Consider the following 258,708-nt stretch of genomic DNA (forward strand, 5'->3'; position numbering starts at 1 on the left):
CACGATGGGTTCGTTCGCTCGTTCGAACCTACCGAAGATGCCAAGTTGGAAATACCATAATTAGCAAAAGAAAAAGGGGGTTGGAGCTGCCATGTCATGGCACGGTCGCCCAACCCAGCATGGCGGATGAGCTAGGGCATTTTGCTGGTGCGTTGACAACTGTGGAGCACGCACACACATGGAAGGTAAGACAACTAGAGATGACGGCGACAAAGACCTAGTCCGTGCCAAGATTTTTCTTCCATGAACATGAGCAAGTGACCATGATATGTCATGTGGGGAATAGCAACTGGCGTTCTTACTTTAAGAAAAGACAGGCACCACCCTCTCAATCATACCCGAGTTTCTTTAATCGGTTCTTGCGTCCGAAGGATGGCGACTTCTCGAGAAGGTTGCTGTACCAGTTCGGTTGCACCAGCTTCTTTGATACCCTTCTGTTTAAATCTTGCATGCGATTAAAGAATTAGGTCGTCGTCATTCACGAGAGGACATTGGGCAGGGTGATTAATTTATGGACCGCAACTTGTCCTCACGCGAGCATGACCATACGTCACCCTTTTATTTAAATTTTTCCCCTTGTATAATTATTTGCCCTTTTCCCCCTTATCGCCTCGTTCAATCATATGTTATCAAATCGGTTCTTGAGATAGGGACTGATGAGTCAGTTCTCTTTCGGTTCTTATCTATATTTTGATCAAAAGAAAGAAGAGAGGACGGCTAAAAATACCCAAAACTCATCTTTGACAAGTAATAATAATTATAGCTTAAATTCCTTTTTATCTCTCTAAGCTTACTCAGACAATCCCAAGAAAGGAAAAAAAAAACAAAATAAAAAGAGATTAGAAGAAGAATCATCGAATCCTTTGTCAAGACAGAGTATTTTCACCCTAAAGAGTGAATTTGTATGAACGTTGTGTACATATACTTTTTGTTTAGAATTGCTTGCGTGAGAATGATGTCATGGTCGATAGAATTTGCAAGTAAACACATACGATAATTTTTTGGGCAAAACAAAAATTTTTATTCTCAAATTATCTCCGAGGGATTTGCAGTCATTATGGAAATTTCATTTTCTCTAAGATTAGTATCTTCCTTAGAAAGGAAAGAAATAACAAAATCTCATAAATTATGAGCAATTCATTCCATGTTTCCTTTTTTAGAGGACAAATTTTCACATTTATATTTGGGATTCAGACGTCTAGAAAAATTTGAGTTTTTACATTGATCGAAAAATTAATTAGGGTTGATAATGGTAATGAGCAATTTAGCTTGCAATTGCAAGTCACACAGTCTATAAATTCCCGCCAGGTTGGATTGAATCAAACAACCGAACATCATCCATCATTGGGGATCAGTCATGTCCTCTAGGATCTTAGAGCAAGATATCAAGCAGGTTCGGTTATGTGAATTGGCCAATGGAGAGGAAGGTCTAAGGCACCCAAATTTCTGTATTTTAAGCACGCATCATTGGTGTTTAAAAGCGGTATTATTTAGGGCTACAAAAGGATTACTTCTTAATCATTCGAGGAATCGTCGGAACCAAGCCAAGCATGGCTTTGAGGCCAGCAATGGTTATATATATGCGCCATATAGCCCATCTTTCTCTTTCTAGGTTGACCAAGATAGAAAAATAATAATAATAAAATAATGATGTTACTAATGAAATTACAAATATTAAAGGGTGAATGAAATAGAACTTGTGAATGATGAGTTTGGTTTGGAATAAAAATCAATGATTTGGTAAAAAAACAGGTGGCGGTAGGTGGGCGCCTGTGTAAAGAAAGAAATATTGAATTATTTTGAAGTGGTTAGAGGCGTGCGGGAACAAGTCTTGTAATTGTGAGGGGGATGCGAGGGTATTGAAGGGAATTCGGATGTTGTTGAATATTCAGGGGTATTTTTTTGTGTGCGGATTGTTGGAAATCTTCTTCATCCGGGGGGCGGGAAAACGGAGCCCCGAGTCCAACCGCGGCGGCCTTATCGACACGTAGTCATCGCCGTGACCTCATGTTTGATTTTGACGTTCATAGCCCAAAGACCAGCGAAATGCTCTTTTGCTTTTTTTTTGCATTAACAAATAGGAAAGGAGTTCAATTTTTGCTTACCCTTATAAAAATCAAAATAGTATGTATAGTTTTCAAGAAACTTTCACAAATCTCGGATTGAAAGAAGGGTGGGAATTATAAACAACAAAATAAATATGTGTAGTAATTTTGAACAGCTAAGTAGCAGTTGGATGATAATATTAATTTGGTAATTAGATTAAGTTTGATGGTATGATATAATCGTGAGTAGCCCTAAAGGTGGGTAGGGGTGATCGGTTATTGGTCTAGTTTGGTTCCACTTAGGAATCTGGAAAGGATCGGAATGATCGATTCCCATTTTTTGGGACTAGGGACTAGATCCGTTGGTCCTAGAAATCGGCCACTTAGCAAAAAAAATTTAAAAATTTAAAAAATAATGGATTTGTTATAATTTTAAGAGTTATTGTTATTTTTAAGAAATTAAAAAAATATATATATGATTAAAAAAAGTCGGTTCAATTCCCCCTTAGAACTATAGATCGATAGCCCTAGGAAGCAGATTGAACCGGCTAGACCAAGCAGTCAAATATGCTCACCCCTAAAGATAGGTAACTTACTTAGATAAAAGATAGTAAATTTTTAATGTATAAGTGTACTGAAAATTCTAAAATTTATCGGGAAAATACAATTAAATCATCAAATTTATAAAAAGTGTAATTAAATCTTAAAACTTTCAAATTTTTGCAATAGTGTTCTTTTGTTAAATCTATCCAACTTGGCTAACAAAAATGCCTACATGTTTTTTTAAATATTTTTTTCTCTCCTACATGCTAAGTAATACCAACACCAACATGTAACATGTGAAATGATATGACACACCGCATTCAAACATGTTGGGATGCATTCTATATTAAATATATTTTTACATATACATGATAAATTATCATTTTTATAACTATTTTTATCAATTCATTTGATTCAAATTAACAAATAAATACATAATAAAAAAGAGTATAAATGAATTTACACTAAATATATTAATCCACAATTTGTGAATATTATTCATTATTTCAATTCTACAAATTCAACTAATTTTCAATAATCGGGAAAAAAAACAAGCAATCCATGTTCTGAACTTGCGTGTCATACCGTGTTGAAAGAAAAGAGCAAAAAACAAACTTGGGAGGTGAATTGTATGTCATGAGAATTTAGAATCAGAAGATAAGAGAAGAGAATACTAGATTTTTCTTATTTCCTCTTTCATTATTACTATTATTTTTTTATTTTTTACATATTTACATTTTGACTCATCAATTATTGAAATTTTTTAAAATTGACCCCGCGTGTGTCGGAATCACAAGCAAGAAATTTCAAACTCGCATGTCAGAATTTCGAACTCGCGTATAGGAAAGTATCAAGAGAGTTGACCAAGTGTTGGAAAATTCGAGACCTATTAATCAAGTGTCAAACACGTGTCAAAATGTATGTGGCTCCTAGAGAGTGTAAGTGCATCTTGACCCACATGATGATGGCGTGGATAAAACATGAAACATAATGCTAAAACGACATTATTTTGATATAAATCTGAACTTTAATACAACTTTTATTTATATTAATTTAAAAATAAGCTTTAAGAGAAGGGAAGACGTGAGAAACTAGCTATGAGGACTACCTCGCCATTGTTGCCCCCACCATCATCGGAAAAGACCAGCAACCCTCATCTATGCTTTTGGCTGGGGAGCGTTGTTGGCCACTAAATGAGGCTCAGCGACCTCCGTTGGTCGGCCCCTACTTTCACCATCCCTTTCTAGCGATGGGGAGGCAACAAAGATTGTAGTCCTCATTACTTGGTTTCTCACATCTATTTTTTTATTTAGCTTATTTATAAAATTTATATTAAAAATTATATTTAAATCAAAATAATGTTGTTTTATTCACATCATTGCAACATAAGATAGAAAAATAATAAAAAATTCATGTCAACATTTTACATTAATCAAGTTGGACGAAGTAAATGGAATGACTCAATTGCATTGGTTTTAGGAATTAATTGCATTTTTTTTTTTTTTGCATATTTTGTGACTTAATTGAACTTTCATAATAAATTTTAGGGCTTTACGTACACTTATCATAATTTTTAAAAATATAGATAATTTAAGTATAATCAAATAGACATTGACAAGAGTGGATAAATAAGTTGAAGAAAAATTGATAGGTCGCTCAAATTAATGATGTTAATATGATTTAAGAGACGGTACACCTCAAATGCTAGAAAGTCATGTAAATAAAAATCAGTAAATTATAAGGAGCATTAGCCATTCATAAATAAGTATGTAGATATCAGTACATAACTCAAATAAAAGTTGGTAAATTTCAAAATTTGGTTAGTTGCGGAGCAGATATAACAAGTTATATTTTTAGAAAAGACAGTAATTTAAAAACAAGTAAAAAGACGTTGGTCGGTAACTAAATCGGAGAAAAGTAGGTAAGCACTTATATAAGAGTTGTAAACTTATAACACTGGTGAGTTAGACAAATAAAACATCGCAAGTTGTTAGAAAATCTATTAATTTAAAAACAACTATATGAACATTGATAATTAACTCAATTAAGAGTTAATGACGAAATATTATAGGAAATCTAAATCAGAGAAACATTGATAGGTCACCCCCATTAAGATCTATAATACAAGAGCTGAAAACTTAAAATATCAATTAATTACACAAATGACAATTAGTGAGTTTTTAGAAAGTTGAAAAGCAATAGTTAATAAAACAAGTGTCAGTAAGCAATTCAAATAAGTTGGTAAGCTAAAATTAATTAATAACTAAATGGGAGAAAAGTTTGCAAGTTACTCAAATTAAAGTTGGTTATCCTATATAAGAGTTGTAAACTAAAAAAATGTAACAAGATAGGTAAATAAAATTTTGTAAGCTATGTAAAAATTTGGTAGTTTGAAAACAACCCAAAAGACATTAAGGGCCTGTTTAGGAACTTTTTTGTTTCTTTGTTTTTTTGCTCTTTTGTTCCAAAACAAAAGAAGAAAAAAATTCTGTCTGATAACATCAACTTATTTTTCTATTCTCCGGAATAGAAAAGTAGCTAGGGAATAGATTTGAAATAGAAACAAGAAAAAAAAAGTAACTTCTTATTTTCGAGAACAAATTTTTTTTTAAAAAAAAAACCAATTTTCTTTTTTATTTTTCTTTTGTCTTCTCTCTTGTTGCGACCACCATAGGCCATCTCTGGCCACCCAAGGCCATTGCTGTCCGGTGTTGCTATTGCCACTGATTGCCGATTGGCATCGCTACCATCGTCGATCGCCGAAAGCTGCCACCGTTAATCGCCGATCGCCGCTGCTGTTGCTAACGACTACCATCGGCCACCACCGTCCTCCGACCGCTGTCTGCCTCCGTTGCTTGCTAACCGCCGTCAACCACCAACTACCAACCACCAACAATCGCTGCCACTGACTGCCACTGTCGAGTTGACGAATGCCGCCAGCCACCACCATCCTTTGACTACCACCACCTCCGCTACTTGCCGATTGCCAACCGTCGGCCGCTAACTACCAACCATTGGTCGGCAAAGTGGTAGCTAGTGGGTTGTGGGCAATGGTTGAGCGGCAGTGGGTGGCGGCGATAGGCGACAAGCGACAGTCAGGTGACAACGAGTGGCGGTTGGCGTTTGGCCGCGAATAAGAAGAAAAAACGAAAAAATACAAAAATTTGTAGATCGTACCAAACACATTACTATTCTTTTTCTATTGTAAAAAAAAAAAAAAAAATTGTAGTTACCAAACGTCTTATTTTACGAAGAAATTGTTCCCGAGAATTTAAAAAAAAAACTATTTATGAAAAAAAAAAAATATTCTTTGGAACAGAAGCGTTACCAAACGGACCTAAGTAATTCAAATAAAAGTTGATGACCTAAATTTTATTGATACCTAATTTAAAAAAATTATTGGCAAGTCATCAAATTTAAGTGAATAATATTACTAAAGTTGATAATTTAATTCGTTGGTAGTTTACGCAAGTAAAAATTAAATAATAACTTCTTATGAAAGTTGATAACTTTCTATCAAGTAACCAAAGATAATTATCCCCATAAGTTGATAACTTCTTATATAAGTTCCTATTATTATTGAATTTGGTCGAAAAACTAAGATTGATTTAAAAACAAAGTGTATATTTCTATTGGGCTCGCAGTTTTTTCAACTCTTGACTTCTTATAACTCTAACTTGAATTGATCATATATGGCCATTTGCAGGTCCCACCATTGATTTAAAATTATTTCTTATCTTTTGTTTTCTTTTTCTTTGATTTCAATTTTACTATAAGACAAGCCTACTTATGCTCCTCTCGAATAATATTTATTAAGGTCAAATGTAGGGTCCATTATCAATTTAAGATTTTTTTTTCCTCATTTTTTTCTTCTTCCTTTTTCCTCAATTTAAGTAGAAAATATTAGGTACAATTCTAATGTCGACTTAGGAAAAATTAGTTTATTCATCTTATGACACGTGTTGCATGCAAGCCCATCTATTAGTCACAATCTCCCCCTCTCTCCCCCCTAGCATCTTGCCCCTATCTTCTCGTCCTTCTGTCTCCTTTGTGACACTTGTTTTTCTTCCATTATTGATTTAAGATTTTTTTTCCTCCTTTTTTTTCTTCCTTTTCCCTCAATTTAGGGAGAAAATATTAGGTACAATTCTAATGTCGACTTAGGAAAAGTTAGTTTATTAATCTTATGACACGTGTTGCATGCAAGCCCATCTATTAGTCACAATCTCCCCCTCTCTCCCCCTAGCATCTTGCCCCCATCTTCTCGTCCTTCTTTCTCCTTTGTGACACTTGTTTTTCTTCTCTCTCTCCTTGCGCCCAATGACCGCGGAGCTCGAGCCCACGACTCCAGCTGCCATGGCCATAGAGCTTGACCTCAAGTAGTTGAAGTCACGAGCTCAAAATACTATAACCATGATTGCCAAGGCTACTTTGACCTCGACCTCTAGGCTCAAGCCCCAATTTGTGTCTTCAAGTGTCTTAGTCTAGTGGCCATGGACGGGAGTTCAAAGCTCGAACCACCATGGTCGCAAGCTTGCAACTAAAATGGTCATTTCCACAAGCTTGAGGCCAAGCTTAAAACTCAAGCGACCAAGGCTATCCTAAGCTCGGGGTTCGAGGTGGAGCTCCATGGCCAAAGCAGCCATGAGCCTTGAGCTCGGTCTCGAGCCCTAGCCATGACGGATGGTAGAGGAAGGAAGAAAAGCAAGTGCTAAACAAAGAAGACTGAAGGATGGAGAAGATGAGATAAAACAAGTGAGTGAGAGAGAAGGGGGATGAAGGAAAAAGTAACAGAAAACAGAGGAGAAGACAAGATTTATGTAAGGTGGACCCGAAACGTGTCATGTTTTGAATGGACTAATATTTTGCTAAGTTGGCATCACTCATGTATCCAATATTTTCTCCTTGGGGTGAAACCAATGTCCTTCTTTCCAAAATCGTTTATTCAATAGACAACTTACTAGTTATTTGTGTTAATGAGTTACTAATTAATGACCTGTTTCTAGGCAATCATTCTTTTAAAAATAACGGAAGCACAAGTAAAAGTGAAAAGAATAATCTATTAGTTTTAGTATGCATCTTGTTTAATCAGAACTACAATATGTGCCATTATTTTATAGTCCGTGTATTTTAAATATTGAACTTTTATTTTATTCGGTGAATCAAATAATCTGATTTTATGTGTTTTTCATGCCACCATCGCATGATTTTTTTTTTTTTTAAAAGAAGAACATATATGTCCCTCTTTGGTCTTATAATAGAGATAACACAACTTTAAATAAGATGTCTCCACATTATATATTATCCAAAAGATCCCCTCACTTTAGAAAATTAGCTGGTAAAGTTTCATTGAACTTATTGATATGATTGATTGCTCTTTTCCATTCACAATTTCATCATCAATAAATACATTTAAGTAATTTGAATCATTTTGAATATTTCTTTCTATAGGGACTCCAATACCAAAATGAAAATACAATGAAAGATGAAAGATGAGTAATTGGTGTTACATACATCAACCCCAATATTCAATTTTTGAGTAAATTCTCATAAATTTTAAGGGCTAAATCAGGTCGGTTGAGTCTTTTAAGATACTTTTGAAACAAATGGGGTTGTGCTCTACCCGGCTCAACTTGATACTCAAAACACATATATCCTAAGTCATCAAGTCGGTTCGAGTCTCTCTCTGTTTTTTTTTTTTTTTAATATGTCGTGGAATTTATCTGTATTGCTCTATGTTGTTGCTATCATATAAAACAATAATGTCATCCACTTCTCACATATCCTTTATTTATATTAGTTAACTTGATTTTCGAAATCAATAATTTGGCTTAGTTTTTATTTTAACTTTTCGCTTTGTCTTTGAGACAAGACGAGCACTTAGTTAATCGGTGTTGAGTTTTAGATTAAAAATTTAAGAATTTTCATTTTTCTTACTTTTTTTCGGAAAATTTTGAAAAATTAAATATATATTTTATATATTACTAGTTTAGTCCAAGTGGGTAGGTAGGCATTTCCACACCTAGAACTGGAAACCGGATTGGTATCCATCGGTTTCAATAAATTAGAATCGAGAATTGGACCGATTCCTTTGGGAATTGCCGATTCTGGTTCAGTTTGGACAGTTCCTGGTTCTTTTATACACCCCTACTTTGTATTGTTGCTATTAAATAAAACAATCATGTCATTTACTTCTCACATATCCTTTATTTATATCAGTTGACTTGATTTTTGAAACCAATAAGTTGGCTTAGTTTTTTTTTTTTTTTTTTACTTTTTAGCTTTATCTTTTAAAAAAATGACTTTGTGTTTTACATTTGGCGGCCTTTATGGGCCTATTTTTAGCTTCTTTTTTAAATAAAAAAGAATGTCATAAAGAAAAAATATTAAATAAAATAGAATAACAATATCGAGGAAACTTGTGAGATGTGATCATGGTGTGATTATCCAGTATACTTGTGGGTCCTTCCGCTCGGATATATGGTAAATCTGTGCCGTTCATCAATCCATCATCTGAGATGTTCACCTCGATGGAACCGACCCTCCGATCATGAGAGTCATTCTAGGCTAAAGCAAGCGAGGCTGTTGTTCTCTTGTTGATTCATGAAAGTTAATGTTTTAGATTATTTGCCCAACTTTCATTTACGCTAGAAATGATTTGTCTTTGTAGTTGGTCGCATCATTGGCTATAGTGATTTCATGGATGAACTCGATATATCTAAAAGCACTTTTTTCTTTGCTCGCCATTAATGACACACAAATCTCTCGGTCATTCTATATAATGTAATTAGTATATGTTTATTTTTGCACATAACTTGTGAATAAATGAGTTGTGCATAAACAATACTCCATGTGTGGCACATTTGTCACGGCCAAGAGGTTTTAGTAACTAACTAAAGGGGCGTACCTTGCCGCGGAGGACCTCCTGAGATTACTAGGATTCTTAACAAGACTTCTTCCAGAACTTTCCAAGGGCGGGCGATGCCGTCATTACGACAAATTCTAGAAGTCTCCTGTAATAAGTGTCGGTAGTTGGTAAGTTTGGTGGTGCTATCTCGTCCGCCGGATGAAAAATTGATCAATGGATGTAATCAGAGGATCCCTAGTATAAGAATGGGTGCCCTCCCCTCATTTGTAACCATCCAAACATTTCAGTTGATCTAAGACTCATTTCTTTCTAGAGCTCATTTTTCTAGAGACTTTCTCTCTCTACGATCCGATCCGGGTAAACCGGGTAAAGCGAGTGAGTGTGCGATCGATCGATGAGAGACTTTTTTCTTTACGATTTGAGTAAATCGGGTAAAGCGAGTGAGTGTACGATCGATCGAGTAACGCTTGGCTTAGGTGATCCAAAATAAGTGTGCGATCAATCAAGCGCCGCGTGGTCATGATCACAATCAATCGGCCCGTGACACATGCCCAAAATGGCCCGTGACACATGCTGACACATGAGTGAGAGAGAAGAAGCCAAAAAAAAAAAAAAAAAAAGGAAACCCGACCTAACTCGAAGAATTACACAAATTTCTTTACTTATTAGCCGAGCTAAATGAGTTTTGAACCGAAAATACTTGACATATTTGGGTTGGGTGCGATCGGTTCAAGCCGGGTACACCCCTGGCCAGGAATAACATTGCCAGTGAGTCACAAAAGTCCGGTAGAAAAAGTGTTATTAAACTGGATTGGGAAATTTTGACCCAAAAAAATAGATTGGAAAATTAGAAAAAAAGTACTAGATTGGGAAAATTTCTCAAAAACTAAAAACTGGATTGGGAAAAAGAAAAAAAAAAAATTGAAAATAAAGCAATTAAACTGAATTGTGAAATTTTGACCCAAAAAAAGGATTAGATTGTGAAATTAGAAAAAAAGTACTAGATTGGGAAAATTTCTCAAAAAATAAAAACGAAATTGGAAAAAAGAAAAAAATTGAAAATAAAGCAGACTGCTGTGCTGAACCCCTACCCGAAATGCAGAAACCCTTCGTCTCCTCCGCGTCGCTCTAGCCCGGCTCACCGTCCGCTCCTCGCAAACAAGGATGGGCACCGAAACGGAGGACGAAACGGAGGCGAGGCGAGAAGCCGTCCTCCTCCAATCGCTGGCGGAGAACAAGTTCAAGTCCTCCAACCTCAAGTCCGCCATCAAGTACGCCCGCCGGGCCCACCGCCTCTGCCCCTCCGTCGACGGCCTCGACGGCATGGTCGCCGCCCTCGCCGTCCTCGACGCCGCCGCCCGGTCTCCGCCCGAGTACTACAAAATCCTCCAGGTGGAGCCCTTCGCCCACGTCAACGCCATCAAAAAGCAGTACAAGAGGCTCGCCCTCGCCCTCCACCCCGACAAGAATCCCGGATCGTGGTCCGAGGAGGCGTTCAAGGTCGTGGGCGAGGCGTTCCAGTTCCTGTCCGACAGGGTCAGGAGAAAGGAGTACGATGTCGGGTTGCGGGTCAGGATGCAGGAGGCGGCCGTGGAGGGAATGGGTGTGGCGGAGACGTTCTGGACCGCGTGCTCGCGGTGCCGGCTGCTGCATAAGTTCGAGAGGAAGTACTTGGGGCATAGCCTGGTCTGTCCTAGCTGTAGGAAGAGTTTTAAGGCCGTGGAGGTTGAGGGTGGGGAGGGAGGTGGTGAGGGGTCAAAGAGTGGAGTTGGACGTGAGGGATCGAAGGGAAAGGCGGGCGGTGTCCGTGTGGGTGTTAAGAGGAAGGCGAGTAGTGAGGGCAGGACAAGGGATGCCAAATTGAAGGAGAAAGTGGGTGGTGGAGGTGTAATTAAGGGTGGTGACCGTGGTGGCAGAAGTGGCGAGTGGGGTGGGGGAAGAATTGGTGTATATGTAGGTGGTAAGAAGAAGGTGAGTGGTGAGGACAGGATGAGAGATGTCAAGTTGAAGAAGAAAGTTGGTGGTGGTGTTGAAATATCGAATGGCGATGGTGGTGATGGAAGTGGCGGGTGGGGCGCAGGGAGAATTGGTGTCTATGTAGGTGCTAAGAAGAAGGTGAGTAGTCAGGAGAGGATGAGAGCTGATAGGTCGAAGGGGAAAGTGGGTGGTGGTGGTGATATAGAGGGTTCGGATGTTGATCATGTTTGTGGAAGTGGCGGGTGGGGTGCAGGGAGAATTGGTGTCTATGTAGGTGCTAAGAAGAAGGGGAGTAGTGAGGACAGAATGAGGGATGTCAAGTTGAACAAGAAAGGGGGTGGTGGTGGTGCTGAAATAGAGGCTTCAAATGGCGATCGTGATGGCGGAAGTGGCGAGTGGGGTGGAGGTAGATTGAGGAGGAGAGAATCCAGGACAAGAACAAATCTGATTGCAGAAGTAGTGAAACCGCCAAAAAAGAAGGGAGACAGAACTGAGGAGGAAACGATGACATTGGCAGAAATGCAGTTGGCAGTGAATAGAAAGATTGTCAAGGGAAAAATGAAATTAAAAGAGAAGGAGAAAGAAAAAGAGAAAGAGAAGGAGAAACAGAAGGAGCAGGTAGAGAAAGATGATGGAGGAAAGAAGGCAGAGGATGATGATGAGGATAGAAGAAAGGTTTCAAAGAAGGATGATACTTTTGAAGTTGAATCAACTCATGGAATCTTAAAGAGAAGTGGAGTTTCGGCAATTGAGATAAGGTATTCGAGGAGAAGTAGGACTTCGGGTATTAAGAGGCAAAGTCATTCAGAAAGAAGAGATGGTTCAGAAGTTGAGATGCAAATAACCGTTCCGAAAAAAAGAGCAACCTTAGAGCATGAGAAGTCAAGGGGTTCAAAGAGTAAGGATTTGGAGGCAAGAGATGGTTCGGAAGTTGAGATACAAATAACCGTTCCGAAAAGGAGAGCAAACTTAGAGCATGAGAAATCAAGGGGTTCAAAGAGTAGGGATTTGGAGGCAAGAGATGGCTTAGAGGTTGAGATGCAAATAACTCTTCCGAAAAAGAGAGCAAACTTAGAGCATGTGAAATCAAGGAGATCAAAGAGTAGGGATTTTGGGGCTATGACGGTCGTGGATTCAGACTTCTATGATTTCGATAAGGACAGAGTAGAAAGGTGCTTTAAGAAAGGGCAAGTGTGGGCTGTCTACGACGACATCGACGGACAGCCAAGGCATTATGGTTTGGTAAATGAAGTTATATGCATTAATCCGTTTGAGGTTAGACTTAGTTGGCTAGATGTACACTATAGCATGGTCCAGGATCTAGTTGGACAGGAGCAATTGGGTTTTCATCTATCCTGTGGGAGATTTAAGGTTGCTCAAGAAACGATTGTGAAGACTCTGAATATATTCTCACATGTGGTTGATTGCGAAAGGGCTGCCCGGGAAATCTACAGGATTTACCCAAAGAAAGGTTCAGTGTGGGCAGTCTTCAAGGAGGGGGTTTTGGATGCCGAAAGGAGAAATCTTTCAAACCGGGACGAATGCTGCTACGATATTGTAATCTGTTTAACTACCTATAGCGAAGTGCACGGTTTGAGCATGGCATACCTTGAGAAGGTGGATGGATTTAAGACCGTATTCCAGAGACGAGAGATTGGACTGCATGCTATCAGGTGGCTTGAAAAGGATGGAGTCGATCAGTTTTCACATCAGATTCCTGCCCGGAGGCTTTCTGGGAGTGACATGCCAGATGCTTTGAAAGAGTGTTGGGAGCTCGACCCCGCTTCCCTTCCTTCACATTTTCTGACCACGCAGTCACGGAGGCTGCAAATAATGCCATGTGCTTCTTGATATCTATCTCTACTTTCACTGATGTGGATCTTTTAGATATATATTGTGATGACATCTTGTTATAAGGAACATTGTCTGCCTTGTGATGCACAGTCAAATAGTACAATTAGAAAATCTGTAAATCATTCAGAGACTGTTTATTCTGTTTACATGAACATGTTTTAGAGTTCCTTGCGGCCAAATTAATCCTTTACTTGTTAAATGACAGTAGAGGGTAAAAGCCTTTTGTTGTTTTGTGTATATAGCGCTCATGTTTGGAGTTCTTCGGCCATACACAGAGAGGATCGTTTAACTTCCAATGAACCACTTCACAAGCAACAAATTGAGCTTGACAAAATTGCAAGCTTCTTCGGGAACTTAATATTGAGGCACTGTGGATTCCTGAAAGGCAAACATTAAAGTTCCAATCTCGACATCTGTTTCAGTTGCAGGGTGAATTAGGACTCTGTTTCACGGCGCTTTTTTGACTGTAGCTCCTCTGTTTTCGTCTCAGGGGACATGCACACACCCTCTTCTGATGAGAAGAGTAGTCTCTCTTCACGCTGGCCACTATGAGCCACGAACTCACTTCATCGTGCGCGATCTCTCCTGCACTATTCTAAGTACAATCCCTTCTCAAAGAAGTCAATAACTCAAAACTGTATCATATCGCCATCGAAGAATAAGAAAATCGCCTGCAACATTGAGTTGGCATTTTGAGAATTGAAACAAGTTCTCCATCGAAACTGTTTAGCGCGGCTCTGCGTATGCTGCATCATGCATTTTCACTGATGTCTTTTCCAGACGGTAAGATTATCTCGTTACTTAGACTTCATATTTAAAAGGTGAAAAGGCGCAAAGTCAGCTCCTTTGTACGACCTGGAATCGACGCCGTCGACAGCAAGTTCACCATGCTCAAACCCTGGTTCGAGGCTCGTGTCTTGCTAAGGTAGTAGGACGTTTTCGGCCATGGTCATTTTCTGGACTGTGGTTGTCCGGTGCCACGACATCCTCGTCCCCTCCGAACCTCTGAGCCTGCGCTCTCACGACCGCCATCGTCATTGATCCCTACCAGACCATGAAGAGGATAAGCTCGAGCTATCTGCAGGCGGAGCGAACCGTGCTGCGGCTCCTCCACGGCCGCGAGACCCGGACCCGGCTCACCCAGATCCACGCCTACTTCCTCCGCCACGGCCTCGATCAGTCCAACCAAGTCCTCGCGCACTTCGTCTCGGTCTGCGGCTCCCTCAACCGGATGCCCCACGCCGCGCGCGTCTTCGCCCAGGCCCAGTACCCGAACGTCATCCTCTTCAACGCCATGATCAAGGGCCACTCCCTCTGCGGACCCTTCGAGCGTTGTCTGGACCTGTTCTCCGCCATGAAGGGCCGCGGCATTTGGCCCGACGAGTACACATTTGCGCCTCTGCTCAAGAGTTGCTCGAGCCTCGGGGACCTGAGGCTCGGGAGGGGCTTGCACAGGGACGTGCTTGTTGCTGGGTTTGTGCGTTTTGCTTCGATTCAGATCGGGTTGGTCGAGCTTTATGCGGGATGTGCCGAAATGGGCGATGCACAGAAGGTGTTTGATGAGATGCTTCATAGGGAAGTGATTGTTTGGAACTTGATGGTTCGTGGGTTTTGTAGAGCTGGCGATGTCGAGATGGGTTTGGAGATTTTTCGGAGAATGAGTGAGCGGAATGTTGCTTCCTGGAATACGATATTTTCTTGCTTGGGGCAGAGTGGGAGGGATAGGGAAGCTCTGGAACTTTTCGATGAGATGCGGAAGCAGGGTTTCGAGCCAGATGAGGTAACGGTTGTCAGTTTGTTGCCTGTGTGTGCTCGTTTGGGTGCGGTGGATGCCGGGCAACAGATTGAATCCTATGCTGAGTCGAGCAGGCTTTTGAATGATTTCATCTCCGTTGGAAATGCAGTCATCGATTTCTATTGCAAGAGTGGAGATATGGAGGCTTCTATGCGGAAGTTCAGGGAAATGCCAAGGAAGAATGTGGTATCATTTAATACCATGATCACAGGCATGGCATTTAATGGAAAGGATCGACAAGGAGTCAAGTTATTTGAGGAGATGGCGACAGAAGGTGTGATTCCGAATGATGTTACTTTTGTCGGTGTATTGACATGCTGTAGTCACACCGGTATGGTGGACAGAGCGCGAGATCTGTTTGCTTCTATGAGCATGGATCACCAAATTGAGCCGAAGCTTGAGCATTATGGCTGTATGGTCGACCTATTAGGACGCAGCGGATGTGTGAGAGAGGCTTTTGAATTGATCAGGAAAATGCCTATGACACCAAATGCCGCACTCTGGGGCTCAGTGCTCAGCGCTTGCCGTACCCATGGGGATAAGGAGCTCGCAGAACTCACTGTTAAAGAGCTGATTAACCTCGAACCTTGGAATTCGGGTAATTATGTATTGTTATCAAACTTATATGCAGAAGCAGGGAGATGGAATGAGGTGGAGAAAGTAAGAGTCCAGATGAGAGGGCGCTGCGTTCACAAAGTAGCCGGCTACAGTGCTGTTGGATAGTAAGGAGATCTCATTCTTAAGGCTGATCCTCAATCAGTGAGCTGGGGAAGCTGGACGTCACGGCCGTCTAATGTGAAAGGTGCATGATGTGATGGAGACTTAGCCGGCCGAAGGATTGAGAACAGAGAACATCCTCAAAGATAATACACTTGATCCTTTACTGGTTAACTTCAAATTACTGATTTCTGTATGGTTACTATCAATTCACCAATCACAGAATCAGCTCCCTCGAATGGGAAGCGCAATTTTTAATGATTCAGAGAACGCATTGCAACAATTTAGAACATATTGGTGGGACTGAAGTAACAGATTATGATAATCTGTATTTACTTGCTGAGGAACTAGTCGATTAATTAAACAGGGTAAAAAAAAAATCAATCAAAAAGAAAAAAAAAAGAAACAGGGTCAAAATATTTGTTGTACTCGAGCACTTATTCTTGAGAAATTGAAAAGCAAATTCGCCAAGAAATTAAATTCTACCACTGGCCCTGGTGTTCTGCGGAGTTGAAAGACCAAGCCAGGAATTCTACCACTGACCTGGCTCAGTCAATACCAGTTGCAAAGATACCCCATAAACTTCCATCATTTGGCACAGAACATAGGTCGTTTCTGAAAGATATGGGAAATACATCACTGGATCAAAATAGTATGCACATAAAAGAGTGTAGAGCTAAAGCAAATGACTTATGAATGTAATTGTTACTCCGTACATTTCAACACTTGATTCATAGCTGAATCACCCGCTCAGAGCTTCCAAAATATTGTTTCACTAGGTCGAACAAATCAAAAATTCAAATGGGAGCAACGGCAGAACAAAGAATTATTGCATTTTTGCTCCCAAAGTAACTGCACAAAGAAAGAGTTTTCTTTCTCCACACCAGAACCAAACTCGGAGCTCAAGTTACAAAAGCACTAGGCCGAGCTCCATTGGCTTCAATGTATCTCTTAACCAGTAATTGTAGAGATAGTAGAGTTTCCCGTCACCTGGCCCAAATTTCAGTTCCTTTATAAAGGTTTCATTTTGCATGACATCCAAGGCATTGAACACATCATAGTCCTTTCGGTTGGCCACAATAAGAACATCATTCATCAGTTGAAGTAAAGGAGTCTTTGTGGCAACATTATAGAAAGAGTAAGCTGCCTTGAGAATTGAGTACTTCTGATTGCCCAGGATAGACGAAGGAAGACTATAGAAGCTGCAGAAATCAGTAATCTGATGAGATTCAGGGCTTTCCACCACATAACTGTCAACAACATTCTCGGTAGGAAGAAGCCAATGCTTTATGTCATTTTCATCGAAGTCTGGGGCGACTTCAAATTGGTTCAAGTAATTCCTCAGGAGCTGTGTGACTGCAGGAACATCATGAAGCTCCATCTGTCTGAACCCTGGGGTGCATGTTGAATCTGGTAACTTGTACAGCTTGATCATTCGACTCATTGTCATCCTTGCACCAAGTCTACAAAAACCAACATCAATCAGCTTCTTTGGGTTCAAAGACCTATGCCAGTATAGACAGGACGAAATTGGCGTTGGAAGGACCACTCCGGCAGTATAAGCAGCTTGCCAGATGTTTTCGAGGTGAACCCTCCTGGTGACCTCTTTGATCATGACAGGGGCAAGTCTTTTAGATCTGAGCTTCTTATGAACACACAGGAAATTGATCTCGGCCATGGCGACAACATTGTCACGAACACGAATTCTTGCAGGTACACCGGCAATGAAAGCAACCAATTTTTTTGAGCTCTTGACACGGACACCAATGTGCCAGCTCTTGCAGTAACCAGGAGGGCGGAGCGCCCAGCGAAGGAACTCCTTTGAATAATCGAACCGGAACATGTTCTTATCATCCTCTATGTAGTTGTGGGTTAGAAGATTACAAACCTCAGCACGCGTCTCTTCCGAATCAATATCGCAAGTGATCCATTCATAAAGATTAGGAAGGTTGTAGGGTTCTTGCTTCACTTCAGATAACGGGATAGGTGGTTCTATGGGGCCTTCGGGCAGACTAATATCTCCGATGTCCTTGAATTGCTTGACAGGTTGGGTTTCCCAAAACTTGTGCCTCATCCCTTGCAAGAGAGTCTCCTGTAGCCTCTTGGCGAGTGCATCGAGCACGGGGTCATTCTCAGGAGGAGCATTCTCATCAGGGTCAGGGTTTGGTGTCTCTTCAGGCGAATCGGAGGACGGATTGTTATCAACCATCTTGATCAAACTAATGAATGCTGCGCGAGGGGGAAAAAGAGCCTTGTCAATCAGCTAAAGAAACTTGCTGGCTGCTGACTTAACGAACGAAACACGCCTTTTCACACTGTTCAACAAAACGGAAGCAATGTAAAGAACTTATCCCCCTCCCCATTCCATCCATTTCTATAACCAGCGGATGATACATTCTCATGCAATCAAACCTGAAAAACACAGAATATAAAGAAACGCAAATCCCAAACCCACTGACTTCTCCCAAAGAACCCGATCAAAGCATCGAATTTCGATCCCGGACACACACGGTTACAACAGAAAGGGCGAAGAAGAAAGGAGCCCGCGATGATCCCACATCAACAAATCACACGAAGAAGGCAATCAATGCACAAAGATGCAAATGTGATGATGATGCAAACCAGCGAGCAAGAAACCGATTGCTGGCGAAGTGCCGAAACACGGGCAAAGGGTGAGGGCGTTTGAAGAAACTTTCTTGCGGGTGGCGCGACGATGATCGCAAGCAAGAGCAAGGGAGATATTCGAGAAGCGAGAGCAAGAAAGAGAGCACAGATTCGGGGGCTGAACAGAGAGAGTTGCAATGAAATTCAGGCGTTTCTTGATGAACTTTGAATCTTCCACGGAAGGAGGGAGAGAGAGTTCGAAATTTTCCCTCTCCTTTCAGGTAGTTAGTTATTGCGTTTTGGGCCGCCCACGGGCCGCGGCCCACCAGTCATCGGGTCGGCGCGGCCTCAAAACTTGGGCTTCCCCCCATCTTGCCCTTCGCCCCTTTCGCGGGTCGAATTTTCTAAGTTAAAAAAGATTGGAAAATAACACTATAAAATTCAAATTATTTATGAAAATCTTTTGCATTCCTCGGTTTTTACTTTACTTGAACTTCATTCGATTTGTGCATTCACTAGAAATTGTTAACGTGAATGTAGGATTATTATTGAGCTGAATTTTTGGACTATCAAAAATGGGTCTCATCAATATCTGATGATTCGGATTCAGTTTAGTGTGTGTACTGCGATTACCAAATGATTTTCCGAGTTTCACTAGAGCAATTATGATTTTGAAATCCATTCAGAACAGGTGTGTAGATCAAAACCACTGTTATCTGGTCTACACGTTAGTTGAATTTTTCACACTTTTTATTTTAGGGAAGGTAATTTTATCTACCATAACGGTATCTGTATTACTTTGGTTCAATTGAGGCAAATAAAATCCATGATCAGTAGGCTTTGTGTTGGGATGGAGTGACATTTCCCAAGGGACGACAGGGAAGGATATGTTCGGCCTTGCCTCACGAATCCACTGGCCCTTACCCACGATCCTATGTTTGAATTTTGGAGATTTCTAGCAAAAAACTAGTCTCTTTACCTAAGTTGTATTGCCTTGGTAATATAAAGGTTTCCTTTAGTTTTTTTGTATCTTCCTCATAAATTCCAATATTAATGTGAATACTTGCATTAAATTACTCCTTTTTCTCATCAATTTATCACGGTAATTTAACAAACTGAACTTTATGTGTACGCCAATAGATCTAAGAATTACAAATTCAGATTATTTTTTCCCGTAAATGATTCCCCCCCAAACGAAATTTTTTTCCACAGATTATTACATAAATTAAATCATATTTATTGAACAATCTGTTCAAATATATAAACTTGCTAAAGTTGGAAATGAAGTATATGAATATGCCCTACATAGGCTATAAGGCAGGGATGGGATATCACTAATACGACTAATCGGTTCCCCGTCCGGTCTAGTTCCGAGGTGGAACCAGGAACCAGACCGGGAGGACCAATTCTCAGATTCTGAAATCAAGAACCGAACTGACTAGTCTTGGAATCAAGAACCGAACCAACCAACTGGTTCAGTCTAGTCTAGTGGAACCAGTAAATTTGCTATTTTGTGCCAAAAATAAAATGAGAAATGAGAGAAATTGGGAGGAATTAGGTTTGTTTCTTAAAAAATATTATATATATTAATTAATAAAATTGATTAATTGGTCCGGTCCGATTGGTCTAGTTCATACCTTGGAACCGGGAACCAGACTGCTCTCTTTGAGAACCACCCAAAACTGGCCGATCTAGTTCGATCCAAGCGGTTCTGTGCACACCCCTAATCACACTAATAATAATGGGACCAACAAAGGAGGATGCTGCACCCGCCGTGCCCTATTGCCATCCCTAATTTTTGCCATCTTCATGTAACAACCTCCTCTCTTGTCCCACATCACCTAGGGAGGGAGGTCTTGGTTAGCTTATAAGACTTTGGTCCATCTAATTTGTGTAACGCGTTTTAAAGCCGTGAGGGAAAAGACGGTGGCTGGGATGGTGGTGCGTCCGCGTCAGGGCGGGTGACCCAAAGCGGACAATATTACACAGTGGGGCCCGGGATGTTACAAGTGGTATCAGAGCCGACTTCCGACTGCGTGTGGGACCACAACTTGAATGCTGTTCTGATGCCGTTCTGATGCCCATGGGGCCGTATTCTGTTAAGAGATGGAGAGTGTAACAACCTCCTCTCTTGTCCCACATCACCTAGGAGGCCATAGCGAGGAGGACGCTATTCTGTTAAGAGATGGAGAGTGTAACAACCTCCTCTCTTGTCCCACATCACCTAGGGAGGCCATCATCACCTAGGGAGGCCATAGCGAGGAGGCCATAGCTTGTCCCACATCGCCTAGGGAGGGAGGTCTTGGTTAGCTTATAAGGCTTTGGTCTCTCTAATCTGTATAACGCGTTTTAAAGCCGTGAGGGAAAAGACCGTGGCTGGGATGTTGATGCGTCCGCGCAATTGACCCAAAGCGGACAATATTACCCTCACTTCAAGTTAGTCGACAGAGCCACCATACCCTCAATTGCCTAGTTTACATCTTATAAAAAAAAGTCCGTGCTTAACAAAAATTCATTTCCAATATTAAACCAATTTTTGTGGAGTCTTGCTTGTTCTAGGATTGATACATTTGCAACTGCATAGAGAATATGAAATGATTGTGGGCGACGGCTTTTCATCTCAGTATCTAGAGAAGTTCTAGAGCGGTTTCATAGAATTCGACTCCGACTCATCTTTTGTGTGAGGTCAATATAAACCGTAATTCCACATTGCTAAAGTATGTGAAATGGACCTTATATACATGTAATCTCGCAATCTTATTGAAAAAAAAAGCTCTATAAACAAAATGAGGAACCAATTAAATGCATATTTAAATGTTAAAGATTTTCCAATTTTATTTATAAGTAAATTTATAATTTTTGCATGCCTTAGAATCTCAACCTATTATGTTCTGTGCTATTTCATTCTTTTGTTCTTCACTTCTATGATGGTAATGCTTTGAATTGATTTGGGTGTGTCACTGCTATAAAGCCTTGCCTCTTCCCTGCCCTCTTCGTCCTCAAATCTTCTCTGTACCTCTCGTTGGGTCAATATAGTCTCAGTCCAAAACCAAAAATGTCTCCCCGCCTAATGAGCCCACCGCAAAAACGGCTAACCCGATCGAATCGTGGGTTCAATATGCTGATCTAGTACCAGCCGGTGTTAAAGTGTTGGTCGTCGAGAGAGATTCCGTAACCCTAGCCATTGCTTCGAGGATGCTTCTTATGTTCGGATACAAAGGTTCTTGTTGGAAGATGGAAATACGGTTGTCCTTCTCTTGTTTTAGTACTCTATTAACAGCAATATAGCATGTGCTTCTTGAGAATGAAAAATCTAGTCATTTTATTCTTGTGTTATTTTCACTTTCCCTGGCGAAGAGTTTTCTTTCGTCCCCATTTTGATCGTCTCATTCACTTCCAGTCGTGACTGCCAAAAGCACTGGCGACGCGTTATCCATCATCCAAGAAAGGCAGGACAACCTCGACCTCATCCTAACCGAAATTCACTTGCCCGACGCAGACAAGTTCGAGGTCTTAGAGAAATTAGGAAGAGCGTCCAATTTGCTGGTTATTGGTAAGTGTACTTTCGCCCACTAAAATTGCTAGCTTCATTCATGAGTAAAGATTTCTCACTCTTGTGTTTGTTCTTCTGTAGTTATGACAGCTGATAATAACGAGGGCACAGTATTAGGTGCGCTTCTAAACGTGGCTTTGTTTTATCTTCTGAAACTGATCGACAAGTTCGACATCAGAGACCTTTGGCAATTTTCGTTCATGAGGAAAAGAGATCAAATGGCACAAGTCACAGAGGACAATACCGATCAAGAGTCGTCCGAGGAGGAGGGCAATGACGAACCGAAGAGCCAACTACCTGTGATTGCCGCGAAGCAAGGTGAAGCACGGCCGAGAAAACAGGAATGTGAAGAAGTGGATAGAGACAGAGGATGACAGTGCCGACTTGCGACCCCACAGGAAGATAAAGTTAACATGGACTAATGAACTATAAAAGAAATTCTCACAAGCGATTCGACTCTTAGGCATTGACAGTAAGGACTAAAGAGTCCGTTGGATCTACCATCTAATTTAATGCCCCCTATCTATCTAATATAGACGTGATGCTTTCTCTCGATTCAACAGTAACTAAGGGTTGATAAATTTTTTGTTCGCAGGTGCTCAGCTAAAGAAAAGTCTTCAGCTCGTGAATGTCCGTGGTCTCAGGAAAGCAAGTGTCGGAAGCCGCTCATAGGTCAGTTTTAGATATTCAGGCCACATTGACAAGACATATGAGAATTGTAACATTAAAAACCGTATTTAAATTTTCTACTTTATAACGTGCATTACTAGACGACGTGATGTGTGATGATACGGCAGCTTTTTCGGTTGCTGGAGGCTTTTGAAATAGTTTTATGAGCATTAAATGAATCAGAGGTTCGCCTGGAAACTTAATGAATTTGATCAAAATCATTTGAACGCGGCGATTTTTTTGGGTAAAAATACCACCCTTCCTTGAAACAAGACCAAGATACCATCTTGAAGATGGTGCATCCGGAATCGCATCGCTTGTCATCCACAATGGATGATGATAATATGTGTTTACTTGCTAAGGAACTAGTTGTTCGATGGAACATGGTCACGACTTTTGTTGTACTGGAGCACTGGCTCTTGAGTAATTGAAAAGCAAATTTGCCAAGAAATTAAATTTTAAGCCCTGGTGTTCTGCGGAGTTGAAAGATCAAGCCAGGAATTCTACCAATGACCTGGCTCAGTCAATACAAGTTGCAAAGATACCACATAAACTTCCATCATTTGCCACGTAACATAATAGGTTGTTTCTGAAAAATATCGGAAACAAATCACTGGGTCAAAATAGTATGCGCATAAAAGAGTGTAGAGCTAAAGCAAATGACTAATGAATGTAATTGTTACTCCATACATTCCAACACTTGATTCATAGTGAATCCCTCGCTGATGAAGCTCCCAAATTTTGGTTTCACTAGGTCGACCACATCGAAAATTCAAATGGAAGCAACAGTAGAACAAAGAATTATTGCAGTTGTGCTCTCAAAGTTACTGCACAGAAAAAGACTTCTTTCTCCTCATTAGAGCCAATGAAGATCGGTTGGGGCTTTTGGAGCTCAAGTTACACAAGCACTAGGCCGAGCTCCATTGGCTTCAATGCATTTCTTAACCGATAATTGTAGAGGTAGTAGTGGAGGTTCCCGTCAAGGGGCACAAATTTCAATTCCTCGAAGAAGGTGACATTTTGCATGACATCCAACGCATTGAACTCGTCGTAGTCCTTTTGCTTGGCCACAATAAGAACGTCATTCATCAGCTGAAGCAAAGGAGTCTCTGTGGCAACATTATAGAAAGAGTGAGCTGCCTTGAGAATTGAGTACTTCTGATTGCCCAGGATAGACGAAGGAAGACTGTAGAAGCTGCAGAAATCAGTAATCTTATGAGATTCAGGGCTTTCCACCACATAACTGTCAACAACATTCTCCTTAGGAAGAAACGAATGCTCCACGTCATTTTCATCGAAGTCGGGGGCGACTTCAAATTGGTTCAAGTAACTCCTTAGGAGACGTGTGACTGCAGGAACGTCATGAAGCTCCATCTTTCTGAACCCTGGGGTGGATGTTGAATCTGGTAACTTGTACAGCTTGATTGTTCGACTCATTGTCATCCCTGCCCCAAGTCTAGAAAACCCAATATCAATCAGCTTCTTTGGGTTCAAAGATCTATGCCAGTATAGGCAGGACGAAATTGGCGTTGGAAGGACCACTCCAGCAGTATAAGCTGCTTGCCAGATGTTTTCGAGGTGAACCCTCCTGGTGACCTCTTTGATCATGACAGGGGCAAGTCTTTTAGATCTGAGCTTCTTATGAACACACAGGAAATTGATCTCGGCCATGGCGACAACATTGTCACGAACACGAATTCTTGCAGGTACACCGGCAATGAAAGAAACCAATTTTTTTGAGCTCTTGACACGGACGCCAATGTGCCAGCTCTTGCAGTAACCAGGAGGGCGGAGCGCCCAGCGAAGGAACTCCTTCGAATAAGCGAACCGGAACATGTTCTTATCGTCCTCTACGTAGTTATGGTTTAGAAGATTACAAACCTCAGCGCACGTCTCTTCCGAATCAATATCGCAAGTGATCCATTCATAAAGATTAGGAAGGTTGTAGGGTTCTTGCTTCACTTCAGATAACGGGGTAGGTGGTTCTATGGGACCTTCGGGAAGACTAGTATCTCCGGTATCCTCGAATTGCCCGACAGGTTGTGTTTCCCAAAACTTGTGCCTCATCCCGGGCAAGAGAGACTCCTGAAGCTTCTTGGCGTCTGCATCAAGCACGGGGTCATTCTCGGGAGAAGCATTCCCATCAGGGTCAGGGTTCGGTGTCTCGTCAGGCGAATCAGAGGACGGATTGTTATCCACCATCGTGATCAAACTAATGAATGCTGCGCGAGGGGGAAAAAGAGCCTTGTCAATCAGCTAAAGAAACTTGCTCGCTGCTGACATAACGAACGAAACACGCCTTTTCACACTGTTCGGCAAAAGGCAAGCAATGTAAGGAACTTATCCACTCCTTATCCTATCCATATCTATGAGCAGCGGAAGATACATTCCCATGCAATCAAGCCCGAAAAACACAGAATATAAAGAAACGCAAATCCCAAACCCATTGAGTCCTCCCAAAGAACCCGATCAATGCATTGACTTTCGACCCCAACACGCGGTTAGAACAAAAGGGTGAAGATGAAAGGAGCCTGCGATGAACCCACATCACCAAGTCGCACGCAGAAGGCAACCGACGCACAAAGATGCAAATGCGATGATGATGATGCACACCAGCGAGCAAGAAACAGAATGCGGGTGACGTGCTGAAACACGGGCAAAGGGCGAGGGCGTTCGAAGAACCTTTGCTTGTGGGGAAGGCGACGATGATGATCGCGAGCAAGAACAAGAGATATTCAAGAAGAGGGGGAGAGAGCGCAGATTCGCGGGCTGAACAGAGAGTGTTGCAATGAATTCAGGCGTTTCTTGATGAACTTTGTATCTTCTACGGAAGGAGGGAAAGAGAGTCAAAATTTTCCCTCTTCTTTCAGGTAGTTAGTTAATGCGTTTTGGGCCGCCCACGGGCCACGGCCCACCACTTATCGGGTCGGCGCGGCCTCAAAGATTCATTTTTTTTTCCATTTTTTTTTTGTTTTTTGAAATGCTTTTTTATTTTATTCAATTAATATTTTGGTTAGATAAATTAGAATTTAAGTCACGTTATCGCTACATAGGAGAGAGAAAATATTAAAAAAACCCACGTCAGCATTTTCCCTTAGTCTAAATGGATAGAATTAATGGAAAGACTTGATTATATCAATTTGATAAATTTTAGGATTCAATTACACTTTCATGACAAGTTTTAAAACTTTTGTGACAAGTTTTAAAACTTTTAGTGCATATATCCCTTCTTTAAATTTAAAAAAAAAAGAATAAGGAAATGATTTTTTTTTTTTAAATTCAATGTAAAAAGAACGGTTTAAACAATTTTTAGCAGAAGCACACCGGAAGGGTATGGTGCTCACTTTCGAATAGAAAATTTTCGCCATATCACTTAAATTGGAAAAAAAAAAAACCGATTACTTAAATGCTTACAACAATATATTCCAAACAAAATAAATTACTAGCATTTATGATTAAAAGTTTTATTCGAGGTACCTTTTTTTAAAAAGAAAATCAGTCCACGTGGACAATCCAACATGGCTGGTTTTGTAAAACGATATCGTTCGCTCGGACACTCTCTCTCTCTCTCTCTCCGTCACCTTCTCCTTCTCCTCCTATTTCACCATCCTCTCCATCGCCGCCAATGGAACCCACCCATCACGCCAAGCAACACCGTCCTCTTCATTGAAAAAGATCGTCTCGTTTCACCTTAGCCATCAGGAGATCACCGCCTTGCTGTTCTCAGTTGCGTCCATGGTTGTGATTTGTCAAGTTCTATTTTCCTTGTCTTTCGACTGAAAGCTTCAAAAAGCCGGAATCACGGTTGTGGTCTTGCAGATCGTTTATGGATTTCGATTCCAAATGCCGCTAACATTGCTCGACATTGTTGTTTGTTGTTGTTTGTTGCCATTCGTCATAAGCCGTCTCTGCTTCATCTCCGGACAAGCACCAAGAGTGCTTTGTTTCACTCTATTCTATCACTGAAAATTTCAAAGGTTGTTGGATCTCGTTCTAAGTCTTCATAACGATTTCAATTTCAAGTATTGACAAGTTTCAAAGTCAGTTCACACTTATTTAATCATCAATTGTGGCTAGAATCTCTCTTCATCAAGGTATGATTCTATTTGCTCAATTTGGGTTTATCGAGGACAAAAATAGCGGCATCAAAATCTAATTTCTGATTGAATAACAATCCAAGTTAACTTGAAAATCAAAAACATGATTGTCTTGTGATTAACAAAAACTAAAGTTTCTTTTGAGATTTTTTTTTAAGTATATTGGATACGTTTGAATGAAATTTTTATCCCATTGCTTTCATTTTTTCGAACTCAAGCTTTTGATGATGCTAACCAATTTTCAAATTTTGTCGCGTCTAAAATCTCGTTAAATTAGGTGAAAATACAAGCCATATCCTATTTAGGACAGAATGCCGTCTTGTTGTAATATGGGATTTCACCGAGAAAGGCCGAAGAGATCTGCACAATTTTATTAAAAGCACCAAAGGGTGCCTGTATATCGTACACCGAATGGAGTCATTTCATCAAACAGTTGAAGCACTATGGCCGCAACACCCAAAGCCGTTTCGCACCTTCTTAGCGATGCATAAGAATCCATAATGGTCGTTTTTTAACGTACCATCCGAGGGCTGTGGCTGAATAATGCTCTGAATGCGGCATATCTGAGCAAATATCCAGTAAACATTGTAAGCACCACATGTAAGTAAGCCTGCGCCGGAATCAAATTACAATGTTTCTCAAAGTCATGTAAGTATGGTGATGCAGCTGTGTAGAAACAACCTATGCAAAATTGCAAACCACGATGCACGTGCACAGAAACAAAAAAACCATATTCCTCACAAACATATTGGCAACCCCCAGCAGGATTATTAGGTGATAAAGGATAAATAGGGAGAACAACACTAGAAGTGTCAAAACTTTTATACTGCGCTTATTTGAATGCTAAAACATTTTTTTCCTCATTTGAGTGTCGCATTGGAAAAAATTGATCATTTGAGTGTAAATTCTGACAAATCATCCTAGGTGAAATTCTTTTAATTTTTTTTTTTCCTTTTTTCTTTAAGGCCGATAAGGGTCACTGGCAACCCTCGACCTTAGCTACGAGGGCCCTTGCTAGCTTTGGCTGGCCGCAAGCGACGCTGCCTAAAGCCTGTGAGGGGCATCGGGGCCTTGCCCACAATCGGCAAGGTCGCAATGCCCTTGCCAGCTTTGGGCGGCATTGCTTGTGGCCGGCAAGGCCACAATGCCCTTGCCAAGGGCCTTTGCAGCAAGGACGAGGCAGCCCTTACCAAGATCTAGTCATGAAGGCCTTGTACAATGGCATCGAGACCTTGTCGACCCTAGGCAAGACAGTATCGCTTGTGGCTACCCAAAGCCAATGAGGGCCCTCGTAGCCTCACCAGCAATCGGTGAGGCCCCAACGGTCTCACCCAGGGCCTTCGTGGCCAAAGGCAAGGGGCGGCTAGCGAGGGTCGTCGATGACTGTCGCGGGCCCTAAGAAAAACAAAATAAAAAAATATATTAAAAATATTAAAAAATTGTTCACGTCAAGCTAGCGAAGTCACATCGAATGATCGGTGTCCACATTGAATTTTCTCATGAGGCAAATCAGAATTGGCACTCAAATAATTAATTTTTCAAAATTTTGGCACTCAAATGAAGGAAAAAAAGGTTTTGGCACTCCAAGTATTCTTATCCCAGATAAACACTTTTGATTTTTATAACACGGGCACATTTGTTCCTAGGAGCTGAAAAAACACGATGTTGCTAATCAAGAAACGTCGTATTGAAAAAGAGAACAAGCATAATTAACTGGAAACAGGTGAGATGGGGTTGCTATATTGCTTCATCATTGGACTGAACAGCCACCATATCATTGAGTTCAAAAATTGATCTACTGTCCCCCTGCCCCGACCCCCATTCAAATCAAGAGAGTTGCAGAGATGATCATTACCAAACCCAAGTTGATCTTTGTAGGAAGAGAGGGGCTCATCAGTGTCTTTCCTGGGGGTAATGTCCTTCATGAGCCCCTTGTACGCTTTCTTTCCTGCCATAAATCAGCTAAACCTAGTTAAGTGCCAACACCCACATAATAAACCAACAAAAAAAAATGATAAAGTTCTTCACAGATTCTCCCATATCTGGTCTTATCGACTTCAGCAGTCACAGATATCATTAAATAGAATCTAATCAAGTTCACAATTAATATGCCAGAAGACACTATATAGAGCCATCAACCAATTAAAGTTTAATTGCAACTATTGATTTCACCCTCAATTCTTCATCCAATTGATTTTTTAAATTTTTTGCGCTTAAATAAACGAAAAAAAAAAAAAGTTTTAGTACTCAAGTGAGTGCTATACATAAATTTTGGCATTCCAATGTTCTTATCCTAGATAAACACTTTTGATTTTTACAACACAGGCACATTCGTTACTGGGAGCTGAAAAAAACACGACATTGCTAATCAAGAAACGTCATATTGAAAAGAGAACAAGCATAATTAACTGGAAACAGGTGAGATTGGGTTGCTATGGGGCTGCATGGTAACGTTCGTGTTCTTTTTTTGTTCTAGAGAACATAAATAAAAAAAAGTGTTTCTGTTCCCGGGAATGCAGTTTTTGAACAAAAGAACACGTTTGGTAACGTTTGTTCCGGGAATAAAAATGAATAGAAACACGTTTGGTAAAAAAAAAAATTTATTTTAATTTTTTAATATTTTATTTTATTTTTCATTTTTTCCTTTATTTTTTATTTTTTTCTTCTTTCGGCCGGTCACCGGCCTCCGGCAACCGGCCGACGGGGCCAGCAGCCTCGCCCGATCCGGCGAGGCCGAGCCTCGCCGGGGCCGGCGACGCTCCGGCGAGGTCGCCGACCCTCAACGGCGTCGCCAGCCCTCGACGGCCGGTCGCCGGCCATGGCCGAGGCCGGCGACCGGCCAAAGAAAAAGAAGAAGAAAAGAGAAGAGAGAGAAGAAGAAGTGTTTCTTCAAAATTGTTTCGGAACAAGAAATAACTTTTTGTGTTTCTTTTTTTGCTCCAATTTTGTTCCCTGGAACAAAAAAACAAAAAAGAACAAACACAACCAAACGCGTTTTTGTTCTTTTTTGTTCTCAGGAACGAAAAATAAAAAAAATATTCAGAAACAAAAAACGAGAAACATTTCCATGCGGGCCTTATATTGCTTCATCATTGGACTGAACAGCCACCATATCATTGAGTTCAAAAATTGATCTACTGTCCCTCTGCCCCGACCCCCATTCAATCAAATCAAGAGAGTTGCAGAGATGATCATTACCAAACGCAAGTTGATCTTTGTAGGAAGAGAGGGGCTCATTAGTGTCTTTCTTGGGGGTAATGTCTTTCACGAGCCCCTTGCACGCTTTCTTTCCTGCCATCTCGGAAAGCTTCCTCAGTCTCCCCTTCAACTCATCACTCCATAATTCAACCAAAAAACAGATCATCACAAAGCAAGCTATTCCCTATCAAACAAAGCCATAAATCAGCTAAACCTAGTTAAGTGCCAACACCCACATAATAAACCAACAAAAAAATGCTAAAGTTATTCACAGATTCTCCCATATCTGGTCTTATCGGCTTCGGCAATCACAGATATCATTAAATAGCATCCAATCAAGTTCACAATTAATATGCCAAAAGACACTATATAGAGCCATCAACCAATTAAAGTTTAATTGTAGCTACTGATTTCACCCTCAATTCTTCACCCAATTGCTTCTTCTTCTTTTTTTTGCATCTCCTAGCATGCAATCACAAAAAAGATTAGCCTCTTCACACAATCACCCCAATTGAGCGGCAAACTTTGATCAAAATTCTAACATCAACATAATGAATCATGAGCAAAATGCAAGCTTTCTTCACGGTAATTCGCACTCCTGAACATGCGAAAAGCATAAAAACCATCAATTTCCACATCATCTCACACATGTCAACAACGCTCAAATCAAGCTATAGTACCTTCTCTCGGGGCTTGGGGCTGGTGAAGACAAAGTGGGACCTGGAGAGCAGGCGGGCCTAGTCGGCTCGGGTCTCTGGGCAAGATGCGATCCTTGTTCCCCGGAGCGACTTGTAAGGCAAATTGGTCAGTGAGGAGAGATCAGAGGCTAGGTTCCGGAGCTATTCTGAGAGGTTCTGGTCTAGGGATGCTGACGAGAGGAAATGGCGGATGTGCTCAGTGGCTGAGATGTTCAGCCCCGACAGCGGTTTTGGTGGGTCAGTGACGAACAATGTGGTGGTCATGGTTTTGGATTGAGGATGGATTGCCATGAGCCGGACAGAGGTGGAGGTAGAGGTAGAGGTGGAGGTAGATAGAGGCGGAGGTGCAGAATGAGTATTCCACGGTGTGTAATCTCCCTCCACCTAATACCAAAAAAAAAAAAAAAAAACAGTTTATTAAACAAAGGGAAATTTTCAAATAATGACCTACAGTACCATCATTTCCTCAAAAAATGACCTGAAGTGAAGTTTGTCTCAAATAAGGACCAAAAGTGCCTTCATTTTCTCAAAAGAGGACCTAGAGTGGAGTTTGTTTCAAATAAGGACCAAAAGTGATAAATGCATCTCCGATGCATATTCCGGTAGCCTAATCAGGGATATTTTTGTCAATTTTTTTTTTTAATTTTTAGTTGTCTTGTTCTTTATCATCATCATCATCATCATCATCATTATTATTTTGGGTCAATGGTGGCACTGTTCATCATCTTTTTCGTCCTTTGTTTGTCTTCTTCTCAAGAACATCGGACTTGGGAAGAGCCAACGAGCACTGGCCATTGGTGAGGGTTGGCGAGGGTTGGACGCCCATTGTTAGCAGTAGGCGAGGGCCACCAAGCCCTCGCTAACCGTGGGTGAGGGCTTGTAGGTCGACCCTCGCCAAATCTAACGAGGGTGGCCTCGGTTGCAACTGGCGAGGGTCGTCGAGCCCTCGTTGGCTGCAGGTAAGGGCTTGCAAGCCCTTGTCGGCCCTTATTAGTGGCCGATGAGGTGGGCAAGCCCTTGCCCAGGGCCGGCAAGGGGTGACCTCTCTGATGGCCGTGAGGGGTGACCTCCCCCATCTCCGCTTGCTGCTCCATCAACAACCTTGTCTTCTGCTAGGACTACGATTAGGATGCTTGCGTCGCTTTCTTCATCCCTTCCTCCCACCACTGCTCCTAGATCGACGACTTCTTCAGCTACCCTTTTGCCCTCAATGACCTTCTTGTAGGTCCTTGATTTGGACGGCTCCCCTCCCCTATGGCTAGCGAGGGCTTGATGGCCCTTGCTCACTGTCAGCGATGGGTGTGGAGCCCTCGCTCGCTGCCGGCGATGGATGTCAAGCCCTCGCCGGCCCTTACTAGCGGCTGGTGCTCGTTGGCCTTTCCCTAAGTCCGGTGTTCTTGATCTGGGCAAGAAGAAATGAACAGGAGACAAAGAAGACGATGAACAGGGCAACCAAAAATGAAAAAAAAAAGGATGAAAATATTGTAATCAAGCCATCGAAATATACATTGAAGATGCATCTATTCACCAGCCAGCGAGTGAGGTCTTTCTTTGAGATTAAATGACTACTTTGGGTCCTTCTTTGAGACAAATTTTACTTCATGTCCTCTTTTGAGAAAAATGATGGCACTTTAGGTCTTTATTTAAGACAAACTTTACTTCAGGTCCTCTTTTGAGAAAATAATGGCACTTTAGGTCCTTATTTGAAATTTTCCCTTAAACAAAATGAGGAACCTATTAAATGCATAATTAAATGTTAAAGATTTTCCAATCTTCCTTATAAGTAAATCTATAATTTTTCCATGCCTTAGAATAAGTGACATTCCAAAAAATGGGGGTTGCCTTTCTTGCCTTATTGGATGAGATGATGATATAATGTCAACCTACTGTGTCCTTCGCTATTGCCTTCTTCTTTTGTTGACTCTTTGGTGTGTCAAGGCTCAAATCGGTAATGCTTTGAATTGATTGGGCTCTGTCACTGCTACAAAGCCTTGCCTCTTCCCTGCCCTCCTTCGCCCTCCAATCTTCTTTGTACCTCTTATTGTGTCAATTTAATCTCAGTCCAAAACCAGGCATGTCTCCCCTGCCTAACAAGGCGACCGCAGAAGAAGCTAACTCGATCAAATCGAGGGTTCAATATACTGATTTAGTACCAGCCGGTGTTGAAGTGTTGGTCGTCGACGGAGATTCCGCGACTCTAGCCATTACTTCGAGGATGCTTCTCATGTTCGGATACAAAGGTTCTTGTTGGAAGATGGAGATGTGCTTGTCCTTCTTTCTCTTTCTCTTGTTTCAGTACTGCAATATGGCACGTTCTTAATGGCATGTGCTTCATGAGAATGAAAAATCTAGTCGGTTTATTTTTGTGTTCTTTTTCACTTTTCTTGGCGAAGAGTTTTCTTTCTTCCCCATTTTGATCGACTCGTTCGCCTCCAGTTTTGACTGCCAAGAGCACTGGCGACGCATTATCCATCATCCAAGAAAGGCAGGACAGCCTCGACCTCATCCTAACCGAAATTCACCTGCCCGACGCAGACAAGTTTGAGGTCTTGGATAAACTAGGAAGAGCGTCCAATTTGCCGGTTATTAGTAAGTGTACTTTCTGCCCACTAAAATTGCCCGTTCCATCGATGTGTAAAGATCGTTTCATGTCACTCTTGTGTTTGTTCTGGTGTAGTTATGACAGCCGATAATAACGAGGGCACAATGTTAGGCGCGCTTCTAAATGGGGCTTCGCTTTATCTTCTGAAACCGATCAGCAAGATCGAAATCAGAGACCTTTGGCAATTTTCGTTCATGAGGAAAAGAGATCAAATGGCACAAGTCACAGAGGACAGTACCGATCAAGACTCACCTAAAGAGGAGGGCGATGATGAACCAGAGAGCCAGCTGCCTGCAAAGCAAGGTGAAGCACTGCCGAGAAAACAGGAATGCAAAGAAGTGGATGGAGACAAAGAGGATGACGGCGCCAACTTGCAGCCCCACAAGAAGACGAGGTTAACATGGACTAATGAGCTAGAAGAGAAATTCTTAGGAGCAATCCAACTTTTAGGCGTCGACAGTAAGGACTAAAGAGTTCGCTGGATCTACCATCTAATTTAATGTCCCCTATCTTTCAAATCCAGACACAATCCATTCTCTTGATTCAACAGCAACTAAGGATCTTTGATCCAATTTTCATTCGCAGGTGCTCAGCCAAAGAAAATTCTTCAGCTCATGAATGTCCCCAATCTCAAGAAAGCGAGCGTTGCAAGCCACTTACAGGTTACTATGTAGTTCAGATATTCGTGTCACATTGACCGGATATATGAGTACTGTGATATTAGAAAACTGCTTTTAAGTCTCCGACTTTATAGTGCGCTTTTTTTTGTTGCGGGGAGCTTTTGAAAAGTTTATGAGGATTAGTGAATTTGATCAAAATCATCTGAAGGCGCTGGATTATTTTTCCGCAGAAGTACCGCCTTGCCTTGAAACAAGACCAAGATACCATCCTGAAGACGGTGCATCCCGAATCACATTGCTTGTCATCCACAATGCATCTGCAGGGACTCCTTTCATTTTCGGAGTCGCACCTCCAAGCAATGGCGATGGCTAAAGACACCCGTCCCCCGAGCTGTTTTCAGTTGAATCCCAATATTTCCCCGGTGATGGCGTGTGATCGAGATTGGCAACCATGGAACTATAGCAACCAGACACCAAATCCAATCGCCAACCCCTTACTCATGCCCAGCACCGAGCTATCTCGCAGCTTCTTTCACACTGGAAAAGAAGTTGTCGGCACAGCAAACGTCCTGTCCATCGGGAAAGGCTCTTGCTCGGTCATGGAAACTCAATCATCAGGGACAGGAGATCCACCAGCCTGGAAAGAGGCGACGGTGGCAGCACAGGCGCCAGAAAGACGCGATGTTATTGTTAGGCGCGGCGAAAGAAGATGGTCGCCTCTCTAACTGTGAGGAAGAGGGTGGTATATGCAGATGATATCTGGGAGTTGGGGGACCCAATGCTGTGCTCCATAACTGGCTCTGTATGATTCCATCAAGATGGGTTATTTACAACAATAAAATTTTCCAATTTCATGAACAAAGTGAAACAAGAAAGATGGCACTGCAAAGAGCGGTATTCATCATTTATTACAAGACAAAAAAGATACTGGAATTTGTATTGACTACATCTCCTGTTATAAGATATTTTTCATATTTGCAATGGCAAAAGAGTGGTGTTGATCATTTCTTTTTAATGAATACGATCGAAAAAAATTAAAACTCAAATAATTAATTCACACAACTTAAAGCGCCCATAAATCCTATCCGAATCTTGACAATTTAAATTAACTCGAAAGTCAAAATCACGATCATCTTGTGATTGATCAAAACTGAATTTTTCTAACATTTTTTTAAGTTTATTGGACACATTTGAATAAAAGGATTTGGCCTCACTTTTCTTTTTGCACAATCCATTTTTTCGCAATGCCAACCAATTTTCAAATTTTTTTCGCTTAGTCGGGAATACTTTTGAAATCTCATTTAAAGTTTATTAGAATATAAGCGTGATGGCTAATTTCTCACCGTAGCAACGTCCTTTTTGGAACGTCCTCTCGTCGTTGTCTTGGACTCGACCGAAAGAGGCTAAAGAGATTACCGCACGATTTTAACACACGAGCACCGAAGGGCGTCTGTAGTTTTTATATCGTGCACCCACCGGAGTCATTTTATCGAACACCTGAAGCGCAATGGCCGCGACACCCCAAGCCGTTTCGCACGTTCTTCCTCTTCAACCGTTCCCGCCATATCCTCTGCCCACTCCGTCGCCCAGCAGGACCGGAGCCAGGCATCGACGAGGAGAGTCGTTCATAGCTTGCTCCAAGGGACTTCGCGGGAGCCACGACGATTACCACGCGACGCTCAGAGCTCTCAACTCCAAAGGGCGCACCCCGAGGAAATCCCTCGGCCAGGTACGGCGCGTTCGAATCCTCCGGGTCTCTAAAAGTAGCTTTCACCGCCTGGTGGGACTCGCTGTCTATGCCTCCATTTCGGAGCGGGAGTAAAATTTCGTTGAGGAAGATAAGACGGGTGGCGTATCGGAAGCTGAGCGATTGGTTCAAAACGTGAAATTTCAAACCATTCTTCTAGATGGGTTCTGTTTGTGACATCATTCGGCAAATGGGTTTATGATGGTGAAATCTGTAGTTGTCTCGGTAGTGGAGTTGGAGTTATGACCAGTGGCTATTTCTGGTTTCTCTATTGTGTTGGACAGTTCATGATTGTGCGCGAGTGACGTCTAATTGTCGCCTTTGATTTACCCAGAAAAAACAAATATTTGTTGCCTCATGTTGCTTTTTGTTGTTTCAGCATTACATGTTAAACAATGACATCAATGAGCAGCTCGTGAATGCTGCCGGTGTCAAAGAAGGAGATGTGGTGCTGGAAATTGGTCCGGGAACTGGTTCTCTCACTAATGTTCTTATTCATGCCGGTGCCACCGTTCTTGGAATTGAAAAGGTCATTGAACTGTGTAGTTAAAGCTCTTACAGTTGTCATCCTAGTTCTACCTTTAATGAATTTTTCCTTTTGACTTATTGTAATAAAATCGTTGCCCATAGCTAATTTAAGTAGGCAAGTAAGTGCTTAATCTATGTTTCTTCTAGTGATCCAAGCAGACAACAAAATCACGTTTGTTGTGGCTCTGAGACTGGGTACCAGATACTGTGTTTCGGTTTCTTCTGAGCTTTTAACAGTTGTTTCGTGAACTACACACTCATCCATTGCCTTGACTGTACTCAATCCGTTGAATCATTAAATACCTATCAGCAGTCTCTTCCATTTGATTTCAAGACTATCAACTGAGGTGGTTGTTTTGTTGCATTTTGTCAAGTAGATGCGGCTTTATTAACCTTTCTATGTTGCTGCTGCATATACTGAATCACCAATCAAAAAACAAGGTCACACAGGAGGCCTTGCAAGTCTGGTTACAAGCTCGATAAATATTCTTCCTACCCTACTTACAGTTTTTAGTGTACTCATGTTTTTGTCTTTGTTGTGGAATTTTAGGATCCATATATGGCTTCTATTGTGACTGAAAGATTTGCTGAGACAAACCGGCTAAAGGTAAGGTATTCTGATCAGAGAGAAATGACTCTTCTTCACACAGATTGATCCATGGGGCAATTACATAGAAAAACATTTTATGCGCCAGCTCTTCCTATCTTCTGACTACTCCCTTGATTTTTTCCATGTATTATGTATAATCTTGATTGTATGGTTCTTGCTTATTTATTGGTTGCATGATGCCAATAATGTTTCTCAGCATTTTATCTGTTCTAAGTTACCTAAATTATCCTTGTGCAACTATGGTTCTGAGAAATCTCACATACTCACACTTCCCATTCACCTATCTGTATATATATGTATAGATAATGTACAGTAATATAATATTGATGCTACTTATGTGCATTTTCCTATATGAATAAGTGGATCTTCTATGATATAAAGGAAAATGTCACTTGTTATTCTTGGCTGTTTTCTCTGTTTTTTTGTATATACCTGTGCTTAACTAGCCATAGGAGACTTAGAAGTAGATTATGACTTGAAATAACCCAATCGAAAACATGTAGGTCTTGCGAGAAGATTTCGTCAAATGTCACATTCATTCCCACATGTCATCATTTTTGGCTAGCATAGTCTCAGACATGAAACCAAGATATGCAAAAGTAAGTCTTCTGCCCCTTATAGTTTCTGATGGTTGAATGTTGGACTCTCCTCTAAGCCTATATTTTCTGGTTTGGCTGATATGGCCTATGGTCTAAATTGGGTTAAAAAGCTTATTTTGAAATGGTTTATTGTGACAGACTTCCACTGAAGGGTACTTTAGAGCCTTAGTGGAAGCACACGCCACATGTTAAATACCTAAAACACGTTGCAGTTTATATCAGAATTTTCTGAAGTTCTCAGTCTTGTTCCCATCCCATGGTAATACCTTTGTCACATTAATCTTTTTTTCTCAGGTCGTCTCCAATATACCCTTTAACATAAGCACAGATGTTGTCAAGCAGATTCTTCCTATGGGTGACATTTTTTCTGAAGTTGTTCTCCTACTTCAGGTTATTGTGAAAAGAATTTTGCTTGTATAGCTTGTGATGGTTCTGTAGTTGTGGCATTCAATTAAATTGCAGTAGATATCAGCTATAACTAGTATTGTCTGCTGTTATCTCTCTTATATATGTTATTAATTTCATTCACTGATATCTAGCAATTCCTTTGGTCACCTCATGATCAATATATGTCCTTCAACCTTAATCATGAGCATGCACAGTCTAATCACTTTTGTCATATCCTGTGTTAAAAGCAAAATATAAGTGAAAAGGATTATGAGGTTAAGATGCAGGATACCCTTCTATTATTCTAGGAGAAGCATAAAAATTTAAGTTTAAACAATCGGCTGCAACGAACCTTAATGGAGCTCAAATTGCAATAGCAAATATTGAAAAAGCTTTCCAGAAGGTTAAAACTGTAATGCACATTGAAATGGTTCCATTTTATTGATCATTAAATTTACAGGTGATCCAATTTGTCATTGACGTCAAATTTTTATTTGCTATTTAGGAGGAGACAGCTGTCAGGCTGGTGGTTTCAGCTCTACGAACATCTGAATACCGACCCATTAATATCTTTGTCAATTTTTATTCAGGTATACTGTTTATCTGAGTGGGTTTCTTCTCTGTGGCTGCCCTGTCTTTCTTCCATCGTTCACTGATTAGGACTTATTTGGCACAGTATATCATGAGCAAACAAATTTTATAAAGCTTTAATATTGGTGATCCAATAAATATCAAGACCTCTCTTCATTTGGTTAGCATTGATCAAAATCAGTTAACAAGCATTTTGGCAAGCGCCTTTCTTCTCTAGGTTGTCTTGAGTTCTTTCACAGTTCATATAATTTTGTGGACACTTATGTTCTTTCTGTCCATGATGTTACATTTCAGTTCCTGAATACAAATTTAACGTTCCAAGGACAAACTTCTTTCCTCAGCCTAATGTGAGTATCATTCTCCATATAAAGGCAGATGTTACATTTCAATTCTTCATTTGTAACTTTTGCTCAAATGCACACCCCATTTTAGGCTTGTGAATTACTATTACCAATCTCACAGCTAGAAGAGCTGTAGAGCATTTTCATTCGCTCTTATATAAGATCTCGATTGGTTATATAAGAGAATAGATGCAAGAGCTAGTTTTATGAGTTGTTTATTAGGTTTGAAACATAGTCCGTCTTCTATAGTTATGTTCTGAAGTTACCTCACCGTTAGAGCTCATCCATATCTCTTTGTTGATATGCTCAACTTAAAAAACGATTGGCTTGAGACCTGAGTAATGCTTGTGTTAATGTGGTTCTATCCAAAGTGGCGTCCGATTATTTGTTAACAGGTTACTTGAATCAAAGCAGTTTAAATAGGCTCCCAAAAAAGGAACTTCCTTGGTTTGTATTAGTTGAAATTGATGCAGGCGTAGGGCGGCCAACGTCACCCGTCAGCCATCATCCTGATTGATAATAACGCCTCTCTGCGTTATGTCCTATGCATGGTAATTGAACTGGCCACTAATGTTCGGCTTGATTTGCCTACCAGGTCGATGCAGCAGTTGTGAAGTTTAGGTTGAAAAAAACTGCTGACTACCCACCAGTTTCCTCCACTCGGAGTTTCTTCTCAATGGTAATTGCTAGTGAGTAATTTAAGCAATAGCCTATGAACCATAAGCACATAGCATCAGTCTTGTGCATCTTCAGAGGAGCTTTGCGATGGCACATGTTAATGAATACGGTTAACCAACATGTTAACTAATCGATTACGATAAATTGGATTCTTTCAGTAGATTGATCCTTTCCTCCTTTATGGCCTTTCCATTTGTATGATGAGAAAAAATCGTGGTTCCTTTTTTTCTTTGTGATATTATTATCTGCTATTTTGGCTAAACAATTCTAGTGGATAATGCAGGTGAACTCGGCATTCAATGGAAAGCGAAAGATGCTGCGGAAGTCTCTCCAGCATCTGTGCACAGCTGTTGAGATTGAAAAGGCTCTCGAAGAAGTTGGTCTTCCAGCAACAGTAAGTTTTATCGAATAACATGAATGATTGCATATTCTCCCTCTCTTTGCAGATCAATTACTGGGAACTCTCTTTATCTTTTGCGAGTCCAGTCGAATGGTTGATTCTGCTTGCAAATGCTATTTGATATTCCATGCAGTCAAGACCAGGGGAGCTTACGCTGGATGATTTCGTGAAGTTGCATAACTTGATGGTGAAAGACTAGTACATCCAAGTATCTTCTTGGAGGGGCCAGAGGGAAGTCCCTCGTTTTGTGATTGAGCCATGATAATGGATACTTTAGAAAGAGTCGCTCGATACGTGATTGAGCCATGGAGATGGAAACTTTAGAAAGATCTTAATCATATCCACGGGCATCATAGATGTTTTCAATTGGGAATTCATCATTAGGAGTGGCATCAGATGGAAAGACGGAAGTGAATTCCCACAAGTGCACCGGTGCCGTGAAACTGTCCACGCCAGAGGTTGTCTGAATCATGAATTCATGATATAGGCCCATCAACCGTGTACATGCCTCGTGAATGAAATGTGTGTACAGTTGTCTTGTCTGTATAGAAAGGACAGTACTTTGAGATTTTGTGAAAAGAAATGGATCTTAGCAAAGAAGTGAGTTCAGGAAGTTGCTTCTTGTGCTTCTCCTTCTCGTGTTTTCAATTCTCACGGTTCCACATACAACAATAATTATGCTAAACAACATATGGCAGACAAAGGCAGCAAACAGTTCCTAGAGTTTGTTTCGAACTCTTAAAATTTCCGGTGATGCCGATTTTGGTGGCACGCGCTCATAAGAAACAGATGGGGAATCGAAGTGATTAAGAAGATCATGGATTGGATTAGCGTTTGGAAGGACGGTCGCCATGGTTGGACTAGCAGTCTTACTTTTCTTCTTCACATAATCGGACTGTTTTCCAGGAACATTTTACAATCACAAAATGCAAACCCACACAGCTTCACAACATCAGAAGATAATGAAAACCCAGTATCAAAACTGGCAAGAAACTGCAGTAAAATTTCTGTTTCTCCATTTTTCAAATGATACACATCTGTAAGTGATGGATTCACAAAAAACCACATGAACCCACAGCTCTCAAGTCGTGCATTATTGATGTTTAATCTGCTTCCCTATCCAGCATCGTCGTCGTCATCATCCACCCTAGAATCAACAGTAACAAATCACAACCAAAAAAATCCCAAAGTTTCCATTTTTACCACAAAAGCTCACTCCTCCAGCTCGTTTAGCCTCATCAGCTTCGACGAGAGCCAGTCAAGAAGGAAAAGATCTTCTTTTTCCCTCAATCATCGACCCCCTGTTTTGCAGCAACTTCATCAGCTGATTCGCGCTCTCTCTCTCTCTCTCTCTCACCCATGAAACTGGTACACGAGATCCAAAGCCCTCAACCTCGTGCCGTGGGGATCGTAGCCGGGGACCCCATCGCCCCCACCACCCCGCCCTTCCTCGGCGGCCGCGGCGGAGGACGGGGAGAGCGGCCGCTTGGGCCTCTTGTTCTTGATGAAGCAGTTCCTCATCCGCTCCTCCACCCGGTCGACGGTGGCCTTGGAGTTCTCCTCGGCCTCGCCGCCGTCGTCGTCCCCGACTTGCATTGGCTCGGGGGCGCCGGTGGCGGAGGAGAAGGAGTTCTCGGCGGCGGAGGCGGGGGCAGCGGAGGGGGGTTGGGAGGCGGGAGGAGCAGGTGGTGGTGGGCGGAGGAGGAAAGGAAGGAGGAGAGGAGGAGGTGGGACTGGTGGAGGGAGGAGTGGATGTGGAGGAGGTGGGTGGGGTCGGCGGTGGAGGCGAGCTGCTTGGCCATGAAGGTGGCTTGTTCTAGGGATTGTATCAGCTCCGCCACTGACACTGACACCGCCACCGCCGCCGCCGCCGCCGCCGCGTCGTCTGCTTCGACCATGTTCGTGTTGTTGTCCATCCTCTGTCTCTGATGCTCTGCTGCCGTGTTTGGTTTTCGGTTTTTGTTGTGTTGGAAGCTGCGACTTTTGAGAATTCTGAGGTTGACGAGAGCCGCGTGCGTTGGGCTTTTTATTTGGTCCCTTGAATGTCTAAAACATCCCTCACTATTTCAAATAAGAATTTTGTTTTCGACCCAAAAAAAAAAAAAAAACTTTTTTGGTAAAAAGTATTTAAGAAATATATGTTAAATACCCAATTTGAACAATTATAATTTTGAATGCATCATCTCTCTTGTGTTATATGTAAAATTCATATTATAAATCAAAATATTTTCTTGTCAAATGTACTTTAGAATTTTTTTTTGTTAAAAAGTATCCCGAGAATACTCATTAATAAGCTTACTTAATAATGCTCTTGCTCTCGCTCTCGTCAAATGAGGAGGATTGAGGGGTTATGCAATCAATAAAAACATATTGTCCATACTATTTGAGAGCTTGACAAAATGGAAATATTATCTATCTCATCTTACATTAGTGACTTATGCAGGTGTATAATTGGCCCAACATTAAGAACAACAACAACCATTGAGTCTTAATCATCAAGCTCGGTCAATTATATAAATCCCTAGTAGGTCGCTGCGCTTGAACCTTTATGTAATCCTCAACTAGCTCTAAATATTCTGATTCTTTTAGTCTTCTTTCACGTCCTTTTAGGCCTTCTCCTAGCCCTTTTGACTAATCGCGGATGGCGAAGACAAAAACCATTCTTCTAGAAAGTTCTCCGTATACAAAAGATCTTAACAGCGCAAGAGTCACTAGTCAGCAATCAAAAGCATCCTCCCAATTAACTGAAAAATCCAGGGTTCATATGGTAAAAGCGAATCAATTTCGCTAGAATCCTTAAAAAGAACTAAAAACAAGCAAATGAGATGAATGCATGCTGAGTGAAATTTACGCAAAAAAATGTCATAACCAATCACATTGTCCATCAGAAAACACAAAAAAGAGTGGCCACTAGGAGATACCAGCAGCAATGCAGCTCTTCAACAGCAACACATCCATCATTCATCACAGTCATGGATGACAGATTCCATTACAAAGTAGAAACTCAAAACCACAAACTCAAACTTGTCACTCATCAGATGAATCATAGGCCCGCCATATCAGTACCGACAGCACAGCCGGATCACGAGTCGGAAGAACACTCCAGTGCCGTCCGGACAGGAACGTGGATGTCCTTGTACAAACACACATAGGGAGCGTCGCAGCCGACATAAGGCCCCGTCCACCTTGCATTGTCGATGTAGCTCGCGTCCCAAACTGATGCGTACAGGAACATGGGCTTATCTGGGAAATCCTCCCCCTCCTTTCTCTCGACTCTTCTCACCAACTTACCATCGATAACCCACTCGATGTACTCTTTATCCCACTTGATCACGTATTCATGGAACCCATCGGAACAGTCGAATCCCAGATCATGTATCTGCTCCCTGTTGCCGGTACCTATGTCATGGATCTCAAATTGCATCAACAATTCTGACTTGACTGGCTTCAGATAAATGATGAACTTTAGAGGTACATCAGGAAGAGTAAAAACTCTCAGTGCAGATCATCAGTCAGTAGACATAAGCATGACTTCTAAATATGCACAAGCATTTACTAATCTAGCCGTGGTGCACACCCATATTAACCACATGAATAATATACATTCGTTCCCCTTATTACAGCAATGCCAAAATAATCTGCAAATCATGCTTATGTCTCAAGTTTGGCCGTATGAGATGGCCCAAAAATCTAACTCTGTTAAGTGCAGATCCGACTTTGCAAGTCGCATACCTATTCTTCAGTCTAATCAGGATGAAACTTCCCCGAAACATAGCATAGATGGCTCTACAAATCATTTAGCAAAATCTGTTCAGGATCGATTGGATCCCTTTCAACATCTAAATGGATGCTTCTTCCCCATATTTTCCAACGCGAGCTCACTTTCAACTTCTTTAGCCCAAAAAGCATGTTCGATTGCTTTGGCCATCACCATGAATTGAACAAATTAATCTAAGAAAGGACAGTCATGCTCAAATCAAATGTGAACTTTCTCTACATATGTCCCCCTGAATGAGCAAGTAAATGATTCCATTGCTAATCCTATCAACACAACCTCTGGATCCACAACCAGAAAACATGGGAAATCAAGAAATGCAAAACCGACATTGAACCGTCACTAATGACAGTCCCACATTTCAGAAGTCACCCAAGTAAAGCAGCTAAAACTTAAGACAAAACAAAAGCAAAGGAAAGCTAAAAAGTCTCTGCTTTAACCGTCTCGAACCTGTGGTGTAATAGTTGGTCTGGACAATGGTCTTGTCCTTGCCCAGGAACTCGAAGTCGATCTCGTCCTGCGACTTGTCGCCTTCGAGGGACGAGAGGTAGAGGTTGAAGTTGAGGCCGCTGGTGTTGCCCCCGGGGCACTGGATGAGGGCGCTGAACGTGCCGTACCGGAAGCGGGAGGTGGTGCGCCACCTGGCGCCGCCGCGGTGGTCGAAGGTGAGGGCGATGGAGTTGGCGGCGGGGCAGTGGTCGCAGGCCTCCGGGGTGTAGTCGACGGCGATCTGCTTCAGGGGCTGCGTCTCGTGGTGGAGCGACGGATCCGCCATCGGAGGAGGAGGAGGAGGGCCGGCTCTTCCGCCGTCGTTTTGCGGCGGTGGAGGGAAAGGACTGGAAATGGCGGTCGTGATCTGCCGCCGCTGCTCGGAGGTGATGAAGATTGGGGAGTTGAGGTACGTAGGAACGAGATTCGTATGACAAGACAGCCACTAATGCCAGGGTGGTGGTACTTTAAGAAAACATTATAAATGAAGTACATACAAAAAATAAGGAAATGGAAAAGAATATTTTTTTTTAAAAATTACTTTACATTGAATGTAGAAAGAATGGTTTAAACATTTTTTATTACAAGGCAACATATGTAGGGTTTCTGTTAACTACATCTCCAGTATGAATCATCTTCACTTGCAATCGTGAAAGAAAAAATATTCATCATTTTTGTTAAATGAATATGATTGTCAATATTGAAACTTGAATACCTAGTTTATACAACTTAACGTGTTCGCATTTTGACCAAAAAAGTGTTCGAAAATTTTGTTCTAGTTATGGCGGTCTAAGTTAACTCGAAAATCAAGATCATGATTATTTTTGTGACTAAGCGAAACTGAAATTTTATTAAAAAATTTAAGTATATTGAATTTGTCTGATTAAGAAAAAATTTATCTCATTGCATTTTTTTTTTTTGCCTAACCATATTTTTTTCATAATGATAGCCAGCTTTCAAAACTTTCACTTGTTTGGGAATACTTTGATATCTCGTTAGATTAGATTAAAATACATGTTTGATTACTAATTTGACTTTCACTATACCTCTAGTTAGGGGAAATGTTTTTGTGAGTACGCTATAAAAGAACAGAGTTTTACATTTAGGTTAGTCATTCAACGTGTTGAAATTTTTTGCAAGCGTAAAGCATATTTCCTTCTTATTGGTTTCCTTTTGGGAAAAAGAGATATTGTCAACATTCGAGAAATTTTTGTCAAGACTCTTTCCAAATTGCTCAATGTTATATTTTGGTTGCCAATTCCTTTTGAATGGCCATCCGCCATTATTCACAAAAATAATGGTGTCGTCATCATAACAAAATCTCAATAAAATTTATATATACAAATCTTTAATTCAAGTCTTCACGGGTTTTCTCACATTGTATTTGCTCAAATGAACCAAAAAAAAATGGTCTCAAGCCCTTGTAAACCGAAGCGGGCGGCCCTCAGGCCAAGCCTACACATCCCTATCGGCTGTCAGGCCCATGATCGGCTCTCATTGATATCCATGCAGCACCGTGATGAATTGATTAGATGACCACAAAAGAATATATGCATCTTTTGAGTTTATGGGCTTAAGACACAATTATAGGTTCATAACTGTGTAACTCTACCATCATTTAAGTTTTTTTTTTTTTTTTATACCGAGAATCCGGCCTAACTCACCTTACGGCACAAAGACCAACTATATATCAAAGGAAACTAGCCCGAACCCACCGCCGAGGCCCCCGCTTAAGTCACGAAACTACTCGAGAGTTGTGGCGGACTTTGGGAGTTGAACCCCTAACCTAGCGGTTAGGAGGCCAGGCCTCCACCAGCGCAGCCATGTGTGGGTGGGTACCATCGTTTAAGTTAATCTTCGAAAACCTTTAAAAATGACCTTTTTTCTGATTTTCTCACTATTATTTTCCCTTTCTTTTCGAAATAAAAAAAAAAATGCTGGATTAGCTTTGCGCAAATTCGAATGAAAATATACATATAACCCTAAATATAGATTGTCGGATGTTTTTACATTTGAAGCATCGTATATTAGACAAAAGTCAAATGTCGTAGATGAGCTGAAAGCTAAAGAAAACAATTAAAAGACAAAGGTCATCTCAAAAGCTCACTAATAGTCATTTCACTATCCGATACAAACGGACTTAGAAAATAGAATAGAAAATCAATTATAGTTTCTGGATCTAATTACTTTGCTGATATAATGACAACATTGTCAAAAAAAGAAAAAGAAATGAATGGCTGAAATGTATAGACATTTTCATTTATCGACTTATTTTTTAAGTCGGTCATAAATCGAAAAGAAGTTTTAATTCGAGGCTTCAATAATATGATAAGATGTAGGCCAGAATTGCATGTAAATGACTACATTGCCCAAGCCAAGGAAGACTAAGATGGTCCAAGATAATCACTGAGTAGTTGTAGTCTTTTTTTCAGGACAGAAGTTATAGAACAAGTTCTAGTTTCGCGACTAAACTAAACCGGCAAGAAGATGTGATCAAGTGAGAGTAAGACTATATATAGGGAGACAAAGGTGTCTCCGCCGAGTATTTGCAGACTATATCTCGGGAGACAAAATTGTCTCCGCCGAGTACTTGGATCATACGTGACGAATTTTCCTAACTCGAAAATATTGACTTACATGTATAGTCAATAATATTGTTTGACGTGTCTTAAAAGTACATAACAATACCAAAAAAAAAAAAAAAAAAAAAAACCTCCAGTTACGATATTCAAATGGTAAGAAATATATATGATGCACGAATGCATGTGACGTATCAAAATTAACAAACTACGTGTGTTTTACAATCTAAGATTTCACTTACATATATAAGACGTATCGAGAATGCTCTTTCTAATGGGTTTCATTTGTTCACGGGGTGATAAGTGAGCTAAGATAATTCTCTAGTGATCCCATTTTTTTACAAAGCAAACGCCTATCTCTAGCTGTGTTTAGTTAAGCATGTATTACATAAGATCTTTATTTTACGACGAAATCACTCACGTTAGATAGGTAAATTCAAAACACCATGAAATGCTCCCACTAACCTTATAAACCAGATATAAATCAAGCTAAAACTCGGATAGTTTCAAATACGAAATTTAGTGGAGTGGGGGATTGAACTTTTGCCGTGCGTCTTATCCACGCACAAACGGAAGTGTGCTACTTGATGATCTTATTTTGCGAGTAAATTATCAATAAAATCCCAAAAACCAGAAAAGGTCGGGCCACTTCCTATACAAGCCCAAAACCCAACATACAAATTCCCAGGGACCAACAGCAGGTCCTACCCAACCCTACACAAAAAGCTTATCCGGGTTACCTCATATTTTCAAAAACACTCGAAGCCCAATGTCCCATTCCAAGGCGAGTGCTCGGTCCCCATCAGATTCAGAACCACACCAGATCAGATAGAGCAAATACAAGCAAAAGCAAACACCATTTTCTCGATCTAGCTAGCAGTCCTCAGTCATCAGCATCAACCACCACGGAACTCTCCAGTAATTGCAAATAACCTGAGCATTTGCAAGTATCATTTTCTTCCCATCACAGTTCATGGCTGAGCAACTCCAATGCTCCTTTCTTATTTAATTTTCCATGCTGAGTACCAAGGAATCTCACTTGATCCTTCCTAATCAGCTCTAGGAAAGACGACGCCATATGCAACCACCTGAACAGTGAGCACATCATCAGATCTAGAGGAGGGCGAAGGCCAGTCACTGCCATCAACAACTGCAGAGACCTAGGCATTCTTATTGAGCATTGATATTAGAATCCCAACTGATCCTAGAATAATGTCTTTCCAGTTAAAACCTCCCATAGGATGCCAGTTATCTATCCACAACAATTTAGATTCGCCATACCCCACGATGTATTTAAATATAGATTCACCATTCCAACCAATCATAACTACCGCTGCTTTGCTTCCACCTGCCAAATACTGTTTCTTCTCAACAGACAACAATGCATCCAAGCCACCCATAGTGATCTAGATTGAAGCGATACATTCCAAAGTTTCTTTAATATACAAGTAGAGTTGCTAGCCAAAGATTCTCGGTCCTAAGCCTCCTTCATATTTGAGCAAGTAAACATGCTTCCAAACAACCTTAGCTCCATGACTGTTATTTAGTGAACCTTTCTGAAGGAAAGCAGAAAACTTGCCTTCAATGGCTTTTATGATCTTCCTAAGAAGTATAAAGACTGGCACCAAAAAATTACCAAGCTATACACTGCAGAAATATTAATATGTAGTCCAAATCAATGTGGAAGACAAGAGTACAGCAAGATGACGCACAGTAGTAAACATACGCCCATCATGACTGAACTCCTGCCGCTCGCAGCATTGCATCTCTCTCTCTCTCTCTCTCTAAACAGAGAGAGACAGCCATGATCGTTCGCTACTTTTCGCTTTTTATCCATTAAGTCTATGCCGTGGGATTGAAGATTTCTTCCTAAAGACGCCTTACTTCTAATCATCATTCTGAAAGGATGAAATAATGAGGTCTCCTGTGTACCGTTTCCAAGTAATTGGGATTCTCAACGAAACGTGACTCTGCTTGTTTGAGATTCTGAACCTAGACAAAGCTGAGAAGAAATCGAATACAGAACAAGATTGATATATGAGAGAAGTTTAGATCTCGAACAAGCAATGAGAATACCTCAGCTTCTGTTGTATTTCTTCTTCAGTACTTCAAGTTTATTCTTTACACAATCTTTCATCATTTCACAGATACAGAGGAAGAAGAAGAAGAAGCTCTTGATGAATCGAGAGAAGCTTTCAACCTTAGAAACTAACAATAAACTCTCGCACACTTTCTCTTGTTCTATCTTTTCCTTTTATACTAGTCACTGGCTCAACTATTTTCTGTTATAGAAGTTACAACCGAATAATGTGAACAACACACGTGTATTTCTTTTCCGACTGCTTCTTTAATTTGCTTGATCTGCTTCGTGTTTCAGGTTCTGCTTTCACGGATTCGCCAGCTCCCGTAGTCATGGATCGCCAGCTCATTCGTTCACTTGGATCGCCAACCCACGACCTTCCTCCGGTTTAGCTTCCTCTGTTCCGAGTTACTTTTCAGGTTTGGCTTTTCATTGTTACCGACTTCTATACACTTCGATCTTCTTTAACTTGTTTAATTCTTCTAACATCCCCCCTCAAATTGGGAATGGAGAGTGTAGAAATTCCCAATTTGGTTCGCATATAAGAATGTGCTCGCTTGTCAATGGTTTTGTAAAAATATCAGCTAATTGATAAGAACTTGGAATGTAGCCGACCAGTAGTGACCCCGAGGAGACTTTTTCCCGAACAAAGTGAAAATCTATTTCAATATGTTTGGTTCGAGCATGTAAGATAGGATTCGAGTAAGAGATATTGCTGACTTGTTATCACAATACAGATGAATAGGAGGCTTAAGAAAACAGCCTATATCACGTAATACAAAACGACCCATGTAAGATCGGCGGTGGCTGATGCAAGAGCACGGTATTCGCTTCGTGAGATGATCCGCTCACGGTAGGTTGTTTCTTTGCTGCCCCCAGATATAAGATTGGATCCAATATATACACGAAACCAGTTGTTGATCTTCTCGGTTTCGACACAACCAGCCCAATCAATCGGAATAACCATAGAGATGCATTGTACCGTGAGAGTGAAGAAATAAGCCAAGCTTGATGGTACCCTTTACATACCGTAAGACTCTTTTAACCTGTTGAAGTCTGCAATTGTAGGTTGCTGCATTCGTTGACAGTATATTTGTGGCATAAGCAATGTCTGGTCTGGTTAAGGTGAGGTATTGCAAACCGCCAACTAAGCTTCTGTACTCAGTAGGATTATGCAAAGGTAGAGAATCATTGATTAAAATGGATGGTTTGAGTGAGAGAGGAGTTGAAAGAGGTTTGGAATCTTGCATATGAGCTCGGGTGAGAAGATCTAGAGCATATTTGGTTTGGCAAAGGAATAGATAATCTGGATTTCGTGTAGCTTCAATGCCAAGAAAATAGTGTAGAGCACCTAGATCCTTCATATGAAAATGAATGCTTAGTGAAGTAATGAGACTAGAAATCATGTGAGATGAGCTGCCAAAGGAGAATAATATCATCTACATACAGTAAGAGAAGGATAGTGTCCGATTCAAGTATGCGGGATGAACGAGAGAAGGATCGGTGGAGCTACGTAAAAACCATATTCAAGCGGAAGCTGCTGAATTTATCAAACCAAGCTCGAGGAGCTTGTCGAAGTCCATAAAGAGATCTTCGAAGGAGACAAACATGGTGAGGCCTTTGTGTGTCTTTAAAGCCTCGGAGGCTGTTCCATATACACCTGTTTCACTTAAGTGTCCATGTAAGAAAGCATTTTTGACATCTAATTGATGGATTTTCCATTGTTTCATCATAGCTACTGACAGAATTATTCGAATTGTTGCATGTTTCACTACAGGACTGAAGGTTTCTGTGAAATCAAGACCTTCTTCTTGATGAAAGCCTTTGGCTACAAGCCTAGCTTTAAGTCTATCCAAGCTTCCATCAGGTGCAAGTTTTGTCTTGAACACCCATTTGCACCCGATTACATTCATGTGATTATCTCGAGGAACTACTTCCTGTGTTTGATTCGATATAATGCATCCATTTCTTCTTGCATTGCTTGATACCATCCTTGGTGTGCTAATGCAGACTTTATTGATTTTGGTTCAACAGGAATCTTATACTCAACCAGACATGCATATTTGGGGTTTGCTTTAATAATTCCAGACCGTAGTCTAGTTTGCATAGGATGAGTTGAAGATGTACCTGTCATATTTTCAGTGTCAACACTGTTTTGAGTTTGTCCTGTGTCGGCAGTGGGTAGTGAGACATGCTCTTGATTTGTAGATATTTGTTCCTCTATGGTCGAAGATGACTGATGTGATTCACTATTACTAGAGATATTATTAACAAAGATTCTGTATTTCAATACTGTGTATATTTTCGGATGCAATATCCGGTGAAGATGACTCGATGTGGGATCGACCTTCATAATTATTTGAGGTGAGCTCATCATTTTGTATTGCTGGAGCTATTTGATTGATTCTGGTATGCTGCAAGTATCCCTTTGACAGATTGTCTTGTGATGGAGACTTCTTAGTATAGTTGGAACTGGAGGATAGGACTCCTTTTATCCACTGTCTGTATAGATCAGATCCTGCGATATTCGATGACGAGTGTATGAATAAAGGGAAAGACATTCTCATCAAATAGTACATGTCTGCTGATGTAAATTCTTCCATTTGTAGGTAAGAGGCACCTGTATCCTTTATGCTTCTCACTGTAGCCAAGAAAGATACAGGTGAGTGATCTTGGATCAAATTTATGCTTTGTGTAATGCCTGAGACATGGATAACAAGCTGATCCAAAAACTCGAAGATAGTAATAGTCTGGTGTCTGATTGTAGAGTTTGTAATGAGGTGAATGCATGTGTAGTTTTGCTGTGGGCAGAAGATTGATAACATAAACTGCTGTTTTGAATGCATCGACCCAATATTTCAGTGGTACTTTAGCATGATACATCATTGCTAGTCCTAATTCAATCACATGTCTATGTTTTCTCTCGAGACACCATTTTGCTCTGGTGTGTGAGGACATGAGATAAATTGCTTAATTCCAGACTTCTGTAGATGAAGTTGGAATTTATTACTAGTGAACTCACCACCTCCATCACTCTGCAAGATTTTGATCTTGTGATTAAGCTGATTTTCTACAAGTCTTTGAAACATAACGAATATTTCATATACTTCGATTTCCTCATAGGATATATCCAGCTATACCTAGAAAAATCATCCACAAAAATGACATAGTAGGAGAATTTCTGAACAGATTGAATTGGCGAAGGTCCCCATACATCACAATGTATTCTTTCTAATAGAACATTAGAAATATGGTCTGAGGAGTGGAAAGATAAGGCTGAGCTTTTAGCAACTTGACAGCTGCTACATATATTCTGAGTATTGGAACTAATTTGAATGAGATTTTGTTTCTGCAGGATCTTCACTGTTTTAAGATTGGTGTGAGCAAGCCTTTGATGCCAGGTATCTTCTGCTATTTCCTGTTGAGTCTGTGTGAAGAAAACTTCTGCAGCTTTAGGTTCCACCTGGTAGAGCCCCTTGACTTTCCTTCCTAGCTTCACCATTGTATGACTGTGATTGTCCTTCATATATACCCCATGTTTATCAAAAATAAAAGAACAGGGATAGTCATCCGTCGCTTTGACACGTATAGAAGATTCTTGGTGATTGCGGGGACTACTAATACATCATTCAGAGGTAATTTGCTATTTCCTGTATTTAGTATTCCATTACCAATGCATGAGATTGACAAATGAGATCCATCTCCTATCATGACAAAGTGTCATTACCACTATATGTATTATAGGTTTGAATCATACCAGGTTAAAGGTAATGTGTGATGTAGCCCCTGTATCTGGATACCATTCTGAGCCATAGGGTTCTTCAATGTGTACTGCTGCTAATGCAGTTGGTATCTCATCTACCTGGTATGAATTGTCGAACCTATACCAACATCTGAGTGCTGTGTGACCTGATTTCTTACAGATCTGGCATTGTAGAGGGACATTATTAGTAGGCTTTGTGTTCTGTGCTTGTCTATCACCATTTGAGCTTTGTGGTGGATAAGATCTAACATTTTGATACCTTTGTGCAGAATTTGAATAAGGTCGAAATCCTTGTCCATAACCAGACCAGTTATCCTTATTAACCTGACCTTGCTGAGTTGAATACATGTTATTCATTCTATTGAATTGATTCCTTCCAGCTTCTGCAGAATTATTTCCATATTCTCTTCTAATAAAGGGCTGACCTCTGCCATAGTTAACTTCTCCTCGAAAACTTTCTCTTTGATTTAGGGATTGATTCTTTGCCGACTTGTTCCAGCTTTCCTTTGCCCATAATAGGCCAGGTTAGAGTTATACTCATTCATGGAGTATGTTTGTAATCTAGTTTCAAACCTCTCAAGTTGTGAGATTACTTCTTCATACTCCGGGTGAGGCTTAAGACAATACATGGTTGTCCCGAAAGTTTCATATTCGGGACCTAGCCCTTCCAATATGCCAAACATTCTTGTTATATTGTCAACAGGCTTTCAATTGCATTCAATTGATCGCAAATGGTTTTGAATTCTCTCGAGATATTCACTCGATCTGTTTCTTTTCTTGCGAGCTTGAAGTTTTCCTCTCAACTCAAACTCCTTTGCAACAGATTTCTGTGTAAATCTATTTATGAGAGCCTGCCATACTTCAAGTGAGGTTTCTAAGCCGATTATTAGACTTAGAATATTTTCTGATACTGCACCGCTTATCCAGGAAGATATAAGCTGATCGGTTTTTATCCAATCCAGTAATCGGGGTTCATCATTTCTCCGCCTCGCTTGTATCATTCGATTTGGAGGTAAAGTTTCACCATCAATAAAACCGATTAAATCTTGGCTTTTCGAAATCTATTAAACTCGAGCTTGCCACAACAGAAAGTTTTCTTCATTCAACTTGATGGTAACAAAGTTCCCTATATTCACATGAATAGGGAATGGATACTTCGAAGTCTAGTAGCCATTCTTCTATGTTCAAAGACTTTTGAAATCCGCAGATAATCCAAAAGTAGACTTTGAAGTAAACTATCTGTGAGATATCATGATCTTTATAACATCATGCAGTAAGAACACACGGATCTATCATACCCGAAATCATGCTCGATACCATGAGAAGAAATCGAATACGTAACAAGATTGATATATGAGAGAAGTTTAGATCTCGAACAAGCAATGAGAATACCTCAGCTTCATTTGTATTTCTTCTTCAGACTTCAAGTTTATTCTTTACACAATCTTTCATCATTTCACGATACGAGAGGAAGAAGAAGAAGAAGCTCTTGATGAATCGAGAGAAGCTTTCAACCTTAGAAACTAACAATAAACTCTCGCACACTTTCTCTTGTTCTATCTTTTCCTTTTATACTAGTCACCGGCTCAACTATTTTCTGTTATAGAAGTTACAACCGAATAATGTGAACAACACACGTGTATTTCTTCGATCACCGCTTCTTTAATTTGCTTGATCTCGCTTCGTGTTTCAGGTTCTGCTTTCACGGATTCGCCAGCTCCCGTAGTCATGGATCGCCAGCTCATTCGTTCACTTGGATCGCCAACCCACGACCTTCCTCTCGGTTTAGCTTCCTCTGCTCCGAGTTACTTTTTCAGGTTTGGCTTTTCTCAAGTTGCGACTTCTATACACTTCTGATCTTCTTTAACTTGTTTAATTCTTCTAACAAAAGCGAGTAATACCTGGTCAGCGATGCAAGACAATGTCACTTGATTGGTAATTATTTTGACCAGCCGCATATTATATTCATCGGCATATCGAACTTCAACTCACTTGCTCGACATAAAAGTTAAGGCCAAGACTCGGTCACCAACCAAACGATGTAATCATTGGGAGGTGAAAGATTAAGTTCAGCTAAGCAACACTTAGTACCAGACAAGGATCTCTCAAGGAAGCGTTCACCATAGGGGAAACGTGTCCGTGCCCTTCGCTCATACATCATAGCTATATATCCCTCCATTTTCTTTCAATCCCCTTATGCATTCTCGTCAAGATGTCATCAGATGTTCCTCAAAAGCTACTGAGTACTACTGATGAAAAAGCTGCTTCATTGCCCCACTAGGTAAGATGTGCATGTGCGACCTGCCATTCGGCACGTGCTGACGACGGCCAAGACCCTCACTAAGCTAACTGCTGCGTCATTGCCAAACTAGGTAAAATGTGCACGTACGACCTGCCATGCGGCACGTGCTGACGACGGCCAAGACCCCCATTAAGCTAACTGACAAACCCTCCACTTCCCATTTCAGGAGGAAAGGAGATTGCAGGAATCTAATCAATGCTGCGGTTTGTATACATGACTATAGTCATAATCCAAGGGCAATGGCTCGAACGTCAGGACAAAAGCTCTCCTACTGGGGCCAAAAAAAAAAAAAAAAAAAAAAGAGCTCATCAAGACTTATCGTGCTGATACAAATCAATAATCCACGAGTAATGCCATGATTATGTTCAATTAGTTTAATAATGATGAAGGGCAATTTGCTATCCTAGAAATGAAGCCAACACAAGAGACACGATACGGTGCTTTTGGAGCCCACAAATCATTCTATCACCAAGAACTACACTCCAACGGTCACCCCAACGTCACACCCCCCAAATTAAACTTATCTCTGCTTTTCCTAATAAATTAGACTAATCACTCCAGCCGGATTTAAATTTTCATATTCAACGTTCCGGGTCCATTCTTCATTAACAAGCTGCCAAAACTCGACCGCCTTTTCTCCGTTGGTTTCTCCATGTACTTTCCAGGGGCAAAGCAGTTTGGGTCGGCTCGGGCAAGGCTACCGGCCTGAGCCGATGAAAGATCAAATCATTGCAGCATTTTCTCTTTGATTGGTTGGAAAGTGCATGCTTTGGAGCTTTGTGAACTTATATTAAAAATGAGTTGATGATAGACTTGGCAACTAGTGATGTTTGGATGGATGTGAATTAATATTGCATGACGAGGATCGTTATCTGAACAAAGAGTTCTTTGAGAGATGTCTTGCAGATATGGTACCTTTCCACACCAAATTATCCTTTTAACTTTTCTTGAATATGATCACTAATTGGCAAAGGACAACTTGAGAAATTTTTGATTAATTATTGGGGTTTTGCTTTGTAGACTCAGCTGGTTTTTGTGGTCCTAGCCTGATTATTTTGGTATCTAGCAACCTACTAATTTAATACGGTTTGGCTTATATCATCATAAATTTACAGACACAAGGGCAGAGAAACTGATGAATAGAAACACCATTTTGAATTTTGAAAGGGTAGTTTGAATTCTCTCTACTTTACTTCAACACAAGGGGGATAAAGATGCGTTTGTCCTTATGTAATTGTAAGACATCCAATCATTCAACATAGTTCTATTTATCGGAGGGGTAATGAACTTTATAACGAAAGTTTCTCAATAAGTACTTTTTCCGGTGATGAAGTTCAGTTCAGGTAAAAAAGATGCATGTTCTCTCGTAAAAAATCTCATACCATGACAAACAACAGAATCAATAGAATTCAAAGCAATGCTACTAGATGTCTTGTCAATATTCATCAACGACAGAACCCACTCAACTTGATGTCTAAAGCCATACACCAATGACTTTAGAAGTCATCGCATGACAAATCTCAATGAATCATTCCGTTGTTTTCGATGGATTTTGATTGTGTTTAAAAATCTTATATGCGTGTCATTATACACGAGTTGCGAGTGCTCATAAAAGATGCGGTTGGTTGGCTAATTAACCAGCTCTTTGCTCATTTTTATACCTGAAATGTGAAAGCAGACCCGATAACTCGATAACTTGAAGACTCTCGTGACTCTCGTGGGAAGAAGTTATATGCAGCCAATGGTTTCCAAGGCTAATACATGCGCTCAAGTATACGTTTACTGACAGATTCGTCCATCCAAGATCTCAACCGTTCCCAACCGTATATACATATCTCATCAGATGCCATTAACCTTAGGCCATGTTTGCGGCTAGTCAATCAAAAGCCATTGATTCGTTTTCATCACACGGTGAGCTATAAGTCTTACAATGCACGGACTGCATTCTGCTGTATTAAATTGTGAGCACATATTACTATATGTTATAATAGATAGGCTCTTATAGCTTGGCTTTTTCCTCCTCAAGCCGAGAAATGATCGCTTGTGCATCGTAGCTCCGCTCCTAGCCGAGCTGGTTAGGTCACGAACTCTATGTGTCATGCAACCTTATTTTATAGTAAAACGATAAACTAATAATAGAGACGGGTATATGCTTTACAACACTGTTCGATGTACTCATCACTTCTTGGAGCTCGCCCCACTAATATATATACACTCTCATAGACAAACCCACTTAAGCTGATAACTTCTCTTTCTAAAGCTATAGCGGCCATCTCTCTCAGGGCCCACAAGAAAAAATCCTAACCACTCTCACCCATGGCAGGGTCCGAAACCACTGCGAAGAACAACCAGCACCAGCACCACGACAACAACAACAACAACGTCTCCGCCTCCGCTGCTGCTGCAACTGCGGTTGTTGCAGCAGCCCCACCTTCAAAACCATCGTTCAGGCGGTTCGTTGGCGTCAGGCAGAGGCCTTCCGGGAGATGGGTCGCGGAGATCAAGGACTCATCACAGCGTGTCCGCTTGTGGCTCGGGACTTACGACACGCCCGAGGAAGCTGCGCGGGCCTACGATGAGGCTGCGAGGGCGCTGCGTGGTGAGAACGCTCGCACCAACTTCGCAGCAGCCCCATCGACGATGAACCCTAATAATTACCACCAACCGGACTCGTCATCATCACCTTCTTGCGGGTACACTTCACAAAGTGACTATGCTAGGCCTGGCCTGAGCTTCTCGTCGCTCAAGGCCAAGCTGAGCAAGAATCTACAAAGCATCATTGCCAGGAGCTCAGAGAGCAAGTCGTCAAAAAGCCGGGTCAGTGACCACTTCACTTTCGCCAGCATATTCCACTTCAGGGGATACAACCAATACCAAAACCCTGGCGACATCAAGAACATAGAGAAGGTGGTGCAGCCGAGCATCGTCGTGCCATCATCGCACGTGGCAGTCGACCTTGAGAGCCTCTCCTCATGGGACAACTCAAGCGTCTCAGACTGCAGCAGCATCGGGTTCCGGACCCCGGGACTCGATTCGGACGGTTCTGAAGTTGGGGAAGCTATCGGCATGGCGGGTGACCAAGGGTTCTTGGGCTGGATCGATAGCCCGGAATGGAACAATTACGGCGACCCGGGATTGATGAGCGGTGGAGAGCTTTCGAGAAGCAAGAGGTTTAAGGTTTCTTCTTCGGTGGTGGTTCCTCCAACTTTCAGTGAATCTCCATACGACAACAACGGTGAGAAGTGAAGGGTCATAAAGGATAAAAATATAAGAAGAGGGAGTTGGCACAAAATCAAAACAGCCTCTTAGCTCTTTTTGAATGATGAAGTTATCAGTTTTTCAACTCATGTACAGGAAGGGGAGGGAGAGAGAGAGAGAGAGAGAGAGAGAGAGAGAGAGGACTTAGGCGTTTATACGTTAAAGACAAAGCCGTGATATATATGTATACCAAAGTTTCAACACTAGAACAGATCGGAAATGAGAGATCCAAAAAGAGAAATAAATATATGGAACATCAGAAACTGCTGGTGATCGGTCTCTAGTCTTTTGTGGGAGAAAAAGATTTGGCCGTCTGTATCTAATGAGAAAAGATGTTTCCAGCTTTAGTTTACACAGTCAAATATAATCATGCTGTAAGTCTTCTATATTGTCGTATAGTTCAAAAGCGCTCTAATTTAATTTTGAATTATACCTTGCCAGATGGACTATTATTAACTAAATTACTAGCAACTATTTAAAGCATAATATATAGCTAGGCCTAGGATATATAACTTTTCTCAAACTGACAATGTTGGTAAGTTGGGCTCCTGTAGAAAAAAGAAAGTGAGATTTAGCATGACCAAGGTTCTCGCGGTTACTAAAAAGAGCTGCAGTACATCACTAAAAATAAGTCTATCATCACCCCAATAGACGTGCTTTGAGAATTGCAAACGATACTAAATTTTTTTTGTTGACATATATTTGTAAATTGATTTAGTAAGAATATATAGCAAGCCAATAACTCATATGATTTGGCCACTTATTGAAACATTCAATTTAATCTTGCGGAGCAATCGCAGAGACACGAGGTTTAGAAATTTTGAATAGTTTCATGACCAAAAAATCTATTATCCTATAGAGATATATGGTAAAATCCTGAAATGTCTTAATGAGTATGAAAGCACTAAAGAAATGCAGTCATTCTCCTATAAAAATTAACTGTATTTTCATTTTCCATCGTCAGTGGAAAAATGTGATAATATGACGTTAGCAGAATTCTATTGTTTTTCTTTTTCAAAAATATGGGTTCTTCTTCTTTGATAAACGTTAATAAATAGCGAAAAAAGCAATTCATAGAAAAAATAACCGGTAACTATTTTTTTTCAGGTAAATCACTAGTAACTTACCAACGGTTTTATGAAGATATGGACATTTCATAGTTTGCAAATTAGCAATTTTTGCACTAACTAACCAACTTTTATTTACATAACTTATGTTAATATTTCAAATTTTAGCTCTTATATGAAATTACCAAACTAAATTAAAATGAGTCACTAACTTTGTCATACTTATTACCCACTTCCTTGTATTACCGACTCTCATTTGAGTTACTTATCAATTATTAATTTTTTTTATCAAGGATGAGAGAAGTTTGTAGGTATAAGAAAATAAGCTAACTTGAATAAGAGTTGGTATTTGACCCCAAAAAATAATAATAAGAGTTGGTAATGCAAAATTACTTAGTAAGTTAATTGAAAAGGAATTGATAATATTGATTTCTAAAGGTGTTGGTAAATTAAATGTCGGTAAGCAAGACGAGTAAAAGTGATAACTAAATATCAAAGTCGGTAAACTTAAGAAAAATATAAGAATGATGGCAAGCAACTCAAATTGAAGGTGGTAACCCAAAACTCATTTATAACTTAATAAGAGAAAAGTTAATAAGTCACACAAATTAATAAAGGTTTGTAATTTCATATATTAGTTAATAAATTTAAGCCATTGGTTAAATTGATAAATAAAAGTCGTTGAAAATAAGAGAAGTATTTTGGTCAAAGATAAGAGCAATTCATAACCTTAAAAAAGAAACAAATAACCATTAGTAACTAACTCTAGAGCTAGTAGTGCAAAATTGAGTTGGTAAATTAATCGGAGTAAAGTTGATTACGCTCTAATAGAGGTTTGTAATTTCTAAGGTTTAAATTATTAAAAGTTAGCAAGTGGTAAATTTAAGATAAAATTTACATATGGTTAAGCAACTCAAATGAGAGTTGACAACATAAAACTAATTGGTAACTAAATTGGACAATAGTTGGTTAGTCTCATTGGTAATTTTATTTAATTAGTAGTAAATTAAGTTGTTGGTAAGAAAGATAAATAAAAATCGGTAATAACAAGAAAATTTTCTTTTATCAGAGATAGGAGAAGCTGGTAATTGAAAATAATAAACAAACTAGCATTGCTAACTAACTTAAATAAGCGTTGGTAACAAGCTAGTCGGTCATTTAATGAGAAAATAGTTGGTAGCCACTTTAATTGAGCTGGGAAATTTCTACAAAGAATTTTTAAATTTTGAAAAAATTGGTATGAAAGGCAAATGTAAATGTAAAATAGAAAAATTAATAAACTAAAAGAAGAAAAAATAAATATGGTAAGCAATTCAAATGAGAGTTGGTAACTCGAGACTCAAAAGTGACTCAAGTTGAAGAAAAAATCATTCAAACAATTGTTTTTAATTTTATATAATAGTAAATAAACTTAAAGATGTTGGTAAAACAGTAAACAAAAATTTGTAAAGGTTAATAGAGGGCTTTTCTTTACCAGAGATAAGAAAAAGTTCATGACTTAAAAAATTAAATAAACATCAGTAACTAACTCGAAATTGATCACACAAAATTAGTCAATTACTTAATTGAATGAAAGTTGGTAATCATTCTGACTAGTTCAGTAACTAATTTCTAAAAGAGTTGGTAAATTTGACATATTGATAAGTAAAGCAAATGAAAGTAAGTAAATCAATAGAGGATAACTAGTAAACTTAAAAAGAAAATACAAGTTGGTAGGTGCCTAAAATGAGATTTAGTAAAGCAAACTTAATTGGTAACCTAATGGGAGAAGAGCTAGTGAATCATGCAGATAAATGTTGGTAAATTCATAGAGGAGTTGACATATTTATGGCGTTACAAAAAAGACAAATAAAAGTTGATAAACGATAATATAAGTTGATAAATTTAAAAAATCCAAATAACCATCGATGAGTATTTGAATATAAGAGTTAGTAGCCTAAATTAGTTGGTAATATAATTGGAGAAGATTGGCAAATCACTTAAATAAAGATTGTTAAACTTATATAAAAGTCGATAATCTAAGGCATTAGTAAAAAGGATCAATGAAAGTTGGTAAAGGGTTTCTAACGCTATCAATAAAGAATAATGGTAATTTCATGAAAGTGTCAAAAAAATGCCAGGAAAATAAGTGACTTCTTGCTTCTTCTTCTTTTTATCCAAAATAACATCTAACAACTCCCTTAATCAATACAGAAAATAAAAGGAATAAGACAACAGAAAGTAAATTTATCAGGGACTTCCAAATTGCTTCTTCTTGAATCTTTGGTAGATTCATTGCACTTATCAGTCACCATCAACAGTCAATTCGGAGCTAATCAGCTGAAGCGATCCAAAATAGGCTCAACTCCCACAATGATTGTCTATATCATACCATCATTTTCTGCACTAATCATACGGTGATCAGGTACTTAATTAACTCATTTTGTTAAGGGGATTAGAAGAAGAGTTAGGGAAAGAGATAAAACAGCTGATGAGTGAATTTTTATCTTTTTGGGAAAAAAATTTGCTATTATTTCATTTCCTACCATTTTGCAAATGCATTAAACTAGGTCTTCACAAGTTATCAGATGTAGAATATCTATCAAGAACACCTGTTTTATGATAAGAATAGGATTTTTCATTTTCCACAGTTATTTGCCACTTGAAGATGAATTTCACATTAAAGTGTTGAAAAGAAGTAATTTTGGTCACTTCCAAAACAATACTCAAATAATGGGAAAAGTACAAAAAAAAAGTCATAAAATTATTATATTTGTATCAATTCAGTTATAAATCTTTCAATTGGAATCAATTTGGCTATAAATTTTTTTATATTGGTACTAATTTAGTCCATCTAACAATTTTGATCAACCGACGCTAACGTGGACGCCAACCATCCAACTAACATCAACATGCTAATTTTTTAATGATTTTTTTTTTTTTTTACTTTCTAAAGCCTCACTAGCCATTGCGAGGATCTAAGGAGGAAGAAGAGGGAAAAGGGAAGGGAAAAAGAAAATGAAAAAATTAATAAAAATTCAAAATTATTAAACAATTGCAACGTCAGCATTGATCGAACGGCAGTCCACGTAAATGTCAACTCGCCAAAATTGGCTAGATGGAGTCATTGGAGCCTCATCAACCACTGCGGGGATCTAAGGAGGAAGACGAGGGAAAAAGAAAAAGGAAATTTAAAAAAAAAAATGATAAAGTTAAACAATTATTTAACAAATTGCTAGTGAGTTCTAGCCTCACTGGATTGGGCAATCTCATGGCCTTCAACAACAAGGCTTGAGCTTGCCTGAAGTCGATGAGCCTCAAGCTTCGCCAAATCAAGTGAGCTTGTGGCCTCCATTCGATGAGGCTCAAGCCTCACCAGATTGGGCGAGCTCGTCACTTCCGACGATAGCTGGAGCTCACCCTTTGTAACCCAACCGAGAATGAATTGCCAGATGAAGCAGAAGGGATGGCGTGAGGAAACTAAGGAGTGAAGGACAGTAAGAAGGAAAAGAGAAAAAGAAAAAGGAAAAAAGTAAATAAAAAGAAAGAAAATAAAAGCAAATAAAAAACAACTATATTAAAAATTCGAATGTTTTAAAATTAAAAATTCATTTTTTTCCTGCGATGAAGTGCCAAATTATTTTTTTAATGGGATCCAAAAGGTAGAAAACATTTTGAATTATATATCACCAAATAAAGGAAAACAAACCATATTCTTGAAAAATGCTTTATCGGAAATCATTTTCCTTTATCTTTAAGTTTTCCGTGAAACAAACGCACCCTTAGTGTTAATTATCAAAAGCACTCTCTTTGAAAGAAAACATATAAACAGTACGTAAAGTTGTAGTGACGGTTCGGATAGGTAGATTTGGATGTGAATGTCAATTTGGGAATATCTGTTCGGCACTCTATTAGATTTTAAAAATGATGATGTCCCCAGCAATTGTGATTATTGGACAGGCCTCCGTCCAAATGACCCCGAATGTGGGGCCGAATATATTGACCAAGCCCACCCATAACAAAAAGAAAAAGATTGTACGTAAAAATTTGGGCCAGGCCCGGAACGAAGTTTAGCAGGTTGGGCTGGGTCCAAACCAAAGTTGGGGCGGCTCGAGGTTTCTCATGCAGGGACATTTCCCAAGTCTGACCATTTGCCTTTCGAATCTCTCGAGCTTTGAGCGGGGGTGTCGGCCCGTCGACGATCTCCATTCATCGGTCCTATCCCGCGTGCTCGTTTGAAATTCAGGATCGTTTCTCCATGTTATTAGTTATTTTTCGAGACGATCCCTGCGCTTTTTCAAGGCTTATGTCGTTAGTTCTTCCATTAAAATGCCCTAGCAAGGAGCTGAGGTGAATGCTGGGGTGCCAAGTTTGGACGAATTGAGATGTGACTTATGGTGGTGCTCGAGGAGGGTGTTCGCCGCGAGATTGCGACGGCGGGACTTGATGACTTGGTAGTAGCGGCAACATGAGAGAGAGAGAGAGAAAGAGGACAACTTGGCGACCCATCTTTGCTGTTGTTGCTCCTGTTTGTAATTGGGAAGGCTGCGACCACCATGAGCGGTGGTCGCACTATAATTCAAGCCTTCAAATCCGACAAAGCAGTCCCCAAAGACCCATTTGGTAATTGATCAATTCTTGACGACTTTTATTTTGTTCCCCGAAATAAAAAATAAAAATAACAAAAATTTGTTTGATAACGTTAGTTAATTTTTCTAGTCCTAAGAATGGATTTGGAATGGCATCAAGAAGTAAAAAAATTATTTCTCTATTCCGTTGAACAATTCTAAAATTAAACCATTTATTTTTTTTATTTTCTTCTTCTTCCTCCTCTAGCTAGTCACCAGGCTCGGTGATGCCAATGACCAACCAAAGATGACATCCAACAATCTAGCTAGAGCCTCATTGGCTCTCGATGAGGCTCAACCTCGTAGTGGTTAGGCGAGGCTTTGCTAAGGCCGGCGAGATCACAGGCTAGAGAGGGAGAAAGAAGGTAAGGAAAAAAGAAAAAAAATCTCATGAAATTATAAAAAAATTAAAAGAAATTATTAGTTAAAAAAATTAAGAATCGTACCTAACACATTATTGATCATTTTCTATTTTGGAAGTAGAAATTTTGTACAATTACTTAACGTATTCTAATGCCATAAATTCGTCTAGGAAATAGAATAAGAAAAATTATATGTAAGTAAAAATTATTCTTGAAAACGGGATGATTACCCAACATTCTCTAATATGTCAAAAACAGAAGAAAACGCACTCTTAATTATATAATAAAACGAGAGCGGGAGCAGGGATTGCAATAGCCCCGTCGCCAAACGAGCCGAGTCAAGGGCATTTCAAAGCGCAACGTCCATGACGCAATTGACGACCCCCCTACGGCGTCGTTTTCCCGCTATCTTCTTCCCCCAGCTCCGGTTCAACTCCTAAAGCGGTCTCTTCCTTCCGGACTCCTCCGTCCTCGAGCTGCGCAAGGAAAAACACACAGCAGGCGCTCCGCGATCTGGGGCCGTCGTCTCCGGCTGCCTAGGGTTTAGCCCCAACATCCTCCGCAAAGTCTCCCCCTCCCCGCAGGTAAGTCCCCCTCTCGCCCCTCCCCATGCTCGCCGCCCGATGCATTTTCTTGGCGCCGCGTGGTTTGTGTACGGTCGTGTCGAGGTTGAAGCGGATCGGAGATCTGGTTCGGTTTCCGGCCGGAATTCCGGTCGTCGCTCGTCCGGCCTCGGAATACAGTGAATTCGCCCTTCTGTTCGGCCCGGCGTTTTGTGCGTTTTGGGTGCGGTGTCTGATGCTTTCGATTGGGTGCTCTTCTTCGTGGATCGCTGGAAACGAGAGGATTTTCTTCGTTAAGCTCGTCTCGTGCCTCGAGGTTTCGCGCACTAGGAGCTGGAAATTCGCTGACCGGTGTTTAGAAATTTGTTTCTTTTCGAGCGAAATGTTTTGGGTTTTTAAGAGCGCTGGAGCGCTGTGAAAATGCTGCGAGAACGGAGCTCTTTTTGCGTTTGGTGCTGGAAGGACATTGTGGAGAAGGAATTGATTGTAGTTTGATTTATTTTCTTTCGAACCATTTGTTGGGGCTCCAAGAATGGCAAAGTCTGCTGAGAGTGTAATTCTAGTTTCACTTGCAATTTTGTAGGTTTGATTGAAAAATTAAACTAGATCTACGATGTGATTGCATTTTTTCTGTGTTACAATAACCCACGGGACATGCATCACCACCCAAGTCTTAAAATTGGAGTGGATTCGCCTTTTAGATGTTTGGGTGCAAATCCAACTGCATTGTTTGGAGTGTGTCACTTCGTGTAGAATAGCGAATGCACTGTAAAATTGTCATGTTGAGGTAAATTGATTGAGATAGTTGTTGCATATTTCTAAGAGTATGAATGTTAAAAATAGCCAGCTAACTGCACTTTAATATTTATCTTAATAAACTTATTTACTTCATAGTTCTTAAATTCTGCTCTTCATCCACACTCACGTCTCTGATAACGATTGTTATACATTTGTGAGCTTTTTGCAGATAATATTGCTTGAACTTGAAGAAAATGAGGCCCATATTTTGCGGTAACCTAGATTATGATGCACGCCAATCTGATGTTGAGCGACTTTTTAAAAGATATGGCAGAGTCGAAAGAGTTGATATGAAATCTGGTAAATTTTCTGCTATTGCATGTTCAGAGTTAGTGTTGGCATCTGTTGAAATGTTATTTTTTGTATCGACACTTATTCCTTATCTATTAATGATTATTGTATCGCAAGCTTTTTGGCCTATTTAGCAGCTATGCAAGCAACCTCGAGCATGAAACTTAGCGAGAACTTCAAAATATGTCTTATATGGATAAGACCTGTCATGCTCATAGTGTAAGACCAAACCAGAAGTGTATGTGCCTTTAAGCATATGAGGCACATATAGACAATTTATTCAGTTTGTATTTATCCTTTTCTTCCTATGTGAGCCTTTCTACTTGAACGCTTGATCTGGAATTTTGGTTACATTATTTACATTAGGTAAGGACAAGATGGGAGATCTAAGAGCTTAAATCTTGCTTTAGTAAGGAGACTCTTTACACCTCAAAATGATGTTGTGAGGAACTTAATCAAACACTGAGAAGGTATTCTGGAAAGAATAGTTATAACAACTTGGTAACTTACTTTCTTAGATCTGGATGTGTAACTTTGTTCCCCAATTTTTATTTTACTTTTGAAGGATGCTTTTGCGTGGATACTCTTGTATTGACTGTTGAGTTGATGTCCTTTATTGGTCATTTGAGAGAGAAAGAGGGAGATTTTAGGTTCTGGACAGTTTGGTTGTGCTTCAGGTGTAATCACTGACTTAATATTTGAAGTGGTGTAGTTGTTGGGATGTCCACTAGCAAATAGACCTAACTAAAGACACTTCTTATCACCCTCAACTTGTCATTGTTCCTGATCACTTTCCAATAATTAGTGAAAGCCTGGAAGTGGTTCGTAAAGAGTCTTTGATGTTCTCTTTGGATACAATAGTTTTGCATGGGCTTGTTGCTTGTTTTTCTTTTGAAGAAAAGCAGATGTTGAAAATGTAGCTCCATGCTCAACTATATCTTTGGCGCAGGATTACTTGGAATATCCATGTACTTCTTGGATGGATGTGCTGTCCTGCATTTCTTTTCTTCCCTGCGCTACGCTTCATCTTCTTGTGTTTTTAAGGAGACCCAACATAATTTGCAATGGCACCAATCATATGATTCCTTGAGACACTATTGCCCTTTCACTTTTCCCGGAATCCCTTCAGTCCTCAATTTTCAACATCTTTCTCTCTAGAGATCTCAACTATCTCACATCCAAAGACAGGTGTTGTGTTGCCTCTCCATAGATTTCTTTTGTTGCTACTTTCACCCTCTCTTTGGGTTCAAGTGATAAATATTAAGAGTGAAATTATGCTGATTTCAAGCTGTCTTCTGTCCTCTTCTTCTGCTTGCTTTTTACTGCCAAAATATATTTGCTCGGGATCCTCAACATTTTGAATTTATAGGATATGCCTTTGTCTACATGGAGGATGAGAGAGATGCAGATGATGCAGTTCGAAGGCTTGATAGAATAGAATTTGGCAGAAAGGGACGCCGACTTCGTGTTGAATGGAGTAAGGTAGGATTGGTGATGATCATTGGTATTTGGACTCATGCGTTTGAATAGGATTATAGTATTTGTTATAGGGTTGAACCAAAGTAGACATTCTGGATGCACTGCTTGACATGCTTCTCTGAGATGATTGGCCTGAAAAAGGAAAAGATGAAAAGACAAAGCATGAATCTAAAATTTACTTAAGGAAAGAAAACATTTTGAGGTTCGAGAATGAGAATCAAAATATGAGTTCTTTCATGACTTCAACCTTTCCCTTTAGAAAGATTGTATATTTTCTCTGAGGCAGATACAAATTGATTTGGTTCAGGTGGTCTATGAGATCACTTTGCTGACTGTTTTAACAATTCTGTCTCCCAGGATGATAATGGTGGTAGAAGGGGTGGTGGTTCCAGAAGATCCGCAGCTAGCACGAGACCATCGAAGACCCTGTTTGTCATTAATTTTGATCCAATACATACTAGGCCCAGGGATTTGGAGAGGCATTTTGATCCATATGGAAAGATAGCAAATATAAGGATCAGAAGGAATTTCGCATTTGTCCAATATGAGACACAGGAGGATGCTACAAGGGCCTTGGATGCGACAAATATGAGGTTTGATTGTCCTGAGAACTTCAAATTTATTCTTCTAATATGGGGTCCTTGAGACTGTTATGGTTAAAGTTTGTTTAGTAGGAGTTTTTGAGATAATCTACATCCCATATTCTTCTGATAAAATTATTTTGAGGGGAATGGTTATCACTTATCACAAAGTAGTTCCAATGTCTGTTCATGACATTACCTCAGTTTATCTCTGCAGTGTGTGATGCCATAGCACCCCTATTATGCTTACTGCTGTCAGAAGGTGGTGCTTAGTTTTTCTTATTTGTTATTCTAAGTAGTGGGAATCCAAGAAGTGCAACATGACACGCTACTTGGAATATCAAGGGACAGGACTGAGCTTTTAGGCTATTTATCTTATCGAAGTATAATGGGATACGACCCTTGTCATATTAATCAAGTAATCATCATTGTGAATGTAGCAAATTGATGGATCGAGTAATCACAGTGGAATATGCAATTAAGGATGATGATGAGAGAGGGAATGGTTACAGTCCTGATAGAAGGGATCGTGATGCGTCTCCTCGTGGAAGGGGACGTGGGAGATCACCAAGTCCATATCGTCGAGATAGGGGTAGCCCTGATTATGGGCGTGGTGCCGTTTCAAATTCTAGAGATGACCCCCGAGGGAGTCCCACATACGACAGAGCTGAAAGCCCTGTAAATGAGAGATATCACAGGTTAGCTTGAATGCAGAGCCTGATTTAAGCATTTCTTTTCCTCTAACTTAATTTGGTTTGTTTCTTTGACTTTTTGAATGTGCTTTGATGTTGTAGCCGTTCACCTCCACCTCGTGAAAGATCTCGTTCTTGAGAAAGCGCAGCAAAGAAGTTATGGCAGGTGATGGTGAGGCTTAGGATATTTATTGTCTGGCGCAGGGTCACTTCTGGAGCTCTGTTAAGGACCTTTTATGTGTACGTTTTGGGTTCTCTTTTAGCTTTAATAGGCTTTGGATTCATAAGGTAGATGTTCGTTTAATCATGTCTGATGTACGGTGGAACTTTGAATGATTGCCGATGTTAACATGCAATATTTTTTTAACCTGAACACCTTGTAGTACTGTGCTTTGGTATGAATTTGCAAATTTTCCGGTTTCCCGCTGTAGAGATTCTGGATATTTGAAAAGCACCCCAGCTTACATTACCCGGTACTGAATTGGTACTTGAGCTTATTAAGAAACGTTTTTTGTGGCGTTTTGGGTAGATTGGAAGTATGATCTCGAGCCTTGCAGCTTTAACGAACTTATGAAACTCCTTCTCTTACGAGTCTAACTTTCTAGTGAGTGGTTAGGGCTCTATATTGCGGAATCATGAATTCATAGTAGGTCAAACTGAGCCCGAGTGGAGCTTAATGCAACTTGGTGGTGGGTTTTTGAGTCAATACATGCTGTGCAGAATTAGAAACGGAGCCTTGTCTGTCCGGCTTGATATATGGCCCTCAGTCAGGAGCTGGCGAAACCTCTCTTGGAAATTGGGAACGTTTGTGTCCTGATGCTTCTTAAGTTCATTTAATTCACATTCAGTTCACCGGACAGAACTTGAACCCGACTGAGTTTCCGAGATGTTCTCTGAGTTCGAAGTCTCAAGATACGCCCGATTTTGACTTTTAAGCAGTACGATCTGTTTATATAATTGTTATTGTTCGTAGGCAGTAGGCTCGGAATCTTGTTGACCCGGCAATATTTCATCGGCCTATTCACATGCCCTTGATGAGTAGGAAAAGGTAGAATCGAAGTCGAAGGTAAAGAAGAGAGAGAAACATCGGGAGACCGATCCGCGCCCTTCCGGTCACGCATCCACGCCTTGGGATAGCTGACAAAAGTGACAACGGACGTCGTCATCCCCACGAGCCACGCTTCTCGGGGCTCTCGCCTCCGCATACCAAAAGGCTGCTCCCGTTCTCTCACGCTGCTCTCCTCTGCTTCGCTAAACATGCACAACTTTCTCTGTTTTTTATTTATTTATTTGTCCCCTTCTCTTTTCTTTTGAATATCAAATCGTTTCAAAAGCATGTCGAGATTCGAATATTAAAATGCACAAGTTCAAGTGAGTGCATGGGAGCTGCCGAGCGCTTTGGCAAGAGTGCTTCGTGTCGTCCCTGTCCAGAAAGGCGAGCTCTCGAAACTGCGTCCGTACGAGTTCCCGAGCCGGCCTCTCTGTTTTTTCCAACATTCAGCTTCTTGAAAATGAAATGCTCTGAAAAAAGAAATGAAAATCCAAACTATATTCTCGAATTGACCCATTTTTAGTTTCCAACATTTGAACCCAGAATGAGTAATACTGAGGATAATGCTACTGTATGAATAAATTCATCATATATAAAGCCTCTTACGGTCAAACCATTTTCTATGTTTGTTGCTCTGACATGCCAGCTTATTTTTTTCGAATTTGTCAATGTAATAAATGCCCTTACATATTGCCTTTTTTTTTTTTTTCTGTGCATGATTATGCCCTCTCCATCGATGGACCAATTTGAATAATCTCTATTTGAAGATGGATGGAGAGTAACAAGGATAAAAAGTCAACACGAATATCGATGGCTTTTGTACTTAGCATTGGCGTCATCAGTGATTGCATCGTACTCTTATCGTTTGAGTCGAACATGAAACAGTATCAAAAGGACGTACAAGGGAGAGGGATCTTGTGGACTGTACATCACGTTCGCATCACAAAACTAGGTTCATTTGCTAGAAAAGTCAATTGATTCTCAATATGACTTTCTTTTTATGGAAAATTTTTATTTTGCTTTCTTTAGCTTACCATGGGCCTAAGAAATTATTAAATCGAGAATCGGTTTCTTCCTTTCTTTCTATCATCTTCCAATGGTAGCTAGGGAGATTTTTATTACAAAACAAGGAAAGAATAGATTGAGAAATTTAAGATTCAAGTCAGTGTTTAGTGGCATGTGCTCATGTTGACTAGGGGAAGGAGCAACTTAGCCATATGGTCCTCGTAAATGAAGTAGATTAATATAGACTACAATCATTTTGCTAACATGGTCATGGATGCATCCCCCGGACTCACTAATAATGTCAAAGCCTAAAAGAAAAAGTGCATCGCTTCATGCATGCGCCCAATTATTATAACATTTTCATTACTTCCTTTAATTTAGCATAGCTAACTAGGCACCCCACTCGATAAAAAATAAGTGAGATCTTTAGTACCAATAATTAATTTAAGTTCTTACAATCTAATACAAAATCATGTATGGCATTGCTCCCGATAAATGGTTTGAGAATGTCAAGTCATCGGTTTAATGCATATAATGTGATTAGCTCGAGAAGTTACTACGTGCGTCCGCGTAATGCCTGGTTTTCAAACTTTTGAATGTACTTAGAAAATGCAGAAAAATAACCCCGAAGTAAAAAAGAAGAAACAGGCTAACAGTGCACGATGTATTAATCGCGTCATTATTTTTTTAAGAGTACGTTTAGTATCATTTCTGTTCAAAATTGTTTCAGAGAACAAAAAAAAAAAAACAAAAAAAAATTATTTTTGTTCCTGAGAACAATTTTTAACCGGAAGAATGCGTTTGGTAAACTTGTTCTTAGAATAAAAAAGAACAAAAACATGTTTGGTAAATTTGTGTTCTTTTTTTTGTTTCTTTAAAGTTTTTAATATTTTTATTTTATTTTTCATTTTTTCTTTCTTTTCTTTTTTTCTTTATTTCTTCCTTGTGGCCGACGGTCTCGCTGAATCCGGGCGAGCCCGAGCTTGCCTAGCCAAGGCGAGGCCGAGCGTTGCCGACGGGCGCGAGGCTTGGCCTCGCCTTGTTTGGGTGAGCCCGAGCTAGCCTAGGTGGCGCTGGATTTGGGCGATCTCAAGCTCGCCTAGCCAAGGTGAGGGCAAGCCTTGCCAAGGGTCGGCGACGCTCTAGCAAGGTCGCCGGCCCTTGATGGCGTTGCCGCCCAAAGGAAATAGAAGAAAAATAGAAGAGAGAGAAAATTTGTTTCTTGAAAGTGTTTCAAAAATAAGAAACAAATTTCTTTTTGTTTCTTGTTTTCGGAAAAAATAGATTTTGAATAAAAACGCAAAGAACGCTGTTTTTTTTTTTTTTCCTCGAAAAAAAAAAAAAACAGGATTTTTATTCATAAACAAAAAAAAAAAAGTTACAAACAAACACCCCCTAACAGTCTCATGATTTTCATTTTCATAGTCAGGAACAATAATTTCAAGGCGAGAAGTGTCCAGCAACACGTGGCATCACCACTGCGGTGAATGTTCAAAAATTTAAGCCAAGCACAAGCACAACGGCTGCCTGGCCCCAATCTCAGCCGTCGGATCATGCGCATTGACCAAGGAATGATTTCTATGTAAGGCTACACAACCCCCTAAGTCCCAGGTCCTTCCTGTAGGATAAGTTTCTTGCATTCTTAAAATATGAAAAAGAAGAAGATACAAGAAACCATAAAGGAAAACGATCTCGGCAGACGAATCTGGGGGACAGAGACACCTGACACCACTCTTCTTCCTAACGAGAGAGAGAGAGAGAGAGAGGTGAAAATGGGTTTGATTTTTGAATGAGTATCTTCATTGTTAAATCTCTATCTGCGTGTCCTAACCTTGTCTGCGATCCAGAAAGGAGGGGAAAAGAAAAGAGAGATTCAGCCACCATTTCTTCTTCTTCTTCTAGTTCATGGTCTTCTTCTTTTCAAGCTAATTTCAAAAGAAAAGAAAGAAGGGAAATTGACCAGCAAGAGTCTACTCTTTCCACCACCTCCCAAAACGAAACAAGAGTAGGTGTGCCTCGTTCTGGCTCTAAAGCGCTATCCCTGTCGTTTTCTCGAGCAACCACCACACAGTCTCCCTCTCTCTCTCCCCCTCCTTCCAGCTCAAAAAAACACGTCTTCTCTTGCTGATCTTGCAAGAGTTCAGCCTTCAGAAAGAGAGAGAGAGATAGAGGAGGTTTCAAGATGAAGCTACGCTGGGTTTCTTTGCTCGGGAAGAAAGAAGGCATTTTTTTGGTTCCCAAGCCTTAAAGGTTGGAGCTTGACGCAGCTATGCGCTTGCTTACTTGAAAAAGTCATTCCTTTGTGGAAGTTTCGAGAAATGCTTTGCTTTCTTTTTCTTTTCTTCCTTTCTTTCAGATACCTTGTGTTTGTTGATCTTACCGTGTTAGCATTTGCCATGGCAGATTTCGTCCGCTCGATGCAACGTTCGGTGCTTTGGATTTCATATCAGAGAGTCCTCTCCGGGTGCTGAAGAAAGTGGAAGCAGTTTGAACCGAGGTAATATGGTCTTTCACGTCTGTTGCTCTTCATTTTCTAATGATGACTATTGTTAGGATTTATTATTGTTTTTTCTTCTTCTTCTTTTATGTGGGGTTGGTTTTCTTGAGCTAAATTTAAATACACTCCATACAACTGTCGATGGAGACTTCTACCTTCTATTCAAAGCAAAGCCCCCTTCTCTCTCTCTCTCTCTCTCTTTGTCTGTGAGTAGCTAGCTGTATTTTATTGGGTTAGATTGGCAATTAAGCTAAAAATCAAAACTTTCTTGTGTTTGAGAGATATAATGAGTCCGAGATAAGAAAAATCTGTGTCCAAAATCTAGAAAAGAAAAATCAGATGCCCAGCTCCACCGTCTTTATGGTTGAAAAGCGAGGTTCCAATCTTCATTCTCACATTAGCATAATTACCCTTTAAAAGTCGCGGAACCACTTTTTTCCCACAGTGAATTAGGACAGTCTTTTCCACGTATCAGCATGCTGCGATGTGTGAGGAATAGTCATTTTCCGCCTCCTTAATTGGACGGCAGCCCTTGGCTCTTGAAAAGTCGAAGCCTTTCGTTTTCACCAACAGTGATATAGCAAGCTTCATGTTGGTCTTGCTGATTTACTCGTCATTTGCATTGATAGCAGTTGAAAAGTAAGTGAAAGGACTCGTGGGGCATCTTTAGGTACTTGTGTCTTATTGGTCGGGGCTTTTTTTTTTTTTTTTTTTCCCGTTCTTTTTTGCACTAAACATGCATTCTATGATCACGCGAGATTCTCGAAGCAATTGATGTTAACTTATTTGCCGTGGCCTATTATATTTTAAATTCTCATTAATGTTGATGATTGCAACTGCTCCCCCACCATTAAATTTTATATATGCAAATATCTTTTCTTTTAGTATTTCTCTCATCTGGATTGATCTCTTAGAAGCCCGTCTGTTTCTCCCACTTGCAGTTGCTAAAAAAACTTCTGGTGATCGATTTTGGTCAATACCCAATTCACAAATCATGGTGGAGGATTCGACGAATGAAGTACCAGAAGATTTGCGGGCTACAGAAGATTGGCTAATTCATGCGCAGGAGCTTGTTCCGTTGGCACTGAGTAAGGCGAGGGAAGTGAAGGGGTTTCCTAGCAGGTGGAAGATGATAATTTCCAAGTTGGAGCAGATCCCATCATGTTTATCGGACCTCTCGAGCCATCCTTGCTTCACGAAGAATGCACTCTGCAAAGAACAGTTGCAGGCAGTTTCGGAAACACTAAGGGAATCGCTTGAATTGGCAGAATTGTGCTTGAAAGAGAAGTATGAAGGGAAACTGAGGATGCAGAGCGATCTGGACTCGTTAGCTGGGAAATTGGACTTGAATTTGGGGGATTGTGGGCTTTTAATCAAGACTGGCATGCTTGGTGAGGCTACAGTCCCACCATCCATGCCCGGTACTTCAACAGAATCTGAGGCTTTATCTTGTAGCAATATTAGGGAGTTGCTTGCTAGGCTTCAGATTGGACACTTGGAGGCAAAGCATAAAGCCCTGGACAATTTAGTAGAAATGCTGAGAGAGGATGAGAAAAATGTTTTGGCTACACTGGGAAGGAGCAATATAGCTGCCATAGTACAATTACTTACCGCAACATCTCCTCGCATTCGTGAAAAAACCGTCACGGTTATATGCTCACTGGCTGAATCTGGCAATTGTGAGAATTGGCTTGTTGCAGAAGGTGTATTGCCCCCTCTAATAAGGCTTCTTGAGTCAGGCAGTGCAGTCGGGAAAGAGAAGGCGGCCATTTCGTTGCAGAGCCTCTCAATGTCTGCAGAAACAGCCCGGGCCATTGTTGGGCATGGCGGGGTACGCCCCCTGATTGAAATTTGTCGAGGTGGTGATTCTGTCTCCCAGTCTGCGGCTGCCAGTACTTTGAAGAGCATATCAGCTGTCCCTGATGTCCGGCAAACTCTGGCTGAGGAAGGCATTGTGAAGGTCATGATTGATCTTCTTGATCACGGAATTCTACTTGGATCCAAAGAATACGCGGCAGAGTGCTTGCAAAACCTGACTGTAAGCAATGAGAATTTAAGGAGGAACGTTGTATCAGAGGGTGGGGTTCGAAGCTTGTTGGCTTATCTTGATGGTCCATTGCCTCAGGAATCCGCAGTCGGGGCATTGAGGAACTTGGTGGGGTCCATCTCAGTCGAAACCCTAGTATCTCTTGGTTTTCTTCCCCGCATGGCTCATGTGCTTAAGTCAGGGTCACCAGGTGCGCAGCAAGCAGCTGCTTCGGCCATTTACAGGGCGTGCAGCTCTGTTGAGATGAAAAAATTGGTGGGTGAAGCTGGTTGCATTCCCCTGCTTGTGAAATCGCTTGATGCGAAATCAAACAGCAGGAGGGAGGTTGCCGCACAAACGATCTCAAGCTTGATGACAGTTTCACAGAACTGTAGAGAGGTCAAGAGAGATGAGAAAAGCGTGCCTAGTTTGGTCCAACTGCTTGATCCGAGTCCTCAGAACACTGCAAAAAAGTATGCTGTTTCCTGCTTAATGAGTCTTTCCTCCAGTAAGAAATGTAAGAAGTTGATGATCTCCTATGGGGCGATTGGGTATTTGAAGAAGCTTAATGAAATGGATGTTCCGGGAGCCAAGAAACTGCTCGAGCGTTTGGAGAAAGGGAAGCTGAGGAGTCTGTTTAGTCGGAAATAGGAGAGAGACACATTAATCCCTCTGTACATTTTAGGTTCTTATTTACGATAAATGTTTCATTGTCTGTATGAAACGGGGGAGTTGATGGATCTGAACTGCAATGCGTAAGCCTGCTAATACATGGAATACCGTTACATAAAGCTAATAATTCTGCTTTTTTCAACTGTGTACATACGGCGGCTGCCTGTGATATTCTCAAGATATTTTCTTGTTCTACTTCTCCTGTTCTGTAATTATCCTCTTATCTTTCGGAGCGTGAATGTCTGAGACTACTTTGGACATGACAAAAATTTTCCGCCTTGTTTTGCAGCAAAATTCAGGAGCATGTCGTGTAATGAACAGAAATTAAGGAGCTTATCCTTTCTATATTTGCTTTATCCGTTCACCAAGTTTTGCCACTGGCCGACTAACCTGAACTATTTAGTTCAGCATAAGAGAGTTGGTCATTTTCTTTTCTGGGCTGCTAGAACTCAAAATTGGCCAATTCAGATGAGCGTTGAAGGCAACTGAAGTGCTTGTGCCAACGTGAGGAAAAGCTAAATTACACAGCTTTAGAGCAGCTGGTCGAAGTGTAATGGTGACTTGACCCCCCATATTATTCGGCAATGAATGGTGACACTGGACAACTTAGACATGGTTATGATTGATTAATCATCTTACATTAAAAATATATGAAATGTATTCCAATAGCAATCCAGGTAGAATTCTTCCGAATCATTAGAAGTGTGTGGAACAGACAATTGATATCATCCTACAGGTGGTATTTCAAATGTTGGGTGTGGAAGCTGACTGAGAATGCCTTTTTATCACCTCGCTGCAACACAGGAAGGGGGAAATGTCGTGAGCACCGCCCATCTTGCCACTTGCTTCCGAAAAAATGGATTGGGATCCGCATTTTAACATTTTTATGCAAGTGGACCTTGATTTGGACTTCCTTCATGCAGATTTACTTTGTGAGAGCCCAGAGTTTTGGACAGTGAAGTGCTGATTGTGGGCTTTTGTCCAACCTGATGGAAAATGCCAAAATCTCTCAAAATCACCAAAATAAATAAATAAAATAAAATAAAATAAAATAAAATACTCAAGAAACAAAACAGGGTTGAATCAGCAGCTGATAGAAGAACTCAATCCATTTTAGTTTTTTCTGGTTCTTCTGATAAAAGAAAAATAAAAGAGAGGCAGATAATTGCAATAGTAGTAGTAAGCAAAAATTTTGAAAGGAATGAACGGAAGAAGATTGGCTAATTGGTGGGTGTGGTGGCGTTTGTATTCTGATGAACTGGTTTTTGTTTGTTTGTCTTGGTTTCTGAGGACCAAAGAAGCCTTTATCACAGCCTATCGCCAAAACAGAGCATCGATAGCTTCAACTGCTCACACACACACACAAACTCTCTCATTTCATTTCATAATCCTACTGGCTTTGAGAGACAGAAGCAAAGAGAAAAGTGCACCAGAATTTTGGTGCTTTTCAAGCTTAATCATCAATATCAGCTCTTGCTTTGGTACTCCTCTCTCTCTCTATCTCCAACCCGTCCCCCTCCCTCCCTCTCTCTCTCTCTCTGTCTCTCTTTCTCTCTCTCTCTGCATTGTAATGAAGAAGTACAAGCTAATTGCTAAGAAAAGATAGAACAACGAGAGAACCCAATTCATCGGTTAGGATTTTTAGGTATAAAAGACGACTCTTTTGTTATCAAGTTGTGGACTTTTCAGGATCACTTGCTGCATTAATCTCTGGTTTGTTTTAGTCAGCCCAGCTGATACATGTCTTTAGGTTGGTGGTTTGTATTCTAATCATTTTCTTTTCATGGTATTACGTTCATTGTAAAAGCAGGATATAACGTTGATTCTAAATCTTTGAATTCCTCATGTATTGTGATAGTCTTCTTGGTTGCATGAGTCCATTTAATTTCGTTGGTTTTGCCTAATGTTCATACAGTTAAACAGCCCCTGAATCATTACAAAGTCCGCTTGAGGGATAGTCATCTGTTTGTTTAGATTTTGGTTAAGTGGATGAATGATTCTAAGCACAGAAAGATTGATGAAGCTCTGAAGAAACTGTGTCCTTATCTTTAAGAAGCATTTCCTCTCCGTTGTCTGCTAAATGGAAGTTTTGTTTTTGCTTTTTATAGATGCCTTTTGAATTATATCAGTTCTTTTGCTTTTTCTTTTATCCAAGACATATATGGCCTATCCGAACTGAACTTTTTCAAAAGGAAAAAGAAAAGGAATTTTGGTATGTTGACATGATTAACCACAGTACTTTTCTCTTACGGATAGATTGGTCTATAAGATGAGTTCCATTGATGTCGTGCGAGCGGAACTTGCTCTTGCTGTTCTCTATTTGAACAAGGCTGAGGCAAGGGACAAGATATGCAGGGCCATACAATATGGCTCAAGATTTTTGAGTAAAGGAGAGCCTAGTACAGCTCAAAATGTCGAGAAATCAACCAGCTTGGCAAGGAAGGTCTTTCGTCTTTTTAAGGTTGTAAACAGTTTCTCTGACAAACTTTCTAGTTTCTATTCGAATGCTCTAATTTGCCTGTTGCTAACCTTTGCATAATATGCGTTGTTTCCCCTATTTGCAGTTCATCAATGATCTCCATGCCCTTATAAGTCCAGCTCCTCAAGGAACACCCCTTGCTCTTGTTTTGCTAGGAAAGGTAAGACTACTCCATCCTTGTCTCAAACCTGTCCCAAGTGTTTTTTAACTTCACGCTGTCTGATAAAATTGCTGCCTGGTTCCTCAGTCCAAAAATGCACTATTGTCAACTTTCTTGTTCCTTGATCAATTTGTCTGGCTCGGTCGAACTGGCATCTACAAGGTATGCATGTTATCTTCTTGCTATTGTGCATTTCATTGTCTTTCAAAAGTTCTGTGAATTGAAAACAAAGTGGTATATCTTGTTTGACATAGAACAAAGAACGTGCTGAGCTGATGGGCCGCGTATCACTCTTCTGCTGGATGGGTTCCTCAGTATGTGCTACATTGGTCGAGGTTGGTCTTTTCTCCAATCTAGTGATGACACTTCATCTTTTGGCTAATGCCTTAGCCTCTCAAGGACCATTCCAAAACTAAACCAAAGCATTGCTTCATTATTTGTTTTTGTCACATGCATCAGCTTGGGGAGTTGGGAAGGCTCTCCGTATCAATGAAGAAGCTAGAGAATGATCTAAAGAAGGGTGAAAAGTATCATGTAGGTCATAATGCTCTCTCACTTACTAAGCCACTTAACTTCTTGTCGCCGCCTCTGTCATGCTGGCTAAATTACCATCCCTTCTTGACACCTACTTTCTGTGCAGAATGAACAATACCGTGCTAAGGTTCGACAATCAAATGAGAGGTCTCTAGCCCTTATCAAGGCAGCCATGGATATAGTGGTTGCTGTTGGGCTGCTTCAGTTGGCCCCTAAGAAGGTCACTCCTCGTGTAACTGGAGCTTTTGGATTTGTCACCTCCTTAATCTCTTGTTATCAGGTAATTGTGAAGTCCATGCCATCTTCTCGATGATGTCTCAACTTCGTCTCTCTTGCCACATTGTCAAGTCTAATGGGGGAGGCAATTAGTCGCATAGTGCTCGTTGAGTTTTGAGTATCTCATGCCATGTCTTTTGCATCTTTTAACAAACACATGCTGCCAACTTTCTGATGATTAATCTGATTCTTTTGTGCAGTTGCTTCCATCGCCACCCAAGTCGAAGACATCGTGAAGCAAGGAGTCGGTAGATTTAAGAGGCTTTCATGTTGTAATCGCGATAACCACAGACGCATATCCATGTTGGTGTAAGCTCATCGGCAATATGCCAACTTGTGTTGTGATAATTAAATACCTGCAATTATTTATCACCTATATTACCCACCAAATTCTGCCGTTCCTTTTGAAGTTGTGATCCGCTAGTCAATGACCATGGCAATCTTTTGGCTTGCTTAGTTCCAGAGACGCTACATACAATACTAAAACCGCAGACCACCCATTTTTTCCATGCATCAGCACATTATCTGATGTGTTATTAGCCAAAAAAATGGGAAAAGAATGTTTGCGCGAGTAGCAAGGCATAAGGAATGCCAATCTTCGTCACGATGTTATGCTGACTCCAGTGAATTGCACTGATCTCATGAGTCCACTGCAGGTGATGCATGTTCTAGTTCTAATATTGCTGAGAAATGCTTTCCTCTTGCTTAATGGACCGTAAATGTTAGGCATCTTAGCCGCATGGTAATTAAGGTTGACATCAATCAACTTGGCACTGTATTGTTCACCGACTTATGTTATCATTTCTACAAATCTCATATTTGGTCTAAAACCAGAAACGAATGAGGAATCCACCTCAATTTTGAAGAGGATGCCCCAGGATGTCTACCACCTCTTTGCCATAAGATTTTGGAATGCAAATATGAAAACATTAACTCAACAAGTATCAAAATGACCCAAATTAAACAAAAGCCCACTTGGACAAACTACAAAAGAAAAAAGAGCATAAGAGAAGGGGTCAATGTTAAAAGAGAAATGATGAACGAGATGAAATCAAGTTGTACTACACAATTCGACCGAATATACACATGAAGAGAAGGGGTCAATGTTAAATACTCCCTTTCGTCAAGAGAGGTCCATGACCAAAAATAAAGACCTCTACTGGGATCCCCCTTTTTTTGAAGGGGGAAAAGTTACATAAACGAGAAGACATAGAACTGACTCATTGCCGAAGTCATACAAACTCTTCATCTGAATCATCTTGCTCTTCATCCCATATATCCTCAACATCTCTCACGTTACCACGAAGCATATTGAGTATGTATTCCAAGTTTCTCACACGTCTCTGCAGTTCCAAGCTGGAAATTCGACGAGGACTGCTTTCAGGTAAGCTTTCTTTTTTGTAACTAAGAGCCTTCAGAACAAACTTTCCAGATGGTTCGATTATTTCAACGCCAAATGTAGGTGTTAAAGGTCGCCCTGAAACTCGAACATGAGAGACACTGCAAGATGCCATATTAAGAGTATCAAATTGCGCCCCAAAACCAGTCACATCCTACTTCTCTTGGACCATCGGCATTTTAAATCCTAGCTATAGAAACTTTTACCAAACTGGTCATACCACACAAAAGGTTTCCACCATAACCCATAAATACCTCAAATTTGATCAACTCATAAAATAAGTTCATGATACTAGCACAAGGAAAAAGAAGGTGAAAATATGAAGTCAGCAGATACCAAGTATTGAGCAAAGATCTTATTTAAAGCTCCTGAAAATAAAAAAACAGTAACATAAGCACCATTGAATACAATTAGTTCACTCCATTTAAACACTAAGTTACTTATTGCCTTCCTTTATTAGCTTTAAAAATCATGGGGAAATTCGACATGATTGCAAATGACCTTAAAAGTCCAAATGTACAAATTTCTGAAGAATTCAAGATGTTCAATTAGAAAAGTCAAACTGCATTAAAATATGAAAAGACAAAAGTAAAAGTCGCACCAAATTGGCACTTGAAATGCAAGATCTCTGTTGCCATTTCTTCAAGTTTATAAGGAGAGGAGCCAAAAAGAAATGGACCATCCACAAGATTATAGAATGCAAAAATGACCATTGAAGAGCTCTTTTGTAATTTATAGTTCTCATACAAAGCAAACCACCACTTCCATCTTTCCATATGTAGGTAAAAATATTGTCAATGAACTATTCATGCGCATGGATTATATGACAGACTATGCATAATTTTAGAAGTCGAAAGTCTAAGAAGGATATTCTAAAATTGCTTGTGAAAGAACAATGGAAGCTAAGACAGACAGAATAGATACTTGCAGAAAAGAGTTTAAGCACCAAAGTAATCTGTCACAAGGATAAAAGTGTGCAGACCAACCAAATATAAAACAAGCCATCCATTTCCTGCCTCTGCACCCTGCCAAGCAGCTCAACAAGAAGGAATCCGCCTATACAAAGAACAGGCTTGGGCAACTTGAATTCCTGCAAACAGTTCTCCTATGAAAGACAGAAATTACATGGTCAGCCAAAAAAAAAAATCCTCCAAAAGATACAATTTTCCGTGAATCATGTCACATTCAAGCCCTTAATTATTCGAGAGTGACAACCACTCCACACTCTAACTCCAAAGACATTCTGTCTACTAATACTCTGACCATCATGTCATGGCGATCATTAATTTGTGGGCGATGCTAACAACAACTCATAGTAGGTCTCTTAACACTTGCCGGGCTGCTATTTCTCTTCCCTTATAAAGAAAGAACTTATTGTAAGGACAAAAAATTCTGCTACTCAACAAAGCAAGACAGAAAGGTAAAAAAGAGAAATTGGTATCTTTGGAAAATGATGACAATCTTAAGGTGAGGAACACAGTTAAAACACATGACTGAAGTACACAAAAAGGGAATCAACAACTTTATGGTCCTGTATTGTTCTTTCCCCATATAAGGAAGCAAGTGGAAGATTAAGCGTGCTCCTAAAACGTAATGAAAGCAGAAAGAAATGTACTGCATATTATACACAAAAAGAGAATTAACAACTTTATCCAAGTCCGCATTCTTCCAAGGGGCAGTAGAGACTAGTAGATGAAACAACTAACACCATGTAGCAGGAACAAAGAGCCACACTTGCCTGAGCCATGGGAAACTCTGGGGAAGTGTAAGTCCATACAAACTTATCATTTGGAGAAATATGACATGATTGATCGACCGAATCGAGATCCAATGAAGCTTTAGAATAACCCATCTGAAATCGCACAGATTTGGCTGAATATATAGGTGATCCTCGCTGGAAAAAAGCTGCCCACAACAATAATTTAATTTATTTAAGATACAATTAAACACAAAAATCGACAAGAGAAGCACAAAAAGAAATCAGGAAAAACCTTTAAAAGGTTGGATGTCGATCTCAGTAATAACACTCAAATCACCGACCAGTTTGTAGATCAAAGTCTCAGGCACAGCAGGATTCTTTTGCCCTTTACTGGACCAGTATGAGGCAATCCTTCCAACCCTATCTCTAATTTCCAGAGTATTATTTATACCCTCCTCCGGGAAATTGTCAGTGCTGGAAGCGCTTATGGCATCTGAAATACACTCCCTGTCAACAATTGATCTAGCACAATGAGACAGAAAACCATAGACCCTATGCTCCCTTTCCAGAACATCCCATTCTTTAGTGTTGCTAGAACCAGTTTCACCATCACTTTTGAAGGAGCAGCTTTCGGTGACACGATCAACTCCATACAACTGAGGAAACATTTTGAGGCATAGTTGCTTGGAAAGACCATTGGAGATCACTGCACAAAGCCAAAAACCAAAATCATTCAATTGACAATATGATCGAGATCCGTGAACTGATTTAACATCCAAAAATGAAGTCAAAGATCCAGCATAATTGTTACTGCAACACAACAAAATGTGTTGAATTGATTAATGACAAATTAATTGATGAACAGTTGCTTCATAGAAAAAGATGCCGATAATCTACCAGGTCTTTCCAATTATTAATTAGAAAAATGGAATATAATCATGTCACTACATATCTAGAAAGATTAGATAAACAGAGCAATATCTTAAAACTTAGTTCCAAGCTCTCTGTCAAATTAATTGTATTATTTCCTGAATGCCTATGCCAAAATAAAAATCTGCCTCTTCTAAATGAACCGCTTTGCATTACAAACATCACTAGCATATGCTCAAAATTTGCCAGAGCACATCGTATTTCATGCAAATTCACAATGCACTACAGCAGCACAAAGCAATAAAAGCCATCTATGGTAAAGCAACTCTCCTTAAAATGTAATTCAATTGAATGTCCACACTTCATCAACCAAGCACAATGGATAGAAAACCCATTTCCAATGAGTTGGCATAGAACTTTATTATCAGAATGAACTTGCCGATCCACGTAACTTCATCAGCTAGGTACTATTGCTATAGTGGGTACAATCCAATCACACCAAAAAGAACTACTTTAGCATCCTCTTCCATACATAAAAGAGAGACAATAATGTACATATATCCCATCAAGGAGAGCTAAACACACTCTTCCATGCATGAAAGATAACTAAACAGATGGAGAGAATTAGACATAATAACATCAAAAGAAACTAGCTTTATTCTCGATTTTCATCAGCATACCAAATTCGTGCCAACCTCGCGAAACACAGCTAGCTCGAGCGAGATCACAAGGGTCGCCCAAAGTCATGAGTATGTCAAACGACATGTCCAAATCAAGTCTTGGCAAAAAATCCTCAGAAGTATCCATTTCTGCCGGCATAAGCAAGCTCCAGATAGATGCCTTCTCGAACCTCAAAACCTACCTAAGCATCATAATCAACCACAATCAAATCACCCTTAGAATTTTTATTTTTTTTAAAAAAAAAAAAGGACATTTAGATCACCGAACGCATCAAGGCACAACATTTATAGTTACTTTTATAATTCAACATAGTACAGTAAAACTAAAAAATTTAGAGTTCACACCTCTGTACGTAAAAGAAAATCAAGAAAATTGGAGTCGAAACCGAACAAAAAATTCCCCCATAAGTTCGTAATTTTGTTACACCACAAACACTAGGCCGGGCTCCCTTTCTCGTTCCCGAATTTCCGATCATTCACAAAATGCCCTCACGCACAGATGCGCGAGAATCTAATTCACTCCGCGGGGGAGAAATTCAATCGCATTGAAGAAACGACCAAAAATTCATCCTTTTTTTCTCTCCCAATTCCACAACACGCAAAATCCCACAAAATCGAAAAACCGAAAGACGAGGATCGACCCCGACCGACATTCAAGAACCCAATCAAGCAACGAGCAAGCGAGAGACGGAGCTAGACGGAGCGAGAGAGAGAGAGAGAGAGAGAGAGAGAAGGGCAATTCGAAGACGGGGTAAAACCACCACCGATTCGGAGCCCGCGGAGGGACGAATCCCAATCGGAATTCAGCGAGCGATGCACCAACTGAACAAAGCAAAAGAGTACAGAAACCGACGCGGACGGACAGAGAAAAAGAGGGGGGGCCGGAATTCCCACCTTCCGTCGCCGATGCGCCGGACCCTCATCGAGGTCTTCCTCCGAAACCCTAGATTGCGAGCAGAGGAAATGGTTTGATGGAGAGAGCGTGGTCGTGGCGTTTGGTTATGACTATCAGGAAGATGATTATCTGCGAGCGAAAGAGAGAGAGAGTGATGCAAGAAAACAACGTTAAACGCGAGCGAGGCCAAATTTGTAAATACCGATGACTTTTCGAAACCTGCTTTTTATTTCTTTAATAATTGCCTTTTTGGTAAGGAAATTTCGGCTCTCGTCTGTTTGCGTGTAATTTAAGAAAAACATTAAAATTACGATAACATTGCTGATCGTTCATTTCAAAGATAATAAGATTCCATTTGTTTGTTGGGGGGATGGATGGTTTCGAAAATGTTTTTTCTTAAAAACGATGATTTGTATTGTTTAAAGATAATTGAGATTCCATTTATTTTTATTATTAACAATAATTTATATCTAAATATTTTATTAATGAAAATATTTTTATTCATTTATTTTTTTTTAAATGATATGAGTAATGAATTTTAGGAAAATATATTTCACAAAATAAATGCACCTTAAAAAAAGATTATTATGATCCATTCTCGAAGAAAATTGATTGATTGTGTTGCTTATTCCTCTCCAAATAAAATATATTTCCAATTTATGTTAATGACATTTGTAATAGGTGAAAACCTATCCATTAGGTATTGTGGGTTGTCCCTCGCGAAAAACGAATTTATATATTAATCCTTGTTGTAAAATACTATTTGCTGTTATAATGGATGAGATGATATTAGCTCCTAATTTGTTAATAATCCATAATCTTTTTCCTTGCAATATTCTATGATTCGATTCATAAAATTCATTCGATACCTTACCTTTCTTTTTTGGATTCATGAAACGCATTCGATACCTTACCTTTCTTTTTATGTTTTTTGCGTATTTATTTTCGATACTATTTTTTAAATTCCCAATCGGATAAGTTGCCACTTTCATATTCATTCGATACCTCACCTTTCTTCTATGTTTTTACGTATTTACTTTCGACATTATTTTTTAAATTCAATAAGCCGATTCACTAATATAAAGGCTTCCACTTTCATGAAATTTCACATTTTTAGGAGAAAATACTATTGGCGTTCACTAAAAAAAAGGTGCTTTAATGCTTGCTCAATTTTGGCCCAAACAATACGGACACTTCTCTGCTACCTCAAATGTGTCGTTACAAAATGTCATTTAATCGATTTACGACGTCATAACCGAGTGTAAAGCAATCCCGAAATAAGTGAGCGTCTGGCAGACTAATACGTAACCTTAGAAATTGTGAGGATGCACAAATGCTGATGGTCTCAAAAGTGAAAGATCTAACCACGATTCTTCAGAGAAGGAGAATAAACAAGAGGCAACCATGCCAAAACACTCTCCATATAACCAATTTCATAGTAAATGTCGAAAGGAAAAAGAGAGAATTACATGGTACTGCACAGAAACTGGATTATTAGGAAAGAGAGGAGCAAGATCAGAACACTTATGTACATGGACACAGTAAGGCTTCATCATCCAATCAAAACTAAGCTCTACGGTTTCGCCCGAACTATATACTATCGCAGGCTGCACAGAAATTGGATTATTAGGAAAGAGAGGAGCAATATCAAAACACTTATGTACATGGACACAGTAAGCTTCTTCATCCAATCAAAACTAAGCTCTACGGTTTCGCCCGAACTATGTACTATCGCACGATTCCCCATCTCACTACGATACTCGCACTATGACAATGAATTAATCAATTTGCCTACACTACTGGGACATATCAAGACGCAGTCCACGCAGAGACCGCCCTTGGTGTGAGTGCAGTCGATCTGGGTCATTGAAAAGTTGATCTTCGTCGATGTGTCGGACTTCCCGACGACAAAGTCTCCCATGTGGTAATGGATCCAGTTCCCCGGATTGTCCACATGGCAGTGGGACGCGACACGCTGTCCATCAGAAGTTGTGAGCTGGAAGTGGACGGGCTTTATGTCCCAGCCGTGGACGTGCTCGGGATTGCATACACGACGGCCCAGTCTCTTAGTCGACTTACCGAGCTGGACTCTGAAGAAGACGCTGTACGTCCCTGTAGGAAATGGAAATTCCAACTCGCCATCTACTTCAAACCACCAGATTTGCTGAAGATATGCAACCGAATGGAATCTGCATGTAACAAGCCGGGAAAGAAAATCAAGTCTTACCATTTTTATAAGATTGGATCATTCCAAGATGTAAGTAAATGACACAAAGTAAAGGAAACATTTACCAAAGCAAATCTTCGAGCACTAGCTTACTCACTAATCACCGCCAATTATAAATTTTTGGTGAATGCATGGATTGCTTCAAATTTTAAGATAGCCCTTTGCCATTTATCCACCGAAGATACTATTCTAATAATGAGTATTCGATAAGACTCTACGAAAAAGAAATTCTTGGTGCATTAGTTGCATGTGAACAGTTTCATTGCACTCTTCTTGCTTAATACAGGATATCATGCCGGCAAGTAGCTACATGTCAATTGGCGGAGTATTGTAACAAATTCAAGAAACAAGCAAATGCACTCCTCATATGTCACCAAATCTTTTCAGAAACGTCACTCTCCAAGGAATGTCCACTACTAAAGTACTAATTTCCTATATGATCCAAAGTTCATCATCTACGGTCCAATCATCTCACAGAAGTCAATGTACTGAACTAAACTTGGAGAGATTATTCGAAGCTTCGAAACTGAGCATGCCAATATGCAGTACTCCAATCTTCCAGTAATTCCCAAGCACCACAAGAACATATGTTGCCACGAATGTTATCTAACCCATACAACAGCATTTCCGATATCCAATACTGGCATCAAAATGAAACTCGTTTACCCGATGATGAAAAATCCATCGAGATTGGAACAAATTTGGTTCATCCAGGAGCAGAATGAGGGAAGAAGGTTTACCTGGGGGTTGCATGGTAATGTTCTTTTTTTTTTGTTTATAAACAGAAATTTTGATTTTTTGTTCTCGGGAACAAAAAAAGAATAGAAACGCGTTTGTTTGTGTTTCTGTTCAAAAACTGTTTTTTTGTTTCCAGAACAAAATTGGAACAAAAAAAAAAAAAACAAAAAAATGTTACTTTTCTGTTCCAGAAAAACTTCTTGAAGGCCCGGAAAGAACAAAAACAAAACAAAAGAACAAAAACGAAACACTTTTGATTCACCACCATCTCTTTCATTCGTGCCCTACCCGAAACAAGCTCTCCCTTTTCTGGCGTCTCTCACAAGTTCACCACCGGCTGACTCTCCGGCGCCGACAGCTGTTGCTCCTTCACCAGCTGAAGCTTATGAATCGAGGTAAGTTTATGCTGCTCCTCCTTCACCGTTCGACGAGGGCTTCGGCGAGAGCCACCCCTCGCAGATCTGGGTGACGGCTGCTCGGGGCTCGAGCACAACAGCTCGCTCGAGCCAGCGCTTGCCCATATCTGTGAGAGGCTCGCTCGAGCGAGCCCTCGTGCTCGAGCCCCAAGCGAGCGTTGCTCGCCCAAATTTGGACATGTGAGGGATTATGATTGTATTGGTGTCTTCTGTCACTCTAGGCTCACGGATATCATGCAAACTTTGCTACAACGACACTTGTAACCAAGGCATGACTGAAAGCATGTTAACTTTTACATTGAGATTGCGGCTCCAGATTATCTTCTTACTATTTGGGTAATGATTTCTCTCATGCTTTTATGCTAAAAACTAAACAATTGCTCTTGTGATGCTTGTTAAATTATAAACTAAAGTAGGTATGTCCAATATGTTGCATTTTTTTTTTTGTAGAATTGTTGCTGGCTTTGCGCCTCTATGTATCAATATGCATGTGGTAAATTTTTCTGTAATTTTGCGTCAAGTACCATTATATGCCCTTAATTTGAATTGATGTTGGCATTTGTCTTCTAACAGAATCATCAGATGTTCTTGTTGTGGTTGATTCACACGACTACCCTGCACTGCTAGAGTTCCTGAAGAGTAATGGAGATGATCAACGGTTCCGTAGAAAACTTGCTTGAAAGGCCCTTCAAAGTGTTGCTTCCTATGATTCTGCAGTGTCAGAGTGGCTCTGGAGACAAACAACTGGAGGTATTCGTCTGGTTCGTGTTCTCAATTGATGTCATAGCCACTAAGGCAATTAAAAATGCATGTAGGTCTAAACACATGCAAGTAAGGGGCTTTTTAGAGACTTGGTTCTGATGGTATCCTTTCGTTTGTTTCTTTTGGAAATCAGTAATTTCAGTAGGTTCTGTTATCCTATTAGTTTTTTAACCGAAAATGTGGAGGTTGACGACTCTTCCTTTTGATAGAGAAATTCCCTCCTAGCTTAACATTGCCTCTATCTCTTAAAAGTTCTCTTCATTATGGTGAAAATCCCCACCATAAGGCTGCATGTGGACAAGAGTCTTGCTGAGGTTAATGGAGGTCGTATTGCAACTGCAATCCAACATCATGGAAGGTGAGTCCTTGATGTCATATTTTTACATCAAGGTCAATCTTTTGAGGAAGTTGAAATTGCAGCGGATCTAGTAATTATCTAGCTTTGAAAACTTCATTAGATAGAGGAGGCAGTTTCTAAAATGGAATCTTGTTATTAAATCTAAATAATAGATAGTATCTCCATGTTATAGCTAAAGCTTTTTGATAAATTAACAAAGGCTTCAAGAAGTCAATATGTTACTAGAACGGGAGGTACTCAATTCAAATCTCTCTGGCACTTTATTTGCTTCTTCAACATAATGATCTTCCACCCTTCAATTTGTGGTAAAATGCTAGCCTGAGTGATGGCAAATATAGAGCATTTATATACCAAATTACTCCATCTAACAGGTAGCTTAAACTTTTGGTTTTGTTAGCAGTTTGACATAATTCTACAAATCATTCTTAAGGAGCATCTAGTTTCTTTTCTTTTCCAGGTCAACTATCTGTGTATTTGAGCGTGCAAAAGGTTTAGGTATAATGAAACACTAACAATGTTTTGCAAAGGAGATTAGCGATACAGGGGACTAATTGGCTGCCTTTTAGTATCATAACCATGTGTTTTTGAGATGAGACTGGATGCTCTTTAGAAGTCTCTAAGCAACTGCAATAGTAGTTTGTTTTGCAAAGTTCTTTTAAACCATTGACAGATCATGGTAACAATAGCAGATCTATCTCTCATTTGTTGTGAATTATGTATTGGTGCTGCAGGAAATGTCATATAATAACTATCGGGATGTTGATGCTGCCTGGAATCGTGTATCCGAGTTTAGTGACCTACATGCATCGTCATAAAGCATACAAATCCTCATGGGGTGGCTTCCCCCGCCGATATTCTTCAAGAATACAGATTAGCAGTCAAAGCAGATCCAGTCAGTGCATTTGGTGATATCGTGGCCTTCAACATAGAAATTGATGAGGTATATGCTTATTTCATTATGCAAGTTACAAAGGGAAAATTCGAATTTCCTTATATAGTACACCCACCGAGTCCAAATATAATAAACTGAAAAAGGCTCCTCATTTTTTAAATCCATAGAGTTCCATATTGAAGCTCATTCTTGAGTCAACTAGTTTGAGCGAATTAGGCTAAAAGTTATGCCATGGTCACATTCCATAATATATTATAATTCTCTGATAAATAAAAAGGAGCGTGAGCTTTTAAAACTTTAAGCCTCATTCAGCACGGGCTTCCCTCAAAATTGAAACAACACTGGTGTAGGTGCGGGTCTCCTATTGCTGAGTCAATATTGTAATGCTTCACTTGATAAAGTTGATTGAGTTGAACGTGAACACTAACCTTGCAATGTCCTACTGCGCAAATAGAACTTGGCGAGGGAAGTCCGGGAGTTCACAAGCCCAACGGATGGTGAAACTCGGATGTTCTGCGAGATTGTGGTGGCACCCAAGTACTCAAAGAAGGGGCTAGAGGTTGTCCGTGGGAAGTCGAAAACGTTAAGGATTTTGGAAGCGAAGAACGGAAAAGGGGAGCTTTCATTGAGACAGGTTGGTGGGGGATGGCCGGCTCAAGATTCCAATGATTTTAACTCCCGTAGACATCCAATTCAATGCGGTCTCAGGGATAACTCCGCAAGAGAGCGAGCTTGAAGATGCAGAGTCTGCATGGCTCTGCGTTGAGCCCGTTGAGTACACTTGCAGTGCAAATTTTAAGACTCTTAGTGCAGTCACCAAAGAGAAATTATTAATTCAATCTTATATTCATTGTAGGTGTTTCAATATAATCTAGAATATTTTCAACTTTGCGGCTTTGCCGATGTAGTTCTAATGTTGTTGTGTCATTCTAATTATATGTCTATAAGACAAATGTTATTTCGTATCAAGTAATTGGTATGATATAAAATGATCCATACCTAAAAGAAATTCTGTTATAAAATATGATGGTCGAAATTTATAACGAAGACTGATGTAGGCTTCAATCACCCACCTGCAGTTTGAGTGATTCCGAATAAGGGGGCCATATTATCAAGAACAGTGAGTTTAGCCTTCAAAAGAAAGTCTGAATCTAGAACTCATCTAGATTTTGATTATTTTCACGTCAATTGACTTCCTAGGGAACAGATTGGATAATGGAGATTGTTTATGGACATTCAGATAAGATATATGAAGCCTTCATGATCAAGAGACATGTTTTTTTGAATTTATGTGATTTGATGAGAGTAAGAGGTTGGTTAAAAGATAGTCGATATATTCGAATAGATGAACAAATTGGTGAGCATTTCATGAAAATGATAATTCAATATCAAGTTTATATGTTATAAAAATAAAAAATAAAAATAAAGTGCTTGAAAAAAATTTGATACAAACTTTACTTACAAAATTTTCTAGCAAGTATGCCATATGATCATGTTCAGAATGTTTGTCTTCACTCATCATAAACAAAATTAAATTAATGAGCATTTTATGAGAATGAGAATTCAATATTAAGTTTAAACTTTATTATAAAAAAAAAAAAAAAAAAAAAAAGCATTTTTTGAAAAATTTAAAATAGAAATTTTGTACAGTTTCTTTTTCTATTTTAAGAACGAAATTGAGTGTAGCTACCAAATATGTTTCGTTTTTTTTATTTGAATAATGCTTTTTTTTACATTTACCAAACGCGTTTTTGTTCAAAACTATTCCCGTAACATAAATATTTTTTTTTTATTTCTATTTCCGAAACAATTTTTTGAGCAAAAACGTTTTATTTCTATTTTCTGAAACAATTTTTGAACAAAAACGTTACCAAACACGCCCTTAGATTCCTCGGTCGAAATGTGATTCCAGTATCTTCGATCGTCTATTCCGGTGATCATCAAGGCCTTGTATGAAATCGACAGACAAACCCCGCCCGTCCTCTTATCCAGCCAAACTTCCTGCATTTCACACCCCCAAATCCACCAACGGTCAGTGAAACCATAACTAAATCATTAAATAAACTTTCCATTTCTTTCTGATCCAGAAAATCCAAATTCACCCCACTTCTCATCTTATCCAAAGGAGAGAAAAAGGCAAGATTTTTCCTGTGATCCCGCAATCGAAATCGCTGAGTTCCGACCCAAAAAAAAAAAAAAAAAAAAATTCCTAATTCATCATCGATCTTCAAAACGGAAAAGAGATTGAAAAGTTTTCGCACCTTGGTACCGCCATCGAATGAATTAGGCCTGCAGAGACGAGCGTAGATCTCCTTCTTGCCCAAATTCAGCACCTTGGGCTCGTCCAGCACTTTCTCCACGATCGTCCCGTAATTCGGGCAACTTCGCCTCCCAGATGAAATCGGCGGAGGAGGCGCCGCGGAAGTCCCGGTTCAATCGGACCAGGCTACAGATTTGGGGCGGATCCAGGTGTATCAGCACCGTCGCCACGCAGCTCTCCGGGATGTCGCCCAGCCTCGGCTTCGCGAGGGCGCCGTCCCCGTCCGCGTCCGAGTCCGACGAAAACCCCGAGAAGCTCGAACCCATAAAAGAACAAAAGAAAATACCCTAGAAATCGCGAGCTGGAAGGAAGATAAATGGAGTCGAGACGGAGGCAGAGAGGGGACGGGACGGGATTTCAGTGCCTGAACTTGAATCGGAAGGTGTAGATTTTGAGGGAGAGCGAGAGCTCGACGGTCAAGCTCGAGAGATCCATTTCTTGTTTCCGGAGATCGGGCCTTGGTGGGGGATGATGATGAATTGTCGGCTGCATTTGGGACCAGCTTTCCCAAGTATCTTTGGGTGTCGGAAGCCCATTTGCTCAAATATTTGGTGATTGGGAACATTTTTGAATGCTGGCCTTCCAAAGGTTTCAGCATTTTCGAAATGTCCCGGCCACTGTTCATCTTCTTCTTCGTTAGATTCTTAGATGTTGGCCGGTGAGGTTGTGATGGTCGGCGACGAGGTGAAGAAAGGCCAGTGTGGTCGCAGCACCCCAGCAACCGTCGTCAACCAGTCGTGCAACCAACGACCCAGATCTGGGTCGCGGAGATCGCCTAAGTTGTGGCAATCAGGGTTCTGGGTCACAACGGTCACAGAGGTTGCTTGGGTCGCGGCATGCGACCTTCAATGTTGTAATCATGATAACCACAGACGCATATCCATGTTGGTGTAAGCTTATCGGCAATATGCCAACTTGTGTGGTGATGATTAAATACCAGCAATTATTTATCACCTATACTACCCAGCAAATTCTGCCGTTCCTTTTGAAGTTGTGATCCGCTAGTCAATGACCATGGCAATCTTTTGGCTTGCTTAGTTCCAGTGACACTACATACAATACTAAAACCGCAGACCACCCCTTTTTTTCCATGCATCAGCACATTACCTGATGTGTTATTAGCCAAAAAAAATGGGAAAAGAATGTTTGCGCGAGTAGCGAGGCATAAGGAATGCCAATGTTCGTCACGATCTTATGCTGACTCCAGTGAATTGCACTGATCTCATGAGTTCACTGCAGGTGATGCATGTTCTAGTTCTAATGTTGCTGAGAAATGCTTTCCTCTTGCTTAATGGACCGTAAATGTTAGGCATCTTAGCCACATGGTAATTAAAGTTGACATCGATCAACTTGGCACTGTATTGTTCACCAACTTATGCTATCATTACTACAAATCTCATATTTGGTCTAAAACCAGAAACGAATGAGGAATCCACCTCAATTTTGAAGAGGATGCCTCAGGAGGTCTACCACCTCTTTGCCATAAGATTTTGGAATGCAAATATGAAAACATTAACTCAACAAGTATCAAAATGACCCAAATTAAACAAAAGCCCACTTGGACAAACTACAAAAGAAAAAAGAGCATAAGAGAAGGGATCAATGTTAAAAAGAGAAATGATGAACGAGATGAAATCAAGTTGTACTACACAATTCGACCGAATATACACATGAAGAGAAGGGGTCAATGTTAAATACTCCCTTTCGTCAAGAGAGGTCCATGACCAAAAATAAAGACCTCTACTGGGATCTCCCTTTTTTAAAGGGGGAAAAGTTACATAAACGAGAAGACATAGAACTGACTCATTGCCGAAGTCATACAAACTCTTCATCTGAATCATCTTGCTCTTCATCTGAATCATCTTGCTCTTCATCCCATATATCCTCAACATCTCTCACATTACCACGAAGCATATTGAGTATGTCCTCCAAGTTTCTCTCACGTCTCTGCAGTTCCAAGCTGGAAATTCGACGAGGACTGCTTTCAGGTAAGCTTTCTTTTTTGTAACTAAGAGCCTTCAGAACAAACTTTTCGGATGGTTCGATTATTTCAACGCCAAATGTAGGTGTTAAAGGTCGCCCCGAAACTCGAACATGAGAGACACTGCAAGATGCCATATTAAAAGTATCAAATTGTGCCCCAAAACCAGTCACATCCTACTTCTCTTGGACCATCGGCATTTTAAATCCTAGCTATAGAAACTTTTACCAAACTGGTCATACCACACAAAAGGTTTCCACCATAAACCATAAATACCTCAAATTTGATCAACTCATAAAATAAGTTCATGCTACTAGCACAAGGAAAAAGAAGGCGAAAATATTAAGTCAGCCGATACCAAGTATCAAGCAAAGATCTTATTTAAAGCTCCTGAAAATAAAAAAACAGTAACATAAGCACTAGTGTATACAATTAGTTCACTCTGTTTAAACACTAAGTTACTTATTGCTTCCTTCATTAGCTTTAAAAATCATGGGGAAATTTGACATGATTGCAAATGACCTTAAAAGTCCAAATATACAAATTTCTGAAGACTTCAAGATGTTCAATGTTAAAGACAAGTCAAACTGCATTGAAATGTGAAAAGACAAAAGTAAAAGTTGCACCAAATGGGCACTTGAAATGCAAGATCTCTGTTGCCATTTCTTCAAGTTTATAAGGAGAGGAGGAAAAAAGAAATGGACCATCCACAAGATTATAGAATGCAAAAATGACCATTGAAGAGTTCTTTTGTAATTTATATTCTCATACAAGGCAAACAACCACTTCCATCTTTCCATATGTAGGTAAAAGTATTGTCGATGAACTATTCATGCGCATGGATTATATGACAGACTATGCATAATTTTAGAAGTTGAAAGTCTAAGAAGGATATTCTAAAATTGCTTGTGAAAGAACAATGGAAGCTAAGACAGACAGAATAGATACTTGCAGAAAAGAGTTTAAGCACCAAAGTAATCTGTCACAAGGCTAAAAGTGTGCAGACCAACCAAATATAAAACAAGTCATCCTCTTCCTGCGTCTGCACCCCACCAAGCAGCTCAACAAGAAGGAATCCGCCTATACAAAGAACAGGCTCGGGAAACTTGAATTTCTGCAAAGAGTTCTCCTATGAAAGACAGAAATTACATGGTCAGCCATAAATAAAATTTAAAAAAAAAAAAAAATCCTCCTAAAGATACAATTTTCCGTGAATCATTTCAAGCCCTTAATTATTCGAGAGTGACAACCACTCCACACTCTAACTCCACATTCCGTCTGCTAATACTCTGACCATCATGTCATGGCAATCATTAATTTGTGGGCGATGCTAACAACTCATAGTAGGTCTTTTAACACTTGCCAGGCTGCTATTCCTCTTCCCTTATAAAGAAAGAACTTATCGTAAGGACAAAAATTCTGCTACTCAACAAAGCAAGACAGAAAGTAAAAAAGAGAAATTGGTATCTATGGAAAATGATGACAATCTTAAGGTGAGGAACACAGTTAAAACACATGACCGAAGTACACAAAAAGGGAATCAACAACTTTACGGTCCTGTATTGTTCTTTCCCCATATAAGGAAGCAAGTGGAAAATTAAGGGTGCTCCTAAGACGTAATGAAAGCAGAAAGAAAGTGTACTGCATATTATACACAAAAAGAGAATTAACAACTTTATCCAAGTCCGCATTCTTCCAAGGGGCAGTAGAGACTAGTAGATGAAACAACTAACACCATGTAGCAGGAACAAAGAGCCACACTTGCCTGAGCCATGGGAAACTCTGGGGAAGTGTAAGTCCATATAAACTTATCATTTGGAGAAATATGACATGATTGATCAACCGAATCGAGATCCAATGAAGCTTTAGAATAACCCATCCGAAATCGCACAGATTTGGCTGAATATATAGGTGATCCTGGCTGGAAAAAAGCTGCCCACGACAATAATTTAATTTATTTAAGATACAATTAAACACAAAAATCGACAAGAGAAGCGCAAAAAGAAATCAGGAAAAACCTTCATAAGGTTGGATGTCGATCTCCGTAATAACACACAAATCACCGACCAGTTTGTAGATCAAAGTCTCAGGCACAGCAGGATCTTGCCCTTTACTGGACCAGTAGGTATCTCCCATTTCCAGAGTATTATTAATACCCTCCTCCGGGAAATTGTCGGTGCTGGAAGCGCTTACTGCATCTGAAATACACTCCCTGTCAACAATTGATCTAGAACAATGAGACAGAAAACCATAGACCCTATGCTCCCTTTCCAGAACATCCCATTCTTTAGTGTTGCCAGAAACAGTTTCACCATCACTTCTGAAGGAGCAGCTTTCGGTGACATGATCAACTCCAGATAACTGAGGAAACATTTTGAGGCATAGTTGCTTGGAAAGACCATTGGTGATCACTGCACAAAGCCAAAAACCAAAATCATTCAATTGACAATATGATCGAGATCCGTGAACTGATTTAACATCCAAAAATGAAGACAAAGATCCAGCATAATTGTTACTGCAACACAACAAAATGTGATGAATTCATTAATGACAAATTAATTGATGAACAGTGGCTTCATAGAAAAAGATGCTGATAATCTACCAGGTCTTTCCAATTATTAATTAAAAAATGGAATATAATCATGTCACTGCATATCTAGAAAGATTAGATAAACAGAGCAATATCTTAAAACTTAGTTCCAAGCTCTCTGTCAAATTAATTGTATTATTTCCTGAATACCTATGCCAAAATAAAAATCTGCCTCTTCTAAATGAACCGCTTTGCATTACAAACATCACTACCATATGCTCAAAATTTGCCAGAGCACATCGTATTTCATGCAAATTCACAATGCACTACAGCAGCACAAAGCAATAAAAGCCATCTATGGTAAAGCAACTCTCCTTAAAATGTAATTCAATTGAATGTCCACACTTCATCAACCAAGCACAATGGATAGAAAACCCATTTCCAATGAGTTGGCATAGAACTTTATTATCAGAATGAACTTGCCGATCCACGTAACTTCATCAGCTAGGTACTATTGCTATAGTGGGTACAATCCAATCACACCAAAAAGAACTACTTTAGCATCCTCTTCCATACATAAAAGAGGGACAATAATGTACATATATCCCATCAAGGAGAGCTAAACACATTCTTCCATGCATGAAAGATAACTAAACAGATGGAGAGAATTAGACATAATAACATCAAAAGAAACTAGCTTTATTCTCGATTTTCATCAGCATACCAAATTCGTGCCAACATCGCGAAACACAGCTAGCTTGAGTGAGATCACCAGGGTCGCCCTTGCCCAAAGTCATGAATATCTCATGCAACACGTCGTTAACAAGGCTTTGCACAGGATCCATTTCTGCCGTCATAAGCAAGCTCCAGATAGATGCCTTCTCGAACCTCAAAACCTACCTAAGCATCATAATCAACCACAATCAAATCACCCTTAGAAATTTTATTTTTTTTAAAAAGGACATTTAGATCACCGAACGCATCAAGGCACAACATTTATAGCTACTTTTATAATTCAACATAGTACAGTAAAACGAAAAAATTTAGAGTTCACACCTCTGTACGTAAAAGAAAATCAAGAAAATTGGAGTCGAAACCGAACAAAAGATCCCCCCATAAATTCGTAATTTTGTTACACCACAAACACTAGGCCGGGCTCCCTTTCTCGTTCCCGAATTTCCGATCATTCACAAAATGCCCTCACGCACAGATGCGCGAGAATCTAATTCACTCCGCGGGGGAGAAATTCAATCGCATTAAAGAAACGACCAAAAATTCATCCTTTTTTTCTCTCCCAATTCCACAACATGCAAAATCCCACAAAATCGAAAAACCGAAATACGAGGATCGACCCCGACCGACATTCAAGAACCCAATCAAGCAACGAGCGAGCGAGAGACGGAGAGAAAGAGAGAGAGAGAGAGAGAACGGAAATTCGAAGGCGGGGCAAAACCACCACCGATTCGGAGCCCGCGGACTCCGAATCCCGATCGGAATTCAGCGAGCGATGCACCGACTGAACAAAGCAAAAGAGTGCAGAAACCGACGCGGACGGACAGAGAAAAAGAGGGGGCGCCGGAATTCCCACCTTCCGTCGCCGATGCACCGGACCCTCGTCGAGGTCGTCCTCCGAAACCCTAGATTGCGAGCAGAGGAAATGGTTCGATGGAGAGAGCGTGGTCGTGGCGTTTGGTTCTGACTATGAGGAAGATGATTATCTGCGAGCGAAAGAGGGAAAAGGGAAAGAGAGAGAGTGATGCAAGAAAATACCGTAATCGCGAGCGAGGCCAAATTTGTAAATACCGATGACTTTTTGAAACCTGCTTCTTATTTCTTTAATAATTGCCTTTTTGGTAAGGAAATTTCTGGTCTCGTCTGTTTGCGTGTAATTTAAGAAAAACATTAAAATTACGATAACACTGTTGATCATTCATTTCAAAGATAATAGGATTCCATTTGTTTGTTGGGGAATAAATGATTTCGAAATGTTTTTATCAAAAACGATCATTTGTATTGTTTAAAGATATTGAGATTCCGTTTGTTTTCATTATTAACAATAATTTATATTTAAATATTTTATTGATAAAAATATTTTTTATTCATTCATTATTTTGTAAATGATACAAGTAATGATTTTTTAGGAAAATATATTTCGCGAAATAAATGCACTTCAAAAAATGATTATTATAATCCATTCCCAAAGAAAATCGATTGGTTGTGGTGCTTACTCCACTCCGAATAAAATATATTTCCAATTTATGTTAATGATGTTTGTGTAATAGACGAAAACTTATCCATTAGGTATTGTGGGTTATCCCTCAAGAAAAATGGATTTATATAGTAATCCTTGTTGCAAAAAATACTAATTGCTTTTATAATGGATGAGATGATATTAGCTCCTAATTTGATTTCATAATTCATGTGGTGGTTATCCATAATCTTTTCCCTTACAATATACTATGATTCGATACAATATACCATGATTCGATTCATGAAATTCATTCGATACCTTACCTTTCTTTTTTGGATTCATGAAACTCATTTGATACCTTACCTTTCTTTTTATGTTTTTTGCGTATTTATTTTCGATACTATTTTTTAAATTCCCAATCGGATAAGTTTCCACTTTCATATTCATTCGATACCTCACCTTTCTTCTATGTTTTTACGTATTTACTTTCGACATTATTTTTTAAATTCCCGATTCAATAAGCTTCCACTTTCATGAAATTTCACATTTTTAGGAGAAAATACTATTGGCGTTCACTAATATAAAAGGTGCTTTAATGGTTGCTCAGTTTTGGCCCAAACAACACGGACACTTCTCTGCTACCTCAAATGTGTCGTTACAAAATGTCATTTAATCGATTTACGACGTCATAACCGAGTGTAATGCAATCCCGAAATAAGTGAGCGTCTGGTAGACTAATAAGTAACCTTAGAAATTGTGAGGATGCACAAATGCTGATGGTCTCAAAAGTGAAAGATCTAACCACGATTCTTCAGAGAAGGAGAATAAACAAGAGGCAACCATGCCAAAACACTCTCCATATAACCAATTTCATAGTAAATGTCGAAAGGAAAAAGAGAGAATTACATGGGACTGCGCAGAAACTGGATTATTAGGAAAGAGAGGAGCAAGATCAGAACACTTATGTACATGGACACAGTAAGCTTCATCATCCAATCAAAACTAGGCTCTACGGTTTCGCCCGAACTATATACTATCGCAGGCAGCACAGAAATTGGATTATTAGGAAAGAGAGGAGCAATATCAAAACACTTATGTACATGGACGCAGTAAGCTTCTTCATCCAATCAAAACTAAGCTCTACGGTTTCGCCCGAACTATGTACTATCGCACGATTCCCCATCTCACTACGATACTCGCACTATGACAATGAATTAATCAATTTGCCTACACTACTGGGACATATCAAGACGCAGTCCACGCAGAGACCGCCTTTGGTGTGAGTGCAGTCGATCTGGGTCATTGAAAATTTGATCTTCGTCGATGTGTCGGACTTCCCGACGACAAAGTCTCCCATGTGGTAATGGATCCAGTTCCCCGGATTGTCCACATGGCAGTGGGACGCGACACGCTGTCCATCAGAAGTTGTGAGCTGGAAGTGGACGGGCTTTATGTCCCAGCCGTGGACGTGCTCGGGATTGCATACACGACGGCCCAGTCTCTTAGTCGACTTACCGAGCTGGACTCTGAAGAAGACGCTGTACGTCCCTGTAGGAAATGGAAATTCCAACTCGCCATCTACTTCAAACCACCAGATTTGCTGAAGATATGCAACCGAATGGAATCTGCATGTAACAAGCCGGGAAAGAAAATCAAGTCTTACCATTTTTATAAGATTGATCATTCCAAGATGTAAGTAAATGACACAAAGTAAAGGAAACATTTACCAAAGCAAATCTTCGAGCACTAGCTTACTCACTAATCACCGCCAATTATAAATTTTCGGTGAATGCATGGATTGCTTCAAATTTTAAGATAGCCCTTTGCCATTTATCCACCGAAGATACTATTCTAATAATGAGTATTCGATAAGACTCTACAAAAAGAAATTCTTGGTGCATTAGTTGCATGTGAACAGTTTCATTGCACTCTTCTTGCTTAATACAGGATATCATGCCGGCAAGTAGCTACATGTCAATTGGCGGAGTATTGTAACAAATTCAAGAAACAAGCAAATGCACTCCTCATATGTCACCAAATCTTTTCAGAAACGTCACTCTCCAAGGAATGTCCACTACTAAAGTACTAAGTTCCTATATGATCCAAAGTTCATCATCTACGGTGCAATCATCTCACAGAAGTCAATGTACTGAACTAAACTTAGAGAGATTATTCGAAGCTTCAAAAAAAAAAAAAAAAATATGCAGTACTCCAATCTTCCAGTAATTCCCAAGCACCACAAGAACATATGTTGCCACGAATGTTATCTAACCCATACAACACGTTGAGCATTTCCGATATCCAATACTGGCATCAAAACGAAACTCGTTTACCCGATGATGAAAAATCCATCGAGATAAGAACAAATTTGGTTCATCCAGGAGCAGAATGAGGGAAGAAGGTTTACCTAGATTCCTCGGTCGAAATGTGATTCCAGTATCTTCGATCGTCTATTCCGGTGATCATCAAGGCCTTGAATGAAATCGACAGACAAACCCCGCCCGTCCTCTTATCCAGCCAAACTTCCTGCATTCCACACCCCCAAATCCACCAACGGTCAGTGAAACCATAACTAAATCATTAAATAAACTTTCCATTTCTTTCTGATCCAGAAAATCCAAATTCACCCCACTTCTCATCTTATCCAAAGGAGAGAAAAAGGCAAGACTTTTCCTATGATCCCGCAATCGAAATCGCTAAGTTCCGACCCAAAAAAAAAAAAAAACAAAGAAATCCCTAATTCATTATCGATCTTCAAAACGGTAAAGAGATTGAAAAGTTTTCGCACCTTGGTACCGCCATCGAATGAATTAGGCCTGCAGAGGCGAGCGTAGATCTCCTTCTTGCCCAAATTCAGCACCTTGGGCTCGTCCAGCACTTTCTCCACGATCGTCCCGTAATTCTCCGGCAACTTCGCCTCCCAGATGAAATCGGCGGAGGAGGCGCCGCGGAAGGCCCGGTTCAATCGGGCCAGGCTACAGATTTGGGTCGGATCCAGGTGCATCAGCACCGCCGCCACGCAGCTCTCCGGGATGTCGCCCAGCCTCGGCTTCGCGAGGGCGCCGTCCCCGTCCGCGTCCGAGTCCGACGAAAACCCCGAGAAGCTCGAACCCATAAAAGAAGAGAAGAAAGCAAAAGAAAAAAAAAAAAACCCTAGAAATCGCGAGCTGGAAGGAAGATAAAATGGAGTCGAGACGGAGGCAGAGAGGGGGACGGGACGGGATTTCAGTGCCTGAACTTGAATCGGAAGGTGTAGATTTTGAGGGAGAGCGAGAGCTCGACGGTCAAGCTCGAGAGATCCATCTCTTGTTTCCAGAAGATCGGGGATTTTTGGGGGGGGATGATGAATCGTCGAACGAGGAACTTCGGGGGGTTTCGGCTTTCGGCCTCGAGCTGAACAGGACCTGACGTTGACTAGGGTGCTGGATAGAGAGAGAGAGAGATGCTGGAAATAGCAAGTTAGCAACTTGTAGGAGAGAGAATCGGACCGGCCGTTGCTCGTGTCGGGATGTCACAGGGAGGAAGAGAGAGAAAGAGAGGGGGTGTGACTTAATACATTGGGAAGAAAAATTGTAGCCATGGGCAGGTGAGATTCATGATGTTTATGCATTATCTACTGAATCTTACCGCTCGACTAATCATCGCTTAAGCCGTCTTATTCACACATGTATAGTGATTTAAAATATGCTAAATCGGATGTGCACAGAGCGAACTTGTTCAATGAATTGAGTAATAGAGAAGCTCTTTTGATGAATCCATGTAAATTAGATGGTTGTTCTTGTTTTTCTTCAGTTAAATTAACATAATTATCTAAAATGGATAACTAATTTATTCAGTGATAGCGAAAAGAATTTGAAATTAATAAGTATCATTTTTTGGTTAATTGTGGTATTCTACTTCTATTTTCTCCTAGGATGAAAACATGAAATATGATGAGTTTTCTTCTTTCTCTTTTTCCTCATTTGAGCCTTAGTATACTTAGATCGGGGTAATTTTCTATTTTCTTTTGTTAAATATACATTTTGCTTAGGGGTGAGCAGCGGTCTAGGGTCGACCCTGGACCGACTGACCGCCCAACCTTGCTTGGTCTTGGTCCTGGTTCCCAAGGGACCGGCCGGTCTTTGGTCCTCGAATTCCAAGACCAACACTACGCGGGTTGGTTACTGGTCCCGAGAGTTTTGGGTCGGTCCAACCACATCAACCTGTATATTATTATATTATATTATTTATAATTTTTTATATATATTCAAACCTAAGTAAAATTTCTATTATATTATATTATATTATATTATATTATTTATAATTCTTTTATATATTCAAATCTAAGTAAAATGTATGTTCAAAAAAAAAAAAAACCCAAGTAAAATGATGTTAAAGCTGTTGACTCCTCAGGCTCACAGTCACGGACAGACGGCATCCAATTCCAAAAGGCATGAAGTTTACGTTGTAAAGGTCTTCACGGCCTCCTCCTCCACAGTCCAGAGTACGCTCTTCCGTGAGGACCAAGGACTCCTCACAGTCACGGACTCACGACATCCAAAATGGCGCGAAGTTTACGCCGTAAATCTCCTCACGGCTTCCTTCCCCAAAGTACATTATCTTCCATTCTGTCTTCTTTGTTCTTCAATTTGCCAAAATCAAAAGTAGCAACATCCCGCTCGCCACCTTGTGGACACTATCTTGTCCCATATCTCGATGAGTGTTGGCAGGTACGAAATTTTTATTATTGTGTCATCTTAAATTTGCTGAATATGTTTTGGTATTTATAGTTTAGTTGCATAATGCCGCATTGTGGATATATGCGTAATTTGAATTTGTAGGTTTGCTTTTTTAGGGAGTATAAAAAACAAGACGAAAAAATTATTGATCGGTCCTGGGTTGACCCTGGAACCGGACCGAACCCATTGGGTCGGTCCGGTCCTTGGTTCCAGCTCAATAAGTCGGTCCTCGGTCCCTAAAAATTGAGACCGACACTGTACGGGTTGGTCCTAGGGTTAGGGAGTGGCTTGGACCAACCCGGACCATGCTCACCCCTAATTTTGCTGCTATATTTGCTGGGATATTGCTCTTTGCGACCAAATTAAAAGAAAGTACACGTATAATTGACAAAAAGTACATTAGATGCTTTAACCGAAAGAAAGAAAGTATATTAGAGATATAGAGAGAGAGAGAGAGAGAGAGAGAGAGAGGCATTCGGTGGATAACGTTTATAAGCAGACACGTGTACACGTGCACGAATACCGCCCGCCGCTTTCTAGAGAGAGAAAGTTCCCACTGACAACAGTTTGTATTCGTAGGTTCTTGTTCTTATCCGGATTAATCAGCAACCATTAAATTAACGAAAAATCGGATAAAGGCTACGGAAGCGCTGAATCATCCGTCGCCTCCACGCCCAGGCGCCCAGCCGGAGCGTGCGACACACGCTCCTCCTTTCTTCGCCTATTCATAGTATCAAAACACCATTTGCTATCGCCACTCCCGCAAAAGAGCGCGTGCACTGACGAGCCGCAGGGTTTGAGAATGGCTCGCAAGTGAATTATTGGACTAGTGTAAGGATAACGTAACAAATCGACAGCCCCAATTTTGGTGAAATATTAAAAAAATGAGGATACGGGATTTTTAATTATATTATCTATAGATTTAGAATAATTATCTGAGGGTGTGTTTGTTTCATAGAAGACATAATGTTTTTGAAAAATATTTTATGGGAAACCATTTTCCAAGAAAACAATTAGTTTTCCTTTATTTGGTGATACGTGACTAAAAATATCTTCTAGTATTTGGATTGCATTTAAAAAATGATTGAAGGTATAGAAGATGCCGACGAAGAGGAAGAGGAGGGAGCGAAGCCAACCGGAGCGCAGGAAGGGCTAGGGTTGGAAGAGGCGGCGGTGATGAAAGGGAGGAGGCAAAGGAGAAGGAGAGAGGGGAGGAGGAGTTAGGGTTTACGTTCACAGGCAAAGAAAGAAAAGAGAAAACAAGAAAAGAAAAGATATAATAATAACAAATTCAAAGTTTTCAATTATAAATTATTTTTAATAAGAAATTTTTATTCGGTAAGGACCTTAAAACATTTTTAAAAATGTTTTCTAGTTCTTTTAAAAGGGAAATCGTTTTCCGAATTTAAGCTTTGAAATGAAAACATTTTTCATTGACTCATTTTCCTAAATGAACCAAATGCTGGAAAATGAGGAAAACATTTTCCCAAAAATAATTTTTCGCAAAACAAACACACCCTCGGACATTCGCTCATTCAATCGTCTCGAACAATCGCCGGCCAAGGAGTGCAAGGTGCGAGGCTTGATCCGAAGCCAACTATTGAGGATTGGTGACATCAGTGACAACACTTGTGGTTCCATTCGCCAGATCTAACTTGATCCAAAACCGCTCGGTGAGGATCGGCGATAGTTGCGACGACAACGACGCTTGACCGATTTTCTCTCTGGATCGGGCTCGCTCGATCGGTGAGCTTTCTTTCTATCCCTCTCAATTAGTTAGGGTTTCGATTTCCGTTCTCTCTCTCTCAATCAATTAGTAATATTCGATGAGATTGATATTTTCAAAATGATAGAGATACATCATTTATATTTGAGTACCAAAAAAAATCCGATCTTGATTGGAAAAATGTCGATATGGAAAATAACTTGAATATTTTCACCCCTTACCATGCTTGTAATCACACTTGATATATGCATTCATAGTTAGCTTCCAATAAATTGTTGATGACAACATCACATTATTTTAATGATGCGTTTGTTTAAAGAAAAATCGTTGACAGGAAATTTTTTATTGATTTTTTTAGTATTCAGATATCGACGGAAAATTAATTGACGTGTAAAAAATAGTTTTCATGAATTGAGAATAACAATTTTAGATTAGGGGAAAACCGCTTCATGTTCCGGTAAGAAGACAATCACTTTATTCACATCACCAAACAAATAAAAACCAACTATTTTGCTTTAATATGAAGTTCATTCTTCAACATGCGCTAAAATAAAAAGATCTTATTCATTATTCATGTATGGAGAGATCATATCTTTATTTGATCTTTCTTTAGAGTTTTCTTGCTAGCAAAACCAATCTTGACTAGACATTAGCCTAAATTGCTGTCTTTAATGCTAGAGTCCAATGCTTTGCTTTCGACTTAAATGGTTTGCTCTCACTAAACACAATCTACCTATCATCATTTCTTAATCTTTTTCGATGAAACGCGCGACCCTTTCTCATTTGATATAAGAATAATCACCCTTTACGAATTAAACTAATAAAAAGCGATGGATAAAGTGTGTTGTATTCATAATAAATTCCATTACAGAACGAAAGCTCGGTTTCTTTTCCAAAAAAACTAGTGCAAGCAATCATCAACCATCGTCCATCTTGTGCATATTAAATTTTAGCTGGAGCTATCGTAGACCAACAAAGATCGACAATCAGCAGGCATCCAGGTTTCTCCTACGTAGATCCGAGTCAGCAAGCGTGTTTGGGATCACACGTGGCAGGCGTAGGATTCGCAAGCACCCTCGTCCCCCGTCGACACTTCCATCCACTTCTCCATCATCATTATAGTTAGAAACATCGTTGTTTCTCGCTGATAGTTTTAAGACGATTGCCGACAGACTCTGAAATCGGACAACAATCTATACAGTTCAATAAGAATCTCTTGAATCAAATTGACGCGGAAGCAATTGACTCGAGGATCGTCCCTCGTCGTCCTAGTTCGAGGATTTCGTCTAGGAGGACCGATCGGATGACATAGTTCTTTCCCATAAAGTTTCTTGCGGACTCGATTCGATTTCACTGTAAAAAAAAAAAAGATTGTTTACTCTCCGGGGGTTACTTTTTCTCAATTAAAGGGGTGAAAGGTCAATTTTATTCGCTTCGGTGAGATCATTGGGCCTTAGTAGACACGATGCTTACACTCCGGATATGAATGGGTGCGCCATCCTTCTCCCGGCAAACACGATTTATGACTAGCACTAGCTTTTCCCAGAGTTATCCAAAAGCACGTCGTTGAAGTCAATTTCCAGATTAGGTCGTGTAAACTTACGCGGGCTTAATGTCCGAACGGGCCTCAAGCTAAATGTCATCTTCATACGTGGGCTTAATCGGAAGTTTAAAGGCTCCATGCGCCCATCTCATCTTAGCTAAGAATGCCCATGCCCCCAAAAAATAAAAACCTGAAAAGAAGAAAATCTTGGCTTTCTAAGGCTGCGTTCGTTTCACGGAAAATAACTTCCAAGAAAATGTTTTCTGGATTTTCCTGTGTTCGTTTCACGGAAAATCAACTACTCAAGGAAAATGTTTTCCATCAACAATAAAAATTACATTCTTCTGAAAAGTGGAAAACATTTTCCATAACTTCTTCTGTCTTTTTTTTTCTTTCTTTCTTTCATTTTCATTTTTCTTCCTTAGCTTGGCCGGTGGCCAGCCCCAACAGCGGCCGGCGACCGGCTGCGGTCGCGAGCCGCCCGAGCTCCGCCCGGGCCGGCGAGGCTCCGCCTAGCCCGATCTGTGGAAGCCCAGCTCACCCGAGCTCGGCGAGCTCGGGCCTCGCCAGATCGGGCGAGGCGGAGCCTCGCCGGCTTGGGGCGGAGCTCTGGCCTCGCCGGATCTGGCGATCGGATCTTGGTCGGCTTGCCATCGTCAGGCGTGCGGCGGCGGAGGAAGGAGGAAGGAGAAAGGAGGAAGGAGGAAGGAGGAAGGAGAAGGAAAAGAAAAGGAAAAAATATAAAGAAAAAAGAAAAAGAAAAAGAAAAAAATTAGTTAATGAACGGTGGAAAATATTTTCCACTAAAAATTTAAGTTTCAGCCGAACACCAAAAAATATAGCCATTTTCCTGGAAAATGACTTCTGGGAAAATATTTTTCGGAGATGGCCAATTTTCCGTGAAACGAACGCAGCCTAAGTCGACCCATTTGAAACCATATACGCTAGCAATACACAATGAATAGACACGACACCCTGTTCCACAAACAGCTCGCCACTCTCCCTCGAGCTTCAACTCCATGCCGTCTTAGAAAGTTTTTCAGATAGAGGACTCTTATTTTTCATATGGTCGAAACTTTGGTGAGTTCCCCGATCCGTAGACACTTGCTTGGATAAAAACCCTAAAAGACTTAGTTTTTAATTTTGACTAAGAAGACATTTTTCTATCAGTGCAAATGGGAAAAGTGTTAAAAAAATCATAAACTTTTTACGTTTGTGTCAATTTAGTCATAAATATTTTTTTTGGTACCAATCTAGTCTTAAATCTTTTTACTTAGTGCAAATTCAGTCATTTTCAGCTAATTTTGATTGAATTTTGCTGATTAAGAATTGACCGGTTGATATGGCACAATCGGCGTTGACGTTGATAACTTTTAATAATATTTTAATTTTTTAAAATTTTTTTATTTTATTTTTCTTTTTTTCCTTCTCCGCCTCCTCTCTCCAACCGGTCGTCGAGGTTCGGCAACTAGCTAGAGGCAATGGCCAGCAAGGTTGAGGTTGAGGTCAACCTCGCCAGCCACTAGTGATGCTTTGCCACAAAGGCGAGCCTCACCAGGTAGCCTCGCGTTAGGCTAGTGAGCCTTGCCCTTGTTGGATCTAGCAAGGTTGAGCCTCACCCACCTCGTGGCCCAAGCCGGGAGGGTGGCCTCACGCTTGCCCTTGCAGCAAAGCCTTGCTAGCTAGAGGAAAGAGGAGGAGAATGAAAAAAGAAAAAAAATAAAGAAAAATAAAAAAATTCAAAAGTATTAAAATATTATTAAAAATTATCTCGTGTCTGCGCCGATTATATCAATTTAGTCGGCTGGCTCTCGATCAATAAAATCCAATCAAAATTAACTGGAAAGAACTGAATTGGCATCAAATAAAAAAGATTATGACTAAATTGACACAAAAAAATGTTTATAACTAAATTAACATAAATACAAAAAGTTTAAGACTTTTTTAACATTTCTCTCAACTACAAACTTCTCATTGCTCTAGAGCATCTTCCTTTATACATGCACAAGAAAACCTCTTTACAAGAGAATCTTTCTGGGAAATAGAGAAGCGTGTTTCCGCATCGGTGGATTAAAGTCAAGGTCAGCTCAATTTGGACAATCAAGATATCACAAATGTTGATTGCCTAATGCATAATTGTCCTCATCAAGATGGGATCCGAGGGCCCCACCTTCAACCGCTCCTAGATCTAACCTTTTCATCAAGTCGTCGTCCGTCAGATGTTAAAAAACCATCAACTAAGGAAGGCATCTTCAGTTATCTTTATTCCCATCGTAGTCCCACCTCCTCTAGCTCAGTCCAAATATCAATTATTACTAAGTAAGCTATCCAATGTATATTTCAATAATTGCATCTGTCGTTTTTTGTGTAGCTATCGAGCGGTACGTAGACCCATTCAATGGATAAGTCTAATCAAAGATATTTCGACTAAAATCAGTTAAACTTCTATGCAATATAAATCTAATGATTAATACTTAATCTAACCCTACTCATATTGCTAAAATACTTTAATATAGATCCAGTGAGGCAAGAGAGGGTGAAAGAAAGTTATAACAGTAGCTTTTATCTCATTTAGTGCCCATGTTATTTTTGAATTTAATCTTCTAAACTCATTTATGACCCATTTCCTGAATATAAAGAATTCATATAACAACTTAGCTTATCAAATACGAGTCAAGAAATAGCCTTATAACCTAATATGACAGGTATAATGGTGTATTAGAGTGGCTTTTATGCGTGGAATCAAAATGGACAATGGCCCAACAAAAGGAGCGATGACTCGTATACTCCGCATTCTCTGCGGGGTCTGAAAATTTGAATAACCCCCTCGTTTGTTAAATAAAGGAGATAGAGAAGCAGTCAATCTCAAGCATCTGCATCTCCTTTTTGCCCAAATTTTAGTGCAGAAACCTGACCGGGGGAGTCATATCCAATTTGCTTCGTTGTCCGCACAGCTATCCCTGCTCCAAGTGTCGCCTCTCGTTCTAGTCGATTAGTCAATGGAAAGAGGAAGGGCACAAAAAAGAAAACCATCCTCTCCCTTTACGTATGATCACGTAACGAATCTAACGCATAATTTATACTGGTTAATCCTATAATTTAGATCCCCATTAGAAAAAAATATATAATATATATTTTTTTGGGATGAACGCTTTTGTCCACTTCCAAAACTTAGATTCTCTCGTCACCTTCATCTTTTTCAATGGCTAACGTCCATGCATGTTTGCAATGTATACAAACACTCTTCCTCAATTTATAAGTTTAAGCTTCTGGATAGAGGACATTCTGACGCGGTGTTAGAGCCAAATTCCAACCCCAGTTCATCTCGTCCGCACAATCCTCCATTCTTGATCTGCCTTGTAAATTGGCTAAGATATTTCGACATAGATAAATTAGAATATTTCGATGTCGGAAAAAGGGGTTTCCATCCATCCACACCGCACCAACAAGAAGCAGGAGATCCACGGAGTGGTGCTCGAGAAGAGGAATTAGATGCTTAAAGTCAAAATTACACCCAATTTCAAGCAAAGTGCAAGCAACCACTCCTTGCCCAAATTCCTAATCTTAATTTCAATTTTTCTCCCCCATAACGTCCGGCGGGACCCACAAAGAGAATAAAAACAGTTTCTTTATTAGGATTAATTATTTTAGCGTAGTGAAGTTGGGAATTAGTACGATTTATTTCGTTTTAGGACATGCCAACGTGCGGAGCAGGGCCGCCGGTTTCGATGGCGCCGGCTCGTGGTTATTACCGAAACCGAAGACATGGCATCGTGGTTGGTCAACAATTTTTTGGCAACTTTCCTGCACGACAACTCCGGGTGGATCATTGCCGAAGGTCGCCTTTCGATCAGTCCAAGGAATTTTTACCATATAAAATTCATTAGAGTTAATTTCGCAGATTAGCCTATGTACTCTCATTTTTTTCCCACGAGAAAAGCCAGAAATTCCTCATTGGAAAATCAGAGCCAAGTAGCGGAGGCTGTATTTGTCAAGATATCTGAATATTAAATCACGCGCTCGTGTAACAGTATAAACTTTTTGAACTATTCATTAAGAAGCCTAGCATTGAAATCTGATGCTAAATGAACTTCTTATTTATGGAAATCAGAATTAATCGATGGGATTGATTTATCATAATCAGCATTTAAATGGAGATCCTCTTTTCTTAAATTAGTCCCTTTTTCGTCATTTCCTTTTTTTTTTCTTTCCCTTTCCTATTTAAGTTTATCACGTGTATATATATGTGTGTGTGTGTGTGTGTGTGTGTGTGTGTGTATCAAAATCTAACAAAATTATGCAAGATAAACGTCCACATCAAATCGTCATCGTCGTCATCATACATTAGTTTAATACACGGTCGTCGCTACCTTATATTACAATAATGATATCGAGAAAAGTCTATCCATCGCCCTTAAGTTTTCTCCAATTTCTGCCCCATGTCTTTTCTTCCTCATAGGCATGTTCGCACGTAGTCCCGCACTCTCATTTTCTCTCTCTAGAAGCAGAGACTTCATACGCCACGCCATGAGCTGAATCTCTCTCTCTCTCTCTCTCTCTCTCTCTCTCTCCGTCTAAAGTCGCCGCCGTCGCCACCGCCGCCGCCGTCACCGTCTCCGTGGTCTTCCGATGGCGAACCACAAGAATTGCCCCAACCCGTTTCAAATCTTCCCCTTCATGACCAAGAAGGCCAACCTCTACTACATCACCACCGCCTCCGTCCTCTGCGCCATCTTCTACCTCCTCGGCAACTGGCAGCACTCCGGCGGCGGCGTCGCCTCCGCCATCTCCTCCTCCGGCTTCTCCCGATTCCCCTGCACCATCGCCAACGCCATCCCTTCGTCCTCGCCGCGCAACGCCGCCTCCTCCGCCTTTGCCTCGTCGGCCAACGTCGTCCTCGACTTCGAGGCCCACCACAGGGCGGAGGACCTCATCCCGACGGAGGCGGCGACGGCGCAGGATCTCCACTTCCCTCCTTGCGACCCGAAGTTCTCCGAGTACACGCCGTGCGAGGACGTGCAGCGATCGCTGAGGTTCGATAGGGAGAGGCTGGTTTACCGGGAGAGGCATTGCCCCGAGAAGGGAGAGAGGCTCAAGTGCCGGATCCCCGCGCCGCACGGGTATAGGTTGCCGTTCCCGTGGCCGGAGAGCCGCGACAAGGCGTGGTTCGCGAACGTCCCGCACAAGGAGCTGACCGTGGAGAAGAAGAAGCAGAACTGGGTCCGGTTCGAGGGCGACCGGTTCATCTTCCCCGGCGGCGGGACCATGTTCTCGAACGGCGCCGACGCGTACATCGACGACATCGGGAAGATGATCGACCTCCGGGGTGGGTCCATAAGGACCGCCATCGACACCGGCTGTGGGGTAAGTATCGAGTGCCTCTGATTTCGACTTTAATCCGGTCTAATTCAGTCTCCGAATGATGATTAATCGATAGGATGCGTCGTTGGCAAGCATCCAGATTAAGTCAAACAGTATGGACTAAACATAGGACGTCGTCGCACGGTACCATGTGCGTTAAGACGTGCAAGGCTCGCCTTCTTACGTTGCTACAACACGTTTTAATCAGTCCCATCATTATTTGCATGTCGCTATACGTTTCGAGTTTATGTATGTCGGTTTAAGTAACATATTTCAGCAAAAACTCTCGGGTTTGACGGGTTGGTTGGGGCGGTGAGAATTTCCGACTCAGTTGCCCATCTGAATTCCACCAACTAGGCGAGCTCCCTATGATCGAAAGCATCTCCACGATCCAAAAATTTGGAGTCGCTCGGTTCATAGGACTTATGGAGTATTCCATGGGTTTTCGAGTACATTAATTTCCACGCCTGGGTCCCTAGATCGGAATATTATAGTGTCTGAAGTTGCAGCAACTACTTGTTAGGATATTGTAGATTCCTCCAGGGTCGGTCAGAGCGTGACCGGGGCGGGTTGAACCGGCCTGAGACGGAAGGGGCTGGAAATAAGTAATTTCCTAATGGATCGAAAAATTAGGATATGTCGTGGGTACATGTGCGGACTTTTCCTACGTAAGCGGTCCGAATTTGGCGTAGTGACCGTAAATTTACAAGGTAAGAAGGTTGTATATTGGTGGATCCACAGTTTAAATTCACTAATTTATGAATTTTCGAATTGGATGTTCTTTATATGGCCTCCGCTGTCAAATTTGAATAATCTAGGTGGGAAAATATTGATAATTTGGGTAATTATTACATGGTAGGACTATTTGATCTTGACCTTTGAAGCTTTGGTTTGTCTCTCAGTTGGTTGAAGAGTGCTCCATTATTCTACCAGTACCAACCACCCAGACCAAACTTCACCAAATCTTGAGTGCCAAGCTTCAGATGATTCCAATTTCAGTACCAATTCCCAAATTTTTTAATGCTTGGGAGATTTACATTTGGGATCCTTAGCCAGAGTAATCATGATTTTGCATTTCAAGTGCAGAGATGAGATCTGCAAGTGGATTTATTCATATCTATTGTCCGGGACATAAGTTAATCTTGAGTATAATCAAATGCATCAATAGGGTTAAGTCACTAAATGATCCTCTGTCAGTGGGCGTGTTGGGTAGATAGCATCAGTTCTTTTGCTTTACCCGGTTTGCACATAAGAACAGTAGAAGTTGAAGCAGCAGTTGAGTCCACAAAGACTTCAGATCTCAGATCTTACCATTGTTTCACACCTTTCAGCTAGTTCAAGAATTCCATGGCATACTCTGCCCCAATCAACATTTGGACTTTATCAGATATTTTGACTTTCTCAATTTTATATGGGGCCTAAGACAGCATTGTATGGCTAAATAGACCAATTTGGTGGCAAATGAGGATTTTAATTTGAAGCATGGCCCAATGGCTTTGCAGGTGGCGAGCTGGGGAGCTTACCTCCTGTCGAGGGACATCCTCACAGTGTCGTTTGCGCCGCGAGACACCCACGAAGCTCAAGTTCAGTTCGCCCTCGAGCGGGGAGTGCCCGCCCTGATCGGAGTCCTCGCTTCCAAGAGGCTTCCGTACCCTTCGAGAGCGTTCGACATGGCTCATTGTTCTCGCTGCCTCATTCCTTGGGGTCAGTATGGTGAGTCATACCCCTTCACTATGTATTTTTCTAAATATTAAGGTTGTATTCGTAATTCATGGTATTAGACATTCATAAAATGCAGATGGGGCATACTTGATTGAGGTTGACCGGGTTCTGCGTCCCGGTGGGTACTGGATTCTGTCGGGGCCGCCAATAAACTGGGAGAAACACTGGAAAGGGTGGGACAGAAAGGAGGAAGATCTTAAAGCAGAACAAGATGCGATTGAGAGCATAGCGAGAAGCCTGTGCTGGAAGAAGTTGAAACAGAAGGGCGACATCGCAATCTGGCAGAAACCCACCAACCATGTCCATTGCAAAAAGAACCGCAAGGTGTTCAAGTTCCCGCCTTTCTGCCCCGCACAAGACCCCGACAAGGCCTGGTACGTCTTATGTTTCGATCAGACCTGTTCATGAGTGGTCGTATCCGTTACATTAAGTTTTCTGTCATTACGTATTAAGGTTAAAATTGGTACTTGCTCGCCTTAGGAGCGTCGACAGTACTTAGTGGCAGTGAACTTGTGATGTGAAACTAAAAAGCGATGTCTTCTTCCCTCATTCCTAAGCAACTTCAAGGACGAGTGATATGATTTAAGACGAGCCGACATTCGAGCTATTGCAAAAGTTATGTAGAACTCTGGTTCTAGATTTGGTTAGATTTGGTTCTCTAGGATCACCAAACTGAGGCAAAAGCAGTTTCCGGATTCTGGTATGTGACAAAGTGATACCAAAACCAATTGGATGGCAAAGGCAGTTGATACGGGATGTCTTTTCCAGCTGGCTTTCAATCACAAAACAAGCACTTCAAATCAATTTAGATCCTTCTTAAGCAGTGGGGATTCTAGCTTATGTCTGCTGTTTCTCCTAGAAATAACCTGCTCGCTTACTAGTAATCTCGTCATTCTTGTACCCTCAACCCGTAACTCTGTACTGTCTACAGGTACACCCAAATGGATACCTGCTTAACCGCGCTTCCCGAAGTATCCGACATTAAGGATATTGCGGGAGGGGAGTTAGCAAAATGGCCCCAAAGATTGACTGCCGTGCCTCCAAGGATTGCGAGCGGAAGTGTAGGAGTAACAGCAGAGACGTTCAAAGAAAACACCGACTTGTGGAGGAGCAGGGTCTCCTACTACAAGTCCCTGGATCACCAACTAGCCCAGAAAGGAAGATACCGCAACTTGCTCGATATGAATGCCAACTTGGGAGGTTTCGCAGCTGCATTGGTGGATGATCCGGTGTGGGTCATGAACGTGGTCCCGGTCGAGGCCACAACCAACACCCTTGGAGTGATATATGAACGCGGATTGATCGGAACTTATCAGAGCTGGTATGTTTCATCAGGATCAGACTTTCCAAACTCCTTGCTCCACCGACCTTTCGCGAAAGGACAGTGGACGTTAACTAATTATCTTGGCCACCACTCTTCCTTGTAGGTGCGAAGCCGTGTCCACTTATCCGAGAACTTACGACTTCATCCACGCTGATTCCGTATTCACCCTCTACAGCGAGAGGTATTTTCGCTTCTCTTTCTCTATTTAGTCTTCGGGTACCAGACTTGGATTCTGAATTGGAACTAATCTGGTGTATCGTTTTCACAGGTGCGACATGGACGATATTTTGTTAGAAATGGATAGGATTTTGAGGCCCGAGGGTGGAATTATATTCCGCGACGACGTAGATATTTTGGAAAAGATCAAGAGAATGACAGATGCAATGCAATATGAGAGCAGAATCATAGACCATGAAAAGGGACCGCACGAAAGAGAGAAGATCCTATTGGCGTACAAGCAGTACTGGACAGCTCCAGCCCCAACGGAAGGAACCGATACTGCTTCCTAGTCATAGACATGGGAGTTCTCTCTTGTTTTGCATTTTTCATGTTCTTGCGTTCTTTTGGTTTTTTTTGTTTTTTTTTCCATTATTCTTGTGTTAATAATTTAATCGGCATTCAATTTTCCAGTGCCCAAGCAATAGCATGATAGGAAAAGGAGGTTTCATAGAGATGACATCACAATATGATAGCTCAAAGAAGACTTTTTTGGATGTATCACGCTAAAGGTATCTGTATGAATGGCATGGAAATTCTTGAACCAAAGCCAAAGAGATTGAACTAGCGATTAAAAGATAGATAGGGTTGGTACTAGTACTCCTGGCTGAAGAATCACTTAAAAAGAAATTCTAGCCAAACTAGAGCTGGGCACATCATCACAAGATTAGACGAAAAGAGCGCAAGTTCATCATCTTTCACAAACAATAGATCAGACGACTGTCATTTACCCCGTGATATTCCCTTTGGTGTAGACATACCATCAACAGGCCAATGTTTTGCATAAGATTCCTATAGAGTGGGAAAGTATATGCAAGTGCTGCAAATAAGCAACAGATTTTTCCCCGTCTAAAATACTTTCTGATACCTAGTAGGTAACTAATTTGAGTCACGATCAGTTAAGAGCGCGACAGACACACATTTGATACAACAGACAAAGCTTTACCAATAGGGTGCAGTAGCAAATACATGCATTGCCAATCTTAAATGTTGTTGCATCTTTTCTGATCTGGGATCAGTTGTTACCTTTGAGCTTTGGTGAAGCAAACCAGTCAGATGCAGCAGACGAAATGCTATGAATGCACTTCTTGACATTTCCTTACTGATATGTGCAATTTCAAGATGGCCAAAGCCAATGCTAAACAAACTCTAGAAACAAAGCTTCTTGTTTACCAGCTAGCCCCAGTGCACTAAAACTGCAGATTCTGTCACCATCAGAGAACTCCTCGCGAGGATAAGGCCTTATCTGCTCATCAGGGGAAAAGACACAAATCAGTAGAGGCAAATATACCATTTGGACTGCTCATTCTTATTTAACTTGGGACTTGAGAGATGTACTTAAATAGAAGACTTAAGAAATGCACATTGCGGCTGGGCGGAGGAACCGCAAATGAATGAACAGGAACATTTCCTTCCCCAGATACTAGTATATTTCAATCTATTATCATTCAAGTACATGAGCAAAAAATAGAAGATTTTGAATATTTTGCCATTGGGGACTGAGATGTAATGACAGTTATTGAAGAAAAGCCAAAATGTGCAGCCATTTTTATGGAAAATCAGCAAAATATGGATAAAAATGGCAAAATTACAAATAATCCTGATCAAGTGGATATAGTGGCTTGATTTGACTGCCTTCTGCATTTTTTGGGGCTTTTCTTTTTTTAGATGGGAGCCTGAATAACTTCATTTTATGGGTCCATCAGAAATTCAGATAAGTAATGCCACCTTGAAATAATCTATGCTCATGATTGCAAATATACAGCATAGCGTTTGCCGATGGAGATGTAGTTTTAATCATTAGCCATACTTCAACCACAAGGTGACTGCGTTGCTCATGAAGCTAAACAGAGGCTTAGGAGTTAAGCATAAGGAAGCAAATAGATCGTAGCACTTGCCAGTCTGTAAGTCATAGGCTTCGCCCAACCACCAGCATCTATGAAGTCAAAAAGAGACTGCAGAGGAAGAGAAATAACCGTGAGGTCTAGTGTTTAAAAATTGCTCAGACCACACATAAGAAGATTCACCTGAAGCTTGTCGGTCATGAGGAAGCGGCGACCGTGACGAGCCCCATCTGGCATGCGGACGACAAGATTTATTGCTTCTCTTGCATCTGGTGCAGGTTCTTGAGGTAGAGGGCCTCCACTTTGAATTAACCTTTTCTGAAATCCCTTGCAGTAAGTGATAGGAGAAACATCAGAATAGTACATCCCGACAAGAAACGTGGTGGAAGTATCCACTTTTTTGAATCGAAAAATAAATGAATAGTCATTCATAAGGTTCAACCCCTAGCGCAGGAGAATCCTACATGACTAAAGGACATGCCGCTTAGTCTAATTTACATTGTAGCCGAGTGCTCCCAGTTCGGCCCAAAAGAAATTAAAACCGTCCCCTTTAGAATGGAGACTTGTCCAAGAGCTTAGTCACCAGATGCCATGATGTTAAGGCATTAAGCATGTTATGAGTGTAAACTATGCACCTATGATGAGACACATGAAGTTCTTTTTCCATCCCTGGGGAAATTTACCAAAATAATGCAGCTTCCTTCTAGCATTACTCCTATTCAAGCTCGCTGGGAGCAACGAGTAAGCTCCCGGGACATCATTGAAAGGAACGGAGTTTAGAGGCGTCAATTTTCTTCTGAAAGTAACCGTATGAATGCCAATTGCCACCATATTTATATTCATCAAATATAAATTTACCTGATCGGACTGATTGGCATCTGGACCACGCTGAATATGATCATGACAATGCTGGTTGGATTTATCATCCTGCAAATTCAGCCCTTCCAGCCTAATCTCATGTGGCTGCGATGTGCTTCCCAACTTCAATGAAGCATTGCATGTTAGAGAATACCTTCTCTCCTCAATAATGGACAAAATAGAAACAGCCCCCCATCGGAAATAGAACGTAGGCACCCAAAGGAAAAGGAAAACAACAGAAATAGACGACAGCACTAGAAAAGAAAATAGTATCCGAGAAAATACCAAGATCATTCATCTAATTTGTGTATCTCGCTCTGCTATGTCAACCAAAGAGGGGCATATACTAAACGGAAGTTGCTCAAAGGAAATACAATTGAAGGTTGTGCACAGGATGACTAGTGAGCAATATATATTTTCCAGTAGAAATTTAGATAACTGCAACATGCTCCTGCTCACATGGAGAACCTACCATCTTATAAAGATGCTAACAAAAAATACATTATTTGTGCAGCTAATATTTTGCGTATGAATTAAAGACGCTCACTTTTGATCTTTTATCCTTAGTTTTGTCTGCACTTTCATGCGGAGCATTGAATCCAGATTCTCGGTCTCTATCTTTCACTTGTTGCACACGCTTCTCTTCCTCTTGCTCTGCTTCCTGGAATTTTTATCAGAGTAAAATGAACCAAAAGGCCGTGCAATAATAGGGGAAATCTTAGAAAAAGTTTGCCATGACCAAACAACCTTCAATGAAAGTGAAATTGCACGATCAAGCTCCTTATCTTCTTGGCTAGGTTGCCTTTGAGATAGCCCAGAGCCAGAAAGAAACTGCATCACAAGCATCGAGGGTGTCACAATCCAGAGAATGTCGTGGTAAACAAATGCAAAAACCCGAGAAAAGCAGTGACCCGAATTCGAACGGTCACTCCTGCAATGGACTCTCAAAACATACCTCCTGCCTCGATGCCTCAATAGCAGCTCGAAGCATCTCTTCTTCTGCATCATGCCCATACGCATGCGGACTCCTGACTTCAGCCGGAGTGCTAGAATAAACTGGCGTTCCAATTACGCCACCGGTGTCGATCGATCCTGGATGATAAGGCGCCCCATAACCGCCGCGGAATGTTTCAGCCGACCCAGCTGCGTAGCTTGGAGAAGGAGCAAGCGGCTGGGGACTAGTAAATGCAGAAGCGCCAATCTGGTTTAAGAAATTCCTCCTGTAGTTCGGGTCAAAAAGGGAAGAAGGCTTGAAACTCATAAGGGTATCCAAGAGCGGCACGAGCCCTGTTCGCCCGGCGTGATTCTGGCTATACATTTCACGAGGGTATGCATAAGCTGCGGGAGGAAATCTGGGCAGGCAAAGAAGCAAAAAAGGAAAGCAAAAGGATCAAAACGGAACTCCAGCATGAAGCGCATGAAACTCGAGAAATGTCGAGAGTTAAGCGGAGGGCAAATTCAGGGACGGACGTTTGGTGCATCCCTTCGGTATAATGCGCATTGACGGCCGCGTCAAGATTCCCGCCGTATTCCTGCAAAAGGGTAGACGCAGACAACAGATATCTCCCGGATTCTCCACGAAAACGACGTGAATAGATAGCGCATCGCATCGCATTTTCAAGCCGGCAGGCGAAACGCAAGATGGGTCGGAGCGCCACATCTCAAGTTCTCACATTTGCCACTCCATTCGTCATCCCTCTCCGCTATCATAGCCCAAGAGGAAAGCAGAGTCGCAAATAATCTCTCTCTCTCTCTCTCTCTAGTCAAGCCGTCAACTCGAATGCTACGAAATCGCGACGAAGCAACGACGATCCGGCTACGTCTCGTGCGACTGACTGAGCTAACCCGGAGGCAACCGATCGGGGAAAGGCCGGAGATGGGTTCGAAGGGGGAATGGGGGGAATGTACCTCCAACCGGCGGACGGCGACGGGCTCGGGCGCGCCGGTGATGGCCATGAACCTATTGACGGACTCTCGGGACGGCCTGGACATGGCGGCGGCTCCCGGGTGGTCCTTGCGGCGGAGCGCGGCGGCGAGTGCGGAAGACGGTGGCGGCTGCGGCGACGGAAACGGCCCCGGTCCGGACGGAGAGTAGAACCGAGAGTAGGACAGGACAGCGCCGCCTCTTTCTCTCTCTTTCTTTCTGCCTCGGATGCTCTCTCTCTCTCTCTCTCTCTCTCTCTTCTTTCCCTCTCGTTTCGTGCCTCGTGGACCGTTCCGCCAATTGTAATCCGCCGCAAATCGCAGTTATCTTTTTAACAAAAATGCGGTAAATTACATTATGACAAAGATAATTTAGAAGATTCTCCGTGTCTAATTTAACCCCGCGTGCATATATTGCATAGCCCCGGTTAATTGTAATTAATGTCGTAACGTTGCCTTAGGTCATGGCAACATTGATCGCGTCGATACATAATTTTGACGCTTTTTCCTCTTGACCGATTATACTACTGTTGAACTTGTTAATTTCAAACGAGTCAGATTTGGAAATTCAAGTTCGAGTTCCTTCGCTTCACAAGACAACACACTGCATATGGGATGTCTTACTTCTCACACTCTTCTCACAAGTGCCAAAAGTTTATGCACTTGTGTTCCTTGATGTAGGCAACGAGTCTACCATAAACGATCCAATCACCCGTCACATTAGGGTGGTTTAAGAATAATGTTTGATCTTTGTAATTTTAAACTTTAGCTATCAAGACATCTAGGCATTTTAATGTTTAACAACTTTTTTTTTACTATTACTATCGATTTTCATTCTATTTGTCATTGATATTTCAGTTGATTTAATTTTCTCCATTTCGAGACTTTCATAAAAATGAATGGTAACGAAATATATCTTTCGAAAGTCATGTTTATCACGTATATTAATCGAAAAAAATTAATGGTACATTAATGGTTACAGCAAATTTAAAATTCATAAGTGCATTATTCGAATTTCTGTATAATTTCCTCTCAAGAACATATAAATAAGATTGAAATTGCCCTTTTTGGATTATGGAAAAGAAAGAAAAAAAAAAACTCATGATCTTCGTCCCATTCCGACATTGAATGCAATTTCTTCGCCTCCCAATCGAGTTTCGTGAGAAATCCCCACAATCACGGAGCCGCACGAATCGCCATTGACGAAAATGGCCAGACAAAAGTCGTGCCAGCCAGCTTGCCTCTATCCACAGCTCCTTTCGGTCGGAGATTTATAAAACAATTTCCTTAATTCTTCCGAGAATCACCTCTAATCGGGCCGGCCGGGCCCAGCCCGGCCCATTTCGTGTTATGCTATATACCCTTCGTCTCCTGGAGCTCGGACCGGCCCATGAGAGGAAATGAAAAACGGGCCCGAAATCGAAGCCGGCCCTACTCGGGCTCGTGCATTTTGATTTGGCCCGGGCTTCGGGATCTCCTTCGCTCCTGTGGATAATATGATTTCTCCAAAAAAGGAGTATTATTTTCGTAATTCCACAAAAGGGCGAGGCTATTTCCAATCTCATTGGTGACAAACAACGTGATCGTGCCCGCAATGCTCGCCTGAGCAACAAATAACATTACTATAAAAAGATTAGCTTACTTTCCAGGCAAAATAATGGTGAAAATAGCATTAAGATGATTCGTCGTCGACCATTATGAGCTCCAAACAGAATGAGTGCGATTGCAATTTCACTCTCGACTTCTCGATTCTTTTCATACTCTTGACCACTCCATTCATCTTGTTCTCTCTCAACGACTCCGATCTTCAGTCTAGGTTTAACTTTTTGTTAATCATCTGAAAAGACACGTGTAATTTTTGTATTGAACACCATGACATTGTGTGATGTGAGAGATATATTCCACGAGAGCTTTAATTGACTTCGATATGAAATTAGAGAATTTGATGTATTAATAATATCCATGACTCGATATATGATTTTATTAATTTATAAGGCCGATACCACAAAAGGCCCCCAGCAATATACCTATATCGCATTCACCAAAAATAATTTTAATGTTATGAAAAAATGGTAAATAGGTACATCAGTGCCATATTTACCTCAAATTTGTGTATTTGTGCAGCGTTCACATCACATTTACCCTAAAAAATTCCAGATTTACAATCTAAAACTTCTATATTTACCTCAGCGTATGGTGTGGTAAATATAGCTTGGATAGTAGCACTAATATACTAGTTTGAGATTTCTTATGACGTAAATTGGGGGTAAATGTAATATGAGTGTACTGATACGGAGATAAATATGGCACAAATTCATTAGTTTGGAGTTTATGATAACATTCACCTTAATCTTTTTGAACTTGTATAGCGGAAATTTCTAACATGCACATAGTCAATCTCTACAAGAAGTCAATGAAACCCGTCCCGTGCAAATCAAGTTTGCGTCAAAAATGATGCAAGCTCCGTCGAAAATTTTAAATAATGAATACAATAAATAAATAAGCATAGTTTGTTTGGTGAAAATCATTTTCCTTGAAAAAAATGTATTCATTTTCTAGCATTTTATTCGCTCAATAAAATGAGTCAACGGAAAATGTTTATTTACCAAAACTTAAATTAAGGAAAATAATATTCGCTTTGAAAAAACAAGAAAACATTTTTTAAAATTTACATCTATCACCACTTAAACTCGAAACTCTACGTTTAGATACCCCAACAAAAACCCCATCATTAATTTTTATGTCCTAGTATCAAGGACTAGGTCTCTTGACGATTGGATTTGGGTCTGGGTCTATCCTCGATGGACCTAGGACCAAGCAATGAGCCCCTAGCACCCATGCCTAAGCACATCAAGGTCGGTTGTAAACCCCTAGCACTAGTACCCAATTATTCGACACTTGAACTTGAGTCCATAAAGACTGTGCTCGAGTCCTTGACGCTCAAGTTATGATCCTAGCCCTTTGCTTTGGGCTAACAGAGACCACGCTTTGGTCCTTGCCGCGTGGATTCAATTTCTTAGTTAACAAAATGTTTGATCTTTAAAAACATAAAAATCAAAAAATCAATTTTTTTTTTCCTTCTTCTTTTTTTCACTTTCTCCTCCTTCCTTCGCTAACCACAAGCAATCGACAACCTAGGGACCGACCATGATAGGGGCTGGTGAGCTCGAGGCTCAACTGAGGCTGCCGAGCTTGCGCTTACCCAATCCTAGCTAGCTCAAGCTCATCGGCGGCAGTTGTTTGAGACCCTGTAACCAACATGAAGGGAGGAGGAAAAGGAAAGAAAAGAAAAAAAGAAAAAAAGATTTAAAATTTAGATTTATTTAGTTGGAGATAAATTCACGAAATTGAATGAGATCTAATTATCAAAATATATATTTGGCCACAAATTAACAAATAGAAAAATTAACCATTTGTCATGAAGTTTTTTTATATCAAATAAACACAATGTGTGTGTGTGTGTGTATATATATTATATAGGACCCGAGCAGGTCCTTAAACTGCTCTTGGGTTTAAATAGGGAAGCAGGGAGAACCTGCTTGTTCCATTCGGTTCCTTTTCCCAGTAAAACAAAAGGTAGGCCACTGGTTACTCCCGGCCACTCCCGAAAGGAAAGGGGCCTAACCCAGGATCCCCATGATGATCTGCCGCAAAAAACATCCTGACGCATTACATGAAATACTGCGCCAGGCTTGGAAAATAACCAAGTCCTGGGTGGCCGGTATCAAAATATATATTTGGCCACAAATTAACAAATAGAAAAATTAACCATTTGTCATGAAGTTTTTTTATCAAATAAACACAATGTGTGTGTGTATATATATATATTATATATATTGAAAATGATTATGTGTGTAGGTCGCTCGTATCGAGATTCGAGACGTAGGCACGAGCTTAGCTTCGCTTTCTGAAAACGAAATCCAGTCCAGATCCTCCCGACCGACTCTCCTTCGTTCCACCGCAAATCTGCATCTCCATTCTCCACGAACCTCTCGTTTCCCGGACCCCGAAATCTCCGCCGCCGCCGCCTCCTCCTCCATCCCCACGAGCGTCCCGCCGCAATGCGGCTCCGGGACCTCCTGCTCGCCACCTTCCTCCTCCTCTTCTTCCTCCTCCTCTTCACCCCGCGCCGCCTCGCCCCCTCCTCTCCCGCCGCCCCCGCCCCTCGCCTCCTCCTCCGCCGCCGCCCGGGACCACTCCCGCCTCGCCGCCGCGGTGGAGTCCGGCGCGCGCCGCGTCGAGCCGTGCCCCGCCGGCTACGTGGACCACATGCCGTGCGAGGACCCGCGGCGGAGCAGCCAGCTCAGCCGGGAGATGAACTACTACCGCGAGCGGCATTGCCCCCCGCCCGAGGAGACGCCGCTCTGCCTCGTCCCCCCGCCTGACGGCTACAGGGTCCCCGTCCGCTGGCCCGAGAGCTTGAATAAGGTATCTTTTTCGATGGATTGCTCGTTTCGAAGCTTAAGCTGGTGAATCGGGAACCTTGAAATTATTTGTCGACGATTGGCCCATTGATCGGTGGCGTGGGGGGCAATGACAAGATGAGATGTTCTCGTGAATTAACTGTTTTGGTTTTGTTTCTGTTTGAGTGGCTTGATGCTGCTACTAATTGTGGATGTGTACTGTTAGATATAATGAGAGGATCCAGCTTACAGTGGCTTAAGTTACCCCGTGAAGCTCAAGCTTCAGTTTTTGTTAAGCTCATCTAGAGAGGGTTATGCAAAAACAAAATAGTCGAGGGGTATGGTGAACAGTTCCCTTTTTCGTTTGAGTTGCTTAGGCCGGTTGCGTTTGAAGATTGGTGTTATTAGGTAGAACGCTTGCATAAGTCCCCCTACTTTATGTAAGTACCGGCCGGTGGACTAGAGATATGTGAGATATTAACTGAAGTGTTCGAGATGAATGAGAAGTAATTCAAAGGTTTCATACCTCATGTCTACTGCGTTGGTTTTGACCCTACAAGTGCCCGTGCTTTATTAGGTTGTCGAACTTAAAATGGTATTATAGGCTTGTGCATATCTGTGATCAGAATTGATTTAGTCTTAATGTGAAATTGCCTGCTCATCGATTATCCTCAGTTTTGATTCTGAATGACATCATTCTTCACAATCTAGCATCCTGAAACATGCCATGCATATCTCATATGATCATACCGTCCATCTTAGATGGGCTGTTGAATGAGTTGGTTCTCGATCTACTTTACCACGCGCTTTGTGTTTGTGGGACATGTGTAGCTATGGCTATTTCGTGCTGTCGTCTTATTTGTAGATTTGGCACAGCAACATGCCATATAACAAAATTGCAGACAGAAAAGGTCACCAGGGATGGATGAAGATAGAGGGACCTCATTTCATTTTCCCCGGTGGGGGTACAATGTTTCCAGATGGAGCAGGACACTATCTTGAAAAGCTTAAAAAGTATGTTCCATTAACTGGGGGAGTGTTACGGACTGCCCTTGACATGGGATGTGGGGTAAGAATCATAATCTGTTTTACCTTTTGCCTCTTACGGTAGCTATCGGAATATAAGGTGTCAGCATATTCATATTAGGTGGCAAGCTTTGGGGGGTCTTTGTTAGCAGAAGGTATTCTTACCATGTCATTTGCGCCAAGAGATTCACACAAAGCACAGATACAGTTTGCCCTAGAAAGAGGGATTCCGGCATTTGTTGCAATGCTTGGCACTCGGAGGCTCCCATTTTCCTCCTTTTCTTTTGACCTCGTTCACTGCTCTCGATGTTTGATCCCATTTACAGCCTACAGTAAGTTCTATGACATTTGAATTACCAATCTGAGCCAATCATGGTGCTTCTGGTTCCTTTCTCACTGAAGCTATGTCCTATTCGGCAGATGCTAGCTACTTCATTGAGGTAGACCGATTGCTCCGCCCAGGAGGTTATTTGGTTATCTCTGGCCCTCCCGTACAGTGGGCTAAGCAGGAAAAGGAGTGGGCAGATCTCCAAGCTGTAGCAAGATCTTTGTGTTATGAGGTCATAGCTGTGGATCGAAACACAGCTATTTGGAGAAAGCCTACTGGGGATTCTTGTCTTCCTAATCAAAATGAACTTGGGATTAAGCCTTGTGATGAATCTGATGACTCAACTGCTGCATGGTAATTTTCCTAACCGTGCAAACGTATGATAAGGCTATCTAGTATATAAATCTGTATATATTGATATGAACTTGAGTCTCTCTCATTAATGAGGTTCATAGATAACAATAGTCTTTTTAAAAGCTTTTCCTTGAAGAGAGCAATATTCTCCAATGATAACTTATTCTAATTTGTTCTGCCTTGTACTTGTTTCGTTAACAGAAAATTAAGTCGTTTCTTCTTCTTCCCATTGTAACAAGCATTCCACAAGTCGAATCATGTTTTAGCTTATTCAAAGCATAAATTCTTACAAGTTGGTTTTAATGAGTTCTTGAATTTGAGAGAGGCTAAAAAGTAACTATTGTATGAATATAAGCTACTTCATAGCACACGTATAAAGCTAGTGTTTAATACGGTTGGCTGTACTCATTGTCTCTGGATCCCACTGATGCCCAGGATAATCCATCAGGCAGGCATAAAAATCTCATCATCTCTGGAAATTTGACGGTGATTTTGTGCAGGTACATCAAGTTAAAAAATTGTGTAAGCAGGACGAGCTCTGTCAAGGGGGACTATGCAGTTGGATCAATTCCAAAATGGCCAGACAGGCTTAACAGGATTCCCGTCAGAGCTGGGTTATTGGAAGATGGGACTGATATTTTTGAGGACGACACTAGGAGGTGGACAAGAAGGGTTGATTATTATAAGAAATCCTTAAACTTGGAACTGGGAACTCCATCTGTACGCAATGTCATGGATATGAATGCATTTTTTGGAGGTTTTGCTGCAGCACTCTCGTCTGATCCAGTATGGGTTATGAATGTACTTCCTGCAGACAAGCCCTCAACTCTAAGTGCAATTTATGATAGAGGGCTAATTGGAGTCTACCATGACTGGTTAGTAATAATAGCTTGTCTTTTTGGTTATACTAAATTTACATCAGCTTTATTTTTGGCAAGTGACGACTTCAACTTTATATAATAGAGTATGAAAACCAGTTCTGACATGATTGATAATGAACATGAGGAATGACTGCAAAAAGAAGGGACCAAGTTGTGCATGGCATTTTCTCTCTTTTTCTCTTTGGCCAGCACATGGCATTCTATTATCTCTGTCAATTATTGAGGTCTTGTTTGTTCTTCTCATATGTTTTTCTTTATCGTTTTATGGACTGTATTTTGTTTAGGTGTGAGGTTTACAGTAACTTTACCATAATCACCTTTTTATTGACTTTCCCTACAACCAATGGCTGTAGGTGTGAGCCTTTCTCAACATATCCTCGTACTTACGATTTCCTCCACGTTGATGGCATTGCAATGCTTATAGAACATCAAGGCTCAAAAAGGAGAAGGTAATTTGACAACTGGTCGATAGTTTCAATCCTACTAAGCTGTCTTGTTTCATGATTTTCCGTTTGCTGGCATGTTTCCTGTGACTTCATTCCATCAATTAATGACTATGCGAGACAGTGGTGAAGGACAAAGAATGCCATGAGAAAGTTTTGTATTTATTTGTCTCATTGCTCATGTTTATCCCTATCTTATTGCTTCTCGTGTGCCATTGATTCAAATGTCGTAAGCCTTTGAGAGGTAATAATTGATTAAAGGGAAAGCATGACTTTTAAATGTTTCAAAGAACCGGTCAGCTGTCACTATCTACAGAAACATTCCATTACTGTGTGGTCTACATGTTATCTTATTATTTTGGTTAGTATAAACCCAGACAAAGTTGTAGGAGATTCTGAATCACTACTTACACGAGTAAGACATATAAACCTCAATCTTGTTATTAGTTGGCGTATAGTGTTCCCAGAAGCAGTTATTTGCTGTTCTTTCTAATGGAGACTTTTGTCTTCACTGTAGATGTAGCCTTGTGGATTTGATGGTGGAGATGGATAGGATATTGCGTCCGGAGGGAACAGTTCTTATTCGAGACTCGCCTGAAGTTATTGACAAGGTAAATCATATAGCTCATGCCGTAAGGTGGACTACGGCAATACATGAGGGAGATTCGGGATCTCCCGAAACAGAGAAGATTCTAGTTGCCACCAAAACGATGTGGAAGCTATCTTCAGAATCCCGCTGACAACCCCTTCATTCTTTTACCCGAACCTGTAATTGTTGTTTATTCTTTCAATTTTGCAGCTGAGAGATCTTCTAACCTACTGTCAAGGTATTCTTTTCTGCTTCCTCTTCTTCTTTTGGTGGAGAAACGTAGGACAGACTCTAAAGAACGTGCAAGTAAAAGCTTTTGTATTCAATTTGTAGAAAATGCACGTGCTGACAGATCTGATCTCCTCTGTGGCTGCGCTTTAGCCATTCTTACTATTGTCTACTTTTTTCGAGAATACCAATGGGATCATCGCCGTACCAGCCTTGCCTTTTTGTCGGTGCCGTAACATGGGAGTGTAGCGCAGTTGAATGAAGCGGTAGTTTATGTGTCCATCAACGTGAATGATGTGAAATTGAAAGATAGATTGGTTGTTGTGGATTATACTGGGCAATTAATATTGCGAAGGCAATTTACGAACTGTGCTTGTTCATGTTCAAGATATTTGCTCTTCCAGCGACCCACCTGCACTGTCTCGCATTTGTTTTCTCCATTTAATCCTCACCACGTGAGCAACGAATCTGAGTCTCGATGAATGCCGCAAAACACGGGCGGCGGTGTTTAGAATCAGCACGGAGCCTCTAACGACCACCATAGCAATCTCTGGCCATTTGATGCATCATCAAGAAGCGATGACGACATTGACGAGTGGAGTAGATCCCAAGTCGTCCTCTTCTCCATACTTTGATCGCCTGTCCCTTCCAATATCGACCGTGTTAAAATGTGGGGGAAGTTAGATCCGCCAAACTCTTACGCATATGGCCAGTTCATTCCCATCGAGCTTCTCTTCACTGTCTACAGTGTCTTTTCCCAAATATCTCTGGCACCATTCACCAGACAAGTCGCCAGCCAAACCGTACCCTGCTAGCCACCCATCAACTCTCTCAATCTCTGCATGACTGACGCAGCGCTACGGAGGGGGAGGAAAAAAAAAAAGGTGAAAAGGAAAATCTGACCCCGAATGACAGAAATAGGTTCCTCTTCTTTTCATGTCAATCTACAGAAACAGGCTGGGGCCGATGGCCCGGGGATGGGCCCTGCGATTGGGAGAGAGAATTCAGAATTGTCACATGTCGGATCTTTCATGCAGCCATCCCGGTCGGTCCCGTCCCCACGCTATACCGTCCTCGAAAAAGTCAGCAGATTTCCCTGTGAAATCACCCCTCCCTCCGTTTCCCGATAGCCCATATCATCATCATCGGATGCGCGCACCGAGTGAAATCCCCTCCTCCTCGACGATGCAGCTGCTTCGTCGTCGTCTCACGTGCGATGTGGAGCGCATCTCCGTCCCGTATCTTTACTAGCGCCGCGTGAACTGCCGCGAACTTCGCGCGCCTCGACTGGTCTCCATCGTTTGGACTCGAGCCAGAGAAAGAGCAGGGACACACGGCGATGTTTCAACGACAGAGCTCCTGCGCCCCATGTGGAATTGCTCCACCTCAGACTCGCTTCACCCACATTTGGGTCTCTCCGTACCTCCACATGATCGAACCGTTCACGTAGATTCTTCCCTTACTCTAGCTAGACCTGTCGACTAGGTGGGTCAAGCACATTTAGTTTAGGGTTTCAACAACCAAATTGACCCATTTTGATTTGATGGAATATGAATCCAATGTCTCATGGTTAACACATTTTCGATCCGATCCATATTATTAAAATACTTCTATAATCAATCTAAGGGAAAATTCTAGCTAAGAGTCTAAAGTTCATCATTTTCTTTAAAAAAAATGTCTAAAATGATTCTTATTTCAAGTATAGGCATTAAGTGATTATAGTAGTTTTGAATAAGGACATAACCTCCCAAAGGGCATTTTCCTCGAGATATAATTTTGATTTTAAATTTTTTTTTTTTTTTTTCTTTAGTTTTTATTTCTAGCGAGTGTCGAGGAGGGCCTGATGACTCTTGTCGACCACAGGGCAAGGGTGGACGCTAGATTGGGTGAGGGTGACCATCACCCAGTCCTCTCTAGTGGCTGGTTATCACCTGAGACCAATCATCGACGAAAGAAAATAAAAGTATTTCAAGCCTTTCTATAAAATAAAATTCATTTCGGATGTTCATCTAAAAAAAATGATAGTACTTCAGGCTCTTATTAATCAAATTTAGAAAAACTCATATCTAAATTAAGGTGAAGAAAGCGGAAGATTAAGTGAAAGCGAAAGAGAGTCATAAAGATATATTGAATGTAAGTAAGTTATGAATGCTTTTTAGGTTTTATCAGTCTAAACTCATTTACTAAATATAAGCCACCCATAAAATGGTCCAGCCCATCAAATGATGGGTTAAGAAATGGGTCTCATTTTAATAAGTCTAGCTCTAGATTTTAGTGAAATTCATGATCTGGATAGCTCGAAGAAGCGGTGATTTTGACGTGAGTACTCTCGAGACAGGATTTTTCACATGGGATTGTCACATCTCAAGCGGCGGTGCCGCCCGACATTCAGATAGGCAATCACCGATCTTGTTGACCAGAAAATGTATTTGGGATTGGCAGTATATGGAGGAGCAACAGCATTGCATGATCCACGAATCCTCGGCGCTTTCGACCAAATCATTCTAACTCCCCAGAACTCGACCGAGGCGTCGAACGATTTCCATCATTCGAATACCCACCGCGGCATACAAAATTACTCGAGGCCGAGCCATGCGCACAGGCCAAGGTCTTCACCCCAAACACAAACCCAAAAGCATTAAAAAAGAAAAGGAAAAAAGAAAAGGAAAACCATCTGGTGGGCCTAAGGGTTTAAACTACATGGGCCTGGGGGCCCGCAAAGCTCCACAGGAGTCGGCATCCGTTGCGCTCTCTCTCTCTCTCTCTCTCTCCCTCCTCCGACCCCTCTGCACGACGGATCCGACATGGAAAGGGAGCCGCGAGGCTTTAAAAGCAGATTCAAAATGGTGAAAACGAAGCGTTGCATGCATGGACACGCACGCACGAGCATCATAAAATCTATCGTTTCTTATGAAAATAACAGCGGAATGGGGTGTCCCGTTCTCCTTGATTGCACCGAGAGCGAAGTGTCATGTGCATCTTGGGTCCTCCACCCCCGTTCCTTCTCCGTTTAGGTGCGTTGCTGTACCGTGCCATAAATTTTGAAACGGCGCCCGCGTTCATGTGCGGTGCTGTTAGTTGGCCTGTGCTGGGGGATAAATGCGACCGGTTTTGCGCCTGTGCCTTGTGATTCCAGGGTTGCTTGCAGTCGGTAGGTTCGCAGACGTTTCTTGATTCAGTCCGAAGTGAGCTTTAAGCTCGAATTTCGATGCAGTTTGAGCTAGGGTTCTTGGTCATTTGATGAAAACTGGGAAACGACTCCATTTGAGGACGTGGTCAGAGCGATGTTTTGAGTCAAGTGTTGGACCATGGGGTGAATAGAGACGAGCATGGTTTTAGGATAAAACTAGGAACTAAATCGAATATCAGTCCAATTCCAAATTTTAGCATTTATGGGACAGATTTCGAGTTCCAAAAATTGAGGGTAACCTAGAACTTGGAATATGGAATAATGAACAAATCTTTGTGCTTTTTATGTTCTATATCTTCGCATAATTATGCAGTATTCCATAATATCTAATGATGAGTATATGATCTAAAACCACTAATCTAAACTTTTATTTCCGATAATATTCATGACAATGACTTTTACTTTATTAATATTTCATTATTTTGGTTTGTCTAGATATGAATTGTGATAAGTGAGTTGTAAACTGTAATTGTTCAATTAAGAGTATAGGTGGAACTAAGTAGACTTTGAAACTTATGATAGGGTAAGTTTCAGGTTCCTACATATGCATGGTAGATTCTAGATTTAAAAAAAATAAGAAATCCGTTTTAATGACTAGATTTTGAGCTTAGATGAAACCTGAAAGTGATCACCCCTAAGATTACATTTTTTTCGAGTTTCAAAAATTGAGAAATCTATTTCGACAAGGGAACCTAGAACTTGGAATATGGAACAATGAACAAATTTTTGTGCTTTTTATATTCTATATCTTCGCATAATTATGTGGTAATTCATGACGTCTAATGATGAGTATGTAATTTGAAACCACTAAGCTGAACTTTCATTTTCGATAAAATTCATGACCAAGACTTTTACTTTATTAATTTATTTTAGTTTGTTTAAATATGAATTGTGATAAGTGAGTTGTAGTAAATAGTGATCGTCTAATTGTAATCGTTCATTTAAGAGTATATGTGGAACTTAGATAGACTTTGAGTTGTAGTAAATTTCAAATTCCAAAAATTAGGGAATCTATTTTAACAAATAGATTTTGAGCTTGGATGAAATCTGAAACTACTCATCCCTAAGATCAAGTCATTTGTCGATAAATGTGATTTATTGAAGGATAATCTATCTGTGATATTAAGAAAGATTCGAGATGAATGATTTTGTTTAACGAGGAAGTGAGATTTGTGATTGCAAGAGCAAGACTGTGAGATGTCACATAATTCTGAGTTGAATGGAGACGCGAAAGTAAAATTCAACATCCAAAGTTTGGCCACCCGCGACCGAGGCCCGGCGATCCTCCCGACCCTTCAAGTCTTCCTTTTGACCATCCGGTCGATACCTCGAAAGGATCGCTCGACGAGAGAGCCAAACACGAGAAGGATCGAGGGTTTCCTCACCTTCCTTCCGACAAGACACGTCATTTCTCCATCCGATATCGGACCCGATGCCGTGAATAAACCCCCCCAAGTTCCACGGGACTTCGATCAAATCAAGCACTTGCTTTCGCGAGCGGCTTGTTCATGCGCGTCTTCGGCGGGTAGTAGGAACCATCGTGGGGTCGAAGATCGGCGAGGAGCTTTCAAAAGCCAATTTAAGAAGATCGAGTTAATGGTGTTCTCACGCGGTGGACTCGAGCTCCTTCATGATGACTGATGAGTCTTTAATGGCCTACTGCCTCCTGCTCGTCCGTGGTACTTCTCTCGTCTTCTGCTCACCTCTTGGATCGACCGCGGTACGGACTCGCCAGGCATACATGAATTCAGACGTTTCTTCCAAGCAACCGCAGGGCGAAAGACAGCGGCTGAGTTGTCACGGTTCTTGGCAGCGAGCGCACCGAAATCGGCCTCCTCGTGAGGGAGGCTGCGTGATGGCGTGGAGAAATGTTTTGGCTTCAACTTGTACCGATCTGGCATTGATTGTCCTCCATTTTAATTACTCTGCACGGTGGTTCGAAGGAAATGATCAGCTCTTTTAGGGAAACCCCGGTAAGGCAGAAGCCGAACGAGATATTGTTTGCACTCGACTCGACGGCGTGATGGAAAACGGCACGGCGTGCGTTTTCTTACCCTGCTGAGTGGTAAGCAGTTCGCGTGGGATTAAGCTTGCCGTCCTGGTGAATATCGTGGGTTCGAGAATGATTGAGTAATGCACTCGAATGAGATACTTTGTATTACCGTTTCTAACCAATCATTTTGCATAGGAAAAATTTCAAGGATAAAGCGTTATCTTCATAGTAACCTCGAAGGTGGGATCTGTTCTAAAGGAGCTCCGAAATTGATGACTTCATCTACATCGATCATCCATTTCACTAGCAACACAACCATGACCGAAGCATGCTACGCACTGTATGCCGCACTATGGACAAGGGCATTTGTTTTTTTCCCGGAGACATTGTATTTGACCAAATTTTTCCTGATTAGATTAAACCTGAATCGCTAACAAAGAGCCCCCAAGCCATCCTATTGGCTAGCTCTGTCGCCGCCCATCCCGCCCTTGTATCACTCGTGTTGTGCGCGTCTCTTCGTCTCTATCGAGTTTGGATTGTGTTGGTCTTGATCTCTCTCCCATTCTCTCGACTTGTCCTATGCAAGAAGGTTTCTTGAAAAGGAAAGGAAAAATGTCCTATCTTGAGGGCTTTTTCGAAAAAATTTCCCCGTTGCTTATGACATTCAATCCTCTCCGTGCCAAGCGTAATTTCTCCTCCCCCACAAGAAATCGAGTACGGTACAGCAACGTGATAGTGTTCATCAAAGTCCCATCGCATAATAATGGTGATGTACAAGAAATTAAGGGCTTCTCGGGTGTTTATATGCGCGAGTGAATATTTGGCTGACTATTAATAATTGCCAGTCGCACTAAAGTAGACTCTAGCTTAAATTATTATCTCGGGAATTGTGTCAAATTTAATGCGAAACCATCAGTGAAATCGTTAAGATGGCACGGTAATTTCCAGAACACGGGCAATAAATTCTACCTTGGGGTTTTTGTGATGAAGCTTATAATCATTTCGAGCAAATCAAGAGATGATGCCACTCGTTGTCGTCGGTTTGACATGGCCCCAATTACCACTCGAATTGGACGTGTCGGAACTTGTTGATGATGACGACGACAATTCATCTCATAAATCTGGACTTTAAGACCTAGCTAACTTTCTAACTTCCTAGCAAATTTTAATCATTATGTCTGTACGAGAGTCGATGAACAAAATTACTATTTAAGTTTCTCATTTGGGCCCTCAGTTTCAAAATGAATTCGAATAATGTTTATTTGTTGGACAACATGATATTTAATATTAATCCATTTCTTGCCTTTATGTATGGTATAGACACATCTTGCCTCACTTTTGCCTTTCCTATGTGGAACTGGATTCTCTAAATAACTCAAATCGGGTCTTATTAGAGTTTTATTCTCGTAGTTGTTGACGGGATCTAAACATATGTCATCTATATTTCGATTAGGGAATAATTGATTATTTGAGAATTGAATTTAATCACGCCAATGAAAGAAATGCCTCTTATAATAATGATCAATATAGAAATTGTTTTTACCATCAATAATGTTTATAGCATAATCTTCCTATATATTTCAGCATATGAATTTTTTTTTTTTTACGGATTTCATTTAATTTCTAAGCTTTTCTTGTCTATTTTTTTTAAACCGACGTCCAATCCCATGTGTTCAGACCCGCGAACGAGTAAACGTGTTTCAGACCAAGAAAAAAAAGAACGTGACTTTTAGAATTAATAATTTATGGTGAGTTTGTCCAAGAGGAGACAGGAAAAGGGACACTGACCAAACATTTTGACATCGTGAAGCCTAAACAAGTGAACTCGAAATTGAACTTTCTTCCACATGAAGAGACTCTGCAATAGATCCCTCTTTGAAATGGCTTAATTTCCTAAAAATCTCTCCACTTTAAAATAATCTTGATTATGCTCTGAATTATTTTGTCTAAAAAAATAATAAATTTTAGTTCTAGTCTCAAATTTGTCCCACGTAAACTAAATTGCCCATTGATATATTCAAAATTATCAACATTTAGAGACCATTGTTGTTCCATACAAATGTAAGAGTGTTGATGGATGCAGACGCTTGTAAAAGTTTGTGATTTTGAAAATATCAGTGATGATTTTTTAATTTGGGGATGAATTTAGGACCATAATAAAAGCTTATCATTTCTTCTACGCAAAAAATGTTCTAGATAGAATTGAAATTGAACTTAAAGTTTAGAATTTTCTAGGAAATTAAATCTTTCGAAAAGGGCATTACCGTAATTTTCTCTTTTTCATTACATTAAAAAAATGCGTATGTTATTCTTTGTTAGATCTTATATTTTATCTGTAGTGACTTTTTTCAACTCTTATGGCACATGCACTTTGATTTTTTTTTTTTAAAATATTTTGAAACCTTTATAAAAAAAACCTTGTTACGCCGAGACGCCAATTTACTTCCTAATTTCGAATTTCAACATGAGTTACTTTTGACTTTAAAAAAAAAAAATCAGAACCGAAAAATTACGACCATCTATTTTGCAATTCGTTTTTCACTTCTTCTGGATATAACAAGGACATCGAAATCATAAACTTCGATTAACGGAATATTAGTTAGAAAGGGAAACGAAAAGATCTCCATTTCCAAAAGTCCAAGCAGACGCCAAACGCCTATTATACCTCTCTAATGCCAAGCCTGACTTTGAAATCATCTAGGCGTTCTCTGGTCTCTTCACCAAGAAAGTTCTTGCAACTTGCCCCCTGGCCTCCTTTCGTTTTCCAAACATACAGTTTCTCAGAAGCAGGAAAATTCATCTGGACCGGTATCCATCGACACAATGTCCCCGCTTCGAACGATGAAGATACATTGACAAAGCCAGATCCCATCAATCAATAATCAAGAGGCCTGATTAGTGTGGTAACTGTACAGTGCTCAATCTCACCGAGATATTATGCGGTGTTTCTTCGGTATAGTTATGACTAGCCGACCACGTTACGACTTCGCTCACACGTGATTTGTGCTGTGGAATGCAGTAATAGGGCCGTTCAAGAGTACGCACATGTATTTTAGAAACAAACAGCGGCCGGAAAATAAGCAAGAAGCTGTTTCCTGAAAAGAAAAAATGAGGTATTATGACTGCTGAGGAGCTTGCTAAGGCTGCGCATGGTAAACTTACTTAGCCCAACAATTTCTATTATTCTCTTCCCCATAACAAAAAAAGAATAAAAACCTGTTTGATAACGGCAAGTTAGTTTTTTATTCTCGGGAACAAAAAGTTAGCCCGTGAATGGTTTTGGAATAGAAATGAGAAGTAAAAAAAAATTGCTTCTTGTTCCCAGGAACAAGTTTAAGAAATAAGTAAATTTTTTTTTCTTTTATTCTTCTCTTGCTAACCGCCATTGACTGCCGCCGCCGTCGCCCGACCGTTGCCGCCGGCCGACCGTTGCCACCGCCACCGCTTAGCCGCCACCGGCCGGGCCGTTGCCACCGCCGTCACGGAGGCGCCCGACCACCGCCGCATGTTGCCGCCGGCCGACGGTCGCCGCCGCCACTGCCGACCGGCCACCAAGCTCCATCGCCGCGACGTTGATCCGCCGTGCGCGTTGCCGCCACCGCATGTTGCGGCACGGTGCTCGCCAACTCTGGCGGTCGGTCGGTTGGTCGGCGGTGGCGACGTGCGGCGGCGGCGGCGGCGCCGGCGGTGGTGGCGATATCTACCGGCAAAAAATAAAAAACAAATAAATATAAAAAGAAACTATTTTTTACCAAACGCATTTCTATTCTTTTTCTATTTCTAGAGTAAAAATTTTGTGTAGTTACCAAACGAGTTTTTTTACATAGAAATTGTTCCTCATAATAGAAGTAGAAAAGAATTATTTTTGAAAAAAATTGTTTCCCGGGCAAGAAATGTTACCATGCGCAGCCTAAGAAGCCGTGGCAAGCACACATGCTCATCTTTTTTGAAAACATGCATTTCAAAGTTGTAGCAATAGCCTCGAAAGCAAGCCAAACAAGCAGCTTCCTAAAATTAGCTACCGAACGATGCCGTCGTGATGGTATTTTAGCGAGCAAGACATTTGTCGATAACATTTCTTTTTTTTTCTTTTCAAATTTTATGTGGAATTAATTGCAGCTAGATCCTACTAGAGGAAGGCTCTGTGACAAACTCCCTCTCCCTAACTCTCTTTTGGCACAAACTTGGGTTCCACTTACAACATGAGGGAGCTAGCCCCATGCCTTAGCTCTCAAAAGCTTTCGGGCCTTGAATAACTTCACTTACCATGTTCCCCAAAATAGGATAAAAAGGAAGGGGAGAGAACGCGAGACGATATTTCCTCCGGCTAATATGCTCCCCTGTCCTCCGATGCTGTAACCTTTTCATGCTGCTGGCCGACACTGTAACTTCCTTCCTCGCCGTACCCGCTGTGGACTCGAAAGCTTTTCTCCGTTTCTTTCCTTTTTTTTTTTTTCTTCTTCTCCTTTAGGATAACTGTAATGAAATCTGAAAACTTATTATGAATATACAATTAGATTTTAAAATTTTCAAAAAGTACAATAAAATTTTAAAATTCATCACAAAAGTACAAAATAATCCTAAAACTTATCGTCAAAACATAATTAAGTCATGAAATTTTCGAAAAATATAATCAACGAAATGAATGAATTGAATTAGTTTCAGAATTTAATTGTATTTTCATGATAATTTTTAAAATTTTATTGTATTTTCATGATAGAGAGAGAGAGAGAGAGGGAGGGAGGATGAGGGAGGAAGGTGAAACATTTTTGAACTTTTTTCTTGTTGGTCATGAAGCATTTTTGAACTGACCGTCACAGGCTTTCTGAGGGAAGGGAGAGTCAACCGGTCCTTTTTGGTGCTTTGTATTTGTATGGCTTCGATGACTCCACATATCCCCCCCTTTTATCTTCACTTCCTCTCTCCTCCCTCTCTCTCTCTCTCTCCCCCCCGAGGGTTGGTCCTTTCGTTTTCGTTGCTCGCTTCATTTTCTTCTCTCTCCACAATATTTTCCTCTCTCACGCCCTTTCCCTTCTGTCCCCATGACCGACCTCGCTAACTCGTTCCTCATCCACGCTTAGAGTCAAGCGTGCAGCGAACGAGATATCGCGCAACAGGCAAGGACTTCGCTCTCTCGCACCTAAAAAAAGGCCAAAACAAATAGAGAAAAAGAAGACTCTCTCACTTCTAGGGTTCCCCTCCCTCTCTCTCTTCCCTCTCTTTCTCTCTCTCTCTGTGGCTATCTTTCCTTTTTATTTTCCTGCACCAGCTACCCACTGCCGCTGCCTCGCGGCGCTTCTCTCGTGCCGTTTTGCAGACCTATAAGCGCTCCTAGATTGTTAGAGAGCGATAGAGAGAGAGAGAAAGAGAAAAGAGAGGGAGAGTTTGAGGACGAAGAGCCAAGCGCAGCCGAGAGAGTTGGAAAGAGGGAAAGAGAGAGAGAATAAAAAAGTTGGCCTCCTCCTCCGCCTCCTCCTCCTCCTCCTCCTTCCTTCCTTCCTTTCTTTATTTATTTTCTTTCAGCCGCCTCGTCCTCGTAGGTAGAGAGGAAGCTTGAGACATTTGGGTTACCTTTTGTCTCCTCGTCCTCTCTATTAAGAGCTCACCTTCCTTTTCCATCTCTCTCATTTTCCCCCTTCGCGACTCGTGTACCAGAAGAAGCGCGCTTTGCCTTCTCTCGAACGTGGTTGAGTGTACTGCTGTTGTCCCGCACGAACCTCCTTGGAAGCTGGAAAGTGGAGCGTGCCCTGGCGGCGACTGCTGAGCTCGTTTTCTAGTTGGGATTGAATTCGCCCGGTGAGAAGCGGAAGGCTCGGCGGCGACTCGAAAAGACATCGGAAGGACGTCCGGTACAGCTGCAGGGGAAGGAAGGGAGAGATAAAAGAGGAGCAAAAATTGCGACCTTTTTGATGAGTTTCGGGGGATTCCTCGACACCAACTCGGGCGGCGGGGGCGGCGGCGGAGGAGGGGCGAGGGTCGTTGCCGCCGATATCCCGTACGCGGGAAAGAACGACATGGCGCCGTCGGGCGCAATCGGGCAGCCTCGACTCCTGAGCCCTTCTCTGTCCAAGTCCATGTTCAACAACTCTCCTGGACTCTCCCTTGCTCTCGTACGACGCCACAATACTCCCCACCGCCTCCCCTCTCTCTCTCCTTCATCTTCTATCTTCTTTTGTTTTTGTGATTTGATTTGGTTCGATGATTTTTGTGAGCAGCAAACCGGGATAGAGAACCAGCAAATGGGGGAGAGCTACGAACAAATGAGCGTGAGCAACCACCACCTTCGGAGGAGCAGAGAGGAGGAGCACGAGAGCAGATCCGGCAGCGACAACCTCGACGGGGGCGGGGCCTCCGGCGACGACCAGGACGCCTCCGCCGACAACCCTCCCAGGAAGAAGCGTTACCACCGACACACTCCCCAGCAAATCCAAGAACTTGAAGCGTACGAATACCATCTCTTCGCTTATCTTCACATACCCAAACGGAAAGGAAAAAAAAAAAACCACTTTCGCAGGAGGATTTATCTTCTGCGTGTGTTTTAGTGATGATCTCGCTCAATCTCAGTGGCATTTTCCGTAATTATTGTGGATTTTTTTTTTTCTTGTTTTGGGTTGGCTTTAGGTTGTTCAAGGAGTGCCCTCATCCTGATGAGAAGCAAAGGTTGGAGCTGAGCAAGAGGCTTTGCTTGGAGACCAGGCAAGTCAAGTTCTGGTTCCAGAATCGGCGCACCCAGATGAAGGTAGCAATGATTGCTTCTCTAAAAACTCGATCTTTTCAAAGTACCTGGAAGAAAGTTCTGATCTTTTTCTCTTCTTTTCGGGGGGCATTTTCTTGATTATTGCACCAACCAGACACAACTGGAGCGACATGAGAATTCGCTGCTCCGGCAAGAGAACGACAAGCTCCGGGCTGAGAACATGTCCCTCCGAGACGCCATGAGGGAGCCGATTTGCAGCAACTGCGGCGGCCCGGCCGTCATCGGCGAGATCTCCCTCGAGGAGCAGCACCTCCGGATCGAGAACGCCCGGCTCAAGGACGAGCTGGACCGCGTGTGCGCGCTCGCCGGGAAGTTCCTCGGCCGCCCCGTCCCGTCGCTCGCCGCTTCCATCGGCCCGCTGATGCCCAACTCGAGCCTCGAGCTAGGGGTCGGGACCAACAACGGGTTCGTGGGTAGCTTGGGCCCGGTGGCCGCGACGACGCTGCCGCTGGGGCCTGATTTCGGGGGCGGGATCTCGGGCAACTCGGCGATGGCGGTGGTGAACCCGTCGAGGCCCCCGGGAGCTGGCGGGGGCATGGTATCTATCGAGAGGTCGATTTTGCTGGAGCTCGCTTTGGCCGCCATGGATGAGCTGGTCAAGATGGCTCAGACCAACGAGCCGCTCTGGATCAGGAGCTTGGAAGGTGGGAGGGAAATGCTGAACCGCGACGAGTACATGAGGACCTTCAGTCCTTGCATTGGCATGAAACCCAATGGATTCGTGACCGAGGCCTCTAGAGAGACCGGCATGGTGATCATCAATAGCTTGGCACTCGTGGAGACTCTCATGGACTCTGTGAGTTTCGAGCTTTCTTCTCTCTTGTCTATCTTCTTATCAAAATTTTCTGTCATATTCATTACACCTAACAGTGTAATTGATTAGAGCGACCCATTAGATGATCGTTGTCTCGTTCGATAAGAAAGTCGCGGTCTTTTCTGCAGAACCGGTGGGCTGAGATGTTTCCGTGTATGATAGCTAGAACATCGACCGCAGATGTGATCTGCAGTGGAATGGGAGGAACCAGAAATGGTGCACTTCAGCTGGTGAGTTTTATATGGTTTTAATTGCTTCGCTCAGTTCGTTCGCAGCTCACGCCTTTGTCTTGTTATATATTCAATTTTCTCAGACAACAGCTCTCTTTGTTGCAACTAAAATTTCGTTTGTGGGTTCAGATGCAGGCGGAGCTACAAGTGTTGTCGCCGCTGGTTCCAGTCCGGGAGGTGACCTTCCTCCGGTTCTGCAAGCAGCACGCCGAGGGCGTCTGGGCGGTGGTCGACGTGTCGGTCGACGGAATCCGGGAAACTCCAGGCGGCGGTGGCGGCGCGGCCTCGTTCCCGAGCTGCTGCCGGAGGCTGCCTTCCGGCTGCGTGGTCCAAGACATGCCCAACGGGTACTCCAAGGTAAGAAAAAAGTACAACTCTCCCCCCCTCCCCTCCCTCTCCAAAACAAAAAACCCAACCCTCCATTTCCGCACGAAATCCCTCTTCACGTGCAGCAGTTCCTTGGCTCTTCTCGGTCTGTTGGTTCTCTCCATTTATTTCTTGGGGTTGGCCTTATTACGAAGTGGGGTTCCTTTCTTTCCAGTTGGGTCCTTTAAATGTCCTTTGTTGAGGCAGAAAAACTAGGGCATTCAGCGCAGAGAGAGCGCCTTGAAATTGGTTGAGATGACATTAATTCGTGCTGAAAGAGAACCCACCATAGCCATCATGTCTCTATCATCTCCACTGGGGTTCTTCTTCTTCCTCTCCTTAGCCTCCTCGTGCATCACGGTCCGAGTGATTACTCAGTGTGCAACGACTATACGTTGTTCAGTGTCAAAGATTACTCGTGCTTGGTCCCCCCCCTCCTCTTCCCTCCTCATCCCTAAAAAAACAATTCAACACATTCATGACATCGGGAAAAAAAATCAGATACTTTTAGGTCATCCTTCCAAAGAATCTGAACCTTCGTAGAGACTCCATTCTTTATTTTGACCTCCGGACCGGATGCTTCTCCATGTGTCAGGTCCTTCACTTAAAAATTTGTTAAATTTTTCCTTGGATTAGACCCCAAATTTCGACAACTGGGGTTCCTTGCTCTGGAATATCAAAAACCATTATTTTATTTCATTTTATTTTATTTTATTTTAATTTAATCCACCGTGCATCAAGAAATCGAGATTGCCTCCCAACCCCCCTAGCCCTAATAGCCATATTATTATATGAATTGGAAGCCTCTATCGTGCCCCTATCTCTGAACACATTAATTTCATATATCCCCTTTGGAAAGTAAATGCCTTGTAATCCGCGAGCTTTCTTTTGGGTGATAAGTCAAGATCGAATAAAGAATACATTTGATGTTTCTATTCCGATCTTTGATGCTGTCTCGAATATCCCATCCCCCTCCCTCATCACCCCCGTCCTCCCTTTATTTTATTGAGTCCTAAGAACCATGTGCGACCTGGTTAAACAACCCCTCGTCGAGTCAAACTCCCGAGGACTCTCGGTTCTTTGTTGTTATATGAGCATCTTAGGGCTCGGAGTTTGGACTTTGAAGACACATCGAGCGCGTATCTCGATGCCACGCACCTTCTACGAGTCTCGCTCGGCTCTCTCTTCCTCAAAATCTTGCGGGACTCGATCTGTGTTCCGCCATTATTTTATGGCCCCCCTCAGTTAGCAACAAGGAGTAGGAGGAGAAGAAGAAGCTTCTTACGTAATAGTTTATTCTGTCATTGAGCCCACCCTCGAGCTATTTCCGAGATTCGCCTCGTATCTTATGCGTGTAGCTTGGTGTTTTGTAAAGGGTTAGAAACCCACGAAGCTTTTAAAAATGCACTAAAATTCGTGGACTTGGAACTTCTCGTGTTTGGACGAGCTTAATTTCTTGCGGAAAACCTGTGTGACGTGGCCGGTACCCGCAATTACAATATTAGTCCCTCGCAAACTTGCTACTGTTGTCTTTCATGAATGTACGCATCCTTCTTGGGGTGAACTACATTGAATGCGTGAATTTCTCCTAATCCCGGGTCAGTGATTCCGTCATTTTTGTGTAGAATTAATCCGATTACGGACATAATGAGGAGATGAAAACCTTGCAGGTGACGTGGGTGGAGCATGCAGAGTACGATGAGAACCACATACACCAGCTGTACAGGCCGTTGATCAGCTCGGGCATGGGCTTCGGCTCTCAACGGTGGGTCGCCACCCTCCAACGGCAGTGCCAGTGCCTCGCCATTCTCATGTCCTCCACCGTCTCTTCTCGTGATCACACCGGTATAGATATTCTTCAAACATATATCTATATATCTTTAGCATGGTGCAATTTTATCATACCCGTCGGTATCTTCGGTTGAGATAATAAGCAAAAGAAATCCTTAAGGTGACCTTAATTTTCTTTTGGAGAAATGTTAATGTGTTGGTTTAGTTATCAGGCGGGACATTTTGTGCGTAATATCTTGGTTGATGGGTTTAGTCTGATATCATGAAGACTCCACTGATTTCCCTCTTTTTTCTCCCTTGGTGCAGCGATAACGCCGAGCGGGAGGCGCAGCATGCTGAAGCTGGCGCAGCGGATGACGGCCAACTTCTGCGCGGGTGTGTGCGCCTCCACGGTGCACAAGTGGAACAAGCTGAGCGGCGGGAACGTGGACGAGGACGTCCGGGTGATGACCCGGAAGAGCGTGGACGACCCGGGGGAACCGCCGGGCATCGTGCTGAGCGCGGCTACCTCCGTGTGGCTCCCCGTCTCCCCACAGCGCCTCTTTGACTTCCTCCGCGATGAGCAGCTCCGGAGCGAGTGGGATATCCTCTCCAATGGCGGCCCCATGCAGGAGATGGCCCACATCGCCAAGGGCCAAGACCACGGCAACTGCGTCTCCCTCCTACGTGCCAGCGTAAGAACCTCTCCCTCTCCCCCTCTCTCTTTCGTCTCTAATCTCTTGTCATAAGCCGATTTCGACCCAAGATTTTTCGCGCCCGTTTTGACCGAAAATCATTGGTGGGTCTCTTGAGGGTTTTTGAATAAAAAGATGATAACGTGTTTCCCGAACTGACGCCATGAGAGAGAAACCCTGCTGCGCGCGCGACATCAGGTCGTGATGGGAGGGGCTCTTTTGTCCTGGCGATGAAAAGGGAGGGATTTTGCGAAAAGGGCGAAAAGATGTAGAACAGGACGAGCTCGCGATTTTGGAGGTTTCTCCCGTGAGGTCGCTTTTCCTTCTTCTCCTCCTCTTCCGGGAAGATGATAAAAAGGGACAGTTCATGTTCTCTCTCCTCTTTCCATCTCACAACTTAAAAGTCAAAATAAAAAGGACGGTCCTTACCTTTTTACACCACCTCGTCCTGAGCCGGACCGTTCTACTTGCCCTTTTCCTCTGTCTGTGATTGGGATTGGAAAGCGGGGGAAGAGAAAAAGGAAAAGAGAAAAAGAAAAGAGGAGGGGAAAAAGTTCGATTTTCCTTGCAGGGTTTGACTCCTTCCATCGCTTCTGTGCATGGATACTGACACGTCCAACGTGGTTCGCGCTGCGTTTTTTGGTGGCATTCGTGGGTGGAAACCTGTGACGGGGCGAGGGGCGTTTAAAATGATAAAAAAATGTTTTGACTTTTGTCGTGTTTTGCGGCTTCTTACCCTACGTGCAGGCCATGAACGCGAATCAGAGCAGCATGCTGATACTGCAGGAGACGTGCATCGACGCTGCCGGGTCGCTCGTGGTGTACGCGCCCGTGGACATCCCCGCCATGCACGTGGTGATGAACGGCGGGGACTCCGCCTACGTGGCGCTCCTCCCGTCGGGGTTCGCCATCGTCCCCGACGGGCCGGACGGGCCGGGCTCCCACGGGGCGGGGCTGCCCCCAATGGGCCCGCTGCGAGCAACGGGGGACCGCCAAGGGTGGGCGGGTCGCTCCTGACGGTGGCGTTCCAGATCCTGGTGAACAGCCTGCCCACGGCGAAGCTCACGGTGGAGTCGGTGGAGACGGTCAACAACCTGATCTCGTGCACGATCCAGAAGATCAAGGCCGCGCTCCAGTGCGAGAGCTGATCAGGGCGACGGCAAGGGCGTGGACGGATCGTCGGCGGTGTCATTTGTTTTCTTTTGTTCTAGGTTTGTGCATGAGGGTGTAGTTACCAAGCATTTTGAGCGTGTGAAATGAGCGAAGGACTCGGACGAAAGCTGGGTTTTTCTAGGATGGGGTGTGTTGAGTCAAGAACGAACCGCGCGTCGAGACTCCTTGCACGGTGGTAAGAAAACGGCGCGGCGCTGTGTAGAGTGTTGTCCGAGCGCTTCTTTGCTTCGGAAGTCGGAGCATTCTTAGTGCTGGGCAAGGGTGGTGGTTCGGGTATTGACTCAGGTTCATCCCGAGGTGGCTCAACAAAGAGAACCAGGAAAAGAAAGGACGGGGAAAATAGTTTGTCAGGAAAAAAGGTTGTGTGTCAGCTGTTTTTGTTCTTTAATCGAAATCATTTTATCTTCTTGTTTAAGCCAAGCTACTTCGACTTGGAACATTGTAACTTCTTTGATGGTTTTGTCCCGACGACGACTCTGCATTTAAACTAAAAACTCATCGATCTGCGAGTGCATTCCACGGCGGACGGGTAGGAGGAAACTCTAGGGTTTTTCTCTATACACGATTTAGACACATATAAAGCCAAAGCGATGCTAATGGAAAGTTTTTTGATGCGAGTGGTCCGTCCGACAGCAACCACGGAGGCGCGTGGAGATGACACGCGCCGCCGGCAGCAGTGGGGCTTACGGTGGGGTAGGAGGTGGGGAGAACGGGGGAGGGGCAGCGCATTAAATGAGAGGGGGCAGAGGCTGTTGGGAGGGGGAGGAAAAGGACCTGCCCCTCATTTATTGCGGTAGGACTCCTACCGCGCTTGTCGACTGCTGGCTCCCATCCGCCACTCACCTCCCGCCGCGTGGCCCTGGCTCGAGATGGCTGTCTATCTGCAAGATCACGGACAGTGACCAACGGGATTCCTGCTCCATAGCGCAAGATAAAAGGAAAATAAGATAAAAATAGAACCTATATATACTTCGCTATTATAGGTTCTATTTCAGGATTACAACTACTCACTTTTCTAACCCTTGAATATCGATTGATAAGATTGTTTGCATGAACTTATCCTAACGCCGGCGGGTAAAGAAAAGCTGTTTTCAATCTTGGTGCCCGATTCAAAGTTTTCATTGCGTAATCGATCTGACCGGGTGAAATGAATTTGGCAACTCAGTAGAGATGTCGCATCACAAGCTAATCGTAGAAGTGGTATATAATTAAATTTTCACTCAATGGAACCTCTATGCCAAAGAAAATATTCAAATTTTAACATAATTAATATTTAATAAATTGTAAATCTAATTGAAATCGCCCTAAACATAGTATCGGGCCTTGTTAGGGATAAATATTATCTAGATATTTTGAATCAAGGTATCAATAGCGGAAAAAAATTGCGGATATTCTATTTGCCAAGGAGAAGATGGGGGAGATGGGGGATTGATTTTCACTATCTGCCTAGGTTAAAATAATGTGATCAATGATATGAGAGATTTGATATAATTGATTGTGATAGTGTAGTGAATGGTTCTATCTCCCAAGCCTTAGCCGAGGGCAAGGTGGGTGTGAATTAGATGTGAACTATTCCAAGATTTGTAAGGTTCTATCTTGAATCTAAAATCAACCTGTTGAAATAGGTTTTTCATTTTTTGGAAAGCGAAATCTATCTTACACATTTCGGAACCTACAACCTACTTTGTACAGATTTTATGATTTATCCATGTTCCATTTATATTATTAATGGAACGATTATAGTAAATTATTACCTTTAATAACCACTACTTACTATAAATCCGCTGACCGCAAATTATATTTAAATACATTAAGAATATAAAATTTAAACAAAATAAAAGTCTCAATCATTAAATGAAAAGCTTAAATTGGTAGTTCCACATTATACACTCATCATAGACGCCATGGAACATCACAAAATTGAATCGCGTGAAGACATAGATAGAAAAAACACAAACTTGTTTAAGGTTTGGGTTCCAAGTTTCAAATTTCACTTACCTATAACTTAAACTTACCTGCTAAGATAAGTTTTCTAATTTTTAGAATCTAGAATCTACCATATATACCTTGAAACTAAAAACTTGAACAGTTTTTTGGCTCTAGATTCTTTTCGGGAACCACACTAACCCCTAATGTGAATGCGAAATGTGTAGAACAAGGGTGGTTGGCAAATTGTTTAGATTGGAAAGGGAGGGAGGGAGAGAGGAACGGGAAATGGGAATTGAATGGAGGGATTGCGAAAGCTTTGGAGTGAAGTGGTGTTGAAAACGGTGTCCTTTAGGGCCCTTGTTGATGATTGAGTTTTGGATGATGCATTGGATGATATCTGTGTGGGGGAGGCATTTGAAATCGTCTCCACATTTGATTGGATGTGGGGGGTGGGGGAGGGAGGGTTTGAAGAAGACGAAGCTGTCAGCTTTGGGCTGTGCTTTTGGACCACCCCCCTTCCTTTGAACGTTTCAGATTGGCAATCCTTTTTTGGCCACAAAAATAGAAGCTAGGGTTTGTGAATATCTCGAAGTATCATTAAAGATAATCACCTCCTCCAAAGACCAAACCATCAATCCACTACTTCATTTGCGCAATGAATCGCCATGCACGGCATCATTCAATCTCGAGTCCGATATACCATCTCCAGGAATAAAGTCAAATTACTCCGATGTGAACTTGCTTGCGAACTTATGAGCACCGACACGGTCATTATGTACGATAGTCTTGCCTTAGTCCGGGATCTATTTTTTCTCATGGGTTCACGGGGTCACCAAGTTACACTCTCAATAAGTTGCGGCTGATTTCCTTTGCTAACCACTAGGGCAATTGGCCGGCCACACAAGGAGAGGGAGGGGATAGAGATGAGACCCTAGATCAAATCCCAAGTAAAAGGCTCTCAAACATGCGAATGTAATGCTTATCGAGGAAGAAACGATCATGAACTCGAGTTACTACACAAATACAAACTTTGCTTCAAAGCAAACTTCCCTTAAATTGAATGATGGGATCAGATTTCATAGTGCGTTTCGAAAACAAAATATAATTAAGACATATTTATCTTATTCATCTGGAGATTAAGGTTGTTGTTGTTATTATTATTATTATTTTGAACATCGTATTCATCAATGAGATTGATCATGCATCCATGAAAAGCTGTTAAGAAACCGAACGACGAGATAAAATTGATTAGGGCATGTGATAGACTCGGGTCCTCAGTTGTTACTTCCGCTAAAAACGACAAAATTGTGACATGGTGGTTGGATTTTGTCCCTTCTTTTACGTGTAGATCGTCTCTTATTCCTACTTTTCTCCGACACTTGCAAACCTCAATAAATTTTTGTTGGCTCCTTTTCGCTTCTCGTGTCCTTGGAGTCTATATTTTTCTTCATAAGACGAAGTCATCTTTCCACGATTACTCGTTGGAACGAATAGTTGTCTCTAAACCATCAATGACGCCAAATTCATTTCATTGGTGATGGTCAAGAGAGGATGGCTAATGCTCGTCGAAACCCAAATCCTCATCATAGTTTAGTCCAATTTGGCGGGTCCAACGTTGACATCTTACTAGTTACCATCATCGTTGCTCCATATGCTAATCATCTCCCAAAACTCTTATGTTGTTCTCTTGTCAAAAGACAACTCTGGAGGCTTTTGGAAGTTGCCCTTGAGCCACATGGTCTATGAAATTGACTTTTCGACTGCGAATATATATGGTGGCTTGAATTGTTCCATACTCTCTCGTACCCTTTGTTGAGGAAATTTCTTTAATTGATTTTGAAGATTGACAAAACCTTCCTTATGTATTTATTGATCTTGATGAAACGCTTTCCAGGTGTTATTCTTGGAGCAAATATGTTCAAACCATATTCATTAGATTGAGAGACTTATTTGAGAATCTGGTTCTCCATGTTTATGATTGTGTTACATTATGATAATCAAGGACAATGATATAGATTATACGAGGATTATCAAGATAATACACATCAACAATTGATATAAGAAGATCTCAGATCTTTGCAATAAGCTTGGATTATATGAAGTGCAACGGGTAGGAATTTGGCATGGATTTCTTTCTACTTATTAATTGTCCAAAAAGAATGATTGTCCACGCAATATTTCCTTGTTGAAGGATCGTAATTCATGTGAAAATCAGTTTCAGACATGATGCATTTTCCAAATGAGGAACTCAACTTATGGAGCCCTAATCTTTGTTGTATGGGCATCAGAATCAAGGGGGACTCTATTCTTGGCATCCTAGGAACAATTGGATCTTCCTAAATCATTTAAGTCCAACAGATTGATTGGAAGAATGATACTCCGAGTTTCTATTTAACAGTCATCTTGGAAAATGAGGTGCATAAAAAGAGATCGTGATGCTGAAGGGAATAAGAGAAACGAAGTTTTAAAATCCCAAAGTTCAAGAGAGTTTCGTCTTTACATATTTGTCTTTGTGAGCTTATTTTGTAATAACTAAGAGGTTGTTGTAGGAGTGTGAGATCAAAAGATTCGATTGCACTTATTTGAGTCAAGAATATTAAGTTGTTATAACCTCTGATTGGTTTATAAAAATCCAGGCAATAAGCAGTCAGCGTGAGAAAGTGGACGTATACCTATCATAAACTGAATCACTATAATTTTTGTGTGTAATTTTTTCTATAATTTAAACTCTCATTTATTTCATGTGAAAGATCATTACACACTAGTAAGATTTGATCACTACACAATTCTTCCTTAGATGTTGTCCTATTGTAATATTAGACTCGATTAGTTTTAAATTCCGCATATTCACCAATTGACCCTCTTCTAGGTGATAGTTATAACCCTAACACCCTTGTGAGTGTAGCTTATGGCATTAGAGTGAAGAGTGAGTGATACAAAAGGAATGAAACAATTGGTTTGTAAGAGTGACATTTGAGTGTTTGTGCTAGGAGCTCTAGGTTGGAGCGGTTATAACTTTGAGGAACTTTGAATCAAGGATTAGCTTCCCATGCACAAAGTGGTCAGGAGCTGATGCTGCTCTTTTGATGAGACCATGGCAGACCAAAATCAATTATTGTATAGTGAAGCATTCTATATGTCTCGCACAAAAAATTAGATGCTTGAGCTAAACTAGGAGTGATATGACTTGGATGTGATTCATGATACTGATCCTGGGAATAACTATGGAAAGGAAGGTTAGCTTGATGTTCTAAACTCATTAGGCACCACACGGAGAAAGCCTATAGTCTACTCGGTCTTATGAGGGTGGGGAGTGATCACTTGGGCTAAGAGGGCTCAAATGAGGTGTAGCTCTCATCAAGTTTCTAGGATGGCAATGGAGGGACAGGTTAGAATCGAATTACTCACCAAATATGAAAATGTTCTTGAATCAATGGGCGTATATCTAGAAAAGGTTTGCTACCACGTTTCCTGCAAGAAGAGAAACCTCAATTGGTCTACTAAGATGAGGAGAAACCTAATAGGCAAAATAAGTTGTTGCCATGAGAGTGCAATTGGCTTTGAACATAACACTTGTTAAGAAGAGCACAAGTGATTGGAAATGTGTGAACGTCTTTGATTGGGAGAAGCTACTAGTAGAGTGGAGTGGCCCGTTGAGTAAGGCCAACATTACTATTCATGTAAGTCCCAAGAGAGTAGCATTGATGTTTGTAGAATTTAGGGAAGCGATAGAACAACTCGCAATGAGGCCATTGCAAAAACGAGTGGGAGTGAACATCATAGACCGAATTCTCCAACACTCTCATACCCTCATGAGTGGAACTCATGGTATTAGGGTGAAGAATGAGTGATCCACAAGGGATGATAAAACTTATATGTAGGAGTGGCATTGGGACATTTGTGCAAGGAGTTATAGGATAGAATGATTATAACTCTAAGGAGCGAGGTTGGCTTTTCATGCATAAATTAGTCGGGAATTGATACCGTTCTCCTAACAACGCCATGGCAAGCCAAAACTAGTTGTTGTATTGTGAAATGTCTCACATGTCCCGGTCAAAGGACAAAATGCCTAAGTTGAACTATACGTTATACAATCTTGTATGAAGATGTGATTTGCTATACTGTTCTCGGGAACAACTATAAAATAAAGGTTAGCTTGGTGTTCTTAGCACACTAAGCGCCACAAAAGTTATTCCACAATCAAGAATATGTTAGCTCGTGACAAATATACATATGAGAATTCGTCTAAAAGGGTCGAATGAGGAAATAACTTAGCCTTTGTTGCCAATTTCATCGCGCAGTGCTCGATAGCTTCTGAACCGTGGTTGTGATCACGGCATTAAAGGTTTAGCCAGTATAAAGAAGCCATAATGCGCCTGACAAGAGACGAAGTCGCGGCTAGGTTTGGGCTAATTTACGGGTCGTTCCTGAGGGTTTAAGCAACGTTTTTCCTACTGCGGACATAAGCCATGTAACACCTTAGTTCCATGTAGTTTTTTCAGCCCTCAGTCATTTTTCAAGCTCGAAATGATAAATAACAAGACGACTTTTTTCTATCATTTCTATTTTAATTCGAATAGCATTCATGCACATGCATCCGCACGTGACCATCACAGTGTTCTATGCATTGCTACTGTGCTGGTAGGTATAACCGACGGGCCACAAAGTCAAAAGACAGCGACATGCTATCCGAATCGGGAACGGCAGATGGCGCCTGTCGTTTTGTTTTTTTTTTTGCCTTTTTCCTTCTTTTTTTAGTTTCTAAAATTAAAACAAAAAAAGTTTTTCAACGTTCCATTTATTTTCCTTCCAATTAAGTCTAGGTACCTTGCCTAACACCTTCACATGCCACTGGCTCCACCTCCAAAATTTCAACCTCAATACATGCATGCCACTGTATTAGCTGGTGCGCCAGTTTCTGGTCGCTCGAGCGAGCGAGCGTCAATGAATCTTATTCAGGGCCTGATTGCAATTGCGGAGAAATCGGGGAGAGGGGGGGTCAAACTGTAATGCTGTACAGTGGGAATCATGTGTAGGAGAGACTGGTGGCGCATCGGATGGGAATTATCATCATTCATCTCTCTGTGCACAGTGTTTCTTTCGTGCATTATGAGCGGGCCAGGATTTTGCTCTGGATTAGGACAGGAGAGAGAGGGAGAGGGAGTGGGGGACCGTGCCTGATGTTGCTGGCCGAGGGCAACGGTCCAATTCGAGAGAATAATTCATCAACGATGACTAAAATCTTGTGCTTGGTTTGGATTTTTTTGCTGAATGTCATGCACGATGGGTTGCTGTTTGGGTAGGGCTAGCTAGGGTTTAGTCGGCAACCCCTTTCTTGGTGGACCTCTTATCCTGCCATCCCGTTGACTTTGCTCAGCTGATTCTCCAGTGATTATATAATTTGTTGAGATTATTTACCGCTCTTGTATTTGTCAACGATAGGACTCATTATTAAAATGCATATATAAGTGAATTGTATTAGAAAAATTTCACATCAATGGTGTAAAGTGGCCGATATATTACAATTAGCGTATTATTCATTAGTTTAAATTTTTTAGTGAAGGTGGATCCAACTGAATATATTGATGAGTTTGGATTTAGGCTCCCTTTTGGCGATCTCCCTGAAAGAAGGTATTTTGGACTTCTGCCATGCGCTTTCAACATTAACTATTGCGATAAGTGATAAAATGGGCCTACGAAATGATGTGGGAAATGAAGATTAGCTATAATTGGAAAATTTTATGACATTAAGGGAAAATGATGAAAATTGTTTATGAACTTTAATCCAATATACAATGTCATCCATAAACTTTTGATTTGTTTAATGCAATATCTAAACCTATGGTACATATTTAATTTAATTCCTCAACTATTTGTAAACGTTTGATATTAACATCAATTCAAGTTATTCAAATTTGCTCTTTTGCTTTCAATTCTATTCATTTGAACATTGGACAAAAAAAAAAGTGATGTGGAAAAATGATTATCCATGTAATTTGATGATATGAATTATTATATCCCAATTTAAATTAATAATCTTATGTGGAAAATTCATGTGTTCCCTTTTTTTTTCGTCACACCATTCAAACGTATTGGATTGAAAAAGAAATCAATAAATTTTGTTAACTTAAGTTAATGAAAGGATAAAATTGAATATTTCCATATAATTTAATAACTAGATTGAATATGTATCAAAGTTCGGAAATTACATTGAACAAATCCAAAGTTCAAAAATAACATTGTACATTAGGTCAAAATTCACGAAATACTATATAGTTATTCATAACATTAACATTAAGAGCTATTTATAGTTTCCCTAAGAGGAAGACTCAATGGACATATATATCGCAGCAATGACGATGCACGTGGTACACAACACAATGATGGATACACAAAATGATGTAATGAGTATACCATTTTTTTCATTGGTAACACTAACGCACATACCCAACTAAACGGTCCACTCGACCCCGGTTATTTTCTCTTTCACACTTTATGTCGGCTTCGCCCTCTATTGACTTATAGACAAAGAATTGTCGACACACGGTCCATCCATTCCATCCACAGAAGCACGTGACGATGCCGTGGTGCGACGCACATCATATTTGTACCTCAATTTCATGTGAACCAAAGTGGAATCGTAAGGGGCTGATGAACATCAGTCATAGCATGAGTCCTAGGATCCAAGAAAGCCCGGGCCGACATCAAATGAATGGATCAGAAACAGCAAGGTCGTCGCGGGAGGCGAATGGGGAGAGGAACCTGTCGTTGTTGTGGAAATTGACGCAACATCGAAGGGGCAGGGCATTGATTGAAGCGGGAAAAAGATGGAAGATGAAAGGGAGGCTGAACGCCGAAGGGGGACCGACTCTCCTTTTAGCTTTCAATGCGAAATGAAGAAAAAAAGGGGGCTGTGGGTTGGTTGGACTTTGGCCCAACTCGACATTTAATGTCTCGAACATTACAGAAGGAGGAGGAGGACTACTTCGGTGCATTTAATGAGGCTTTTTTTTTTTTTTTTTGAGGAAGATGCTCCCACTTGAATTCTTTTGGGAAGACGATGAGGTGTTGATGCTTTGATTTGGAAGAATAAATAAATAAATTAAGACAGGACAGAGAGTTTCTTGATTTAGGACGATGCCCCCTTTCTCTTTATTTTCTTTTTTGCAGCGGGGAAACAGGAAGGGACTTGTGATGTCACCTAGGATGAACTTTTTGGGTTCTTGTGCCCTCAAAAGTCAATTTCTCTGATATGGCTAAAGTGGGTTTGTGATTCCGGAAATAGGCAAATGAGATATTTCTAAAGTTGGATATGATGATGTGGTTTGGAGGCATTTTGGGTCACTTTGTGGAAAATGTTGTCACATGAAGAAAAGGAACAAGATGGAATCGAACAAATACTTTTCGGTAATATTTATTCTGGAGAATGGTTGTGTTTTTTTAATTTTATTTTATTGAAAGAATAGTTTATATTAAGATATCAGTCATGACTCTATTTATTTATTGAAAGAATAAATTATTTTGAAAATACTTTCATAAAAAAATAATCACTTATATCACTTATAATAATAAATAAATGGAATATATTTTCATCGCTCGTCGCCCATGAAAATGTTTACAAATAAATTACTATCGAAAGTGAAAATATTGGTCTTTCCTTTCGTGCTATTCGCCTTGAGTGGTGTTTTCTTTACAATAGATCACACCACCTTAAGCAATGCTATCGTCCCTTTTCATATTATGGGGATTTGAGATGAATTTTATGTTATTAAAACGTAATTTTAGACATACAAAAACTCTCTCTCCCATATCTCAAGACATAAAAAAACACAATTCTTCAATTTCTCCGATAGATTTGAAAAACTTCTTCACTAATTCAAATCGGCTGCACAACTAGTCATCGCGTTTGACCACCCATCGATTCCCGGGTGCTTACGGTTTCGACCAAGAGGACCCGAAGAATAAAGTAATTAAGAGTGCAAGACTCGTGCTTTCTCTCCTAAACTAAAAGGCCTTCGTCATTTGACGAATCAATGCCTATCATCTTTATTCTTCATTCGCTCTGCTCGATCAAATCATCGTTAAATGACCGGAATCGATCCGCTGAGCTCACACCAACTTTTTTTTTGTTCTTTTTTGTCGGACAGCAACAATTTAAGGACGCCCCGTTGATTAATCAGAAGCATCGCTCTGATCATGACTTCATCCTCTTTTATTCTTCTTCTTATTCCGGGTCAAAACGGACGTGCAGTGCACAAACCCTTACCGGCCCAGACCGCTTCGATGGGCCTGAACCGGTCCCCCCAGAGCAGCTGGGCTGCGGTCCACCCGTTCATGAACAAGCCATTATCCAAATAAATAAATAAATAATTTAATTCTTTTTAATTATTTTAAATTATTTTTGGGCAATGAAGAGCACCGTTGAAAATCGCTCTCTAGATAACCCTCTGATGTAGGCAGGGGAGCTGTCCTTTGGCTGTCGTCAAAGGTAATGATTCACCGCGTTCTTCACCGGGGGAAGGTAAACTAGTCAGAAAAATGTTATTTAAAAAACGGGTTTATAAGGTCCGGTCCATTCACGTGGAATTTTTAAACAGATTATTGTATTTTCAACCTTGATCTTAGCACGAAAAATTTGACCAAGGGACCTTACTTTTTAACCCCACAAAATGTTGTGCGTGTACATTAAAGGATAAATGCTACCGTAAATATCAAATTAGCATGTTCTTGCCCCATTTATCCTGAAGTATATTCGTGCCGCATTTATCATATATTGATTTTTGTTTCGGAAAAAATTTCAAACTAGTAGCTCGAGATGAATTCATGCTTCGTTAGCTTCCGCTCAATATCACCGTCAAATTGCCGATGTGGAAATACGGGTGGCAAACAAGACATGTGATGTGGATATGATATGGAAATTCAACATGAATGGATCTCCTTAGCGAAGTCATTTTAGGAAATCACATCTGCAGAAAATAGACCGAGATTATGAAGTATGCTTAAGACCACTCTTTTTGCATTCTCTCACTTTTGAAAATTTGCTACAATTTATAATTTGAGCCAAAGATTTTGGCGGAACCAATCTTGGATTTTGTGCAACGGGAAAATTAATTCGAGGGTGATGCTGATATTGATGTATTAGTTTACATTTTTTTTTTTTGTGAAATCAAAATTAATTAGAGAAAAATATGATATGTAATACCAATTTAAGATTTTTCTTATCTCGACCTAAATTTAAAACAAGACATCACGACCACAAAGACATCATATGACGATCCATTATATTAAAATAAAGTGTTTCGATATATCTCATTTTGATCGGGACTGAAAAAAAATTATATTTCAAGTAATAAAAAAGGCGTATATTTCTTTTCCACATTTGCACACATTACTTTAAGCTGTAAGAAGATAAGGATCATTAATAAGAAAACAAAAGTCGGTCTCGATTCTGACGTGTGTCCGCTACGAGAAACGCTGTGCGGCGCAATTCTCTACACAAAACGTTTAATTTAATCTTTCGGGCTTTAAAATATCTGCAAAGCGGAAATTAATTAATGAAAGTTAATAAAAGATGAAGGGAAAACGTCAACGAGACAGTCAAATCCCGAATATTCCGGGAATCATATAGGCTATACCAATACTTATTTAAGGTATTTTTCCTGATGTCTGCCCTTTAAGTAGCAACAGAAAAAAAAATTCAAAAATTAAACCATAGCAGAATTTGATTTAAAATTCTTCACTGTAAAAAAAATGGTTTCAACTTTAAATTCGGTCCTTGGCAAACTCTGGAGATTAATTATAATAATATCGAGATTTTAAAACTACAGTGTATTGAAATTCAAATCTTTATCCGTTTTCTAGTTGATAATCTATAAAAAGATTTTCATCTCAATATGAAAAAAATTGGGTAGAAATTGTGTTAAGAATTGAAATATTTTGCATCGGCTCATTCTTTTATAAGCGACGTCAGCGACTAAATTAGAAAAAACAGTTTTTCCAAAATTTAAAAGGAAAAAGAAGAAAATGGAATTTCGGGGATTCCGTCAGGGTGACATTTCTCACCGCGGGGGAGGAGGGGCATTCTGGTAAAATCACCGGCGCCCCGCTCTCTTCCGCGGGGGACTGCGATCCCGGCCGTCGGATCGGGGGCATGATGAGGGATCGACGACCAGGCAACCAAGTTTGACTGACGTACGAGAGGAATTTGAAGCGGGCATGATTGGGTGGGCGGTTAGGGTGTCCGGTCAAACTTTGACCGAAGGGAAGGGGAATTGTTTTCTCGAAAAAATCAAATAAAGATTAAAAAAAGAAATCGAGGAAACAAGAAAAACAGCAACCCACCTGGAGAGAGAGAGAAGAGAGAGAAACAGCAGCTCCATTTTCGATCGAGAGAGAGAGAGAGAAACAACGAGCGAGCGAGCGAGCGAAGGAGGGAGCCAGAGAGAGAGAAAGGAGAGAGATTTGTGCTGTGTGCTTATATAGATTTCGATCCGTTTCTGTTTTGCCAACCGAGACGAGAGAGGAGCGAGCGGGGAAGAAGGGGGAGGAGGAGGAGGAGAGAGAGAGAGCAGAGAGAGGAGAGAGGAGAGAGAGAGGGAAAGGAGAGCCTTCGCATCGCGTCGCGTCGCGTCTTCTTCGCCCTTTCTCCCTTGCCGGAGGGAGTTCGCATCCTCCGTTTTTCCGATCCCCGTTCCTCCCGAAGCTTTCCTTCCGGGATTCCCCCCCACCCACCCTTCCTCCCACCTTTCTTTTCCACCCTTCCCGAAGCCGCCGGCGGTTGGGTCGGGTGCTCCGTTCGGGGTTCGGCGAAGATGAATATGATGCGCCGGATCAAGAGCATTGCGTCGGGACGCACCTCCATATCCTCCGAGCCCGTAAGTTTTCCGAATCGGACTTTCCGGGTTTTTTTTTTTTTTTTTTCCTTTTCCTTTTTTTTCTTCTTCTCCCTCCCTGAAATTTTCGCGTCCTAGGGTTCCTATTGGCTGTCCGGAGCCCGGATTCCGGGGATGTTTGTCGGCGTTGTTTTGATTTCGTGCGATGTAGCTGCTTTTGGCTTCTGTAATTTAGGATTTGTATGTCTAGCCGAAATGGTATTCATTTGGGTAGAAGGGTTTTTTTTAGCTCGACCGATCGCTTTTCGTTTGCCGTTGATCACTTCCTGGCCAACGCTTGGGGCGCGGATAGTGTATTTTGCTGGAAAACGAAGTTTCTTTTTCTTTAGTTCGATAATTATATGGGTCTTTATTATTTGTTGAAAAAAATGAGTTTTTCATTTTTTTACGTGAAGAACGTTGCAAATTCAAGGGTAGAGGGTGGTATTTTCGTTTAGGACTTCATCGAATCGCAATGATTGGGAATATTTCTGCGAATTTGTTATACGAACCTTGCGAAAAGCTCGAGAAAGACCGTGTTAGGTGATTACCAAATGAGTAGTGGTGATTAGTCACCACGGTGACCTGTACGTTGGTGTTTGGCATGTCTGAAATGTATTCGCCGCAGTAGGTAGGCGAATGGTCAAAGTCAAATTTGTCTGTTCTCTTTTGGACAACGGGTAAGCCAGTTAGAATATGTTCTCGTACAATGAATTGTTTTAACGAGAATTCTAGGATCATGGAAAAATATGCTGCTGGCGGTACCTAACGCCATAAGCGAATGGCTGTGTTTTAAAGGAGTTGATCTGGTAAGCCTGAGGTGGCACAACCTTCTGCCCAGTTTTGTTTGAATGCGAACATTGTGGTTGGCCTTTTCAGTATCATATGAAGTCAACATATAATAATTTTATCTCAATCCACAGATTAGTTCACTTAGTTAATATTGAATGAAAGAAATTCCTATCGTTTCAATGAGGCGTTGTAGAGCAACATTCGATGAAGCACATTGTGCAAGGTACTCAGTTGTTCTGTTGACTTTCATGATCTTCTAAACTTAGTTTGGTTCCTTCTTGGCTTGGTTTATGTTTGGAATTGTTGCTGTTCTTCTTATAGACCCTAAATCTGTTCTTTGTATGAGAAGCTTATTTTCCTTTCAATTCGTGATGTTTACTGTGATGGATCTTATACGATTCACCTGTGCAACTATGCATCAAAGACTTGTTTTATTTTTCCTTCTCTTTGATTTGTGTTTCTGAAGTCTTGACCTCATGTCACCCCCTCTCCCAACAACCGCCAGGCCAAGTGCCTTGTGGCTTAGAATTTTGAGGACTTTAGTTTTTTCCTTGCACTATAAGTTCTTAACACATCAATTTTGTTTACTCTAGGGTGGGGATTCTGGTACAAAAAGGGTGAAGGTTGATCAAGAAGCTCATCACAGGGATAATGTGGACCAGCTTTTGCACTCTGTCGAGAGAGGTGCTACAGGTCTAGAGCAGCACATGGCTTCCACATCTTTGGAAGCGGTTGCAGGAACTTCCAGTAAATCGTCAGTTTCTAAACACAGTGATGATCAGGTTCATAGAGGAGGGCACGAGACAAGAATTAAAGATGACAAAGCATTTCATGATGACAAGGTATGATCTGCTTCTAAGGAGTTGATGATAAAGTATTGCACGTGGTGTAATTCTGAGCATTATAAGTTCCGTTATTTTAAAAACAGCCCCCTTGTGATGGATTCTGAACCTCATTTATGCTTTAAATTTCAGGACTGTGAACCAGCTGTAATTAATGGACATGGAACTGAAACAGGCCACATTATTACAACAACAGTTGGTGGCCGAGATGGACAACCCAAACAGGTTAGGTGTCTTGTATTTGTTGTACAGCATAGATGTCATTTTGCAGTACTGGATCTTGTCTTGTGGATGTGAACCTCATGAAGCATGTCTTTTGATATGGCTATCATTAGAACCCTATGTAGTGTTTAAGAAATTGAATCAAGTAACGATTGCCTCAGTGGGCACCAGAGTCTTTTGTTGTGCATCACAGAAATTACATGTCATATTTTTTGCAATTGACTTATTGGGTGGTTGTGGAGATCTAATTAGCAACTGAACCTGGGAAATCTCACATGCTGTATGTTTGTCATCTGCTCTCTCTTTTACTGCTACATGGAAGGTTTACACTAATATACATTTGTATCTTTTTTTCCCACTATTTTTATGTTCAGTAGGAGTTGTCTTGCTTGCTGAAGAATTGCATGGTTAACTATGATTTTCTCTTCAAAAAGTACCATGCACGAGAAGTTTCTTAACAAATTCTGACGTTTGGGTTGCAGACTATCTCATATATGGCAGAGCGTGTAGTTGGCACTGGCTCATTTGGTGTTGTCTTTCAGGTTTGTTGCTTTCTTCAATATGAATCGACTCTTGAGTAAGTAATCTTTTGTCTGACCTACGGATATTTGGTATGCAGGCAAAGTGTTTAGAAACAGGGGAGACCGTTGCTATCAAGAAGGTGTTGCAAGATAAGAGATATAAGAATAGAGAACTTCAGATCATGCGCATACTTGATCATCCTAATGTCGTCCTACTGAAGCACTGCTTCTTTTCAACCACTGAAAAAGATGAGGTGTACCTCAACCTTGTTTTGGAGTATATCTCTGAAACAGTCTATCGAGCTTCAAAGCATTATGTTAGAATGAACCAGCACGTGCCAATCATTTTTGTGCAGTTGTACGCATACCAGGTGAATTATTGTTGCATTAAATGATTTCCAGTCTTTGTTTTTCTCTTCAATGTTTCCGTATGTTATACTGGTTGAGATTACCCTTTTTGATATTCTGGATTTCTCCAATGCAGATCTGTCGCGCATTAAACTACTTGCATAACGTGGTTGGTGTGTCATCGTGACATCAAGCCTCAGAATCTACTGGTAAGAGTTATCTTTCAGCCCTTCAGTCACATATCACAGATGGTGCGGGTTGTGTGTGTGTGTGTGTGTGAAGTATGGGGAGTTGATCTTTGCATGATTGCATGAATCAGTTGACTAAACTGGTACAATTGAAAATGCTTATCCAATACGATGCACTTGTTCTGCAAAAGTTTGAGGTAACCCTGTAATTTTGCATGGAATGCATTGAATAGACTGTATATACAAGAGGACACACTATCCATCAGTGTAATGCTGTGATGTTCCTCCTGTTTGTTTTACTTCGACCAAATTTTCTTTTTCCATTGAAATATGGGTACTGATGTTATCATTAATGCTGCAGGTGAATCCCCACACTCATCAGTTGAAGATATGCGACTTTGGTAGTGCAAAGAAGTTGGTAAGTCCATTTTCTATCAGTACTTAATACTCTGTTCGTATATTGAGATCTAATTTGATTTAGTTATCTTTCATAGGTCCCAGGAGAGCCCAATATATCATATATATGCTCGCGATATTATAGGGCTCCAGAGTTGATATTTGGGGCCTCAGAATATACAACTGCAATTGATATGTGGTCTGTTGGTTGTGTCTTGGCCGAGCTTCTTCTGGGACATGTGAGTATCTCCTTTTCCTAGTTAAGTAATAAAATGTATTCACAGCAGGCTTGCTCATGGCATTTCAATATTTGAAATTCACTGAATTAGGGGCTCGTTCTGTATTTTCTTCTAAAACGTGCCTTTTAGAATTTGTTTCTTTGCTTTCTAGTTCCCTTAAGAAAGAATTTGTTTTATGTGCCTCATACACTGAATTACTTAGAATGATGCTCTTCTCTAATCTAAATCTGACGTCTGCTCATGTTTTCTTGCTGCAGCCACTGTTTCCTGGAGAGAGTGGTGTTGATCAGCTTGTGGAAATAATAAAGGTTTCAACTTGTCTACTTTCCTTTTAATACGATGCTGAATTACCTTTGGTTCAAACCTTTCCTTATTACTAATTTTCCTCCTCTCCTTTTGCAAATCTCATTAGATTCTGGGGACGCCTACCAGGGAAGAAATTAAATGCATGAATCCAAATTATTCGGAATTCAAGTTTCCTCAGATTAAAGCTCATCCTTGGCACAAGGTTTTGTTTCGAGTGTTTATTTGAGTGATGACCTGTGGGTTGATAGTTTCCTTTTGGTATCGTCAGTTGCTTTTTCTGAAAAAAATTTATGGAACTGATACAGGTGTTTAACAAGCGGTTGCCTCCTGATGCAGTGGATATTGTATCAAGGCTACTCCAATATTCACCAAATCTACGTTGCACTGCTGTAAGTCTATAATGAAGTCAATTATCAGTTAGAATTGAGTTGCTTAGAATGTGCAACTGCTTTGAACCTCCTATCCTTGCATTAGATTTCTCGGGGCTTAGTGTCAGCCACCTTTTGGCTTCACCAAGCATGACTGAAATCCTTCTTTGGAACTGCTTTTATTATTTACTGCCATTATTGAACTGTAATGATCGAGTTGCCCAAGAGAATGTTTATGACAGTCTGAAGACTTGGCCTATGTTTTTAGTGATTATCTGTGTTGAATGATCATAGCAAAAGTTGGATTTTGTTCAGTCGATGTCTTTACTATAGAACCTGGAGAATGAACTTCAGGCTATACGTTTAGCATCAGTTTAAAGCAAATTTTCTCAGATATGTTCTTGGATTTTGTTCCTGCTGTCTGGATGGGTATGCCTGTAGAGAACAGAGTATTTTTTCAAATAGCTGACCATCATCTCTTGGTAATGTCAGTTGGAGGCCTGTGCTCATCCTTTCTTTGATGATTTGAGAGACCCGAATGCGACCTTGCCCAATGCACGTGCCCTACCGCCCCTCTTTGATTTCACAGCTCAAGGTAAGGCAAAAAATAGCGACATAGCTCTTTCCATTTTGGGTCCTCATTCCAGTTTAACTTATACCCAAGTCTACTGCAGAATTGGCAGGTGCACCCTCTGAGCTGCGCCACCGCCTCATTCCTGAGCATGCGAGGAACTGAGCTCCAATAATCTTCCTGCATCATCATCAGGAACATGAGATTCTTGGGTACTTGTCTACACTACACGAAGTTCAAACATTCTTTAGCCTTCAGCTTCGACTGAGCTTATATGTGTATGCTGGGAATGGAGTCAAGTTAGTGGATAGGCTTGTCAATCTAGGAATTTCTCATAAATCGACCTCTGAGTAGAGTCTTGGAGGAAAAGGTGGAGCTGCCGAACGAGACCCGGCCACGTTCTACAGGAACATCGAACAGGAATCGTCGAGGCTCATTGCTGAAATCATCGCCATGCCAATTCTTTGTTTTATTTACTTTCTTTTTATTTGGGGGTGGGGGTGGGGGTGGGGGTGGGGGGTGGGTTTGCATTTTTTTTCTTCTTTCTTTGGCTATTGTTTTGCTGGATACAGCGCGCGCTGGGGAGTGAGTTTGTAATGTAGACTAACATGATGCAATCGCTTAGTGCGTCCGGCATGACGTGGGCATGTATTTCAACACACGTTATCGATTCGATAGCACTAATAGCAGCATATGATAATTTAAGCTCTACACGATGAGCACGGTGTCGGCTATACTGTAAAAAAAAAAAAAAAAAAAAAAAAAAAAAGGAAAGAAAATATGCGATAGTCTGCGTCCCCGATCGAAATTCGTTCCTTCAGGAGGCGGGCAAGAACAGCCATGAAGGCCGAGGAGAGTAAATGTGGGGTCGACGCAAACGATTGATTGCTTTACATGTAAGGGATGGAAAAGGATAATGTGGAGAAAAAAAAGGGGGAAATCCAATTTTTCAAGCGATTGGGCGGGAAGCAAAGACAAAGGAGAGGGCGGGACACGTGTACGTACGAAGCGGACAGCTACGCAGTTGTCCGGTTAGACTGTTAGTGTACCGCCGCTGGATTTAATTTGTCAGGAGCTCCTTGTCGCTTTTTCTCCCCTGTTTACGGTTCCCACCGGGTTCAAAATCCCATCTTGATCTGACCGGTCGTTTCGTCCTTCCTTATCCCACCCCTTTCAAAAGCTCCCCGCAATCGCCTACGGGAAAAAAGCCAAGCAGCTGCCTACCTTTGGTACTACGATATTTCAAATGATCAATCAGAATATGTTGGGTAAAATTTCTATTTTTTGAGAATAAATTTTGTAATAAATTTAGTTCTTCTTATTGTTTCTATTGCGAGACTATTCCCACCGTGACTTTCTAATCAAATTCTTTAGGTGCAGACGATTGAACGAAAAATTACTGTCATTTCAATATATTTGAAAAGGAACCCTTACCAATTGCCATGTTTGATTTTTTATTTCGGATTTATACGTTTGAGATGAAGTTTTAAGACTGGTGCTCTAAAATTTTGTATACGGTTATATGGTTTTTTGATAGTTTTGTAAATATAAGGTTATGTGAAGTTTTGATAATTTTGTATAAGGTTATGTGAAGTTTTGGGAGTTTTACTTTCTCAAACTGGATCTAAATATAAGTTATTGGGAGCTCCTCATAGGTATTTATTGTGTAAAACTTCCGTTGCAAATGAAGTGGGAGATCATCTTTAGTTTTGATGACCGATAGTCGATTGTTAATGGTGTCAAATTTATCCTCGAGAGATGAAAGTGCGTTCCTAGTCGTAAATTCTGCTTTTATTAGTTGTTTTCTGACTTTTGATTTTGTTCTGTCGTTATCCGAAGCCTTCCGTGCGTCTATCGAGTATTATTTTGACATCCAGAATCTTTTAGGAAGCGCGCCGGTAAAATTTCCCGTGGCGATCCACCATTGGATTTCGGATAATTCCACACGTGTCGACGTAGCCCCACAGGCGCGGCGTGGACCCCACCATCGCTCCCCCACTCTTCCTCTCTCTCTCTCTCGCTCGCTCGCCAATTATTTCATCGAATTCAAATTCGCACTCTCTCTCTCTTTTTCTCTCTCCTGCCCCCAGAAAACCCTACGAATCAGCTCCCATCTGTCGATCCGATTCCTCCAGCTTCCCCCACCCCACCTGATCGCCCCGACCCGGAATCAACCCGCCCCCGACGAACCGGAATCCGGCGACGCGACGTGCCCTGCCGATCGCGCGAACCAGCATGCTCTCTTCGGGCGCTCAATCCGGCTCGGCGCCTCGCTGATCCTTCGCGCCGATTCTTCCTCCCACCGATCGGGCCCCGCGAATCCCCGGCCGGCAACGCGCCGCCCGACGGCCATGCACGCGGCGGCGGGCTCCGCGCCGGTGCAGCGGCGGGGAACGCCCTGATCGACGCCGTGGACGCGACCCCGCTCCTCACGCACTCCGTCGCCGACCACCTCCTCCGCAGCCGGCGGCTCATCCGCCGCCCCGTGCTGCCCCTGCGCGGCGCGGCGGCGCGGCTCCTGCGCCGGGCCAGCGGCCGCCGCATGATGCTCCGGGAGCCCTCGATGCAGGTCCGCGAGAACGCCGCGGAGCAGCTCGAGACGCGCCAGAGCGACTGGGCCTACTCGACGCCCATCGTGGCCCTCGACATCCTCTGGAACCTGGCGTTCGTCGGCGTCGCGCTCGGCGTCGTCGCGCTGAGCCCGAACGAGAGGCCCGAGGTGCCTCTGCGGCTGTGGATCGTCGTGTACGCCCTGCAGTGCCTCTTCCACGTGGCGTGCGTCGTCGCGGAGTTCAAGCGACGGCGGACGGAGGTGGAGCACGTGGGATTGGGCGGGAGCGGCGCCTGGGGTGCCGGCGATTTGAATGCTTACCTGAGCCCGGCTACGGGGTCCGGGAGTGATGGCGGCGAATCAGACGATTATGCGAATGATCAGAGTAGAGACGATGAAGAAACCAGGTATTTGCCAATCGCCTATCTTGAAATTGTAACTTGTGCCACTTGTTTCTTTCCGCCTGTTAATTTTCATTGGTTACGAAGGGAAGTTTTACTTTTGTTGATGGTTTTTTTCCCGGGAAATGACCTATTCTCTCAGAAAAATTTTGTGTTTGCAAGGCTCGTGGCGCGATTCAGATATCAAGCTTGAAATTTGTTTGAGGGCAAGCTGCATTGTCTGCATTGTCTGCACGGTGCCTAGTGTTTGCAATATCTTTCCAAATGCATTTATTCATAGTTGCAGTTGATTCTTTTTCTGCCATTTACAAGTTCATTTGAAATGAGAGTCTAGTTTTAAGGCATTTCCTACATGGCAGTGGTGCTCTGTCATTGACAAAAGAAGGATGGGGGATAATGTGTCAGTCACTCTTCACCGTTTTACTGCGCATTGCAAGTTAGGTGACCCTGTAATCTATCTGAATCTCACGGCATGTTCCTCATGATGGTTTCTTGACAGCATGTCAAAGCATTTCGAGTCTGCAAATACGATGTTTTCATTCATCTGGTGGATAATTGGGTTTTACTGGGTAACTGCTGGTGGCCAAGACCTGATACGCGATTCACCTCAGCTCTACTGGTTCGAATTCAAACCATAACCTAGATTCCTTTCTCTATTTTTCTAGCCATTATTTCTGCAATGAATTTTTCTCATCTTTGAGTGCTTTTGATTGTTACCGTTTGCAGGCTCTGTATATCATTTCTGGCCTTTGATGTGGTTTTCGTTGTCATCTGCATTGCTATTGCATGCCTGATTGGTATTGCAATATGCTGCTGTCTCCCATGTATAATTGCAATCCTGTATGCTGTGGCAGATCAGGTAAAAGAATTTGCAAATATCATCTATCATTTAGGTCGATTAACTTATCAAAACTCAAGTGGCATTAGCCTCTTCTTGATTCTCCAACCTAGGATTCCTATTCCTCATCTTCTTTTTGGTTAGCTGATACACTCCATACACCACATTGCCTGTACCACTGACTTTTAAAGAAGAAAAAGTAGTTATAAAAGATGAAGATTTCGGGCCCTAATAAGAATAAGTGAAAACACTCGACGAAGTATCACATGTTTTCTGGCCCTTCATTTGTATATGATTACTATTTGTGGATTCTTTAGCGATAGCTCTAACTAAACCAGAAGTTTGTGCTTTGTTTTTAGAAGTTCCTGTAGCACAGCTTAAGATGATTTGCATCTCCTCTCTCTCTCTCTCTCTCTCTCTCTCTCTCTCTCTCTCTCTCTATATATATATATATATATGCTTCCTTTCTTTAGAACAAAAGCTTACATAGAATGAAGGGATGGTTTTTCAGTAGTTCACGTACTCATACTTTGCTTTTTAAATTGTTTCATAATAACAGGAAGGAGCAACACAGGAGGAGATCAACCAATTGCCTAGGTACAAGTTCCGCAGTGTAGGTGATTATGACAAAACTAATGAGGAGACTCAGCCATCATCTGGAGGGATAATGATGGAATGCGACGGTGGCACATCCATTGAACGTGCTCTATCGCAGGAGGATGCTGTAAGGCTTTGTTTTGGTCTCATTAATTTGGCTATTTGTCATCTCTTTGTGATTGCCATTATTGAGGGACTATTCTTCTCATCTAGTGCTTACTTTATCATCAAATTTAGAGTAGGGGTATGCAAAACAAACTACCCGAATCGAGAACCGACTGGACGGGACCAAACTAGCTAGTTCGGTTTGGTTCTTGGGAGTATTGATCCTGTTCCTAGTTCCCGGTTCTTAAAAGTGGAACCGGGAAGCCAGTGTCTGGGTGGTACGGTTTCCAGTTCCAAGGGGGAATCGGACCAAACCAACTACACATATTTTTTCCCTTCAAAAAAATTAATAATCTATGAAATAAATACTATCTTGTCTAGTGGTATCACAAGCTGTGGCACAATGACGCTTCACTTGTTTTCTCTTTTGTCAATATCTTAAGATTTGTCATTTTCTCTCGTTGCGCACAGACACTTTAGTGGAGGGAAAAAAAAAATGACCGGTTCCACTGACCGGACTGAGCCAGTTCCTGGTCCTAGGACCAACTAGTCTGGTCCCTGGTTCTCAAGATTGGGAACCGGGCTGGAAACTGATTACCCCTAATTCAGAGGGTTTGCTTCCGTGCATTGAAAACCTGCTAGGTCAATCATTAGAGGTCATTTGTTGCATTTTTCTTTCTGTAGCTCTTGATTCTACGACGTATTATTATATATTATAACACAAGCTCATTGAAAGCTGCACTCAGCGGCTTCTCCTCCCCTCCCCTACTCTTAGGCTAGCATATCCAATAACTCCTTCAAAAAGAGCTTGGCTTGTTGCTTTTCCTCTTTAATCATCTTACGTAAGTCGGGGTCTTTGTTTTTTGTTTCCAAATCTCTTATGCCTTTAAAAATTAAAGCAAATTGCAACTCGGTGAAAAAAAAGTGTCTAATTCTTGACGATAAACTGTGATTCCTATTAATGGTTGCCGATGTTGTTTTGTTGAAGGAATGCTGCATCTGCCTTTCTGCTTACGAAGATGGATCGGAGTTGAGAGAGCTTCCCTGCCGTCACCACTTTCATTGCGGTTGCATCGACAAGTGGTTGTACATTAATGCCATTTGCCCCCTCTGCAAGTTCAACATTCTGAAGTCTCAGAACCAGAGCGGAAGCGAAGAAATAGTATGAAGAATTTTAGGGTTTCGTGAGGGATTAATGGTCTCAGAGATCTCATATTTTGTCGATATGCTTAAACTAGGCACTTTGGCACCTAGGAGAGCTTTCCTGTTGCTCCTGCTCTAGGTCATGCAATTCTTCACCAGCTACTAAGCTACTTTGGCTGTTTTAGCATCTAGGAGGTCTCCAGTTGTTCATGCTGTTCATATATATAATGGCTTGGGCAGTTTATGATGAACCCTGCCCAATGTAAATTGTAAGGATCGTCTCAATCTTATCTGTTTGCCAACTTTGAGTATCCTTCAAAATTGGTATCCGGCCAAAAATGTCTGCTGTTCTCGCATTCTCAGTTCAAGAACCTGAAATTTCAGTTGCTCGTGTTGTGAGGCGTCGATGAATTGAGGGTTAGGACATGAACTCTGTCGGGCTAGCGTGCTGAGGGCAATGGTCAGGTTTCCTTTGGTACTTTTAACGGGATGCGACTCTCAAAGCAAAACTAGGCACTTTGGCACCTAAGAGAGCTTTCCTGTTTCGCCTGCTGTAGGTCATGCAATTCTTAACGAGCCACTTTCGCTGTGTTAAGAGTCTAGGAGGTCTCCTTTTGGTCATGCTGTTCATGTATATAGAGGCTTGGGCAGTTTATGATGAGCCCTGCCCAGTGTGAATTGTAAGGATCATCTCAATCTTATTTATTTGCCAACTTTGAGTATCCTTCGGAATTGGTGGCCAAAAGTCGGCGAAAGATTTCTACCGTTCTCGCATATTCTCAGTTCAGAACCTGAAAATTCCGTTACTCACGAGGTGCGGCATCTATCGATGATTCGAGGGTGAGTATATGAACTGCATTGGGGGTAGCAGGCCGAGTGTAATGGTCAGGTTTTCTTAGGTCAGGGTGGGTCGGTACGTTTCACAGGATGCGAATTTCGAGGGAAAAAAGAAAGGGGCAGCAAAATGAGAGGAGCTCAGAAGCGCTTACATATCATCTGAAGGATCAGACAACTGTGACAGAATCTAGGTGTCACGGAAGCACAATCATCATAACTGCTCTGCTGCACCAGCCGGGAATCGAACCCGGGTCTGTACCGTGGCAGGGTACTATTCTACCACTAGACCACTGGTGCTTCGTTGAGGATAGTCTCTCAAGAGAATATTTATATATTATAAAGAATGGAAGCGAAACCTACCCATCTCTGTTCCCCGAAGTTAGCTGAATTGCCCATTCACACGTGTGGCTCACCTACTACTTTCCATCGGGGTCCCCTTTTGTCTCTAGTCTTTTTCATCTCCATAAATAGCACGAAATAAATTCGAGGACCCGACTGGCCCCGAGACTAGTGCTTGAAGATGTCGAGTCTTAAGAAACTACCAAGGACTTAGGTTCCCTCATACAAAGCGAGAGCCTCGAGTTTGCACAACGTCGAGCGCGTATCCGACACCAATTAGAAGACGGCGGGGTGGATCGACAATGTAAGTCCGAAGGCTCAATTGCTTAGCGGTTGAGTCGGTGGCAATGGTCGCATCTTCCACTTCGACCCGTCCCTTTCTCACTATTGATGTTTGATGTTCTCGTCTATTGATGTTTGATGTTCTCGTCGTTAACATGATGTGTGTGTGTGTTTTTTTTTTTTTTTTTTTTTTGGGGTTGTTGGTTAGAACCAACGTAACGTTTCAATGGGGTATTTGGGAGATGATGATTCCTTTTTGCATTCTAAGTAGCAGCCAATGTGGAACGAAGTCCTTTTCATCTGGTTGCCGCGTACGCCTAGTCAATTCCCCTTGCTGGTGCCGCCGGCGCATATTCCATTTCTCTATTATATCATTATCATCAGCATTATTATTATGTTTTTGCTTTTCTTTAAAAAAAATTGGGGGCTTTTTTGAGGTAAGCGCATGTTCCCTTTCTCTCTCTCCACAATTGACGTTCGTCCGAAATATTTCTGGTCTGTAGCTGCGAGGCCCGCTTGAGGCTGTGTTCCTCGTTTTATACCCGCCTTTCCTTTTTCTTGGTTTTTATCTAAATAAATGGGGGTGCATGTCGAATCACGAAAAGATAAAAAAGAATGTTACATTCCGATAGAAATCGTACTTTAACGGGAGTCGCCTTAATTTATTATTTTAATTGCTAAATCGTGGCGCAGGCAATTCTCGGAGGGCCGAAAATGGGAAGCATCGTATTCTCTCGAGAAGCCCGGAACAAGCCTAACCACAGAAGATCGGATGAACGAAACTGCACCGGACGAGGGAAGAATTCCAAATAAAGAAGGGGAATAAAAGGAAAAAAGGAAAGGAATTGGGAAGTTGCTTGGAAACCCGCGGAATGGAATCGAACCAGTTCACAATATTCTCAATTATTACTCTCCTCCCATCGATTCGATGTCGGATTTCGATTAGCTAGGCTTGCCTTTTCCTTAGGCATATATTGTATGTCGCGTAAAACCTATGGCCGAAGAGAAAGAGGCAAAGCTAAACAATGAAATAACTGGGACGCAGCATCGACGCGCGCTTTGGCCCCGGCAAAGGCAAGTCCTCCTGGGCCAGCCTGGGAACTCTCTCTCCTTCCTCTGCTAATTTTTAAGTGCGATTAGATTGGTGTGGCAGAACGGGTCCGGGTGATGTTTACTTGGATTGATGGAATCGCGGCGACCGCGAAAGAATCGGGTACCCCTAGAAGAGACTGGAGATAAATATCGAAATCACGTCATTCTAGCAAAAAAGGAAGGAAATAAAAGAGAATCGATGCTACATTAGGTCCACTAGGTATCCATTGGCGAGGGGTGGAAGGCTCGAGAAGGGACTCGAGCTCGAAAGCTTAGAGCTAGATCTGACCATGCGCCTGACGCCTTTACTGCCCCCAATTGAAGCTCAAATTGCAAATGGACTCAATATTTAAAAGGCTCGATTTGATCTATCCTTAAAAGCCGTGCGATTTTCGCTTGGAGGCAAGATCGAGCGACATAAGCTAGCCTGACTTTGGGAGGGGAGGTCATCCACTTAGGTCATGTCTGTTTCGGGTAAAAGCTTATGATAAAAGAAAATATCCTTCAAAAAAACATTTTCCTCGTTCCACATTAAAGAATTCATTTCCCGATGTTTAAGCATGCATATTTCCGTTAATTGTAAATAATATTTCCGTCAACCTATCATTTCCAACAAATCAAACGTTAATTAATAAGATACTCTTGAAATAATATTTCAAACTTGTCATCGAGTGATTTTTCTTAGAACTGATTTGTTTTTTTAATTTTGTTCCTTGAGCAAATTCAAAAATTTTTGTAATCTATTCTTGAGATAGAAATGTATTTGGTAAGACTTGAAATTACGTTGATAGTCAAGATAAGATTCAAGATATGATAGAATTTATCTCATCTTGTGTTTAGTGCCTTCTCAAGACAGAATAAAGTTAGATGTGGGGGGAATATAAACCGGATGAAATTATCCCATGAAGAGGTGAGATAAATGTGGAAGTTATTTATCTCGAATAATAAACATATTATATTAACACAACTAAAATTATTCAACCAAATAAAATTAAAAAATTAGAATTATATTTCAATATATAAATAATATATGAATTATACATAATAAATTCAAAATAAAAAATAACAATTTAGTTATTTTAATATAATGTTATTTTATTTTTATATTCAAATTTATTTCTATTTTAGAATATAGCTTCAATAAATAAATAGAAATATATATTCATAACGTATTTTAGGTATTTTAGTATTTCGTGTGTATTAGCTAAATGACAAGATGTGATTTAGAATTTCTTTTAATTTCTTAATAGTTTTATTATATTTTTCTTTTTCTCCTTTTATTCCTCTTTGGCCAATCACCGACCTAGTTGCCTTAGCAATCGACCGGAAACGAGGGCCAACAACCTTGTTTGAGCATCGTTGGTTGAGCCTCCTTGGTGGTGATGCTCTCGTGGTGGCTTGGCGGGCGAGTCTCGTTGGTGGCTAGGCAAGCAGGCCTTGCCAAGTTATTGGGGAGGCTAGGCTGGCATGCTCCAACGAGATCCCCAACCCGTGTTTAGCAATGGTCGGGTGGCGGACTAACCAAAAAGAAAGAAAAAGAAAAGGAAAAGAAGAAAAAAAATAAAATAGACTTACCTCTAGAGTTGTTTTGGAAAATAAATAAATAAATTTTTTCTATTTTTGATTATACTTCAAATATATTTTTAGGAACAGATTTATTTTCGAAAACAAAAAAAGGTACAAAAAAGATTTATGTTATTTTTGTTTTCGAGGATAAAAAAAAGAGAATCAAACACTATTTCGTTAGTTTACAAACTGATCCTTATTAAAAACGCTAGAATTTAATTCACCAACGCATTTTATTTGATCCCACATCATGATCTATCGCGAACAGGAAATCCATGTTCTTATCTCCCGGGTGGGCAGAACTCTCCAAAAGCAGAGAACATCGCACGAACGAGAATTCCATCTTTTCCTTTTTCGAGATCCATCGCAATTGCAAGCACCAAGTCTTAAATAAGTCACTAAAAAATTCCCCTTTTCTTTGACTTAAAAGTGCCTACCTAGCTACCCCAGAAAAGACCTGCTCGAGTTTTTTTTGTGGGGGGGGGACGGTGTTGGGTGTATGGGGGTCTGAACCTGCTCGAGTTAGATTAGGCTTTTTCCCATTGATTTTAATACCGGTCTACTGGTCCAAACCAATCGTTCTCGTTGAAATTTCACGACCCAACTTGGGCTACTCTTTCTAACTCGTAAAAGTTCAAATAGAAGAAGAAAGACGTGCACAACGTGATGCGGTCCGACTTAGGAAAACAATACGAGATTTGGAATGAGCTCCAAATCAATAATTAAATGAATACGTGATTTATTATGTAAATATTTTGATACTTTTCAGAAAAGCAAATTGAGTTTGGAAAAATTTGAATTTATAACATATAATTCTGATACCACGTGAGATTTTTGTTAAATTACTATTATTTAAATATTCTAAGACTCTCAATGCAGTGGATGAAAAATTTAATTTCATCCACCTTCCATACACAGGGGTCATCAAGGGCATCGATCTCGAAATAACTGAAATGCTTTGAGCATCTAGGGAACTTATGCTCGATTAGATGGAGTGGGCAGATGAATTTAGCATCTCGGATGCGATCCAAAGCCGCGAAGGAATTTCTTTCGAATATCAATGGAAGGATATTAATAAGATCTAATGTCACCAGCATTCACGATAACCTCCTTTTTCAACCCATCGATTGATAATCACCACCCATCAATCCAGACAAAAGTTGCCACTGCGTGGTTGATGCGCGTCGGTCTGGATTGCCGTGCTTTACACTCTGTAATCCGCACAGGTGTGTTATATAATAATGCTTTTAATTTTGATTCATCTGAATGCCTCCTAAAATATATTTTTATTTAGGAAAAAAAAATTACTAAAGACCTCAGAATATGACCAATATGAAATATTTACCCTGAATTTTTCTTTTGCGACATAAAAAATACCGACCTACGCCCACTGTGACGTGTTTACGCTAAATTTTTTCTTGTGACGTAAAAAATCTTACATGTGTATACATATGACATATTTACCTTAATTTAAGATTTTATTAGATTATATTTAAGCAAAAACAACGTTATTTTTGTTTTACTTAATTCACGTATGTGTCGTGTCAATACTGTTTACTTTTTGGCATTTATATCGATAAATTTTAAATGAATTTTATTGACAGAATTTTGATGAAAAATAAATGTGTCACATGAATATATATTTAAAAATTTTGATATTGTAAAAAAAATCGAACTAAATATTTCATGCTGGACTAGTGGCATTCGCCCTTCCTTTTAACGTATCTATATATCATGTCGTGCTGTAGTGCATGGATTTCTCGTCAGCGCCGGCCTATTTAAGCTATGAAATTCTCCCCCAAATGCGACGGGTCAAGCGAGTATATTCGAATTCAGGAAAAAGGAATTACACGGGAAAGCCTATTAATAATCCGGCGACTTCCACTACACGTGGCGCATCGAACCGCTGAGGACCGAAACCATCTTCGGATTGGGCAAAAGCCCCGCCCAATCACCTTCGTCCCCCGCCTTCCCACGAGCCCCAACTGTCCACGTGGCACATCGCCGCTCGCTCGCAGGACTGTCGTCCTCCCGCAGCGCAGAATTTCCCCTTTCGTACTCCCCCGCTGCCCGAACCTCAGCTCGGGCAGACTCCGCTCGCCATCCGCGTCCCACTTTTCCACTTTCTTTTTATTTTTATTTTTATATAAACCAAAGTTTTTTAGGTGTTCATTTAACATTAATCAAATAAGGCTCGTGATTTTTCAAAATCCCATCAACAGAATACGTCGTAATTCACAGGCAGATTTATTACAAGTTCAATTTTGAGGTCGGACCTCCACCAAGCTCATTGTATGATGCATTTGTTTAGCAAGAAATGAAATGTTTGAAAAATATTATATTAAAAATTATCATTTATATTACTTAAAATAATTAATCAATAAAAATATTTCAATTATTAGCAAATACATCCATAAAAACCGAAAATATTTTGCCAGCGAAAACGTATTTTAAATTATTCAATTTTTTTCGAAGTAAATGCGCCCTCGCTTTCGAGCATTCACTCTCCTGCCCGCGGAAATTCGGGCAGCTTTCCAGTCTTTCTGACAGCTTAAACTGTTTCACACTTCAGCAAGAAGACCTCCCCCTCCCCCCAAAAAAAAAAATCTCCAAGAAATCGGAAAAAATATAATTAAAAAAAACGCCGGGATTTTTATCGGACTATATAAGGAACTCCGAGCAGACGAAGCAGATGAGGCTCCCCGTCAGTGTGTCTCAGTTCCAGTTTCCGGCGCCGATCTCCGTCGTCCCTCTCGCGACGCAGCTGCTGCAGTCTCTCTCTCTGCAGGCCATGGCGAACTAGCGGAATCGGAGCTTCGCTCTCCCGTTCGCCGTCGCCGTCGCCGCCGCCGCCGTCGTTTTGGATCTCTGCTCCCGGTTGCGCTTTCCGGCGGTCGGGACTCCGTGCTTTCTTTCGGGCAGGAGAGATGTGGAACTTCGCGCGGATTGCGGCGTCGAGCCTCCGCGGATCGAGGCGGCTCTCCACTGCCATACCTGGCCCGTGCATCGTGCACAAGCGCGGCGCTGACATCCTCCACGATCCGTGGTTCAACAAGGTCAGTATCGCCGGATTCGGTTCGCGGTCGTTTGCTTGTTCGTTTGTTTGTGATCTCGCTGTGTTTCGTCGTACTTTGAATGAGTGCGCGATTGAGGCTGTCGGGAGGAGTCGGCTTCAGTGTAGTACTGTAGTGTCGGCGGAAGAAGTTCTCCGAGCGATTCGTCGTGTTCGTCGCTGGTTGGACTGTTTAAGGTTTCATAATTCTAGTGAGCAGGTTGTTATGTGTGCTCTGGCATACGTACGTGACTACAGAGCACATTCCGGACTAATCATTTCTTGCGGGTTGCTGAGTTTGATGGATGTCGATTTCGATTAGGATTGTCTTGGGTTCAGTCTTGAAGCATTATGAGTACTTTTGCGAGTCTTCCTGCATTCCGCGGATGTGAAGATGGGAACGATTAGCTGACTACGTCAATTTTTTTACCTTGCTGTTTCGCATTTTTCTACGAGCAGGATACTGGCTTCCCTTACACTGAGAGAGATCGACTTGGGCTCCGTGGCCTGCTTCCGCCCCGTGTGATATCCTTTGAACACCAATATGATCGATTCAGTAAGCCTGCTTTTCCACCTTCCAGAGTTAATTACTATATCATGTACATCAAGTGTGAGGTACTCATTTGGGAAATCGATTACGTTTAAAGATCTTCTAAATAAAAGGGCATGATAGTCGTGAGTTTGATTAAACTGGAGATAAAGATACCGAAAAGATAATCTTACCTTTTACCAAAAAAAAAAAGATACTGAAAAGAAACTTGTGGCTGCTGTAGAACAAGAGTGTGAAGCCTGAGGGCCAATGAAGCATATTTTTAGTTTGTGATTTATCGGCATTTAAGCTTTTCTGAAATAAAATGTGGACCATTATGACATCACAACAGTCTGCTGTTTGTTGCCAATTATTTTCCCATATGATTCTCATTTTCTAATACCATCACCTCTTTCTGTGATGGTACCTATTTAGAGATAAAACGATGGTTAATCATGCTTGTGGTATTGGGAATATTGATGGGAATAGAATCTTTCTTCGATGTCTAACTGCCCCTACAAAAATCATCTTGCACTGTCCTATTCCTTGTCCTTTGTAATGTAAAATTGTTCCTCCCTTAATAAAGGGTAACGGAGAGCCTTGTTTTTTTTTTTTTCCTAACATAAAGTGTGCATCGTTTCAGTCACTCTTCTTCCAGTTCACTTCATTAGGAATTACAATTTTGTTAATTGCACTTGATTTCTAATTTAAATTTCCTTTTCAGAGAGTTGCTCTAACCTTGAAAAATTTGTTCCGAAGCTCATTGAGTTTGCTGATATAATTAGTAGCAAATTTTGATTGATAGATGCTGCTTAATTTTGTAGTGCAATCATATCGGTCATTAGAGAGAAATACTCGTAATGAACCGGAGGGTGTTTCGTCATTGTCAAAGTGGAGGATACTGAATAGGCTGCATGACAGGAATGAGACACTATACTACCGAGTATGTATGGCAGCAATCTGTCTTGAGTGGCCAGAAAATAAATCTGTTCTAGTCCTTATCTGAGAGAGCTGTTTTTCTTTTGTCCAGGTTCTAATTGATAACATTAAAGATTTTGCCCCAATAATCTATACCCCCACTGTAGGGCTAGTCTGTCAAAATTATTCAGGTTTATTCAGACGTCCTCGTGGAATGTACTTCAGTGCAAAGGATAAAGGAGAAATGATGTCCATGATCTATAACTGGCCTGCCCAACAGGTATAATTTCACTCTCTTAGACACCTACATTATCATGTATCTTGTTACCTTTGGCTCTCTTTGTGTCCAATCTTACAGTGAATGCTGATCTTTAATAATATCCTCTTGGTATACCTCTAAACCGAAACAGTTATGCTTTGCTTCTTGTAAGTGATACAAAAGGTAGTCCAAATTTTGCATGGGGTTTTGAATTTGAATCTATATGGAGTTTCTCACTCACTGACGTGCTAAATCTATCTTGATTCCAACAATCGCTAAAAATGGATGTATTCTCTCTTTTGCCAAAAATATCGCAGAACTATTATTCAAAAGATTTGCATGGTTGTGGCATTGTTTTGGAAGGTCATCATGGAATCCTTTCCAATTTATGGTGGATATTCCTTCTTATCTCCATAAAGCTTCAGTCTGATAAACTGGTGAAAACATCTTAGTGGGTAACATGTACCAGTAAAAATCATATTTGGTGTGTATGGTGCGAATCAGTAAAAGTTCAAATGACACAGATGATTATCAGGGTATTGTGTGTTGGTTCTTTAGGTGCATTTCATTGATACTTAAAAAGTTTAAGTTTGTCCATCAGGCTGCTTCCTTTTGTCTCCTCACTGCAGTTTTGATGTCTTTAACGCCTGCTCTCCCAACAATTGCAGGTAGACATGATAGTTCTCACGGACGGTAGTCGGATTCTTGGGCTTGGTGACCTTGGAGTTCAGGGGATCGGAATACCAATTGGAAAGCTGGATATGTATGTTGCAGCTGCCGGTATTAACCCACAGCGAGTATGACTACCCTCTACTTTTTCAGTCCTTTGTTGCCAACCCATTCCACATGCCTGGACTTTAAAAAGGAAAAAGAACTTTATGCATTCTAGTTCATTGTTGAGCACGCCTAATTAGATATATTTTCCCCCAAAAGTATTCCTCATTTATAATCTAAATGTAAATGCCTTTCCACTCTGCCCTGAGGTGTCTGGGGAGCATAGTCAATTTTTTGTTCTCCTCCTTTACATGCCAATGTGCATGCTGGCACATGTGTGCAGACACTAACTCCACTGCAGACTTGCATTGTGATTGACAATTTAACATTCATCAAGGGACCTGCACGGGAGTTGTTGAATGAGTGATATGCATATTATTCTATGTATGAATTGATATCACGTGAAAACCTTTGGAAGATGATACTTTTGTGTAATATGGACATGATAGGACTCTTGGTATGTAAATTTGTAATGGAAACTTTATACTGATCAGAAAGAAATTTGTTCATGTCCATCCTTGGCAGATACTCCCGTCATGCTTGATGTTGGTACCAATAATCAGAAACTACTTGAAGATCGGCTTTGTGAGTAACAATTGCATTCATTTTCTGCTTATAAATCATACTTTGTGCTCTCAAAACTTCATGTTCTCTCTCTCTCTCTCTGATGGAGAAATATTGCTACTGTCAAAATAAGCTCTCAACTCCTATGCCATGGTGAAGTTTTTTTAATGGCTGGTTGCAACAACTTATTAGGAACCTTCTTAGTTGATATTGTGCACCTGAAATTTTCCTGCTTCCATTAGCAAACATTGTAACATAGTCTTGCAAAAGATTTTCTTTTCCCCAGTAAAAGTCTCACAAAGGTTTTCACAAACAGATTTAGGGCTTCGACAGCCCAGGTTGGAAGGGGAAGAGTATCTTGAAATTGTTGATGAGTTTATGGAAGCTGTATTCACACGTTGGCCAAAGGCAATTGTACAGGTCAGTTGTTGAAATGTACCTTTTTCTGTCTCTTCTGATTGGACTATCTTACTAAAACTCTTGTTGAACTTTCATAGTTCGAAGATTTTCAGTTTAAGTGGGCTTTTGAGACATTGCAACGATATCGTACAAGGTTTTGCATGTTCAATGATGACATACAGGTGAGCACTTGTTTCTACATATTCGATTGTTGTATTAATTAAAAGAAAGGCTGTCGAGTATACGTCCTCAAATTAAAAGAAGGCCAACTTGCTCATGAGTGCTATCTGAGAAGAAGAAACCATAGTAAAGAGAGATCAAACTCAAGGGCCTAGGCATGATGAGTAATTAATGAAGTGGAGCAAGGGCTTAGATCGCCTTCCTGTACAGGCCCTGCCTCAGTTACTCCCTGACAACTTCTGAAACGTGCACTTAGTGGTTTTGCTAGAAAGGAAGTATGCTGAATATGTAAACTATCCTAAGGATCTTGTGTCTCACCTATGGACCATGGATTAATTTTATTGCTTCTGCTATTTTTTTATTGTTCTTGCCTTGTTATGTCACAGGGAACAGCTGGTGTTGCACTTGCAGGATTGTTGGGAACAGTGAGGGCCCAAGGTCGGCCATTGGCAGATTTTGTTAAGCAGAAGATTGTTGTAGTGGGTGCTGGGAGGTCAGACTAGAGCCTACACAAATGGTTATCTATGAGTGAGCTACATGTTCTAATACTCTACTTGTGTTTTCCAATCTTATCATGTGTGCAATTTGGCTATCAGTGCGGGGCTCGGTGTTCTTAAGCAGGCTGTACAGGCTGTTTCAAGAATGGCAGGGAATAGTGAAGCAGCTGCAAATAGTCAATTTTATTTGCTCGACAAAGATGTATGATTTTGGGCTAACTATTTTCATTATAGCTCTCTTCTTGTGACTGCAATGATATTTCATATCCAAGTTGCCTGCATCAGCAAGTCCTCGAATTTGTTTGATATATACTCCAGGCAACCAGCAAACTCATTTAATTGGAGTGTCGACATTTTTACTTGTACTTTGCTTCCTTTTGGTTCTTTCCCATAAAAGTATGCCCCCACATATCATTGACATGAGAAGCAAACGAGTCAATTGAAATGCAGGATAGTATGCATTACCATCCCCTTATAAGGTTTAATGGATGCAGGGTCTTGTCACAAAAGCAAGAAAGAATCTTGATTCTGCTGCTGCACCCTTTGCTAAAGACCCAGGAGATATCAATGGTCTTGTGGAGGGAGCCAACCTTCTTGAAGTGGTAGGCTCAATAGGACACTATTTTTTGGCTTCATGAGGCCCAAAATTGTCTTCTTGTCAACTTGAGATCAGTAAAGGGAGAACCTCATTGCTTGCATGCAGTCTTTAGTTTCTAGGAGATTTTATGATTGTTTATGTGTACCAGGATTTTAGTTGCTGAGAACTTTCTGTGCAGGTTAGAAAGGTCAGGCCCCATGTGCTCCTTGGTTTGTCTGGAGTTGGTGGTATCTTCAACGAGGAGGTATAGACTTGATAATGACTGGCATTCTCTTTGTTTTCTCATCTTTTTTGCTAAGATGTGGAAGACATTACTCATATTATGTCACATATGAATAGAAGTTTTGGCATTCCTCTTAACTGGTCAAGTTAGGGTCACTGTATAGGTTCTTTTTCTTCTTCTTAGTTTATTTTATTTTGATGGGTGATGACTATATATGTTAGTCTGCTGCATTTGACGGCAACAATTTGAGTTTTAACCGTGGAGGCATCTGGCTCAACCATTTTGTGGTCCTTGTGCGTATCTCTAGCTATAAGTTAACCGATAAGATCTCTACTATATCTTCCCCCTCACTCGCTTCTTGCTCTTTCCTTCCTTGATGGGTCCAAGTTTGACTCACTGTAAACTGTGCCCAGCTGTATCCTGAATCATCTTGTATGAATATAATCTGATATGAATCATTTTCGGCGTCTCTTATGCATTCATAGCACAAGACTTTACTACTCAATTCTCGTATAAAAATGACTTGTGATAGGTTCTCAATACCTGGCTATTTCTGCTTATCTGAGTTCTTGTACTGGATATCATGTGTTTACTAGAGTATACTCTTTTTGCATACTGATCAGGTGCTTAAGGCTATGAGAGAATCTGATTCACCTAAACCTGCTATTTTTGCCATGTCCAATCCCACAAATAATGGTACCTGTTTGGATTGACTTCAAATTCCTTCTAAGAATATCTATGTGCTGTCTTATTTGAGGTCCTTTTTCCTTTTACTCTGCTAACACAAAGTTGATCAATCTATGAAAAAGCTGAATGCTCTGCTGCTGATGCTTTTAAGCACGCTGGAGAAAATATAGCTTTTGCTAGTGGAAGCCCTTTCGCAAATGTTGATCTTGGTACGTTGTCTTCTTACTGGTGCTTTTCATGCATGGAAGGATTTCTCTCTGGTTCCTAAAGCCAAATTATTGCACCTTTTACTTCCATAATGATAACTGCTGGTGGTGTTACATTAATTACTGCCTTCCATGTATAATTTTTGAACTCCCACAACTGTATAACTTCTACAACTACTAGCATATGTATATGTTGGCAGGGAACGGAAAAATCGGTCATGTAAATCAAGCGAATAATATGTACCTTTTCCCTGGGTTGGTGCTTCTATGACGATTTTACATTTTCTACCCTAGAGTTTCTTTTGAATTTTGGAATGTTCATGGAGTTTCTGTTGTTTTGAAACAGAATTGGTCTGGGTACCCTTCTTTCTGGCGCTCGTTTTATCACTGATGGAATGTTACAGGCAGCTGCTGAGTGGTAGGCATTCATTATTCCATGACTTATTTGTCTTATTTTAACCGATTTTTCTGTGCTTGTCTGGGCAAAAATGTCGATGTACTAATAATTGATGGTAGAAGTCATACTATCAAAACTTTAGGGGGTGGCTGAAAAGTTGAAACATTTACATCTGATTTGAAGACAAAACAACTGAAGACTTGATGTTCTCTTGTTTGTTGAGTTGCTAATTTCTTCTTGTTGCCAGCCTTGCTTCTTATATGACGGATGAAGAAGTTCAAAATGGTATCCTGTATCCATCTATTAATAGGTAATATTCTCTCCCGTCTTGTATGTTCATCCACAAATCATATGAACATTGATGCGATGCCAGAGGCGTGTATAAATTATTAGTCATTTATTGCCTTTATCTCTCATGGGATAATCGAGTAATTTTATCAAGCATTCTTCTAGCCTCACTAGAGTGGTCTCTTTTTTTGGTGCTTAAAAGCATGACTAAAGTAGTGCCTGGTTACCTGTCTCGGTGCATAATTACGGTAATGCTCTCTTGTGGAGCTCTGGATATTGTTCTTGTTGTCATCGTTTATGAAGAACATTCCACCTACAGATGTGGGTCAACCTGAAATGAACCGTAAAATGAGTGCTCCAATCTCCTAATTATGCACATTCTGGGGTCACAATGCTGAGCTAATGCAATCAAATCTGTTGGGAATAATGTTGCTATGCCAGTGCAGTATTTTTCACGAGGATGTAGGTTGGCATGATGCGATATGGTTTGCTCCAATCCTGCTTCAGCTGTAGCTGGTTTGCCTTTTTATTTTAAATGTGCTGATCATATTTTATATGATGCAGCATTAGGCATATAACAGCAGAAGTTGGGGCTGCTGTTTTACGAGCAGCTGTTGCAGAAGAACTCGCTGAGGGACATGGTGATATCGGGCCCCGAGAACTGATGCACATGTCAAAGGTATGAATGACCTTAGCCTTATCTTTAGTAGTAAAATCTGAACTTCATATAGATGCATTGCTTTCAAATTGATCACACCACCTGGAGGGATGAATGCTTTTTCAGTCATGTGCCTTCTTCCTTCTAGATGTAGCGCTTAAAAACTCTTATGCGCTGCATCTTCTGATGGGATCTGACTTTCTGGTGACAAGATCAAATCATAGTTTATGGTTCAACATTAGCTTGCACATGGTGACCTCAGATATGCAGCGGTTACTTATGGTTCATTACTGTGAATGCAGGAGGAAACAGTGCAATTTGTCAGAAGAAGCATGTGGTACCCTATCTACAGCCCCCTTGTTCACGAAAAATAGAGCCTCAGCCTGTGAATCTATCCACAGAGGTTTAATAAAATTCTGGGCAAGATAAAATGTAGCGACGCGGATGACTCGAGTCATGAACAACTCAGGAGTCTCTTGTAAAGTACGATGATGAAGAAAGATTCAGAACTAGGAATATGCTACTACTGCTGCTACGGGCGAATACATTCTTAACTCTTTGATTATTTGTACTGGCATCAAAGTCAGGTGAATCACTGCAGCATCTGCATATGGTGGCATTAGACTTTAGACGATCAATTTTACAGTTGTCCCCATGCATCTTTCCCTGAAAGCTGATGTCCTCTTGTTATGTGAATCTTCACGCCAATGAATATCACCAGCCGGATGAAGACATCCTTATTGCTTATATATGCATTCAAGGCACACATTTGCATTCACGTTTTAACCATTTAAACGTGCTATGTAATCTGACCCGAAGAGTCCCAATATGACTGCCTTGCACTTATGCTAAATGAATGCCCTGAGTATTTGAGGAAATCCTTGCACTACTGCTCGGTGAGAGTTGGATTCCTTTCAACTGATTTTGTGCCCTTACTGTGCCGAACCATTCCTTAATAACTTTGATTGGTGTATGCTTTGTTAAGGCGTGTGGCCATGACAATCAATCACTTCGTACTCGATGCTTACGTAAGTTCTGGGTTGAAGGATCTTCAGCGAACCATCACAAATTGGAATGTGAAGCCAGCTTAATCGGAAATTAGAGTGAGACCATCTTTGACAATGACAGGTAGCCTTTCCCCTGGAAGCAAAGCAAGGCGGACTGCATTTTCTCTATTCAGTGACGAGCAAATTTCCAAGACTGAGACCCCATAATGTATCCCCCTAGGTTGCATTTGTAATGACTGCGTACGTAACTACTGAAAAGAAGGATAACAAAGTTCTTACATAACAGGAAGAGTAAAAGAATTGATGGGATTCATGCATGCATAAAGCTCACTAGAGGATTATGAACCCCCTGTTGATTCTGCAATTTGGTTGCAAACTGTAGCTACTAGGAAGTGTACACTGTCTAAAAGGAAAGGCAACCATTCAATCTTCTTCGATTATGTAAAAGGTGCAAGGTCATTGACTCGATTATCTTTTGCAAGTCTCTGGTGCTTGTTTTTCTCTCACAAGCATGAGAGAGAGAGAGAGAGAGAGAGAGAGAGAGAGAGAGAGAGCCATTTGCAGTATGGAAGGAAGTCAAGATGAAAGGATGTGAGATCGAACCCAAGGAGAACATCTAAAATGGTCGGATATGAAATATCAATCTGCTAAGGACAAGGATCTACCGCTAGACCATTATTTAATTCGTCACACACGGTAGAGATAGCTGAGATAGACTTTCCATTCACAAGGAATCGAAATTCTGACTCTTTCTTCCTAACAAAGAAGCAACCAGAAGGACCATCATTTGGAAGAAGTGCCAGCTTCACTGGACTCTCGGCGCCTTCCTCATCCAACAGGATGCCGGTGTTGAAGTTGCCGTCCGTTTTGACAAATCCAGGGCACACGCAATTGATGACGATACTCAGGTACATCTTTGCAAGAATCCTAGTGTAAGCATTCATGGCTGCTTTCGAGATGGTGTAAGCGGGCACGAAGGCAGGCCAGCCTTCGGCTTCGGACGAACCATCCTCGAACTTCGAGGAGAGCCTTCACGATCCCATCCACTTCCTCTTCCGTGATGTTCTCGGGACCACTCAGAATTTCCCTGGCCCATTCATTAGACACTCTCTGGAGAGAAAAAAAAAAAAATTGAACAAATCCTCAGCATAAATCAAATCACCCAAAACATTTGTAAAGGAGCTTCAATCCAGCGATCAGACAGCGCTACGAATGCAAATTGGAGTTGAAGGCTTGAATCTAATTGCATACTGTACAAATCCAGAAGAGAAGTAAACAAAAACAAAAAGGAGTGAAGGGTTTGTGTTACAGTCTGCTAATTATCCAGCAATACATCTCTGGTGTGACCTCATCCTAGAAGTAAGCTAATTCCACAAAATGGACCCTTTATCAAAGAGAAGGGCACCGTACGGCGAAAACTCCGTCTCCCGATAGTTGTCCAAAGAAAGGTTCATCTTCTGCATTGGCGAGAACCAGACCTAATGCAATCGCCCAGAATCTAGATACCACTTAAAAAATTCAAGTGGGTGAATTCTAAGAAACCATAAACTAGAGAGCATCAGCATGGAAACGTATCTATCTAGTAGGAATTTCTCTCATGACAATAGCAAGGTGATAAAATAGGGAGCACGACTCAATATATTTGCCTGGGTTTCATCAATTTTTGGACTACTTTAAGAATAACAATATGTTATGAACCACAAATTCTTAAAAATGTGTACCCCATCACAATTTTTAATTATTTGTTATATGTTTTCTTTTTGTAGTTAAAAAGAGGTGTTATTTATTTTTTTTTTGGTAAGGAAAAAAAAATAACACCTCTTTTATAGTGAATTAAAGACAATCATATAACCATTTCTCTTTTATATTCAATAAAGACGTTTAATTACTCCAAAAAAAATCGGATTTATTGCAAATTTTAACTTGGATAAAAGTCAATTTAATTCATGGATCAACAAATCGTTGAATAATAAGCTAACAAAGTGAAACTCATGAATTTATCTCATATATGATTTACTTTCAAAATTTTAAAAGAATGAGATAAGCCGTACCATATGAATGTTTGAGAAGGATAATAGAAATGAATTACAAAGTTTGAAGATACTTTATCTTAATTCATTTCAAATATAAAAGCAATTAATCAATAATAGATGCTTGAGAATGATTAATTGCCCAATAAATGCTAACTGGTCCAGATGAGCCATGTGACATAATTATACTACGTGGCTTGCTAGCTACGTGACTAGCAAAAAGTTGTTGTTAAGTGCCATGTGGCGAGTACAAAAGCAAAAATTCTACCAATTTCGACCTTAACTGTATATAATAGAAACTGGCTTTTTGCTTCCAAACGTAAGGATTGAGCTGAATTAATTGACGTGATTTGAATTGAACTTGATTGATAGAGCCCCATACTCGCGGTTATCTTCTGCAAGTCACTAGTGCTTGTTTTTCTCTCGACTACAAGTACGAGAGATCCAGGAAAATATCACAAATGAGGCATGCGATGACGGAGTTCCTCTGTAGACTCAATACAGAGAGAGAGAGAGAGAGAGAGAGCATTCGCAGTACGAAAGGAAGTCTAGATGAGAGGATGTGAGATCGAATCCAAGGAAAGCGTCTAAAACAGTCGGATACGAAATATCAGTCTGTTGAGGACCATGATCCACAACTAGAGCATTATTTGGTTCGTCAAGCGGTAGGGATAGCTGAGATAATCTTCCGTTCACATGGAAGACTAGATTGCTATATTCTATTAAAATTCTGACTCTTCCTTCCTAAAAAAGAAGCAACCTGAAGGACCCCCATTTGGAAGAAGTGCCAGCTTCACTGGACTTTCGGCGCCTTCCTCAACCGACATGGAGCCAGTGTTGAAGTTGATGTCCGTTTTGACAAATCCGGGGCACACGCAATTGACGACAATACTTGGGTACTTCTTTGCGAGAATCCTAGTGAAAGCATTTATGGCCGCTTTCGAGATTCTGTAAGCGGGCATGTAGGCAGGCCAGCCTTTCGCTTCGGACAAACCGTCCTTGAAGTCTGCGAGGAAAGCCTTCACGATCCCGTCCACTTTCTCTTCCGTGATGTTCTCGGGATCGCTCAGAATTTCCCTGGCCCATTCGTTAGACACTCTCTGGAGGAAAAAATCACCAAAATTAACAAATCCTCAGCATAGATCACCCAAAACATATGTTTAGGAGCTTCAGTCCAGGGATTAGACAGCACTACAAATGCAAAGTGGACTTGAAGGCTTGAATCTCCATGCATATCATACAAATCCAGAAAAGAAGTAAACAAAAACCAAAACGAGTGAAGGTTTTTCGGGTTATGGTTTAATTATCCAGCCATTCTTAATTAAAATTATCCAGCAATACATTTATTGTGTAACCTCATCCTAGAAGTAAATTAATTCCACAAAATGGACTCTTTATTAAGGCGAAGGCCACCTTAAGGCAAACATTCTCTCTCTCTCGAAAGTTGTCCTAAGAAAGGTTCATCTTTTGCGATTGATGCCCCAGCCTCTTGGCGAGAACCAGACCTAATGCAATCGCCAAGAATCTAGAAACCATTTACAAAAATTCAGGTAGATGAATTCTCAGAAACCATAAACTAGAGAGCGTCAGCATGGAAATGCATTTGTCTAGTAGGAATTTCTCTGATTGCAACAGAAAGCTGATGAAATAGGGAGCACAACTCAATATATCTGCCTAGCGGGTTTCATCAACAACTGAAAATCAATCCTCTATGACTCTGTGCTTACCTCAAGCTTCCCCATGCTGGATGAAACATTTACTATCCTCGGCGAATCTGATTGTTGGAGGAGGTGGATATGAGCCTCCACCATTCGTTTGGCCCCATAGTAATTTGTTTCGATACACGCCTCGGCTGCTTCATAAGGTTGGGTCATGATTTCGTTCCAATTGATTTGGGCACCTTCCTGCATCAACAAGAAGAAAGCTCCTCATAATTCCTAATCAAGTAATATTGGAAGACTAACCACTTAAAAATTCATTTATCTTAACTTTCAAAAAGGTTCATTTATTTATTCAAGTGTGATTGTTTTACACCATTATATGTTGCATAAGGAGCTGCTCATGCTGTACCTCCTCGCAGTTTGCACAGAAAAAAGTACCAACACCAATAAAATATTAAATGATTTGCAGACTAGCAAGGTTCTTGAGAAACCAACCATCATTTACCAGCGCCATGGCAGAGAAATTACTTTCTTAAAAAAAAAAAAAAGACTTATTCTAAAGTCACTTGCTTGTCCACCTAATGTGTGAGGAGAGTAACAAATCTGGAAATTCCAGTTCCAACGTTCATGTAAAGCAATTCTTTTCACCGGGGAGCATGCAATCTTCTCATACTCAAGTGTAACAAATGCCAGAAAATTAAGAAATTGAGAAGTTACCTTACCCACACCGGAGGCCCTTAAAGCATCACCATCTATAATGGTTCCAGGAACCCCAGCATTGTTCACCTGGACAAATTTTTCCCTTGTTTATTGAAAGTTTTCAGTATTGGGTTGACAAAAGGCTAATGATGGTTGGAAATGCATATATACCAATATATCTAGCTTTCCGAATTGGGTCTCGATGAAATTTGCGAGGGCTAAAATGCTAGAGGGATTAGAGACATCAAGTTGATGAAAAACCAGGTAATCAGACAGACTTGAGTCTTTCAGTTTTTGAATTGCTTCAAGCCCTCTTTTTTCATCTCTAGATGTTAACACCACCACAATCCCATTTGAAGCCAACTGCCTGCATATTTCGAATCCAATTCCCTTGTTCGCACCTGTCACGACTGCACACCTAAATACCAGAAAAGAAGGATAAGAAAGTTCTTAGAGAATAATAAGAACAAACAAATTGATGGAATGATGGACGTATGGATGCATAAACCCATTAGAGAGTACCTCTTTGTTGATCCTTCCATTGATTCCTGACTAATGTGAAGTGCGTGAACTGTTGACAAACCAAAAGCTAACTAGCTCTCAATTTTCTGTTACAAACGAGAGGCAAGGTCATGGATTTCTTTTAAAAGTGATTTTCTCATGCAATTCGTAGTAGTTGTTGGAGTTGACCAGTCAATGAGTCAAAGGTCAAAGAGTAAAAAAAGAAAAAAAGAAAAGAAAACCTAGTTGAGCTGCATAAAAGAAAGGAGGACTTCTTCCACTGGAAAATATTAGGTAGGATTAGGTAAAAGTCTGATGCCAACGGGTGAAAATTTTAGTCCACCGGAATACCAGAAAGGAAGGATAAGGAAGTTCTTAGAGAATAATAAGAACAAACAAATTGATGGAATGATAGACGTATGGATGCATAAACCCATTAGAGTATACCTCTTTGTTGATCCTTCCATCGATTCTTGACTAATGTGAGGTGCGTGAACTGTTGAAAAATGGAAAGCTAACTAGCTCTCAATTTTCTGTTACATAAGAGAGGCAAGGTCATGGATTTCTTTCGAGATTTTGTCGTGCAATTCGTAGTAGTTGTTGGGGTTGACCAGTTAAAGAGTCAAAGGTCAAAGCCTACAAAAAGAAAAAAAGGAAAAAAAAAACCTAGTTGAGCTGCATAAAAGAAAGGAGGACTTCTTCCACGAGGAAATATTAGACAGGATTAGGTAAAAAGCCTACAAAAAGGAAAAAAGGAAAAAAAAAAAACTAGCTGAGCTGCATTAAAGAAAGGAGGACTTCTTCAACGAGGAAATATTAGACAGGATTAGGTAAAGGTCTGACGTCAACAGGTGAAAATATTAGTCCACCCGATGACACTTGTTGCCCGACCCCATCATTAACACCGTTACCCCTCTCTTCCATCTCAAAGATTTATTATTATTATTATTATTATATATTTTATATATTTTGGATTTTTTATTGATTTTTGTATTTATTTTTCTCATTTGTCTTTTTCCCTTCGTCTTCAACCTTGAGCTTTCTTCTTCCCCGAACATGAATGCCTCCAGCGCCTGCAACCAGCCGAACCAAGGACCGGTTGGCGCCATGACTCTGGCTGCCAACCACTGTCCTTCGCCGTCGCAGAAACACGACCACCTGCAAGTTGTCTACTTCATCGGCATCGGCCACTGCCATCTTTTTTCCTTTGTTTTTTCTTCTTCTTCCCTTACACTTCGATGGGGACGACAGTGTATCCTTCCGCCACCATCGCAACCCCGCCGCCGTCTCAGTCTACCACCTCACCTTCGTTTCAGTTCTTTGTCGTTGATCTCGAGCTTGGCCGGCGAACTTGAGCCTCATATATTGGATCTAAGGTTTGAGCGAGCCCTAGATTTGTGGTCTAGAGCTCAGCTCGACCTCGAATCTGAGTTGATTCGAGGTCGACCATGTTGAACGAGTCTATGTTTCTGGTTTGTTTTTTATGTGTTAATAGTCTATTAAGCACTTTTATTATGTGGATTGGTTGCTGTACGTGTGAAGTTAGTGGGGTGTGGTGGTTATTTGTTTTTGTAAAGCCTATATAAAGGCTATTGTGTCGTTTTTAGTGTGTGTGTTATGCAGACGTTCCTCTGTTTTTGTGCATATCAGAAAATTTCCTCTGTTTTCCTCTGTTTTTAACGCTGTTTTTGCACATCTGCATATCTGCATCTCCTCTGGTTTTTAACATTGGTATCGGAGCGGAGGTTGGGAAGAAAAGTGTGTGTTTGAGTGCTGTAAAAAGGTGAGAACCAAAGAGAGTTTTTATTGCAGCAAGTACTTTCGTTTGCAGCAGTCAAGGGAGAGTATTGCAGCAGGTTATTTTTGTTTGTAGCAGCAGCAGGTTGCTTTTGTGGTGGTTCTATTTTGCAGCAGCGTAATGGCCTCGAAACATTTGTACAACCTGCTATTCCACACTTTGATGGTCATTATGATCATTGGAGCATGCTAATGGAGAATTTTCTTAAGTCCAAGGAGTATTGGGATGTTGTTTCTTCGGGAATTGCCGAACCTGATGAAGGAGTTGTGTTAACGGCAGCGCAAAGAATGGCTTTGGATGCGTTAAAATTGAAGGATCTCAAGGCCAAAAATTATTTTTTCCAAGCAATTGACAGATCCATTTTGGAGACAATTCTTTGCAAGGATACCTCCAAGGAAATATGGGATTCCATGAAGAAAAAGTATCAAGGCTCAGCAAGAGCAAAGAGGCGCGGCTTCAAACGTTTCGTTCGGAGTTTGAAATGCTACGAATAAAGTCGGGAGAGACAATCACAGATTTCTTCTCTCGGACAATGGCAATACTTAATAAGATGCGGATTCATGGCGACAAGACGGAGGATGTCATCATCGTTGAAAAGATTCTTCGATCGTTGACACCAAAGTTCAACTTTATTGTTTGTTCCATAGAAGAAGCCAAGGACATTGAAGAACTTTCCATTGATGTGTTGCAAGGATCCTTGTTAGTTCATGAACAAAAACTCCTACAACAAGAGACGGAAGAGCAAGCTTTGAAGGTCTCAACTGGAGATCATTCTTCATCAGCAGCAAGGGTGAACAAAGGAAGAGGCGAGAGGAAGGGAGAACAACGATCGCGGTGGCTTTAGCTTTGATCAAAAGTCTGAAAGCTATTCCTATCGTGATTTCCAAGGGAGAGGAAGAGGTCGTGGAGGACGACATTCAACTGGTTTTAGGCCAAGGTCGCAGACAAATCCAAAGTGGAGTGTTTTAGATGCCACGGGTATGGGCATTACAAATCTGAATGTCGAACTAATTTGAATAAACAAAGAGTTGAAAGAACTAACTTTGCTGAAAAAGAAGAAGAAGTATCTCTTTTGATGGTGTGCCATGAGAAGGAAAAAACTCAACCAAATATGTGGTATCTCGACCTTTGGTTGTAGCAATCACATGTGTGGAGACAAGAAAATGTTTTTTGATTTAGACGAAACGTACAACAACACCGTAAAGTTTGGTGATAATTCCATTGTGTTGGTGATGGGGAAAGGAACAGTGGCAATTCATCCAAAAGGGACTTCGGTACAAACTATCTCAAATGTATTGTATGTCCCTGAATTGAAGACTAATCTGTTAAGTGCTGGTCAGCTGCAAGAGAAGGGATATGAAATCTCTATTAAAGGTGGGATTTGTAGAATCCAAGATGAGAAGTTGGGTTTAATTGCTGAAGTCAAAATGACGGGCAATCGGATGTTTCCATTGTATCTCCACAACACTACAAATTCATGTTTCTCTGCAAGATTGAAGGAGGAAGCTTGGTTATGGCATTTTCGCTATGGGCATCTTAATTTCGGTGGGTTGCGAACACTATATAAAAAAGAGATGGTGGAGGGTCTTCCTCAAATCTCTGCTCCTTTGGAAATTTGTGAAGATTGTGTTGTTAGCAAGTAACATCGTGCTCAATTTCCACAAAGAAAATCGTGGAGAGCAAAAAGTCCATTGGCGTTGGTTCATTCAGATATTTGCGGACCAATATCTCCAATTTCCAATGGAGGTAAACGGTATATCATTACCTTCATCGATGATTTTAGCCGGAAGATTTGGGTGTATTTTTGCAAGAAAAATCTGAAGCTTTTGCGGCTTTCAAGAACTTCAAAGCACTTGTTGAAAAGATGGAGGAAATCAAATAAAGGTCCTTCGCACGGATCGTGGTGGAGAGTACAACTCGCTTGAGTTTACAGATTTTTGTATGAAGCGTGGGATCAAGAGACAACTTACAGCAACCTATACACCACAGCAAAATGGCATATGTGAGAGGAAGAATCGTACCATTCTGAATATGGTGCGAAGTCTCTTGAGGGAAGTGGAATTCCAAAAGTTTCTGACCCTGAAGCAGTCAATTGGAGCATTCATATTTTAAATAGAAGTCCCACTCTAGCTGTTCAAAATATGACACCGGAAGAAGCATGGAGCGGCCAAAGACCTGCAGTAGATCACTTCAGGATTTTTGGGTGTATTGCCTATGCCCATGTTCCGACCAAAAAGAGGAAGAAGCTAGATGACAGGGGAGTCAAATGTGTTTTTCTTGGCATTAGTGATCAATCAAAAGCCTATAAACTTTATAATCCTATGACCAAGAAAATCATTATCAGCCGTGATGTGATATTTGATGAAGAACAAACTTGGCCGTGGGGTGAACAATGTGTTGGTAAGCAAATTCCAACGAATTTTGAAGATGAAAATGGGCTGGTGCAGCAATCCACAACAACCCAAATCGCCACAGGCAGTGTCCAAAGTACAGCAGTAGCTGCGGAACCTGAAGATTGGCCTCATCGTGTTCGACGGAGGCCTGCATGGATGAGTGATTATGAAGTAACAAGAGTTGATCAATATGAAGATCCACTTATCCATTTTGCTTTGTTTTCAGATTGTGATCCAACAACTTTTGATGAAGCAGTACAAAAGAAAATTGGAGGATAGCAATGGATGAAGAAATTGCAGATATTGAGAGGAATAACACTTGGGAGTTAACAGATCTTCCAAAAGGACACAAAACAATCGGAGTCAAGTGGGTGTACAAGACAAAATTGAACAAGAATGGTGAAGTTGATAAGTATAAGGCGCGCTTGGTGGCGAAAGGCTACAAGCAGGAATTTGGAGTGGATTACAAAGAAGTATTTGCACCTGTAGCAAGACTTGACACAATCAGATTGGTAATTGCATTAGCAGTGCAAAATTCATGGCCTATCTTCCAATTGGATGTGAAGTCAGCATTCTTGCATGGTGATCTTCAAGAAAAGGTATTTGTTGATCAACCTTCTGGTTATGTGAAGCTCGGTAGTGAACATAAAGTTTATAAATTAAAAAAGGCACTGTATGGGTTAAAACAAGCTCCTCGAGCTTGGTATAGTCGCATTGATGCCTATTTCTTGAAGAAAGGTTTTAGAAAATGTCCATATGAGCATACACTCTTTATTAAAATTGGTGATGGTGGAAAGTTGCTTCTTGTATGCTTATATGTGGATGATCTTATTTTACTGGGAGTGATAGTGCCATGTTTGACAAATTCAAGGAGTCTATGATGGATGAATTTGAGATGACTGATCTTGGATTGATGCATTATTTTCTGGGCATAGAAGTTATTCAATCTGCAGCTGGAATCTTTATGTCTCAAAAGAAGTATGTTCAAGAGATTTTGGACAGGTTTCAAATGAATAATTGTAACCCCGTGACTACTCCAACTGAAGTTGGATTGAAGCTCTTGAAAGATCCTTATGGAAGCAAGGTGGATAGCACTCTCTACAAGCAGATTATTGGAAGCCTGATGTATTTGACGGGGACAAGACCAGATATCATGCATGCCGTGAGCCTTATAAGCAGGTATATGGAGCACCCAACTGAGTTACATTTACAAGCTGCAAAAAGGATTTTTCGCTATTTGCAAGGAACTAAAAATTTTGGGCTGTTTTATAAAAAGGGAGAAAAGTCAAATTTATTTGGGTTTACAGATAGCGATTATGCTGGAGATGTTGATGATAGAAGAAGTACTTCAGGGTATGTATTCATGCTTGGTTCGGGGCGGTTTCATGGTCTTCAAAGAAGCAATCAATTGTTACTTTATCAACAACTGAAGCAGAATTTGTTGCTGCAACTTCATGCGCTTGTCAAGCCATATGGTTACGGAAGATTCTTGAAGAACTTCAGTTCAAACAGTAAAAAGCAACTATAATCTATTGTGACAACAACTTAGCTATCAAGCTGTCCAAAAATCCAGTTCTACATGGGAGGAGCAAGCATATAGATGTGAAGTACCACTTCTTAAGAGATCTTACAAAGGATGAAGTAGTTGAGCTAGTTTTCTGTAGAAGTGAAGATCAAGTGGCTAATATATTCACCAAGCCCCTAAAGTTGTCCATGTTTCAGAAGTTGAGAAAGCTCATTGGTGTTCGTTTGTTGGATATTCCAAATTGAGAAATGGTCCTTTAAACTGATTGTTTGGAACATTAGTTTAAGGGAGGGAATGTTGAACGAGTCTATGTTTCTGGTTTGTTTTTTATGTGTTAATAGTCTATTAAGCACTTTTATTATGTGGATTGGTTGCTGTACGTGTGAAGTTAGTGGGGTGTGGTGGTTAACAGACCAGGGCCGGCTTAGACAACGAACGAGGCGGAGGCGGCGGCGGTGAGCTTGAGGTCAGGCTCGAGGTTGAGGTCGGAGAAGGGAACATAGGGCATGCGGAGGAGGGAGAGGGAAAGAGGAAGACCGTGAACCGAGGGAAAAAAGAAGAAAAAATAAAGGGAAAAAGAAGAAAAATAAAGGGAAATGTAGGGCCCAAGCGACAAAAGGGTTCGACATTCTTGCAGCGAGGTGGGGCTCGGTCGATACGTGTCCTCCCGAAGGACGTGGGATTTTGATATTGCTGGAATTCCCCGCCTAGACAATATTTTGACACGTTGGAAGCCCGCCATCGAACAAGAAAAGCGGAGAAAATATTCAGGGTTGCCGATCAACGCGTCACCGTCCTATGTGGTGCGTGCAAGTCTAGATGGCTCTACTAACAGGTCGACGCGTGTCCTTGGATTTAGATCAATCGGACAGAGGCCCATAACTTGCCAAGGCTAAGAGAGATGGTGCGGCTATGTAAACGTCGCTAGGGTTCTCAAAAATCGGCACGATGAGGGTCCAAAGGCGATGGCGGAGGTGAAGGGGGCTCGGGATCTAGCAACTGTGACCGAGCGAGGCTCTTGGGGGAGGCGACGTGCCATAGGCAAATCTAAGCAACAACAGCGACCAGCGGTGGCTTTGGGGGAGGCGGAGGCAGAGGTAGAGGCAGAGACGGAGGCGGATGCGAAGGGGCATGCCGGAGAAAATAGAGAGAAGGCGTCGTCATTTCTCTTCTCGATGAAGGATAAGGCCAAGAAAGGCTTGACAATTGAATTGAGGAGAGAGTCTTAAGCGGCAAATTAAATTCGAGTATTAAGTATTGGGTCTTCTTTGACATTTTTAATCGGCTCACAGAAGAGAGAGGAAAAAATAAGCCTCACCCTAGTGACTTTTTTATTTTCAAGTCAACGGACACATGTCCACATTTTAGTGAAGTCACCTAGATTTACGCGCGCCACGTAGGATGATGACGTGGCAGTTGCGAACCAATGAATATTTTCTTAGAAAAGCGAGATAAGGCAGATAAAAAAAAAAGAAAAAAAAAGGGAAACGTTGAAAAAGTCAACAAAAGAAAAGGAAAGGGGAACGGTGGTATGCTTGAGCTCTTTTATGAGGCGGAGAGCGAGTGAGCATGCACGCACGAATAGAAGGTAAGGAAAAGATGGGGGAAAGAAGAAAAAGAAGGAAAAAAGAAGAAAAAGTGAGGGATTTTGCATGTGCTTGTCACGGATACACTACTAAGTCGGATCAATCATGTATCATATTGCTTAGTAAGTACTTGTGCCCCTTATTTGTCTAATCAGGGTGATTTTGGATTTAGGATTCAAATTCTGTAATATCTCGGATTTCCACTGTACACATATTGTTTGCTTTGGACACTAAGTCCTTACGGTTTTGTTCCTCTCGAGGTAGCCCATACTATCCCAAGAAAACGCGTATGTACAGTTAGAGGGATCAAAGTCTAATAAACTAGCTCAAAACTCCCTCCATATGCAATGTGGGATAAGAGAGGGACCCATTCCTTGCGCACGTCTGGGGATTGAGGCGTGGATGCACTACCATCCCTCCTCCCCGTGCACTGCCACTCGGGCCGTCACACTCTTCTTGCCCGCGTATTGCCGAGGCAATCTCAGTCTGTCCTTTTGTACTACCCCGGGTCTAGGTCGTCACACTACCATTCCTACAAAAATACGTGGCTCAACAACTCCAAAATGGGATTTCGCCGCTCGATTTTTCAAAAATTCCGAATTTGAACCATAAACCCATAAATTACTTCAATTGGACGAACGAGGGGCCTAATCTCTTACCGGGTGCTACGTTATGGAGTCAAGTCGACTTGGCAAGGCATCCGTGGCGTGCACGTGCCAAAACCCCTTTCTTTTCTTCTTCTTCTTCTTCTTCTTTTCTTTCTTTTCTTTTTGGTCGAGGGACCCCTCAGCTTCTATTTAACCGACCCCTCTCCCCTCTCCTTTTGCTTATTGACTTTTCAACTTCTTTTTTTTTCTTTTTCTTCTTTTGGGGCCCACTAACCTAATATTACATTCTATTCTACCCTCCTTAAAAAAAAATTTGTTCTCGAAATTTACATGTACTTCAATCATGAAACAAGTGAGAATATTTGTGTCTTGCCTCCTCCTTGAATTCCCAAGTAGCCTTTCTCTCGGTGTGGTTTTGCCATTGTATTTTCACATAAGAAATAGTTCGTCGCTGCGACACCTGATCCTTCTTATCGACAATGCGAATAGTCTACTCCTCATATGTCAAGTTCTTCCGTAATCTCAATGGAGTAAAGTCTAGCACATGTTCAGGATTTGGCACATATTTCTGTAACAAAGAGACATGGAATACATTATGGACACTTGATAGTGCCGATGGCAAAACCAATTTATAAGCGATTTCACCAATTTTCTTTAAGATCAAGAATAGTTCCACGTACCTTAGACTTAACTTCCCTCGTGTGTCAAATCTCATTACACCCTTTGTAGGAGAAACTTTTAATAACACGTGATCCCCCACATTAAATTCAAACTTTCGTCTTTTCAGATCCGCATAATTTTTCTGACGACTTTGAGCCATTTTGAGACGTTCCCGAATTAACCTAACTTTTTCTTCTGACTATTGAATGAACTTAGGGCCAGTTAGTCTTTTCTCACCAACGTTGTCCCAAGAAATAGGATTGCTGCATTTTTAGCCATATAAAGCTTCAAAGGGTGCCATCTTAATGCTGGAGTGATAACTATTGTTATAAGAAAATTCTGCCAAATATAGATGTTCATTCCAAGAACTGCCAAAGTCAATGATGCATGATCTCAACATATCCTCTAATGTCTGGATCGTTCTCTCTGACTGTCTATTTGTTTGTGGATGAAAAGCTGTACTCAAGTTGAGTTTAGTGCCCAAAGCTCATTGCAAACTCTTCCAAAAGTTAGACATGAACCTAGGATCCCTATCAGAAACAATGCTTATAGGAACTCCATGAAGCTTTAGTATCTCATTAACATATTGCTTTGCCATATCTTCCATTGAAAGACCAAATCGATATGGCAAAAAGTGAGCGGACTTAGTCAATCGATCAACAATCACCCAAATAGCATTCCTATCACTTGGTGTCCTCGGTAGACCAACTACAAAGTCCATGGCAATATGCTCCCACTTCCATTTAGGTATCTCTAGAGGTTGCAACTGTCCACCTGGTTTCTGATGCTCAATTTTCACTTGCTGACAAACTAAACATTGATTGACAAATTTTATAATATCATTTTTCATGTTGATCCACCAAAAGTTTTTTCTCAAGTCTCTATACATTTTAATGTTTCCTGGATGAATTGAAAATCTAATACTGTGAGCTTCTTACAGGATCTCCTTTTTCAGCTTCGAGTCCTTAGGAACACATAGTCGACCACGAAACCTCAAGGATCCATCTATGTGTAAACTAAAATTCGCTTGTCTTCCAACTTCCACACCTTCTCTAATTTTTTGTAATTGTGGATCTTCATTTTGTTTAGCCTTAATTCTGTCAATCAACATAGGTTGTACTTGAAGATTATCTAATTGAGCATCAAGTTGCTGCACCAACACCTCCAAGTCTAACTTCCTCATATCTTCAAGAATGGGTTTTTGAGAAGTGAGCAAAGCTGCCATATTTCCAAAGGATTTACGACTCAAAGCATCCGCTACCACATTAGCCTTACCCGGATGGTAATTAATGGATAAGTCATAATCCTTCAAAAGTTCTAGCCATCTTCTTTGCCTCATGTTCAATTCTTTCTGAGTAAAGATATACTTCAGACTCTTGTGATCGGTAAAGACTTCACATTTTTCACCATACAAATAGTGCCACTATATTTTCAAGGCAAACACAACTGCCGTTAACTCCAAATCATGAGTGGGGTAGTTCTTCTCATGTAATTTCAATTGTCTAAAAGCATAGGCAACAACTTTGCTATCTTGCATAAGAACACAACCCAAACCTTCTTTGGATGCGTCGCAGTAGATTACGAAGCCACCACTTCCAGAAGGTAAAGTTAGAATAGGAGCCGACACCGACCGTTTCTTCAACTCTTGAAAATTGCGTTCACATTGGTTTGACCATTCAAATTTAAATTTCTTCTGAGTTAAACGGGTAGGTGGACCAGCAATCTTTGAGAATCCCTCTACAAATCGCCTATAGTAGCTGGCTAGCTTAAGAAAACTTCTCATTTTTGTAACATTAGTTGGACGATCCCACTTAACAACTGCTTCAACCATCATTCGAGATCACATGACCCAAGAATTCTATATGATCAAGCTAGAAATCACCACTTACTAAATTTGACATACAACTTCTTTTCATGCAAAGTCTGCAAGACAAATCTCAAGTGTTGTTCGTGTTCCTCTAAACTCTTCGAATACACTAGGATGTCATCAATGAACACCACAATAAATTTGTCTAGATATTCCCTAAACACTATGTTCATCAAGTCCATGAAGGCAGCAGGTGCATTTGTTAATCTAAAAGGCATGACGAGAAATTCATAAAGGCCATATCTTGTTCTGAAAGCGGTTTTAGGCACATCATCTATTTTTATTTTCAACTGATGATACCCAGAATGAATGTCGATCTTGGAAAATACCTAAGCTCTCTGAAGTTGATCAAATAAATCCTCAATCTGGGGCAAATGATATTTGTTTTTGACCGTTACCTTGTTAAGCTCTTGATAATCTATGCCGCATACTACCATCCTTCTTTTTTCACAAATAGAATAGGAGCTCCCCAAGACAAAACACTAGGTCTGATGAAACCCTTATCCAAAAGCTCTTGCAGCTGCATTTTCAATTCTTTCAATTCAATGGGTGCCATCCAATATGGTGCCTTAGAGATTGGTGCTGTACCGGGCATCAATTCAATACAAAACTCAATTTCTCTAATAAGAGGCAAGCTTGGTAAATCCTCAGAAAACACACTTGGAAACTCTCTAACGACAAGAATATCTTCCAACTTTACAACCTTAGTTGTGTTTTTTACACAAGCTAAATAACCACAACAATCCTTTCTCAAAAGTTTCATCGCCTGCAAAGCCGAGATCAACCTTGGAGAAGTGTTTTGACAACTTCTCAAAAAAGAGAATTCGGGTTGATTCAAAGTCTAAATATCACTTTTTTGAAAAACAATCAACAATAGCACGATAGGTAGATAACCATTCCATCCCTATAACAACATCGAAATCTCGAATATTTAATTCCACTAGATCCATAGGCATTTCAACATTATTAATCTGAATCACACATCTTTTGAACACATGATGACCAACTAAGAAATCACCAGTAGGAGTATCAACACACAATTCATATTCAAGAGGGTCAGGCAACACATCAAGCTTATTTGCAAATTCAGTTGAAATGAAGGAATGCATAGCGCTAGGATCAAATAGCGCATAAGCACATTGCGAGGCAATAGAAATATTACCCGCGACAATTGTGTTAGATGTTGCCGCATCCTCCTTCGTCATCGCAAAAACTTTCCCACTTGTACTTTGTCTTTGTTGGTTTTCTTGGGGCCTACCAACCAAATAGGTATTCCTTCGCATGGAACAATGGTGTGGTAGGTGCCTTTGTCGCCCGCATAGATAACATGATCTATTGTCAATAGAAGGATTCCTTTGTGTAGGACAATCTTGCCACATGTGTCCCGCTTTCCCATATGAGAAGCATACTCCAGTTTTCCGATGACACTCACCGCGATGATAACTTCCACATGTATTACAGGGGCCCCGGTTACTCGGATTTCTGAATTGTCCTGGTCGGCTGAAACCTCTTTGTCTTCCACTACCATTAGTATGGCTACCTTGTACATTTGTGGGCTTAAACCTTTTGGGTTGAGGCACTCCTTGTGTGCCATGTTTCAGAATGCTTTGTTTCACCTTGATTGCTCGTTCTAGCACATCCTTATAAGTTGTTAATACGAAAGGTGCAAGTGCGGAATTAATTTCAGGTTGAAGCCCTCCTAGGAAATGGTCGGCCTTATCTTCCTCATTTGCTACCAAGTGCTCCACAAATCTACTCAACTGATTAAAGTGGACTGAATACTCAAAAACCGTGGAGTCACCCTGAGATATACATACAAAGTCACTCTTCATCTTTGCCTAGAATGACTTTGGGAAGAATTGAGCATTGAATGCCTTTTTAAAGTTCTCCCAGGATATAACAACATCCATACCTCCAAGACTTGGCTTCATTCCATCCCACCAAAACTCTGCTGCACCTTTCAGGTATTAGGTGGCAAATTTAACTTTCCGATCCTCGGGAACCTCTTCAACTTCAAAGATTCCATCAATCTTTTTAATCCAACGCTCAGCCACAAGAGGATTAGCTTTCCCATCAAAAGTGGGTGGATTTGCCTTTCTAAAATGGGCAAAAGTGCTTGAGCCAGTCGCTCCATCTCCAGTTAATTCTTTTGCTTGATGATACCAATGGATCATTGCTTATTCAAATTTAGTTGAACGGGTTGGCTCTTGATCCTCTTCTCTAACTTCACGCAAGTCAGGACTCCTATTATAGCGGTCCTCAAGTCTCCTTCTCAAAGACGCACATCGAGAAGCTTGAGGCATGTCTCTACCATCAAGGGTAGCAACTCGTTTGCCTTTGCTGCTTCTACGAAGTGAGGCAAGTGTCTTAGAGTTGGTACTCATGATCACCTGAATCCAAGAATGAAACTACACCTTAGAATCTAAAAGACTAACATAAAAATAAAATCTATCACACAACCTCACAACGTCCTATAATTACATCCAAAAAGATCAAAACTTAGGCTATGATGTCACTTGTAACATCCTGGGTCTCTACTGTATACATATTGTCCGCTTTGGACACTAATTCTTTACGGTTTTGTTTCTCTCGAGGTAGCCCATACTACCCTAAGAAAACGCGTATGTACAATTAGAGGGACCCAAATTTTATAAGTTAGCCCAAGACTCCCTCCCTAGGCGATGTGAGATAAGAGATGGACCCCTTCCTTGTGCACGTCTAGGGACCGAGGTGCGGACGCACCACCATCCCTTCTCCTCGCGTACTGTCGCTCGGGCCGTCACACTGTCCTCGCTCGCGTACTGTCGAGGCGATCTTAGTCCGTCCCTCCGTACTGCCCCAAAAAGAACAAAACCGTGAGGACTTAGTGTCTAAAGCGGATAATATGTGTACAGTCGAGACCTAGGGTGTTACAAGTGGTATCAGAGTCAACTCCTGACCGCATGTGGGGCCACATTGAGGGCGTTGTGCTTCTGAGGGGTGGAGAGTGTGATGACTCAAACCGGGGCAGTACGGAGGGACGGATTAAGATCGCCTTGGCAGTACGCGGGCGAGGAGAGTGTGACAGCTTGAGTGGTGGTGCGCGGGGAGGAGAGATGGCGGTGCGTCCATGCCTCGGTCCCCGGACGTGCGTAAGGAAGGGGACCTCCTCTTGTCCCACATCGCTTAGGGAGGGAGTTTTGGGCTAATTTATAAGACTTGGGTCCCTCTAATTATACATACATGTTTTTTTGGATAGTATGTGCTACCTCGAGAGGAACAAAATTGTGAGCACTTATTGTCCAAAGCGGACAATATATGTATAGTGGAGACCTGAGATGTTACAAATTTGAAGTTCATTAAAAATCAAGCCACAAAATCCGATCTTTGAGTTGTAGAGTTTCTGGATTTCATGGAAATTGTGTTTATATATAATTTATATAATTTCGTTGAGAATTGAGTGATAATTTTAAATTTGAAATTCTAGGGTTTATATATGAAAAAGTTCTAGAACTTTCAAATTACTTGCAATTGATTGATGTTCATTGTAGATTGTTGCATATGTATTGTTATATATATTTTAGCATCCTTTTGCTCCATTAAGGTGAGTTTTTAGTGCTTAAATTTAAGAAAACTGAATTTTCGGCCATGGGAGGCTTGGATCCGAAATTTTGAAGCTTGAATATGAAGATTTTTTTGTTTGTTCTTCGTTTAATTCATTCTAGTCCATTATATTGATGTTATATGCAAGTCCCATGGAGAAATTTCATCAAAAATGAAGTTAATTTGTGTTTTTGGAGCTTTGGGTCGAAACCGGGTTGTGTGACCTGATTTGCAGGAAATTCGGGACCCGACTGGAGGTTGAAGGAGACCTCTAGTTAGGCCTGTGCCTATTTTCTTTTAAATTCTAATTTTGGGCGTGGGCCCAAAATCTTAGGCCATTAAAATAAAACAGCCCATATCGTGGGCCTTTTTAAAACAGCCCACTTTCATGTGCTTAGCCCATATTTATTTGTATTTGTTTTAAATCCATGGGCTATTCTTAATTCGTGGCCCGGCCGTTTCAATGGGCTTGCATGCGGGCCGGGCACTGGTCAGGGCCCGCGGGTGGGTCTGAAATATTAAAATAATACCAAAATAATTTAAAAAAAATTTTAAAAAATTTGTGGCAAAAATTGTTGCTTGATAAATGCAATATGATCTTTGGAAGCGTATGTTGTAAAGTGCTTCATATTATTTGATGAATTTTGGGCATAAACTTATGGAGTTTCCTATTGATAAAAATTAGTATATACAATTACTTGTTCAAAGGAGGTTATTGTGTATATTAATTTAGAAAATAACATGAATATTAATTCCCATATTTGAAAGATGAGGATATATAATTGAAAAATATTTATCTGCCCAAAGGGGATAAATATTTAGAAATTTATATGTAATTTTCCTCTATATTGATATTATGGAGATGTACGATTTAAATGATTTGTTTGCCCAAAAGGGATGGATCATTGACAATTATATGTAATTCTTCTTGTTGTTACTTTATAAATTGTGGAAAATAATGGTGCATTATACACTCTGCCAAAGGGGAGTTTATAATGTATTGATTATTTTTGTTGGATTGTTTATTGCCCATAATTTATCTTATTGCATTATGTGTGATAAACAATTACCTCGTTGTAAAGAACACTGATGCCATGGTTGAAATATTAATTGGATCAAATATTATACTTTTAAAGACTTGATAAAAAAAGTAAACATTGTGATCGAGAATATCAAATTTGAGTCAATGTTGGCTAATCCTCTAACAAAAGGCTTACAACCCATTTTGTTTAAAAAACATATAAAGAATATGGGTGTTTTAGATTCTTTTGATTTCTTCTGCTAGTGGGAGCTATATAATTTGTATTTCTGGATATTATAGTTATATGCAAACTGATAATGCTTTCATGATGTCTATTAAATCATTTATTCTCAATGATTATTATTGTTGATTCTATTGTTATCTTTTCTCTTATTGACTGAGAAATTGAAGTATAAAACAACATCTTTAAACAAATTTTAGTTTAAAGATGACTGGATGTCACTGATTATGAGATCTCATGTATTTTTTTTTTTTTTTTTTTGTCGGATTATGAGATCTCATGTTGGATTGTGACATAATCGTGCAATTTCATGTTGTTTAGAAATTGCGTTAATGCAGTTTCGTATTGTTGAGAAATTGCATTAAGGACCGATAAGAAATAGTGTATATTTTGATCACATGTTGTCACTATTTCTTACTACACTGCTAGGCCCATGATCCATGCAAATATAATATTTGTTATATGTGATTATGGAAGGTCATGTGTTGTAGTATTTTCTTAACACATTAATCTCCATAGTTCAATACTGAGGTTATATAGGATTGAATTGGTTTTGAGATTTCGTTATTGGAATATTATTTTTTAAAGTTGTGGCCACATAAAACAAAATTTTCAGTTATTAACCCGATAGTGTCATTTTCAAAATGGGAGAATGTTGAAAATTTTCTATAATATTAATTAATTAATTTTCTATTTTAAATAATTGGGTTAATGGATATTCCAATATTTGTTAAACCATAGAGTGATCTTATTGAATTGGGTTTTGGCATCTATTAATAACGGGTTTAGTTAAGTATCAAAGTGTAGGCAATTGTGTTTAACTGAAACCCGTAATAGGAATGATTCGGTTGATACGCTATTAATTAGGATTTGCTAGGTCCCCTCTCTAAACTATAAAATGGTAGGTTATACCTATCAGTTGCTTGAATTCCATTGAAAGCTGCTATACTGAAATATGTCATAAAGAGAGGAAGACTTGTCATTCTGATAGATCTCTGATTATTATAGTGATTTGTTTTTTATTTAAGTGAAGTAATGGCTTAAACATGTATGTTTTATTCCGCTGTGCTTATTAATCTCAGTGTTTTACAGTTATATATGGATCCGATTCTTCTTAACTTCTTAATTGATTAATTACTTACGTGAATGATGTTCTACATAAAAGACATGAGAATTAGAAAAGGAAATAAAGTCCTCGGAACTAGAACTTTGACTCTTGAAACCTATGCCAAAATTAGGACTCATAAAATTAGGATTTTAAATTCATCCACCTACCTTGACTAGAAGATAACCATTTTGGAAGATCAACAAATCCAAGGAAATTACTCAGAGTAGCATCCGATTATTAGGTAGTCAATTACTAGTAAATTGACATTTAGGTAGTCAATCGACAACCATATTCTGGACAAGTATTATTGTGAGTCGACAACTAATAGATGGAATGGAGTCCATTGGTTCAAATTGTAGCCAAAACTGGCTTTTTGCTTCCAAACATAAGGATTGAGCCGGGTTATTTAACATGGCTTGAGTTGAGCTTGATTGATAGAGACCCATACTCGGGGTTATCTTGTGCAAGTCACTGGGGCTTGTTTTTCTCTCACCACAATTATGAGAGATGCAGGAAAATATCACAAATGAGGTATGCAATGACGCAGTTCCTGGGTAGAATTAATACACACTGTGAGAGAGAGAGAGAGAGAGAGAGAGAGAGGCCACTCGCAGTGCGAAAGGAAGTCTAGACCAAAAGAGTCGGATATGAAATATCAATCTGTTGAGGACGATGATCTACAGCTAGACCATTATTTAGTTCGTCACACGGCAGAGATAGCTGAGATAGACTTTCCATTCAGAAGGTAGACTAGACCAGTATCAAAATTCTGACTCTTCCTTCCTAACAAAGAAGCAACCAGAAGGACCACCATTTGGAAGAAGTGCCAGCTTCACTGGACTTTCAGCGCCTTCCTCAACCGACAGGATGCCCGTGTTGAAGTTGATGTCCGTTTTGACAAATCCAGGGCACACGCAATTGACGATGATACTCGGGTATTTCTTTGCGAGAATCCTAGTGTAAGCATTCATGGCCGCTTTCGAGATGCTGTAAGCGGGCATGAAGGCAGGCCAGCCTTTGGCTTCGGAGGAACCGTCCTTGAAGTCTGTGAGGAGAGCCTTCACGATCCCGTCCACTTTCTCTTCCGTGATGTCCTTGGGATCACTCAGAGTTTCCCTGGCCCATTCATTAGACACTCTCTGGAGAAAATATCACCAAAACTAACAAAATCTCAGCATAGATCACCCAGAACATATGTAAAGGAGCTTCATTCTGGGATTAGACAGCGCTACAAATGCAAAATAGAGTTGGAGGCTTGAATTTCAATGCACATTAGACAAATCCAGAAAAGAAGTAAACAAAAACCAAAACGAGAGAAGGGCATTTGGGTTACGGTCCGTTAATTATCCAGCAATACATTTCTTTTGCAACCTCATCCTAGAAGTAAGTTAATTCCACAAAATGGACTCTTTATCAAGGTGTAACCGTGTAAGCCACCTTCCGGGGAACACACTCTATAGTCGTCCTGAGAAAGGTTCATCTTTTACGATCAATGCTGAAACCATTTACAAAATTCAAGAGGATGAATTCTAAGAAACCACAACTAGAGAGAGCGTCAGCGGGGAAATGTTTTTGTCTATTAGGAATTTCTCTCATTCCAATAGGAAACGGACAAAATAGGGAGCACAGCTCGATATATCTACTCTGTGGGTTTCATCAACCACTGAAAATCTGTCCTATACACCCGATTAATCAAAGTTTAGATTTTGAGCTTCCTAGTCTATGACTCTGTGCTTACCTCAAGCTTCCCCATGCTGGATGAAACATTTACTATCCTCGGAGAATCAGATAGTTGGAGGAGGTCGATAAGAGCCCCCACCATTCGTTTGGCCCCATAGTAGTTTGTTTCCATACACGCCTCAGCTGCTTCATAAGGTTGGGTCATGATTTCGTTCCAATTGGTTTGGGCACCTTCCTGCATCAACAAGAAGAAAGCTCCTTATAATTCCTAATCAAGTAATATTGGAAGACTGACCACTTAAAAATTCATTTATCTTAGCTTTCAAAAAGTAGGTGAGTTTCCTTCTCTTAGTGTGCAGTCCTTTTATTCAACTGTGATTGTTTTACACCATCATGTTGCCTAAGGAGCTGCTCATGCTATACTTCCTCGCAGTTTGCACAGAATATAGTACCATCACTAATAAAACATTATATGATTTTCAGACTAGCCAGGTTCTTGAGAAACCAAGCATCATTTACCAGCGCCATGGTAGAAAAAAAGGCTGACTTTGGAAAAAATACTAGATGACTTATCCTAAAGTCAGTTCTGTTCTTTGCTTGATCCACCTAATGGATTAGGAGAGTGACACATTTAGAACTTCCAGTTCCAACGTTCATGTAAAGCAATTCTTTTCACCAGGAGCATGCAATCTTCTCATACTGAACCGTAACCAATGCTAGAAAATTAAGAAATTGAGACTTGCCTTGCCAAAACCAGAGGCCCTTAAAGCATCACCATCTATAATGACTCCTGGAACCCCAGCATTGTTCACCTGGACAAAATTTTCCCTTGTTTATTGCAGGTTTTGAGTATTGGGTTGGCAAAACTCAGGGTCAAATGATGATTGGAAATGCATATATACCAATATATCTAGCTTTCCGAATTGGGTCTTGATGAAATTTGCGAGGGCTAAAATGCTAGAGGGATTAGAGACATCAAGCTGATGAAAAATCAAGTAATCGGACAGACCCGAGTCTTTCAGCTTTTGAATTGCTTCAAGACCTCTTTTTTCATCTCTAGATGTTAATACCACCACAATCCCATTTGAAGCCAATTGCCTGCATATTTCAAATCCAATTCCTTTGTTTGCACCGGTAACGACTGCATATCTAAATATTGATAAAAAAGGATAAGAAAGTTCTTAGAGAACAATTCAAACAAACAAACTAATGGACTGATGGATGTATGGATGCATAAAACCCCTTAGAGAATACCTCTTTGTTGATTCTTCCATTGGTTCCTAACTGTAACGTGAAGTGCGTGAATTCTTGAAAAGCGAAAAGTAACCAGCTCTCGATCTTCTTTTAGATAAGAGAGGCAAGGTCATAGATATCTTTCCAAGAGATTTTTTTTTTTTTTTTTCCAAATGCAATTCTTTTGGACCACAAATCTTGGAACTGCTGGAAAAATATCACTAGTGATGTCCACGATGACGCGGTACCGGTATGCATTGAATACAGAAAGAAGCTAGAGAGAGAGAGAGAGAGAGAGAGAGAGAGAGTGGCCATTCCACGTACTAGGAAAGCTATTGATGGGGATGAAAATGACAAGGACACCATCCCTATTTTATTCGGGCATGAAATACATATAATATTTGTACAATACATATGCAATTTTACTGTAAAATAACTTATCTTTTCTTCTTTTGCCTATCAATATCTTAGGAAAAAAAATCATAAATCTGTTACACTTGTGTCAATTTAATCCTAAACATTTCAATTTCAATTTATTCCAAAACATTCTGTCAATTTGCCAATTCAATTCCATCATTTCTTAAACTTTGTGCATCAAGTCGACTGTTCATATCACTCCCTTTATGACGGAAATGATATTGCAAATCCAATTTGCTAGACTTTTAAGATGTTTAAGGAACTTACGCAACAGTTTTGTGGTGTAGTGATGTTTTGCCTCATCAAGCGAAGAACCTCTAGTTTGGTTTTTCCATTGTGCTTGCTTAAGCTCTTTAGTTGCGCGGAAATTTGTCCTAACTTTGTTGTGCCGATGTCTCTATTCTTGACATGAGAAGGCGAATTTAGGTTAGAATGAGTGAAGATTTTCTATTCTCGTGTTTCCTATGATGTCTCGACAAATCTTAGCTACCAATAAAAGTCTAATTTTCACAAACCAATGATTGAGACTTATTAAGGCATCAAAACGATCACTCTACAAAGCAAATGACCTATGTTCAACCTGCACTCGACATGCCATCTGTCACAATATATACAATGGAAAAGAATATAAGTTTTTTCGACTGTATAGAGATGGATAGTAGATTCTGTTTAGTAAATTGGGTAGTATTAATCTTGCCAGTAGCTATAATTTAAGATAAAACCTCCCAACCAACCTTTTAGATAGGAGAAGAGGCCACTTTGATTAATATATGTATGTCATCCTAAGCTTTGGTTTTCTCCAACCAAGAAATTAAACGATAGCCGAATAATGTAGAACAATATGTAAATGCCTTTATGGAAACAATGGAGCGTCATAAGAGCGGGCGGTTTCACAAATCAAAGAGGATTGCGTGATTTTCAAGATTATAAATTGGTTACAATATTTGATTAACCTATTTCTCTTAATTTGTTATTAGATTTTAGATATTTTGGTTTATCAAAATCTTTTCCTTAATTTATTATTAGATTTCAGATTTTTGGTTTATCAATATATGTTGACGCCTAAAATTTCATTTTTATTAATTAGGTTTTACTTTTGTTTTATTTTATTTTTTATTCGGATGATAAATAAACGAAAAAACGAGAAAAACAGAAAAAACGGAAAAAGCCCCTCCTCTGGGCCTCCTCGGCCCATTTCCGCCTCAGCCCAGCCCCTTCTCCCTTGTCTTCTTCTTCCTGCTGTCGTCTTTCTCCAGACGGATAAGCAGCACGCGCCGGAGAAGAGGACGCGCGCGACGCCGGAGCAGAAGGGAGGAACAGCGACGCACATGGGGGAGCTGGCGACGCGCTAAAGGACGGGCAGGTGGTGGATAGGACGCCGGTTCGACCGACTGAGGCCGTTCGGCGCACAGGGACCGGCGGTCGAAGCTCCGTCGACCGACCGCCCCCTCGCCTATAAATAGGGCTCCCCCGACGACGGCAAAGGGCAGGCTGAGAACGATCGAAGGCTGCAAAGCTTCGTGCTTCCTACTGAGAGACTTCAGAAAGGGAGCCGAGGACGAGCAAGCCCAGATCCGAAGGCTTGCGGCCGGAGAGGGAGAAGTTCTGCCGGAGAGAGAGAGAGAGAAGCGGATTGAGGTCGCAGACCTCGGACGACCCACTGAGAGACTTCAGGGGGTCCGAGGGCTCGCGGCCGGAAATCTGAGGCGTTGCCGGAGGAGTGGATCGAGAGAGAGAGGGGGAGATCGAGCTCGGGGAAAGCGAAAGGGCGTCGAGCGCCGTGCGACGTTGTTGCCGTCTCTGCCGTGCACGGTTGCCGGTCTTGGCCAGGTAGCCTATCTCCGTCGTCATCACCGCTGTCACCGTCGTAGCCCTCTCCGTTGTCCCGTTCTCGTCACGCCGCCGCCGCTACCGTAGTCACCGTCGCCGCCGAAATGCCTAGGTTTCCGTCTCCGGCGCCGCAGATTCGCAAACCCTAGGGTTTGCGATTTTCCGGGTCGCGAAGCGGATCCGGACCCGGAAAATCGGGTAGGGTTCGCGATCCACGGGCGGTGGGAGTCGGGTCGGGTAGGGTTTCGCCGGAGGGAGCGGGTTGTCGAGCCGGGTTGTCGGGTCGGGCCGGGTGTCCCTAAACACCTGGCCACGACGCCGTTTCATTTAAAGTAAAAAAAAAAAAAAAATCTGAGTCGGGCCCGTGTTGCGGGCCCGTCCGCGTGCGGGTCGCCGGCCCGGGTCGGACCCGACCCGCGGATCCGACCCGGGGTCAGTTTTTTTAATAATATTTTTAAATAAATAATAAATAATAAATTTAAAAAAATCAAAAATAATTTATTTTCGAAAAAATATTAAAAAATGTTTTAATTTCTAGAAAATCGAAAAATATTTTAAAAATGTTGAAAAATGTTTTATTTTCTAAAAAATCGAGAAAAATCAAAAATAATTTATTTTCCAAAAATATTTTGAAAAATATTAAAAAATATTTTATTTTCCAAAAAAAAAAAATCAAAGATATTCCATATTTTCCAAAAAATGCCAAAAATCCAAAAATTCATGAAAAAGTCAAAAAAATTCAGAAAAAGCCAAAAAGACTTGTATTTTTTCCAAAAAATACCAAAAATCCAAAGAATCCATTTTATGTCCAAAAATTAGAAAAAAACTCAAAAATGTTTTTCCTCCCAAAAATGTATGGAAAATCCCTCGAACATCCAAAAAGCGCCGAGGTTTAAACAAGATTAGGTACCGAAAAGGCATTAGTGATTAACTAGTGTAATCAAGTCCCCCGATCTTAATTTCTCCAGTTGCGCAGAGTGAGTATTTCTCCCGATACTTCGCTTGGGTTTCTAATCAACCCACCTCAAATCGATTAGTGGCGACTCCATTTTAAAAATTGATTAAAAACTTGGACCATTAAGTCGCGAATTGGTAGATTTGGGAGAGTCCGAACATAACTAATTTCAACTGAGCCATTAGCCTCCTTAGGCGCTCGTACCTGATCGATGGGCGCCCCAAAAAAGAGGTCGTGACAATATATTTTTAATTTTATTATTAGATTTCAGTTATTTGGTTATTATCTAGCTGGCGACCTCCTTATAAATAGATGGTTAAGATATTGTAATCCACACTTCTTTATTCAAAATAAACACCATATTTTGGAATTCTTTCCCAGCATCGCTTTCTCTACATCACCGAAGCATCAACTTTTCTTGCTAACTAGAGGTATCCAATTTAGCTTTTTTCTGTCTTTATTTTCCATTTGAATGGAAAAACGAAGTTGACCGCGTGGGTTTAGACTAATCCATGGTTTGAACGGAATACTATTTTGTACGTATGCAGTCGTGACGGGGTCAAACAAGGGGATCGGGTTCGAGATAACAAGAGGTATCCAACTTGATTTATATATATGTCATCCTAAGCTCTGGTTTTCTCCTACCAAGAATTAAACGATGGCCGAAGCATCAACCTTTCTTGCTAACAAGAGGTATGTCTTCTTTCTCTCGTTCTGTTTTCCCTTTGAATGGACAAACGAAGTTAACTCTGTGGCTTTAGACTATTCCATGGTTTGAACGGAACTATTTTGCAGGTATGCAGTTGTGACGGGATCGAACAAGGGGATCGGGTTCGAGATATGCAGACAATTAGCTTCGACTGGAGTGACCGTGGTCTTCACCGCAAGAGATGAGAAGAGAGGGCTTCAGGCAGCTCGAGAACTCCAAAACAACGCCAGCCTTTCGGCCGGCGCCGTCGTCTTTCATCAGCTCGATGTGGCTGATCCTGCTAGTGTTTCTTCTCTTGTGGGTTTCGTCGCTACGCAGTTTGGAAAGCTTGATATCTTGGTAATCGAGCAAATTCCTTTTTCTATCCTCTTTTTTATTTTTTATTTTTGAAATCTTGTGGGAGGGCTTGCATTTTTCTCATCCCAAGGTCCAATGGGCTTTGGATAATTTGATCATTTTCAGGTAAATAATGCTGGAATCGGTGGATACATCATGGACCGTAATGCTATGTCCGAAGCTGTTGAACGTGCTGGTGGCGACTTTGTAAGTCGTGCGTCGGTCTAGTTTTTGTTTATATTAAACCAAAGAACTAGATGAGCTATCGTGAATCCTCGTATGTGATGGTTGATGAATCTCATAGGCCCCTAACGTTTGTGCTAATTAAGAGAGATGGCTACTTGGTGCTTTTCTTTGATTCATGGGTTTTTTGGTCATCTCTTGCAAATGTGTGCATTTTTCTAGCTTCTTTTTATCATCAAAGTGCATAAGTTTCGTTTCTCAAATTTCAGCCATTTGGCGAGGAAGAGTGGGAAAAGATATTAACCGAGGACTATGGAATGGCGGAAGAATGTGTGAAGACAAATTATTATGGTGCCAAGTCAGTGACTGAAGCACTCCTTCCGCTCCTCCACCTGTCTGATTCACCAAGAATCGTAAATGTCAGCTCCACCTTGGGGACCTTAGAGGTAAAACGAGAATGCTTTTTTTGAAAATTTTCTGCAAAACCTACTTAAAAGTTGTTTAATATGGTTCAAAATGATAGTAACAAATAACAATATATTCCTAGAATTTCTGTTCTAATCGCCTCTCTTCTGGTTTAGCTCATACCAGGAGAGTGGCCGAAGCAAGTATTAGGCGATGTTGAGACCCTCACAGAAGAGAGAGTGGACGAAGTCCTGGAGTCATTCTTGCAGGATTTCAAAGAAGGGGACTTCGGAAAGAGGGGTTGGCCAACCCATATCTCAGCATACAAGGTCTCGAAAGCAGCCTTGAACGCATACACAAGGATCATGGCCAAGAAGCTGCCATCTTTTTTGGTGAACAGCGTGTGCCCTGGCTTTGTCAATACCGACATCACCTGCAATACTGGACTCCGGACTCCTTCACATGGGGCCGAGAGTCCGGTTTGGCTGGCTCTGCTTCCTAAGGGTGGCCCAAGCGGCCTGTTCTTTGCCAGGAAGCAAGTTTCCAGTTTCTTGTCTATTTCTAACTCGCCTTCCATTGTCGAGGGATGATTTCATTTCCTTTCTCTGTTTTTCTTTGGGGTTCTTGTTTTGTCTTTGTAACAAGCACCTGTTTGAACACGTCTATGAGTGCTCCGAATATTTTTGATCTAGTAGCTTGTTGCGACACTTCCTTATCAAGATTGTGTCGTTCAGGTGATTCATATAAAAGAAAGAACTTCGCAAAATTGCTCTTAAGCTACAAATGGAGTATTTCGTTCTATGAAAGAAGAGAAGCTCGACACCTCATGTGGGGGTTTATTTTATTGAAGTTAACACAAATTAAGTACAGGCGACAAGCTACTAACCCATAACAAATAGGGATAAAGATAGAGGAGGTGCGAACACATCAAGTGCCAAAACTTAACATGAGTGTATACATAAGTGCTAAAACTTCTAAAAAATGTATAATTTAAGTATCAAAATTGGAGAATAAATGAACACTATAATACCAATTGTGATAATTTTTGGACAATTGGTTGACGAGACATTTTTTGGCGAAAATTTGAAATGATGTGGCACTTTTTTAAAAAAAAAATTATCCATGTGGCGTTGACATGGCTAGATAAGTCCAAAATGATGTTGGGAAATCAATGAGGGCCTCCATGCCCTAGTCGTTGTCATTGCCCCACTATCACTGAAGTGATGGTGGGGCGAGGGTTGGCTGGGGTTGTCTAGCCTTGCCCAAGCCAGCGGTGGCCCTTAGCTCGATTTAGGTGAGGATTGACAACCCCCGCCTGATTTGGGGAAGGGCTGCGACCCTTACCCCAAATCTGGGCAAGGACCACCATTGGCCCTCGCTTATGATTGGCTAGGGCTTAGCGACCCCCAACGACCCTTGTTGGTCCTTTCCGGTGATGGTGGTGCAGTGGTAGCGATGAGGGCCATAGAGACCCTTGTTGATTCTCTCTCTCTCTCTCTCTCTCTCTCTCATTTAATTTAATTACTATTTACATTAAAAATCAAATTTGGTAAAACGACGTTGCAAACTAGCTACCTTAGCACCACGTGGATTTTCAACAAGTCATGTAGATCGATTTTATTATTAAAATAATGCCACTTTAGATTTTTGATCAGCTTTGTCGGAGTTGGCAATTAAGTATAATTTTTTTTAAAAGTGGTATTTAAGTATACCTTTTGAAAGTTTTGGCATTTAAGTGTCTATTTGTGCTAAGTTTTGGTGCTTGCGGTATACTTTTGCCTCAAAAATTAATTTCGGGTAAATTTATCAGAAGTGAATAAGAGGCTTATGGGATTGAGAGGCATTGTTTGGGTAAATTCAAGTCCTTGCTCAACCTTGGATAGGCGGTGGAGACTACCAAGCTGTGATTTGGATTAGATCTCGATGAAACAGTACGTCCATGAGAAGTTTATTTCAAGTTTGTGGTATTTTGTGGTGAAAAAAATAGTTTGTAATAAATTTGTCACAGATATACCAGTTTGGGGCTTTTCAAGTATCAACCCTTTTAAATATTGGGAGTTGTAATTTCTTTTTTTAATTATTTTACTTTGCAGGTACTTAAACCTTCGAGTTGTCCAAGCCTTTTATTTAAGGTAAGTGAAACTTTAAGGGCTAAGTTTGATTGATTTACTTAGTACTTTTAACTTGGATGATTGATATTTGTTAACTTAGTTTGAATATATGCCTTAAGTGTGATCAAGCTTTGATGACAGTATGTTGAGATATTGCGTTTACTTGACTCAAATCGGTAAGTATTCTCATGAATAGGAAGTGTTGGTAGTCTTCCCAAAAGGCTCGGTTGTATTGGATGAGAAAAGTGTAAAACCTGGAATTTGGACTTGAAAATGATACTTAAGTGATTCTGATAAAGTGTTTGCTGACTAATCATTTATCGATTTTGATAAGTCACCGATTTTGATCAACTATCGATTCTCTGACTAGTTCACCGATTCTAACCATTCTGTAAATTTTGATCATCCAACCAACTAAGGAAGTCAATATTTTAGGCACTGTATGATAAGGTTTCTTTTCTTTGTTCTTTTATTTTTTTATTCCCTAGAGTAGAAAAAGAACATAAATCAATTTGGTAACGTTAGTTAATTTTTTTACTCCCCAAAATAGAAAGTGGTCGGGGAATAGATTTGTAACATAAACAAGAAGTATAAAAAAATAACTTCTTGCTTTCGGGAACAATATCTAGAAAAAAGTCATTTTTTTCATTCTTTTTGTTCCTCGCCGCTTACTGCCCCCCGCATAGTGTTGGCCTTCGGTCGTTGGTAGTGTCCGTTGCCACCTTCCGCCTCCCGTCCGTCGTCCATTGCCGCTCGCCGCCGTTGTTTGTTGTCGCCTCTTGGGTAGCGGTAATTGGTTCTTGGTTGGGTTCGGTTCCATCTACCAGATTGGGAGGACCGGTTTCATATTTTTGAGATAAAGGATTAGATCGGACGGTCTTGGGACCGAGAACCATATCAGACTTGTCCAATGGAATCGGTCTTTTGGCTAATTTTTTTTTTTTTAAATACCAAAGTTATTATTCTTTTAGGATTTATTACTATTTTTAAGAAACAAAAAAGAATTAGTCCGGTCTGTTGTTCGGTTCCCCCAACCGGAAACCGAACCTACAATCACAAGTTCCATTTTTATGGAATGGGAACTGGACTGATGTCCTTGGGAATTGAACCAAACCAGCTCGTTCGGTTTGGTTTAGTTCGAGTGGTTCCCGATTCGATTAGTCTAATATGCTCACCTATACTCTCAGTCGCTGTTTGCCACAGTTTCTGCTGTCCACCTTCCGTCACTTTTCGGCAACCGCCGGATGCCACTCGGCGACTAGCTAGAGGAGGAAGAAGAAGAGAGGAAAAAAAGAAAAAAAATTATTAAAAAATTAAAAGAAATTCTATGTCACATGACAACGTGTGAGTTGTACCAAGTACATTCATGTTTTTTTTTTCTCTATTCTAAGAATATAAATTTTGTATAATTACTAAATGCATTATTTTATTCAGAAATTGTTTTAGAGAATAAAAATAAAAATAACTATTTTCGAAATTATTTCGCCTAGCGAAGGTCGTCGGTTCTCGCCTCGGGTCGGCGAGGCTTAGATTTGGGTGAGCCTTGCTAGCCACAAGTGAGGGCCGGCGTTGCCTAGATCTAGGCGAGCCTCGTCCAGGCCTTGCCTAGGCCGGTGAGGGTTGCCCACCCTCCGCCACCGTCGGCCAGCGGCATGCCCAACAACCCATGACCCTACCTTTCTTTTCTTTCACGACCGTGCCTTTTTTCTTTTTTATTCCAATTTTATTTTTTTTAGAATTATTCCTAGCCACCCATTTGCCTTTTTTTTTCCAGTTTTTTTAGAATTATTTTATTTTTTTAGAAGTTTTTTTTACAATTTTTAAATAAGATTTAAAGAAAAAAGCAATTAAAAATTACCACATAAGATAAATAAATAAATTAAAAAAACTATTTTAGCATTTTCAATTAAACAAATTGACGGTGTTAACAAAATTGACTCAATTGTATTAGTTTGATAGGTTTTGTGACTCAATTACGCATTTGTGATAAGTTTTACGACCTGTGGTACACATATTCCTAAATTTGATAGTAGAATATGGATTGTTTATTTTTATCTCCAAGTTTCATGAATTATTGCAATGTAGTATAGTTGAATTTGTCAAATTAAAATAATGAATGATATTAACAAATATTAGATTAATATTTTTAATGTAAATTATTTCTAGACTTTTTTTATTATTTATTTATTTATATATAAATATATTTAATATATAACGAATCAGAATTTTCTAATTTTTAAAAATAACCATGTTGTGTCATATATGCCACGTGTCCATATTTACGTTACATAGTTGAGAGCTGCATATAAGATAGGAGGGCTTCCCCACTGGAAAATATTAGATAGGAGTCTAGCATGTGAAAATCCTAATCCACTCATCAGACTACAGGCGTTTGCCCCAGCTCCTTCACCGGCAAAGCCTCTGACATCCCAACCTCTCTCTTCCCTCACAAAGAAATTTTTTTTTATAAATATTTCTATTTTTTTGAATTTTTATTGATTTATATGTATTTTTTTTTTTGTTTTTGTCTTTTTTGTCCTCTTTCGTCTTCAACCTTGAGCTTGCTTCTTACCTGAACATGAACGCCTCCAGCGCCTGCAACTAGCTGAACCAAGGATCGCTCGGCGCCACGACTCCGGCCGCCCACCGCTAACCGCCGTCCTTCGCCGTCGTAGAAACATGACCACCTGTCGGCCATCTACTCGACTGGCATCGGCCACCGCCGTCTTTTTTCCTTTGTTTTTTCTTCTTCTTCCCTTTCACTCCGACGGGGACGACAATGTCTCCTTCCACCACCACCACGCCATCGCCGTCTCAGTCCACCACCTCGCCGCCGTTTCAGTCCTTTGTCGTCGAGCTTGAGCTCGAGCTCGGCCGGCGAACTTGAGCCTCGAATTTTGGATCTAAGGTTGAGCGAGCCCTAGAATTGTGATCTAGAGGTTAGCTCGACCTCGAATCTGAGTTGATTCGGGGTCGACCAGGGTCGGTTAGACAACGGACAAGGCCGATGCGGCAGTGTGGTTCGTTGACGCGGCGTAGGGCCTCGAGGCGGCAGCGCTGGAGGCCGGAGGAGGAGTGGGCGAAGATGGAGGCATGGATGAGGTGACGTGCCAGAGGCGGCGGCGGGTGTGAGGTCGGGCTTGAGGTTGAGGATGGAGAAGGGAACACGGGGCGGGCGGAGGAGAGAGAGAAAGAGGAAGACAGTGAAGAGAGGGAAGAAGAAGAAGAAGAAGAAGAAGAAAAATAAAGGAAAAAAAAAGAAGAAGGGAAATGTGGGGCCCAATGACAGAAGGGTCTCCATTCTTGCAGCAAGGTAGGGCCGAGCGACACGTGCCTGGGATGAGATTTCGACGCACTGGAATTTCACCATTAAACAGGAAAAGCTTCACAAGGTAAAAAAAAAATAAAAAGAGGAGGAAAGGACAAAGAAGGGAAAGAGAGAAAAAGAAGAAGTAAAGAGAGGGAAAAGTGAGGGATCTTGCATGTGCTTGCCACAGACGCCTTACCAAGTTGGATCAATGATATATTACAATGCTCAATAAGTATTTATGCCCATTGTTTTTTCAGTCGGGGTAATTGTATGATTTAGAATTTAGTGAAAATCAAGCTGTGAAATCTAACTTTTGAGTTGTATAGCTTCAGATTTCTTGGAAATGATGGTTTATGACGTTGTGGAGCCATAGAGTTTATCGAAAGTTGTTTTTGAGCAACGGTTTAATCTTGAGTTTTGTATAGGTAAGTTTTTAATGTAGGAGTATGGGGGTAATGACAACAATCAACCCGACGTTCTTCTCATGACTAATGCTTTGTAATTTGCTTCTTTTGGTGCATATATTATTATTTGGAAGAGGAAAGTTGAAGGTGAGATGCTTATGCATATTATTTAAACTTGTTAAATTTCTATTACTAAATGATGTGATCACATAACTATGCTTCTGTGCGTTTAGAAAGAATAATAAATAAATCAAGAAAAGATATCGTGCCGCGTGTGATGTCTTGGGGTATCAAATAGGGATTTTTTGGGGTTAGGGGGCGGGAATATCACATGTGATCTTGGAGTGCTTTTAGTAATCATTTTATTCCTAGGAACAATTTTTGCTTAGAATATTTTTTCTTGATTTTATTCATTGGGCAGGTTTTTAAGCATTTGAAGGTATTTGATAATTACACAAAAATTCTATTCCTGCAATAGACATACGTTCAGTCGGCAAGGTCCACCTCAACCCGCCAGACCTCAGCATCGGCTGTGCCGAGATTTGGCGACGGCTGGAGGAAGGAGGAGGAGAATGAAAAGAAAAATAAAAAGAAGATAAAAAATTAAAAAAAATAATATATTATTAAAATTTATTCACGTCGGCGCTTACCATGCCATGTCAGCTGATCTGTGCCTATTTAGCAAAATCCAACCAAAATTAGCTAAGAGAACTAAATGGCATCAAATCAAAAGGTTTAGAACTAAATTGGCACCGAATAAAATGTTTATGATTAAATTGGCACAATTACAAAATGTTTAGGTTTTTTCTGACACTTTTCCCAACCAAAACCGGAGGCCCTTGAAGCATCACCATCTATAATAGCTCCTGGAACCCCAGCATTGTTCACCTGGAAAAAAATTCCCTTGTTTATTGCAAGTTTTCAGTGTTGGATTGGCAAAAGTCAGGTCAAATGATAATTGGAAATGCATAAGTACCAATATATCTAGCTTTCTAAATTGCGTCTTGATGAAATTTGCAAGGGCTAAAATGCTAGAGGGATCAGAGACATCAAGTTGATAAAAAATTTGGTATTCAGATAGATCCTAGTCTTTTAGCTTTTGAATTGCTTCAAGACCTCTTTTTTCATCTCTAGATGTTAACACCACCACAATCCCATTTGAAGTTAACTACCTACATATTTCAAATCCAATTTCCTCCTTCGCTCCCGTAGCCACTGCATACCTAAATACTAGAAAAAGAAGGATAAGAAACTTTTTTTTTTTTTTATAGTAATCAAGGATCCACCTAAGACCCCTTCGGGATCACACCGCCCGCCAATGCCTGATGGCACCGTCAAACGTCGTCGCAAGCCACTCTTTGGTGTCAATACCTTGGGGGAGACTAACATAAGACCCCACCACTATGGCCCCCACTTAAGACGTGTATTGACAACGCAAGAGTTCGAACCCTCGACCTCATCGAAGAAGGAGAGAACAACTAACCAATGCAGTTGTCCACATCCCAAACATTGTCGGTTGGTCAGGATCGCCGGCCCCTGGCTAGGGCTCGGTGACCTCGGCCGACTCTCCCCCCACCGTCGCCAACCCTTTTTTGATGATGATGGGGGCGGTGACAGTGAGGGGTGATAGCGAGGGCTACCCTCGCCATTCTACAATCCCCTCCTTTTTTTTTTTTTTTCAAATTTAATTTTGAATTTAGTTTAATTAATATTTGCATTAAAATTCAAATAATAGGCAAAATGACATCATTTTGACTATTCTTTACTGACTTAGCGCTTTGGCGAGTCACGTAGGTGAGTTATATTTAAAAAAAAAATTGCCACATAGATTTCTAGCCAAGGTAGCTAGATTTAGCACTTACATGTCCCCATTTTTTAAAAAAAGTCACTTATGTGTACTTTTGTATTTTTATATTTAAGTATCAAAATGAAATGTTTTGCCTCATTATTTTTTTTTGACTCTTTTAGCTGTGATTCTTTACATGTTCTGGTGTGTCGCCGGCCACTTAGCGCTTTATAAAACCCCGAACCCTTATTAGAAAGAAAATATGCCCAAGGGTGGCCTAGTGAGTTATATTTATAAAAAAATTGCCACATAGATTTCTAGCCAAGGTAGCTAGATTTAGCACTTACATGTCCCCATTTTTTTTTTTTTTAAAAGTGTCACTTATGTGTACTTTTCATATTTTTTTATATTTAAGTATCATCCCATGCCAAGTTTTGGTACTTGCACTATACTTTTGCTAGAAATGTTTGCCTCATCAAGCGAAGAGCCTCTGGTTTGTTTTTTGCGTTGTGTGCTCTTAAGCTCTTTAGCTGCGAGGAAATTGTTCTTACTCTTGCCCTAACTTCGTTGTGCCGATGTTTATGCTCTCGACATGAGAAGGTGAATTTAGGTTAGAATGAGTGAAGATTTTCTATTCCATATCGTATTTCCAATTGATGTCTCGACAAATCTTTAAGGAATGATAAAAGTCTCATTTTCACAAATCAATGATTGAGACTCGTTAAGGCACCAAAACGATCACTCTACAACGCAAATGACCTATGTTCAACCCGCACTCGACATGCCATCTGTCTCAATATATTAAATGGAAAAGAATACTAGTTTTTACCGCTTAATAAGAGATGGATGGTATATTCTTTTTAGTAAATTAAGTAGTACTTATCTTGCCAGTATCTAAAATAAGATAAAACCTCCCAATCAACCTTTTAGATAAGACAAGAGGAACCTCCCAATCAACCTTTTAGATAAGGCAAGAGGCCACTTTGATTAATATATGTATGTCATCTAAGCTCTGGTTTTCTCCTACCAAGAAATTAAACGATGGCCGCATCAACCTTTCTTGCGAGCAAGAGGTATCCGACTTGTCTTCTTTCTCTCGTTCTGTTTTCCCTTTGAATGGAAAAACGAAGTTGATTCTGTGGTTTAGACTAATCCATGGTTTGAACGGAACTATTTTGCAGGTATGCAGTCGTGACGGGATCGAACAAGGGGATCGGGTTCGAGATATGCAGACAATTAGCTTCGACTGGAGTGACTGTGGTCTTCACCGCAAGAGATGAGAAGAGAGGGCTTCAGGCAGCACGAGAACTCCAAAACAACGCCAGCCTCTCGGCCGGCGCCGTCGTCTTTCATCAGCTCGATGTGGCTGATCCTGCTAGTGTTTCTTCTCTTGTGGGTTTCGTCGCTACCCAGTTTGGAAAGCTTGATATCTTGGTAATCGAGCAAATTCTTTTTTCTCTCCTCTTTTTTATTTTTTATTTTTGAAATTTTGTGGGAGGGCTTGTATTTTTCTCATTCTAAGGTCCAATGAGCTTTGGATAAAATCGATCATTTTCAGGTAAATAATGCTGGAATCGGTGGACACATCATGGACCGTAATGCTATGTCCGAAGCTGTTGAACGTGCTGGTGGCGACTTTGTAAGTCGTGCGTCGGTCTATTTTTTGTTTATATTACACCAAAGAACTAGATGAGCTATCGTGAATCCTCGTATGTGATGGTTGATGAATCTCATAGGCCCCTAACGTTTGTGCTAATTAAGAGAGATGGCTACTTGGTGCTTTTCTTTGATTCATGGGTTTTTTGGTCTTCTCTTGCAAATGTGTGCATTTTTCTAGCTTCTTTTTATCATCAAAGTGCATAAGTGTCGTTCCTCAAATATCAGCCATTTGGCGAGGAAGTCTGGAAAAAGATATCGACCGAGGACTATGGAATGGCGGAAGAATGTGTGAAGACGAATTATTATGGTGCCAAGTTAGTGACCGAAGCGCTCCTTCCGCTCCTTCGTCTGTCTGATTCACCGAGAATCGTAAATGTTAGCTCCACCTTGGGGACCCTAGAGGTAAAACGAGAATCCCTCTTTTAAACATTTTCCGCAAATCCTACTTAAAAGTTGTTTAATATGGTTCAAGATGATAGTTACCTGTAACAATATATTCTGAGAAATTCTCTTCTAATGCTCTTCTCTACTGGTTCAGCTCATACCGGGAGAATGGCCGAAGCAGGTATTAGGCGATGTCGAGACCCTCACAGAAGAGAGAGTGGACGAAGTCTTGGAGTCATTCTTGCAGGATTTCAAAGAAGGGGACTTTGGAAAGAGGGGTTGGCCAACCCATATCTCAGCATACAAGGTCTCGAAAGCAGCCTTGAATGCATACACAAGGATCATGGCCAAGAAGCTGCCATCTTTCTTGGTGAACAGCGTGTGCCCTGGCTTTGTCAATACCGACATCACCTGCAATACGGGACCCTTGACTCCTCCACAGGGGGCCGAGAGCCCGGTTTGGCTAGCTCTGCTTCCTCAGGGTGGCCTAAGTGGCCTCTTCTTTCATAGGAAGCAAGTCTCCAGTTTCTTGTCTCTTTCGAGCTCGCCTTCCATTGTCAAGGGATGATTTCATTTCCTTTCTCTGTTTTTCTTTGGGGTTCTTATTCTGTCTTTGTAACTAGCACCTGTTTGACCATTCAGTGGGTAATAGCATGATGGTAGTAAATGGGATGTTTATGAGTGCTTCGATTATATTGATCTAGTAGCTTTCTGTGACAATTCCTTATTATCATTGTGCCGTTCAGGTGATTCATATAAAAGAAAGAACATTGCAAAATTTCATCAAAAATCCAAATGGAGCGTTTCATTCTATGAAAGAACAGGTGCTCAACACCACGTGGGGTTTTATTTTATTGAAATGCAAATTAAGTAAAGTTGACAGGCTACTAACCCATAACAAACAGGAATAAAGATATTAGAGAGAGAGAGAGAGAGAGAGAGATACTTCATATTCTAGTGATGACAAAATAAATAATTAGTTAAATTTCATCAAACTGTTCAACTAAGGGAAAATTCCAAATAAGGATCCAAAGTAGACCGATTTTCCCAAATAAGGACCCGAAATTAACTTTGTGTCAGATAAAGATTTAAAGTTGACCCATTGCCTCAAATAAGGACTCGAAGTGATTGAATCAATTCCAAATAAGAACTTGAGCTTTGCTATCAGCCAAATATTCGTCGGCTATCAAGTATGTGATATTTTTGACGACTGGAGTTTGGGCAATTTTGTCCAAAAAAATATAAGGAAAATTAACAAATCCTAAAACAGGAAAAAAAAAAAAAACCCTTAGGTTCTCTACGGTCTCCCCGTTCCTTGTACCCGTCCTCTGCAAAGTCAAAGACCGAAGTTATTCCCATTCCTTGTACCAATTATTCACAAAGTCGAAGACCCAAATTCTGTGTCGGTTGAGGCACGAATTAAAAAACAAGAAGAAAACCATGCTTCTTTCTTTGTTTGTGGAGACCCAAATTCTCCGCCGATCGAGCAAGGCGAGGAGCGACGAGAATCGAGTCACGACAACGACTGGGCAGCGATTTGGTTGAGGAACATCGAGGGAGAAGAAAGAAGAAAACATAAACATCTAAATGAATAACATAAACTTAATTAATTTAGAATTTTCCATTTTTTTCCAATCACAAATTTCTACAAAATTGCCCCTATTTTAATCGATGGAAAATGTCGCCGTGAGCTAATGTCATTAATAGAGATTAACTTGATCATTTCGGATCATTATTTGATACAAAATTCACTTTAGGTCTTTCTTTGAAACAATGGGTTCCACTGCAAGTCCTTATTTGACACAAAATTCAGTTTGGGTCTTTATTTGAGAAAAAAAATTCACTTCGGATCTTATTTAGAATTTTCCCTCCAACTAATAATGATAAATCAAATTTGGAAATTCTAAAATGTCAGCAATCCTTAAAAGAAGACGACAACAACAACAACAACAATAATAATAAAGTGCTATTTCAATTTTTCTAATAAACAAAAGTGCTCATGGACTTCTCACCTGTCTTTGTATAATTTAATTTCAAATTAAATGGATTAGAGATAAAATCACAGTTTTTTTATACTTTTCTTCTAAAATGCATTTTTGTTTTCAAAATGATTGAAGACATTCTCAATATAAAATAATTTTGAAAGAAAAAAATAAATTTAACTGAAATGTACATATATTGTTTCAGATAAGTTGCAATTTATACTTTCCTAAAGTTTTGTTGAATTTGATAGACAGTATGCTTTATTTCACTCTTAATAAAGTATATTTTAATGAATTAAAGAAACATTATCATTTGATTAGAAAAATCTTTTCAGCCTTTTTTTTTTTTTCTAAATCAATTTTGAATTAAGTGGGTTTTGGATGAAATTGTTTTTATTCTAATTTGTCCTAAACATATATAAAATGAGGTTTGTTTGTTTTTTTTTTTTTGACAAATTGATTTCAGAACAAGAAAATAAAAATGATGAGTTATTATTCGTATGTTTCAAATAAGTTGTAATTTTAATTTCTTATATTTCTGCTCAAGTAAATAAGGTATTTTTTTAATTCATTTGTAGTTAAATAATCTTGGTTGTTTAAAGAAAATATCTCACTTTACAAAATTATGTCAGTCATGAATATACTTTATCTTAGTTTGATAAATTTTGTTAATTGACATAATTTATATCTTTATTTCATTCCCAGTTAGGTTCAGTCCAATTAAAAAAAATATATGATTCAAAATACTTTATCTTTTATCATATTCTTTTGAAATTTAAACTCAAGAAGATAATAGACTTTTAGGAAGACAACTTACTGGTTGAAGTTAGGTCACATGTCTTTCTACATGACAATCCTAAAGATAAAGTGAAATGTCACTTGGAGAGCATAGGATCTAAAAAGATAAAGTGAAATGTCATGTGGCACGCATAAAAGTGAATATCCTTTTAGCTCTCACGCTTCCTGCAAACATATGTCTGGAAACAAATGTTTACATGTTTTTGTACAATAATTAAAAAGTTTCCATTATAAATTTAGATAAGAGAATGTATATAGATTTTGTTAAATTCCAAAAATGTAGTAGAATTTCTGATTAAATCATTGAGTCGAAATTTTTTTCCAATTCTTTTATCTCTTGAGCGTGATGAAGGCCTTGATGACTCAATCTCAAATTGGGCATCAAAAATTCGACCTCTTCTCGTCAGACTTCAAGGCCTTGATTGGCGTTGTTGTGGCCAATTCAAGATTTTCCATCCATTATTGAAGCGCTTTATATTTTGCTAGTATAATAATTTTTGGGCTACTTTAAAAGTAACAACTTATTGTGAACCACAAATTTTTTAAAGATGTGGACCCCATCACAATTTTTAATTATTTTTATATGTTTTTTTTTTTTAGTAAAAAAGAGGCGTTATTACTATAGTGAATTAAAGACAATTACTATAGTGAATTAAAGACAATCATATAAGCATTTCTCTTTTGAATTCAATAAAGACGTTTAATTACTCAAAAAAAATTGGATTTATTTCAAATTTAACTTGGATAAATGTCAATTTAATTCATGGATCGACAAATCAATGAATAATAAGCTAACAAAGTGAAACTTGTGAATTTATCTCACATGTGATTTACTTTCAATATTTTAAAGGAAAATTGTCAAAAAGTTCTAAACCTATCGTACTTTTGCCAATTTATTCTTAAACCTTTTAACTTTGTCAATTTAGTCTTAAACTTTTTCATTTTTTTTTGCCAATTAAGTCTATTCGGCCAATTTTGGTTTGAAAAAAGTTGACGTGGATGCCGGTGGTGCCATGTAAGACTGTTGGCACGATGAGAATAATTTTTAATAATATTTTAATATTTTTTTGAATTTTGATTATTGGTCTGTTTTTACCTTTTTATTATTTTTCTTTCTTTTCTTTTTAATTTTCTTCTTTGCCTTTTCTAGTGGCCAACTGGCCACAGGCGACGGCTAGTCATCAAGCACAGCTAGCCGGCTGGCCTCGCCAACCATAGGCAAGGTTTGGCTGAGCAAGGGTTAGCCCTAGCAAGGGGAGACCCACCCAGGTACGGCCCGAGAAGGGTCACCTAGCCAAGGCCGGCTTGCACCCAGGCTAGGGCGGCCTCGCTAGATTTGGTGAGAGGAACCCTCGTTGAGGCTTGCCCTTGCCCTTTGGCGAGTTGCGGCCTCACGCAAACCAGAGATTTGGCGAGGTTGCGCTGGCCTGGGCATAGGTCGGACTTGCCCAAGTGATCCTTTCTGGGCCACGCTTGGGCGTGGGCTCACCTTCGCTCGACCGGGCCTCGCTTGTGGCAAGCGAGGCCAGTTGGCTAGCTGTGGCTAGTGGCTAGCAGCCGATTGTTGCTTGTGGTTGGTCGGTCACTAGAAAAGGCAAAGAAGAATCGCAAAAAGAAAAGAAAGAAAAAAAGGGAAAAAAAAGAGAAAAAATATTAAAGATTCAAAAAAAATATTAAAATATTATTAAAAATTGTGCACGTTAGTGTCGGTGGTCTATGTGGCACCGCTGGCATCCACATTAGTATTTTCTGGCCAAAATTGGCTAGATAGACTCAATTGACAAAAAGTAAAAATGTTATGATTGAATTGGTAAAGTAAATTGGCAAAAATACAATAGGTTTAGGATTTTTTGGACAATCTTCCCAATTTTAAAAGAATGAGATAAGCCGTACCATATGAATGTTTGAGAGGGATAATAGAAATGAATTACAAAGTTTGAAGGTACTTTATCTTAATTCATTTCAAACTAAAAGCAATTAATCAATAATAGATGTTTGAGAATGACTAATTGCTCAATAGATGCTAACTGGTCCAGATGAGCATGTGACATAATTATGCTATGTGGCTTGCTAGCTACGTGACAAGCAAAAAGTTGTTGTTAAGTGCCATGTGGCGAGTGCAAAAGCAAAAATTCTATCAATTTCGACCTTAACTATATATAAGAAAAATATATTTATCTCATTCTTTTTTCATTCTTAGTTAAGCAGATTTAGTTGAATTAATAAAATATATGGTTCAAGCACTTTCTCTTTAACATTTGGAATTTAAACCTAATAAGATATAAACGTTTGGGATGACAAATAAATAAACTTATTTGTTGAGTTTAGGCCATGTGGCGATACACTCCGCATGACAATTATAGTAAAGGTAAATTGTCATGCGGCGATCATATAAATGAACAAAGTACATCACATGGTAAGTATACCAGCGACACAGCTCTCACGCTTTTTGCAGATATATACGTACACAAATCTTTTCTTGTGTTTGTACTCATATAAAATTGGTGATACGAATCAGATTAGAGAATGTATGTACATATTTAATAATTTCACTGGATGATGTATAATCTCTTCTACAAGATTGAGTCGCAAACCTCTCACGATTCTTTTTCCTTTTGAGAACGTTGGAGGCCTTGATGACTCGATCAAGAATTCAACAGCACGTATTTTGAATTCTCTTCACCAATCATAGCTGAAGCCCTTGATAGCTTGAACTCAAGTCAAAGACAGTCGGGGTCTTGATTACTAATGTTGAAATTGGTGACGCAGCGGAAGCAGATTGTAATTTTGCAACTAAATTGGGAGTTATAAAAATTGATGGAGAATAAAACAATGAGCAATGAAAGGAGACAAGAAATTAACGTGGTTAGATTCGAATGTTGGAACTTATATTCATGGAAAAGCTAACACACTAATCAATAGGGAAATCTCACAACGTGCCAAAGAGAAAGGGATCAAGTCCCTTCCCGACACGATGAGAGGACCTAGGGACCCTCCAGAAAGAATCATTTGCTCTCATTTCTAAGCTTGTGACTTGTTTTTGCTTGTGGCTTGACCGAGAGCCTGTGTGAACTCCCATATTTATATACGGAAAAAAGGGCTCACATTTCATCGTGGGAGGAGTAAATGTGTGACTTTGGGAAGTTAAAAAGACACGAACCCCAATGGCTTAGCTTCAAGACTTTAAAATACGCGGCTAGGAGACAAAAAGGAGTTAAAGTCCTCCCTTCATTTAGTGAGCAACTCGTGGAAGTCTCATTTAGTGCAGCTTTTTCAAGGGGCTTTGGGCTCCAAAAGCCCTTTTGGAAAAATATTTTGCCTTTGATTCACACATTTGAGTCTTCACTTGCCAAATGCTAGAATTTGGAATGCTAGTCTTAGGTTTAATGAATTTTTTTCTTTCCAATATTACCCCTACTAATAATCATGTTTTCCCTTTTTGCCTTAAAAAATCACTATTTATCATCTTCTTCCTTAACTTGCTGCTCCATTGCGAATCTCTGCCGGCGAGCGACGCTTAGCCACGAGTAGGGGGCCAAATTTAGCTGCCAAGAAGCCTTGCCTGAGGTTGTGCGACTTTAGGCGGCATCACTTGGGTCGCGTGATCCGGGTGTCGCCGCGATTGGCGCAACCCAAGCGGCCGGGTTGCACGACCCACGGCGTCACTTGAGGTCGCCGACCTCAAGTGAGCTGCCTCCCCCCCACCACCATCGCCATCGCCGCTAGTCGCCTCCCCACCACCACCACCACCACTGCCGAGCCACTGCCCCACGATCCCCTCTCCACACAAACTGCATCTCTTCTCCTCCCTTTTTAGGTGTCGCCTGAGGTTGGCGCGACTCGAGCGGTTGGGTTGCGTGACCCATGGCATCACCTGAGGTCACCGACCTCAGGCAAGCCGCATTCCCGCCACCGCCATCGCCATCGCCGTTGCCACCAGCCGCCTCCCCACCACCACCAGCACCACTGTCCCCCATGATCCCCTCCCCATGTAGCTGTGCGTCTCTTCTCCTCCCTTTTCATTTTCTTTTCTTTTTCTCTTTTTTCTTTTCACCTTGAAGTTATTTTGCAAAATATGCACAAAAATGAGTTTCCAAACATACTTGCCTTCACAAAATGCCCATTCATTCAAAGATACTTGCATTTCCCCAAAGTTGAACCAAACGTGCCTGAAGTCTTCTCTTGCGGCCAAGATCCCTCCCCCATGGATCAGGAGATGACCGTCTTGTTTTACTTCAAGCTAGCACGGGTGCACAAAATATCGACGTAGGAAGAGACAAAACAGAAACAATCGATTGGATTTTATTTGTCTGGCCATGCTCTCTTGCTATAATTTCAGACCACATTTATTTAAGGGAAAATTTCAAATAAGAGCCTTAAATGCCATCATTTTCTTACGTAAAAGCTTGAAGTAGATATTGTGTCAAGTAAATGTCTGAAGTTGCCATGCTAGTCTCAAATAAAGGGATGACCTTACTAATTGCCGATTGGCTAAATATTCCAACTGGTTGAGGGCCTTTTTGTCCCAAAAAAATAAATAATTTTAAGTTATTGTTATTTTCATTTCCTTCTTTTACTATTTTTTCCCCTTCCAGCGAGGGCTTGGTGACTCTCACTTTCCATTGGGCAAGGGCCTGCAAGCTCTCATGACCCTCGCCTAGATTTGGCTAGGGTTGGCCTAACTTATGGGCGGCACAACCAGCCTTACCTAGGGCGAGTGTCACCTTGCCTAGGCGAAGCCATTCCTTGCTAGTGGCCAAGGAGGGTGCCCTTGCCAAATTAGGCGAGGCGACCCTTGGCCAGCCCCCTTTGGGATTGCCGGTGGTCAACCATTACTTGAGGCTGACCACCAGCAAAGAAAAAAATAAAAAAAGAACAAAAAAGAAAAAACGAAAAAAGAAAGAAAAAACGAAAAAATTCAGAGAAGGTAAGTGATTAATCGGAAAGTTAGGCCATTATTTAAAACTAACATAACCATTTGAGGCTTTTATTTAAAATAACATCTATTTTAGATCCTAATATGAGATAATAAGTGTATTTCAGGCCCTTATTTAAAATAAAATGAATTTCATATTTTAATTTGAGAAAATGAGGGCACTTGATACCCTTATTTGGAATTTTTCCTTTATTCAATGAGCTCAAATTCAACAATCTGATTCCAAATCGTGCTTTTAAAAAAAGGTTTAACCTCCGAGAAAGGAATAACGTTATAGATTAGATATGTTGCTATCGGTCCGGTGTGTCAAATTCAATGTAGGAGTTTCATAGTTAGAAAGATGAACCTTTGATGCTCGTACTCGAACATGATAGGTTGACAAAGGTTTTTGATTTGTATTTTTGGAATCAAACGGACATCCAACCTACCCAAAGAAAACAAGCATCCAATTAATTTCTAATTTAATTTGGAGAATGTCAATTTAGCTTATGCAATTGACTAATTTCCGAACATTATGCTAACAAATTAAAGATCATAAACTTATTTCTTGTGTGATTTTCATTCTTTTCCAAATTCAAATTCAATGAGATAAGTCGTATGATAAGCAACTATCATAAATCAAAGTCACAAATTCTAAATTTAGGTCGATCTTCCCCTGTAGAAACCTAAATTTACAGGTCTTTATCTATAAATCTCTAACTTATGCGTCACACAGAGAACTCTTTAACATGATAGAAAATCAACGACTGCCCAATGTAGTACATTACCACACAGCACTCGCCCTTTCCTAGATTGGGCCGAGTACACAAAAGGATTATGGGCTATTCGATGGGCCTTCACATGATGGGAGTTCATTATAAACCCGACAGGTTCATATATTCTTGAGCCTACTTGCTATTATGGCCTTTTCCTCTTTACAATGAAGAATGTGGAGGCACAAAAATTTTGGACACCCTTTATTGCCGAAAGATAGACACCCTTTATTTCAATAGAGAAAATGGAAGAGAAAGTATAGAGTGGTAGGTTATATTATAATCATCTTAGTACACTTTGAAGTGAAATTCAAATATAGAAAAGCCCATGAATTCAATCAATTGGCAGATGAGGAAGTATCTGGGCAACATTCATCATTATATTTCCCCTCCAACAGTTTTTGTTATATATTCCCATATACATAGGAAAATCCTTTATTCTCATGTTGACCGGACTGAAAAATTTCCTACTTCTCTTAATCTATAAAATTTGACTATCTGTTACTTATTTTAAAAAGAAATCAACCATCTGTTAATAGGCCTACTATCAATATCGTTGTTGCCATTCAAATCACAAGAATTTGGCTCACATTTCAGCCATACAAATGGAAAAAAAAAGGCAAAAAATAAAAATAAAATCTTAGAATGCCTTAGTATAAAAGGTTTGAGAAGGCGAACTTGGCCCAGAATGGGTGAAAATCTTCTATTTCATATAGTGTTTCTCATGATGTCTTGATAAATCCTAATGAGTCTAATAATTCATGAAACTCATTTTCATAAATTAATGGTTGAGATTTGTCGAAATATCAAAAGAATCACCGTACTACATAGGAAATCCATGTCCAGCCAAGACTCAAAATGCCATCTTCTCACTGTATGAATTGGAAAAGAAAACTAGTTTTTACTGCTCAATAAATATCGGATATTAAATTCCGTTTGGTAAATTGGGTCGTACTAATTTAGCTAGCAGCTATTAGCTAAGGCAAAACCTTCCAATTACGATTGACTTTACCAAGCGTTCTCTCTTTAGATCCTATGTAGCTTCATTTTAGATAAGGCAAGAAGCCAATTCCATTAATATCTATATTTCGAGCTAAGCTCTAGTTTTCTCCTACCAAGAACTTGAACGATGGCCATAAACCTGTCTTGCCACCAAGAGGTATACATTTTATTCTCTTATTCTGGTACATTGTTTTTTTACATTTTCCATGAAATACAAGGTTGACTATATTAGTTTAGACTAATCCATGGTTTGAATGGAATTCCTTTCCAGGTATGCAGTCGTGACGGGGTCGAAATATGCAGGAAATTAGCTTCGAGTGGAGTGGCCGTGGTCTTGACTGCAAGAGACGAGAAGAGAGGCCTTCAGGCAGCTCAAGAACTTGGGAACGACGCCGGCCTATCGGCCAAGTCGTGTCTTTCATTGGCTCGATGCGGCTGATCCTGCTAGTGTTGCTTCTCTTGTGGATTTCGTCTCCACTCGGTTTGGCAGGCCTGATAGCGTGGTAATCAAGCTCATTCTTTCTTCTTATCTTCTCTTACTTTTATTTATTTCGATCTTGTGGAAGACTTAGTTCTTGTCATCTTTCCTACTGCCTTTGTTTCCTGGTCAACTTCCACTTTTTAGCTCAACTGCAAATAATCCAAGAGCTGATTTCGATGTTGGTTTGAACGGTTATGTGATTGCAGGTAAACGATGCAGGACTTGGTGGACACATCACGAACCATGATGCATGTCCAAAGCTACTGAACGAGCTGGTGTCGGCTTTGTAAGTCATGCATCGGTCAAGTTCTTGTTTATATAATACCAGAAAACTAGATGAAATATCGGGAATCATTGCATGTGATGATTGATGAATCCCATGGGTCTCCATCGTTTGTGCTTATTAAGAGAGATCTCTTTCCTCCGATTTCAGCCATTAGATGAGGAAGTTTGGAAAGAGATAGGAACTGAGGACAATGGAATGGCGGAAGAATGTGTGAAAAAGACGAATTATTAGAGGGCCAAATCAGTAACGGAACCGCTCCTTCCGCTCTATCTGCCAAATCATTAGATGAGGAAGTTTGGAAAGAGAAAGAGATAGAGACTGAGGACTATGGAATGGCAGAAGAATGCGTGAAAACACAAATTATTATAAAGCCAAATCAGTGATAGAAGCGCTCCTTCCGCTCCTTCCTCTGTACAAGAATCGTAAATGACACCTCCACCTTAGAAATCCTCGAGGTAAAACCACGATTGTTTTTTTATACCTTTTTGGTGAATCCTAAATAAAAGTATTAAATTGTTTCATATTGTTTGACACGATAGTGATATTTAACATATATATGCTGAAAAATTCAGTTAATACCAAACGAATGGCCAAAGCAGGCATTGAGCGATGTTGAGATCGAGAGAGCGGACCAAGTCCAGGAGTCATTCTTGTCAGATTTCAAAGAAGGGGACTTCGGAAAGAGGGTTTGCCAACTCATCTCGCAGCATGTCGGAAAGGTAGCCTTGAATGCATACACGAGGATCATGGCCAAGAAGGTGCCATCTGCCTTGGAGAACAGCGTGGCTCTGGCTTCGTCAAGACTGACGTCACTTGCAATTCCGGACTTTTGACTCCATCACAGGGGGCTGAAAGCCCTGTTTGGCTGGCTCTGCTTCCTCAGGGTGGCCCAAGTGGCCTCTTCTATGATAGGAAGAAAGTCTCCAGTTTCTTGTCTTTTCCTAACTTGCCTTCCCCCGTCAAGGAATGATTTGACTTTCCTTTTCTGTTACTTTTTTGTCTTTGTAACAACCAGTTGTTTGAATATCTAACTAGTATGTAATGACAAGATGATAGCTAATCGAAATGTTTAGGAGAGGTTCGGTTTTTGATCTAGTAGTTTGCTGCGATATTGTCTTATCATGGTTTTGCCGTTTGAATGGCTTTATGTAGAAGAAGGAACTTGGCTAAATTGCATCAAAACTCTAGATGGACTCATTCATTTGCGAAAGAAGAAAGGCTAACTCCTCTAAGCGATCTATATTATTGTAGGTGTGTGCGAGTGAAGTAAAGGTAATAAGGCTACCAACCCATCTTGACTAGATAAAAAAATAGGATTGAAGACATAATCTTTGGCAAGTTGATTATAAAAGAAAAGTGAAATTTATTAGCTTCTTCACTAAATCAATAATAATTTGTCCCAGAGTATGTGGATTTTATTATTCAGTGATTTATTTTTTGAATGACGTTTTCCTTCCATCTTTAAATTTTGACTCTCATAACAACGACTGTCCAAATAAATGCACCGAAAATTCGACTATCTGTTAATTTAATTTTTAAAGAATTGACTACATGTTAATAAAAGGCTAACCATTAAAATCGTTATTGAGCGTTAGAACCACGAAACACTTGGCTAAATCTCGGCCGCACAAGTAACAGAAAGACCTTGAATTCTTTCACTACCTGCGTTCTTGTTCCTCTGCTCTGGTCACGTTCGTCTACGTTGGGCGGAAAAAGAGAGGTTGCGTAACTCATTCGAAGGCTAAAAGACAAAGTGGGTACGTTACATTCGAGGCTGCCGAAGGTTCTGGAGGTTCTTAAATCTATTAAAACAGGGAGAGGGTTCACAGGTTTTCATCTTCGTCTTCAGTCTACAAAGCAACAGATGGCAGAGTCTACCAAGAGGTATTCTTTCATGGTTCAGGGCATACTTTTTTTTTGGTAGAATCGCCTAAGTGGTTCAGGGCATACTTTCATACCCATCACCCTCCTAATAATTCCATTCCTTTGCTTGTCTCTTTATTGTTCCCTGAAATTACTCTCTTGTTCTCTGAATTCCATTGTTGTGGGGTTATTTATTTATTTATTTTTGGTGCGTTTTCAGGTATGCAGTGGTCACAGGTGCAAACAAGGGGATTGGGTTGGAGATATGTAGGCAGCTGGCTTCAAATGGAATCATGGTGATATTAACGTCTAGAGATGAAAAAAGAGGGCTTGAAGCGGTCCAGAAGCTCAAGGATTCTTCAAGTGGTCTGTCTGATCACATTGTCTTTCACCAGCTTGACGTCACTGATCCTGCTAGCGTTTCGTCCCTTGCGAATTTCATCAAGACCGGATTCGGGAAGCTCGACATTCTGGTATGACGTCAGAGTCTTTTTGTCATTGATTTCGTAAGATTGTTAGCAGTGATCTGATATGATGAGTTAGTGAAAGCGTCGAGAGTTCTGCTGCAGGTGAACAATGCTGGGATTGGCGGAGCCGTTGCAGATGGCGAAGCCTTGAAGGCTTCTGGTTTTGGAAAGGTAACAAGAAACTATTTCAAATTGGCGCTAGGAGTTTTGATTGTCTAGCATCACAAAACTGATTAGGATCGAAGCATGTGATGATTATAAGCCCTGGCAAGGAACTATTTCAAAAAAGCGCTAGGAGTTTCAAGTGGCACTCTGCTCGATGTTAATGAATTATTGATTGGCATCAAGCTTAATAAGACTCCAGCCAGCCTTAAAACAAGCTTACGTAATTAATTTGCCCAAGTTTGTATTTTTGCCCTTTCTCATAACTTGGTACATTGTGATGCACGGTTTTGCTGTGACCTGTCGGAAGTATGAGGAGCTTTCTTCTTGTTGACGCAGGAAGGTGCCCAAATCAATTGGAAAGAAGTATTGACCCAACCTTATGAAATGGCTGAAGCATGTATGGAAACGAACTATTTTGGAGCCAAACGAATGATCGAGGCTCATATTGACCTCCTCCAACTTTCCAATTCACCGAGGATAGTGAATGTTTCCTCCAGCATGGGGAAGCTGCAGGTGAGCCTGGATTCAGGTTGGTTGTTGAAAATTTAAAATTACAATAAGCAGTGATATAGGACAGATTGATGAAACTTGGCAAAAATATACTTTTGAGTAGAGCTCCACCATTCACGAGCTTGCTATTTTAATGAGCAAAATCAAGATGAGGTACACGAATATTTCCACCAGCCCTGGTTGCCTATTGGTTTCTTAGAAATTGAGTAAGCAGTTGACTCTCATGAATTCGAATGGTATCTGCATTGTGGACCTTTGCATTTGGTGTTCATTCTCACCTACAAGCTTCTGCCCTGTTTAGCTTGTTTCAATTGCATCACATGAACTTCCTTTTGATAACTATCTTCAGTGAAGTTTTATACCTAATGCACCCTTCTCGTTAAAGATAAAGAGTTCCATTTCGTGGAATTGGCTTGCTTCTAGGATGGAATTTCTCTAGAAATGCATTGACTGATTTGTTATAAACCGTTCCCATAAACAACTAATTTTTTTTTTTTTTTTTAATTCTTAATCAAGGAATGTGCATCTAGCTTCAAGTCCCACTTGCATGATGGAGCGCTGTTTATATCCCTGGTTGAAATTCCTTTGGGGACCCTATGCTGATGATTTTGTTAATTTTGGCGATTTTCCTTTCAGAGATTGTCTAATGAATGGGCCAGAGGAGTTCTGAGCGATGCTGAGGACCTTACGGAGGAGAAGGTGGATGGGGTTGTGAAGGCTTTCCTTGAAGACTTCAAGAACGGATCTTTGGAAGCCAAAGGCTGGCCTGCAGTCCTTGCCGCTTACATTGTCTCAAAAGCAGCCATGAATGCTTACACAAGGATCCTTGCCAAGAAGTACCCAAACATCATTGTGAACTGTGTGTGCCCCGGATTTGTCAAAACGGACATTAACTTCAACACCGGTATCCTGTCGGTTGAGGAAGGTGCTGAAAGTCCTGTGAAGTTGGCACTTCTTCCAAATGGCGGTCCTTCTGGTTGCTTCTTTGTGAGGAAGGAAGAGTCGGACTTTTGATAGAAGATGTTGAGTCTTCACATGATGGGCCCCCAACGGTTTGAAAGATCTAGTTGTAATTTATGGACCCCCAACAGCTCAATATTTCATATGTGACTTCTTCGACGTTGTCCTGAGTTGGATTTACATCCTCTTCCATAACTTTTGGGTATCTGATGCAGCCCACATTGAAGACTGGCTCTCTCGACCAAGAAGATTGGCCCGCATTAAAGCTCGACGAAACCGAGAAGCCATAACGACATCTTGAGTCCATCCCGGAAGCTTGAAAGACACCTTGGAAGCTCGCGTGAAGCTTTTACTAGTTTATAGTTTCCATGCCATTTACTATATCTCCTATTTTCAATACTCCGTTTTTATTTCTCCTAGTTTTCAACGCTTTGTCTTTATTTTTCCTAGTTTCAACGTTCTGTTTTTATTTCTTTGATGATATAAGCCAATCCCTTGTAGAAGACCGACAACTTTTGATGAATTTTGATAAATGAAAAGCTTTGCTTGAAGCAAGCATCATGAACCTTGTAGAGTTCATATCCTTGAAAACCTAGAAGAGTTTTCACTCCGTCCTTGAAGAGTCGGAGCTTTCGAAATCTGCATCCTTGAAGAGTTGCAGTCATCGATCTAGAAGAATCGGTGTCCCTTTCAACTTCCTTGGAGGCCTAGAAGAGCAACCAACGGAGTCTCTATCTTTTCCTGTTCTGTTCGTTACTTCCAACCCAATTTCGACTATCCTACAGTGCTTATTTCAGAAAACCCAAAACAGAGAAATTGTAGATCCAGAAGTCTTTGTTCATTTGGCTTTGGAATCAGGTCAATCCGAATTGTATCAACAAAGATACGACTGTTCTCCTAAGCTTGCGCAGTGCTGAAATTTCTGTTCGTCCCGTTTCTTGTGCGCGAGTCACTCTCCCGATCCTACTATTTGAGAAAGCCTATCCTAGGCTTGCATCATTTGGTATCAGAGCTTTGGAGGAGAGGACAATGCCTCCAAGACAAGCTAGGCGTCGTGGCGGCAGAACCCTTCCCCTCAATGAATTGCACACACTCGCTGAGAATATGCAACAACAAATTGATGAATTGACGCAAGAAGTTCAGTGTTTGAGGGCTGAAGCAAATAATTCTCCACCCCGTTCTAGGACTGAAGATTCCCATGGTAACTCTTCCTCTTCGGAGAGTGTTCAATCTATTCACGGTCGGAGGCATGTTCGACATCGTTTACAACATATTCGTGAGCCAGATTGGGAAAAGGAAATCAAGAAAGATGTTCCAGAATTTACAGGTAATGAGTCTCCTGACGAAATTGTTGATTGGCTAACACTTGTGAATGAGGTGTTTGAGCATCGAAATGTTCCGGAGAATTGTCGCGTTGGGATCATTGCTATGCGATTCCGAGGCAAGGCGATTGCTTGGTGGAGACGTGAAAAACAAACTCGCCAAGCCGTTGGCAAAGCACCAGTCACTTCATGGAGAAAGATGGAGGGCAAGATTCAAAAATATTTTCTCCCAAAGGATATAAGAGAGAGCTCTACCAACGGTACCAAAATCTAACACAAGGTACGCGAACGGTGGACCAATACACCAATGAATTCAATGAGTTGGTGATTCGTAACAATATCCAAGACCCAGAGGATGTGCTTGTGAACAAATACTTGAACGGTCTTCAATTTTACATTCAAGACGCCTTGGAAGTCCTTGACATTTGGGACTTAGGAGATGCACACCAACGGGCACTCAAAATGGAGCGCTCTCATTCTCGGAGACAGCAATCTGCTAGTAAGCCTTCTACTCAACCTCATGATTCGAAGCAACCTGCTACATCCGAAATACGTTGCTATTCTTGTGGGGAGTTGGGTCATCGTGCTAGCAATTGTCGAATCAATAAGAATCGACCAGCCGGTAAAGCCTTCTTGGTGGATAATGATTCTGACAAGAATGCTGAGGATCCACTTGAAGAGGAGTTGAAAAATGATGAAGAAGCTGCGGATGATGAACAAATAGTGCATGCTGACACTGGCGAACTTCTTATGGTGAGGAAAATTTTTCCTACTCCTCGAGATGACACTGGAGATAGGTGGCTACGTACCAATATTTTCCATTCTGCTTGCACAATCATGGGAAAGGTATGTCAATTAATTATTGACTCTAGTTGTTGTGAGAATATGATTTCTGAAGTAGCGGCAAACAAGCTGAAGTTGGAATTAAAAACACACCCTACGCCTTATAAAATGTCATGGTTGAAGAAAGGCGCCGAGGTAATTGTTTCGAAACGATGCCTTGTTAATTTGTCCATTAGCTCTGTTTATAGTGACAAAATATGGTGTGATGTTCTGCCGATGGATGCTAGTCACATTATTCTTGGTCGACCATGGCAATTCGATAAGAGGACTATGCATGATGGTTATCGAAATACATATTCTTTTGAATTTGGAGGCAAGAAGATTACGTTGGCACCTAGTAGGGTGGGGGATTCTTCTGATGATGCTGGCAAGAATTCGAGGACGAATTCTTTTAAAGATGGGGAGGATGATGCAGCCCACATTGAAGACCGGCTCTCTCGACCAAGAAGATTGGCCCGCAGTAAAGCTCGACGAAACCGAGAAGCCATAACGACATCTTGAGTCCATCCCGGAAGCTTGAAAGACACCTTGGAAGCTCGCGTGATGCTTTTACTAGTTTATAGTTTCCATGCCCTTTACTATATCTCCTATTTTCAATACTCCGTTTTTATTTCTCCTAGTTTTCAACGCTTTGTCTTTATTTCTCCTAGTTTCAACGTTCTGTTTTTATTTCTTTGATGATATAAGCCAATCCCTTGTAGAAGACCGACAACTTTTGATGAATTTTGATAAATGAAAAGCTTTGCTTGAAGCAAGCATCACGAACCTTGTAGAGTTCATATCCTTGAAAACCTAGAAGAGTTTTCACTCCGTCCTTGAAGAGTCGGAGCTTTCTGAAATCTGCATCCTTGAAGAGTTGCAGTCATCGATCTAAAAGAATCGGTGTCCCTTTCAACTTCCTTGGAGGCCTAGAAGAGCAACCAACGGAGTCTCTATCTTTTCCTGTTCTGTTCGTTACTTCCAACCCAATTTCGACTATCCTACAGTGCTTATTTCAGAAAACCCAAAACAGAGAAATTGTAGATCCAGAAGTCTTTGTTCATTTGGTTTTGGAATCAGGTCAATCTGACTTGTATCAACAAAGATACGACTGTTCTCCTGAGCTTGCGCAGTGCTGAAATTTCTGTTCGTCCTGTTTCTTGTGCGCGAGTCACTCTCCCGATCCTACTGTTTGAGAAAGCCTATCCTAGGCTTGCATCAGTATCAGATTAGTTTAATGTGGGACTACATTCCAGTCCTTAAAATCACCCATTTCTAGGTACTTCCACCATTTACCATCATACAACTTCTTCAGACATATTCAGCATATACATTATTTGACAGTATCCACAGAATTTGTTGTATGATAGCTTGCGCGCATCCAGTGAACCTTAGTTCAATGGACCGAGAACCTTTTATTGCCTTTTCCTTAACATGTTCAATTGATCCAATGGCTTCGAGCTAGCACAGTAGGAACTTAGCTTGAGTTCCTAGATAGAATCCTGAATGGTCATTTCTATTGATGAGCGTTCTCCTGGTGGTCCATGGAAATCATGCATGGAGACTATATCAGAGAACTGTTCTATAGATTCCTTAAATATCTCCAAAGTCCAGAATACTGCATGTTGACTCTATGCACAAGCCAAAGATTTTGGCTTAATTCTGAGAAACATTGCCGACAGCAGGCAGAAGAAGAAAAAATGAGTTATTTGACTGTGTAATTGCTTATATGTTTGCGCAAGAAATTACGTAGATTCATGCCCGGATAAAATGTGGATGGTGTCTTTGTCATTTTCATTGCCTTCAGCTGCTTTCTTTAGTACATTGAAGGGCTGCAACCCTCGCCCTTGGCCAGGAGGGCTTTGTGTCGTTGTTGGTGAGGGCCTCGCTTCCCTCACCTAGTGAGACAAGGGTTGCTATTGACATGATATGATCAACTCTGACGTGAATTTCATAGTCAAGCGGTGTGAGAGATATTTCAATGCTTAGTGCGTTTGTGTTTACTAAAATCTTACTTCGGGGGTGGACTCTTCTGCTCATTAAATCACTGCCAACGCTTCAGTAGTGTTTGGGGGTGGCTCTTCTTCTGAAATCTTACCCACTGGTGATGCAACAGACATGGCGTAAACTCGTAACGCACGCATTCAAACGTGATCGGTCACTCGTGGACGAAAACTCGGAGAACGTTCTCTTTCTGTATTTCTGAGTAAAAGATAAAGGAAAATCTGTCTGATACTTCGAACATAAAGATAAGAGAGCAAGTATGTTAAGATATACTGAAATCTCTATTGACCTAATTAGAAAACTCATTAGGACTAATATATAAAATCACCGAAAGTCTAAACTGTGCTAAAATTAAACATATGATACATGAAAAAATTCAAAATCTTGGACATAATATTCTCCTGCGTCATTAAACCTGCACGCGAAAAAGCTCGACTCCGGTGAGTTGCATGTGCTGTGAAATGTAAAAATTCTGATCTTGAAGTGTGGAGGAATAAATATTGTCTCGTTCACCCTTCTTGCAATTAACTCCATTGTTCGAATGTCAAGATCATTTGCTTGCCAAAAACATAACTTCCCAATAATTTTCCTGGCGACTCAAATTAATTGCTCATCGTCGCAAAATCAATCTCTGGGGTTTCTTGGTCAGGGCTACCAACGCAATAACCAAAAAACATAACGGGCCAGCATGCTTTTTTCTATCTTCTCTGATTGTGGCTGAAAAGAAAGGAATCAGAAAAGGCCAAGGAAAAACCTTCTGGACGTGTCACGTTAAGTGGCCATCAAGAAGTTGTCGGATTTCTCTGCCTATGGAGTTGGATATTCAAGAAGTTTTAGGATAACTGCCTCTCTCTCTCCCCCGGTATTTTTCTGTATTCAGAAACGCAGGAGCTGCGTCATTGCATACGTAATCTGCGATACTGCCACGTTTGTGGTCCCAAGTAAAACAAGCACCCGGACTTGCAAAAGCCGACCTATGCGTCTATATGGCCTTGCACCTTTTACGTAAACAAGAAAGTCAAAAAGTCTATTTGCTTCTCCTTTTTCAACAGTGGACACATTCTCAGTAGCTACAGTTTGCAACCAAAATGGCAGAATCAACCAAGAGGTATTCTATTTCTCTGATAGGTTTTACGCATGCACTGATTTCACGCCACCAATTTGTTTGCTCTTCCTGTTATGTAAGAACTTTCTTATCCTTCTTCTCGGTATTTAGGCATGCGGTTGTTACGGGTGCGAACAAAGGGATTTGGTGCGAAATATGCAGGCAGTTGGCTTCGAGCGGGATTGTGGTTGTGCTAATATCTAGAGAGGAAAAAAGAAGGCTCGAAGCAGTTCAAAAACTCAAGACTCTGGTCTATCCGATTATACAATATTCCATCAGCTTGATGTCACCAATGTCTCTCCGGGGATTCTTGGTCAGGGCTACCGACGCTATAGCCGAAAAAGCATAACAGGCCCCATGCTTTTCTCTATCTTCTCTGATTGTGGCTGAAAAGAAAGGAGTCAGAAAAGGCCAAGAAAAACCTTCTAGACATGTCCCGTGAATTGGCCATCAAGAAGTTGTCGGATTTCTCTAGAGTCCAAGACATTAAACTTGACATAAAAGGACGATTAGTTAAGTGCCAACCCTCCCCTCACCTTTCCGCTAACGACGGGGCGGCAGCAAGGGCTAAGCCCTCAATCGTCGGTTGCCTTCATCTTCCATCATTATTATTATTATTATTATTATTCGAATTGTGCCAAAACGACGTCGTTTTTGTGTTTCTATGCTAAGTTAGTTTTCCAGCGAGCCACGTATAAGCAAAATTAATAAAAAATTACTACGTAAGATTTCTAGCGGAGTTCGCCGAATGTGGCTCTTAAATGTCCCATTTTCTAAAAAAATTAGCACTTAAATATCACTTTCATAACTTTTAATACTTAAGTATCTCGTTGGATTAAATTTTGGCATTTGGAGTGTTCTTCTGCCTATAAAATTGGATATTCAATAAGTTTTTAGGATAACTATCGCTCTCGCCCCAATATTTTTCTGTATGCAGTGACATAGGAGCTGTGTCATTGCATAGTCATTGCATACGTAATCTGTGATACTGTGACATTTGTGGTCCTGAGTGAAACAAGCACCCGGACTTGCAAAAGACGACGTATAAGTCTAAGGGTGCGTTTGGAAAGACTTTCGGGGAAAGTTTTTGAGAAAATGTAAAGATACTTGAGTCAAATGAGTTTTTCAAAATGCAAATTGTGTTTGGTAAATGGTACTTGTGAAAGTCCATTGTAAAGTATCTTTGAGTAAAATAGTGTTTGGATAAATTAAATTTGCAAAATACTTTTGTTATTAAAAAAAGGTAAAAAATGAGAGTTGGCCGGCCAAGGCTTCGCGGTTACCGCTGGCGAAGGTAGGCGGTCCGACGAGGGGGAGGCGGCGCGGTGAAGGTTAGGCTGTCCGGTGAAGAGCGAGTGTCCGGCTAGGGTTCTCGTGCGGAGGACACGGCCGGCGAGGGTCGCGGCGATCGGGATCTCGCGATCCGGGTTGCCACGACCCATATCGAGCGGCACCGGTGACCTCCGCACGGAGGTCGCGGCGCGGCGAGTTGAGGCGACCCTCGTCGGAAGGTTGCGAGACCCGCCACGACCTCCGTGCGGAGGTTGCCTAGGTGCCGCTCGATGGGTCGCGGCGACCCGATCGTGAGATCCCGGTCGCCGCGACCCTCGCCGAGCCGTCGTGCGACCCACCACGCCGCAGAGGTCGCCGGCGCTCACGATTTGGTCGCCGCGACCCAGATCTGCGCGACCCAGATCGAGCGACCAGATCTGCGCACGATCTGGGTTGCCGGCGTCCTCCGCGCGGCGACCCTTGTTGGAGAGTCGTGGGACCCTAGCCGGACCACCTGCCCTTCGCCGACCCACCTGTCCTTTACCGACGACTGCGAGTAGATGCTGGCCGTGTTCTCAGTAGAGAGAAGGGAAGGATGAAGACGATGAACAGTAGTCGGGGTAAAGCCGGAAAATCAAAAAAATAATAAGGACAATTTCGAAAGAAAAATATTCATTATCTTCAAGGCTAGCATTCCGAGAATGCCCAAGGCAGCCCCCAACCTGCCTTGGGCATTCAGCCTTGGGAAGGCTTTGCATTTGGTAAAGGCAACTGAAAAAAAGTTCCCAAACACTCAACATTTGGCCCAAAGGACTTTAGACCCTCAAAGGCCCTTGAGAAAGCTGTTCCCAAACGGAGCCTAAGGGCTTGCACCTTTTACATCAAGAAAATCGAAAAGTCTAGTTGCTTCTCCTTTTTCAACAGTGGACAGCTTCTCAGTAGCTACAGTTTGCAACCGAATGGCAGAGTCAACAAAAAGGTATTCTATTTCTCTAATGGGTTTTACGCATGCATCGGTTCCATCACACCATCAATTTGTTTGCTCTTCCTGTTATCTAAGAACTTTCTTATCCTTCTTGGTATTTAGGTATGCGGTTGTTACGGGTGCGAACAAGGGGATTGGCTTCGAAATATGCAGGCAGTTGGCTTCAAGCGGGATTGTGGTTGTGCTAACATCTAGAGATGAAAAAAGAGGGCTCGAAGCAGTTCAAAAGCTCAAAGACTCTGGTCTATCTGATTACATAATATTCCATCAGCTTGATGTCACCAATCTCTCTAGTGTTTTATCACTCGCAAATTTCATTGAGACCCAATGTAGAAAGCTAGATATATTGGTATACATGCATTCCCAATTACATTCTGTCCCTGCCTTTTGTCGACCAATCCAGAAACTTGCTATAAACAAGTGTAAATTTTGTGCAGGTGAACAATGCCGGGGTTATTGGAGCCACTATAAATGAAGAGGCCTTCAGGGCCTCTAATTATTAAATGGTAAGCTTTTGAGTTCATGATTTTCTAGCCACGTGTAGCGATTGAGGTACGTGAAAATTACAAGCCCACTTGTTGGAAACTGTAAGTTTCCACATACCACCTTACTCATGTTAGCTAGATTAAGCAAAGGTCAGAATTTGTTTGAGTAAAGTTGACATAGTTATTCATCAGAATTCAGGCTTCGTTTTTCCTGCTCATTCTGCTGGTAAGAGGATCCTTGGTTTCCCAAGAACCCTGCTAGTCTGCATATCCTCTGACGTTTTGTCTGCGGAACGAACTAAGTGGTAGCACGGGCTGAGGTTCTTTTTGAGTAGGCTGCATCCTTTTCTTCATGCACTTAGAGAGAGATTATCACCGACAGATCGTGACTATCAGGCTATAAAGAAGGGGGCTCTTCTTGATTGTGACTCCAGGAACAGGATGCTGCTAAAGTCGATTGGAGCAAAATTTTGGTACCGTCTTATGAAACAGCCGAAGCATGCATTGACACCAATTACTATGGGGCGAAAAGAATGGTGGAAGCTCATATCAGCCTCCTCCAGCGGTCTGATTCGCCTAGGATCGTGAACGTCTCCTCCATCATTGGGAAACTCCAGGTAGATGCAAGAATATAATATATGAGCTCAAATAACGAAAATTAAGGAATTTGGGTTGGGTTTAACAGTCTGGATAAAATTCAGAATAAGATAAAATTTACCATATAATGTGTTTGGTGCCTACTCAATACAGGATAAAGTTGGATATAATAATAATATAATCTTCGGAGGAGGTGAAATAAAGATTGATATGATTTTTACTATTTATAATGGGAGAGTTATTTTTCAAGAAAATTACCGAAAAAGTCTAAACCTATTACAATTGTGCGATTTAATTCTACACTTATTATTATTATTTTGGCCAATAGAGTTCTAAATCTTTTACTATTATGCTAATACAATCAATCCAGCCAAATTTAGCCGGCTATCGTTAATATGGACGCTAGCCAACAATTTTTTTAATGATATTTTATATTTGAATTTTTTTTTTGTAATTATGCCAATATAATCCATCCAACCAAATTTGGCCAGTTGGTGTTGATGTGAACGTTGACCAACAATTTTTTAATGATATTTTTATTTTTTATTAATTTTTTATCTTTTGGTCTCTCTCTCTGCTTTTCCTCCTCCCACCTTCTTCCTTTGGCTTCGACGACCGATTATAGACGAGGGCCATAAGACGGATTAAGGCGAGTGACCAATGGCGAGTCTCTCTCTCTCTCTCTCTCTCTCTCTCTCTCTCTCTCTCTCTCTGTTTTTCCTCCTCCCACCTTCTTCCTTTGGCTTCGACGACCGATTATAGATGAGGGCCAGAAGCCGGATTAAGGCGAGCGACCAATGGCGAGTTGGGCAAGGGCAAGCCTCGCCCTCTTGTAGATTTGGCAAGGGCTCCCCTTGCCAGTGACTAGGTGAGCTCCATCTTGTCGTCACTAGGTGAGGTTTAGCCACTGGGGAGCTCACCATTGTCTAGTCATTGGAAGGACGGAGGAGGAAAAAATAGAGAAAAAAATTAATAAAAAAGAATGGGGGAGCTCATATCAGCCTCCTCCAACGATTTGATTCGCCTAGGATCGTGAACGTCTCCTCCGTCATTGGGAAACTCCAGGTAGATGCAAGCATATAATATATGAGCTCAAATAATGAAAATTAAGGAATCTAGGTTGGGTTTAACAGTCTGGATAAAATTCGGGATAAGATAAATTTATCATATAATGTGTTTGGTGCCTGCTCAATATAGGATAAAGTCGAATATAATAATAATATAACCTGAATAAAATTATCTTGGAGGAGGTGAAATAAAGATGAATATGATTTTTACTATTTATAATGGGATAGTTCTTTTTCGGATAATTACTGAAAAGTCTAAACCTATTACAATTGTGCGATTTAATTCTACACTTATAATAATAATAATAATAATAATAATAATAATAATAATAATAATAATAATAATAATAATAATAATAATAATAATAATAATAATAATAATAATATTATTATTATTATTATTATTATTATTATTGGCCAAAAGAGTTCTGAAACCTTTTACTATTATGCTAATACAATCAATCCGGCCAAATTTAGCAGTCATCGTTGATATGGACTCTGGCCAACAATTTTTTATTGATATTTTATATTTTATATATTTTTTTCAATTATGCCAATACAATCCATCCGACAAAATTTGGCTTGCTGGTGTTGATGTGGACGTCGACCAACAATTTTTAATGATATTTATTATTTATTTTTTTATCTTTTGCTCTCTCTCTCTCTCTCTCTCTCTCCACCTTCTTCCTTTGGCTTTGACGACCAATTATAGACGAGGGCCAGAAGCCGAATTAAGGTGGTCAGCCAATGGTGAGCTAGGCAAGGGCAAGCCTCACCCTCTTCTAGCTTTGGCAAGGGCTCCCCTTGCTAGTGACTAGGTGAGCTCCATCTTGCCGTCACTAGGTGAGGTTTAGCCACTGGGGAGCTTACCCTTGCCCAAAGATGATGAGATCAAGCTCGCCCTTACTTATTGACGATGAGGCGAGCTCACCATTGGCCAGTTATTGGAAGAAGGACGAAGGAGGAAAAAAAGAGAAAAAAAAAATAAAAAAAGAATGGTGGAAGCTCACATCAGCCTCCTCCAACGATCTGATTCGCTTAGGATCGTGAACGTCTCCTCCGTCATTGGGAAACTCTAGGTAGATGCAAGCATATAATATATGAGCTCAAATAATGAAAATTAAGGAATCTAGGTTGGGTTTAACAGTCTGGATAAAATTCATGATAAGATAAAATTTATCATATAATGTGTTTGATGCATGCTCAATATAGGATAAAGTCGAATATAATAATAATATAACCTGGATAAAATTATCTCGGAGGAGGTAAAATAAAGATGGATATGATTTTTACTATTTATAATGGGATAGTTCTTTTTCAGGATAATTACTGAAAAAGTCTAAACCTATTATAATTATGTGATTTAATTCTACACTTATTATTATTATTATTGGCCAATAGAGTTCTAAAACCTTTTACTATTATGCTAATACAATCAATCCAGCCAAATTTAGCAGGTTGTTGTTGATATGGATGCTGGCCAACAAATTTTTAATGATATTTTATATTTATATATATATATTTTTCAATTATGCTAATACAATCAATCCGGCCAAATTTGGCTTGCTAGTGTTGATGTGGACCAACAATTTTTTAATGATATTTTTTTTAAACTTTTTTTTTTTTTTTTTTTATCTTTTGCTCTCTCTCTCTCTCTCTCTCTCTCTCTCTCTCTCTCTCTCTCTCTCTCTCTCTCTCTCTCTCTCTCTCTCTCTCTCGTTTAGCCACTAGGAGCTCACCCTTGCCCAACGATGATGAGATCAAGCTTGCCCTTGCTTATTGACGACGAGGTGAGCTCGCCATCGGCCCCATTGGAAGAAGGATGAAGGAGGAAAAAACAGAGAAAAAAATTAATAAAAAATTCTAAAAATATTATTGAAAAATAGTCACCCTACACCGGCTGATGTCCATGTTAACGTTGGCTAGCCAAATTTAGTTGGATAGACTAAATTAACACAATTGTAAAATGTTTATGACTCAATTGACTAAAAAAATAAGTTTAGAAATGAATCGGTATAATTACAAAAATTTAAAACTTTACTAATAATTTTTCTTGAATAACAATTTTCTTAAATTAATAAAATTATAAGCATAATTCAATATTAATAATATTTGAATTTTAGTACAAGAAATTCAAATAACAAAAAATACAAATTAATTTTTTAATTTAATCTTATTTTTATTTCTATATTTGAATTTAATTCTATATTATATTTGTAGGAGTATTGATACAATTTACTACTTAATAAAATTTTATAAGAAAATAATGGAATGGGAAAAAAGAAATAAAGGAGAAATAATTAAAAAAAGAGAGGAAAAAAAGGAAAATTAAAACAAAGAAGGCAAAAATGTCGCGAAAGATTTTTACCATCTCCGTCTCAGTGAACTTTTATATTCATTTATACTAATATGCCATTTATACTAAATAATATACATGCTATGATATAAATATATCCGGCTTTATTATTGTGATTCATCAAATAATGCATATGATATAACAAAATTTTTAGATTTTATACCTTATCCTATCCTATCCTATTTTAACTAGAAATTTTGATGACCAAACATAGCCCTAATGTTTGTGTTAGCAACTAGAGACCCAAACAGCCCCACCTCAGCCCAAATGAGTATTGGAGCTTATTACCGCATATTACATTGGCAGGTCTATTCCCCAATCAATCACCGCCATTTCCCTCTCTTGTTTCTCTCTCTATCTCTCTCTCTCTCTCTCTCTCTCCCTTCTTCTATCGCACGAGGCAACTTTTCCAAGCTTAGGAGGGTTGTTTGGGCCTCTAGTTGCTGTCCCGGCTACTACATTCCTTAATTTTTCAATTTTGGGGGCCCGCACATTAAAAGAGGATTCTAAAAAATAATTAGTTTGTTTGCGTTTTGTAGTAGATCTCCAAGGTGTGAAACATTGTCCAAAGCATTTGGCAGATCTTGAAACTTTGTTATCTGGGTACAGATCAGGTGCCATATTGACCGATGACCATATTATAGTACAGAGTCTCTAACTAGAGCTCAGCTATATGATGAGGTTCTCTCGTAACAATTGCTGCTTTTTCCCTTCAGTATGTGTCAAGCGAATGGGCCAAGGAAGTTTTGAGCGACATCGAGAACCTAACGGAGGAGAAAGTGGACGAGGTGGTGAAGATTTACCTTGAAGATTTCAAGAAGGATACATCCGCGGTCACGCCCGCATATATCATGTCGAAAGCAGCCCTCGATGCCTACACTAGGATCCTCGCCAGGAAGTTCCCAGGTTTCTGCATCAACTGCGTATGCCCCGGCAACGTGAGAACAGACATCAATCAGCACATAGGCGTCTTGTCCGTCGAAGAAGGCGCGGAGAGTCCCGTGAAGCTGGCGCTTTTGCCCAGCGGGGGCGTTACAGGTTGTTTCTTCATTAGGAAGGAACAATCAGAGTTCTGATGAAAGGTTATGACTAAACTCCTTTGGTTTGAAACACAATTCAGATGAATAAAATGCGTAGTTAACGAACAGCAGGCGAATGCAATACCGTTTATTAAATTGCCCATCATGCGATCAACATGGAATGACAAGACGAGTGGTTCTTGCATGTCTGCCTCGGATTTATTTCCCGCATCCTTTTTCCCGTAAATCTGGAACGGTCAAAGTACGTGCTCAGTTGTGACGTTGACCATGTGAACTCTGATGCTCATTACGTGAACGCTCCGCCAGTGTTTGGGGCGGCTCCTCTTTTGGAATTTTACACACTAGCAATGCATAATAAAGTCACTCGACATAGAAAATTAGCCCTAATCACACCACAAAAATTATGCAGTCACAGAAAACGAGATGATGATATAGGTTTAAGAGTCGGGCAAGAAATTGTGTAATTTTAAGGAATCAAAACAAACGGTGAAGGTCAGAATTTTCTACATTAGTTATGGTCGTGGTCCTTTACAAAGAATCACCCTCGATATTAATACACCCGAAAATCATTTTATTGATATAATAAGTGGTGCAGGATGAGATGCGGATTAGCTTGATCTCTCGAGGATCATTAACAAAATGTCACGACTTTCTTCGAGATGAATTGATGAGCTTTGACCCCAACCAACCATGCACAAAAACCATTAGAGCATTAGGTTCTCGTTTGCAACAAGGTCGCTTTCATGTGCTCGTTCTTCTCTTGTCGGCGCCAGCGAATTCACATCAATCTGTTAGGGACCACCGTTTACAACTAGACCTGTCCATCCTGTTGGAGGACTGCTGTCTAGTTCGTCGCTACTAGATTGTGGGCCTGTTTTCTAACAGATAATCTACAAACGGCTCCTACAAGGGGTAGCTAGTTAACCCTTTTGGTGAAAAATACGCGCATGGGCTTTTTTGGTACAAAATGAGCCACTTCAAATAGAATGTTGCTATTATGACTAGGTTAAAAGTAAACGACACGAGATTACTATTTAGAGGAAAAATGTTTTGCTCGAGGAAATAAGGTAGCAAAAAGAAATGCTAAAAAGCATTAGTGAACATCGTACGAAGTTCATATATTTCTAAAAATGAAATAATTATGATATCCGTTAAACGGTAAGAGTTTAACTAATTTATGGGATAATTACTAAAAAATCTTAAACCCATTATATTTATGCCAATTCATTCTTAAACATTTTGATTTGGTCAATTTAGTTCTAAAACTTTTGACAATTTACTAATGTACTACATCCAGTCAATTTTGATAGGAAATTACCAATGTCAATACCAACCGTCTTAGTGGCCAATGCTGATGCGGATAATTTTTTATATATTTTTTTTCCTTTCTTCTCTATTCATTCTTTTTCTTCTTATTTTTTCCTTTCACTATGGTTAGTGAGGGCCGTGAAGACTTTGTTGAATCTAGCAAGAGTCGTGGCCCTCGCCTAGACCATTATGGTAGCCTTGCCCACGGCTAGCAAAGTTGGCCTCGCTTAGCCATGCCTAGATTTGAGCAAGGCAACTCACCAGTAGTTAGTGAGGGCTTAGCAGCCCTTACCTAGTGGCTAGCAAGCCTCAATGTAGCTCGTCAGCTACAGTGAAAAAAAAATGAAAAGAAGAAAAAAAAAGGAAAAAAAGAAATATATTACTTCAAAGTACGATTTTTTTTGTATGTAAATCCTCGTAAAAGAAAAAAAAATTGTGTACGTAACATGCTGAGATTTTCTGTCTACTTTGTGTACTAATCGAGATATTCCGCCAACCTATCCTATATGTTGAATTAAATGTTATTTGTCCAACGCCCAAGGTCCACAAGTCTAGACTGCTATCTTCCCGACAGATAAGCAACCACAAGGTCCACCATTCGGAAGAAGTGCCCCATTTGAAGAGATGTCCATGACTAATTAACCATTAACTTATTTAGCCTGTAACCACAAGCGCAAGTCTCCCTCTCTCTACTTTCTCTCTAATTTTTGTTTCAAAAAATTCTCTCTTCAAGCCTGGCGTCGTCCCTCTCCTGGTGTCGCTCCAACCGAACTGCAGCCACATTCCTGCAACTTTCTCCCTTCGTCTGCACAACCTCCCTCTTTGGTGTCCTCTCGAGGTAGTGGTGATTGGCACTCCTTGATTGATCGCTAGAAGTATTCAATTCCGGCCACCTTCTTTGATTGCTTTATCAGTTCAAATAATTTAAGGTAGGTTCATTGGAAGTCTTCACAATCAATTTCAATTGATCAATTAATAACCATTGATAGATTATAACCTAATGAAGTCTATACTTCAATCTATAATCAAAATTCTCTGTAGATTTTGATGAAATTGATTGATTACTAATTTATTTTCTGGAAAAACACTAGTAGAATGCAGGATATTTTGAATTCGATTATCTATTTAGTCAAGCATATTAAGGTGTTTTTCAACAAGGATTTCGGCCAAATAGCATGTCTATTTTACTAGATTTGCATGATTAAGATATTCTTAGGAAATTTAGCTTAGTCTAGCTAATTGTTTGATTTGAATGTTTGATTCTCCTTCTGGTATGAGCTTAACCAAACCTATTTAGATATTAAGTGATGATGATTTTTGTTGAATTCATCTTTTCATTCTAGATCAAAACATATTGATCTTAAATATCATTGGATAAGAGATGTTCTAGATGAAAAAGTTGTTGGAACTTGAGAAAATTCATACAGATCATAATGGCGCCAATATGATGAAGAAGACTCTACCAAGAGAGAAGCTTGAATATTGCCAATTGATAGCAGGGATGGTGAATCCCTCCACATTGTTGTGAGGGGGAGATTTGTTAGCTGGATTCACTCCTATGTGAAGGAAGCCTAATGAGTTGCAAGCCTCAAAAGAGCTTGAGCTCATATAATAAGTCATATGTAGAAATATGGTTTTTTCACTATCTTAAAAGTGGTAGCCGCAAAAAGACGTAGTAACAAGAGAAAAAGAGAAAGCAGAAAATCTGGGGTTTGAGTAAAGTCTAATTTACATCAAGCTAGCATTAGAGGTTGATTCGTGGTTCGATTGAGCTGAAATTTTGTCAGCATGTTTGTGATGCAATATTCTCGAATCTGAACGGTTTGATTTTCGTTTGAAGCTCCATACGTTAGATTTTTCATGGATTGATCAAAACCTGCGTTTTTTGTCAGATTTATTCTTGATCTCTTGTGAAATTCATGTGTATTGCCAAGAATTATGTTCTCGAGATATTTGATGCTATGTACCTCTAGTATTTGCTAGAGAAGAACATTGTTCACCAAATTTTGTTGATAGTAAAGATTTTCGGGTGGACTCTGATCTCGTGGTTTTTGATCTCCTCACATTGAGCCATGTAAAAAAAAAAAAAAAAAAACTTCTTGTGTTTGCGTGCTTGGTATTTAGTTTATTCTACTATATCGATTCATATTAGGTTTACACAAGATGAGAGATTATTTTATTTCGTTATGTTAATTCAATATTATTCGAATTGTTACTATTCTCCCATCACATGCTTCCTTGTCAAGCATGTGCTTGTTCGTGTCAACAACTGGATTATTTTTTATGTAGACAGAATATGACTCCTTAGTTGCATTGTATGGTTTCTGTTGAGCAACAAGGACCATGCCAAAGGTTTTGGCTTTCTCAAACAATTACTGAACTTAAGATGCATAGCATATCTAATTACGTGTTGTCGGAAAAACTAAAATGAAATATATCATTCTATTGAATGCCTTAGGGTCTAACTCAGGCAGGTTCTATCTGAGGATGCTAAGCTTCATAAGACGAGGGAGTTAGGGAACTTTCAGGAGTCAAACTTTCATTGGACATGGAATCTCGCAGATGTCAAACTAGAAACTCTTAATGTAATGGATGAATAATTGTGAACACCAAATAACAAGGACACAAAAGGACATTGTTCTTCTATTGTCTATTGCAAAAGCAATGACGAATAATTTAACAAAATGATGTTTTAATACACCAAGTTTACAATATAATAGGTTTTAATTGTGGGATTTTGTGGGACTACTGCTAACCGTTCTAAAAGCTTAAGCCATTAGATGAAGGGCATGTTTGGTTTGACTTTGAATAAATGGCTTTGGGAAAATGTAAATACCTTTGTAGTAAAGGAGTTTTTCGAAATGCTTTAGTATTCAACAAATTGTAACATTAAAGTGCACTGGAAAGTGACTTTGGTGTAAATACCGTTGGGTAAACCCTACATTTGCAAAGGGCTTTTATCCATATATATATATATATATCAAATCAAATCAAATCCTATGAAGCTTTGCTACCTACCAACCGCTAGCCAACTGTCGGTGGATAGGCAGCGGCTGCCTAAGGTCACACGACCCAGGCAGTGATTATCAGCCTTCGATGACTGCTGGGGAAGAGGAAGATGAATGGTCAACCCAAAAAAAAAGTCAACGGGTGAACAATAGAAATAGACTTACTTTTTCAAAATGCCAAAAGCTCAAAGCAAGTCTCCAACTATTTTAGAATTGTGGAATGTTGACATTTGGTCGATGGGCTTCCAAAAATGCTTGCCAAACATCTAATATTTTTCCCAAGGGGTTTAGGAGCTTAGAGCCCCTTGGGAAAGCTAAACCAAATGGGGCAAGAGGCATAATTTATTATTTAAATATTCTAACACTTACATTCATGCTTAATCTAGTCTTTTGCATAGTACTAAGCATGGAAATTTAATTGGGGAGGCAAATGAGGCATTGTGAGATTTAAACTCGGGACCTACAGCTTTGATATCATATGAAATTTTATGGACCACTACCAACTATTCTAAAACGTTAACTTATTAGATAAATACGTTGTTTATTATTTAAATATTCTAACATTAATAGATGTCATTATTAAACACCAGGTAGCTCCCAGTTGAGTCACATCTATACTCTCTATAAATTTTAAATTAAGAAGCGAATGTCTTAAGATAAGCAAAATAATTGGCCTTTTGATTTATATCAGTTAATTTATATCAGGTCTTGTCTTTGCAAGTGCTAGATTAAGATTAACGTCGTTTTACTGCGAAAAAAGACAAGTGCGTCGATGTTAATGATGTCTACTCTGCCCACCTAACGATGCTGACCTTCTGGATTCTTGTGATTCCGCAAATTTTACGTATTTGATTCTCTCGATGATTCGTTAGCTCCAAGCCAAACTCCATTTCTTGACCCCGTTTTCATTTCCAGTTCATCATCCATGGCAGACTCCAAATCTGAGAGGTAATGAACCCATCACCCTCATACATTTTTCTCTTTTTATTTCTTCCAGTTTCGTTTTGCTCTGCAAATCTGTTTATCCCTTTTATTCTGTACTTCTTTTTACAGGTGTGCAGTTGTTACAGGAGCTAACAAGGGGATTGGATTTGCAGTGTGCAAGCTCTTGGCTTCCAAAGGGATTGTGGTGGTATTCACTGCTAGAGACGAGAAGAGAGGACTTGAAGCTATTGACAAGCTCAAATTAGAGTGTGGTCTCTCCGATCATGTCATTTTCCACCAGCTTGATGTCTCTGATCCTGCCAGTGTTTCGTCTCTTGCCGACTTTGTTAAGCGCAAATTTGGAAAGCTGGATATTCTGGTAAACCTCAGAAATTCGTCTTTATTTCGGGACCGACAAAGATAAGAGTGTCATATCCCGAACATGTATTCAGAGTTGATGGTTTGTGATAAAATATGCTAGTCTAGTGCCATGAGCGTTTCCTACATGTAAAGGCAAAAAGCCCTTGTATGGGTTGGGCGACCCTGCGCACCCGGTATCCTGTAAGAAAAGGCCCCTGACTATAGATAGATATTTTTGTATGTGAGATTGACGTGTTTGGAAGTTCTTGCGTTGTTGTGACTAGTGAGGAAAATGCGACCATTCCTTAACCCGGGATATGTTTGAACTTCCCTTGTCCGTCTGAGGTACAATATTTTCATAATGAGTAAGGGCTTCGATGAACTCGACAGAAAATTGTGCTTAAAATATACTGTAATTGCTTCTTTTCTTGAATGGTTTCTGGTATATGTAGTTTCAATCCGAGTACAAGACATAGAGTATGCACTGCTGCATTGATCTACCTTCTGTTGTGCAATGTACTGTTTGATGCAAGGGTCAAATGCAGATTTGTTCAGCCCCATTGCTCGGGCATTATCTAATCAGTTTAAAATTGACGGATGGTCGTAATTCATTACTTACTTTTCATTATATTACAAGGGAAAAGGATTTCTTGAGTACCTTTACACTCGTTGGCCTTATGCATTTATTGCAGAAGAATAATGTGCTAATAAAATCTCTTTCCCAGGTGAACAATGCTGGTGTCAGCGGATCCATTTTCGATGCAGATGCTTTGAGAGTTTCCGGCATTGGAAAGGTATGCTCTTGGTTTCTCTTATCATGATGTTGGTCGAGGAGAAATTTGATTTAAACATTAATTGGATTGAAAATTAGAAGCAGTTACTACCTGAGGTTCATTGCAAAGAGAATTGTTTGTGCAAATTAAATAAATCGAACACTGAATTTATGTGACTTGGCTGGTGTGACTTATCCCATAAGGAGAGTAGCACAAGATTGCACTACAGATCAAATGATACAAAATAACATAAATTAAAATCACACTCAAGTGACTCAAATACTCTTAGTGTTTCTCGGCTCCAATTACATGCGATAATTCATACGGTATTTGACCATCGTAATTTCTCGCAAACTAATTTCTCAATCTAACAAAAGAATTCACAATTCTTATTACAAGATTTCTCAGCTCCAAACAATTTGTCCTCTCGGACCAAAGAAAAATTATCAAACTTGAATTCCTGCTTTGCTTTCCTTTATGAGCGCAAATTTGATACATAATTCTAGCATTACTAGGTTTCTCAGTGAAGATATTGAAAGGAGTTTCTTTTCAATACGAGTATGATGCAAATGACAGCTGAAGTTGTAACATCGTTCTCTTAGTAAGTTAAACGTGGTTATTCAAAGAAACGTCGCAAAGAAAAACCATTTGGGAATCAACCGGTACAAAGTTGAATTCTGATCCAAACACGATATAACTTGTTGGAATTTCTTGCGGCTAACTCCTTCTATGAGGTGGTACAAAGAGCGATTCAAAATGCATATTCATTGTTGTGTTTCTGATGCTAGTTCATAAAATTTTCAATTGATGATGCAGAAACAAGTCGATTGGAGTAATATTGCGACAGAGACATATGAGTTAACTGAAGAGTGCCTAAACATTAACTATTATGGTGCCAAAAGGATGGTTGACACATTCATTGGCCTCCTTCAACCATCAGACTTGCCCACGATTGTCAATGTTTCCTCATCGGAGGGGAAGCTAGAGGTAAGAAGTATATGATTTCAAAGTTATTTCTCAGTACCGTAAGAACAGAAATTTACTCTCGACTTAAGCTATCACATTTGATGCAAAGCCTCATTTTTGCAAGAGAACGCTAGAATGTGACTGGTCAAGCTTTAAGCTAGACTTGTTTGCATGATGTAGGTCTTATGAGAGTTTAGATATTGCCTTTGAAAAGCAAAAGAGATTTCTGACTGTGCTTTTTTATACAATGAATGAATTCTCTCAGATTTCTCTATACTGTTATGAAGAAGTGAAATATGTTCCTCGAATTCATTGCTTTATATTGTGCTTCCAAGTGGTTAATTATTTTGACATGTTCTATCTAGAACATTAGTCTATTGAAATGCTCTTCCGTGGTTATATCGCTGACGATGAATAACATTTCAATCATCCTGGGACCTTGCAATTAGCATTTACCGGAAGGCTGGGCTAAAGAAGTGTTCAGCAATGCTGAAAACCTCACAGAAGAAAAATGGACGAGGTATTAAAGGAGTTTCTAGAAGATTTTAAAAAGGTTCTCTAAAGACCAGAGGCTGGCCGACTCAACTATCAGCATATGCGGTCTCCAAGGTGGCCTTGAACGCGTATACTAGGATTATAGCTGCCAATTACCCCACGTTTCGTATAAATTGCGTCTGCCCTGGGTTTGTCAAGACGGACATAAATTGCAACAGCGGCTTCTTGACTCCTGAGGAAGGTGCAGAGGGTCCCGTGAGTCTGGCCTTGTTGCCGAAGGGCGGTCCATCTGGTCGATTCTTTCAGGGGACAAAAGAGGTTGCATTCTGATCGAACATGCTCCATTTTCAATTGAGGGAATCTAGAAATTTGAAATCTATTGTCTGTGTGTGAGATTTAAACATTGGAATAGCTGATGAAAGATTCTGATACATTGGTGTATACCTGCACAGCTCTTGTTTGGTGTGAGCTATATGATTTGATATCTGCAATAATGAACACGCCTTCCTCAAAAGACCTCATTTGTGATATTTTTCTGCACTTCCCATACTTGTGGTCAAAAGAAAAACAAGCCCAAGTGAACTGCAAAAGATTAACTATGAGTTTAAGACCTCGCAAAATACTAGCAAGAAAATTGAAAAGTCCAGTTGCTCTCCCTTTTTCTACAATGGACAACTTCACAGTAGCTACAGTTTGCAACCAAATTACAGAATCAACAAAAAGATGTTGGAAAGTGTGATCCATTTTCCAATTTCTCTAAATCTCTCCTCGACTATATCAAGAATGGTGGCTAGCTTAATCATGAAGTAAACTTG

At 40.6% G+C, this 258,708-nt stretch overlaps 31 protein-coding genes, 3 long non-coding RNA genes, 2 other non-coding genes and 1 pseudogene across 44 annotated transcripts; 24 read left to right on the plus strand and 13 right to left on the minus strand.

Moving 5' to 3' along the window:
* The first annotated feature begins 10,548 nt into the window (after window positions 1-10,548).
* On the plus strand, window positions 10,549-13,454 carry LOC104442051. The gene has a single exon (XM_039311561.1). It carries the CDS (start codon window positions 10,621-10,623, stop codon window positions 13,282-13,284), a length of 2,664 nt encoding a protein of 887 aa, XP_039167495.1. The 5' UTR covers window positions 10,549-10,620; the 3' UTR covers window positions 13,285-13,454.
* Window positions 13,455-13,911: 457 nt separating this feature from the next.
* Window positions 13,912-15,973, plus strand: LOC104442052 (pentatricopeptide repeat-containing protein At1g09190). Its single transcript, XM_010055344.3, has one exon. The coding sequence runs from the start codon at window positions 14,342-14,344 to the stop codon at window positions 15,803-15,805; it is 1,464 nt and encodes a 487-aa protein (XP_010053646.2). The 5' UTR covers window positions 13,912-14,341; the 3' UTR covers window positions 15,806-15,973.
* A 540-nt stretch (window positions 15,974-16,513) lies between these two features.
* On the minus strand, window positions 16,514-18,169 carry LOC104442053 (glycylpeptide N-tetradecanoyltransferase 1-like). The gene has a single exon (XM_039310979.1). The coding sequence runs from the start codon at window positions 18,006-18,008 to the stop codon at window positions 16,707-16,709; it is 1,302 nt and encodes a 433-aa protein (XP_039166913.1). The 5' UTR covers window positions 18,009-18,169; the 3' UTR covers window positions 16,514-16,706.
* Window positions 18,170-21,435: 3,266 nt separating this feature from the next.
* On the plus strand, window positions 21,436-22,742 carry LOC104443203. The gene is made up of 3 exons (XR_005550363.1): window positions 21,436-21,956; window positions 22,038-22,428; window positions 22,552-22,742. It is a non-coding gene; the product is annotated as an uncharacterized LOC104443203 (long non-coding RNA).
* A 780-nt stretch (window positions 22,743-23,522) lies between these two features.
* Window positions 23,523-24,827, minus strand: LOC104442054 (glycylpeptide N-tetradecanoyltransferase 1). The gene has a single exon (XM_010055345.2). The coding sequence runs from the start codon at window positions 24,825-24,827 to the stop codon at window positions 23,523-23,525; it is 1,305 nt and encodes a 434-aa protein (XP_010053647.2).
* A 7,865-nt stretch (window positions 24,828-32,692) lies between these two features.
* LOC104443204 (two-component response regulator ARR14-like) lies at window positions 32,693-34,565 on the plus strand. Its single transcript, XM_039310919.1, has 5 exons — window positions 32,693-32,858; window positions 33,055-33,207; window positions 33,296-33,679; window positions 33,806-33,882; window positions 34,164-34,565. Exons 1-5 carry the CDS (start codon window positions 32,693-32,695, stop codon window positions 34,563-34,565), a joined length of 1,182 nt encoding a protein of 393 aa, XP_039166853.1.
* Window positions 34,566-35,244: 679 nt separating this feature from the next.
* On the plus strand, window positions 35,245-40,334 carry LOC104442055 (ribosomal RNA small subunit methyltransferase, chloroplastic). Of its 2 annotated transcripts, XM_010055346.3 has the most exons (10): window positions 35,249-35,569; window positions 35,967-36,116; window positions 36,666-36,722; window positions 37,229-37,324; window positions 37,619-37,714; window positions 38,217-38,301; window positions 38,597-38,649; window positions 39,239-39,322; window positions 39,605-39,715; window positions 39,855-40,334. In XM_010055346.3, exons 1-10 carry the CDS (start codon window positions 35,348-35,350, stop codon window positions 39,918-39,920), a joined length of 1,020 nt encoding a protein of 339 aa, XP_010053648.1. In that variant the 5' UTR covers window positions 35,249-35,347; the 3' UTR covers window positions 39,921-40,334. The 2 variants fall into 2 exon arrangements, with proteins under 2 accessions (XP_039166937.1, XP_010053648.1); XM_039311003.1 differs by lacking the exon at window positions 37,619-37,714 and having other exon boundaries at window positions 35,245-35,569.
* Window positions 40,335-40,681: 347 nt separating this feature from the next.
* On the minus strand, window positions 40,682-41,637 carry LOC104443205. Its single transcript, XM_039310920.1, has 2 exons — window positions 41,424-41,637; window positions 40,682-41,376 (listed from the first exon to the last, which is right to left on the minus strand). The coding sequence occupies exons 1-2, from the start codon at window positions 41,635-41,637 to the stop codon at window positions 41,075-41,077; spliced, it is 516 nt and encodes a 171-aa protein (XP_039166854.1). The 3' UTR covers window positions 40,682-41,074.
* Window positions 41,638-42,542: 905 nt separating this feature from the next.
* On the minus strand, window positions 42,543-44,403 carry LOC104442056 (probable xyloglucan endotransglucosylase/hydrolase protein 27). Its single transcript, XM_010055347.3, has 2 exons — window positions 43,947-44,403; window positions 42,543-43,120 (listed from the first exon to the last, which is right to left on the minus strand). The coding sequence occupies exons 1-2, from the start codon at window positions 44,269-44,271 to the stop codon at window positions 42,804-42,806; spliced, it is 642 nt and encodes a 213-aa protein (XP_010053649.2). The 5' UTR covers window positions 44,272-44,403; the 3' UTR covers window positions 42,543-42,803.
* A 6,578-nt stretch (window positions 44,404-50,981) lies between these two features.
* On the plus strand, window positions 50,982-52,209 carry LOC120292725. Its single transcript, XR_005550325.1, has 3 exons — window positions 50,982-51,008; window positions 51,254-51,306; window positions 52,000-52,209. It is a non-coding gene; the product is annotated as an uncharacterized LOC120292725 (long non-coding RNA).
* A 4,816-nt stretch (window positions 52,210-57,025) lies between these two features.
* LOC104442057 (ethylene-responsive transcription factor ESR2-like) lies at window positions 57,026-57,955 on the plus strand. Its single transcript, XM_010055348.3, has one exon. It carries the CDS (start codon window positions 57,026-57,028, stop codon window positions 57,953-57,955), a length of 930 nt encoding a protein of 309 aa, XP_010053650.2.
* A 6,476-nt stretch (window positions 57,956-64,431) lies between these two features.
* On the plus strand, window positions 64,432-68,835 carry LOC104442058 (serine/arginine-rich splicing factor RS41). 2 transcript variants are annotated; one of them, XM_010055349.3, is made up of 6 exons: window positions 64,432-64,587; window positions 65,534-65,664; window positions 67,025-67,137; window positions 67,492-67,727; window positions 68,156-68,413; window positions 68,510-68,835. In XM_010055349.3, the coding sequence occupies exons 2-6, from the start codon at window positions 65,559-65,561 to the stop codon at window positions 68,544-68,546; spliced, it is 750 nt and encodes a 249-aa protein (XP_010053651.1). In that variant the 5' UTR covers window positions 64,432-64,587; window positions 65,534-65,558; the 3' UTR covers window positions 68,547-68,835. The 2 variants fall into 2 exon arrangements, with proteins under 2 accessions (XP_010053651.1, XP_010053653.1); XM_010055351.3 differs by lacking the exon at window positions 64,432-64,587 and adding an exon at window positions 66,605-66,843 and having other exon boundaries at window positions 65,538-65,664.
* Window positions 68,836-72,158: 3,323 nt separating this feature from the next.
* On the plus strand, window positions 72,159-75,853 carry LOC104442060 (protein CELLULOSE SYNTHASE INTERACTIVE 1). 3 transcript variants are annotated; one of them, XM_010055352.3, is made up of 3 exons: window positions 72,159-72,713; window positions 72,867-72,960; window positions 73,902-75,853. In XM_010055352.3, exon 3 carries the CDS (start codon window positions 73,955-73,957, stop codon window positions 75,635-75,637), a length of 1,683 nt encoding a protein of 560 aa, XP_010053654.1. In that variant the 5' UTR covers window positions 72,159-72,713; window positions 72,867-72,960; window positions 73,902-73,954; the 3' UTR covers window positions 75,638-75,853. The 3 variants fall into 3 exon arrangements, with proteins under 3 accessions (XP_010053654.1, XP_010053655.1, XP_018727885.1); XM_010055353.3 differs by lacking the exons at window positions 72,159-72,713; window positions 72,867-72,960 and adding an exon at window positions 73,303-73,599; XM_018872340.2 differs by lacking the exons at window positions 72,159-72,713; window positions 72,867-72,960 and adding an exon at window positions 73,613-73,630.
* Window positions 75,854-76,962: 1,109 nt separating this feature from the next.
* On the plus strand, window positions 76,963-79,508 carry LOC104442061 (peroxisomal membrane protein 11D). Of its 2 annotated transcripts, none has more exons than XM_010055354.3 (8): window positions 76,963-77,139; window positions 77,915-78,119; window positions 78,223-78,297; window positions 78,385-78,459; window positions 78,552-78,632; window positions 78,757-78,831; window positions 78,938-79,111; window positions 79,308-79,508. In XM_010055354.3, exons 2-8 carry the CDS (start codon window positions 77,928-77,930, stop codon window positions 79,341-79,343), a joined length of 708 nt encoding a protein of 235 aa, XP_010053656.1. In that variant the 5' UTR covers window positions 76,963-77,139; window positions 77,915-77,927; the 3' UTR covers window positions 79,344-79,508. The 2 variants fall into 2 exon arrangements, with proteins under 2 accessions (XP_010053656.1, XP_039167283.1); XM_039311349.1 differs by lacking the exon at window positions 76,963-77,139 and adding an exon at window positions 77,174-77,303.
* A 623-nt stretch (window positions 79,509-80,131) lies between these two features.
* LOC104442062 (F-box protein At4g00755) lies at window positions 80,132-84,804 on the minus strand. Of its 3 annotated transcripts, none has more exons than XM_039311348.1 (6): window positions 84,650-84,804; window positions 83,771-83,937; window positions 82,498-82,911; window positions 82,245-82,411; window positions 81,493-81,611; window positions 80,132-80,607 (listed from the first exon to the last, which is right to left on the minus strand). In XM_039311348.1, exons 2-6 carry the CDS (start codon window positions 83,892-83,894, stop codon window positions 80,340-80,342), a joined length of 1,092 nt encoding a protein of 363 aa, XP_039167282.1. In that variant the 5' UTR covers window positions 83,895-83,937; window positions 84,650-84,804; the 3' UTR covers window positions 80,132-80,339. The 3 variants fall into 3 exon arrangements, with proteins under 3 accessions (XP_039167282.1, XP_018727886.2, XP_010053658.2); XM_018872341.2 differs by having other exon boundaries at window positions 83,756-83,933; window positions 84,650-84,803; XM_010055356.3 differs by having other exon boundaries at window positions 83,756-83,937; window positions 84,650-84,803.
* A 1,234-nt stretch (window positions 84,805-86,038) lies between these two features.
* Window positions 86,039-92,629, minus strand: LOC120292757 (F-box protein PP2-A13-like). The gene is given in 4 exon segments (XM_039311142.1): window positions 86,039-86,839; window positions 91,920-92,044; window positions 92,305-92,419; window positions 92,421-92,629. Coding segments are annotated over 4 exon segments (873 nt in total). The 3' UTR covers window positions 86,039-86,415.
* On the plus strand, window positions 87,861-88,594 carry LOC104438794. Its single transcript, XR_005550357.1, has 3 exons — window positions 87,861-88,010; window positions 88,253-88,367; window positions 88,482-88,594. It is a non-coding gene; the product is annotated as an uncharacterized LOC104438794 (long non-coding RNA).
* LOC120292756 lies at window positions 89,161-91,005 on the plus strand (annotated as a pseudogene).
* A 1,333-nt stretch (window positions 92,630-93,962) lies between the features above and the next one.
* Window positions 93,963-98,648, minus strand: LOC120292755 (F-box protein At4g00755-like). Its single transcript, XM_039311141.1, has 6 exons — window positions 98,463-98,648; window positions 97,599-97,774; window positions 96,363-96,755; window positions 96,110-96,276; window positions 95,355-95,473; window positions 93,963-94,467 (listed from the first exon to the last, which is right to left on the minus strand). The coding sequence occupies exons 2-6, from the start codon at window positions 97,729-97,731 to the stop codon at window positions 94,179-94,181; spliced, it is 1,101 nt and encodes a 366-aa protein (XP_039167075.1). The 5' UTR covers window positions 97,732-97,774; window positions 98,463-98,648; the 3' UTR covers window positions 93,963-94,178.
* A 1,324-nt stretch (window positions 98,649-99,972) lies between these two features.
* On the minus strand, window positions 99,973-102,591 carry LOC104442063 (F-box protein PP2-A13). Its single transcript, XM_010055357.3, has 3 exons — window positions 101,854-102,591; window positions 101,473-101,591; window positions 99,973-100,690 (listed from the first exon to the last, which is right to left on the minus strand). The coding sequence occupies exons 1-3, from the start codon at window positions 102,178-102,180 to the stop codon at window positions 100,267-100,269; spliced, it is 870 nt and encodes a 289-aa protein (XP_010053659.2). The 5' UTR covers window positions 102,181-102,591; the 3' UTR covers window positions 99,973-100,266.
* Window positions 102,592-111,458: 8,867 nt separating this feature from the next.
* On the plus strand, window positions 111,459-116,172 carry LOC104442064 (probable methyltransferase PMT15). The gene is made up of 6 exons (XM_010055358.3): window positions 111,459-112,416; window positions 113,916-114,126; window positions 114,212-114,509; window positions 115,067-115,456; window positions 115,563-115,640; window positions 115,728-116,172. Exons 1-6 carry the CDS (start codon window positions 111,682-111,684, stop codon window positions 115,966-115,968), a joined length of 1,953 nt encoding a protein of 650 aa, XP_010053660.2. The 5' UTR covers window positions 111,459-111,681; the 3' UTR covers window positions 115,969-116,172.
* Window positions 116,173-116,371: 199 nt separating this feature from the next.
* LOC104442065 (plant UBX domain-containing protein 9) lies at window positions 116,372-120,607 on the minus strand. Of its 2 annotated transcripts, none has more exons than XM_010055359.3 (9): window positions 120,286-120,607; window positions 119,848-119,909; window positions 119,333-119,729; window positions 119,125-119,208; window positions 118,925-119,038; window positions 118,378-118,500; window positions 117,703-117,846; window positions 117,574-117,630; window positions 116,372-116,921 (listed from the first exon to the last, which is right to left on the minus strand). In XM_010055359.3, the coding sequence occupies exons 1-9, from the start codon at window positions 120,367-120,369 to the stop codon at window positions 116,814-116,816; spliced, it is 1,173 nt and encodes a 390-aa protein (XP_010053661.2). In that variant the 5' UTR covers window positions 120,370-120,607; the 3' UTR covers window positions 116,372-116,813. The 2 variants fall into 2 exon arrangements, with proteins under 2 accessions (XP_010053661.2, XP_010053662.2); XM_010055360.3 differs by having other exon boundaries at window positions 117,703-117,837; window positions 120,286-120,606.
* Window positions 120,608-124,218: 3,611 nt separating this feature from the next.
* On the plus strand, window positions 124,219-128,774 carry LOC104442066 (probable pectin methyltransferase QUA3). Its single transcript, XM_010055361.3, is given in 8 exon segments — window positions 124,219-124,456; window positions 124,458-124,728; window positions 125,569-125,772; window positions 125,851-126,061; window positions 126,150-126,411; window positions 126,912-127,286; window positions 127,646-127,741; window positions 128,253-128,774. Coding segments are annotated over 8 exon segments (1,737 nt in total). The 5' UTR covers window positions 124,219-124,361; the 3' UTR covers window positions 128,476-128,774.
* A 9,869-nt stretch (window positions 128,775-138,643) lies between these two features.
* Window positions 138,644-146,005, plus strand: LOC104442068 (homeobox-leucine zipper protein ANTHOCYANINLESS 2). Its single transcript, XM_010055362.3, is given in 10 exon segments — window positions 138,644-139,845; window positions 139,951-140,177; window positions 140,357-140,474; window positions 140,587-141,288; window positions 141,435-141,536; window positions 141,666-141,893; window positions 143,573-143,747; window positions 144,000-144,367; window positions 145,115-145,316; window positions 145,319-146,005. Coding segments are annotated over 10 exon segments (2,520 nt in total). The 5' UTR covers window positions 138,644-139,644; the 3' UTR covers window positions 145,516-146,005.
* Window positions 146,006-157,811: 11,806 nt separating this feature from the next.
* Window positions 157,812-163,844, plus strand: LOC104442069 (shaggy-related protein kinase theta). Its single transcript, XM_010055363.3, is given in 14 exon segments — window positions 157,812-158,343; window positions 159,726-159,974; window positions 160,107-160,199; window positions 160,679-160,738; window positions 160,816-161,088; window positions 161,202-161,239; window positions 161,241-161,274; window positions 161,615-161,671; window positions 161,748-161,888; window positions 162,146-162,196; window positions 162,301-162,396; window positions 162,500-162,583; window positions 163,055-163,157; window positions 163,237-163,844. Coding segments are annotated over 14 exon segments (1,404 nt in total). The 5' UTR covers window positions 157,812-158,280; the 3' UTR covers window positions 163,299-163,844.
* A 192-nt stretch (window positions 163,845-164,036) lies between these two features.
* Window positions 164,037-169,107, plus strand: LOC104442070 (E3 ubiquitin-protein ligase At1g63170). Its single transcript, XM_039310921.1, has 6 exons — window positions 164,037-164,164; window positions 165,093-166,091; window positions 166,585-166,704; window positions 166,812-166,944; window positions 167,483-167,647; window positions 168,614-169,107. The coding sequence occupies exons 1-6, from the start codon at window positions 164,037-164,039 to the stop codon at window positions 168,791-168,793; spliced, it is 1,725 nt and encodes a 574-aa protein (XP_039166855.1). The 3' UTR covers window positions 168,794-169,107.
* A 632-nt stretch (window positions 169,108-169,739) lies between these two features.
* On the minus strand, window positions 169,740-169,828 carry LOC120293058. Its single transcript, XR_005550717.1, has one exon. It is a non-coding gene; the product is annotated as a small nucleolar RNA snoR114 (small nucleolar RNA).
* Window positions 169,829-169,831: 3 nt separating this feature from the next.
* On the minus strand, window positions 169,832-169,902 carry TRNAG-GCC. Its single transcript has one exon. It is a non-coding gene; the product is annotated as a tRNA-Gly (tRNA).
* A 5,663-nt stretch (window positions 169,903-175,565) lies between these two features.
* Window positions 175,566-183,891, plus strand: LOC104442071 (NAD-dependent malic enzyme 59 kDa isoform, mitochondrial). Its single transcript, XM_039311346.1, has 19 exons — window positions 175,566-175,940; window positions 176,396-176,492; window positions 177,290-177,408; window positions 177,496-177,663; window positions 178,311-178,441; window positions 178,943-179,001; window positions 179,297-179,400; window positions 179,478-179,561; window positions 179,946-180,052; window positions 180,156-180,258; window positions 180,551-180,658; window positions 180,833-180,898; window positions 181,501-181,573; window positions 181,687-181,773; window positions 181,971-182,025; window positions 182,117-182,188; window positions 182,415-182,477; window positions 183,020-183,134; window positions 183,416-183,891. The coding sequence occupies exons 1-19, from the start codon at window positions 175,812-175,814 to the stop codon at window positions 183,485-183,487; spliced, it is 1,812 nt and encodes a 603-aa protein (XP_039167280.1). The 5' UTR covers window positions 175,566-175,811; the 3' UTR covers window positions 183,488-183,891.
* Window positions 183,892-186,739: 2,848 nt separating this feature from the next.
* On the minus strand, window positions 186,740-189,137 carry LOC104442072 ((+)-neomenthol dehydrogenase). Its single transcript, XM_010055367.3, has 5 exons — window positions 189,033-189,137; window positions 188,682-188,928; window positions 188,529-188,597; window positions 187,878-188,054; window positions 186,740-187,250 (listed from the first exon to the last, which is right to left on the minus strand). The coding sequence occupies exons 1-5, from the start codon at window positions 189,050-189,052 to the stop codon at window positions 186,873-186,875; spliced, it is 891 nt and encodes a 296-aa protein (XP_010053669.2). The 5' UTR covers window positions 189,053-189,137; the 3' UTR covers window positions 186,740-186,872.
* A 16,874-nt stretch (window positions 189,138-206,011) lies between these two features.
* On the minus strand, window positions 206,012-208,509 carry LOC104442073 ((+)-neomenthol dehydrogenase). The gene is made up of 5 exons (XM_010055368.3): window positions 208,335-208,509; window positions 207,983-208,229; window positions 207,824-207,892; window positions 207,139-207,315; window positions 206,012-206,539 (listed from the first exon to the last, which is right to left on the minus strand). The coding sequence occupies exons 1-5, from the start codon at window positions 208,352-208,354 to the stop codon at window positions 206,162-206,164; spliced, it is 891 nt and encodes a 296-aa protein (XP_010053670.2). The 5' UTR covers window positions 208,355-208,509; the 3' UTR covers window positions 206,012-206,161.
* A 3,598-nt stretch (window positions 208,510-212,107) lies between these two features.
* Window positions 212,108-213,890, plus strand: LOC104442074 ((+)-neomenthol dehydrogenase). Its single transcript, XM_010055369.3, has 5 exons — window positions 212,108-212,208; window positions 212,311-212,563; window positions 212,687-212,767; window positions 213,013-213,189; window positions 213,325-213,890. The coding sequence occupies exons 1-5, from the start codon at window positions 212,174-212,176 to the stop codon at window positions 213,736-213,738; spliced, it is 960 nt and encodes a 319-aa protein (XP_010053671.2). The 5' UTR covers window positions 212,108-212,173; the 3' UTR covers window positions 213,739-213,890.
* Window positions 213,891-221,712: 7,822 nt separating this feature from the next.
* On the plus strand, window positions 221,713-223,519 carry LOC104442075 ((+)-neomenthol dehydrogenase). The gene is made up of 5 exons (XM_010055370.3): window positions 221,713-221,832; window positions 221,941-222,193; window positions 222,318-222,398; window positions 222,644-222,820; window positions 222,957-223,519. The coding sequence occupies exons 1-5, from the start codon at window positions 221,801-221,803 to the stop codon at window positions 223,368-223,370; spliced, it is 957 nt and encodes a 318-aa protein (XP_010053672.2). The 5' UTR covers window positions 221,713-221,800; the 3' UTR covers window positions 223,371-223,519.
* Window positions 223,520-232,399: 8,880 nt separating this feature from the next.
* On the plus strand, window positions 232,400-233,872 carry LOC108959238 ((+)-neomenthol dehydrogenase). The gene is made up of 6 exons (XM_039310922.1): window positions 232,400-232,429; window positions 232,544-232,680; window positions 232,763-232,775; window positions 232,960-233,039; window positions 233,162-233,249; window positions 233,639-233,872. The coding sequence occupies exons 1-6, from the start codon at window positions 232,400-232,402 to the stop codon at window positions 233,870-233,872; spliced, it is 582 nt and encodes a 193-aa protein (XP_039166856.1).
* Window positions 233,873-234,746: 874 nt separating this feature from the next.
* On the plus strand, window positions 234,747-237,199 carry LOC104442076 ((+)-neomenthol dehydrogenase). The gene is made up of 5 exons (XM_018872349.2): window positions 234,747-234,923; window positions 235,123-235,375; window positions 235,472-235,540; window positions 235,871-236,047; window positions 236,681-237,199. The coding sequence occupies exons 1-5, from the start codon at window positions 234,904-234,906 to the stop codon at window positions 237,056-237,058; spliced, it is 897 nt and encodes a 298-aa protein (XP_018727894.2). The 5' UTR covers window positions 234,747-234,903; the 3' UTR covers window positions 237,059-237,199.
* Window positions 237,200-244,401: 7,202 nt separating this feature from the next.
* On the plus strand, window positions 244,402-250,166 carry LOC104442078 ((+)-neomenthol dehydrogenase). Its single transcript, XM_010055373.3, is given in 5 exon segments — window positions 244,402-244,508; window positions 244,617-244,863; window positions 244,952-245,020; window positions 245,434-245,616; window positions 249,736-250,166. Coding segments are annotated over 5 exon segments (879 nt in total). The 5' UTR covers window positions 244,402-244,488; the 3' UTR covers window positions 250,096-250,166.
* A 1,820-nt stretch (window positions 250,167-251,986) lies between these two features.
* LOC104442079 ((+)-neomenthol dehydrogenase) lies at window positions 251,987-258,387 on the plus strand. Its single transcript, XM_010055375.3, is given in 8 exon segments — window positions 251,987-252,296; window positions 255,248-255,323; window positions 255,429-255,678; window positions 256,385-256,453; window positions 257,249-257,419; window positions 257,848-257,908; window positions 257,911-257,946; window positions 257,949-258,387. Coding segments are annotated over 7 exon segments (885 nt in total). The 5' UTR covers window positions 251,987-252,296; window positions 255,248-255,300; the 3' UTR covers window positions 258,224-258,387.
* Window positions 258,388-258,708: the final 321 nt, after the last annotated feature.

Source organism: Eucalyptus grandis, chromosome 4 (genome assembly GCF_016545825.1).
Source record: "Eucalyptus grandis isolate ANBG69807.140 chromosome 4, ASM1654582v1, whole genome shotgun sequence".
NCBI lineage: Eukaryota > Viridiplantae > Streptophyta > Magnoliopsida > Myrtales > Myrtaceae > Eucalyptus > Eucalyptus grandis.

Excerpts from the sequence above, each read along its gene's own strand:
- LOC104442062 (XM_018872341.2), bottom strand. The coding sequence starts at position 83,894 with ATGCCGGCAGAAATGGATACTTCTGAGGATTTTTTGCCAAGACTTGAT. Across the intron at positions 82,912-83,755 it reads GCGAGGTTGGCACGAATTTG|TGATCTCCAATGGTCTTTCC; the intron begins GTATGCTGATGA and ends GGCTTTGTGCAG. Across the intron at positions 82,412-82,497 it reads CGACATCCAACCTTTTAAAG|CTTTTTTCCAGCGAGGATCA; the intron begins GTTTTTCCTGAT and ends TGTTGTGGGCAG.
- LOC104443204 (XM_039310919.1), top strand. The coding sequence starts at position 32,693 with ATGTCTCCCCTGCCTAACAAGGCGACCGCAGAAGAAGCTAACTCGATC. Across the intron at positions 33,680-33,805 it reads CCAACTTTTAGGCGTCGACA|GTGCTCAGCCAAAGAAAATT; the intron begins GTAAGGACTAAA and ends TTTCATTCGCAG. Across the intron at positions 33,883-34,163 it reads GCGTTGCAAGCCACTTACAG|GGACTCCTTTCATTTTCGGA; the intron begins GTTACTATGTAG and ends ATGCATCTGCAG.
- LOC120292755 (XM_039311141.1), bottom strand. The coding sequence starts at position 97,731 with ATGACGGCAGAAATGGATCCTGTGCAAAGCCTTGTTAACGACGTGTTG. Across the intron at positions 95,474-96,109 it reads CAGAGTTTCCCATGGCTCAG|GAGAACTCTTTGCAGAAATT; the intron begins GCAAGTGTGGCT and ends TGTCTTTCATAG. Across the intron at positions 94,468-95,354 it reads GATGACTTGTTTTATATTTG|TGTCTCTCATGTTCGAGTTT; the intron begins GTTGGTCTGCAC and ends GGCATCTTGCAG.
- LOC104442070 (XM_039310921.1), top strand. The coding sequence starts at position 164,037 with ATGGAAAAGGATAATGTGGAGAAAAAAAAGGGGGAAATCCAATTTTTC. Across the intron at positions 166,945-167,482 it reads TGTATGCTGTGGCAGATCAG|GAAGGAGCAACACAGGAGGA; the intron begins GTAAAAGAATTT and ends TCATAATAACAG. Across the intron at positions 167,648-168,613 it reads CTCTATCGCAGGAGGATGCT|GAATGCTGCATCTGCCTTTC; the intron begins GTAAGGCTTTGT and ends GTTTTGTTGAAG.
- LOC104442071 (XM_039311346.1), top strand. The coding sequence starts at position 175,812 with ATGTGGAACTTCGCGCGGATTGCGGCGTCGAGCCTCCGCGGATCGAGG. Across the intron at positions 175,941-176,395 it reads ACGATCCGTGGTTCAACAAG|GATACTGGCTTCCCTTACAC; the intron begins GTCAGTATCGCC and ends TTCTACGAGCAG. Across the intron at positions 181,774-181,970 it reads TTTCGCAAATGTTGATCTTG|GGAACGGAAAAATCGGTCAT; the intron begins GTACGTTGTCTT and ends ATATGTTGGCAG.
- LOC108959238 (XM_039310922.1), top strand. The coding sequence starts at position 232,400 with ATGGCCATAAACCTGTCTTGCCACCAAGAG. Across the intron at positions 233,040-233,161 it reads AACGAGCTGGTGTCGGCTTT|AGAGATCTCTTTCCTCCGAT; the intron begins GTAAGTCATGCA and ends GTGCTTATTAAG. Across the intron at positions 233,250-233,638 it reads ATGGAATGGCGGAAGAATGT|GCATTGAGCGATGTTGAGAT; the intron begins GTGAAAAAGACG and ends TGGCCAAAGCAG.
- LOC104442065 (XM_010055359.3), bottom strand. The coding sequence starts at position 120,369 with ATGTCCAGGCCGTCCCGAGAGTCCGTCAATAGGTTCATGGCCATCACC. Across the intron at positions 119,730-119,847 it reads ACCGAAGGGATGCACCAAAC|ATTTCCTCCCGCAGCTTATG; the intron begins GTCCGTCCCTGA and ends TTGCCTGCCCAG. Across the intron at positions 119,039-119,124 it reads CAATTTCACTTTCATTGAAG|GAAGCAGAGCAAGAGGAAGA; the intron begins GTTGTTTGGTCA and ends TAAAAATTCCAG.
- LOC104442058 (XM_010055349.3), top strand. The coding sequence starts at position 65,559 with ATGAGGCCCATATTTTGCGGTAACCTAGATTATGATGCACGCCAATCT. Across the intron at positions 65,665-67,024 it reads AAGAGTTGATATGAAATCTG|GATATGCCTTTGTCTACATG; the intron begins GTAAATTTTCTG and ends TTGAATTTATAG. Across the intron at positions 67,728-68,155 it reads TTGGATGCGACAAATATGAG|CAAATTGATGGATCGAGTAA; the intron begins GTTTGATTGTCC and ends TTGTGAATGTAG.
- LOC104442054 (XM_010055345.2), bottom strand. The coding sequence starts at position 24,827 with ATGGTGGATAACAATCCGTCCTCTGATTCGCCTGACGAGACACCGAAC.
- LOC104442053 (XM_039310979.1), bottom strand. The coding sequence starts at position 18,008 with ATGGTTGATAACAATCCGTCCTCCGATTCGCCTGAAGAGACACCAAAC.
- LOC104442055 (XM_010055346.3), top strand. The coding sequence starts at position 35,348 with ATGGCCGCGACACCCCAAGCCGTTTCGCACGTTCTTCCTCTTCAACCG. Across the intron at positions 36,117-36,665 it reads CCGTTCTTGGAATTGAAAAG|GATCCATATATGGCTTCTAT; the intron begins GTCATTGAACTG and ends GTGGAATTTTAG. Across the intron at positions 38,302-38,596 it reads CTTTGTCAATTTTTATTCAG|TTCCTGAATACAAATTTAAC; the intron begins GTATACTGTTTA and ends GTTACATTTCAG.
- LOC104442063 (XM_010055357.3), bottom strand. The coding sequence starts at position 102,180 with ATGGGTTCGAGCTTCTCGGGGTTTTCGTCGGACTCGGACGCGGACGGG. Across the intron at positions 101,592-101,853 it reads CATTCGATGGCGGTACCAAG|GAAGTTTGGCTGGATAAGAG; the intron begins GTGCGAAAACTT and ends TGTGGAATGCAG. Across the intron at positions 100,691-101,472 it reads ATTTCGACCGAGGAATCTAG|ATTCCATTCGGTTGCATATC; the intron begins GTAAACCTTCTT and ends TGTTACATGCAG.
- LOC104442051 (XM_039311561.1), top strand. The coding sequence starts at position 10,621 with ATGGGCACCGAAACGGAGGACGAAACGGAGGCGAGGCGAGAAGCCGTC.
- LOC104442056 (XM_010055347.3), bottom strand. The coding sequence starts at position 44,271 with ATGGCGGATCCGTCGCTCCACCACGAGACGCAGCCCCTGAAGCAGATC. Across the intron at positions 43,121-43,946 it reads GACCAACTATTACACCACAG|GTACCGGCAACAGGGAGCAG; the intron begins GTTCGAGACGGT and ends TCCATGACATAG.
- LOC104442064 (XM_010055358.3), top strand. The coding sequence starts at position 111,682 with ATGGCGAACCACAAGAATTGCCCCAACCCGTTTCAAATCTTCCCCTTC. Across the intron at positions 114,510-115,066 it reads CAAGACCCCGACAAGGCCTG|GTACACCCAAATGGATACCT; the intron begins GTACGTCTTATG and ends TACTGTCTACAG. Across the intron at positions 115,641-115,727 it reads TTCACCCTCTACAGCGAGAG|GTGCGACATGGACGATATTT; the intron begins GTATTTTCGCTT and ends TCGTTTTCACAG.
- LOC104442052 (XM_010055344.3), top strand. The coding sequence starts at position 14,342 with ATGAAGAGGATAAGCTCGAGCTATCTGCAGGCGGAGCGAACCGTGCTG.
- LOC104442073 (XM_010055368.3), bottom strand. The coding sequence starts at position 208,354 with ATGGAAGAATCAACAAAGAG. Across the intron at positions 208,230-208,334 it reads ATGGAAGAATCAACAAAGAG|ATATGCAGTCGTTACCGGTG; the intron begins GTATTCTCTAAG and ends ATCAATATTTAG. Across the intron at positions 207,893-207,982 it reads TCGGAAAGCTAGATATATTG|GTGAACAATGCTGGGGTTCC; the intron begins GTATATATGCAT and ends AATTTTGTCCAG.
- LOC104442074 (XM_010055369.3), top strand. The coding sequence starts at position 212,174 with ATGGCCGAAGCATCAACCTTTCTTGCTAACAAGAG. Across the intron at positions 212,564-212,686 it reads TTGGAAAGCTTGATATCTTG|GTAAATAATGCTGGAATCGG; the intron begins GTAATCGAGCAA and ends GATCATTTTCAG. Across the intron at positions 213,190-213,324 it reads CCACCTTGGGGACCTTAGAG|CTCATACCAGGAGAGTGGCC; the intron begins GTAAAACGAGAA and ends CTTCTGGTTTAG.
- LOC104442057 (XM_010055348.3), top strand. The coding sequence starts at position 57,026 with ATGGCAGGGTCCGAAACCACTGCGAAGAACAACCAGCACCAGCACCAC.
- LOC104442076 (XM_018872349.2), top strand. The coding sequence starts at position 234,904 with ATGGCAGAGTCTACCAAGAG. Across the intron at positions 234,924-235,122 it reads ATGGCAGAGTCTACCAAGAG|GTATGCAGTGGTCACAGGTG; the intron begins GTATTCTTTCAT and ends GTGCGTTTTCAG. Across the intron at positions 235,376-235,471 it reads TCGGGAAGCTCGACATTCTG|GTGAACAATGCTGGGATTGG; the intron begins GTATGACGTCAG and ends GTTCTGCTGCAG.
- LOC104442072 (XM_010055367.3), bottom strand. The coding sequence starts at position 189,052 with ATGGAAGGATCAACAAAGAG. Across the intron at positions 188,598-188,681 it reads TCGGAAAGCTAGATATATTG|GTGAACAATGCTGGGGTTCC; the intron begins GTATATATGCAT and ends AAATTTGTCCAG. Across the intron at positions 188,055-188,528 it reads GGGCCTCCGGTGTGGGTAAG|GAAGGTGCCCAAATCAATTG; the intron begins GTAACTTCTCAA and ends TTGTTGATGCAG.
- LOC104442075 (XM_010055370.3), top strand. The coding sequence starts at position 221,801 with ATGGCCGCATCAACCTTTCTTGCGAGCAAGAG. Across the intron at positions 222,194-222,317 it reads TTGGAAAGCTTGATATCTTG|GTAAATAATGCTGGAATCGG; the intron begins GTAATCGAGCAA and ends GATCATTTTCAG. Across the intron at positions 222,399-222,643 it reads AACGTGCTGGTGGCGACTTT|CCATTTGGCGAGGAAGTCTG; the intron begins GTAAGTCGTGCG and ends CTCAAATATCAG.
- LOC104442060 (XM_010055352.3), top strand. The coding sequence starts at position 73,955 with ATGGTGGAGGATTCGACGAATGAAGTACCAGAAGATTTGCGGGCTACA.
- LOC104443205 (XM_039310920.1), bottom strand. The coding sequence starts at position 41,637 with ATGGACAACAACACGAACATGGTCGAAGCAGACGACGCGGCGGCGGCG. Across the intron at positions 41,377-41,423 it reads CCTCTCCTCCTTCCTTTCCT|CTGCCCCCGCCTCCGCCGCC; the intron begins CCTCCGCCCACC and ends AACCCCCCTCCG.
- LOC104442061 (XM_010055354.3), top strand. The coding sequence starts at position 77,928 with ATGAGTTCCATTGATGTCGTGCGAGCGGAACTTGCTCTTGCTGTTCTC. Across the intron at positions 78,460-78,551 it reads GTCGAACTGGCATCTACAAG|AACAAAGAACGTGCTGAGCT; the intron begins GTATGCATGTTA and ends TGTTTGACATAG. Across the intron at positions 78,832-78,937 it reads AGAAGGGTGAAAAGTATCAT|AATGAACAATACCGTGCTAA; the intron begins GTAGGTCATAAT and ends CTTTCTGTGCAG.